Source organism: Leucoraja erinacea, chromosome 19 (assembly GCF_028641065.1).
Source record: "Leucoraja erinacea ecotype New England chromosome 19, Leri_hhj_1, whole genome shotgun sequence".
Taxonomy (NCBI): domain Eukaryota; kingdom Metazoa; phylum Chordata; class Chondrichthyes; order Rajiformes; family Rajidae; genus Leucoraja; species Leucoraja erinaceus.
The window spans coordinates 13,672,477-13,929,744 of record NC_073395.1 but is presented as its reverse complement, the minus strand read 5'-3'; the positions used below and the strand labels follow the sequence as shown (position 1 = coordinate 13,929,744).

The following is a 257,268-nucleotide window of genomic DNA, read 5'->3' as shown; positions in this document are numbered from 1 at the left end:
TGGCCTCAAATCAGAGAATGGTCTAGATATTATGTTATAATGGCACATTAGATATGGTCGGACGGTAATAATTTGGGGCCAGGCGTCAGGATCGCGACAGGACAGACATGAATCTGCAGTTGCAATTATTGGCAAAGCTATCAGACTTGCTGTTATTACTCCATAAAACTGACAACTTGTGTGTCTGCAGATGCGCAGTGCAAAGCAGCGATCTGGAAGGTGATATCAGAAGTGCCCTGCAGAGCACTGATGCAGGCTGGGGATGGAATCAATACACAATCATTGATTTGGCGTGGCCTCCAACATTTCACACACCATTCCCACCATAAGAATCCGCTAAAAATGTAGAGTGTTAATGCCGTGAAACTAATTTCTGTTTGAGAAGAGGAAAATAATAGTCTCCCAGAGAGTCACGAATCTTTGCAAATCTTCATCCCTGTGGATGCTGAGTCACTCGGGTTTATTCAAGGCTGAAAAGATTAGCTTTTGGACAAAAAGGGAAGTTGTGTTTGACTAATCTAATTCATTTTTGAGGATGATTGGGGTGGCACAGTGGCGCAGCGGTATAGTTGCTGCCTTACAGTGCCAGAGGCACTGGTTCGATCCTAACTGCGGGTGCTGCCTGTATGGAGTTTGTACGTATTCCCCGTGACCACATGGGCTTTCTCCCCCAATCCAATGTCATTCAGGTTTGTGGTTATTTGGCTTGGTCAAAAATGTACATTGCTCTTAGTGTGTGCAGGATAGTGCAAGCGTATGGTCAGCGCGGACTTGGTGGGCCGAAGGGCCTGTTTCCACATTGTATCCGGAAAACTAAAACTGGATGTAACTAAAAAGGAACTGAAAGCATGTACTTTGTATGATCTCAAGGACTTTGATAAAATTCCACCAAAACAGGTAATATAACATAAGGGCATGCAGATAGTGAGTAACATTTAGATGTGGTTGGATAACTGGTGAAAGGACAGAAGGAATAAACAGACTATTCTGGTCATGGTGCTTTGATTATTCAACATTTATAGTAATGAATTAGAAGAAAATGTAGGGTATAATTTGGCAGGTTTGTTGATGATGCTACGTGAAGTTTGAGAATGAAAATGGCATAAAGTGATGTGAACAGGGTAAATCAGTGGATTTAGTTTAGAGATACAGCGTGGAAACAGGCCCTTCGACCCACTCAGTCCCCTCCGACCAGCGATCCCCGCACACTAACAGTATCTTACACACACGATGCACAATTTTATATTTATACTAAGCCAATTAATCAACAAACCTGTATGCCTTTGGAGTGTGGGAGGAAACCAAAGATCTCGGAATAAACCCATGCGGGGTTACGGTGAGAACGTGCAAACTCCGTACAGACAGCAACCGTAGTCAGGATCAAACCCGGGTCTCTGGTGCTGTAATCGCTGTAAAGCAACAACGCTACCGCTGCGCTAATGGAGATCAGGAATAGTGTGGGTAAATAGGAGGTTACTGGGAAGAACATAAACCATAACACTTTTTAACAGGTGCAGCAAACAATTGGGAGGCAGAATAATATGTTAATTTTCAATATCAGGGAGGAGGCGGTCAAGTATAAAAATAAGGATGCCCTATCTGCAATTATCTGGAGCATGGACAACACTGGGAGCACAGGTCACTGAACTAAAGCAAAGGATATATTTGCCTTGAAGGCAGTGCAATGTGCATTCCTTACATTGGTTGCTAATATCAGTGGGAGAGGGGTTTCTAGAGGTGACTAAATAATATTGAAGTTTTATGTCGCACTCACTCAATTGATATTGAGACTCATCTGATATAGAGGAAACTTTTTGAAGTGAATTAAAAATATCAGATAAAGGGCTATTTCATAGCCTGGAACTGGGGGACATAGTCAGGAAAAGGGATAAGCAATGTCAACTGAGATAAAGAGATATTTATAAACCACAGGATGTGAACATTTAGAATAATCTATTTTGAGGGGGAGAAAGATCAGATTACCTTATTTTTTTTAGTTTAGTGCAGAGATACAGCGCAGAAACGGGCCCTTCAGCTCACCGAGACCACACCGACAAGCGATCCCCGCACATTAACACTACCCTACATACAAAGGGAACAATTTTACTTTTATACCAGGCCAATTAACCTTTGGAGTGTGGGAGAAAACGGAAGATCTTGGAGAAAACCCACCATGTTACTATGCCACCATGCCGCCCCAAGTTTGGCTTGTTTTTCATTCAGAATAACAGGTAAAAATTCCATGGATTTTGTTCCAATCCATGATCTATTATAAATCCGCATCCTTCTCCACTTCATCTCTTGGCCACCACTGTGGTAACACTGAGATTTCCACAATGCTTTTTTATCTGAATCTATTTCCATCAAGACTCCAAATATACAATTCTTTCCTTCCTTCCATTTGTTTTGCTTTCTCCTGAATCATAAATTGTGCCTTACAAATCAAAGGATGAACCCTATCATCATTATTTTTAACTGATGTATATTTCTCTGTATGTCGGTGACATCCCGCTATTAAGACTTGTTCCTCCATTTTACAAATTAACTTCAATCTTCTTGATTTTTACAGATGAAAGTGACTAAATATCTTTATAAGAAGCTTTTAAAGAACTTCAAAAGCACAGAAAACCCACAATAAAACATCATGTTAAGCAGCTCATGGAAATATTGTAATCAGAAGAGTAAGTATCAATGAGGAAAACATCAGTCAGTTTATCTGCTTAACCTTTCGACAAAATGCAGGACATGTCCAATAAAGCATCCAACTGTTAAATTATTGGATGTCTTGCTTTCAGGGAACACAAATCTCAGTGTTAACATATGGAATTTATACAGCCTTCCCTAATGGCTGTGATTTAACCATATTTCAGATATTTGTATGTTTCAGATTTCCTCATTTAAACTCCATAAAGTTTTGATCATTTTCCACCTCCCAAGTGTTAAACTTTGCCTCTTGCTTCTCTTAAGATCTTACCTTTATAAGAGGAGAAGGTTGATTAATAAAAGATAGGGCTCTGGATGCTTCATCCCAATCTTATTCAACTGAGAGTATTGAAACACTGAATACCCGAATGAATGAGTAGAACAATACTTAAGGAATGGATTTAGTCATCAGAAGGCAAAAATGGTAAATGCTGAATACATGACATAAATATGGAAAATACTAGAAATACCCGATGGAGAGAAAAAAAATGTCAACACTACGCTTCAAAGATTCTCAGATCATTTTTTGTGTGCATTTCTATTTTCAAAGCGACTTTCTTTAATTTTCGCCCCCAAAATCAATTCTTGTTGGTCAGTAGTTTCATAGATGTCCTGCAAGTTTTGCACGCTATTTCTCCATCCTTTAAAGTTTGTGATGAGAAGACGTTTGACCTTGCAGTGGAATTGGTATGTTTTGTTGGAATACCCTATTTTTGGGATAGATAGATAGATAGATAGATAGATAGATAGATAGATAGATAGATAGATAGATAGATAGATAGATAGATAGATAGATAGATAGATAGATAGATAGAGTTATTTAGTAACCAAATTTAATAAAAAACAAATATCTAACGCCAACAAAATGACTAAATTTCAGACATTCAGGTGACCAAACTAAGTTTCAAACAGGAATTACAGAGAAAACATAGAACGGGAGTAAAGAGGCTGAAGAAATTCAGATCTGCTCACATATGGATGATGAAGGAAGACTGAGATACTGTCTAATCATTTAAACCCTCAGTAAATAGGACTTCAGTTAAGGAAGCTTAAACAATATGGTGGTAGGGCGGCAAGGTGGTGCAGCGGTAGAGTTGCTGCCTTACGCCCCTGTCCAATTAGGCAATTTTTTAGGCGACTACAGGCGACTAGGCTGTCACCACATGGTCGCCGGGTGTCGCCTGCACGGCCGTGAGTAGTCTCCTCAGTCGCCCAAAGAATCGTAGCGTTTTTTTGGTCGTCGCTGGATTTTGAAATGTTCAAAACCTTTCGGCAACCGTCGGTGAAATTTGGATTGTCGTAGGTTGTCGCCAGGATGACGTAAGTTGTCACTGGTGCTGATTTTGGTGAATTCCATTGGCGACTACCTACGTCAACCTACATCAACTGCCGACAGGTACCGGCGACTGAATTGTCTTCTTGTCTTCAGTTGTCGCTGACTGGTTCGTATCTTGTCATAGCTTGTCGCAGGTGGATGTAGGTTGACTTTGGGTTGTCACCTGTGTGGTCGTAGGTGTGGTCGTAGGTGGACGTCCTAATAGGTCGCCAGTTGTCGGTAGCTTGCCGCAGCTGGACATCAACTAGGTGGTAGGTTGCTGTAGACATTGTCGTAGACATTGTCGTAAGGGGGGTCCAGTTGCCAGTTTTTCAGGGACCTGCTACGACTCTGACAGTCGCCGGCAGTCGGCAAAAAAAATCACCTAGGTAGAACAGGCCCATAAGCACCAGAGACCCCGATTCGATCCTGACTTCAGGTGCTGTCTGTACGGAGTTTGTATGTTCTCACCGTGATCTGCGTGGGTTTTTTTCAGGGATCTCCGTTTTCCTCCCACACTTCAAAGACATACAGGTTTGTAGGTTAATTGGCTTGATATAGTTGTAAAATGTCCATAGTGTGCGTAGGATAGTGCAAGTGTGCGGGGATTGCTGGTCGACAAGGACTCTGTGAGCTGAAGGGCCTGGTGCTGTATCTCTACGCTAAACTAAACAGCAGTGTAGACTAGTTGATCCAAATTCTCCTTCATAAGCCAGCTGCTGAAAAGTGAGACAGTGGAATCAGCTCATTGCATCCACAATGCTGACCTGATGCAATAATTGACTGTTACAAGGATCTTTAGCCTGGCCCCTAATATAATAAAGAGGAATGAGAAGAATCAATGTAAGGTGGGAACAGTTAAAAGACACAAACCCACGGTTAGAAACTATTGAGCTGGGAAAGCAAATATAGTTGGGGACACAGAGGGGAAAGATTCATCAACCAGCAGAATTAATAAACACACAATCAAAACACCAGGAAATTCATAAGCAAACCCACAACAAGATGTCCAATAATAAATGGAGAAAAGTCAATAGTCAAGAGTGTTTAATTGCCATATGCACTGGAATCGGAACATTGAAATTATTCATTGCTGCAGCATTACAGGCACATTAAATGTAATAACACAGCAAAGAAATATACAATAAATTATTAGTTATTCTAGGTGAACCAGTTGACGTTAATGCAAGCCAACATCTGCAGTGGAATAATGTGTGATTAGTGTAGATTCTCTCCAATGTTTTCAGTTTTGCTCAAGATTCCAGTATCTGCAGTCTCCTGTGTCCCCACCACCCTCTTACTTTTCCCCAGAACCAGGAAGTCATAGAGACGTATAGTCCTAGAGCACGGAAACAGGCCCCCCGGCCCAACTCACCTGCCAGTATTTGGCCCATATCCCTCTAAACCTCTCCTATCCATGTACCTGACTAATTGCTTCTTAAACATTGTGATAGTCCCTCAACAACCTCCTCCGGGCAGCTCATTCCATACACCCACCACCCTTTGCATGTTGTGATGACTAAATGAACGTGTGTATTCTTACTGCACGAAAGCATTTGCTCCAGGCGTGAAATACGAGGTTACATTTCTGAGAGTGAGACCGACTGTTCAGAGGCAAAAAGTATTCGAAAAGTTGGACTAGTGTATTAAACTCCTCATTAGTCCGCCAGCCAGCAGCTAGCCAACATCTTGTTCTTACGTTTTAATCAGCATGCCATCACTAAACACTTGAAACCACAGGACGTAACACTGACGAAACACGTATTTGCTGTAACATTGAATACCTGTTAGTTGAGCCACCAGTACCCTAAACCACCACATGCTCCAGAAATGCAGCTCAATAATCCCAAAACAACATTGCAAATTTTGTCCCTTGCTGTAGGAAAGGGAAATGATTTAAACCCTAAAAATATTTGTGTGATTGATTTATTTTGTACTTGCAAGAAGGGTCACTCTTATTTTTTTTTTTTAAGGTCTAACATTCAACATTCAAACTCCAAGACATCCTGGCGATACTTACTCGTAAGAAAGCTTAAAAAATCTAAAAAATTGGTCAGAAAAAGGCAATGAGAATATTTGATGTGAAGACATTATTAAATGTCTTCAAGGAAACAGGTCATCAAAGATGTAGAAGATGAATGGAATTGGAACCAGAGGGATTGAGTTGGATAGAAAATCTGCCAGTCTCTTGCAAATGAGGGATTTACTCCTCTGGTATGATTCACCATGGTGTCCTATCCAAGCCCAATGGCACTATCAACATTCCTGGAATGCAAGAAGGGGACTCCCATTGGAAATTTAATCTGTTCACAACACCAAGGTAAATCCTAAAGTTGTCTTCCAGAAGAGGGTGGAGGACAGCGTTAAGAGCAGGATTGGTGTTTCCTCATGCAGCCTTAAGATGCATCTCAGCTGAATCAATATAAATACAACACCGAGTCAACATGTAGCCATCACCTGCTTCTGGCCACCGCCTGCCTCCCGTATCCCACTCAGTCCAACAATGCTGAAGTATCTCAGATCATGACCTGTGATATCAAAGTGTCGTTCATATCTGGGGACTGAAGAAGGGTCTCGACCCGAAACATCACTCATTCCTTCTCTCCAAAGATGCTGCCTGTCCCGCTGTATTACTCCAGTATTCTGTGTCTATCTGGGGTTAGTTGGGAAGGCAGTGGATCTCCTTATTCTCTAAGACCCAGACTCTATATTGCAGACTGAAAATTGCATGTGAATGATTTCATTTTAAGATTGGGTGACCATTGTACACCAGTTACCACATGGGCATCACAGAGCAAGATTTTGATCTAACAGTGGGGTGAACCAAGACAAATGCAGCTCAGCTGGTGGAGCTGCTGCCTCACAGTGCCAGAGACCCGGTTCGATCCTGACCTCAGGTGTTACATATGTGATGTTTGCAAATTCTCCCTGTGGCCACATGCGTTCCTCAAGGTGCTCCAATTTCCTCCCACATTCCAAAGAAAAATGTGTTTTGAGGTTAATTGGCCCGTAAATTGCCGTTTGGTGTATAGGGAGACAGTGAGAAAATGAGATGACAGAACTAGTGTGAATGGGTGATCAATGGTCCACTTGGATTTGGTGGGCCGAAGGCCTTGTTTCCATGTTGAATCTTACAATCAATTTCAAAAGCTCTGCTGGATGGGTATACATGTTCACTTGTGCAGGTACCTGCCAGCATTAAGCAGTCGCTCATGGACATATATGTACATACACAAGCAAACACATACGTACAGTCATGTGGACCGAAGCCCAGCGGTCCTTGCCCATACTCTGTCTCACACGTTTACCCATTCCTGATCTCAGCTGCACGTTCCCAGTCCCTACCTTTGGCCACAAGGCACTGCATTATTCACATACTTCTCCAACCTTCCCAAGGACGTCCTAAACCCTGGCTCGGCAAAGCTAGACTACTTTCCCACCTTCGGCTCCAGTTGCAGCCCTGCCCACGTTCCCAGCACTCCTTCAGCTCAGCCCCCACACCTGACTCACTTTTCCCACCCTTAGCTCCAGATTTACACCTGGCCAAAGTTCTTCCCAACCCTCCGGCTCCGGCATTGCATCTGCCCACACTCCCGAATCACACCCCCTTCCAACACCACTCCACAACGGATGTCCACTCGGCCCACCTGAGTTCCAGCCACACATTCAGCTAACATTCCCAAACCCGGCTCTTTGGACTTAATTGTATGATGCCCATCACTCATCGAGATTCAAGGTGTGGTGAACAGCAGACAATTCTTACTATAGGGCCACCTCTGGCTTTGATTGAGACATTGGTGGTACTGAAAGAAAGCTGCTACATCTGATGTGAGCTCTGCTAGCGATATGCAAAATAATCCTACAGCACTCCTACAAGGAAATGCAAGAATTTTCCTGACTAATATTTATTCGCAAACCATCATCAATAAATTGAAAGAACCCAGCCATGATCACACTGCTGTCGATGGAACTGTGCTTTTGTAAACTGACCAGTGCCACAGTGAGCATGAAACATTATCTAGGACATGCTGAGGTCAGAAAGGAGTTTCAAAAATGCTCGGCTTTCTGTCAGACAAAAGGGAAATACCTTTTGGCCTGACATTAATAGCCTTGCCTGTGATTGTCAGCAACGTGTGAGGTCGAGTCAAACATGAAGTAATTTAGAAACTAGTCTGTATACAAATGCACCCAGTTTCGGACGTAAAGATCTTTTCCCATCATCACAGCATAAATAAGATTTTTAATAAGACAAAAAAAAGTGGAGGGCTATTCAGGCTACAGGGCAGTGCCAGAAAGCCGCATTGCTTCAAGTTCACAGTGAGGCTAGCAACAGATGGCATGGGGAGTTGGAATATTCGATCACTGATTAAAGCTAGTTATAATTCCAGATGTCGCTGTTTTTCAAAAGTTAACTTAATGTATATTCAAAGCTGATTGCAGCGCTTTCCTGCCCCTTCCCCCACTCATTTAAGCTCTCCATTCAAACTGAAAATCCGAGCACAATCTTCCCACAAGTAGTAATTCAGGACATCTGGTAACTTGTCGTGTTTCCATAGTCAATTGGGGGGGGGTGTGATGAAATATTGATTCCTAACCCTTTTCAACATGTGCTCTCTATAAACAATTCTGAAATGTCAGGTCTTGCATTTTCATTCGTTGCTGTATATTTTTCCTGCTATTTGTCCCGCGGGAATTGCCGTGTGCTCACGTGAGTTAGGTTGAACTCTCAGCCTCTCTGCACGTCTCATACAGCTGCAGGTTTATTGGCTAGAAGTCCACTAAGGGTTTGATGTGTGCTTGACGCAGCTGACGATTAGCTGCTCTTTCGCCTTCTTCAAAGCCCATGTATCTTTCTCCCCCGAAGATTGACACAAAATGCTGGAGTAGCTCAGCGGGTCAGGCAGCATCGCTGGAGAAAAAGAGGCCCTTCTTCAGACTGAGGAACTAGGGTTGCTTTGTCATGGTTGTTTAGTTTTTTGTTTAGTTTAGAGATACAGTGTGGAAACAGGCCCTTTGGCCCATCGAGTGTGCACTGACCTGCAATCCCCACACATTAACATCATCCTACACACTAGGGACAATTTACACTTATACCAAGCCAAACCTGCAGGTCTTTGGACTGTGGGAGGAAACCAAAGATCTCGGAGAAAACCCATGCGGTCATGGGGAGATCGTACAGACTCCGCACAGACGAGCACTCATAGTCGGGATCAAACCCTGGTCTCCGGTGCTGCAAGTGCTGTAACGCAGCAACTCTACCGCTGCGCCACCTTGCTGAGCCACCGTGCCACCCTATTATTGCCAGTATTGCCCTTGAAACACCCAGAAACCCACTCAGTCTGAGGAAGGATCTCGACCAGAAACGTCACCTATTAATTCTCTCCAGAGATGCTGCCTGATCCACTGAGTTACTCCAGCAATTTGTGCCTTTCTTCGGTGTAAACCAGCATCTGCAGCTCCTTCCTACACCTTCTTTCTCCCCTTACGGATGCTATTTAATGTTTAAAACAAGAGGTGTTAAATTCATTCATGTCATCCAATTAGCAGTTTTTCTGTCTTCTTCAAAGCCAATGTTTATTCCTTGGTGCTATTTACTGATTAAAACAAGAGGCATTAAATTCATTATACAGCGGCTCCTCGGGTTACAAATACCTAATTTATGGAAATCTGGCTTCATGCAAATTCTTCCATACATTTTTAAAACATTTTTCTAGCTCATATAAAATGGTGTTCATTAATGACTGGATACATTATATATTCCATTCATTTAAACATGGATACTGTTAGAGTCATTATTCAATTAAATGAAAGAATGAAAGCAAGTGTATGGAGAGTGATATGAAACGGGGAGATAAGGGAAAAAGACATTTATGACTTACAGAAAAATCAGCTTACAAACAGTTCTTATGTAACTCGGGGAATGCCTGTACTGTCCAGTTTCTTTTGGCTTCTATTCAGTGTAAACTTTTTATACGTCACAGTGACACAGTTTCTCAACAAGTGTTTATTGGAAATATGTAAAAAGTGTTTATTGGAAATATGTAAAATATTTGTTGAGAATCTACTTGAGGAACACTGGTGCGTCACACTTGTCCTGATATTGTAGTGAGAATACTGAAGTTGGCCATTCAGCCCCTCTAACCTGCTCTACCATTCAACAACATCATGGAGGCTCATCAATTTGACGTTATATCCTCTGAATCTCTTGATATTATTACCTATAGTATCTGCCCTGAAAGTTACAAATGAGTTAAAAGTCTTTTCTACGAGAGGTTATGCATTCCTTTGTATGAGAAATGCTTCCTGATATCACGTTTAAATGATCAAGCTCTAATTTGAAGAATGTGCCCCTTACAATATCACCATCAGACAAAATACCTCGTATTATCTTACATGTTTTCAACAGATCACCCCACAATCTTCCTTTCTCAATTTGTCCATTTGCCCTAATTTTGTCCTGTTCTCTCACAGTAGTCAAATGGAATAACCATATGGATTGCAGTCATTCATAGCTTCATAGGAAGCAAGTGATTACATCATTACATGATAGTGCAGCGGTGGAGCTATGGCCTTACAGCGCGAGAGACCCGGGTTCGATCCCGACTACGGATGCTGTATGTGCGGAGTTTGTATGTTCTCCCCCATAACCACGTGGGTTTTTTCCGGGTGCTCCGGTTTCCTCCCACACTCCAACAAATGTACAGGTTTCTCGGTTAATTGGCTTTGCTAAATTGTCCTTAGTGTGTAGGATAGTGTTAGTGTACGGGGATCGCTGGTCGGTGTGGACTTGGTGAGCCGAATGGCATGTTTCTGTGCTGTTTCTCTAAAATAAAACACAAAAAAATGTATATGATTCACAGTGAATTGAACTCGAGGTACAGAACTGCTTCTTGAATGAGCACTCTTCCTCAGCACGTCAAATTCCCTTGACAATTATCGTTACTTTTGGTTAGACACCTTGCTCCCATTTATCGATATTAAAGCCACCGACCCTCTGATTAAGTGCGGCTCTTTATACAAACACTTTTTTTGCTGGAGAATGGTTTTGAATAGCAGTACCCAGCGGATGGATGCCTCTGTTGCAACAGATGTTCTGTTTTTATTTAATCACAAAACAGTCGCAAAATATATCCAACCCATTTGTTGCGTAAAATACACCCAGATCTATTTGCCGAAGCCAACCTCTCCAAAGCCAGATAACTGAGATATCTTATTAAACTGTCACCAACAGGGGAATTGCAACAAAGGGAAAATTCTGAACCATTGAAATCTGACAATCGGCATTTGATCTGGAGCTGAGAGGTGGAAGTTGTCATGTAATTACATGGCACATATCGCACGGAACATAGTGTTTTCACTGCATCTGAATCGTTTTTAAATTGGAATTCTTTTGGACAGGAGAATTAAGTGTCGTGTCTGTTTCTTAAATAGAGCAGTTTCAGACATCAAATCTGCAGCAAGTCTTAAAAGTCCCAATATAAAAACCGCTAGTCTTGCAATACAACTTCCACGTCTTTTTCAGAAACATATAGATATTTATGCTTGAAATGTTTCAATGCATTCTCAAGACTTTCCCAGAAATTGACACCATCGTGGAGTAGACGAAAAAGGTTTCGTTTTCCCTGTTTAACATTTTTTTTCTCTATTCCCCGGACTGGAAGCTTTGTTTTCTTTGGTTTTTACCTCGTATTCAGTTGATCACTTGCTCACCGTCACAGTGAGATGGTAGTAAATATTTTTGGCTGAACTGTTGGTGCAGTTAGTGCTTACGTTGCCTCCCCTGTGTACTTTCATCGCGTTGAAATGTATAAACATACTGGTGAACTTCCAAAATGATTTTTCTCTTGCTCTTTCACACGGTGGAGCAGCGGTAGAGTTGCTGCCTTACGGCGCCAGTGATCCAGGATCAATCTTGACGATGAGTACTGTCCCTATGGAGTTTGTATGTTCTCCCCATGACCACGTGGGTTTTCTCCGGGATCTCTGGTTTCCTCCCACATTCCAAAGAGGTACAAGTTTGTAGGTTGATTGGCTTAGGTATAATTGTAAATTGTCCCGTGTGTGTGTGTGTGTAGGATAGTGCTAGTGTGTGGGGATCGTGGGTCGGCGTGGACTTTGCGGGTCAAAGGACCCGTTTCCACGTTGTATCTCAAAGCTAAACTAAACTAAATAAAGTAATAACTTAGGCCCAATCGTTGAAATGAGGCACATTCTCATCACATTTTCTTCCTTGTGTCCTGGGGCATGCTTTAAGCTTGATCCACAAGCATCAGGGGGGGGGGGGGGGGGGGGGGGGGGGGGGGGGTTGCAGTAAACTAGGGTGATGGTGGTATGGATTCTGCGGGGATCTACAGAATGACAGATAACAGATCACTAGGTATTTTCCAACCTCAACCAAATCTGCAAATCTGTGAGCACACAAGAGCGAAATGGGGTGATATTGTTTGCTAAGTATTGAGGGTCATCCCAAAACGTGGGTGACCCTCAAAACATAGAAACATAGAAATTAGGTGCAGGAGTAGGCCATTCAGCCCTTCGAGCCTGCACCGCCATTCAATATGATCATGGCTGATCATCCAACTCAGTATCCCGTACCTGCCTTCTCTCCATACCCCCTGATCCCCTTAACCACAAGGGCCACATCTAACTCCCTCTTAAATATAGCCAATGAACTGGCCTCAACTAAGAGGGTAGAGTGGCAGAGAGTTCCAGAGATTCACCACTCTCTGTGTGAAAAAAGTTCTTCTCATCTCGGTTTTAAAGGGTTTCCCCCTTATCCTCAAGACTTAGCGAACAATGTTTATATGAATACAATCGGACAGCATGGTTCAATACTGGAGGAACAATCTGTTTTCTCAGCATCCGAATGTCCTTCATGAGTGAGAAGAGGGGCAGGTCTGAGAGATTATGGGGAAAAGGCAGGAGAATGGGGTTAGGAGGGAGAGATAGATCAGCCATGATTGAATGGCACAGTAGACTTGATGGGCCAAATGGCCTAATTCCACTCCTATTCCTTATGACCTTATGACCAATGTATAGCATAGCAATGTACAATTGGCCCACTAGTTTAGTTTAGTTTAGTTTAGAGCTTAGTGGCCCTTCGGCCCACCTGGTCTGCGCCGACCAGCGATCCCCACACATGAACAATATCCTATACCCACCGGGGACTATTGTTACATTTACCAAAGCCAATTAACCTACAAACCTCTACGTCTTTGGAATGTGGGAGGAAACCGAAGATCTCGGAGAAAACTCATGCAGGTCATGGGGTGAACGTACAAACTCCATACAGACAGCACCCATAATCGGGATCGAACCCAGGTCTCCGGTGCTGCATATGCTGTAAGGCAGCAGCTCTACTGCTGCACCACCGTGACTGCCCACTAGTGTGGGTTTAATACAAGAAGCATGTCAATGCAATGCTCCCTCCAGTTTTACCTGACTGCTGCATTATAAACGGTGGCACAATGGTGCAGCGATGGAGCTGCTGCCTTATGGCGCCAGGGACCCAGGTTTTATCCTGTCTACGGGTGCAGTCTGTACGGAGTTTGTAAGTTCTCCGCTGTGACTGCATGGGTTTTCTCCTGGTGCTCCGATTTGCTCCCACATTCCAAAGATGTGCAGGTTTGTAGGTTAATTGGCTTCTGTAAATTGTTCTTTAGGTGTAGGATAGAGCTAGTTTGCGAGTTCAGATGCGCTTCTTGTGGATATCTCTACTTGTTACACACAGTTCCTGGTTCAATCCTGAGCTCAGGTGATCGCCCTGGATTGTTAGGTCAATCACCACAGTGAATATTGTAATCAGTATGTTGGCAAGTGGCTGAATCCGAGGGGGTTGATGGGAATTTGGAGAAAAGAAAGTGTGATTAGTGTAGAATTGGTGTAAAACATAGTCATGGATTCATACAGTGTGGAAATAGGCCCTTCAGCCCAACTTGCCCATAATTCCCCATCCACACTCGTCCCATCTGCCAGCATATAATAGGAACCTGAGAGCTAACTTTATTACACAACGGGTGGTGTGTGTATGGAACGAGCTGCCGGAGGACGTAGTTGAGGCAGGTACTTTTGCAATAGAATCCATCAGGTGCTATTGTGATAGTATCTGCCTCAACTACCTCCTCCGGCAGCTCGTTCCATACACACACCACCCTTTGTGTGATAAAGTTAGCCCGCAGGTTCCTATTAAATGTTTCGCCCCTCACCATAAATCTGGGTGTAATTGGGTGCAGACTCGGTGCGTTGAAGCCCCAGCGTCCGTGTTGTGTGACCATGACTTCAGACACATGCAGCCTGCTGCCAGGGTAATAGGAATCAGTGATACAGAGGACTGAGTTATTCATAACATTTGCTGCAGGGCATTTCAACAAAGCCTTTGATGCAAAGGTGTGCAGAAAGTTGAAAGTTAAAGTGAGATCTTATTGAAACACATGGAATTTATCTTAGGTGGTAGCACAAAATGAGCAATAAAAAGTGATTTGATTAATTAATTTTCCATTTGTTGTACAGAAACTCAAAGGTGTTGGGACTGATTTAGCTTAGCTGTTTAGTTTAGAGATACAGTGTGGGAAGTGGCTATTCGGCCCTCCGAGTTCGCACCGACCACTGATCCCCGCTCACTAATACTATCCTGCACACTAAAGACAATTTACAATTTTACCAAGCCAATCACCCTACAAACCTGTATGTCTTTGGAGTGTGGGAGGATATCGATGATCCCAGAGAAAACCCACGTAGGTCATGGGGAGAGCAACAAACTCCATACAGACATCGCCCATAGTCAGGATCAAACCCGGGTCTCTCTTGCCCCACACATCTCCATTGAACTTTGCCCCTCTCACCATTAAACCTCTAGTATTTGATATTTCCATCCAGTGAAATAGGTTTGACTGTCCATCTATCTATGCTTTTCATCATTTGATCCAGTTTCCCGTTAACTGAAATTTCTGTGAAACAATGACATTCCTCTGCCTATATAATTATACTGACCAGTAGCTACCACATAACTGGAGGCGCAGCGGTAGAGTTGCTGCCTTACAGCACTTGCAGCGCCATAGACCCAAGTTCAATCACGACTACAGGTGCTATCTATACGGAGTTTGTACGTTCTCCCCGTGACCGAGTGGGTTTTCTCTAAGATCTTTGGTTTCCTCCCACACTCCAAAAGACATACAGGTATGTAGGTCAATTGGTTTGGTGTATGTGTAAATTGTCCCTTGTGTGTGTGTGTGTAGGGTAGTGTTAATGTGCAGGGATCGCTAGTCGGTTCGGACTTGGTGGGCCTGTTTCCGCGCTGTATCTCTAAACTAAACTAAAACAAAAACAAATTTCAAATCAGGCTGTGATCTCTCCTGTGCATATTACTGAGCAATAGCTCTGACCCCAAACATCACCTATTCCATTTCTCCAGAGATGCTGCTTGACCCACTGAATTACTCCAGCATTTTGTGTCCATCTTTGGTATAAACCAGAATCTGCAGTTCCATCCTCCACATACTGTATCAGTTAGTGTTTACTTGAAGAAGGGTTTCAGCCCGAAACGTTGCCTATTCCTTCGCTAAAATAGATGCTGCTGCGCCCGCTGAGTTTCTCCAGCTTTTTTGTGTACTTTAGTGTTTACTTGAAGATGTTCATTTAGTTATAGCCTGTGTGAGTCACTCGTGGAATGATTTAAGGTAGAAGAGCTGAAGTTATCAAAGTGGAACCGAAAGATGTGGATACAATTACAATGCTTCAAAAATACTTGGATAGGTGCATGGATAGCAAGGGATATGGGCCAAACACTGGCAGGTTGGATTACCTTGGTTGGCATGGTGAGTTGAACCAAAGGGCCTGTTTTTCTGCTGTATGAGTCCATGACTCTGAAATAATTTCCAATCAGCTGGCTCTGTATACATGCAGGATGAGGACAGGACCAAGCTTAGTTTTGATCCTTCTTTCCACATCCATTCCAACTGCATAATGGAATAGCCTGGCAGAACACATGGTTCTTGCACTAACAAAAACTATTGGGACTAGAGTCAGAACAGTCTGTCAGTCCGCATGGAATTTCAGTGAGGCAAGATGTAATACAGGTCTCCTCAGCAATGACAAAGCTTCCACTGGCTTGTGGGTTTGACCGGGGAGGTTTTAGGTAATGAAAGGAATATGAACATTTGCACAACAGCTGGATTGGACAGCTACATGCTGCAATCTGAATGCACATTCTCAACGAGTGCTGAATGCAAGTTCAGTAGCATTTTTCAAAAAATAATTGGCTAAAATATGGAATAGAAATAGTTGGTGAGATTGAGATTTTAAAGAGCGCAGAAAGCCACAACTGAGAGAAGTGACGCTGTTGAATTAATTGCCACAGAAGGCTGTGGAGGCCAAGTCAAAGGATATTTTTAAGGCAAAATTAGATATAGACTTGATTAGTACGAGTTACAGGGGTCATGGGGAGAAGGCGTGAGAATGGGGTTAGGAGGGAGAGATAGATAAGCCATGATTGAGTGGCTGAGCGGACCTGATGGGCAGAATGGCCTAATTCTGCTCCTATGACCTTATGAGACTCAAAATGCTGAAGTAACTCAGCGGGTCGGGCAGCATCTCTGGAAAAAAGGAATAGGTGACGTGTCAGGTCGAGATCCTTCTTCAGACTGAGAGTTAGGGGATAGGGTTTCAGACTGGAGGTATGAAACGGTTCGGAAGAAATCAGAGCAAGCACCGATAACCAAGGAAAGGCAGTGGAAGAGTTGATAACGAAAGGATATATGGATGAGCCTCTTTTCATCTGGTCAGATTTTGATAATACCTGTACCTTCAGGAAAAAAAGATAAAAGGGCAAAAGGAATCATTGCTTCCTCTGAAGGCACCCTAGCAATAGACAAATATTACATCATCAGAGAAATTAGCTGAAGCATTTCACGGTGAGAATTGTTTTCAGATTCTGAGTAAACTAGGCCTGAATTCTCCAGAGGTTAAAAATAAATAAATAAAAGGGAACCTTATAGAAACTACTTCCTGAGCTCAACGAGATGCAGGGAAGATACTTATCCTGTCTGTGGTGTCTACACTCAGGGGTCAGAGACTCAGAATAAAGGATAAACAGTTTAGGACTGAGACGGGGAAAAATTCTTTTCACTCAAGCGCAGTAAACCTTTGGAATTCTCGGAAAATTTTCATTCAAAGTAGAAGAGATTTCTGAATGCTGAGGGAATCAAGGGCTATGACGCAAAGTTGATGATCAGCCATGAGCTTGATGAATGGAGTGGCAGACATGAAGGACCTACTCCTTTCCTCCATTTCTTATATTTGGTATAATCTTCTGGCTCAGACACAAGATTGGCCCCTTGTGTCAAATTACCGCATCAGGTTTCTATTTTAAATCTTAATGTTTCTTACCCAGTCTCCCAGCCTTTCTATCCCTTTTTCCTTGAGGGGGAATTTCTTTATTCTCTGTGGAATTCACTGCCACAGACAGCCTTGGAAACCAAGACATTGGGTATTTTTAAAGTGGAGATTAAAAGGTTTGTGCAAATAGGTCCTTGAACAATCTTGCATCGGATTTTATTGAACTTTATCTTGCACTTAATGTTATCCCCTTTATCCTGTATCCGTACACTGTGGACGTCTCCGTTATAATCATGAGTAGTCTTTCTGCTGACAGGATAGCACGCGACAAAAAAGCTTTTCACTGTACCTTGGTACATGTGACAATAAACAAAACTAAATGAAATTAAACTAATTAGGAAGGGAGTTAAAAGTTACGGGGAGGATGGGGCTGAGAAGGAAAAAAAATCATGGCCTGATTCTGCCTCTATGTCATGTTGTTGTATGATCTTCGCTAAAAGGCTTTACATTATATCTGCCTTAGAGATACAACGTGGTAACAGACCCTTTCGGCCCAGCAAGTCTGTGACAACCAGCGATCACCCCGTGCACTAGCACCATCCTACACACTAGGTACAATTTATAACTTTACCAAAGCCAATTAACCTATTCACCTGTACATCTTTGGAGTGTGAGAGGAAACTGGAGCACCCGGGGAAAACTCATGCGATCACAGGGAGAACGTACAAACCACATACAGACTGCAACCTTAGTTCAGGATTAAACCCGGGTCTCTGGCGCTGTGAGGCAGCAATTGGAGCGGAGAACAGAGTGCAAATGTGCGAACAAACCATGATGTAAATAAGCCCCATGTGTGTGGTAAGAGTGCAGTGGCACAGTGGTGCAGCGGTAGAGTTATTGCCTTGCAGAGCCTTGCAGAGACCCGGGTTCAATCCTGACTACAGGTGCTGCCTGTTAGCAGTTTGTACATTCTCCCCGTGACCTGCATGGCTTTTCTCTGGGTCGTCTGGTTCCCTCCCACACTCCAAAGACATACAGGTTTGTAGGTTAAATGGTTTTGTAAATTGTCCACAGCGTGTAAGATAGTGTTCGTGTACGGGGATCGCTGGCACGGACTCGGTGGGCCGAAGGGCCTGTTTCTGCGCTGTATCTCTAAATTAAACTAAACTAAACTAAACTAAACTACAATGGAATGATGCTAGATGTTTTAAAACGAGCTGGAGCTTGGAGTACAGCCACGATCAGGAGATAGCGACCAGGGCATGACTGGCAACAGAAGGAATGCAGTAAGTACAGGGTCAGGTGTGCGGTGGGAACATGGCCAAGTGTGTTCAGAAGGGGAGGAGGATGTAAAGACTGAAGGCAGGTGTGATGTTGTGAGGGAAAGGAGAGAGGTGGGCAGGTGAAAAGCCAGCAGGGGAAAAGATATAATAATAAAGAGCATTGTTTGATAAAGTAATCACTATTTTCAGTAAAATGTGGCACGTACAGAACCAGGCAGAGTGCGACAGCATGCAAAATAAAAAAAGATATATGCGAGAGAGACTGGGAGTGCTAGACATTTCAAAGTGAGTAAATAATGTATTAATAATGTAATTAATGTGGCAGTCACATTAAAGGTTTTTGCCAAAGCAATTCCTGTTGGAAAAATAGTCATTACTTTATCAAGCAATGAAATGTAGAAAACATTTCTCTACCCTTAACGTGCAAATCAAATGCTATTGCTGCTAGCCGCTTTGAAAACAAAGACAAATTGGATGGGATGCAGTTTAGTTTAGTTTAGTTTAGTTTGGAGACACAGCATAGAAACAGGCCCTTCGGCCCACCGAGTCCTCGCCGGCCAGCGATCCCCGCACGTCAGCACTATCCTACACACTTTGGACAATTTGCAATTTGACCTACAAACCTATACATCTTCGGAGTGAGGGAGGAAACTGGAGCACCCGGAAAACCGCACAGTATCAGGGAGAACGTAAAACTCCGTACAGACAGCACCCGTAGTCTGGATCGAACCTGCGGCTCCGACGCTGTAAGGCAGCAGCACTACTGCTGCACCACCGTGCTACCCATTTGCCAGGCTCATTAACGATTAACCAGTCAACCACTATGCATATCCATAAAGGTTTAGCATCAATAGGTGAGTGGGAATTGGGAACCAAGAGACATGACTTGAATATTCAATTTCTTTGTTGCTGGATTGGGGAAAATACAAACGAAATGGATATGAGAATAATCCTGGGGATGAATTGTGGTGAATCTGTGGAATTCATTGCCACAGGCGGCTGTGGAGGACGTCATTAGGTATTTTTAAAACAGAGATAGATATATTCTTGATTAGTACGGGTATCAGGGGTTATGGGAGAAGGCAAGAGAATGGGGTCAGGAGGGAGAGATAGATCTGCCATGATTGAATGGAGGAGTAGACTTGATGGGCCGAATGGCCTAATACTGTTCCTATCACTTATGATCTAAAATGGGTGGAAGGGGACATGGGGAGGGGGGGGGGGGGGGGGGGGGGTTTTGGGGATGTACATAAAGGGAAAAACCAGGGGGGTTTTGGGGGATGTACATGTTCACATCCATGTTTCTACAAGTCGTGAGAACCCAACCAGGTCAGAAATACGAGCAGTATTTGTCGGGTTATGCTTGTAATAAGGCTCGTACGACGGGAAAAGGGGGAAGGGAAAAGGGAGCTGGCGTGAAAGTGCACATTAGAAAGGACTAATGCAATCTCTTGCCCAGAGTAGGGGAATCGAGGACAAGAGGACATAATTTCAAGGTGAAGGGGAAAATATTTAATAAGAATCTGAGGGGTAACCTTTTCACACAAAGGGTGGTGGGTGTATGGAACAAGCTGCCAGAGGAGGTAATTGAGGCTGGAGCTATCCCAACGTTTAAGAAACAGTTAGACAGGTACATGGATAGAACAAGTTTGGAGGGATATGGACCAAGCGCAGGCAGGCGGGACTAGTGTAGCTGGGACATGTTGGCTGGTGTGGTACCCAGACGGTGCGTTGAAGGACGAGAAGCCGAAGCAAAGAAGTGGAAGCCAAATAACCGAATGGAAGCGAAGCCTAAAAGCAAACTCACCGAAAGGGCGCTATGCTGAAACGCCAACTCGCTGAAAGGCCACGTCACCTACAAGCCAACTCACTGAAAGGCCTCTCTACCGAAAAGTCAAATAACGGACATGACTTCACTGGGGGGGGTGCGGTACTTGTCAGAGATTGGCCCAGCCCCTCCGCGTCCATCACTGGCCGGTGGAGACGGGAGGGTGGGGGTCATTTTCCCCACACAAGCCATAGGTGACTGGGCTCTCTGAACCCGAGCACCAAGTTGTAAGCGGCTGAAGGAGCGCATCCCTCGGGACAGCCCCTACTCTCCCACGGCCACAGCCGCCATCCGCTTCATCTCCCCGTGCGGCCACACTGTGACGGGCTGTGAGTTGGCAGCAGCGGGTGGAGCAGAGGTGTGGGACAGGCTGGTCCTTCCGCCCACCCAGAGTCACATGACCACAATGCGCCGCCATTGGGCCCCAACCCCCACACCGGGGTGATTCACCCCCCCCCCCCCCCCCCCCCGACACCACACACTCAATGGTGTGCCTCAGGGGTCAGTGCTGGACCCAATGTTGTTTGTCATCTGTATTCATGACCTACACTGGCAAAATATAAAGTTGATGGGGGAAGTGAAGGGGAAAATAAAATAGGTGTAGAAAGACTGTGAGAACAGAATGGCAATCAATATAAAAGCAAATAGTTACAACTAAGGTGGAAATTATGAATGATAAGACGATGATATAAGCTGAAAGGCACAGGTCAAGGATAAAACACATGACAAGTACTTTGTATTGGTGTTTACTAAGGTAGAGAATCCAGATAAAACATTGTTAGAAACAGAGATGGTAAAATAATGAATATCAATAAAATTGACTGGTAGGGTGTAATGTAGATGCTGGCCAAACTTAAAATGGATATGTCACCTCGTGCACAAAGTGTACTTCACCTTTTACTGAGGGAAGTTGAGGTGTGGAGAGCAGAGGATAGCCTCAATCTTCCAATGCCCTTGATACAGGGAGATGACAGAGAACAGGAAAGTGGCCAATTGTTCAAGGAAGAGTGGAATTTAATGTTAACAAAAATCACCATGGCACTTGGAAAGGTCTAATCAAGAACAGCCAGCTTGGATTTGTCAAGGGCAGATGTGGTTTGACTAACCTAATTATATATTTTTGAAGATGAGCGACACAGTGGTGCAGCGGTAGAGTTGCTGCCTTACAGCGCCAGAGATCCTGACTACAGGTGTTGCTGTGTGGAGTTTGTACTGTGGCCTCGTGGGTTTCCTACAGGTGCTCTGGTTTCCTCCCACACTCCAAAGATGTACAGGTTTGTAGGTTAATTGGCTCTGTAAATTGTCCCTTGTGCATAGGATGTAAAACTGGGATAACATAGAACTTGGATACAGGTGATCGTTGGTCAGTGTGAACTCGGTTGGCCAAAGGACCCGTTTCTGTGCTGTATTTCTAAACTAAAACTCTAAACTAAAATGTAATACCACAGGCTGATGTAGTAGATGTGATCTATATAGATTTTAAGAAAATATATTAATAAAGTCCCACACAGAAAACAGCCTAATAAAGCATGGAATAAAGTGTTCGAGTCAGCTTGGATATCAAAGTGGCTGAAGGACCAAAAATAGTGAATCATGTTAAATGGCTGTTTTTCAGACAAGTGTATGGTAGACAGTGTTATCCCCAGTGACAGCTGCTAGACTCACTACTTTTAACTGATATAAATTATTTGGATATTGACATGAAAAATATAATTCACAGATTTGGTGAAAATATCAAACTTGGAGGGGTGGCAAACAATAAGGAGAATAGCAGTCCACTGCAACAGAGCATGGAGAAGGTAGCAGACAAAGTTCAATGGATTGTAGTGTGAGGTGATACATTTTTGGAGAGCAAAATGGAAAGATATATTAAGGCACAAATCTAAAGCCAGGTGACAGGACATACTGAGAGGTTAGTTAGCAGAACACAAGGACTTCATCAATTGAGAACAATACGGAAATGATACAAAACTCTGCTATAGCTCTGGTTATGTTATAACCCAAACTCCACATCTAGTTTTGGAAATTACAACTTTGGAAAAGTGTAAAAGTTCTTGAGCATACATGGAACAGATTTACCAGCATTGTGCCAGATATGAAGGATTTTAGTTCTAAGGTGAGGTTGGTGAAGTTGAGAGCAATGGGGATAAAGTAGAGAGATGCAGCTGATTAAATAACTAAAAGAGGGAGAACAAGCATCAAATGCTGAATGGCTTCCTTTCTGTGCTGAGAAGATTCAATTCATATTACATCACAGTTGAGCTACTGCAACCAAACAGAAAGATAGATTGGATAGATTTCTTGACTGATTGCAAATGCAAATTAGTGTCATTCTAGAGTCTGAAAGATAAGCAAATCAATATTGAATTAATGAATGGAGAGATATGTTGAAATGGTTATTTTCATGAAATGCAGTTTTACTTGCAAAGTAGCTGTGTACGACATCTATTGTAATATATTCAGATTTTCTAGTTGCTCTCTAACCAGGTTGGCATATACCTTGTCAAAGAACTCTGATTTCTTAAATATGATTTTATCTTTATAAAACTACCAGACTAAGTGGGACCCGTCGGGTCACATGTTCACATGGGAGGGCTGGTCCCCCAACACAATATTTCACCAGGCTGGAAGGGGGAGTGGGGTGGAAGCTTGCTGGAGCGCTAGTATGGGTGTTGTCGGCTAAAGGGACTGGTTTCCAGAGGGCTAGTATGGACATTGTGGGACAAATGGATTCTTGGGATGGCAGCTCAGTCACTCAGGCCTGGTGGGCTGGCAGGTCAGTAACTCAGGCCTGGCAGGCTGGCAGCTCAGTCACTCGGGCCTGGTGGGCTGGCAACTCAGGCCTGGTGGGCTGGCAGCTCAGTCACTTGGGCCTGGTGGGCTGGCAGGCCTGGTGGGCTGGCAGCTCAGTCACTTGGGCCTGGTGGGCTGGCAGGTCAGCAACTCAGGCCTGGTGGGCTGGCAGCTCAGTCACCCAGGCCTGGTGGGCTGGCAGCTTAGTTACTCAGGACTGGTGGGCTGGAAGCTCAGAAACTGCCAGAAATTCTGCCCAAAACAAGGAGAGACTTGGTTAGAGAGAAGGGGGAGATGGTGGAGAATCAATTTTAGACATTTTTCATCTATTTCTGCAGATCACAGCAATGAAAGAGGAAAGTCTATCCTGGCCTGGATCTCACAGGGAGCCAATGACAGGAGGGAGAAAAATACTGGGGTGAGGTTTAATACTTGCAGGGGGAATACTTACTATGGACCAAGGGACTCCTCCTGGGCTAGTACAGGCCTGATGGGCCGAAGGGACTTTAAAAAAAATGGAGTGAAATCTCAGTGAAAGGCACTTTTTCTGGACTTTCCTGGCCTGGCACAGGCCTTTTGGGCCAAAATGCTCTTCCTGAGCTAATACAGGCATTTTGGGCAAAATGGACTGGTTTCTTGGCTAATAGGGGCCTTGTGGGCTGAAATGAGCGGTTTCAGGCAGGCCAAACACCTCATTTCATTTCATTTCCATTTCAATTTCAAGCACAGGGCAGACTAAACAACTCATTTCAGTCTGAAGAAGGGTTTTGGCCCAAAACATTGCCTATTTCCCTCGCTCCATAGATGCTGCTGCACCCGCTGAGTTTCTCCTGCATTTTTGTCTACCTTTCATTTCCATTGCCATTGTCATTTCAGTTTCAAGCACAGGGCAGGCCAAACAACTCATCTAATTTGCATTTAATTTCATTTCCATTGCCATTTCAGTTTCAAGCACAGGGCAGGCCAAACAACTCATTTCATTTTCATTTCATTTAATTTCCATTGTCATTTCAGTTTCAAGCACAGGGCAGGCCAAACAACTCATCTCATCTCATTTACATTTCATTTCATTTCCATTGCCATTTCAGTTTCAAGCACAGGGCAGACCAAACAACTAATTTTATTTTCATTAAGGGCTAACAAATTATTTATTGCAAGTACATTGCAGACTCACAGTTACATAGATTTGCAGTTCCGTTGATTTGCAGTTCCATTGATTCGCAGCTGAATCACAGTTGTGGCCTCTCCCTCGCGATCTTCCAAGTGACTGACTCAAGTCCAGGCATCCGGGGTTTTATAGTCCCACCCCCCCCCCCCCCCCCCCCCCCCCCCCCCCCCCCCCCCCCCCCCCCCCCAGAAGGGGCGTTACCTTCACCATGGAGACTGACAGGCTAGAGGACCAATCAGCTGATCTTAAGATTTTTTAAACATTCATAATTTTTTTTTTTCATGCTTTGGACTGCCTCAGCGAAGGAGGATTGTAAGTAAGATGGCAAAAAATCATAGCAATATATGGTAGCATTCTTTTCTAAGATCAATATACAGCGCAGACAGGCAGTGGTCAAGATGAGAATTTTAGTTATATAGATGTTCACCTTGTTTGGTCAGATTGTGACTTTCAATTTAATTATATATGTTTAATAATAATAATAATAATAGTAATAATAATAATAATAATAAAATATTATTATTGTTATTATAAACATTAGGCTAACCTGGCTCCTGTCTACAGTCACTCAATTTCTTTTGAATAAGGTTTCAAACCTGCAGATTTCCAATAATCGGCCATTTCTTCCAGATTCTAAACACTTTTGTAAGATTATTGTTACCACTTCATCCATCATCTCTGCAGTCAATTCTATAGTACAGCTCTCCAAGAAAGAGAAAGCCCTTTGGCCCACCCAGTCCATACTGACCAGCAATCACCCACAAACACTCGTTCTATCCAACACCCAAGGGACAATTTACCAAAACCAATTAACCTACAAACCTGTACATCTTTAGAGAGTTTTACTTGGAACCTCTATTACTTTCATACAGTTATTACAGAGACCATATCCCATCACATCTGTGACGCACTGTGAGCACTCTATGCAATTTGCAATAAATGATGTCCTTACTGCCACCCAGCGTTTGGTCAGATTGAATTATTTTGGAATGCATCACGCATACTTTTCAAATACACAGGGTTATCAGAAAGCAAATGAGGCCAAAATTCTCTCTCAGCGGTATCCCAGAAACTGTGGTGGTGAATAATCTGAATTTTGTTTTGTTGTGGTTGCAGATATGAATTGGGGGAAGAACATTGACCTTGACCAGCCAATTTTTTTCATTGAGTGGTAGGTTGCACCAAGAACCAGAACTAACCGATTTCACATTGAAAATACATCACCTCCAACAGAATCATTCAGTAATGCCCAGGAGCACAAAATAGAACAGGGCTTGGACCTAAAATATTCCAATGCAGGAGCAATGCAGCCAGATTGATATGTTGGGGGTGGAGTGCCCTCTGCTGTAATAAAGAGAATAGATAAATAAGGCTTTCTGCATCTCAGAACAATAATGGCCTGACAACACTTATACTGCAAACTGAATTGGTAATATGGTGAAATATGAATGGGATGAATATGATAAATCTTTTTTTTTTGTGGGCTGGAAGCAGATATACATGACCATTTGAATGTCTAAATGTGAATATAATCCTGAACGCTTGATTTTTTGATGCCCTCTGAAGCCTCATTGGAGACCCTCAGACGATCTTTAATCAGATTTTACGGGACTTGATCTTGCAGTAAACATCGTTCCCTTTATCATGTATCTGTGCACTCTGGGTGACTCGATTGTAATCATGTATCGTCTTTCCGCTAACTGGTTAGCAGGCAACAAATGCCTTTCCCCTGGGTACACGTGACAACAAACTAAACTAAACTAAACTATACTAAACTAAACAAAACACATTTGTAGAGTCTAACCCTTTGGGCAAGTACTTAAACTCTTCCCAGCTGCTTGTTGTTTGAGGAGCAGCACAGTACCAGAAGAAACTGATGTCTGAACTAAATTGGTTCCTCCCCCATGTTCATCCCACACTCCAAAAATGTACAGGCTTGGAGGTTAATTGGCTAAATTATAAATTGTCCCTGGTGTGTAGTGTGCGCTAGTATAACCGGGATCGCTGGTCGGCACGGACACGCTGGGCAGAAGGGCCTGTTTACGAGCTGTGTCTCTAAAAAAAATACTCAGGTGGTCAGATGGCATCTGCGGAGGCAAAAGGTACGTCGATATTTTGGGTTGAGATCCAATCCACAGATGCCTCCTGACCTGTTGAGTTCTTCCAGCATTCTGTTTTATCTAACTACATGCTAGCTTGCTCACCACCTTACTGTAAAGTCTGATAACCACGACATATAGGTTGGCAAGCCCAGACAATATGCCACTCTTTCTGATGGACATTAAAGCCCACTGCACGGAGGACCTAACCTACTTTTCAACCCACTGGAAACAGATTTAACATCAAAAGTGATTCAGCACTATCCTGATGGGGCTTCCTTAGCCATTTCTTTCAACAATGTAAATGCGGACTCATCGCTGGGTCGAGAAGGACCATTCTAAAATAAATCATTAAAATGCATTTAATGTTGTTCCGTTAAATGGCAAATAAGGTCATAAGGGATAGGAGCAGAATTAGGGCATTCGGCCCATCAAGTCTGCCATTCAATCATGTATCTCTCTCTCCTAACGCCGTTCTCCTGCCTTCTCCTCAAAACCCCTGACAACCATAAATTTTTCATTCAAAAAGGGGGATCAAACAGCAAACTACCAGTTAGTTTCATATCTGTACCGAAGAAACTGTTTGAAGCTATGATTACAATAGAGCATTCAGAAAAATCCAAGGTAATTAGACGGCTCAAAATGGCTTTAAGAAAGGAAAATTCACATTTAAACAATTTACCAGAGTCCTTTAACCATGTAATATGGGGATAAAGACCGATTGTTAAATGCACTATACTTGGATTTCCAGAGGTTTGATAGGGTGTCACAAAGGTTACTGTGGAAAACAAAAGCTGATGTCACAGGATGTAACATTTTTGTACGGATAATACATTGGCCGGCTAACAGGAAACAGGGGGCTAATGGATATTTTGTTCGACAAAATAGTAACTCGAAGCAGATATTCTGAAAATAAATGACAGGTGAATACTAGTTGTTAAATGTGCTCATGGTATACAGATTGGAAGGAGAGCTAGTTGCAAAGATGAGAGCAATTGAATATAGATAGGATGGAATGAATGAGCAAAGAGCTAGCAAACAGGACAGTGTGGGAAATATGAAAGTTGGGTTTGACAGCACAAATTTTAAAAAGCGCATTATCTAAATGGCAAAACCTGAGAGAAGACCAAGGTGCGGAGAAGTTGGCTGACTTAGAGAACAATTTGCAAAAGGCTAGTCTGCAGGTGTAGTAACTACTTAGGAAAGGTAAAAATATTATTACTTATTATTTCAATTTTCCTTACAATAACTAGGGAGATGATGTTTCATTGATATAGGACATTGGCAAGACCACACCTAGGGAAACGTGACAGAATTTGTCACTTTAAGGGAGAGTATATATGCATTGAAGACCATCCAGAAGGTTTATTAAACTATTTCTCTGAAATGGGAAGGTGGGCAGGAGGTGTCTTGTGAGGGGTGTTGGACGGGCTTGCCTGGTGTACATTTGTAAAAGTAAGTGATAGCTGGGTTGAAACGTAAAGGAGACTTTAATAGTGAGTGTGGGTGGGGAGGGGGAAGCTGTTATCAACTTTCAGTCTCGAGTGCAATCAAGTTGAAATGACAATAAAAATCATGTCCAACGTGATGTACGCGCACCGATTCTGCACTTTGCCTGAGGAATCATTTGTGATTTGAAATGTACTCACCCTAATTTGAGGAAGACACATATTGGCACTGAGATAAAGGCTTGCCTTAAATCTGCATCTTGCTCGGAGGTAGTGGATTTCATCATTCATTCTGATGTTTAATTCAACTGTACAAAGAGCTTGAAGCTAACCTACTTTTCAATCCATGGGGGAGCAGATTCAACATCAAAAGTGATTCAGCGCTATCCTTGTTGGAGCTTCCTGAGCCAATTATGAATGCTTTCCGGTAAGCGGATTGTTTCAGCGACAGTTGCCTTGCTAAATCCTTCAGACAGAATAGTTCCAGCAAATTTTTTTTTTTTTAACTTGACCCATTCACATGTTTGGTTTCTCACTCACTCATACCATCATTGTGCCCCCGATCAGTGACTCTCACAGACGCCTGATAATTTATGTGGGCACTTTGAAAATCATTTGCAGCATTTTAAAAGCTAAATATTAATTCAACATAATTGTCATTTATTGCCAATGTTTTATCTAGTTTTGTTTTTAAATCCCAATGGTCTTATCGGTTTTTGAAAAAAACAACCTCCAAATTGAATAAGTCACAAATGATTTTATTCCATCAGTAGCAATGACCCAATGCCGTTTTATAAAAACATTATGGTCACTGTGACTGAAGATAGTTTGTAAATTTGAATTTAAAGTCAAATCAACTTGGCTCAATTTGAATGAACAGATGGTGCAGGTGGTACTGAAACGGGCCCCTTGACTAAACTTGTCAATGCTAACCAAGATGCCCTGCACACATTTGGCCCACATCTCTCTGAACCTTTCCTATTCATGTATCTGTCCAAATAACTTTTAAATGTTGTTATATTAACTGCCTCAACATGCAAGGACTTGTTTTGGTTTAGTTTAGTTTTGAGATACAGTACAGAAACAGGCCTTCAGCCCATCTAGTCCACGCCAGCCATCGATCACCCGTATACCAGTTCTGTGTTATCACACTTTCACATCCAACACACCAGGGGCAATTTACGGAGGCAATTAACCTACAAACCTGCACGTCTCTGCATTGGAGCTCCTGTAGTAAATTCAAGGGGTCACAGGGAGAATGTGCAAACTCCACACAGATAGCACCCATTGGCAGGATCGAACCAAGGTCTCTGACACCGTGAGACAGCAACTCTACCGCTGCACCACTTTGCCATCCTGAGTTCTCAATACCACCCCAAAAACTCCAACTAAAATGGTTATAGACAAGGAAAGCCCAGGAGTCAGACATCACAGATGTTGCATTTCTTCAAGCAGGCTTTAACACATCCTTGGATTTTCTGATTTTTTAGTTTAGAGATAGAACGCGGAAACAGGCCCTTCGGCCCACCGAGTCCACTTCGAACAGTGGTCCACGTACTCTAGCACTACCCTACACACACACTAGGCACAACTCACAATTTATCAAGCCAACCAATAAATTTATCAATTTATCAAGTCTTTGGAATGTGGTAGGAGCCTCCGGGGAAAACCCACACAGGTCAAGGGGAGAACGTACAAACTTCATACAGATGGCACCCATAATAGGGATCGAACCCGGGTCTCTGGCGCGGTAAGGCAGCAACTCTACCACTGGGCGACTGTGCCACCCAGACTCTATAGAGAGCTCCACGTGCTCTGTACACCAAGTAATCTTTCCTCTTGTCACAGTTGGAAACATAGCCTGTTTTAGGAGTCTGGTGATCAGGCATGCAAACAACGTGGCTTGTTCAATGTTGGCAACTTCTGACATTGGTTTACTTATCCTTCAAGTGACTCTGTAATGTTCTTGTGGACACAGCATTAATGGAACTTTTCCCCAGTGCTAAAATGCCCACTGCAGGTAATTCCAAGCTTACAAGAGCATGTAGGAAGGCTGGGATTATTGCTACCCCAGTAGACCACAAGCTTTGTACCAGATCCAAGGTGTGCATCTTCAAATACCTCTTCCCTCAGTTGACTGACGGCAGTGCAGGTGCATTGAGGGCAGTGGTTAATGTAATCACCAATAACACCAAGAGGTAGCTACGGAAATACTGCATGTCGTCAGAATTAAGGGCCTGTCCCACGAGCATGCGACTCCATGCGGCAAGCGCAACCTAACGTGGTCGCTTGAGCCTTACGGCTCGCGGGGCCGGTCCCACTTCGATCGCTGGAGCCATATGGAGTTGTGCGGAGCTGGTCCCGACATCGCGCGGGGCTCCGAAAAACTGACCGTGTTCAAACATTCTGCGTGGCAATGACCTGCTGGCCTGCAGCCGCATCGACGCCATACTTAGAAACATAGAAACATAGAAAATAGGTGCAGGAGTAATCCATTCGGCCCTACGCACCGCCTCGACGCCGTAGGTCACGCGCGAACTTCCCGCGCACTTCGCTCGAACTTCATGTCACTCACTCGACCTCCGCGCGGACCCCGCTTCTGGTTTGGTCGTGCTTGCCACATGCAGTCGCATGCTGGTGGGGCAGGCCCTTTTAGGTCGCGCTTGCCGCATGGAGTCGCATGCTCATGGGATAGGCCCTTAACAGAACTGTTGGAGCCATTAAGCTTAAGTAAGATTATTATAGCATGTCTAGTTACCTTTAATTATCATCTGCCTGTGTTAATGTGGGTGAGATTTTAAACGTGTTTTTGGCTAGAGGATTCTGGCAGACGCTCAGATGATTAGTTTCAGTTTTGATCGGGCCATGGATTGAATCAGTCTTTCTAACAGGACCACGAGCATGATCGAGACATATATATGTTGTCAGACCATGTACCTTTGCAAGAAGAGGTTTTTATGATTTATATGACGTGAATGGAACGACGATTAAGAATGGAAAGGGATGGAGCATATCATTGTTTTGTATTATTTCAATACAAAACAATTAATCAAGACTGGGAGACCTATTATTACTATCACCGAGCTCGTGGAGTGCGTGAGACTACTTTTCTAATCATACCCGATAAATGAGTGGCTGTCGCACTTGGAGTCTGAGAACGTTGTTATAAACTGCCAGTACAAGAACCGATGCATTTCTACAGCCATTAATGAAAGGTAATGGACAATTTCTAATTAAATGTACACATGGACTACATTGAAAACAACTTGCATTTATTTAACACATAAAGCTGAAGTATCTCAGCGGGTCAGACAGCATCTCTGGAGAGAAGGAATGGGTGACATATTCCTTCCTCCTTGTATTGACTAATCACTGACCGACAATTATTAAAAGAAATAGACCAAAATGAACAATATACAACATTGGTGACCGAGTCAATGCTCCAATGGGCAATGGACAAGGTTGTGGAAGGTCATTTTTGCCAATTCATTTTTGGAAATCATTTTTAAATATCTGATCCTTATAACACTAGTTCAGCACTTAATTCTGCCATTTTCCATCATCTTTAATTTGTTAATTGTGAATATTAAGAGAGAGACTAAAGACAGGAGCAGGATACTCGCCCCAAGATAGACACAAAATGCTGGAGCAACTCAGCGGGTCAGACAGCATCTCTGGAGAAAAGGGATAGGTGACATTTCGGGAAGAGATCCTGCTTCAGAATCTCGACCCGAAACATCATCTATTCTTTTTCTCCAGAGATGCTGCCTGACCCGCTGAGCTACCCCAGCTTTTTGTGTCTATCTTCGGTTTAAACCAGCATCTGCAGTTCCTTCCAACTACTTGCCCCAATGTGGCTATGCGGACATTTTGAAAGTACGATCCAATGTGTTCCTTTCCCCTCCTCATTTCCCCAGGACGATAAATGTTTCCCCTTAGGAATGTTGGAATTTTTCTTTTGAAAGTTACTATTGAATCTGCTTCCTCTATGATTTCAGCCGGTGCATTCCATTTCGCGATAAACAATTTTTCTTTTGTGTTTATGGAGTTGTATTGCATTCCACTTCTCCCGTTTATGATATTCACGTTTGCTCATGTTCAAAATTCAATGCATTGATATTTCTAATAGGACCCTGGTGTATATTCACAGCCCACCTCTTCCACACCCAGAGCTTGTTAAACTCATTACTGCGTGTGCCTCAGGGTTTCCATTAGCTGTCCGCACAACCTTGGGACACTCGTGCAGCCGAGGTTCAAAGCTGTTCACCCTCCTCTCTGTGTGGAATAGTAATAGGGAGCATTTAGCCCAGCTTCCAAAGAGCTGGTTAAAATTTTAAAACATTTGAACTAATGTAATGGGACCATTAATCTTTCCCTTGCTCGAGAAAAATGTGCACAGCAAACACTAAACCTTATGTAGACACATTGAAATGAGAATTGCATTAGATGGGGAATTCTCAGTCACAGGCCAGCATCCCATCACTGTCAGAGCGGCTCAAGAAACTGCAGATTCTGGAATCTTTGAGCAACACACAAAGTACAACTCAGTGGGTCGGGCAGCATCTCTGGAGGGACAGGACAGATGATACTGTGGTACGGTGGCACAGCAGTTGAGCTACAGCCTCACAGCGCCAGAGACGTGAGTTCGATCCCGACTACGGGTGCTTGTCTGTACGGAGTTTATACGTTCTCCCTGTGAACTGCGTGGGTTTTCTCAAAGATATTCAGTTTCCTCCCACACTCTAAAGACGTGCAGGTTTGTAGGTTAATTGGCTTGATATAAAGGTAAAAAAGAAATTGTCCCTAGTGTGTGTAGTATAGTGTTTGTGTGCAGGGATCGCTGGTCGGTGTGGGCTCGAAGGGCCTGCTTCTCCAAACTGTATCTCCAAACTAAACTAAACTAAACTAGGCATAGAAACATAGAAAATAGAAACAGAGAAAATAGGTGCACGAGTAGATTATTCGGCCAGCACCGCCATTCAATAGGATCATGGTCGATCATCCAAAATCAGTACCCCGTTCCGGCTTTTTCCCCATACACTTTGATTCCCTTAGCCCGAAGAGCTAAATCTAACTCTCTTAAAGCCATCCAGTGAATTGGCCTCCGCTGCCTTCTGTGGCAGAGAGTTCCCTGGGTGAAAAAGTTTTGTCACACTACCGATGTAAGGCTAACTGGTCTATAATTCCCCGCTTTCTCTCTCCCTCCTTTCTTAAAAAGTAGAGATACATTGGCTACCCTCCAGTGCACAGGAACTGATCCAGAGTTGAGAGAACATTGGAAAATGATCACCAATGCATCTACGATTTCTGGAGCCTTGAGTACTCTGGGATGCAGACCATCAGGCCCTGGGGATTTATCTGCCTTCAGTCCCAACAGTATACCTAACACCATTTTCTGACTAGTGTGGATTCCCTTCAGTTTCCCCCTTCCACTAGATCCTCGGACCCCTAGTATTTCTGGGAGATTGTTTGTGTCTTCCTTAGTGAAGACAGAACCAAAGTACTCGTTTAACTGCTGTGCCATTTCCTTATTTCCCATTATAAAATTATCTGTCTCTGACTGTAAGGGACCTACATTCGGCTTCACTAATCCTTTCCTTTTTACATACCTGTAGGAACGTTTACAGTGTTGGGTTGGGACCCTTCTTCAGGCTGGGGCTACCATACTGCCCACTCTCACCCTCTCGAGACCCCCTCCCTCCTGACAACCTCCATACCACATCAACCAGATCAACTGGCCCCCATCGCCTTCCCAGTTCCCCCAAGGTCAAGGTTGTTGACATCCCTGGATCTAATGGTTCCCCAACCATTTCCATGCTGCCAGCTCCATGACCTTCCCCATATTTCCCCGTTGACTCTGCTGGCCCTACTGTTCCCACGGCTGCCTCCCAGCTGGGGTCCTTAACACCAACACCATTGGATCCTGTTACCTTTCCTCGTACACTAGACTTCAGACTTTAAGAAACACAATGCATAAACAGGCCCCTCCTCCCAACTAGTGCGCGCTGACTAGCGTTCCCCTCACACTGGCACTATCCTACACACTGGGGACAATTTACAATTTTACCGAAGCCATTTAACCTACAAACCTGCACATGTTTGTGGAGTGTGGGAGGAAACCGGAGCACCTGGAGAAAACCACGTGGTCACAGAGAGGAGGTACAATCTCCGTACCAACAGCACCCATAGTCTCTGGTGCTGTTAGGCAGTAAATCTACCGCTGCACCACCGTGCCACCCTAATGTTTGTTATCCCCATCATTATAATATAAATTCAACGAACAGCAATTATAATAAACTGCTAACTTGTTTACTAATTCCTGGAATATTGCTTGATTAAAAGTGCCTCACACAGAGATAACATTTTGAAGGTGACATGGATAGGGAAGACACAATATAAATGCAAGTTCTTTTATCTTTTCTCCTTTGCTTACATGTCCAGCCAGTTCCAAGGAAAATGTGGGTCTAAATAACTCTTGTTACCTTGACAGCTTTATGAAGATAAGCACTACCAAGTATTATGAATGAATGGTCATAAAATCTCATTTCCATTCAATCCACAGTCAGTTGCAGGTACATAGCATATACAACACAAATAAGTCATCTAACCCAAACTAGTCTGTGCTGCCATTGATAATCCATATCTCATCCTATGTCATCTACCTATTTCATCATTTACTTCTGAAAACATCTCTGGAATTTACCTCAATTAATTCCTGTGTTATGAAGCTCCACATCCTAACCACTAAATAGTTTTTGCCTTATTTCTCTTTCAGATTTATTGCCAACTGGCTGGTATTTATGGCCTCTAGTTTTGGATTCTCCCGCGGGATTTTGTTCTCGACATGTCCAACCTCCACGTAATTTGTGATTTCGCTAATTTTCTCTAATCCGGTGAAAAGAACAATATTCAATCTTTCAAGATGGCTGTATTCTCTTTGTACTTGTACCATCCTTTTCAGTCTCTTCCACCTCAGTTTCTCATTTTCTATTGTGCAGCTGATGTGCAGATAGCTAGTTTGCGAATGTCTTGTCGTGGATAAATTGTACCCTCAGTGTGGCAACGCCTGAAAATTCACATACGGACTCGACTTGTTATTAAATTCAACTCAATGAAAATGAATAACATTGTTCCCAGCACTAATCCCAGTGGAACATTCCTTTTTCCACCCTCCCAATCTGAATATTCATCCAACCAAGATAATTAAGTACTGCTTAAATATTTAAAACCCATACATTCAATCTCTCCTGTATCACATTTAGTGCAGTTGTCAATATTTCTTTATCACTGATGAGAAGCATACAGCAATTAGCTTAAGTTTTGGATGATAGAAACAAAATTAGTTCTTGCTCATCCTTAGTTCCATGCCTTCATATATGGAACTTACGTACGAGTAAAATTTTGCCACACTTTTATTTGGCCGAGGTGAAGATAGTTAGTGGTTAGGAAACATACGATTGTAGTGCGGGTAAGTGCTTTGGTTTTCAATATTTAGTTGATTACATTTCTATTCATCTGTTAAGCGTTCAGACGAGCAGTGTAGGGGTTGAGCAAGGTGGTCAGTCCTAAGGTGGATCTTACTGTAATTATGTGTCCATTTATTACAGTCACCATTCAATTTGAGAGTCAATTGAATGTAATTCCGCAAAGCAGAACAATATTTAAGAGCTCATGGAGGGGCTCCCAGTAAGTAATAAAAAGGAACTGCAGATGTTGGTTTATACCAAAGATAGACAAAAAATGCTGGAGTAAATCGGCAAGTCAGGCAGTCTCTCTAGCGAAAATGGATGTGACGATTTGGGTTGGGGCCCATCTTCAGACTTCTTCTTTGAAGAGGAGCAGTTTAACATGCATGCCTTCCCCCCCCCCCCCCCCCCCCCCCCCCCCCCCCCCCCCCTCCCACCCCTACCATCCCCCCTCTACTTCCAGTCTGAAGAAGGGTTCCGATCCAAAATGTCACCCATCCTTTCTCTCTCCTTTTGTGTCTATCTTCAGTATAAACTAGCATCTGCAGTTCCCTCCTACACAAGGCAAACTGTTTCCTTCTGTACTATACAACTCGATGACCATCCAACCACAAGGGCTGCGGAAGGCAAAAGTTAAAAGACAAAAAGAGAAAGTGACATCTTCACCAGCTCCGGTGAAACGCAAGCTGTTGCTGTAAGCATCTAGTTACATGCAATACAATCCCTGAAATGAAATGGAGGGCTTGTAACTTTCTTTGCTTTTGCTTCACAGTGGTGAATAACAACACAAGTTACCATTTTGATGATGGGATCAGATCTATCAACCAACAGAACCAGTACATTTTAGACTCTCATCCCAGTCATTCAGTGATGGGACCTCAGCCATCTCTCAATACTTTATGCCAGGCTAAATTTCAGCCAGAGCTGTTTTTCAGCCTCGCCAGGTGTCCTCACAAACCAAGCCAGCGCAGCAGCGTCTCTGTGGTCGAATAGCCCAGATTTCTGTGAGCTGACTGATCCCCTTAGCTGGGCCCTGCCACACTCTGCCCTTTGGAGGGAACAACGACTGCAGCTGCCAGCGGTACGATACGATACGTTATGGTGCGATACGGTACGATACGATGCGCTGTAATATGATACAATATGATACGATGATACGATATGATAATGATATGATACGATATGATACGAAATGTTATGATATGATACGATATGGTTTGATGCGATAGAACTTTATTTAGAAGTTAATCTGACAACAGTCATAAAACTCAAGATGCATGAAACATTAAATTAAAATGACGACTGGAAAGGATTGGGGATGTGCAAAGATTTGAGGTGGGTGGGGGGGGCGGAGGGGAGTCAGGCTACCCCACCACAGAAGGGGGAGGAGTTGTACAGTTTGATAGCCACAGGGAAGAAGGATCTCCTGTGGCGTTCTGTGCTGCATCTAGGTGGAACCAGTCTATTGCTGAAGATGCTCCTCAGGTTGACCAGTGTGCCGTGGAGGGGGTGAGCTATATTGTCCAAGATGCTCCACAGTTTGAGGAGCATCTTCCCCTCCACGACCACCTCCCATGAATGAGGGCGGGGGTAACGCAGCCCGGACCCCCTCCAACCCGCACCAGGAACCGAGCTCGGCGGCTACCGGCGTCTCGGCCCATCGAACGCTGCTATCCCACGACACAGCGGACACTGCGCGCTGCCGCTCAGTCACCCGCCACCCTGCGCTTCCGCATAGCAAGTGCGCTCAGAGCGTTAAGGAACTACTCGCAGATTGCCATCTAGCCGCAACTTTCAAAAACTAATATCGGATTTAGGAAAACAAATTCCCCATTCAGCAGTCAATCTTTAGGAGAACGGTTTCACCCCGGGCTGAGAGGTAGAAATTCCAAGCTAGGGAAAAATACAACAAAAAAAAGGTTTTATTTATGATTAGTGTGGTTTTTTTTAAAACTCTCAGTTTAATGCTTGAGTACGCAATAGAAAGTCTTTAGTTTTGAAAAAAAAAAACGTCGCCCAGTGTCAATAAATCATTAGTGAGATTGCAAGTGTTGCTACATTATTAATCTCCCCACCTTTTGTTTTGCAAATGTCATTGGAAAATCAATGTGGCTGAATCATCCTGGACCAGGCAACAGTTTCTAAACAAGCCAAACAGAAACATCAGATACTGGAAATCTGAAATAAAAGCAGAAGTTGCTGGAAATAACAGGGCAGGCGGTATAGGTGGAGGAGGTTATCGATGCATGCTTTACAACAGAAAAGGTTCCGTTTACAAATCTCAAAGTTACAAAGAGAAATTATAGTGTGTGGGGGGTGAGGATGGGGGTTGTGGGGGAGGAGGAAAGGAGTTGCGGGAGACCGGGGTGGGGGATGAGGGTTGGAGGGGATGGGGGAATGGAAGTGGGATGAGAGGGGATGGAGGAAGGGAAGTGGGATGAGAGGGTTCAAGGGGAGAGGGGAAGGAGAGAGGGACGGGAGAGGAGGATGAAACAGGTGGGAGGAGGAGGGGGAGGTAGCAATAGAGGCTGGAAAGTGATGTGAAAGTGATCACGGCCTGGATTGGTGACTTGAACGCCCAAGAGCGAAGAAGGCGGGAAAGAGCGGTGACCACTTCCCAGTCCACCCGTCATGGATCAGTCCATCATGGGTACTGATCTCCCCACCATCGAAGGGGTTTACAGGAGTCGTTCCCTCAAATAGGCAGCCGGCATCATCAGAGACCGACACTACCCTAGCCACACACTCATGTCACTCCTGTCATCGGGAAGAATGTAGAGAAGCCTGAAAACTGTAACGTCCAGGTTCAGAAGCAACTTCTTCCCGACAGACATCAGGCTATTAATCACCACAACCTCCAAATAACCTCTGAATTACATAGACTTTTGTCTTTCGGAACTATTAATGTTTGTTTTGTTTGTATGTGTTTATGTATCTCGACCCGAAACGCCGCCAATTCCTTTTCTCCAGAGATGCTGCCTGACCCGCTGAGTTACTTCAGCATTTTGTGTCTCCAGTCTAAACCAGCATTTGCATTTCCTTCTTACTCATTATGATTGGAGAGCTTGAGTTCTAAGGAGAGATGGATACACTGGGACTGGAGGAAAGAGAGGTAACTTTACAGAGGATTATCCGCAGAGGCACAGATAAGATGGATGATCGCAGATATTTTCCCAGAATAAAAGAGTCTAAAACTAGGGGGCTCTTGTTTAAGGGGAAAAAGTTCAGGAAGTATTAAGGGGCAAGTTTTCATCACAAAGGTCATGGATAGATGGAAAAGCACTTCAAAAAGAACTGGCGGATACAATTAGAATGTTTAAAAGACATTTGGACAGGTAAATGGAGAGGTCCGGATTCGAGGTAAATGGCCCAAATGCAGGTCATATCCCTGTTGCTTCTCAGAAAATCACAATGATCAGCATGGACTAGATGGTCCGAAGGACTTGTTTCGTATGGTACTTAACTCTATGTCTCTGGGACTTTCCTGTTCCTCTTCCAATATTGTTGTGGGATCTTTTGAACGTACCACTCCTTACAGCACCAGAGACCCGGGGTCGATCCCGACTATGGGTGCTGTCCGTACGTAGGTTGTACGTTCTCACCGTTCCCTGCATGGGTTTTCTCCAGGATCTCCAGTTGTACCCACACTCCAAAGACGTACAGGTTTGTAGTTAAATGGCTTGGTGTGATTGTAAATTGGCCCTAATGTGTGTTGGGTAGTGTTGGCATGTGAGGATCGCTGTTCGGTTCTGACTCGGTGGGCCGAAGGGCCTGTTTCCACACTGTATCTCTAAACTAAACTAAAACTGAGAAGGAGGATTGTTTAATGTCTCAATACGAACGACCGTTGAAGTTGCAGCAGTCCCTCAATGCTACATGTGTATCAACCTAGGTTGCAAAGCTGAAACCACGTCTATGGTGATTTCTCCTGTCCCTACCACCGCACTCTGTTGATTCTTTCAATTCAGTACCCTGGAATGTTCTCCACCTCAGCACTATGTAAATAATCATCATTTTTAGCTGCCGCAAGTAGGATTTGGTTATATTCCACCTTCACAAACATTGGATGTGTTTAGTTTTCTTCCAAATTCACAACCCAGATACGCTCTGAAGAGTTGTTTTTAAAGGTGCGTACTATGAGAGGATAATAAATAGGTTATGTTTTAGCGACTCCATTTGACAGGACTGTGTGATCTACCCTGTTTCAAATAACGCTGTAAAATGTTCTCCAACACTCTGAGAATGTTCTGATCAAATTAGTTAATTGTCATAAGGATGAAAGGAACTACAGACGCTGGTTTACAAAAAAAAGACACAAATTGCTGGAGTAACTCAGCAGGTCAGGCAGTATCTCTGGAGACCATGGATCAGTAACATTTCGGGTTGAGACCCTTCAGCAATCTGAAGAAAGGTCCCAACCTGAAACATCACCAATCCATGTTCTCCAGGGATACTGTCTGACCCACTGAGTTGAATAGGAACGTGAGAGGTAATGTTTTCACACAAAGGACGGTGGCTGTATGGAACGGGCTGCCGGAAGAGGTAGGAGGCAGTTACTGTCACAACATTTAAGAAATGTTTGAACAAGTGCATGGATAGGAGGGCAATAGACCAAATGCAGGCAGGTTGGACTAGTGTAGATGGCACATTTTGGTCCGTGTGGGCAAGTTGGGCCGAAGGGTCTGTTTCCATTCTGTATGACTCTTTGACTCGATAAGTTCCTTGTATCTTTGGTTCATTGCCATATACACCAGGGTTCAATGAAATTCCTTGATCACATGAAGCTCACAGATTAAACAGTCTATGCACAGTAATGATAAACTCAACAATAAATTCAATGATGAGTGCAAAACAGCTGAATAGAGATCATTGTGCAAAGAGAGCAGGAGGGATCTGGTTTGATAAATCCCCAGAAAGATCACATCCTGAAAAACAGTGCACCCCGAATATTGGCCTGAAATGGCAGCTTAGATTTTTGTGTAGTAAACCCTGCTGCAAGACAGTCTCAAAACCTCTTGATTCTGGGATGCGAGTGTTAGCACAAAGCCACAAATAACACACAAGGGGAAATGCAAAATATTCTGCTTCGGGGCTTTGCCAACTTGCAAATCATTACCAAATTGTCAGAAATCCAGGGAGGCAGAAAAGGATATCAGTACTCACCGCCTCTATGCCCCTCGTGTGAACAGGTATTTGATTTCTGTTCCAGTTCCGATATAAACAACTCAAAAACCTACTATTAAGTCCCTGGATATAAATTTACAATAGCCTTCGAATCTGATTCTTCCATTTGAATAGTGACCTTTCAGCAGTGATACCTTGAAGGCTGTACCATTGGATGGCATGCTCCACAACAAGAGGATCCTGGAGCAATGAAAACATACTCCCTCATTGCAAAGAAGGAGGCATCCACCCCATTGAATCGGAGCGTGCTTTAGGTTTAAGGTGAGAGCAGAAAGATTTAATAGCACGCTGAGGGGCAATTTTGTCACGCAGAGGATGGTGGGTATGGAACGAGCTGCCAGAGTAGGTGGTTGAGGCAGGTACTAAAAGATAGTAAAAGACATTTGGATAGGTACATAGAAAAGAATTAGAGATATGAGCCAAACGCAGGCAGGTGGGATTAGTGTAGATGCGATATCGTGGTCAGCATGGGCAAGTTGGTCCAAAGGGCCTGGTTCCTTGCAGTTTGACTCTACAATATAGCAAACCAATTCCTCAATCATTTTCCCTGTAATGCATTCCCATTAACTCCCCCTTGATTCTACTACCCACCAACTTACAAGAAGCCAAGGAGCAATATAGAATGGGAAATTAACTACAAACCCACATGTATTTAGGATGTGAGAGGAAACCAGAGCAACTTGAGAAGCCAATGAAAAAGGTGAAAACAGGCAAACTCCACAAAGTCAGCAGCGGAGTGTAGGATTGACCCTGAGTCACTGGAGCCAAGAGGCGGTATCATATCACTGCGCTGTCCAATGGGCAGTTTGTTTTTATTCAAGACACATTGAGGAAACGAGGTCCTTCGACCCACCAAGTACACTAGCACTATCCTTCGTACTAGGGATAATTTTATAGCGACATCTAGTGGTGGGGTGGGGAGTCAGCACCCTCATCATTGGTCGGTTCCGTCACGTGACCCGTGGGGGTTCATTCACGGACTTTTCTAGGGTGTGTTAGTCAGTCAGCGCTCCTAGTAACTGGAGCTATTATTCTTAGTTCAGTCAGACACGCAAACTTCACAAGTTTTGTTTTGTTTTTTATTAAAAAATAAAAATCACTTTGCTCAATCTGTCTGGCCTCGCTACAATTTACTATGTTTACCAAAGCCAATTAACCTCCCACACTCCAAAGACAAGCAGGTTTGAGGGTTAATTGGCTTTGGTAAACATAATAAATTGTAGCGAGCTAGACAGGTTGAGCAAAGTGACCTTTATTTTTATCTCCCGCAGGTGTGCCAGCGCAGAGACCCTCGAGTCGCAGGAAGGAAATCCCCAGACACCTGCGGTGGGGCACCGTACACCAGCTCCCCGGAAGATGTGTCCAAATCCGCCTTAGGAGCCGGCCGGATCCCCAGCAACACCCAAATCAACCGTTGACAAACTGCTCCATGACCCCTCCGACAGCAGGATCCGAGGCGTCAACGGTGGGGGCAGCGGCCCGCGGGTGCTCCAGCAACGTGGCACTGGCCAGCGCCTCCTTGGTACCATCGAAAGCGGCCTCGGTCTCGGCGTCCCACATGAGATCCCGCGGTTTACCGGCCGGGCACTGGAACAAGGGCCGCATGATCCGCTGCCGGCACAAAACGATGGTGAAAGTTCACCATCCCCATGAACTCCTGCAGCCCTTTGACGGTGAGTGGCCGAGGGAATTTCCGAATCGCCTCCACCTTGCCGGGAAGAGGGGTGGTGCCCTGTGGGCTAACAAGGTACTCAAGGAAGTAAATGGAGCTGAGACCGAACTGGCACTTGGCGTGTTAATGACCAGGCCCTGAACGTACAAACTCCGTACAGACAGTATCCGTAGTCACAATCGAACCTGGAAGTCTGATGTCTAATGCCCCTGTCCCACTTAGGAAACCTGAACGGAAATCTCTGGAGACTTTGCGCCCCACCGCACAGAAACCTTTGGTGGGGCGCAAATTCTCCAGAGGTTTCCGTTCAGGCTTCCTAAGTGGCACAGGGGCATTAGGCAGCACTCTACTGCTGTGCCCCCGTGCCACCCTTTGTCCTCAGTTGCATTTGCTTGTACAGAAAACATGACTTTGCCCGGTCTCATTAGGAAGCCATATGAGCCAGGATTCTTGTCCCTGATCATTGCCACCAACTGGAGAATATCTACCCATAATATGGGCTGCCTGGTGGAGAGTCCTGTACAGCCTGACTCGTGTTTTCTTATGAACATTGTTACATGCCAAGAAACTGCTTTCAATTCACTTCAAATTAGGAGCAGTCCCTCAACTAAACCACAGGATTGCTGGAATGGAAAGTGTTGTAAACCACCCAACCTGTATCTTAGTGTAGGAAGCAAGAGGTGCTCGCTGTGCTTTTAGTTCTCTGCTGTGCATTTAATAATGTTATATCTGATTCAAGGGGTGGCACAGTGATGCATTGGTGGAGCTACCGCCCTCCAGTGCCAGAGACCTGGGTTTGATCCTGACTGCGGGTGCTGTCTGTACAGAGTTTGTACGTTCTCCTCATGACCTGCTTGGGTTTTCTCCGAGTTTGGCAGTTTCCTTCCACACTCCAAAGACGTACAGGTTTGTAGGCTAATTGGCTTGGTTATAAATGTGAAATTGTCCCTAGTGTGTGTAGGGTCGTGTTGTGCGGGGATTGCTGGTCGGCGCGGACTCAGTGGGCTGAAGGGACTGTTTCCGCGCTGTATCTCAAAACTGAACTAAACTAATCTAAACTAGAGTGTGAATTGTCATTGACGTCAGCTAGCTGAACTTCTCCCACTTCAGAAAGTACAGCGTCTGCCTGGATTAAAATAAAATTGCCCTGTAACTTGATAACCCCACATGATATTTCTTCGGCAGTGACAGAAGTAGACAGCGATGCAGTTTGATCAAATAACCAGTTGGGCTAATTAAACTACTGATCAATCAAGCCTTTTATATCCTGTCCACCATATTCCATGGTTACACCGGTAATAAGCCATCTGGCCGAACATATGGCTGAAGTGGAAACAATAAAACAATTTACTTCTGAATTAAACAGACTGTTTTTGACAGGCAGCCATTATTTGGCTTCAGGTAGGATTATGCTGTCTCAGATGTGGAAACAAATAGCTTAAAAATAACCATCGAATACCACACAGCAGTGGGATTCTTATCTTGCTCCAATTTTTTTTTAAAAACAGCAAGTCAGAGAGCATCTGTGGAAAAGAGAAACAGATTGAATGTTTCAGGTCAAAGTCCCTTCATAAATACTAGAAAGGAGAGAAATCAAGTTAGCACAATTTTTATTTTTCTGTTTTTGACAAGAGTTGGGGGCGGCATGGTGATGTCGCCTTCCAGCACCAAAGTCCCGGGTTCAAACCTGACTACACAGGTCCTGTCTGTACAGAGTATGTATGTTCTCCCTGTGACCACTTGGGGTTTCTCCGGGTGCTCCAGTTTTCTCCCACACTCCAAAGACATACAGGTTTGTAGGATAATTGGTTTTGGTAAAATTGTAAATTGATCCTAGTGTGTAGGATAATGCTCCAGTTTCCTCCCACTCTCCAAAGACATACTAGTGTGCAGGTTATTTGGCTTCGGTAAAAATTGTTAATTGTCCCTAGTGTGTAGGATAGTGCTCAAGTACGGGGTAATCGCTGGTCAGCCAAAGTGTATGTTTCCATGTTGTATCTCTAATGTGTAAAGTCTAAAGTTTGACGTGACAATGATACACGTCACTGTCTACTGTTTCAGTTGGTGAATGTTCACATCTGACAGCACTGAGTTAAACAGTGGCTAAGTCACATGATGAAAGCTAAGTAAAACATGGAGACCTCTCAACTTACTGCACTGCACTGAATAGCCAAATACTTTAGAAATCAGTTTTGGTCACAAAATAACAGATCAGGCATCCTGCATCAGAACTGGGAAAAAGAGAGAAACAAGTTAGCATGGGCAGTAACGACCCATCATCCATCATCCTCCCTCATTCCCAAGTCAGGGTGAAGTAAGAGGGGTACACATGAAACCACAGATGCTGGAATCTTGAGCAAACCACAAAGTGCTGGAAGAACTCAGCAGATCACAGGCGCCATCCTGTCCATTCCCTCCACGGATGCTGCCTGACCCAGACGAGTCCCATCCAACACACTGTGAAATATTAAGGCTAGTTGATGAGATGCAGCTTCTTTGTCTGTGTAACGTGTTTTGCAGATGCTGAGTCATGTGGCATTGTCTGATGATACAGAAAAATAAAAATGCATGACGGCAGGCAAAAATGATAAATTCGTATAAAACTGAAAGAAATTGAGAGCTATTGAAATTTATCTTTATCTTTTTCCATAAATACACCAAATCCAATCAAAATATGTTGACATCCCCTGAAATGTTCTCCTGTGGAATCTCATTCATCTACTCTGCCGTTAATCCTGAGAGCTGCCTCCCTTCAGGTATTTATTTTTGTGTGCTGGCTAAAGAAATTCTCTGCATGTATTTTATGATTTCTCTGATCCCTTTACTTTTTCCGCAGATGTTGGGATCGTCAAAGTCTTCTCCTATTGTTGCCACATCGTTCAGCACCGTCAGAACTTGCCTTCTGTTTCGCCGTGACCGATGCGATCTGCACACTATCAGCATTTAGGCTGATCTTTATTGTTCTAAGTCAGCACGTTCGGCTTCATTCCATGACCCCTCCTCACGCGTTGAGTTTCTCTCCATATTGTCCACCCTCCCGAACCACCCAACTCCATTTTTATGCTGTTTAAGAAGGAACTGCAGATGCTGGAAAATGGAAGGTACACACAAATGCTGGAGAAACTCAGCGGGTGCAGCAGCATCTATGGAGCGAAGGAAATAGGCAACATTTCGGTCCAAAACGTTGCCTATTTCCTTCGCTCCATAGATGCTATTGCACCCGCTGAGTTTCTCCAGCATTTTTGTGTACCTTCCATTTTTATGCTTCTTTGCCTTACTGTAAACCATGTTGGCATGATGGCTGAGTAGCTATTCTTCCTCTTCCACAGCCATGTGTCAGTAATAGCTCAGATATTATCCGCTCAGATATGTTGGGGGAGTCCAGAACCGGGGAGGGGGGGGGGTCACGGTTTAAGAATAAGGGGTAGGCCATTTACGACTGAGATGGAGAAAAGCATTTTCACCCAGAGAGTTGTGAATCTGTGGTATTCTCTGCCACAGAAGGCAGTGGGGGCCAATTCACTGGATGTATTCAATACCTCTTAGGGCCAACAGAATCAAGGGGTATGGGGAGAAAGGAGGAATGGGGTACTGATTTTGGATTATTAGCCATGATCATATTGAATGGTGGTGCTGGCTCGAAGAGCTGAATGGCCTACTCCTGTACTTATTTCCTATGTTTCTTTGTTTCCGCCACATACACCCTTAGTTTGTCTGCCTTCTTCACTAGACACTTTGTATGGTATTACACACAAGATATTCCTTTGTTGTCTATTTTCATATTTATATTCGTTCCTCATTCCAAACTCCTAGCTTTTTATCTTCAGCCTTGTTTCTCTCCCATCTATCATCATGCTCCTGTTTCTCTGAAAATTACTTTCAAATATTCTCAACAATACAAGTAAACCTCCCTGTGATTTTGGCCCAGTGTTTGTCGCTATGCAATTCTTCTGGTTTGTATAAGACCTGTCATCCCTCATCTGGTTCCAAAGCACTGCTTCCTGCAGCCTCCTCCATCCTGCGCTCATCGGCACCACTGTGCAAGTTTATTGTCATGTGTCCCAGATAGGACAATGAAATTCTTGCTTTGCTTTAGCACACAGAACATAGTAGGCATTTACTACAAAACAGATCAGTGTGTCCATATTGTATTGTATATCTTTATTGTCATTTCCTGAGTATTCACATACCCAGAGGAAACAAAACAACGTTGCTCAACCAGTGTCCATTCAGTGTGCATTAAAAATAAATAGAAATAAAAATACATATATCATGAACAAATTTAACACTCTACTAAACATTCAACAGGCGTTCCGATCGGCAGCGGCACGACAGTGGCTCTGCTGCAGTGTGTCCAGGTTGGTGGTTGATGCGCGATACTTTGGCAGGGGGCAAAGTCTGTTTAGCAGTCTTATAGCCTGTGGGAAGAAGCTGAGGAGCATCCTGCTGGTTTTGCAGCTAATGCTCCTGTACCTCTTCCCAGATGGCAGGACGGAGAATATGTGATGCGATGGGTGGTAGGGGTCTTTGATGATGGAGATGGCTCTGCTGATACATCTCTCCCTGTATATGTCCAGCAGGAAAGGGAGTGGAGCACCAATAATCCTGCTGGCGGTCTTCACAATCCTGTCTAGTTGGTGCCGTTCGTACGCCTTGCAGCTCCCGAACCAGGAAGTGATGCCGTAGGTCAATGTGCTCTCGATCATATACCATAATATAAATATATCATACATAAATAAATAAACTGATGAAGTGCAAATAACAGATAATGGGTTATTAATAATCAGAGTTTTTTTCCGAGCCAGGTTTAATAGCCTGATGGCTGTGGAGAAGTAGCTATTCCTGAACTTGTTGTTGCAGTCTTCAGGCTCCTGTACCTTCTACCTGAAGGTAGCAGGGAGATGAGTGTGTGGCCTGGATGGTGTGGGTCTTTGATGATACTGCCAGCCTTTTTGAGGCAGCGACTGCGATAAATCCCCTCGATGGAAGGAAGGTCAGAGCCGATGATGGACTGGGCAGTGTTTACTACTTTTTGTAGTCTTTTCCTCTCCTTTTTCTCCAGAGATGCTGCCTGACCTGCTGACTTACTCCAGCAATTTGTGCCTAACTTTGGTTTCATCAGCACATCTTTAGTTATCAGCACCATCAGGGTAGCAGTGGTAGAGTTGCTGCTTTACAGTGCCAGAGACCCAGGTTCGATCCTGACTACAGGTGATGCCTGTATGGAGTTTGTACGTTCTCCCTGTGACCTGCGTGTGTTTTCTCTGGGTACTCCAGTTTCCTCCCACACTCCAAAAGGCATACAGGTTTGTAGGTTAATTGGATTGATATGATTATAAATAGTCTCCAATGTGTGTAGGACTAGCATTAATGTGCTGGTCGGCATGGACTCGCTGGGCCGAAGGGCCTGCTTCCGTTTACATATCACGAAACTAAACTAAATAAAATCTTAGTTCTCGGTCAATGATACATGAAAGTAGAACTAATTTGGAAACTTTTATTGTTTCAGATCCATTATTCAATGTACCTCTGCTCTAAATTCTCCCTGCAGGTCCTCATCCCATTTCTTGCTCTGTCATTGGTATCGATATGCATCTTGACCACTGGCTACTCCCACCAGAATTCCCATAGGGTCTGCTATTGAATTGAGAGCATAGAGCATAACATCCTGATCACTCACACCTGACTTAACGAAAAGCAGGAATGGCAAATGAACGACCCTCCCAACATGGTTTGCGGATGAGAAGCAGAGAGGCATCAAAGTGTTGGAATGGGTTCGGAAGGTGCACAGTATTGATCAACACACCTTTAGACTTTAGACTTTAGACTGTAGAGACACAGCCTAGAATCAGGCCCTTCAGCCTGGTGAGTCTGCGTGGACCAGCGATCCCCGTACACTTGTTCTATCCCACACACTAGGGACAATTTTTACAGAAGACCATTAACCTACAAACCTATAAGTCTTTGGAGTGTGGGAGGAAACCGAAGATCCCGGAGAAATCCCACGTGGTCTCAGGGAGAACGTACAAACTCCGTACAGATAGCACCCTTAGTCAGGATCGAACCCGGGTCTCTGGCGTGGTAAGGCAGAAACTCTATCACTGCACCACCTGCCCTATATGTTGAAGGAAATATATTAATGGAGCTGCCTTTTGAATGATGATCCAGAATATATTGTCCCTATACCTTCTCCCTCGACTCTATCCAGGGACTCCGACAATCCTTTCAGGTTAGGCAGAGGTTCACTTGCACCCCCTCCAATCTCATCTACTATATCCGTTGTTCAAGATGTAGACTCTTATACATCGGCGAGACCAAACGTAGACTGGGCGATTGTTTTGCTGAATACCTTAGCTCAGTCTGCCTGGACCTACCTGATCTCTTGGTTGCCAAACACTTTAATTCCCCTTCCCATTCCCACACTGACCTAGGCCTCCTCTATTGTCAGGGTGAGGCTAAATGCAAATTGGAGGAACAGCATCTCATATTTCGCTTGGGCAGCTTACAACCCAGTGGTATGAATATTGATTTCTCTAACTTCAAGTAACCCCAGCATTCCATCTCTCTCCATTCCTCCCCCACTCAAGTCACATCATCTTTTCATTCTCACCTAGCAAACAGCTACCCTTGACAAGTTTCCTTTATCATTGTTACTTTTTTGCATATCTTTCATTCATTTGTTCTATATCTCTCTACTTCACCATCTATATCTCTCATTTCCCTTTCCCCTGACTGTTCTGAAGAAGGGTCTCGACCCATTCCTTCTCTCGAGAGATGCTGCCTGCCCCACTGAGTTTCTCCAGCATTTTGTGTCTATCTTCGCACTATACTGAAGCTGCCCAGGAAATTATCTGTGGGGTAAAAACTAAAATACTGGAAACATTCAATAGTACAAGCAGCACCTGCGAGGAGAAAAATAAGGTTAGTGCTTCAGGGTGGATGGTGTGTTCTGATGCTGTTCATTACCTGCAGATATTGCCTGCTAGTTATTTGTTGCACATTTCCAGAAATTCCATGGTTAGTTATGTGGTGAAGGTGAACTTGGAACAGGGAGGATCGAAAGTTATTTTGTGACACCTTAAGGCTATGGAAGATAGTACACAAGATAGAAATATAAGAAACCGCAGATACTGGAATCTAGAGCAAAACACAAAGTGCTGGAAGAAGTTAGCAGATCAGGCAGTTTCTGGGAAGGGTATAGAGAGGTGACTTTCTGAGTCCCAACTTGAAATGTCATTTGCCAATTCCCTCCTCAGATGCTGCCTGGCCCACGGAGTTCCTCCAGTACTTTGTGAATTGCTGCACCATTGAAAGCTTTTCTTCCCATAAAGTATAGATATACTTTAAAGCCAAGTGGAATAGTGGCTGATGAGAATAGTGAAAGAGAGTATGAAATTAAGGGGATGCTATTTATTTCGAGTGTAAATGTTGCAGTAGTTATATGTAAAGGCTAAAAACAAAAATGTTGGCGAGCAAAGGAACAAATTAGAAAAATAAGGGGCGCAGTGTACCCTAGACAGTGACGAGTTTATCTGAGGCCACTGTCTTGAACTAAATATTCCTGTTTTGGGAGAATAATGTCTTGATTAGACATATCTGATTGCAGTGGTTCTCATTCAAATTAATGAGATGAAGTACAGTAGAACATAGATCAAACAGTAGTCCATTGTGGGCGATGGATGAAATAAAATCAAATAAAATGCAGGTTAAATAAATGCTGAGGAGAAGGCTTGAGCTCCAGGCATGAATAGTTCATCTTATGCAAATGTTTAGTTAAATATAGCAGCAAGTGGTAATTACTGAGATTATACTGAAGAAAACAACAGAGGGTCACAAAAGTGAAGAAAGAAGAATGGGGAGGAATGGAAGGGGATGAAGAGTGGCACTTTTATCATCGGATACAGCGGGGGCAGTGAAACACAGAACCAGAGAGAGTCAAACCATGGGGACAACTGCATCTCATATTTGGCTTGGTGGAGCTTACAACCCAGCAGTATGTACATTGAATTCTCTTAATTTGAGTAACATCTACTTACACGCCCCTCCCATCTCCACGCCCCACTTGCCCCCTTCCTCCATCCTACTTGCTTTACCAGTTCCACAGTTCTCCACATTATTTCCCTCTTGAGATCACACCTCCCCTATATCCAACAATGGGCTTACCAGGCACTGCCCTGTCTGAGGTCACTTGTGGCTGTTCTTGAAGGTCTTTTCTCATCTCTCGGTTTCCATCCCCCCCCCCCCCCCCCCCCCCCACAACACACCCCCCCCCCCCCCCCCCCCCCCCACACCCCCCCCCCCCCCCCCCCCCCACTTTCAGTCTTGGAATCAGGGGTTATGGGGAGAAGGCAGGAGAATGGGGTCCATATATAAAAATTATCCATATATAAAAATAAGCTAGGCATAAACAGGACTGATAATCAAAGTTTGCAGATAAGGTCAAAGAATGAGGAAGAATGCCGAGATGGCCTGTTTCCGTGCTATAATTGTTATATGGTTATATGTGGGACTAAGGGAAAAAAAGTTGTTCGGCACGGACTTGTAGGGCCGAGATGGCCTGTTTCCGTGCTGTAATTGGTATATGGTTATATGGTTATAATGCTGTTTAATCAAAGTGTTCAGCCAAGTGGGAAGGTGGGAGCAAACACTATTCAATGTTAATACATTGTAGGATCAGTTAGCAGAAAAATGGAACGGGGAGACTATACAGATGTGGCAGCATTCAGGATAGTATGAAACGTCTTGAGTCGATGCTTTGGGAGCCTTCATATGTGTGGGAGCTATGATAATGGTGAAAGGACAATCAACCTTACAAACTACCCATCTCCCTGCATGTCAGCCATCTCCTGCCCCATCCGTAGAAGAGCCTGCAGTTTCCACACAGGCCCCAAGAGCCACCTCAGGCTCACCCAGTTGGAAGTGAAAGCAGGTCATCCTCAATCCTTAGAAACCAGTGAAGAAGACCTTACATTGAGCGGAGTGCAGTGAAAGGCCAGATATTGTATAACAGGACTGCATATAGAGGGGGGGGATCACACATTACAATCGCTCCACTCTTTTAAATCTCTACTCCAGCAGCAGCATTTCATATATGTAGGAAGGAACTACAGATACTGGTTTAAACCGAAGATAGACAAAAAAAGCTGGAGTAACTCAGCAGGTCAGGCAGCATGTCCGGTGACGTTTCGGGTCGAGACCTTTCTGCAGACTCGATATTTCTTACTTTAACTATGCTTTTCTTAATCTCTTTATCATTCCCTTTATTATAAATCTGTACACCGTGGATGGCTCGATTGTAATCTATTGTCTATTGTCTATTGTCTAAGATACAAGGTGCTGGCTCAAAGTGCCAAAAGGCCTCCTCCTGCAACCTATTTTCTATGTTTCTATGTATCGTCTTTGACTAATTAAAATGCAACAAAAGCTTTTCACTGTACCTCGGTACACGTGACAATAAGCTAAACCCAAACTCAAACTCATAAATTAGGCTGCAACTGGATTATTTAGCTTTACTTTAGTTTAGAGATACAACGCGGAAACAATCCCTTCGGCCCATCGTGTCCGCGCGGACCAGCGATCCCCGTACACTTACACTATCCTACACACACTAGACACATTTTATTTTTATACCAAGACAATTAACCTACAAACCTATACATCTTTGTAGATTATGACAGAAAAAAAATTAAGAACATTAGCAGAAGAACTCCTCTGGGTCCTGCAAGGTAATCTTGTAATTATTGAAGCCTGTTACCATTCTCATTCGTGAAATTTACTCAAAACCCCATTCCAGCAACTCAGCTACTTACTGACCAGTTGCCTGCCCTGGAACGTCTTTAATCCCATCTGACCGATGTTGACCGAGTACAGAGGCAACCGAGAAGAGAGTTTTCCCAATTCCCAGCCACTGCATCGCTCCAAATGCCCACCTCCCTCCAATGTTAAACCCATAGTCTTTCTTGCCAGAACAGCTCAGTGAAGCTAGCTTCTAATTTAGAGCGTGTGTGTGTGTGTTTGTGTGTGCACTCTGCCATCGACAGATACTTCTGCATTTCATGATTTATATACTGTATTCGCCCTTAAACTGAATAGTGACATCTTTTCCTTCTCTGTATTCATTTTCACAGCTCAAGGTAATGTATGAACTGCTTTTTTCTTTTCCTGGGTTCTTTCTGATCCCACTGCAATTTAGCTTATCGCTTTGTTTATTGAAGGAGTTTTGTGAATGATTACATGCTGATTGCGGTGCCAGCTCTTACCACTGGAGAATGCAATGCTTTCCATCCCGGGCTGTCACTGCGCCATTGAATTGTGAATATCTTAGACGTTATTGTTCAGCCCCTGTCCCCAGTGACTTGCCTTACATCCAACTGGAAGTTAATTCATCACGAGAAAAATTGTTGACATGAATTGATATTGTCAAATTAATTTTTAATAAACCATGAGTGACGTCTTCTCATTTGCCTACAAAGTCATGCATCAATGTTGCAGTGTGTTACCGGACACGACTGTGCCATTGGAATGAGAAAAACAGAACCATCCTGGGTCACCACCAATTCCTGACATTGGGAAGTCCCTCGTATCTCTTAACCACGTTTTCTTCTTTTCCCGAAAATTCCGATTCCCGTTAGTATTTATGTCCACAGTTATTGGGTGCAATGCTGAATTCAACAAGTGACGATGATTTTTAGGTGAGAGGGCAAATGATGTTGTACATTCATTGAAACTCAAATCTGCCAGCTTACAATAAGTGCTGGATGTAAACACAAATTGGAAAAAGTTGGTAACGTCCGGTAAATCAGTCAGCATCAGTGGAGAGAGATGATTATGTTTCAGATCGATGACCTTCATCAGAATCACCTGCACACCAGACAAGTGCAGCGACATCACACCCCACTCTAGGTACTTATCACAGAGATTCCATTACATAGAAACTTAGCAACATAGAAAATGTGCAGGAGTAGGCCATTCGGCCCTTCGAGCCAGCACCACCATTCAATATGACCATGGCTGATCATCCAAAATCAGTACCCCGTTAAGGCTTTTTTCCATATCTCTTGGTTCCCTTAGCTCTAAGAGCTAAATCTAACTCTCTCTCTCTCTCTCAGTGAATTGGCCTACACTGTCTTCTGTGGCAGAGAATTCCATAGATTCACAACTCTCTAGGTGAAAATTTTATCCTCATCTTAGTCCTGAATGGCCTACCCCTTATTCTTAAACTGTGACCTCAGGTTCTGGACTCCCCCAACATTGGGAACATTTTTCCTACATCTAGCCTGTCCAATCCTCTAAGAATTAGATGATCGCATTATGTTTCTATGCGATCCCCTTTCGTACTTCTAAATTCCAGTGAATACAAGCCCATTCTTTCATTATACGTCAGTCTCGCCATCCCGGGAGTTAACCTGGTGAACCTGTGCTGCACTCCCTCAATAGCAATAATGTCCTTCCTTAAATTAGGAGACCAAAATTGCACACAATACTCCAGGTGCGTTGTCACCAGGGCTATAGGACCGCTTTGTTCCGAAACTCAAATCCTCTCGCAATGAAGGCCAAGGAGAGATGCAAGGCTGAAGATCGAAAGCAGGGAAGATAGACACAAATTGTTGGAGTAACTCCGCAGTAAAGGCCGAATCACTGGAGAAAAGAAATGGGTGAAGTTTTGGGTTGAGACCCTTCTTCAGATTTGAGCATTTTGTGTCTATCTTCAGTGTAAACAGCATCTGCATTTCCCTCCTACACATAGAAAGCAGGGAATTTGAAATGGAGAAATACATGGAAATAGATAACAAAGGAATTTGATGTACATCATTCCATAAAAGGATTCCAGTGAAGAAAGATAAAAAATGAATGTGGGAGAATGATAAGAAGATACCATTGAGATATGGCTGAAGAAGAGCAGGGGTGGCTACTCAACCATCCTGTCAACATAGTTTTTTGATGCGATGCTGAGAAAGATAAAACTGATTTGGGAGGTTTGGGCAGGGGCAGAATATACAATACAATACAATACAATACAATAATACTTTAATAGCCCAGTATGTTTTGCAACATACATGGATTTTCATTTTCCAAGTCAATCATACAAATAATAAGCATGGGAACACGCAAAATACATTTTAACATAAACATCCATCACAGTGACTCCTCCACATTCATCACTGTGATGAAAGGCGAAAAAAAAGTTCAATCTCTTCCCTTCTTTGTTCTCCTGGGGTCGTGGGCTTCGAGCCTTCCGTTGACGGGACGATCTTGACTCCCATAGCCGGTGGCATTTGGGCCCCCCACGTCGGGGCGATCAAGCTCCCGCATCGGGGGGATGTCAGCTCCCTGAGCTGAGCAATCGGACCCCATGTCAGGGCTGGTCAAACCTCCTGTATCGTTGGAACTCCCGACACCTACGGTCTCTGCCCGAGACTGCGAGCTCTCGATGGTAAAGTCTGCAGGAACGATCCCACGCAAGGGACAGGCTCCGATGTTAAGTCCACGCCCCACGGTGGGGCTCAAAGTCAGTCCACGCTGGCCTCCAGCTCCACGATGGCATCTCCGGCAAGGTAAGAGATTGAAAAAAACGTTTCCCCGACCCTCTCCCCCTCCCCCCACATAAAACAAACCGGGGAACATTTACACAAACTTTTTAAACACACTAAAAATAACAATAAAAGACAAATAAACAGACGGGGCTGCCAATCGTGCACCGTCCCTGGTGGTCTTATTAGTTAAGGGGTCATAGCCGTAAGGATGGGTCATGAATGAAGGCAAATGTGCTGACAAGGAACAAAAAATAGAGGCAGCCTTCATACTGCGGGCAATCAGACAGAGGGAGACAGAAGCATAAATATGAAGGCAAAATCTGAACAAGTGCTAAACAATATGGCAATAATAGTTGGAGATTTCGACTGGGATAGAATTAATGGAAAACTTATAGAGGCCATCGAGTTCATACAATATATACAGAGAATCACTTTAGCTGGCATGTAGGAAACACAACAAATGGCATACATCTCTGAGGAATAAAAGCATGGTGGATGCAATGCGTTTCACAGTAGACCATTTTGGTAGAAATGATCATATTTCAGCTGGATTTAGAGTATTTATAAAAGAGGATAAAGATAGCTCAGGTTCCAAAATGAGAAAGGCCAATACTATTAAGCTGCTATTCGCTTGGGCAGCTTACAGCCAAGCGGTATAATTTTGATTTCTCTAATTTCAAGTAACCTTTACATTCCCTCTCTCTCCGTCTCTCCCCCACCATAGTTGTCCTGCTAGTTTTACTGTTTGTATCTCTTTGTTATCATCTTCTGCAGCCTACATTGGGCCATTGTGGGCTCCACCTTTCCTTGGTCATCGATGCCAGCTCTGTAATTGTTCTGTGTCTTTTCATGCCTCTAGTTTCCGTCTCCCCTGAATCTCAGCCTGAGGAAGAGTCTCAACCCGAAACGTCACCTATTCCTTTTCTCTGGATATGCTGCCTGACCAGCTGAGTGTCCAGCATTTTGTGTCTATCTTCGGTGTAAACCAGTATCTGCAATTCCTTCCTACACACTATTAAGCTGCGATGTGATCTGGTGGATGGGGCCTGGAAAATGGGGACTGGGCAGCTACTTAAAAGTAAATCAGTTGAAGTGGAAATAACAAATATAACTTCATTGAAAGGTATAAAAGTCTGATGGGACAAGACAAACTAGATGTGAAAATTATGTTTCCCAGGCAGCAAGCCGGCTCTACAGTAAAGGATCACAGTCTCAAGTTCAGGGTAAGACATTTAGGAGTAAAATTAGGAGAAATCTCTTATTTCATTGATGCTAGTTACCATATCATTTCCTACCTCAACGTATTTATCCCGTCCAATATTTCCACACTTTGTCTCCAATTATCTGCATTGGTGTTTTTTGTGAACTCGGGTGTAGATTCATTTGGAAACATCTCGTGTTCTAGCTCCACACAAGTTAGCCATTTGGATTTCATTCGTTCAGTTCTTAACTTAAACACTCGCTTTCATGGTTGTTTGAAGGTATAGGGACAGTGCAAAAAATATAAGAGAGGGCAAGTGCAAAGAGGTCATGGTCAAGCTACATAAATCATTGGGAACACAACATCTGGGCTTTTGAGCCCAGCTTTCAGTGCCTCGTTTTCCATTATGGATTCTCCAGATTTACAGTACCTTCTGGCAGGGGCAGCATTTGCATTGTTAACTTTTAAACACATCAATAGGATCTCTTTAATGTGTGTGTGTATTTTTTAATAGATTTCTGGGAAGTAGCTTGTACTCTCATTTCTCCATTCATTAGTAACCTTTCAGTTTTCCTTTGCAATTTTGATCTTCTTTCCAAATGCCTAACCCACCACTTGTCCTGGTGCCTTTTCTTTAAGCTTGATACCATCTTTAACTTTTCTGGTTAACCGGGGATGGTCAGTGTTCCAGTTTTCTTTCCCGTTATCCTTGTTTTCCGAAATGTCTTAATGACCTCTCAATGTCTGCCGCTGCATCTTGGTTGGCCAATACCTTAACTAATTGATCAGTTGACTTTAACCAGCCTTCATTTCACATCCCCCATACATGCCCTCGTTTAAGTTTAAACTATTATTCTTGGACCCATTCCCCTCCCCCTCAAACTGAATGCAATATTCAATCACGTTATGATTACTATTATTTAGGCGCCCCTTCATGATGAGGTTATTTATTCATCCCACCTTGTGGCACAACAGCACATCTACTGCAGCCTTTTCCCTAATTGCAATTGTCCCCAAAACAAGTTGTGCAGGAAGGAACTGCGGATGCTGGTTTATACCAAACATAGACACAAAATGCTGGAGTACCACAGCTGATCAGGCAGCATCTCTGGAGAAAAAGGGTGGGTTGACTTTTCGAGTCAGTACTCTTCTTCGGACTATAGTAGGGTCATGACCCAAAACGTCACCCATCCTTTATCTCCAGAGATGCTGCCTGGTCTGCTGAGTTACTCCAGCACTTTGTGTCTCTCCCCAAAACAAGTCAAGTTTATTGTCGCTTGCACAAGAACAGTGATGTATAGATACCATGTAAATCTTGCTTGCAGCACGATCACACACACATTGGCCCAGACAATAGACATAAACATCACGCACTCACACAAATATCACACATAAATTCAAGAAGATGGTGAAACTAAAAAGACGGTGCAAAGACAACAAGGCATAAATACAAAAACACAATTAGAAAATAAGTGCACGGTAGTGCTAGCGGTGGTCCGTAGCATGCTGTTGCCACGGTAGCATTAGCATTGTGCTGGTCTGTTCAAGAACCTAATGGTGATGCAGGAATGTAGCTGTTCCTGAACCCAGTGGTATGGAACTTCAGACTTCTGTATCTCCTGCCCGATGGTAGCAATGAGAAGATGGCCCGGTTGGTGGCGTCGTTGATGTTAGATGCTGCTTCCCTGAGGGTGCCTCATGTAGATGCTTTTGATGTTGGGGAGGGCTGTGTCTGTGATGGGCCGGACTAAGTCCACCACTCTCTGCAACCTCCTGCGATGCTCTGTGTTAGAATTACCATAGGAGGCCATGATGCTCTCTAAATCCCCTCATCTTTGCGCATATTATTTTTTTCCAGTCTTTACATAGTAAAACTCACTCACAATCATTACTATATCTTTCTGAAAATATGATTTCTTCCTTTATACTCTGTCCTACCATAAGGTAACTGTTGGGTGATATGCATCTCTCCTACTGACTTCTTGCTTTTGTTATTTTCTTTCCCCAAACTGCTTCAACAGCCTGGTTTCCTAAATATTGGTCACTCCTTTCCAGTGCACTAGGATCATTGATGATTTATGGACCATCTTACTCTTGCTTTTCCCATCTTTTATCCTTCCTAAAAGGAAATGTTTACTCCATTTTTCAGGTTGCAGTCTATGTCCAACCATTAGATCCATTGCGTAACCATGGGAGAGTCCAAGACCAGAGGAAGTACGCTCTTTGGTCTGCCCAAACTTTGTTGACCTCCCAGCAGAGCGAGATGTCCAACGGGGAATGTTGCCGACTGGCCCGCTCCAGACTGCAGGAGGAAGCGCTGAGGGACGCACTGCAGCCAACGTCAAGGCTCTGTGGGGGATGACCACAGACTAGGGTCCTTCCAGTGCTGGACATTGAGGGGCACGGTGGAGCCACCCCTCAAAGAGGGAAGGGATATTACCCCAGGGGGCTGCATGTGTTGCAAAGATGACGTGCAAAGCCAATGTGATACAGACACATACCGCGATGAACAGGAAGATTGGCGCTGTAATTAAGACGGTGAAAGCGCAGTGTACGGGAAGGGTCACATAAGTCCTTTAAAAGAGGGGGGAAGGGGGGGGAGAGAAGGGGGGAGAAGTGGGAGAAGGAGTGGAGACAGCTTTTAAGAATCCAGAGATACACGGCTGTGAAGCTCAGCGGACATTAACATTACCGGTCGGTTATCCTTGGTTCTGAAAACGACTGCTTAATTTTTTTTCCCAATGAGCCAATGAAATTCACCGGTCAGCACCGGTTACAACCTACGAGAACCTTAGACCTCCTGGCGACCCACTAGGACCTCCTGGTGACCCATCTATGAAGGCGACTCCCCGGCAACTACCCGCGAACATGTAGCGACCATGCGGTGACCTCATAGTCTTGTAAAAAGTCACCTAAATGGGACAGGCCCATAAACCTCAGGACATGGCGACCTTTTTACGGCCAAATAAGTCAAATTCCAGTAAGCCAGCATCTAGGGGAGTCTGGTGTGGCAGGAACAGCTAATTTCCTGGTCTATTGGATGATATCTTTACCCATCCCTCAACACATTCTTCATTCACTTTCTCTCAGATGTTACACACATTATCCAACCGACCAGATGCGTGGAACCCTGACCCTGACAAGTTGGGAGTCAGTATGGAGCAAAGATCATAGAAGATCTTTGGTCGGGAGGAACTGCAGATACTGGTTTAAATCGAAGACTGGAGTAACTCAGCGGGTCCAGGCGGCATCTCTGGAAAAAAGGGAATAGGGGACGTTTCGGGTCGAGACTCTTCTTCAGACTGCGATTCAGGAGAAAGGGGAACGAGAGATATCGATGGTACTTAGGAGAAATGAATGGAAGATATACAGAGAGCATGGAGACCAGCTTGGAGATCAGTAAACCAGCTTGTGAATAATCGAGTAGCGGATTAACCGAGTTATACACATGCGATACGATAGAACTTTATTGGATTCATTTTCCTTTATTGTCATTCAGACCTTTCGGTTTGAACGGAATGTTGTTGCCTGCAGTCACACATATAATAATAAATAACAAAAATACACAATAAACACAAAATTAACATCCACCACAGTCAGTTCACCAGGCACCTCCTCACTGTGATGGAGGCAAAAGTCTTAAAGTCTCTGTCTCTTCCCTGCTTGTTCTCCCTCTTTTATCCCAGGAGGGAAATACAAGCCAGAAAGACGATTGCTAAACAGTGAGCAGTAGACAGTGAGTCTGAAGAAGGGTTTTCTCCAGAGATGCTGCCTGTCCCGCTGAGTTACTCCAGCATCTTGTGTCTACCTTCGGTGTAAACCGGCATCTGCAGTTCTTTCCTACACAATCGGTGTTTTTAATGATATGGGGTTGGTTAAATACTGGACAATGAAATGATCGATGGATTGCACAAAAACGAAAATCAAATCGATGCCTCCGGCAGCCCTGGCAAGCAGAGAGTTAAAGTGCCAATTTGGATGGGCAAGCATCACTCGCTCGCCGGCTCATCTCCGCTGCCATTTGTTGTATCTCTCTCTGCGTCACTCTCGGCTGCAGCCTGGAGCAGTCGAAAGAAGAAATCGGCGCAGAAGTAATTCCCCTTTTTTCATTTTTCCCAGCGCTGGAGACATCTCTTTGGCCGCCGTCGCCCGCCGCAGCGAGCGATAGCCTCGCACCTCCCTGCCTCACTCCATCTCCCCCACCCCAGCCCTACCCTACCCCGAGCAAGCTGAGCCTCCCCACCTCCGAGAGTCATTGCAATGAGAGTTGGCGGCGCCTAAGCAAAGTTGCTCAGTTGCTCTCTCCTGCAAGGGCTTTATATTCGGGGGTAATCGACTGCATAGGCAGTTGATGTCTCTCCGGCTCCCTGGTTTCTGCTTGTAACTTTGCAGAAACCGCACAGAACATGTTGTCCAGAAGGTAAAAAAAAAAGGACGGTATATATATATATATATATAATATCGAGACGTCAAGTATCAGATCCGCATGTGGGACTCGAACTGGATCCTCGCAGGGTCTCCGCTGTCTTGTACTTGGAGGGGGAGGGAGAGAGAGGGAGAGCCTCTGCCTTGCATGAAAGAAGAGCGTTCAGTGACCGGGTTTGAAAGAGTTTTTTTCCCCCTTCGATGTCTCTCTCTCCCTCTCCCCCTCTCCGGATGAACCCAGGCGGCGATGCAGCGGGGGATTTACATACCAAATTAACCCAGCACAATATGGCAGATCTGCACCGTGTTTAGCAAGGAGAGGAGCAACTGCCTTTGTATTCTGCCATGCATAGCACACAGCATTGCACCGATGGCCCCAGTATACCAAGGTAAGGCTGGAAATGGACACACACACACACATACATACACACATACCTTGGGCGGTATTGTTTCCAGAGGCAGGTTGATTGTGGTGGCTAAGGGGGTGGCGGTTCATTGTGAAGGATGGTAGTGGTGGTGGTGGTGGTGAGGGGAGGGAGGAGGGGATATTCAGTGTCCAGATTCTGCGCTTGGAGGCTGCATCAGTTCGAGTGCAAAGACCAGAGAGGGGATTTCAGGGGCGACTGTCAGGGGCATTTCGCGCGGAGGCTACATGTTATTGTCTGGGGTCCTGCAGCCTGGACCCGGTTGGTCTGGATCCCTAGTCTAATGGATTTTTTTTTAAGAGGGAGGGTGGGGGAAAAAAAGAATAAAAATGAATATCTGCAAAAATGCCAGCTTGAGGATATATCCCCCTCCCCTGGTGCGTTCTGTTTTTGTGTGTTGGGGAGATAAAGGACTTTTGTGCTGGCCATGCACCCACCTCTTTCTGAATCAGACTAGGGGAAACGAGAGAGCTGATTAATTTCCCAGCCGATTCATTGAGCGAATAACAAGTGTGGAAACTTTGCGTGCGTGTGAAAGTGCCATTGATTTACGGGTGAATAGTTGGAAAGATTTCCTGCTGATAGCGGAGCTTGGATTAAACACAAGTAGACAAAGGAATGTCTTAAAGGGCGCTATAGGAGCGAAGTGCTCAGTTAGAAACGCGTTTCCCTTTTGTTGCAAGCCCTGGTGTTAGGCTGTGAGTGTGTGTTATGCATACGCGAATCTGCTCGCAAGTGCCTTTTAAATCCTGCAGTTTGTTCGGAGCGGATTTGATTGCATTGGGAGAGGGGAACATTACAACTCTGGGCTCTGAAATATTTCGCCTCCTTTCTGAACCCCGCTCCTGTCTGCCCCCTGCCGACCAAACGTACCGTGCGATCGCTGCCTGCCTCTGTGTGAGATACCGGCCGCTGGGCTCTTTTAGAGGGGAGGGGAGGGGGTTCTTTATTTCAATGATGCTTTCTCGTGATTTATTACTGCAGTTGTCCCTGCAATTGAGGCTAAGTCTATCTACGCGAGCAAATGCTGTGTGTTTTTCCAAACAGTTGTCCCACTACAAATGTGTGCCGCTCGGGTTATTGCAACTGTCAAAATTGGAGGAAACTATCACCTTCTGCCTTGTCAGAGCAACAAACCTCCCATTGCAGATTTGAGTCTTGCTTTTGCAAAAAAACGTTGATTATTTTATGCAATTTAAAAATAAAAACAGAACATGTTGAAAACACTCCACAGGTCAGGCAGCATCTATGGAGGGAGAAACATAGAACGCTGAACAGCACAGGAACAGGCCCATCGGCCCGCAATGTCCATGCCGAACATGATGCCCAGTTAAACTAATTGCTTATGCTGGCACATGATCCATATCTCCTCATTCCCTGCATTTCCACGTATCTGGCCCAGTTGATATCAGGCAACTGAATCATCCAACCACAACCAGAGAGCAGTGCTGAACTATTATCTACCTCATTGGTGAATCTCGGACTGTCCTTGATCGAACTTTGCTGGCTTTACCTTGCTCTAAATGTTATTCCCTCATCATGTATCTGTGCACTGTAAATGGCTCGATTGCAATCGCGTATTGTCTTTCTGCTGACTGGATAGCACGCAGCGAAGGCTTGTCACTGTACCTCGGTACACGTGATAATAAACTAAACTGAACTATCTAAAAGGCTCTTAACTTCCACTATTGGCTGGCTCTGTCATCGCCCCTGGGAGCATGTTCCAGTCACCCACCAGTCAATATTGAAACCACCAAAATTTCAGGTCTGCTTATTCTTGATGAAGGGTCCCAGACTTTACAACTGAGATGTAACGCTGAGGTGCTGGTCAGGCTGCATTTGAAGTACTGTGAGCAAATTTGGGCCCCATATCTGAGGAAGGATATGCTGGCTCTGGAGACGGTCCAGAGGAGGTTCGAGGTCAGTTTACTGTCATATGTACCAATTACAGTTTACAAGAATGATTCCAGGAATGAGTGGGTTAGCATATGATGAGCGTTTGACAGCACTGGGCCTCTACTCGCTGGAGTTTAGAAGGTTGAGGGGGGGACTTCATTGAAGGGCATAGATAGAGTGGATGTGGAGAGGATGTTTCCACTGGTGGGAGAGTCCAGGACCAGAGATCATAGCCTCAGAATTAAAGAGCGCTCTTTTAGAAAGGGGGCGAGGAGAAACTTCTTTAGTCAGAGGGCAATTAATCTGTGGAACTCATTGCCACAGAGGGCTGTAGAGGCCAAGTCAGTGGATATTTTTAAGGCAGAGATCGACAAATTCTTGAGTAGAACGGGTGTCAAGGGTTTTGGGGAGAAGGCAGGAAAATGGGATTAGGAGGCAGAGATCAGCCATGATTGAATGGAGGAGCAGACTCGATTGGCCGAATGGCCTAATTCTACTCTTATAACTTGTGAACGTGACTCATGGTGATGACTGTTTCACTTCCCACAGTTGCTGCCTGACAAGCTGCATTTTCCAGCATTTCTTGTTTGATTCAGATTTCCAGCCTCTGTAGTCTTTCGACATTTACCTACTAGTAAGATCTTAAGGAACAGGAGTAGAATTAGGCCGTTCAGCTCAAGAAGTCTACTCCGCCATTCAATCATGGCTGATCTATCTCTCCCTCCTGACCATTAGGAAAGCATGCACAACTGACTGAATAGTGAGAGCGAGATGGAGAATCAGATCTGAAGGGATACAAGGACGTATAAGAAATGAAGGTATGTTTTGATGAGGTAATTTCAGTATTGATTGGAATAATGTTAATGTTTAAAGAAGGGGAGGACTTCCTTGTTCAATATGATTCTAGGCCTGGGAGGGAGCAACTGATTTTGGGGAATAATTTTGAACAAAGTATCAGTGAGATACGAGTTGGGGTCAAGGTCATTCAGACATCATGTTAATCGTGAGGTTGAAGGAGAAATCTAACGCAGATCTTCTGTACCAGACAATGGCTAATCGGCATGAGAAGGTGATCTGGCCAGTATAAAATAAACCAAAATTAAAAAGCAAAAAAAAAGCCATTCCGATACTAGAAACAGCAATTGCTGGAAATATTTGGTAGGTAAGGCAGCGCCTTTGGAGAGAGTAAAAGGATTAAAGTGTCTGGTTGAAACGTTAACACTGCTCTCCCTGCAGATACCACCTAACCTGTGTAGGAAGGAACTGCAGATGCTGGTTTACACACAAGATAGGCACAAAATGCTGGAGTAACTCGGTGGGACAGGCAGCATCTCTGAATAAAAGGAACAGGTGACGTTTTGTGTCGAGACCCTTCTTCAGACTGAGCGTCAGGAGATGGAGTTGCAGAGATAAGGAAGTCTTGCACAGATGGGTTTCGACGCTAAATGTCACGCATTCCTTCCATCCAGAGATGCTGCCTGTCCCGCTGAGTTACTGCAGCATTTTGTGTCTATCCACCTAACCTGTGCAGGCTTTCCTGCTTTAATTATAAATGAATCTAAACATTGACTAAAATGAAACAAAGTGTGGCCTTTCCTGGGTAGAGGTTTCAGGTATAGGCTGGTTTAGTCACTGAAGCGGATGGGGTAAGGGCACCTGAAGTTCCCAGAATAGACAAGATGATGCTGGAAAATATGGGTGTGTGATAACCGTCATGAGAATAACTTCAGTACGATCTGTGCTGAATGTAGTGGGGGAAATGGAAAGACAAATTAGGTGAGCACAGAGAGAGAGCGTACAATAGGAGAATGGCAACTTGCAGAAATGATGTCACAGGCACCCAAATAATGTGGGTAAGGGGAAAGTGGTAGTGATAGTAAAGGATAGTAAGATAAAGGGGATGATATTGGAGGTTAAGAGGAAGAAATCATAATTAGAAGCCACAAGGACCGAAACAAAAAAAATTACACAGTGCTCGAGTAACTCAGCGGGTCAAGCAGCATCTCCGGAGAACACCAGAGGCAAGGTTTTGGTTTGGCACTCACCCTTAGACAAAGGGTCCTGACCCGAAATGCCGTCTATCCTTGTTCGCCAGGGATGCTGCTTGACCCGCTGAGTTACTCCAGTGTTTTTCAATCGCAACTAGAATATTGGTACAGGTTGGATTAGTATTTACCCAGGCAACCAGATTCTCGGTGCTTATCGTATGTTCTACAATGTGGTGACCAGGATTGTGGCCTAAGCAGTATCTGGTACAGCTGCAGCATGATTTTCCAGCTCTTGTACACAATAGAGGAAGGACATTATTGCCATAGAGGGAGTGCAGAGAAGGTTCACCAGACTGATTCCTGGGATGTCAGGACTGTCTTATGAAGAAAGACTGGATAGACTTGGTTTATACTCTCTAGAATTTAGGAGATTGAGAGGGGATCTTATAGAAACTTACAAAATTCTTAAGGGGTTGGACAGGCTAGATGCAGGAAGATTGTTCCCAATGTTGGGGAAGTCCAGGACAAGGGGTCACAGCTTAAGGATAAGGGGGAAATCCTTTAAAACCGAGATGAGGATAACTTTTTTCACACAGAGGGTGGTGAATCTCTGGAACTCTCTGCCACAGAGGGTAGTTGAGGCCAGTTCATTGGCTATATTTAAGAGGGAGTTAGATGTGGCCCTTGTGGCCAAGGGGATCAGAGGGTATGGAGAGAAGGCAGGTACGGGATACTGATTTGGATGATCAGCCATGATCATATTAAATGGCGGTGCAGGCTCGAAGGGCCGAATGGCCTACTCCTGCACCTAATTTCTATGTTTCTAATAGACACAAAATGCTGGAGTAACTCAGCGGGACAGTAAGCATCTCAGGATGGAAGGAATGGGTGGTGTTTCGGGTCAAGGCCCGAATGCACAATACCCTTGCCTATTGTGCAAGCAAACTAGCTAAATACCTTCTTCACTACTCTACCCACCTGTGTCACTGATGTAGAGGAGCCAAGAGCCTCAACCATGAAGTCCCTCCACACATCAATGTTTCTGAGGTCCCTAAAAGATATAACCTTTTTTTTTCCAGAGAGTAGGAGTGAACTGGAGCTCACTTTTCTTTGTGGGTTGTGGAAATTGAGTCAAATAGGATTTTCATAGAGGATTTTTACAGGCACGTGAGCGAGGACAATTTAGCGCGGCATGGTGGCGCAACGATAGCATTGCTGCCTTACAGCGCCAGAGACCCGGGTTCGTTCCCGACTATGGGTGCTGCCTGTAATGAGGTTGTACGTTCTTCCCGTGACCATGTGGCTTTTCTCCGAAATCTTCGGTTCCCTCCCACACTCTAGATACGTACAGCCTTGTAGGTTAATTGGCTTGGTACACATGTAAAATTGTCCCGTGTGTGCAGGGTAGCGTTCATGTGCAGGGATTGCTGGTCGGTGTGGACTCGGTGGGCCGAAGGGCCTGTTTCCGTGCTGTATCTCTAAACTAAGCTAATTTGCTCTGTTTTGGAGATAGTCCAGGGAATAGGACCTAAGGTAGCTCTACTGAGAGCCAGTAAGGGAGCAAAGGATCTCCTGTGCATTGAAGAACATGCAAGCACAATTCTGCAAGTGCTTTAATATGCAGAGGAATATGGATTACTTGCAGGCAGAGGAAATGTATTTAACTTGGCATCATGCTCGGCATGGACATTGTGGACTGAAGGGCCTGCTCCTGTGCTGCACTGTTCTATGTTCTATCTCTCGCTGCTATGGGATTTACTATTTTGGTCCCAGTTACTGTTGGATTTGTTAATGTAATATATATTTATACTCAAAGGCAAAAATAGCTGAAGAGATAAGTGGTTGATGGTGTTGTCGGAAGGAGATGTATTGTGAAGAAGCAGAATGTGACTGACTTGTTGCCTGAAACCCCCAGGAATAGTTTTGCTGCATCAAAGTGCCAATTTAAAGTTGACGGAGAAAGAAAAAATCCTTTCGCATGATCAGTAAGTGGGTTAATCTCGGTGACTGTAAGATTTGGCCACAATTATCAAGGTAGTTTGAAAGTTGGCCCCCCCCCCCCCCCCCTCAAGTAAATATGGCGGTGGTTTTTCTGTAGATACTAATATGTTCACAGGCCCCTCGGTAGATATTAACATGCTCTCTCTGTTACAATTGATATGTTCACTGTCTGTGAAATGGAAAAAAAAAACACAGCTGGTATTCAACAATTTTTACAAACACTGAAGGTTGGCAAATTCTACTCAGCCATTGAATTTCTTTGAAAGTGTGGTCACTCTTGCAATCCTGTGCTGGCAGCAGCCAGTTATTGCACAGCTTGGCTTCGGTTAAAAAGAACAATGACCAGCGGTCAGTTTTTGGTGCTACTCGAGTGATCTACATGGTTGAACTACCTTGCGGCACTTCCATGTGCACTCTTATAAATTGACCTTTTTAATGTTTCCCCTGAGAGGGTATGACTCCATGGCATGTCCACAGTAGTGTGGTGCAATGTGATTATGTTGTCAAATCTTAGGCACAAGGCTAGAACCATCAGGCTTCGAATTTGGAACCGAGAGGGCTAACATCTCAGCCACGGCTCCATTAAAATCTGTGAGGATGAGGATGGTAGAGTTGCTGCCTTGTAGCGCCGGAGACCTGGGTTCGATCCTGACCGCGGATGCTGTCTGTACAGAGTTTATTCTCCCTGTGACCACGTGGGTTTTCCCCAGATGCTCTGGTTTCCTCCCACACTACAAAGATTTGTAGGTTGACTGACTTTGGTAAAAATTGGAAATTGTCCCGAGTGTGTAGGATAGTGCTAGTGTACGAGGATCGCTGGTCGGTGTGGAATCAATGGGCCGAAGGGCCTGTTTCCATGCTGTATCTCTAAACTATACATTAGGATTATGAATGGGAATAGACCAAAATCCCCTTTGAGTCTGCTCTGCCATTCATTAAGATCATGGCTGATTTTCCAACTCAATTCCATATTTACAATATTCGTTTTTGGATGCATTTAATGACTGATCCTCCACAGCAATCCAGAGCAGAGAATGCCAAATATTCACCACCCTTTGAGTGAAGAAATATCGGCTCATTTCACTTCCACATGGTGGATCCTCTAGTTTGAGAAGGTGGCTGCTGGTTTCAGATTGTTCATTGCATCATCTTTCGTCCATGTATTGTCCTTCCGCTGAATAGCTGGCAAACATCAAAACCTTTTCACAGTACCACGGAACATGTGATGATAAGCCAAACTCAATCCAGCTTGTTGAACCCTGTGCGAGTTTTGTTTGGGGCCGTTGTTTATTTTCTGTTTGTTGTCATTGTCCACTGGCAGTGTGGGATCTTCCATTGTGGGAGATGTATTGAAGGGCTATTGATAGAACGATAATTAAAGAGCAGAAAGGAGAGGTGTGAAGAACAGCACGTCAGTGCGGGATAAACACGACAATTTGCAAGTATTATGCCCTTCGAAGGAAGCCTCTCGAGGCAGGCTACGTTGAGGATTACATACAAAATCTGGGAAAGAATCGGGCTGAAGTGGCCAAAGATAAGGCTCTGAGATTTTGAGAGCAGGGAGCATGGTGAAGATAGTTTGGGAAGGTACAGATTGATGAAGTGTTGTGCTGTCTGTGTGGTTTGGAGGATTAAGGAATAAGGCCAGGATCAAAAGGGTCATGGGGGAGGCAGGAGAAGCAGTTTGACAGAACTGATAATATCATTGGTCGGTGTTTCTTCCCTGCTCTTACCTCGGCGCGCTAGCTTGCCTTGTCTCTTATTTTGCACAGACTCCAACCTGGCAATAGAAGCGAGCCACTGCATTGTCCATGTGTGTTGTAAGAAATTCCGAACATTGGGACTATCTAGTCCTGATTCCAGTTCCAGTAACTCTTCCCAATCTGGGTTCCCAAAACCAGGGACGCAGTGATGCACAAAATCACCAACTGAAGATAGTTAGGGTGGTACAGTGCAAGAGACCCGACTACAGGTGCTGGCTGTTCACAGTTTGCAAGTTCTCGCTGTGACCTGTGTGGGTTTTCTCTGAGATATCTGATTTCCTCCCACATTCCAAAGACGTACAGGCTTGTAGGTCAATTGGCTTGATATAATTGTAAATTGTCCCCAGTGTGTGTAGGATAGGGTTAATGTGCGGGGATCGCTAGTCAGCGCGGACCCCGTGAGCCAAAGGGCCTGTTTCCCTTTCCCCTGACTCTCGGTCTGAAGAAGGGTCTCGACCCAAAACCTCACCTGTTCCTTTTCGCCAGAGATGCTGCCTGACCCGCTGAGTCACCCCAGCTTTTTGTGTTTGTCATCGGTTCAAACCAGCATCTGCAGTTCCTTCGGTGACTTGTTTATCTGAGTTGGGGCATGTTGTGAGAATGGGTGGAAGGGCTCTTTATCATGGACCTCTCTGCTTGTTGCCTTGTCGTGGGATGGCTTGGTGGGGAAAGTGTTAACCGCTCACAAAGGCAACACATTATTTACAACAAGTAAAACCAGGAAAAGTGATAGTCCAAAATAATGCAAAGCTTTGCGGTCTCTTGCCTTTGATTAGATTGTGAACTTTGTAATTCAAACTCTAGATTGTAGATAGAATGGATATCTTACCTTGCTGACTATAGTTAACACTGGGGACGGAGTATCAGCCTGCATTGTGCATATTAGAATGATCAGAGTGGTTGTTGTTAAACCTTGCTGGATTCTAGCATTGATTACATTTCACTCTGCTGTATATGGAAGAAATAAACTTTATCCTTCATTCCCACTCTTTGTTCATGATGCCTCTCACTTAATTTTACACACATCGCTTCTTCCCTCAGCCATGAACCCGTTAAGCCGCTTCATATCAGACTTAATGTTGCAATGCTGTCTTCTTCCCACCTGTGTTTACAACAGCTTTGCAGAGAGGCTTTTCTGAAGCCGTGACCTTTGCCTCTCTTTCAAAACGATGTCCTTTTGACCGACAATCTGTTTCCCAGCCTTTGCATTTCTTCATATGGGTTGGATTGAGTGGGCACACTGAGTAGGAGGCTAGGATTGAGTGTATGTGGAGAGGATGTTTCCACTAGTGGGAGAGTCCAGGACCAGAGGTCATAGCCTCAGAATTAAAGGTCAAGGTCAGTTTTTTGTCACATGTACCAATTGAGGTACAGTAAAATTTGAATTACCATACTAAAAAAAAAGCAACAAGACACACCACTACATAAAAGTTCATATAATCATCCACCACAGTGGATTCCCCACATTCCCCACTGTGGTAGAAGGCAACAAAGTCTAAAACTTCTTCCTCGTTTATTCTCCCACGGTCAGGGCAGTCGAACTTCTCCGCAGTCGGTGGTCGTAGCTCCCATGTCCGGGTGAATGAAGCTCCCGCGTCAGGGCAGTCGAAGCTCCCGTGGCTTGGAGTTCCCGAAGTCGGTCTCTAACCCGAGACTGCGAGCTCCACGATGTTAAAGTCCACAGGCTCCCGCGGTTTGAGCCCCAAAGTCGATCCCCAACAGGGATCGCAAGCTCCGTGGAGCTCTCGAAGTCTGTCTCCAGCAAAGGCCGCCAACTCCACGGTGTTAGGCCGCAGAGCGCATGGAGATACGATACGGGAAAAAATCGCATCTCCGTTGAGGTTAGAAAAAGTTCTCCCCCTCCCCCACCCCACAAAACAAGCTAAAGACCACCAAAAACATACATTTAACACATACAAACAAACAACAAAGAAGAATGGGACAGACAGACTGTTGTCGGGGCAGCCATTGCTGGTGCCACCCGGTGGATTCTTCCTTTATGAAGGAGATGAGGAGGAATTTCTTTAGTCAGAGAGGGTTGTGAAGCTGTGGAATTCTTTGTCACAGAAGGCTGGGGAGGCCAAGTCAATTGATATTTTTAAGGCAGAGATAGATATATTCTTGATAGATAGTACTGGTGTTGGGGGTTACGGGGAGAAGGCAGGAGATTGGCGTTAGGGAGAGATCAGCCTTGATTGAATGGCGGAATAGACCTGATGGGCCGAATGGCCTAATTCTGCTATTATCGCTTATGATCTTATGTAGGGTAATTAAATTTGAAGGTGGACTAGATGGGTTGAGGAGTCTAATTCTGCTGCTTTGACCCATGGTCTTTATGGGAAATGGCGCTGTTGTCAGAGTTGCCCATCCTCCAAGAATGGGGGATTTGGGGAGAATGTCAGCTGAACTTGGTGTTTGTGATGTGGGGGGGGGGGGGGGGGGTGTGCGGTGTGCATGCGGGGAGGGTGGTGTGTGGGGGGGGGGGGGTCATGCGTATGTGTCGGAATGGGGTGGGTGTGTGTGTTCGGGGGTGGAGAGGGTGTGTGTGTGTGTGTTCCAGATGAAGGCCAGTGCTGGTGGAACTTCATGTTCCCATTTGACCTTGGGCAATAAATCAGCGCAGGCTGGGTGCAGACTTTTGGAGAGCAGTGGCAGAGAGTGTATGTTCTACTACTTGTTCCAAAAGAGAAGATGAGAGGGGGAAATGAAAAAGCGAAATTCTTTTGAAGTTTAGATAAATCTGTGCCCACAGTGTGCGCAGACCCTTTGCCTAAGGATTTGCTTTATTTAGAAGAGCAAGAGAATGCATTGGCCCTCCTTGTAACAGCTGATGATCAGCAGGCCCTTATGCTGCAGAGTCTGCCCTGCAATTCTGCTCAGAAATTGCTACCAGCAGGATTGCAAAGACCTAAAACCTCATCTGTGGGGGAAGCAAAGACTAGTTGGCTGCCCTTCCTCCAGTTTCCAATTGATTGATTTTTTTTTTTGTTGCAATCAGTGACCTACCATCTTTGGGGAGGAGGTGGGGGGGTTTCTTTTAGTGTGAAAGTGAAAATAATTGAAGGGAGGTGTGAAAGTGAAAATATTTATTTGTCATTTGCACTGGACATGAAACAAAACAATTAAATTATTTCTTGATGCAGCTTTACAGGCATATTAGATGCATCAACAACAATAAGGATACAACAACACTCATAATAGTTTAGTGTTAGTTTAGAGATACAGTGCGGAAACAGGCCGATCGGCCCACCGAGTCCGCACCAAGCAGTGACCTCCGCTCATTAACAATACCCGACACACACTACGGACATGTTTACATTTATACCAGGCCAATTAACCTAGAAGCCTGTACGTCTTTGGAGTGTGGGAGGACGCAGGGCATGGGGAGAACGTACAAACTCCGTACAGACAAGCACCCGTAGTCAACATTGAACCAGGGACTCTGGCCCTCTAAGGCAGTCGCTCTACCGCTGCCCCTGGGTCATAACTCTTAAATTATCAGTTAACCGAAGTAAATTGAACCATGATCATGCAAAATAAAGCCCAGAGTACACTCTCGCTCTCTCTCGCTCTCTCTCTCTCTCTCTCTCTCTCGCTCTCTCTCGCTCTCTCTCGCTCTCTCTCGCTCTCTCTCTCGCTCTCGCCGTCTGGGTCCAGAGGGGCTGCCTGACCCGCTGAATTATGGCCAGGAATTTTCCAGGAGTTAAAGATTAATCTTCTGGATACTGCTGCTCGCAAGTGAAGGATTAAAAATTTTCCATGGGTGCAATAAATAAAATTGGACATTGCCTTCAATTTGTTTGTGCATTTTAAATGGGTGGAAGCTGCCTTTTAGCCAATCTATAATCATTCATATGTGAGGGTGCGTTCCTGTTGATTTGCACTTGCCGTGGCAGAACAATGAGCTTCGGGATCTGGTGAGCATTGGGGAGTTTTGGGGAGACGTGATCTGATGTGGGACATTGTCAGATAACTCCAGCTAGGGGCGTATAACTCTCAGTATGTTTCTTCTATTTCCAATGCAGTCCCTTGTGGCATCTTGATTTTCACTTGTTTAAAATGAGTTGGTTATAATGACAAGATGGTATACACGTCTTTTGTTCACTGGTACAGCAGCATTCTTTGTCAGCCATCCTCTGACAGTCCAAGATGCCTACTCAATTAAAGGGCGGCACAGTGGCGCAGCGGTAGATTTGCTGCCTTACAGCGCCAGAGACCCGGGTTCGATCCTGACTACATGTGCTGTCTGTAATGAGTTTGCATATTCTCTGTAATTGCGTGGGTTTTCTCCGAGTGCTCCAGTTTCTTCCCACACTCCAAAGACGTGCAGGTTTGCAGGTTAATTGGCTTATGTAAATTGTCCCTAGTGTGTAGGATAGACTAGTGTAGGGGTGATCATTGGTCAACGTGTACTCTGTTGGCGTGCCTCTGTTAATCAGCTCTGTTGCCTTAGATATAAATGATTTCTCTCCCTCCGTGGATGCTGCCTGACCTTCTGAGTATAGATGTTATTTTATGTTTTTATTCCAGCTATTGTGTGAGCACAGGATTTGAATCTGGTTGTGACCCACCCATAAGATATATTTAAAAAAACAAAAAAAAACACCTTAGAATAAATTGACTATACTTTTGTGATTTGGTGCAGAAACAGGTCTGGACCACCGAGTGAGTCCGTGCCGACCAGCAATCTAACCTAAACGCTCGGGACAATTTACAATTTTACCAAAGCCAATTAACATGCAAACCTACACGTCTTTGAAGTGTGGGAGGGAACCAGAGTACCTGGACAAACCCATGCTGTCACAGGGAGAAGGTACACAGGTTCCGTACCGACAGCACCTGGAGCCAGGATCGAACCTGGATCTCTGGCACTGTAAGGCAACGACTATTGAACGTAAGGGCATATCATAGCAACAGTTTGGGCTTTCAGTTGAGTTGGAAAAGGAGCTGAGAGGTATTTTAAAGAAAAGTTTGTGTTTTTTTTTAATCGGTTCTTAATAGGACGAATAAGGGGAAATTGAGGACAGGAGCAGGGCCAGTAAGCAGAGAACCTGGAGATGAGTACTCCTTGCATCCTGATAGTCAAGATGTGGAGTGTACAGCCTGAAAAACTGTTAAATCAATTAAACGGTGACTCTGACAAAGAAATTGAATGAATATTTGAAAAGAAGATGCTACTGAATTCGGGGGAAATGAAAGTATTTGGGTGACGTTGCAAAGGTGGCACGATGGACAAAGCTTTGCAGGATCAACGTTTGTGGCCAGGCTGTTGGTCCCAGCTCTCGTGGATCGTGTGAAGATCGTGTGAACATGGTTCATTGTCGGCCCTGAAGGTTATTTCCCTTTGAGGACGGACGTGGAGATAAAGGACTCATTCCACATGACTGCAATAGGATGGAGCATTTCAGTTCTACAATTAAACTCCAAGCACTCCACTGCTGCCCCATTGTTGGTCCTATTGAAAGGCTCGGTGGGTCGAGTGCAGGCTGTGTATGTGGGTCGGGCACAACATGGTGTGCACAAGCTGAGCAAATGGAAGTCGGGTCGGGCATCAGTACGGAATGGGCTAAAAGGGCAAGTAGTTTGCACTCAAGAAGAATCTGGTTTGATTCTAGGCACTGACTCTTTGGCATCCAAGGAACAGCTATAGATTGGTTCTCCTTTGTCCTTGCGACTCCATCGTCAATCTGAAGAAGAGTTTCGACCGGAAACATCACCTATTCTTTTTCTTCTGGGATGCTGCCTGACCCACTGAGTTACTCCAACATTTTGTGCCTATCTTCGGTGTAAACCAGCATCTGCAGCTTCTTCCTTCTCCATAATTTGACTATTCCACACAGTATAGGATCTCTGTCCTAGGACTAAGTTGGAATTGCCTTTCTTTTTTTTTTCCACTAGTACTAGACACTAAAGCTCTTAGGAGGCAAGTTTATCCCATTTTGTGCAGAAATACTAACCCTAGCCATTGCCCAAGAGTCTTAATGTTGCACCCTTGCAGTTGCCAGCACTTTGATGGAATTAATTTGGGTTTGGTCCAGTTGTCAACTGTCCGTTGTGTTTGTCCAGATGAGACGCTTGCCTTTTCCGTTCTGCAAGCTGGTTCATCCAGGTTCTTGAAGCCCTTCACAGCCTTTCCTGGTACCAGCACTTCCTCGTACCAGTGCCTACTAACCCACGTGGCCTTCCAAGCTGGCAATAAACTTCTCCCTCCAGGTTCCTAATACCTTGCCGCCTCTTCCCTCTAATTTCCCAACATCTACGTAATACACAGCTATCTCGAAGCTCCTCCGTTCTGGCCTGTGGTGCATCTCTGCTGCTCCATGAGTGACTCCAACGTCTTGGGCCTTAAGGTGCGATTCCTTCTCATTGCTGCTTCATCCCTCATGCTTTTGCACCATGAGGAGGGATGCCCCGCCTTCAATCCGAGTAGGAAGGAACTGCAGATGCTGGTTTAAACCAAAGGTAGACACAAAAAGCTGGAGTAACTCAGCGGGACAGGCATCATCTCTGGAGAGAAGGATAGGTGCCTTTTCGGCTCGATACCCTGCAACTGATCTCTTTAGGCTGTATTTTGACACCTTTTGAGTGCCACCTTGCATCAGTCGGTGTCATGCTAATGCCCCTTAGAATCTCCGGGGCACCATTTACCAAGTTTGGGGTTTGTCATTGTTCACAAACTTTTTTTCTTTGCATACTTGAAACAACGAGGCACCTGCTTATTGCCCTCTCATTATATTCAATCGTAAACCCACTCACCAAGATCCCTGCATGGTAAATATTTGCTGGGAGTTTAAAGATTAACCGGTGAAGTTAATACTTTATGTTGCAGCCGCCTTTGTGCAGCCGCTGCGTTTGAAAGATTAAAATCAATGTATTGCCCTGAGGAAGGTGTTAAAGTCCTGTGTATCATCGACGGCCATGTTCACTTGTCCTCGAGCATTCGCTGACTTTCCCCGTTCATGTGTGACACTCCGTGAATGCGCAAATGCAGCACGTCCAAGAGGTGATTATGTGCTGACTGTAAAATGAAAATTAGTCACACGACCGTTAGAGTCGAGCTGTGAGGTTTGGCAAAAGGACGGGAGCGGGGGCTGACTAGTCCTTGGCCTGCGTTTGGAAGCCTCCTATTGCCGCAACCTACAACCATTTCCCCCCCCCCCCCCCCCCCCATGCCAAGGGGATGTTTCAATGTCTGGTGTGCTGTCTTATTATGCCTGATCCCTCGGGTAGATGTGAAATCTTGTGGTACTTCTCTAATAAAAGTGGTTGGGTTAGAGTCCTGCCTATGCCCAGTACTTTTCCATAGAGCAGCTTCAGTAGAACGGGTTATCTGCAGTTACTTCATTGGTGAAGCTTGCTGGGTGCTTTTCTTTCATTTCCATCCTCGGTCAATCTGTGGGCCCTTTGTGTGAGCACCCACTTTGATCTATGAACCTCGGCTTCAACATTTATGGGGATATAAAGAGAGGACGTTTTCACCCTGCCAATTCTGGGTTGAGCCCAGCTCCCAAAGGCTTTTGCATCATGAGCAGGACTTTCCATAAATCCTTTGAAAATGTATCGCCTGCACACAGAGTCTCCAATCTGTTGTCCATGTTACTCCTTTTGTGAGGAGATGCAGGGTGCCTGGAATGCATTTCATCCCAGGCACCCTGTGTGATTAGCATTGCCTTTCTGCTGAGCACATCTCAGATTTGCATTGGAGCATTTCATTTGTAAGGAGAGATTGGAGCGATAGTGTTATTTACCCTGGAGCGAACAAGACAAAATTATGAGCTTGTAGAAGTCTACAATATTATGAGTGGTTGCAAAGGTAGATAGCAAGAATCTTTCTCCTGTGGTGGAGTGTGGTGTTTAAAACAAGAAGGCAGCGTGGCTGTGCAGCGGTAGAGTTGCTGCCTCGCTGCGCCAGACACCTGGGTTTGATGTGCTGGCTGGACGGAGTTTGTACGTTCTCTCCGTTAGTGCATTGGGTTTCCCTGGGTGCTCTGGTTTCCTACCACTCTCCTGGAGGAAGAGATTTTAACTTTTTTTCACCTTCCATCACAGTGAGGAATGTGGAGGAGTCACTGTGGTGGATGTTTATGTTAAAATGTGTATTTTGTGCGTTCCTTTGCTTTTTATTTGTATGACTGACTTGGCAAATGAAATTCCTCATATGTTGCAAAACATAGTGTTGCAAAACATAGTTGACTAATAAAGTATTATTGTGATTATGATTGTGATAAGACGTGCAGGTTTGTAGGTTAATTTTCTTTGGTTTAAAAAAAATAAAATTTCCCCTAATGTGTAGGCTAGTGTATGGGGATCGCTGGTCAGTGTAGACTCAGCGGGCTGAAGGGCCTGTTTCCGCACTGTATCTCTATTGAGTGAGTTGCGTGCTCAATACTCAGCTTGCATCTTTGTTGCCTTTTGGTCATGAGTGTTAGTAATGGCGTGCAGAGTCTAACCTTTGCAACTTTGTTAACAAGTTTTTCGTATCTATTTTTCTGCCCCCGTCCCCCTCCCCCTTGTTACTCTGTACTCCAATCGTGTATTATCCTGGGAGGGGTATTGAGCAGATCAAAGGTTAATCAATATTTATGTTAAGTGCTAATGGGCACCGCTCTCTTCACCAGCATGCTCCGAATCAAGATTACAGTGCTGAGTGCCAATAATCAGAAGGAAATTATTCTGCTCGAGGGTGAGGGTATTTATTCATGGGATGTGAACATCGTCAGCGGGGCCCGCTCGTTACTGATTGTCCCTGAATTGGGTGGTACGGTGGCGCAGCGGTAAAGTTGCTGCCTTACAGCGCTTGCTGTGTTGGAGACGCGGGTTCAATCCTGACTACGGGTGCTGTCTGTGCGGAGTTTGTACATTCTCCCCGTGACCTGCGTGGGTTTTCTCCGAGATCTTCGGTTTGTAAAAAGTGTAAAAAAAATCGCCCCTAGTATGTGTAAGGATATTGTTAATGTGTGGGGATCGCTGGTCGGCGCAGACCCGGTGGGCCGATGGGCCTGTTTCCGTGCTGTATCTCTAAACTAATTGAGCGAGTTGCTGTGCTATTTTCGAGGGAAAGACAGATACATGGGCAGAGAAGATGAGTGAGACAGATTTCCATCTTTGACCGTCACCACTATTGTAACATGCATTGGGTTCCAGATTTTTTTTAGTGAACTGAACCTTATTTCCCCTGCGCTGCAGTGAAATTTGATCTTGAGTTTATGGAGCGTCAAATCAGGCCTTTAATTACATGGAAATGCTGAGTGCAAGTAAACACACTACTTAATGAAATAGAAACACAAGTGTGCCTTCAGCTCTTCTTATCTGGTCCACACTTCAATGATAGACTCAAAGTGCTTGGAGTAACTCAGCAGGGTCAGGCAGCACCTCTGGAGAAAAGGATGGGTGACGATTCTAGTCGGAAACCTTCTTCAGACTGGAACCCGAAATAGTCTGGGAGACAGAGTCTGAAGAAGGATCCTGACCTGAAACGTCACCATCCTTTATCTCCAGATGTGCTGCCTGACCCGCTGGGTTACTCCACCATTTAGTGTCCATCATTGGTATAAACCAGCATCTGCATTTCCTTGTTTTCACCGTTCAATAAGATCTTTTCTAACACCAGGCCAATAGAAAATCGATTTCCTTAATATTCTGAAATATCTGTACCTCTGCCTTGAATATACTCGGCAACTGGGCCTCCAAAGTCCTCTTGAATGGAGAATGCCAAAGATTAATTTTCTTCTACATCAAGAAATGACTTATCTCTCTCCGTAATGGATGACCTACGATCTTGTACCTGTGTCACCCCAGTCGGGAAAAACATCTACTCTACATCCCGCCAATACCTTGCATCTTGATGAGATCATCTCTCGTTCTGTGCTTTAGAGTTCAGACCTGGTCAACTTAATCTCTTTTGCAGTTCTAGTTCAAGCCAGAAAGCCAAGAGAAGATGCCAACTCAGGAGCAAACATTGTGAAGGGCCAACGAGGTGATGAAGTAAATTGGACCAAGCTTGTGTGAAGGTGGCGACTGCCTGTTAGGTGGAGGAGCTGACTGCCTTCATGGTGCTAGAGAAATTGGTCTGGAGAGTTTAGGTTTGCAGCAACAGGTCAGAGGGGTCTGGATTGAACCTCAAACTCTCTTTGTATGTTAACCAGGAGTAGGACTGACAACTAATACCTCGGGATTGGAAGTGGTACATCATCTTTGCATTGTTTTGGACGTTAAGGGGCTCTCACTTGAGGCAAACTTGACCGAGTGAGAATAGAACATTGAACATGGAACATTACAGCACAGGAATAGGCTCTTTGGCCCATATTGTCTGTGTCAAACATGATGCCCGGTTAAACTGATCTCTGCCTGCATGTGATCCATATCTCTCCACTCCCTGCCAAACCAAAAGCTGCTTAAATGGCACTTTTGTATCTGCCACCACCACCACCCCTGCTGTATCTGCCACCACCACCACCCCTGCTGTATCTGCCTCCACCACCACCCCTGCTGTATCTGCCTCCACCACCACCCCTGCTGTATCTGCCTCCACCACCACCCCTGTATCTGCCTCCACCACCACCCCTGCTGTATCTGCCACCACCACCACCACCCTGCTGTATCTGCCTCCACCACCACCCCTGCTGTATCTGCCTCCACCACCACCCCTGCTGTATCTGCCACCACCACCACCCCTGCTGTATCTGCCACCACCATCACCCCTGCCAGCGCGTTCTGGTCACCACGGGTGAGTTTATATAATTCATACACAACATTTATGTGCACACAGTCTCAATTACAGCACAGCTTCCCTTGGATATGTATGTAGATTAAACTAGGATTACCGATCTGGATCTCTGAAATATCACAAATTCTGAATTTAGCACCAACAGGGGGAATCTGGATTACATGGGCAGATTTTACAATAATTGAAACAGTTTCCTGAACCATTTCATAGCCAAGTTAACATCGACACAAACTGGTGGTTTAAATTTTAAATACTCTGGATTAGTGAGGTTGGTTGCCATAATCTAGTAAAATTGGATTTAGTTGTGCTGTGACTGAGGGGGGGGGGGAAGAAATGTCGGCATTTTATTCATTTTCCCATTGTTTCAGCAAAGCCATGTAAAGGGCTTCAACAGAAATGAATAATTTAAAATCCAGCATGTGTTATTATGGAGACGCACAGTAGCACAATAACAGCATAACGATGTTGGTCCATATTTGGTGTTGGACTTTGTAGTGCAGGCAAGTGGGAGAAATTGGTGCACCTCAGTGTTTCAGATGCACTGTTCAATGTCCACCACGTGGATACAGTCTACATGTATACGTGTGCTCTCTTAATGCCCATACTATTTAGTTTGGCGATGCAGTCTGGAAACAGGCCCTTCAGCCCACCTGGGTCTCTACCTCTCTACCGCTGCACCACCATGCCGCTTAAAGTGTTACCCAGATGTTCGGTCAACAGTCAGAGTGTGACATGCGGAAAAGGACTACAGATGCTGGTTTAAAGTAACTCAGCGGGTCAGGCAGCATCTCTGGAGAGGAGGAATGGGTGACGTTTCGAGTCGAAACCCTTCTTCACAGTGAGACCTTCAGCATTGCGCTTCCGTGCTCATTCTAATGATTTCATAAATTCCCAAATCACACCTTTCTCGTCCCACTGCCATGCCGTGGCAATTCAGCCACAGCCACCACTGTTGAAGTACGACTCCTTTACTAAAGGAGGTTATTCTCACAGACTGCGCAGCAGTTTAACCAGTTGCTGCCCTCTGACAGTGTAGTCTTCCTCCTGTCCATTGTCCACCCTGTGTTAGTTGGTGAGGCCTGGGTGTTGCTGGCAAGGGCAGCGTTTATTGCTCGGTCTGCACCCCTGGGGTAGTGGTGCTCACCAAGGGAAGTGTAATGCCCAGCGGTTAGACACTGTCAGAGGGCAGCAACTGGTTAAACTGCTGCGCAGTCTGTGAGAATCATCTCCTTTTGTAAAGGCGTTGTGTTTCCACGGTGGCGGCTGTGGCTGGATTGTCTCGGCATGGCAGTGGAACGAGGGAAGTGTGATTTGGGAATTAATGAAATCATTAGATGAGCACGGGAGATTAATGCTCGAGGTCTTACTTTGACTGTTGTGCAAGCACTTAGGTAGGGTAGAGTCTGCTGCTTGTCCCTTGCGCAATGAATTATGCTTATCAATTGTATCTGCTTCTTGGGTGCCTGCAATTGGTGTTGTGACAGGACACACGTACAATTCTTTCACTAAAATGTCAAAATACTATTTCAGTGAAATTTATGTGTATCCTTTTGAGTCATAGACATACAGCAGGGAAACAGGCCAATCGGCCCAACTTGTCCATGCAGACCAAAATACCCCATCTAACAGGCCCCGTGTCCCACTCTGTCTGCGCCAACCAGCGATCACCCCTGTACACTAACACTATACTACACACAAGGGACAATTTTACAACTTACTGAAGCCAATTACACTCCTACAAACCCATACACGTCCAAAGAGTGTGGAAGGAAACCGGAGCTCCTGGAGAAAGCCCACGTGGTCACAGGGAAAACATACAAACTCCATACAGACAGTACCCATAGTCGGGATCGAACCCGAGTCTCTGCCACTGTAAGGTAGCAGCTTTACTGTTGCGTCACCGTGCCGCCCAAACTGTGTGGTGCATCACTGCTGAGTCCAAGTTTTGGCTGAGCAAGCGTCGTCAGCCTGATGTTAGTCTGAATAAATGCCACTGTTCCTCGGTACATGTAACGTACCGTTAATGAATCATAAAGTACCTTTGAACCATCTCCATGGAAAGGAAGAAGGAGGAGGTGCCCCACACTGTCAATCTCAACCAAGCAGCAAGCAGATTCATCAGCAGTATACCACCTTCCAAAATCACACTTGTCAATTGTGGATTGTAAAACAAAATGATAATGTGCTCAGTCTCTCCTTTGGTGTCTTGTCATCAGACTCCGATGCATTTGAAGAGCAAAGCTGTGGGGAACCACATTCCATCTTGGCTCAACTATTGATGAACTTATTTGTGAAGGAAAAGGAATAGAATTGCCCATTGAAACTGGTCGTATTATATTCATCTGGAGTCTTGAGTACAAGAAGAGATGTGACTTTCAGGACAGTCTGGCTGGAGACACACTAGATTAATCTCTGGTATTTTTGGCATGTATAACAGATCAGATTAAAATTCCATGTGGGGCTACAGTGTAACTTGATTTTAGTACAGTGTGGTAATGAGCATTTCTCTCCATGGTGTGGAAAAACACTCTTTGTGCATCTCGGCATCAGGCAGTTTCAAGTTATAGTACAGGTCCACCACCGATTTTCTGTCAACATTCCTCCCCCCTCCCAAATCCCCCCTCCCCAGGAAGTCCCCCTGAAAATGTGGCGCCTAATCCGGGAGAGGTGGACATTCTCAACCTCATCGGCACTTCCATGCCGATCGGCAGGTTGAATTTGCCACTGGAACTCCGGCCCGGCAGATCCGTTCCCATAGCAGGGAAGTTTCTCGGCCCCCTGAGGCCGTGACCTCTGTTGATCCAGCAAGACGGACAATCCAGAAAGACTTTGGAACCAAGGGTGCAATAAAATCAGTGGTGGACCTGTACAGGAAGGTCGTTAGTTTCAGCAATAAATTACCTTTGGTCAAAGAGCGTGAAATACAATGGAACTTGAAGCTATTTCTTGTACCCTGATATTCGGTCAATTGTGAGAGGCTTGTTGGAATTTGTCCCAATGCTGGCACCACAAGGGTGTGTGTGCTTTTGAGAGATGATGGATGGTCAGGATTTGGGCCATGTTAATAAGGGCGTGTGATCTCTGATTTGGCAAAGGTAAAAAGCCAGTAGCTGACCAGGAGGGCTTTGAAATAACCAACAATAAAGGTGAGTTCGAGGCTTCAAGTACAGTTTAGTTTTTAGTTTGGTTTTGAGATGGAGTACGGAAACAGGCCCTTCGGCCCACCGAGTCCGCGCCAACCAGCGATCCCTGCACCCTAACACACTGGGGACAATTTACATTTTACCAAGTCAATTGACCTACAAACCTGTACTTCTTTGGAGTGTGGGAGGAGATCCCAGAGAAATCCCACGTGGGTCAGAGGGAGAACGTAAACGCTCTGTATGGACAGCACAGATAGTTAGGAACAAACCCGGATCTCTGACGCTGTGAGGCAGCAATTCTAAAGCTGCGCCACGTGCTGCCTATGGTCAGGGGATATTACGGTGGCGAAAATAAACTGTCTTTATAATGGCCTGGATGTGTGGTTGGAATCTGTCTTTGGATGAAAAGTGATGCCTGGTTTGTTAACAGTCTGGGTTAGATGATTGGCAAGGAGAGGGATAGAGTTGATGACTTATGCCCCTGTCCCACTTAGGAAACCTGAACGGAAACCTCTGGAGACTTTGCGCCCCACCTAAGGTTTCCGTGCGGTTCCTGTAGATTTTTGTCAGTCTCCCTACCCGCTTCCACTACCTGCAACCTCTGGCAGCCACCTGCAACCTCACGGAAACCTTGGGTCGGGCGCAAAGTCTCCAGGGGTTTCCATTCAGGTTTCCTAAGTAGGACAGGGGCATTAGGAGCTGCTGGACCTTGCCATTGGTAGCTGGCACAGTGGTTTCAATCTGCCCACTGAGGAAAGAAGTAGTGTGTTCGCCCAGCACCGGACATAGGCCGAGCAGTGCGGCAATTTAAAGTAGGGCAGCATAAAGCGATGTGGTGTTGACCATGTTGAAGCTGAATGTCAGCAGTATGTGCGTGCGTGTGGGAAACTGTTGCTGCCGTGCAATGAAGTGAAACCTACTTCCGTGACCAAGCTTTTGATCTCTGGTCCAGGTGTGTTGCTGTCGGTTCCCATCTGATAACATTTATGAAGTGCTTTGGATCACTTTTTATTTACAAAGCACTTTCGGCGGCCTATGTTCACTGCTTCCTATAAAGAGGAGGCCACTCGGCCCTTCGAGCCCACTGTCTTTCTGTTGTGCTGCTACAAGTAAGAATGTCATCGTTCTATCAGGGACAAATGACAATAAAACACTATTGGCTCTTTCAGTCAAATCCAGGATGATCTGATTGTGATCTCAGCTTCATCTACCCTTCATAATCTTTCCATCCCCTTATCAAGAATCCATCTAGCTCTACCTTATTCAAAGACTGGCTCCCTTTGAAGAACATTTGCAACCATCAAAGAAATAAATCATCTGTCTCATTTCTGACTTAAATGGATGGCGTCTTATTTTTAAACAGTGATCCCTTCTTAAAGATTTTCCCACAAGAGGGAACATCTTCTCCACATCCACCCAGTCAAGACCGCTCAAGATCTTGCGTTCAGTCAAGTGCCATTACACTCTTTAAGCTCTCGCAAGATACAGATTTCACTGTCGAACCAGTCCTTCTCAGATAACCTGCCCATTCCAAGTATTACCCTCATAAGCCTCCTCAGACAGTTTCAAATACACTCACATATTACCCTAAATGAGACTAAAACTCTGCAGAGTAGTCCACCAATGCTCTACTTAATCGAGGCATCGCTTCCTTACTTTTATACCCACTTCCCCTAGCAATAAATGAGAACATTGAAAGTTTTCCTAATTACTCTCTGTACCTGTGCATATCAGTCTGTAGAAGGGTTCCGACCTAGAACGTTGCCTATCCGCGTTCTCCAGAGAAGTTGCCTGACCCGCTGAGTAACTCCAGCACTCTGTGTCGAATCATGCATTATGTCTCGTGGAGCTGTGATTTTTCACAATTAAACATAATGTCTTTTTCGATTACTTAAAAGGTTTTAGACATGGGTTTGTCACTACCGATAATTAGTGTCTATCGCTAAGCCTTTAGCCCATGTGATGTGTACTGAATGCCCAACCTTGCACACACCACGTTATGTAGTCAGTTGAGTTCTCTACAGAGGTTCCAACATTAGGAGGCAGGGAAGACTTCTCTTCCTACACGTTAGGGGCAATGCTGCCAAAAGTGCATTGGAGCCTAGCTTGTGACTCAATCCCTGGATGAATAATCTTCACGACCTCAACTACGTTGCCTTTCACAAAGGTAGAACGCCACTTGGGTACTGAAGAGAGATTAGAACCTGGAAGAGCTGCCCAGGCGACAGGGAAGAGGCATGGGAGAACTCGGGAAGGTATATACTGCATCATGTGTTTAAAATTGAGTTTTAATAGTACCAGTAAATGTAGTCTGTGGTTTAATGAATCTGAAACTTAATTTAAGGATATTGCAAATTTATTATTAAAAATGTCCACTTTTAAAGCTTGAGGTTATGATATTTAATAAGAATTAATAGAAACATCTCAATGACAGATTTGAAATGGCTATATTTAATAATTTCTCGACAGGAAGCTAAATTCCATCTGCTCTTCTCACTTTCCATTCCTGTCCGCTCTTGATAATGTTCCCAGGAGGCTGCAGATGAAGGGGTTTGATAAAGTGGATACAGCATATCTACGTCCTCGTGGGGAATCTGGGAGAGAAGGGCTAATTAAAACTAGAGCTGGAAGACTCGACTGAGATCAACAAATGCACTTTCCCCAAGTCTGGTGTCAAACCTGGAATGCTGCTCTCGAAAGATGCTGGAGGTGTTAATTGATGCCGATGGATTTTAGGGTGGGCAAGATAGTCACAAAGTGCTGGAGTAACTCAGCGGGTCAGGCAGCATCTCTGGAGAAAAAGGAATGGGTGATGTTTTGGGTCGGGGCCTTTCATCAGACAGACGTCTGAAGAGGGTCCCGACCCGAAACGTCATCCGTCCTTTTTCTTCAGTGGTGCTACCTGGCCCGTTTGAGTTACTCCAGCACTTTGTGTCTATATTCAGTATAAACCACCATCTGCAGTTCCTTTCTACACATTAGGGTGAGCAAGGCTGTCTGTAGACGAGGTGAAACAACATCTTATCGAATGACCACTCGGTTGAGGGGCTATATGACTTGCTCCTGTTGCTTTCTCCTCGCCCATTTCCATTGGGCAGTATACAGGTGCAGTTAGTAGAGCTGCTGCCTCACAGCTCCAGAGACCCTGGTTCGATCCTGACCTCGCGTGCTGACTATGTGAAGTTTGCATGTTCTCCTGGTGACTGTGGACATTTCCTGCAGGTCATAGTCATTGTCATACGGCAGGAAAACGGCCCTTCGGCCCTCCGAGTCTTTTGATGACCATTGGCCACCCATTCACCATAGTTATCCCACTAAACACTCCGGGCAATTTAGAGGGGCCAATTAACCTACAAACTAGCACGTCTTTGGGATGTGGGAGGAAACCCACGCGGTCACGGGGAGAACGAGCAAACTCCACACAGACAGCATCCAAGGTCACGGTCTAACCGTATCTTTAGCGCTGTGAGGCAGCAAATCTCCGGGCCTAGTTTTAATTTCATTTCTACAGTTATAAGAAAATAAAAGTTGTTCATGTTGGAGAAATGAGGATTCTACAGAAAGCCGTGACAAGGTGCCACACGCAAGGCTGCTAAGGAAGATAAGAGCCCATCGCATCAAAGGGAAGATGGATATCAGGTTGGCTGGATGGCAGAAGGCAAAGAGTAGCAATAAAGGGGGCTTTTCTGGTTGGCTGCCAGTGATTAGCGGAGGTTTGCAGGGCTTGGTGCTGGGAGGGAGAGATAGATCAGCCATGATTGAATTCCAGAGTAGAATTAATGGGCCCAATGGCCTAATTCTGTTCCTTTCTCTTATGATCTACAGACGTTAGTAGTCTCCAGTAAATGCACTGCTGGGTACTGTAGCTCTCTACAGACTGGAGTGCCAGTCTAGTCTAGATTATTTTGGGATGTGGTGAAGTAATTTAAATGCTGTCTACTAATCTTAAAGCAAATGTGTAATGAGGCTATTTTAATTAATTTTTATTTTTCGGTTCCCATGTCATAAAAATAACTGCGTTCTAAAACCAGTTTATTGAGTGGTGTGTTTCAAAATGCCCTTTTGCCTTGAAAGGTGCCAAATGAAGGCAAGATTTTACAACAAAGCTTAACTCCCCAAGTTCCCTCTCCCTGGCATTTAGTTTAGTTTAGAGATAGAGCATGGAAACAGGCCCTTTGGCCCACTAGTACTATCCTACACACTCGGGCCAATTTACAATCATACCAAGCCAATAACCTACTAACATGTACATCTTCGGAGTGTGGGAGGAACTGGAGCACCTGGAGAAAACACAAACGGGTCACGGGGAGAACCTGCAAACTCCGTACAGACAGCACCCTTAGTCGGGATCGAACCCGAGTCCCTGCGCTGTAGGACAGGAACACTACTGCTGAAAGAACCTGAAAACCACTTGGGATGATGACCAGAAATTGGGAAGTTCTCCCCTTCTTAATTTATAATGAAAGTTATTTGCAGGAGACTAGAGTGATCATGAGGTTAGTGGCTAACTTTATGTCGAGCTTTGGAAACTCGACACTCCGTGGAAGGCTGCTAATGCTTTCTTAAACTGCTGTTGGTTGAACCGGCAACTTGTTGCACATGTAAATAAAAACCCTACAACAGGGCTGGATGGACACACAGTGCTGGAGTAACTCAGCGGGTCAGACAGCATCTCTCTGTAACGCCATCCATCCTTTTCTTCCAGAGATGCTGCCTGACCCACTGAGTTACAACAGCACTGTATCTGTCTTTGGTTTAAAACAAAATAAAACAGCATCTGCAGTTCGTTGTTTTTATCTATAACTGGGCTTGAGTTTAGAAGTTCGCACCCATATTTACAAATTTTTGCGATCTCATGTCTGTAATTTCCTTTGAGATATCCACCCTCCTGACCTGTGATCATCCCTGAATTGAATCGCTCCATTGCCAGTGTCTTCAGACCTGCCCTGAATAAATCTCCGTAAACCTCTCCAACTCTTTAAGATGATCCTTAAAACCCCTCGTGTCCATGTTTGTGGTCATCTGCTCTATTAGTTAGACTCTGCATTTAATTTTTGTTTGATAATGTTCCCACACAGCAGCCTGGAATGTTTTGCAGCATTCAAAGCGGTAGATAAATGGATATAGTTGTTCTTGTCTAAGACGTCTAACGTGCTGTCCAGTCACACACTATTAACTTAGTAGGCAGCATTCCTCAGCACACTGCTGCTTAAGTGATGGTACTGCAGGCCGTTGAATGCCCTGCTTTCACAATGACATGCAGCCGGCGTGCAGTTTTTGTTTTAATTTTCCCCTCCTTCCTGGAAAGCGAGAGAATCTTTGAAAGTGAGAAACAAACGCACCCTATCCTTCAAAACCATTGTTAAGCTCTCAAAAAAATACACAGTCTTTGGGAAACGAAAGTCTGCAGGAATTCATCCTGAAACCACCCTGTTAATCCTCGGATAATCTTTCTGGCATGGGTCAATGAATTACAGAAAACAAGCTGCAGTTATGCAATGTTCTCCGGAGACATGGAACTTGTACAATGCCCTTTTTGAGAGGCAGCCTTGTGAGGAACTGACCTAGTACCAGACTGTTCAGCCATGGGCTACTTACAGTGGCAAATGCATTGCACTATCATTGTGACTTTTTCTGTGTTTAAACTGTTTGATGTAAATAATATCTTAAATATTTTGGGAGCAGGGCATTGATAATTAGTTTTGGCAAACGCAAAGCTTCTGTTTAATTCGGTTCTCCCACCTTTAAATTAGACTAGTGCGCATGTTAAGCCTTTCACAAAACGTGTTGGACCGAGACTCAAGCTGCTTGTTCAAATGGCAAGAAAATATTTGGGCAAGGGTAGGGAGGCTCGCCAGTGTCCTGATGGGGCAAAATACATCAAGTTCTGCTCGTTTACGCTATCCCTCTTCCCACTTTCAATTTTGGGTGAATTAGCCTATACAGTAACGAGACGATAAATAGGCTCAGTACTCCTGGATTGAAGAGGAGGAAGATTTTAACCATTCCTCAATCCACTTTTTTTTAAACCAGTACAGGTACCTTACTTTAGTTTAAAGATATGGTGTGGAAACAGGTCCTTTGGCCCACCAAGTTACACAGACCATTGAAAACATCTTTGCACTTGCTCTCGGTTGTCAAGCTTCTCATTCACTCCCTACACATGGAGGGCAATTGTACAAGGCTTTACGATGTGGGATGAAACTGGAACACATGGAGGTAACCCACACGGTCACGTGGAGAACCTGTAAACTCCACGGATCCAGCACCCAAGGATGGGCCTCTGGTGCTGTGAGGCAGCAGCTCTATCAGCTGTGACCGGGCACTGCTATATCAGGACCTGTTCCGGAAGTGTGGGTGTAAGGGCAAAGATAATGGGGAATATTGCAGAGGTATTTGTATCACTTCTAGCCACAGATGAAGTTACAGGAGACTGGAGGGAGACTAATGTCTTACCGTTATGGAAGGCGGCACGATGGCGCAGCCGTGGTTGCTGCCTTGCCGCCCTTTCAGCGCTGGAGAGGCGGGTTCGATCCCGACTCGGGTTGCTGTCTGCATGGAGTTTGTACGTTTTCCCCGTGACCGTGTGGGCTTTCTCTGAGATCTTTGGTTTCTTGCCACACTCCAAAGACATACAGGTTTGTAGGTTAATAGGCTTGGTATAATTGGAAATTGTCCCAAGTGTGTAGGGTAGTGTTAATGTGCGGGAATCACTGGTCAGTGCGGACTCTGTGGACCGAATGGCCTGTTTCCCTGCTGTATCTCTAAACTAAACTAAACTACAAATGGCAACAAGGACAAGCCCAGGAAACTACAGGCCAGTGAACCTGACTTTAGTGATGGGAAAGTTGTTGGAGGGGATTCTTAGGAACGGGAGCTACCAACATTTCGATAGGCACGGACTGATTAGGGATAGTCAGCAGGACTTCATACATGGGGAAATAAAGTCTCGCAAATCTAAGTTTTCCTTGGTTTCCTTCCACATTCCAAAGACATGCGGATTTGTAGCTTAATAGGCCGCTAAATATTCCCTAGTGCGTGGCGAGTAGATGCGAAAGTGAGATTACGTAGAAATAATTGGCGATCGATAGTTGGCATGGACTCGGTGGGCCAAATGGCCTGTTTCCATGCTGTTTCTAAATTAAACTAAACTAGTCTCCCTGGAGTTTACAGTCTTACGTACACTTAATCATTTAAAAAAAAAAATGCAGTTTTACGGCGCTGAAGTTGCCTTTTGAACCTGACCAGGAAGGAGGATAGTTTGAGCATGAGGGTGATATTAGAATGTTGGATTTTTCATTCTAGAAGGGTGAGTTTAGATAGTTTGGATGTGACATCAGATTGTTTCATAGTACCAGCCAAAAAGTCCTATGGGAAATTCACAACACCTCCATTTAGGGCGTTACGGTGGCGCAGCGGTCAAGTTCCGGTCCAGTTTGGATCCCGACTACGGGTGCTGTCTGGAACGAGTTTGTACTTTCTCTCGTGACCTGCGTAGGTTTTCTCCCACACTCCAAAGACTACAGGTTTGTAGGCTAATTGTCTTGGTCAAACTGTAAATTTTCACTAGTGTGTGTATGTGGGATAATGTTAATGTGCGGGGAATGCTGGTCGGCACGGACTAGCAGCGGGCCGAAGGGCCTTTTCCCCGTGCTTTATCTCTGAACTAAACTAAACTACTTTCAATGGAGTTTGCTCATTGGGAGCACTTGAGGCAAATGTACATTTGCAATGAAGGGGAAGCTCTTAAGTAAACAAGGGAAGAAGAGCATGAAGAGTAATGTTGATAGTTGGATGAGGGGGGGAGGGGGACATAGGGTGGGCACAAATGCCAATGTTGACTGGTTTAGTGCTATGGGCTGTGGAATCCACAATTCTATGTAAAGAAGGTAATGTGGGAGAGGGAATTTATTTTCATCCTTCCGAATGTTCCTGTTACCATAGTGACCTCATGAAAAGGCATATATAGAGCCACAATGCTAAGGCTGAGTAACTAGTTGTCTGTGAGCGATAGATTCTGTTCACACCCACAGGGGGGAAAAAAGAGGAAATTCTTCAGCTGATGCAGATATCATTTAATGACCGGCTGATGCATCGAGACCTTTGATTTTTATTTCCATTCCTTTCCTCATGTCGTGTGAGGAGAGGACAGTTTTATGTTTCAATTGCTTGTTGCAGTATTAAATTCCAAGTTGGGCTCAGTTGTACAAAGTTGTATAAATTCTCACGGTGACCCAGAGGTAGAGTTGCTCCCTCACAGTGGCAGAGACTCGGGGTCGATCCTGACAATGGACTGCTGTCCGTACAAAGTTGTGTAAATTCTCCCTGCGACTGTGTTGGTTGCTTCCCGGAGCTCCGGTTTCCTCCCACATTGCAAAGAGTGATGGTTTGCATACTGTTCTGTAAAATGCCCCGGGTGTATAGGATGCGAAACCAGGATATGACATAAAACTAACATAATATAACATGAAGCTAGTGTATGGTTGACCTTGAGTTGGTGGGCTGAAGATCCTGTTTCCACACTCTATCTCCAAAATAAACCTTCAGTGCAGGTGCACCTGAGACTATTGGGGCGAGTGGCATTCCATCACTGATCTTCTGTCCAACACGAGCGTAGAATGCATTGAGTTCATCAGAGAGGGACCCATTACAGCCATTGATACTGCCCGACTGAGTTGAGTTTATTTTAGTTTAGAGATACAGTGTGGGGAAAAGGCCCTTCAGTCCACCGAGTCTGTGCCGACCAGTGATCCCTGCACATTGACGCAATCGTACACATACTGGGGAGAATTTACATTTATATCAAGTATACAAACCCAAGCCAATTAGCCTATAAGCCTGTACGTGTTTGGAGGGTAGGAGGAAGCCGAAGATCTCGGAGAAACCCCACGAGGTCACGGGGAGAACGTACAAACTCCGTACAGACAGAACACGCTGTAAGGCAGCAACTTTTCTGCTGCGCCACTGTGCCGCCCTTAATTGTCACGTGTACTGAGGTACAATGAAAAGCTTTTGTTGCATACTAACCAGGGTGCAAAGTGGGAAATAGCAGAACTAGTGCATGGTTGGTGTGGACATGGTGGGCAGAGGGGCATGTTTCCACGCTGTATTTCTAAACTAAACTAAAACATAGGAATGTTAAAACTCAGATGCTGATTGAACTCCTGGATAGAAAACGGAGCTTTTCATAGAAGACCAAGATGTCCTGATTTACATTATTTCTTGAGCAAAATTAATTAAGACTCCTCCGGGAATTATGCTGCTGCTTGTGCGAGCTTCCTTGGTTGCTAAATTTCCAATTTGAGGAATTTCCAAATTTCCAATTTCCAATATGTGCCATAAAGTATTTAAGTGATGGATACCTTTGAACCTCCTGTGCTTGTGAAAGTTGCTGCAGAAATAAAATCATGTATTTGGTTTTGAAGGCAATGGACAAAAGAACTAAAAACATATTTCCACCTTTTTTTACAAATCATTCGACTCTTATCCATGTCATCACCGGAGTCTACAGGATCTGTCTACAGTGAAGGGTTATGGTTGTGGTGTTCTGTACAGATGGCTCCGAATGCTGAATTGATGTGTAATCATATCCTGATCTGCAGTGACGACAGATTAGCCCACTTATCCCTTGCCCTTGATGTATGAACTGTACAGGGCCACTCTGCTGGGCGAAGGTCATGATGCATTGGTTTTTATCGAAACAAGGAACTGCAAATGCTGGTTTACAGAAAAAAAGATCAAGTGCTGGTGTTGGGACAGCACAGTGGTGCAGCGGTAGAGTTGCTGCCTTACAGCACCAGAGACCCAGGTTCAATCCTGACCATGGGTGCTGCCTGCACGGAGTTTGTACGTTCTCCCTGTGATTGAGTGGTTTTTCACTGGGTTCTCCAATTTTCCACCACACTCCAAAGACGTACAGGTTTGTAGGTTAATTGACTTTGGTAAGTTGTAGTGTGTCGCTAGTGTGTGCAGATTAGAAAACGGGGTGATTGCTGTTCGGCGTGGACTCGGTGGGATGAATGGCCTGTCTCCACACTGTATCTCGAAAGTAAACTCAGCTTGTCAGGCAGCATCCTTGGTGAACATAGATGTGATATTTCGGGTCAGGACCCTTCTTCAGACTGATGTTTAGTTTCTGTTGTGGTTTGGTTACAGGTTACACTACTAGTGTGACTTTATGGGAAGAACTCCTCCCTTATTAAAAATGACTGCTTATAGTTGTTCACGGGTTCAATTAGTAAAATAATATCCAGCTGAACCTATAGTCCAGAAGATCCAAATGTCTATTCCATGTCTGCATGCCCTTGAGCACCGGTTAGATCGAGCAAGAGTGTAGGTGAGGGTAAAGACCAAGCTCCACACAATTTGGTCAACCGTGTGTATGAAGTATAACCTCAGCAAGGGTCTGTGATTCCTCTCCACAACTATATTAAGAAGACATGGACTACCTATGGTAAATATGTCAGAGCGCTGGAGAGATGCCACCAATGAACCTCCAGACAAACCTCTAGATCCCCGATGAGATTAGCAAGTCAACGTCAGTCAATCCTCTCCCAGCCAACATCTCCAGCACCAGTCTCCTGTCTGAAGAAGGGTCCCGACTAGTAACATCACCCATCCTTTTTCTCCAGTTATGCTGCCTGACTCATTGAGCTACTCCAACACTTTGTCTATCTCCAGCACCAAAGACCTTTTGCCCCTCAGTCCAATCCAATTGGCAGGCCATACCACTTGCACGTACATCACCGGACTCCTGAAACAAAGAAGCTAGTGGTACAACAAGAGTGGACAGAGCAAATAATCCAAGGACGTTCCGCCATGAAGAAATCTTCACTGACTTGTGAGAATCTCAGGCCCGTGACTGCTCAAAATGTACAACACACTTTCAGGGATGGCACATGTTGAGAGCACACAAACACCTACTATAAAACGTCAGAAGTGCAGGGACTTCCAATCCATTCCTCCGCCCTGCAAAGTGTTTCTTGCCCCAGCAACAACCGTGTGCAGGTCCCACAATGGACTCATCAGTCACATCAGACCGTCGTGGAGTCAGTGTGGTTGCAAGTCCTTATAATCTTGAGGACTTACATTGCATTCACCTAGAAAACTGCAAAGCTTAGATTTTTTTCACTCGAAGGGTGGTGGGTGCATGGAACAAGCTGCCAGAGGAGCTAGTTGAGGCTGGGACTATCCCAACGTTTAAAAAAAACAGTTTGGAGGGGTACATGGATAGGACACGTTTGGAGGGGTATGGACACAAGCGCAGGCAGGTGGGACTTGTGTAGCTGGGATATGTTGGCCAGTGTGGGCAAGTTGGGCCAATGAGCCCGTTTCCACACTGTATCACTCTGACTCTATATCGAGGAGGTGTGTGAACAGGATTCATTTAGCAGGGTTACTACCTTATGAAATTTTCATAATTGATGAGGTATTTCTGTTACGTGAAGAATTTGGATATTATCTGACACTTCTTCCAGCCGAGGTGATTAAGGGGAGATTTAATAAAAGTGTTCATGAGGAGGAATTGATCGATGAGATGGGGGAGGGCGGGGAAATAGACAGGAGTGGACGAGGATCACAAGCCAATGCCACAGATGGAGGAAGATGACCAGAGGGAGTGTGCATGTCATGATCCGGAATGCACTGTTGGCAAGGATGTCGGAAGTGGATTCAATAGTAAATTTCAAAAGAGAATTGAATCAAAAGTTAAATTGGAAAAATAGATTTGCAGATTGCAATCGAGGAGTGGGTGTAGCTGAACCTTTCCAAAGAGCTCGTGTAAAGCAGGGAGGGGATGAGCCAGAGGGCCTCTCTGGGGTGTGCCCAGTGATTTTTGTCGGAGCTTCTGAATGACAAAGCCAGAAATCTGTCTGAGTAGAAGTTCCAGCAGCCGGACATTGCAACAGACTCTGGGGATCGAGGACCACTTGCTGTTGAGGACCAGAATGGAGGGAATGACGGAATATGGATTATATGCTGGCAGAAGAGGTTAGTTTAACCGGGACGTGGTGGGCCAAAGACCCTGTTCATGTACTGTACAATCCTGTTCTATAAGATGCCTGTGCGTGAATTATTTTAATGTTGGGCTTTACCTCCGTCCTTCCCTTCTTAGACCATCTTCCATTCGCCATTCCTTCAAGTTTTCTTTCCCTGTTTTCTCACGACGAGGACTGAGTCCGTTCAGCTCATCACGTCTGTGCCAGAGCCATTAAAATAAAGAAAGTACAGGGAAGGGGACTGTTGAAATCAAGTCCACCAGCTACTACAAGATCTTCACAGAGCGAGGCTTTGATCCAGTAGCACGGGGAGTTAAGACCGTTGAATTCCAGATGTATCTCCTGGTCAAGTACACGTGGACACACTCTGACTACAGACAGGCACAGATGTACTTAGACCCGTGGTCTTATCTACAACCTCTACCTCTGCCTCGCTAACTTGGCTTCTCCCGCCCTCACCCTATTTCTGATGTCCCTGCCTCCTTGCATTTTTACCAGACCAGTTCCCACCCACTTTAAGTTCCCCTGATCTTCCTTTTGCCATCCTTTTTGATTTTATTTCTCATGCTTTCTGATAATGACGAAGGAGTCCTTTCGGCCCATTACATCTATACCTGTGTGAAGAAGGGCTCTGACCTGAAATGTCACCGATTCCTTCTCTCTAGAGATGCTGCCTGACCCGCTGAGTTACTCCAGCATTTGTGTCTTAACATCTATACCAGAGCAATTTTATCAGTCCCCTTCCCCTACTTCCCTGATGCCCACTAGTTCAGTTTATTGTCATGGGTACCAATATACAGTGAAATGTTTTTGTTGTGTGCAAACCGGCCAGAGGAAAGACAACACATGATTACAATTGAGCCATTCACAGTGTGCAGATACATGATAAAGGACCACCCCTCTTCTGTAGTGCTATCGTCCATCTACATAAGGATCACTGATTAACATGCCAACCACACGTGGGAGGAAACCCAGGCGGTCACAGGGAGAACCTGTAAACGCCACATGCTAGCAGCACTGGAGGGCCTGAAGCTGAAGAGAGATGTCGGGGTCACCTGCTGAGCCTCTGTGTTTGTCCACTGTTCCCTTCCCATTCCCACCACTTAGTTTAGTTTAGAGATACAGCGCGGAAACAGGCCCTTCGGCGTGCCGAGTCCAGCGATCCCCGCATACTTACACTATCCTCCACACACTAAGGACAATTTACAATGATACCAAACCAATGAGCCTACAACCTGTACACCTTTAGACTGCGGGAGGAAACGAGAGAAACCCCACGCAGGTCATGGGGAGAACGTGCAAACTCTGTACAGACATCGCCTGCAGTCAGGATTGAACCCGGGACTCTGGCGCTGTAAGGCAGCAACTCTACCGCTGCGCCACCGAGCCGCCCCTCACTAAGTTGCCGCATTTGCATCTGGCTTGTGTGGCTGCCCGGTAGATGCTCCAGCAGAATGAGCCCCTCTGGGTGATGGCACTGTGACCCACCCACCGCGGGACCCTACCCTCCTGACGTCTGGTAGTGTGGGGGGTGGCCTTGCTCCGGGAGAGAGCGAACAGCCGGCAGCTGAAGGGTTGGGAGAGAGTCTGGGTGGTTTAAATTGCAGTAGTTAATTAAGCTCATTTTGTGCCTGCCCATACCTAATTTGTGTGACAGTAATCCTTCTAATTGGAGCCCAAGGCCTGGGGCTGCTGTGGTGAGAATAGTCTGGATGGATGGCTTGACAATCCGTATGTTTATATTGAAAATTGGGACGCTTTGCAAAGTTCTGGCCATTTTTTAAATCCCATTTAAAAAAAATCTCCATCTGGTTTCCAGCCCAGTACACTCAGGCAGGTACAATGTGATTCAAAGCAGAGTATAAAACCCTTTTCAGAGCTTTCAATCTACGTAACTCTGCTGTATCAATATTGGTGAATTGTATTCTGTTACAGGACTCCTTCACGGGTGAACTAAACTTGCCGTCTGTCACCTGCTGTGTTGATGGTGGCTGGATGGAGATTTTAAAGAAAAGTATTTATGTTATTTTCTAGCCCCCTTTATGATTTTTGACTCTCTGCATCTCTCCCCTCCACCCAGCCTCGGACCAAAAACCTCAGAGATCTTTGGCCTCATGTGTTATCCCCTATTAATATTGCTCCATCCATTGTGTGTTTAGCTGCCTTTTACCCAAGCTCTAAACTTTAAAACACTTATTTAAAACTTGGTTCACTGGCTGTGTCCTTAGTTCCTTCATCTACATTGGCTTGGTATGAAATTTTCTCTGAGATTTAGTAGCATGCTTCCAAGATGCAGGCGACTATTTGCGTGCTCGCCACAGAGGCAGATCTCCAACCACATATTACAATCGCTCCACACTCTTAAATCTCTATTCCTACAGCAACATTTCTTACTTTAATTATGATCTTCATCGTTAAACGTTATTCTATTATCGTGCATCTGTACACTGTAAATGCATCGAATGTAATCGTGTATTGTCTTTCTGTTGACTGGTTAGCACGCAACAAAAAGCTTTTCACTGTACCTCAGTACACGTGACAATAAACTAAACTGAAACTGAACTGAACCCATTACTTATCAAGATTCGATCGACCTCTGCCATAAAAGTATTCGAAGATTCTGCTTGCAGCATCCTTTTGAGGGAGAGCGCTCCAAATACGCTCAACTCTCGAGAGAAACAGTTGTTGTTTCATCCCTTCAATGGGGCACTACATTGAAGCTTCCCCCCCCCCCCCCCCCCCCCCTTAGTTCTGCATCTTCTCACAAGAGGGAACTTCCTCTCCATGTGCAGTGTGTCAAGTCTCATCAGCATCGGATTCCCAGCACGTTGTGCCTGTCAGTTCTAGTGTGAATGTTACTCTCTCGGCACTGGAAGCAATGAGAGCATTGTGCCACTTGGACATCTTTGGTCTCCACCCTTTTGCAGGCATCCCCTTTCTAACCTCTTCCCTTCCCTTGCTCTCTGAGTTACAATCCATTTGTGTCCTGCCTCTTCCAGCTCTGGTGTAGCTGCCAGGGATTTGGAGCAATAAACACTCTCCATACCTGCTGACTGTCTTTATTTCAGTGTTCCAGCATCTTTGGATCAGTCTTATAAACCTTCCCTGAACTGCTTCCAACACAATGTCCTTCCTTGAATAAGGAGACTATTACTCTGCACAGTAGTCCAGATGACATCCGGCCAGTGCCTGATGTTACTGAAGCATAACCTCACTACCTTCAGGTCCTCAAGCATTGTCTTCAACTGCCAAGAAAGGGGCCTGGATTCGCTCAGTACATTTTAAACTATTCTAGCCAGAAGATGAGAGAGGAACATCATCCGATCATTAATCCCATGTATCGGAGCTGTTTGAAGAGCAACACCCCAAATCAGAAGTCAGTAGAGAAGGCGCTGAGCCTGCTGTCTAGTTGAACCATTCCCTTGGGTCAGTGCAGTAGTGCAGTGAGGAGTGATGATGCATGGGTTCGATACTGCTACCCGGTGCTGTCTGTGAGGAGCTTGCACGTTCTCCCTGTGACCTGTGGCCTTTCTCTGAGTAGTCCAGTTTCAAGAGTCAAATCAAGAGCGTTTTATTGTTCTATGTCCCAGATGGAACGATGAAATTCTTACTTGCAGCAGCACAATGGAATATGTAAACATAGTGCACTGTAAACAATATAATCGAAGAGAAAATAAAGTTCAGTGTGTGTTTATGCACATATATGTGAAGCTGGGTCTCCAGCATTGAGGCAGCAGCTCTACCGCAGTGCTGCCCCCTATTAAGAGATTGTCTTAAGTTCTGACCCTCTCCCAGTTCCATTGAGTGCCGTTTGGTCACCGCAGTCACCAAGCAAGTTACAGAGTACACCCTTGTGGGTAAAGTGCATTAAATCGTGCTGAACCTGGACAGGCAGGCATTCCAACACTTTGTGTATGTATGTTCACTGGGATGCTTTCAACGCACCGTCACTCCATCTAGTGATCCAGATAGATGTCTGATTCCTATAACACATTCCTAGCGTGAAGCTGCCCAGTGGATTTAACCACTTGTGGACCAGAACCTGACTGGTCACCATGAGTGACCAGTGAGCAGTAAAGTCTCTGTGGTGAAATAGTTTGAAATACTGAACACTGGATTATTACTTAGTTGGACTGGAAACATTTTGTGTATGTTGGAAAAGTTGGCAATTTTGGATAAAATCCAATTGAGATCAGGGCTCTTCCTAAAAGGTGAATCGGCATTCGCAGAGATTGCCAAGTGAACAAAATCATGAAAGTTATGGCCAGGGCTGGAAGGGTTAAATTATAGAAAAAGATGCGTGATTTGTGCTTGTCTTACATTGAGCAGCTGGTCGAGGGGCTGCCTCTCGGCGCCCGAGACCAGGTTCGGACCTTGCCTCGGGTGCTGTCATTTCTCCCTGTGAATGCATCGGTTTCGCTGGGAGCACTCGATGTGGGTGGCTCGATTAAAATCACCTATTGCCTTTCCGCTGACTGGTTAGCACGCAGCAATAGCTATTCACTGTACCTCAGTACACGTGACAATAAACTAAACTCAAACTCATAGCTAATGTTCCAAACCAGTGGACCATTGATATACTCGTCCGTTATGTGGATAGAAGGGTGAGAGGTGAAGGGTATTGTGCAGATCACAATCTCAAAGAGTTTGCTGGTCCTTGAGGTGTCAATGTTGGGCAGTCTACTCTTCATTTCACAATTTCACAAGGCCTTGATGCCTTGGATAAATCCATATGTGGGATGGTGCGATATCGCAGAACACGATAAGAATATTAATCACTGTCATGATAATAGTTAAAATGTGGGAACAGTTCAAGTAAGAGTCATCATAATATAATCTATATGGCTGATGTAATTTTACATGATGCTATTTTACAACTGAGATGCTGTCAGGTGTTTAACCCTTTAGTGTCTGTATGCAGCATTGTTGCCAATAATGTGTCATCAGCCACGCCACCAGGCGGAAGAGTGCACTAACCCCTTTTCCGGGGGTTATGTCAGTGCCCGGGTGGTACTAGAGAGGGACTATGCGCTGTCCACGGGCACCCTGGTGGATTTCCGGGACCGCTAGGCACCGCGGGGGAGGGGTTGAAGGAATGTATCCTTGACAAGGATTGTAATGTAGTTGTTTAATACTCAATATATTTGATATTTAAGAATATTTGTTTTACTTTGTATTATGGTGGTGGATTTGTTGGTATTTTGACAGTCTTTATTTCCGTTTTCCAGCATCTTTGTGATTTATTCCCCCCCTCCCCCCGCAAGGATGGTTTACGTCTCAATCAAGCAAGTCTCACTTCAGATTCAGATTCAATTTTAATTGTCATTGTCAGTGTACAGTACAGAGACAACGAAATGCATTTAGCATCTCCCTTGAAGAGCGACATAGCAAACGATTTGAATTAAAAAAAAAATAATAATAAGATTGGATAGGCATATGGATGGGAAGGGAATGGAGGGTTATGGTACGAGTGCAGGCAGGTGGGACTAAGGGGAAACAAATTTGTTCGGCATGGACTTGTAGGGCCCAGATGGCCTGTTTCCGTGCTGTAATTGTTATATGGTTATAAGTGTCCGGGGGGGGGTGATTGGCAGTCACCGAGGTACGTTGTTTAGTAGAGTGACAGCGGCCGGAAAGAAGCTGTTCCTCGACCTGCTGGTTCAGCAACGGAGAGACCTGTAGCGCCTCCCGGATGGTAGGAGGGTAAACAGTCCATGGTTGGGGTGAGAGCAGTCCTTGGCGATGCTGAGCGCCCTCCGCAGACAGCGCTTGCTTTGGACAGACTCAATGGAGGGGAGCGTGGAACCGGTGATGCGTTGGGCAATTTTCACCACCCTCTGCAATGCCTTCCGGTCGGAGACAGAGCAGTTGCCATACCATACTGTGATGCAGTTGGTAAGGATGGTCTCGATGGTGCAGCGGTAGAAGTTCACCAGGATCTGAGGAGACAGATGGACCTTCTTCAGTCTCCTCAGGAAGAAGAGACGCTGATGAGCCTTCTTGATCAGAGTAGAGGTATTGTGGGTCCAAGAGAGGTCATCGGAGATGTTGACTCCCAGGAACCTGAAGCTAGAAACACGTTCCACCTCCGTCCCGTTAATGTGGATGGGGGTGTGCGTGCCGCCTCTGGACTTCAGAACTGCAGTGGCTTCATGCATCATGGACAATCTGCCCATTCCAATGGTCAGTCTAATAAACCTACCCTGAACTGCTTCCAACACAATGTCCTTCCTTGAATAAGGAGACTAACACTCTACACAGTAGTCCAGATGACATCCCGCCAGTGCCTGATGTTACTGAAGCATAACCTCACTACCTTCGGGTCCTCAAGCATTGTCTACAACTGCCAAGAAAGGGGCCCGGATTTACCCAGTAAATTTTAAAATCTTCTAGCCAGAAGATGAGAGAGGAACATCATCCGATCATTAATCCCTTGTATCGGAGCTGTTAGAAGAGCAACACCCCAAATCAGAAGTCAGTAGAGAAGGCGCTGAACCTGCTGGCTTGTTGAACCGTTCCCTTGGGTCAGTGCGGTAGTGCAGCGAGGAGTGATGATGCATGAGTTTGATACTGCTGTCTGTGAGGAGCTTGCACGTTCTCCCTGTGACCTGTGGCTTTCCTCTGAGTAGTCCTGTTTCAAGAGAAGAGTGCTTTATTGTCCTATGCCCCAGATAGAATGATGAAATCCTTCTTCTTGTAAATTTATTTACAAGAAGAAGAATCTATTATTCTTGTAAATTTATTACATTTACTTTTGCCAAAAAAAAAGTGTCCTCCTGACCTATTTGACACTTAAAGCAGAGTTTTATGTAAATTCACTTTGTACTGAATTTAGAAACATAATGGCCCCTCTATTTTCAGGCCAATCCCAATATTAACTCGAGTGAGAATTTCTGCCCTCGGGCAACGAGCCTGATTTCTATCGTGTCACCTAAAAATTTGATAGTTCTGTTAATGTTTCTACTCTCATCCAAACAGTGAGGTGACACAACATACTGCTTAACAGACTGGAGAAGTGGGTGGGACTCTCTGGTTCTGTGCTGGACTGGTTCAAATCTTACTTGAAAGATTGGGATTATTTTGTTTCCCTTGGTAATTTTGAATCAGAACGTACAAAACTTACATGCGGGGTTCCTCAGGGCTCCATTCTTGGACCCATTTTGTTCAACATTTATATGCTCCCCCTAGCTCAGATTATAGAGCATTTTAACATATCCTACCACACTTATGCCGATGACACACAACTATATATCGCAGTGTCACCACATGACCATAGTCCCCTACACTCACTGAGTCAGTGTGTCAACATATCAATGAGTGGATGAACCAGAACTTCCTCCAGCTCAATGCAAATAAGACAGAAATTATTGTCTTTGGTCCCAAAAAAACAAGGCTAGAGGTGAGTGCTCAACTCGACTCAATTGCACTGAAAACCACAGACAAAGCCAGAAACCTTGGTGTAGTTATGGACTCGGAGTTGAATTTTAACAGCCATATAAAGACCATTACCAGATCTGCCTATTACCATCTAAAAAATATTGCAAGAATCAAGGGATTTCTGTCCAAAGAAGACACTGAAAAACTTGTTCATGCATATATTTTTAGTAGGTTAGATTATTGTAATGGCATCTTTACAGGTCTCAATAAAAAATCAATTAAACAACTGCAGCTTATCCAAAATGCCGCTGCCAGAGTCTTGACCAACACCATGAAAATGGACCACATTACACCTGTCCTTAAATCTTTGCACTGGCTCCCTGTGTGTAAGAGGATAGATTTTAAAATTCTGTTGCTGACCTACAAGGCACTGAATGGTCTAGGTCCAAAATACATCTCTGACCTACTTGTTGTATATGAGGTGCCTAGACTCCTCAGGTCTTCAGGGACAGGTTTGCTCTGTGTTCCCAGGGTCAGAACTAAAAAGGCTGAAGCAGCATTCGGTTTTTATGCTCCACACCTGTGGAACAAGCTCCCTGAACACCTGAGGTGTGCACAGACTGTAAGCGCATTTAAATCAGGCCTAAAAACACTGTTGTTTACTATAGCTTGTCTATAACCCGACATGCAGGTAATCTTAACCGTCTAATTTTAACCCTTTTATGTGCTTTTTTAAATCGTTTTATTGTTTCATTGACGTTGTTTTATTATTCATACATTTGTCGTATTGCTTGTTTTGCAATTTTTAATTATTGACGATTTTATTTTTTCTTTCCTGTAAAGCACCTTGAATTGCTGTTTGCACGAATGGTGCTATACAAATAAACTTGCCTTGCCTTGAAGTTATCACCTGCACTTGCAGCACTAGAGACCCAGGTTCGATCCCGACTATGGGTGCTGTCTGTACGGAGTTTGTACGTTCTCCCCGTGACAGAGTGGGTTTTCTCCGAGATTTTCTGTTTATACTCGCACTCCAAAGACGTACAGGTTTGCAGGTTAATTGGCTTGGTATAAGTGTAAATTGTCCCGAGTGTGTGTCGGAAAGTATTAATGTGCGGGGATTCCTGGTCGGTGCGGACACGGTGGGCCGAAGGGCCTGTTTCCACGCTGTATCTCTAAACTAAATTAAACTAAATTAGAGTGGTATGTACGGCTGTAAACTCTAGTTTAGTTGCTTTATTTTCTCCTGTTCCATCTTACTTTTAATTGCCAAAACTCTGGGCGGGAAAGTCGATGCCTTGAACTCTTTCTCACTGCTTGGATGACAGTGCACCATTAAACTCTAGTCCAGTATGGATTTCAAGCTCCTGTAGTAATTTTATTTTCTTTTTCCTTGAATTTATTTCTTCTTTCTTTCCTTTGTAAAAATTCTGCTTCCCATCTCTGGGATTCCATCCCGTTGTTCCTTTGCTCAATTTGAAACCAATGTGTTTTCTATTTGCAAAGAGCAAACTTCAGGAGAAACTCATTGAGTCGAGAAGCATCTGTGGACACCAGGGCTTGGTCGACATTTCAAGTTGAAATCCAGTATTCCTTTCCCAACTCTGACCAAGGATCTCTGATCTGAAATTTTAACTTTTTTTATACACAGATGCTGCCTGACCTGTTGAGTATTTCCAGCATTTTCAGTTTTCACTTCAGATTTTGCACCTGTAGTCTTAATTTTCCTGGTTTTATTTTTATCAGATGCGAATATCAAGCATCACGCGGCAACGTTGTGTTGCAGATTGAGTTTAGTTTTAGATTAGTTTATTGCCATGTGCATCGAGGTACCGTGAAAAGCTTTTGTTGTGTACCAGCCAGTCAGCGGAAACACAATGCAGGATTACAATCGAGCCATCCACTGTGTACAGAGACATGATGAAGGGAATAATGTTTAGTGCAAGATAAAGCCAGTAAAGTCTGATTAAAGATCACAGTGGCACAGCGTTAAGGTTGCTGCCTTACAGCGCTTGCAGTGCCAGAGACCCAGGTTCGATCCTGACCACGGGTGCTGTCTGCCTGTTTCCACCCTGTATCTCTAAACTAAACTAAAAGATAGTCGGAGGCTCTCCAATGTAATCTTCAGGTCCATAGAGTTGGTGGACAAATTTGAAAGGAGATTGATCATATTGTAACAAAATGCTTGCACACATCTCGCAAATGATGCAGAGGTTTTGTTGCTGTTGCTGGAGCTATTTGAGGGCCAAAGACTTTGTAGAACATTGGGAGAGAATTTCTCCCATTCACAACATCACAAGACCTTGATGCCTTTGATAAATCCATATGTAGGACCATGTAGCTTCACTGAATATAACTTGGATGCAAATTCCAATCATGATAGCAATGATACGGCAAGAATTATTCAAGTAAGATTCATCAAACTGTAATCCATTCCGCAGATGTTATTTTCGTCATCCCATTGTAAAACTGAGACCTGATCTTTAACCCTTACGTGCCTCCTCTACACACCAGTGTTGGAAACACCAATTGTCCCTCCAGCTGCTACCCAGCCCAGGGTGAATGGCCCACTGTTTTCAATATTCCCATTTGCCTTTCTTGCCTTGCTTTCTCCTCGGGATTCTGAGTAAAGGAACATCTCGGATGATAGTCACAGATTTAGTGGGTGGCCGTACAAAACGAAGTTGCATAGGAACTGCAGTGGTGAATCTTTGGAAGTCTCTACCCTGAGGGACTGTGGAGGTTGGATCATTGGAAGTATTTAGAGTGAAAATAGATGCGTTTTTAAAAGCTCAGGGAATTAAGGGCCCTGGGGATCTAGCATGGAAGAGGAGATTAAGTGAAGATCAGTCAAGATATTGAATCATGAGGCAGGCTGGAGGAGATGGTGATCTTTGTTAAAAAAAAATTTTTTTTACCTTTTCTTTTGGGCTCCCCCTTCCAAAAAAACAACTTATTTTTCTCGTTTTTTTTTAATGAAAGCAGGACCAAGTATTGGAAGTGCCAAATATACCTGATGGGGCTCATTCATGCTGGGTATTGTGCAAATCTTCTACCTCGGTTATTTTCAAGCATGATTGTGCTTTTATTTTTCTGACCTCCTTTCCAGTGAGTGGAGATGAATGTGTGAGAATTAAGTATGTGGTCTGGATAGATTGGATTAAGATATATTAAATTAGAGGAGAGATAGCAGATCTAATCTCCAATAGATATGAGATTCATTATTGAAGAGAGAGGGCCAGCGGATAGTTTTATATTAAAAGAGAGAGTAAACAAATAATTAAACAGATTAATCAAATATCTGTTTCGTTTACAGCAGAAGACAAATGGTTCACTGTTAATGTTGGGGAGCTGAGGATCCAGTGTGAGTAAGGATTAGGAAATAAATAGTAGTAGTAGAAAAAGCAGATTTATGGACAGTTTCTTCCCACCTGTTATCTGGCAACTGAATCATCGTACCACAACCAGAGAGCAGTGCTGAATTACTATCTACCTCTTTGGTGACCCTCGGACTACCCTTAATGCGACTTTGCTAGCTTTACCATTGCGCTAAACGTTATTCCCTTATCATGTATCTACACTGCAGATATAATAATAATAATATCTTTTATTGTCATTGCACACATAAGTGCAACGAGATTTGGTATGTATGGATGGATTGTAATCATGTATTGTGTTTCTGGTGACTGGTTAGCACGCAACAAAAAGCTTTTCACTGTACCTTGGTGCACGTGACAATAAACTAAACTGAAACTGAGAAATAACTGGGATAAAGTCTTGACAAATTCATTGCTTTAGTGACCCCTGCATCTGGGCAGCTTTCTGCCTCCAATCTTCCAATTTGTTTTAAAATGGGCCCTGTGGATTGAAAAATGCTCCTCAAAAAAAAAAGAAGAGGAGAGGGAGCAGAAGGAAAAAAGTCCCATAAACTTTAGGCCAGTCAGCGTGATGTCGGTTATGGGGAAATGCTGCAATTTGTTACTTGAGTGTGGCAACAGTATAGTTAAACGAATGAATGTCCAGGCAAATCCAACACAGTTTAAATGAAAGGAAATCATGCTTAACAGACCCAATTGTTATTTCGGGTTGGTTTGGGAGTTGCAAAGTAGATGGGCTTGTGAGGGACTGTCATACTAATATAACCATATAACAATTAGTTTCTCAGGATGCATTTGATTAATGCTGCAATGTTGAAAAACTATATTTTGCATGCTGGTATATTTTCTTTGCTCCACCTGTTTTACTGTGTAAGGCTTAATTGTATTCATGTATTGGATTATAGAGTCATGCAGTGTGGAAACAGGCCCTTTGGCCCACACTGACCAACATGTCCCTTCTACACTAGTCCCACATGCCTTTGGTCTATATACCTCTAAACCTGTCCTAACCATGTGCCTGTCCAAATGTTTCTTATGCCCCTGTCCCACTTAGGACACCTGAACGTAAACCTCTGGAGAGTTTGCGCCCCACCCTAGGTTTCTGTGCGGTTCCCGGAAGTTTTTGTCAGTCTCCCTACCTGCTTCCACTACCTGCAACCTCCGGAAACCACATGAAAAGCTTGGGTGCAGCGCAAAGTCTCCAGAGGTTTCCGTTCGGGTTTCCTAAGTGGGACAGGGGCATAAAACGCTGAGATAATGCCTGCCCCAACAACCTCTTCTGGCAGCTCGTTCCAGACACTCACCACCCTTTGTGTAAAAGATAATTAAAATATATTGATTCGACCGGCCGTCTCTCTTCAATAATGAAATAAAAGGTTTTCATTGTATCTTGGTACACGTGACAATAATGAACCAACATCAATAAGTTGTCACGAGGTATTGTGCACGGTTGCAGCTCATGGGATTTAGGGTGATGTATTAACAGTGGATTGATCAGGTTTGGAATGGCAGTGTAATTGGGGGGGGATCAGTGTTTGGGGTTCAATTACTTGCAGGTTATTACGGAGAGGCGGATAAGGAGATGTAGTGTGAAGTGCCGCAGACTGCTGACATTGCATAGCTGAGTGGGAGCGTTAGCTGTGCAAATAGATTACAAAAAGATTTTGTCTCGTTTAAGTGCTGGGCAAGAAAATGGCAGGTGTTAGTGGGAGAGATGAGAGGTTGGAATAATGGGAAAATTGGTTTTTTTTTCTAGTTATTAGAAGCAATTTGGAGCACACGAAACAGAAAACAAATATGCTGGTTCAGCACTACGTCAGAAAGGCAAATGGTACATTATCAGAGTGCGTAGAGAAGAAGGATAAGGAAGTATTGCAGTAATTAGGGCTTTAATGAGACCAGTCATGGGATACAGCATGTACTTTTGTTTTCTTTACTCACGGAAAGTTTATTGGTTTAGTGGAGGTGGTGGGTGGGGTGCTAGCTGACTGTGTTGCTTCTTTGCATGAGGCCTGTTTGTTCTATGGGGAGGAGGTGATGATAGGATTATTTTCCTCTGGTGCAGAGAATGTGATGCCACTCCAATTGATGAGAAAGCAAAATATTGCAGATGCTAGAAATCTGAAATAAAAAATGAACCTGCAAGAAATGTTCGGCCAGTCTGGGAGAGGTCAGGGTTATTGTTTCGAGTGAATACGTAACCACAGAACTACTCGTGATAGATTGTGGACACTGATATGAGGAGGACTTTCTGGAAAGAAAAGTCTACTTTTCTCGTGTGTCTACTTTGTAAATTTTGTATGATCACAGCATTTTTATAAACCCCTGCATGTGCGGATAAGTGCTCTTGAAAAATAGTCAGTTTAATAGAGGGAGATGTGGAAGCCAGTTCATGCAGATCACTCTCGTGAACAGCAATGTGTTTGTTTGTTCCAGGTGTTGGCCAGGGGCCCATTTTTTTATTTGGATTAGAGATACAGAGCGGGAGCAGGCCTTTCGGCCCACCGAGTCCGTGCCGACCAGCGATCTCCACACACTAACACTATCCTACACACACACAAGGGATAATTTACAATTTTACCGATGCCAATTAACCTACAAACCTGTATGTCTTTGGAGAGTGGGGGGAAACCGGAGCACCCGGAGAAAACCCACGTGGGCCATGGGGAGAACGTGCAAACTCCATACAGACAGTACCCGTAGTCAGGCACGAACCCGGATCTCTGGAGCTGTAAGGCAGCAACAACCATTGTGCCACTGTGCCGCCTTTAGACAAGAGGGAAACCACCCAGGTTAATGCCATGTAATCCTTCTGTCTGCATGAAAATTAAAAGTAAACAAGGGGAGGATAAAATAATAGGTTGATGACTGGGAGGAGACTCCAGTTGCGTAGAAATACTGGCAATGATCCCTTGAGCTCTGAAATACAATCTGTGCAATTCTATGGAAAATTACAGGAGTGCTATAATGTCCCTGCAATTTTAATAAAGGCTCATCCAGACAAAGCAGGTCTGAAAATTCCCAACCATGTTCGTGAACCTTCACATTTTTAGTTTTAGATTTTGAAGAACTGTAACATATTTGCATTTCAATATAAATGCTTAAAGGGGAGGCATGACCTGGACCTGGCTTGTTGGAATTCTTGGCACTAATCAAATACGCTCAAGATGGTTGAAATTGATACATGTCCAAATGTGCCAGACCAGTTTCAATCTGGGTTTAATGCGTTTAGGGCTGTTTGCTCAAGTTTATTCTTTGCGATCCGTGGTTTTGCAGTCAATACCTGAGTGAAACAATACACGAGTCTGAAGAGGGATTCTGACCCAAACCTGCGTCTTTCTGTGTCCTCCAGAGACGCTGCCTGACCTGCTGAGTTCATAAATTCATAAGTCTGATTCCTGGAATGGCAGGACTTTCATATGAAGAAAGACTGGAAAGAAGAAAGAAAGAGTATAGGAGCAGGGAGGTTCTACTGCAGTTGTACAGGGTCTTGGTGAGACCACACCTGGAGTATTGCGTACAGTTTTGGTCTCCAAATCGGAGGAAAGACATTCTTGCCATAGAGGGAGTACAGAGAAGGTTCACCAGACTGATTCCTGGGATGTCAGGACTTTCATATGAAGAAAGACTGGATAGACTCGGCTTGTACTCGCTAGAATTTAGAAGATTGAGGGGGGGGGGGTCATAGAAACTTAAGTTGGACAGGCTAAATGCAGGAAGATTGTTCCCGATGTTGGGGAAGTCCAGAACCAGGGGTCACAGTTTAAGGAAAAGGGGGAAGTCTTTTAGGACCGAGATGAGAAAATCATTTTTCACACAGAGAGTGGTGAATCTGGAATTTTCTGCCACAGAAGGTAGTTGAGGCCAGTTCATTGGCTATATTTAAGAGATGTAGTTTGTTAGATGTGGCCCTTGTGGCTAAAGGGATCAGGAAAGTCATAGGAGCAGAATTAGGCCAATTGGCCCATCAAGTCTACTCTGCCATTCAGTCATGGCTGATCTATCTTTCCCTCTCAACCCCATTCACCTGCATTCTCCCATAACCTTTGACACCCGTACTAATCAATAATCTGTCATTCCCAGCTTTAAAAATATGAAGTTACAACAGCACTTTGTGTTTTTTGGTAAATCTGCATCTCCTTGTCTCTACAATTCCTCGGCTGGGTTCTCCACAATGTTGGCATTTAGGTAAAGAAATGGCTGGGCAAGATTTTGGCCCCTTCATTCAATGGACTGAGTTGGTCCTGGAGGCATCTCATTGAAGCTGGAGGTGGAAGCCAATCCACAACTCCAACAAGTCTGGCTGAACACGAGTATGTTATAAATCTCAGTTTTGATTATGATTGCGTAACCAGATTGGGAATTAAAAATTCCAGAGATTCGCAAACGGCTGTGAAGAGACCTCGCCTCTTCCCCTATCCAAAACAGCCATCCCCTTTGCATGGAGGTCTGTCCTCTAATTCTGGGTTCTTCACCCAAGAAAACAGCCTGTCTCAGCCAGGCTAAACCCTCTGAGAAGTTGGTTTCAGTGAGGTCAGTCCCTGTACCCCTACTGCTCAATCATAAGACAGTTTTGTAGAGGGTTGTTGGAGCAGTGCAGTTCTGACCCAAAACATCAGTCACCCACTCTTTTTCTCCAGAGCTGCTGCCTGACCCACTGAGTTACTCGAGCACTTTGAGACCATCTTTGGTATAAACCAGCATCTGCAATTCCTTGTTTCTGCATCTTGAGAACTGTAACTAGCTGCATGTTGAAGGAAGCATCCAAAGTATTGTGTGGGTTATTGAAGGGTTTTGAATGATAACCCTTCAAAAGAATGTGATTAGGTGATGAAGGGTGTTTGGCCCAAGACTTTAACTCTCATTCTCCTTCTACAGATGCTGCCTGTCCTGCTTGAATTTCCAGCATTTTTTGCTTTGATTTCAGATGTGTGGTGTCAGCAGTTTTATTGATCTTGTTTTCCCCGCCACACTGGCGATGATGGTCTATAAATGGGTTTGGGTTTGATGGTCTTCAACCTTTTGCTCTTTGTCCGTGCAGGTGTGGGCTCACAAGTGGAAGTCTTTTCCCCTCACACAATTCAGTCAAGTGCCTTCTGCAGTGTGAAGAAGCTGAAACTGGAGCCGGGTTCTAAGTGGGATATGACCGGGTATGGTTCGCACAGTAAAGTCTACACCCAGAGCAAGAGTACGACCATCTCGCAGTCGACAGTCAGCGCCTCTCTTCAGATTACCAACCCCACGCTGACCTACGAGCAGACGGTGATATTCCCGGCCAGCGCCGGTCACATTGTCTTCACCACCGCCAACAGCACGTCGGGCCTGGTGGCCGTTTCCGCCCAGGCCTTGGGAGGTCCTCAGAACCTGACCCGCCGCATCACCGTGCGCCTCCTCGACACCTACCAGAAATGCAGCCTGAAGCGGAAGAGTGAGGAGCTCGAGAACACCAGCAGCGTGCAGATCATCGAGGAGCATCCGCCAATGCTTCAGAACGCCACCAGCGGCACCACTGTTGCCACGGCGGCCACCTCCACCGCCACCTCCAAGAACAGCGGCTCCAACAGCGAGGGCGACTACCAGCTCCTGCAGCACGAGGTGCTCTGCTCAATGACCAACACGTACGAGGTGTTGGAGTTCCTAGGCCGAGGGACGTTTGGCCAGGTGGTCAAGTGCTGGAAAAGGGGCACCAATGAGATTGTGGCCATCAAGATCCTGAAGAACCACCCGTCTTACGCACGACAGGGTCAGATCGAGGTCAGCATTCTGGCCAGGCTAAGCACGGAGAGCGCCGACGACTACAACTTTGTCCGGGCCTACGAGTGCTTTCAGCACAAGAACCACACTTGCCTTGTCTTCGAGATGCTGGAGCAGAACCTGTACGACTTCCTGAAGCAGAACAAGTTCAGCCCGCTGCCCCTCAAGTACATTCGGCCCATCCTCCAGCAAGTGGCCACCGCTCTGATGAAGCTCAAGAGCCTGGGGCTGATTCACGCCGACCTCAAGCCCGAGAACATCATGTTGGTGGACCCCGTGCGGCAGCCCTACCGAGTCAAAGTGATAGACTTCGGCTCAGCCAGTCACGTGTCCAAGGCCGTCTGCTCCACGTACCTACAGTCCAGGTATTACAGGTAGGTTCAGGTTTCCGCTCCCCTTTTTGTGCAACTCTCGTGCTTTACATCAAATTGGGTTTGCTCTGTTGTGTTAGCTCAGCTCCAACGACGACTGGGTTTAATCACTGAGAAACGTTATTTTTACTTGCTTGAAATTTTAAAAAAACAACTTGGGTGAATTTGCCTAAAGTCAGATTTCTGTTGGCCAATCATCTGTAACCCATGGAGCCCCTACTTTCCACGTAACTGTGGCAATCCGGTGTGTTTATCTAGCTTTCTTTACATGTGCCTCATCATTAGAGCGGAAATGAAATTCCAAGCATCAGGAGGTTAGACGTGGGTGAGGAATATGTTTGTCATCACGCATTGGAAGAAGGTAAATTTAAGGGGGAGTTTTGTGTGAGGGAATTGGGTGTTATATGCGTTGGATGCAGCGGAGAAGATCGTAGACTATGCGTGTATTTTTGTACTTTAAATTCATTGGAATAATTTATGGAGAATGAATGGGTCGGAGTATCCTGTGCGTGGATTTTGAGCCATCAAAGACATTTTGGAAATACTGAGAAGAAGGAGGCTTGTGAGACTGGGAGATACAGGGGAAAGTAAAGGCAGTGATTACTTTGTCGCATTGCATGGCAGGGTGAAGGGAAAAAAATCTGAGTGCACATGATATGACATGGACTTTGTTGTGATGAATGCTTTCCCCAGTTCATGAAAACACAAGATAATTTTAGACAGATTTATATACTGAAAATGTTTTATAAATCCTCATAAAACATTTTCTGTAATGCTTGTGGGTTTGTTTATCTTTCTTTCTCTCTTTAACTCATTTTTCTCTTTCTTCTTGTCCCTCGTAATTCTTCTCGGCCTCCACCCCTCACCAATATTTCCTAACTTCTCCTTGCACTCTGGGGAGGGATGTTTAATTTATTCATTTAGTTTAGTTTAGAGATAGGGGCCCTTCGGCCCGCCGAGTCCACACCGACCAGCGATCCCTGCATATTAACGCTATCCTACAAACAATCTACACTTGTACCAAGCCAATTAACCTACAAACCTGTGCGTATTTGGAGTGTGGGAGGAAACCGAAGATCTCGGAGAAAACCCACGCAGGTCACGGGGAGAACGTACAAACTCCATATAGACAAGCACCCGTAGCCAGGATCGAACCCGGGTCTCCTGCGCTACATGCATTGTAAGGCAGCAACTCTACCGCTGCGCCACCGTGCCGTAGGGGGGAGTGGCCAGCATCCTTACTGCCGCAGAAAAGTTGTCCCCTTGATATGTTGCAGTTCTTCTGGCAAACCATGGTGTTGGATTGTGTGGTCCAGGGTTTGGACCCAGTGATATCTTTACAGGTTAGAGTGGTGTATGACCTGGAGGGGAATCTGCAGGTGGTGGTGGTTGTCACCACCTGCTTTCATGGTGATAGAGGTTGCGGGTTTGAGAGGTGCTGATGGATTAGGTTGATGTAGTGTGAGTGCTGCAATTTGTATATGGTGAACACTCTGGGCACTGCACTGATCCAGGCAAATGGAGAGCATGGTGTTATGCTCCATGTATGCCTGGCAGATGTGTAAAGGTCTTTGGGAGGTGAACATTGGGTCATGGCTGTTTTGTGTGTGTATATATGTATATATATATACACTATACTATACACTACATGAGTCATACACTATAGCATATATATATATATATATATATATATATATATATATGCTATAGTGGTCACTGTGTTTACATCGATCCTAGTGCCCAAACTCTGAAAATACCTCCTTAATCCTTTTTTTGTAAGAAAAATCCCATTCCTTTAAACACTGCTTTCGTCAAGCTTTGGGTTTCCTGTGTTATGTTCCAAATTTTCTTTGGAAGCACTTCTGAGATGGACTTGGAGACCTGAATTATTGCACTATTACTGCACCTGAATTATTGCAAGTAGTTTGTGTAGGAAGGAACTGCAGATGCTGGTTTACACTGAAGATAGACACAAAAAGCTGGAGTAACTCAGTGGGATAGGCAGCATCTCTCCAGGTGCAAGTAGTTCTTGAGACTTGGTTTGTTGTGAAAACAGCCCCTTAGGCCACTCATCGAGCACTCATTCACACTACTCGTGCTTTATTCTCTCTGCGTTCTCATCAATAACCCACCCACCCCCTGTAGATTCTACCATTTTTAGCTTGGGGCGATTTACAGCAGATAATTAACATCCCAACCTGCATGTCTTTGGGACATGGGAGGAAACTGGAGCACCCAGAGGAAATCCATACGGTCACAGGAAGAATGAACAAGCTCCACGCATACAGCACCAGAGGTCAGGATTGAACCCGGGTGCCTGGAGTTGTGAGACAGTGGTTCTGTTAACTAAGTCACTGTGAAGAGATCCTGCTGATTTGGCAAGTGATAGAGTGGGTGTCACATTGATCTGTCGACCCTGAACTGAGTCCTCCTTTGAAAATCATGTAAAAGAACTGAGCAAACATGAGCAACATGTGTGACAATGGCTGAAAGTGACTGGGTCTGCCATCAGCGTGGTACCTAAGGAGAGATAACAATGCAGAGATTACCGAGCGACCCTCAATACGGTTCAAGTTGCTGCTCTCTACCTACATCCCAAGATTTACAAACCAATTTGGCCAGGGGATAAAGATTTTATGAGGCGAAAACACTTTCCTGCCTCTGCTCAATATATTGGAGATGAAGAGATCCAACGTTTCTAACATTCACAAGATCCTTCAAATAGTTGATCACGTCATGTGCAGTCGAGTTCAAACGTGCAACTGTGGGGTTTTCAAGCAGTAGGGGTTGTCTGTGGATGTGTGGGGAGAGAGAAATTGGCTGCTGCCAGCAAAAAAAACCATAAAGGACATTGTCCAGACCAACTGAGCAAGGATCATTTCTAGGTATGATCCTAAGCTTTTCCTAAGAGTTTATTGTCATGTGTCCCAGATAGGACAATGAAACTCTTCCTTTGCTTCAGCACAACTGAATATAGTAGGCATGAATAATACAGAACAGATCCATGTGTCCATATACCATTATATAAATATATACTGAAGAAGGGTTTTGGCCCGAAATGTCGCCTATTTCCTTCGCTCCATAGATGCTATTGCACCCGCTGAGTTTCTCCAGCATTTTTGTGTACCTATAAATATCTACACACATGAATAAATAAACAGATAAAGTGCAAATAAACAGATAATAGGCTATGAATGTTCAGAGTTTTGTATGTTGAGTTTAATAGCCTGATGGCTGTGGGGAAGTAGCTATTCCTAAACCTGGACGTTGCAGTCTTCAGGCTCCTGTATCTTCTATCTGAAGGTAGTGGGGAGATGAGTGTGTGGCCAGGATGGTGTGGGCCCTTGATGATGCTGCCAGCCTTTTTGAGGCAGCGACTGCGATGGATCCCCTCGATAGTAGGGAGGTCAGAGCCAATGATGGACTGGGCAGTGTTTACTACTTTTTGTAGTCTTTTCCGCTCCTGGCCACTCAAGTAGCTGAACCAAGTCACGATGCAACCGGTCAGCATGCTCTCCACCTGGAGAAGTTAGAGAGAGTCCTCCTTGACAAACCGACTCTCCGTAATCTTCGCAGGAAGTAGAGGCACTGATGTACAGTGAAAAGCTTTTGTTGCGTGCTAACCAGTCAGCGGAAAGGCAATACATTATTACAATCGAGTCATTCACGGTGTACAGATAAATGATAAGGGAATAACGTTTAGCGCAAGATAAAGCCATTAAAGTCCGATCAAAGATAGTCCGAGGGTCAGGGGGAAATGGGGCTTCCTTGCTATGAAGAAGATGAAAAGGGGAAATGGAAGGCTGTGATGAGAGCAACAGGAGAATGCAGGATAGATTAGCTTGCACCTCTTTATTACAAGTGACATTTGCTCCAAAGTAGCTGTGTGGCTGTAAAAGGCTTTGAAATGCCTCAAATGGGAAAGAATCAGTATTTTTAACCCTGTTTTCCTTTTGGATTGATACGTGGTGATGAACATTTTGGCCGGTTGCTTCCTAGTTCTACATGCCTTGCCAGATGAGCACAGACAAGGAGCCAAACCTGGTTTCTCTGCAATGAGTCTGTTGTGGTTGAGTGCTGTTTGGGCATATTTTAGCTATATTATCACAGCCTACAGAAGAAAATTACACTGTGTGTTTACTGTAATAACATTCATGAGCACAAATACGTGAGGTATCCTTGTAATGAAGATAGGAGTTGGAGTGTCTGGAGCAATAAAGATATAGGGGTTGAAGGTCATAGTTATGCATTCTCCCTACATTCTCATCACTTGTCTCTCAGTTTCTACCACTCATCCACACATCGGGGACAACTTATAATGGCCAATCTACCTACAAATCTGCCCAGACGTTGGGATGTAGGAGGATATCGGAGAACCCACACGGCCACTGGGAGAACATGCAAACTCCGCAAAGACTGCACTGGAGATCTGGGTAGTGCCCAGGTGGCTAGAGTTGTGAGACAGCAGTTAGTCACTCTACGAACGGTACCACTGTGTCGCCCCTAAAGCTAAGTAGAATTAGGAAGGGGTGGAAATCCATCTGTAGACTTTTATTATTTGCTGCCCTCTGTTTAAATTTAAAAGGAACAGCTGGGATATATTGTTGGACCATTGGCCTTTTCTGGGGGGGGGGGGGGGGGGAGGAGGGCTGGGTCTGGCAGGGTAATCCAGGAAGAGGGCATGTAGCTTGTGTGGCACGGGGAAGAGGCAGAATTTGCGTGGATGTCCCAGAAATACCGCGATCTGGTTCATGTCATCGATGCTGCTGCTCTTCTGAAGCTTTGCAAGGTGATTGTCACCATGTTCTGGAGAGCTCTACCTTTGATCCATTCTAAAGGGTGAGTGTGAGCTGATGTTTAATGTACTTGGGTATTCATGCAGGCACTCCTCGCCAAAGCAACCCGCAAACTGTGGCCGGAGTGGGACAACAAAATATTGTCTGTAGCTTTTATCGTGATCTTAGCAAAGCAATTATTGCCACTTGGGTTCCCTTGACTCTACTCACTACTGTGATGCAAGAAACCTCGCAAGAGCCCAACGCACAGGGCAAGGAGGTACAGATCTAAATTACCTGGATTACATGGTGTTTCAAGAATAAATATATTATATTTTATTTTTATGTGTATTTTATTATCAATTTTTCTTTTTTTTCTTTCTTTAGTTGGGGGGTTTTGTTGTTTTTTTTCCTTTTTTCTTTTTTCTTTTTCTTTTTGTCTTTTTATCTTTTTTTTTAACATTTATAAGTTTCCCTTTAAAGATTTAACTAGATTTACATAGAGACCGGGAGGTCTATATTCATTGTGTATTTTGACACTGGTCTAATATTAGGTTATACCTGTTATTAATGTAATCCTGATCCCTATGTATCAATACCATTGTTTTGTTTATCAATATTCTTTTTGCTCTGTTTTATTTATGTATTATTTTTGCTTTTTCTTTGGGGAAAAAAACAATAAAAAGATTTTAAAAGGAAGAAAAAAAAAGAATAAATATAGGTCATGAAATTAGTTCAGTTCATGGAACCAGCATGGAACCAGGCCCTTCGATCCACGCTGTCCATCGGTCACCTGTTCATGCTAGTTCTGTTATCCTACCCTTCTAATCCATTCCCTGCACATTAGGGACAATGGTTAAATAAACACGTGGGTCGCTGGGCTTTAGAGGTAGAAGGTTTTGATGGTCCTTCATATCAGGTCATGTTATAAATGATCATAGAAATTCCATCTCATCTCCTTCCTAAAATGCTCGTTCAACCAGTAATGAGTCTAGTTCTGGGTGTTACATCAAGGGGAAAGAATGCAAAGACATTGAATTTGCTGCAGAAGAGGTTAACCAACATAGTGTTTCATTAGCTATGCAGATAGAAAAGAGAAGTTGAGATTGTTCTCCTTGGAACAGAGGAGGTTGCAGGGAGAATCTGAGAGAGTTTTTAACATCAGCTCCAGATAAATTATAGCGAGAAAGGATGGGGGAAAGGCTGGGGGAGTGAGACTGGCCGAATTGCTCTTGTCTGGAGCCAGTATAGACCTGATGGGCTGAATGACCTCCTTCCACACTGTAACCATTCTGGGAATGGGTGAAATTCAGTTCAACTCCTCAAATAAGCTGGTCCACCATCTGACTTGATGCTGTGGAGTAGCAATGGCCTTTTCCACCAGGAAGAAATCGTAGCATGTCCCCTCATAGACTTTGTTACTGATCTGTGGAGCAACCGGTGACTAGACAAATGCAACGACATCTACTAGAGTGGGCTGGAGACTGACTATTTGGTGGGTATAGACATTCTAATGCACAGGAGGCTAAGTGATGGCCTGAAGCTAAACGTGGGTTGCTGCTGCACTCACCACCCTGAATACGTCCCTAATTCCATGGTAATACTGCACCTCACTCCCTGACATCCACTGGTCCCATTGCCACAGTCTCTATGGCAGCACCTCCCAACCTGACCACAGTCACGAGGCAGGATAAGGATGGGGATTATCAGAATTAGCAGTCACTGCAACACATGGCTTGATTAGCGAAAGCCAGCATAGATTTCTGAATAAATTGATTTATTTGGTGCTTTGAATGAGATCCAGGCAGAGCATATGATGCATGATTACATTAGATAGTGCAAAAGAGACTAAACAGAGACTACACATTACGGTGGCGTTCCGGTACAGTTGCTGGCTTGCAGCGCCGGAAACCCGGGTTCGATCCAGACTACGAGTGCTGTCTATACGGAGTTTGTACGTTCTCCCTGTGATTTGTGTGGGTTTTCTCCGAGATCTTCGGTTTCCTCCCACACTCCAAAAACGTACAGGTTTGTAGGTTAATTGGCTTGGTGTAAATGTAAAATTGTCCCGAGTGTGTTTAATGTAGTGTTGGAATTGCGGAGATCGCTGGTCGGTGTGCACTCGGTGGACCAAAGGCCCTGTTTGTGTGTTGAATTACTAACCTGATAGCATTGTGGGAATAGCTTCACTGCGAGGTTTGAGAGGTTTGATTGACTGGCACCTTCTGCAAGATCATAGGTTTTTGGAACAGAATTTGGCCACTTGGCCCATCGAGTCTACTCTGCTCCTCATACTTTAATCCAGCCATCCTTGGCGGTCCAAAGGCGGTCTGAACAGCATATTATAAACCCTTGTATTATTTTATATTAAGAACAAGGAATAAGCCAGTGATGCTAACATTTTGCAGGTGAAGAAATGAAATTTTCTTTTTTTTCTTATATGATCCCCTGTGGCTGAGGTTGAAAATTGATCTCAGCTAACGAAGCAAGATTTTCTGCTGCTCTCTGTAGCTGAGAACGGGGATGGGCAGCAGCTGGCATTAGGCAACGGCATGAAAAATAGATGAAGTGCGAAGCGTTACTGCACCGTTGCAGAGGTCTCTTATCTAATGCACCAACATGGCTCGGAGTCATAGAGTCCTACTCGTTCATGCCAACCAAGATCCCCCATCTATGCTAGTCCCGCATTTTTCCTCCGTCCTTCTAAACCTTTCCCATCCATGTCTTGGTCCAAGTGGCTTGGTAGAGTTGGCAATCTTCACTCATTGCATGGCTTCTCCTTTGATAATTATGTAGGCTTGATCCCCACCCGTTCAAAGGGTGGTTACTCAGTTTAATGAAGAAAGTGATGAAGGGTCGTACACTCCTTAAATGACCACTGCCCAAGTTAAACTGATGGTTTAGAAAAAAAACCCAGCCAATCCACTGAACGAGGTCCCAGCGGTCAGTCACTGGTGAAATTCTTGCCTTCTTGATTCAGAAGGTCATGGATTCAAATCCCCGCACACATTTGAGCACAAAGGCGGGACCAAACTCTCCCTCGTACTTGCTGAGGGAGCAGTGCAACACTGTAAGGTGAGATGATAACCATCCCCGCCATCTCAGGTGGCTGCCAAAGATTGCATGGCACTATCTGTAGAATTGCATAGGCTTTCTTCACGGCACCATCTTCTCCTTCGACCAGCGGCAGCCAAACAGATGACCTTGCCTCTGCTGTTGCTGCGATCTTACTGTGCCCTTTTGGCAGCATCAATGCTTCAGTCGCTGCACGGCTTTGAACAGCACATGTATCGACACGTTCTTTTCTCTCATTTCATAGCCTGCAGTTCGCCGGGTTGTAATTATCTTTTCCTCTGAGTCAGGCCCATGAAATGATATCATCGGCTTCTGGTTTCCAGTGTTGGTTGCGGGGAACTGGAAATCCGATGCGCTCTACCCAGTATGGGTATCGAGGCCAGACCCAAAGCTGGAGTCTGGTTTCATTCTTGAACCATGACCCCAATAGGGCATGAAATTCGGAGAGCTTAAATCAGTCGTCGGTCACATGAAGCTGTGCCATCGATCTGATACACTTAAGACCTCTTATTTTCCATCTTATTTTCCCTTCTATTGAAGCTTTCAATTTAATGCAGTGCTCCCATGTCCTTGGATTTTCTGGATATTTAGGATTCTAATGCATTGATTTCCACTCATCGCCTAGGTACATTTGAGCATAATCATTTGTTTTCCAAGTGCGTACAACCAAAAGCTTGCTCTGGGACTCTGAGTGTTGTGAATGATTTTAGGGATTTGACTTCTCTCCCCAGGGCCTGGTTAATCTTAGTGTGACAACAGTGTTAAACCGACCTTTTGATATCCAAGACCTGTATCCAAAGTATTTTCAAAGACCCATTCAATTATATCTCACTGGCTTGCATCTCATGCGCTCTTAGTTAACCCTAGCAGCAACACCCAGTTGGTGGGGAATTGTTTCGGAAGGAACTGCAGATGCTGGCTTACACCGAAGATAGACACAAAGTGCTGGAGTAACTCGGGCATCGCTGGATAGAAGGGTCTCCACCCGAAATGTCACCGTTCATTCTATCCAGCGATACTGCTTGTCTCGCTGAGTTACTCCAGCGTTTTGTGCCTATCTTTAGTTGGAAGGGAAATTTAGTTTAGTTTAGAGACACAGTACGGAAACAGACCCTTCGGCCCATCGAGTCCGCACCGAACAGCGATCCCTGCATATTAACACTATCCTGCACACAATTTACATTTGTACCAAGCCAATTAACCTATAAACCTGTACATCTTTGGAGTGTGGGAGGAAACTGAAGATCTCGGAGAAAACCCACGTGGTCACGGGGAGAACATACAAACTCCGTACAGACAAGCGCCCATAGTCAGGATCGAACCTGGGTCTCTGGTGGTGTAAGGCAGTAGCTCTACCGCTACGCCACCGTGCTGCCCTTGGTTTCAGTTTTGCACTATATTCAGGGCAGGCTGCTTTCACTCCCAATTGTCTGCCATTAATGGTACGAATAAATGATCTTGATCCTGAAATCATTCCTTTGCATCCAGGCTACTTTTTAAGCAGCTCAAACAAGCTGACCTTTAATCTGCAATATTCAAGGGAAAATGAGCCAAGTTTATGTACGGTGAGCACTTGATTTATAGGGTCATGAATATAACATGAAAACGGCCCCTTCAGCTCAATAAGTCCACAACAACCATCAACTAGCATTTACATTCATTCTGCATTAATTACACTTTTTATTCCCCCCGCAATCCCATTAATTACTCCTAGATTTTACAGCTCACATATGCTCCAGAGGAAATTAACAATGGCCAATTAATCTACGAATATGCATGTCAGAGCATGGAAACTGACCCTTAGGTCCAACTTGCCCATGCCGACCAAGATGCCCCATCTACATTAATCCCACCTGCCCGCGTTTGGACCATATCCCTCTGAACCTTTCGTATCCATGTACCTGTCTTAAAGTTTCTTGGACAGCACCCTGATAAAAACCTACTCAGTCACAGGGAAAACGTGCCAACTACACACAGACAGCACCCGTAGCCAGGATCGAACCTGGGTCTCTGGTGCTGTAAAGCAGAAACTCTACTGCTACGCCACTGTGCTGCCCCTGTCCAAAAATGTATTTTAAATGATGTTGTTGTACCTGCCTCAACTACCTCCTCTGGCAGTTTATTCCACGTTCCCCCACCTTCTGTGTGGAGAAGGTTGCCTGAACACAATACTCTAAATGTGGCCTCACCAATTTGTCGTGATCAAAGCTGTGATCCCGTGAGCAGAGAGACGGTAAGCTTCTGATGTTGGAAGCAACCTTAATGCAGATTATGGAATAACAGAAAGATCGATGCATAGGCAATGTGGTGGCTGCTTTGCTCTGATGTGTGTGTTATTAAGGGGATTTGGTCTGAATGTACTGGATTATTAAGGAGACGGATTTCACAGTGCAGAAGTGAGGACAGATCTGCAATCGAGTACTGACTGCAGAAGGACCAGACTTATTATAATACGTCATGCAATCCTCAGGAGCCAAACCAAATCTGCATTGAATTGTGACCTCTGAGAAATGGCGAAAACATGTGTCGTAAACAAAAACCTCTCGCTCTCTTATTTTACGAAAGACCTTTACTTCAGTGTTTGGGTATCATAAGGTTATAAGTGATAGGAGCAGAATTAGGCCATTTGGCTCACCGGGCATGTACTCCACCATTCAATCATGGCTGATCTATCTCTCCCTCCGAACCCCATTTTCAGCCTTCTCCCCATAACTCCTGACACCCGTACTAATCAAGAGTCTATCTCTCTCTGCCTTTAAAATATCCATCGATGGCCTCCACGGTCTTCTGAGGCAAAGAATTCCCCAGATTCATCACCCTCTGACTAAAGAAAAATATCATCATCTCCTTCCTAAAAGAACATCCTTTAATTCTGAGGCTTTGACCTCTAGTCCTAGACTCTCCCACTAGTGGAAATATCCTGTCCACACCCACTCTATCTTAGCCTTTCACTATTCTGTAAGTTTCAATGAGGTCCTCCCTCATTCTTCTAAACTTCAGTGAGTACAAGCTCAGTGCCGACAAATGCTCATCATAGGTTAACCTACTAATTCCTAGGATTATTCTTGTAAACTTCCTCTGGACCCTCTCCAGAGTCAGCACATCCTTCCCTCTGATATGATGCCCAAAATTGCTCACAATATTCCAAAAGCGGTCTTACCAGCACCTTATAAAGCCTCAGCATTACATCCCTGTAATGGATGTAATTTTGGCTTGGGACCCAGCGCCTATCCATGTTCTCCAGGGATGCTGCCTAACCCGTTGAGTTACTCCTGCACTTTATGCCTTTTTCTGTAAACCAGCATCTGCAGTTCTTTCTTTCTACATGATCATGGACAGTCTTATCCCTAAATGAGGTCCAAGAGAGTCTGAAGTTTAAATAGTAAAGTGCCTGTCCCACGAGCATGCGACTACATGCGGCAAGCGCGACCTAACGTGGTCACTTCAGCTGTACGGCCTCGCAGGGCCAGTCACACTTCGATCGCCGGAGACGTATGGAGTTGTGCGGAGCTGATCCAGACCACGCGCGGGGCTCCGAAAACTGACACTGTCCAAAAATTCCGCGCGGCAACGGCCTGCCGGCCCGCAGCCGCATTGAGGCCGTACGCACCGCCTCGACGGGCGTGCGCAGCGTCTGGACGCCGTACGCTGCGTCTTGAAGGCGTATGCCTTCGCTCGAACTTCACGTCAACTCGTACGGGATCAGTCGACCTCTGCGCGGCCCCCGCTTCCGGTTTGGTCGTGCTCGCCGCATGCAACCGCATGCTTGTGGGACAGGCCCTTAAGACATCAGATTGATGAACCCTAGAGTGGAGCTCAATAAACGGAGTGGGAATCACCACGGAACATGCTAGAAACACTCGTCAGGTCGGCAAACATCAGTGGAAGAAGAACCCGAGTTCATATATTACAGGTGTTTCCAGCATTTTCTGTTTTACTTTTGTTTTCCAGCATTGGTCATGAAGTGAGAAGCTCGAATGATGATTTAAGACCTGGAACCATGTCATTGATAGTCATGGCCATTCTCATCATTGTGCATCTAATGCTGCACAATTTAACTGGCTTATTTTCTTATATTGCAAAAGTGACTTCACTTTAAAACTACCTGGTGTGATAAGATAGACACAAAATGCTGGAGTAACTCAGCAGGTCAGGCAGCATCCCTGGAGAGAAGGAATAGGTGACGTTTCATGTCGAGACCCTTCAGACTGAGAGTCAGGGGAGAGGGAAACTAGAAGTATGAAAAGCTACAGAACAAATCAGAGCCGGCATCGATGACTTGGAAAAGGTGGAGCCCACAGTGATCCATTGTTGGCTGTGGAAGAAGTGATAATGAAGTGATACAAAACAGCGAAACTAGCAAGAAAACGAGGATGAAGGAGGGACAGAGATAGGGGGAATGCAAGGGTTACTTGAAATTAGAGAAATCAGTACCCGTACCGCTGGGTTGTAAGCATCCCATGTGAAATTTGAGATGCTGTTTCTACAATTTGCACGTGAGCTCACTCAGACAGTGAAGCACCTTACAGGGTCCTGAAATACAGAAAGGTACAAAAGAAATCTTATCTTTTTTTTTTAAATCTTGCACCAGGATTCTCTTTTGCCTGCATTCTGCCTCCTGCTTCGAACCCTCTGTACCTTACGGAGTTTCTTTGCCCTGCACCTGATCCACCTTGATCTCTGAATAGGAAGGAACTGCAGATGCTGTTTTAAATTGAAGATAGTCACAAATGCTGTAGTAACTCAGTGGGACAGGCAGCATCTCCGGAGAGAAGGAATGGGTGACGTTTTGGATCGAGACCCTTCTTGACGAAGGATGAGTTTTGTGTCCCCCTTGATCATTCCCTGTTATGTGAACGGAAGAATCTTTCTGAAGATCTGTTGCTGGCAACTGTGCTAAAGCCATGGAGTCCTACGTAAGGAACACACTCCCTTCAGCCCACCGAGTCCCTGCTGATCATCAAGTACCCATTTAGGTGAAAGAAGGAACTGCAGATGCTGGAAAATCGAAGGTAGACCAAAAAGCTGGAGAAACTCAGCGGGTGCACCAGCATCTATGGAGCGAAGGAAATAGGCAACGTTTCGGGCCGAAACGTTGCCTATTTCCTTCGCTCCATAGATGCTGCTGTGCCCGCTGAGTTTCTCCAGCTTTTTTGTGTATCACCCATTTAGGTTAATCCTGCTCAACCATGGTATTCTCCCTACATTCCTATCTGCCCCCCCCCCCGCAGATTAACCTAGCAACCCGCACGTCTTTAGATGAGGGAGGAAACCGGAGCACCCGGACGATACTCATGGGGTTATAGGGAGAAGGTGCAAACTCCATGCAGCACCCGAGGTCAGGATTGAACCTGTGTCGACTGCTTTCATGACTCAGTTGATAATTCACCAGAAGTGATGTGGCGGTGATGAAGGATGATGCGATATGGACGAGGGAAGGTTTTATTGTCCTTTCATGTTGGTCAGATGGAATTTCATCGCCTCTGAGCACAAATGGTGGAAAGATAAACAGGTTGCTTTGTGCTGATGTCATCAGAATTACTGTATGCCTCGCCACATGTGAAAAATAAAGCTGTTATTTTGCCAATAACTCATGCAGGCGGTTGCTGAGTAATCACCTTCCGGGCAGATGCTAACTGATCTTTCTCCACTGTGTGTCCCTCATTCAAAAGACCATCAAGGCCAAAGCAGCTGACAGCACTAAAACTACCAACGTGGTCTTTCAAAAATCATTAATGCACGCGTTCATTTTGGCTGCCCTTCATTTACAGAGTAACTCATTGTTACCGGTGGAGTGACTGACATATTATTGTGAAGGCAAAGACCATAAGAAATGTAGAAAACAGAGAAAAACATGAGTAGGCCATTCGGCCCTTCGTGCCAGCACCGTCATTCAGTATGATCATGGCTGATCATCTAAAATCAGTACCTCATTCCTCCTGCTTTCCCCCGCCCCCCCATACCCCTTAACTCCTTTAGCCCTAAGAGCTACAATAAATCTCGTTAAACACTGATGCAAAACAATAGATCTGTGACTTCAGTTACGGAGCTTTTGCAGTTCTTATCCCGTGGGCTGGCAGCGTCTCACCGCTCCAGCAGCCCTGACCTCTGCTGCTGTCAATGTGGAGTTTGCACGTTTTCTCGCGACTGTGTCGATTTCTATTAAGCATCGACACAAAATGCTGGAGTAACTCAGCGGGTTGGGCAGCATCTCTGGAGAGAAGGAATAGGTGACGTTTGGGGTCGAGATCCTTCTTCAGACTGAGAGTCTGGGGAGAGGTTCTGATTTCCTACCTCATCTCAAAGATGGGGTGGAAGAATGCAACCTTCAAGTGGTCCGCCCTGCTTCGACTAATGCAATCAACTCGAAGACTAATGCACAAACAGAAGATCAAATAGAACAAGTTGTCCAACAACTTTAGGCTGTGCACGCCACACAAAAGAAGAAGATCTCAAAGATGTGCATGTTGGTAGGTTAATTGTCCATTGTAAATTGTCCTTAGTCTGTGGGTGAGGGGTAAAATTTGCAGGGAATTGATGGGAATGTGAGAATATATTGAGATAGGGTAGGATTAGTACTTAATGGCTGAATGGCCTGTTTCTCTCTGTGTCTATGGTTCCCCCTTTTTGCTCAGCCTTTTGCAATCTCCTCACTCTCTTTCCTCCATTTAAAATTCTATGTCCTCACACTGATCCTTACATCCACTAAGCTTTTTTGGTCATCTTCCCGAATGTTGTCTCGTGTACTCGGTGCCCAACCTAATCATTCTCCCGTGAAGTTCCTTGGCATGCTGACCATGATGAAGATGCTGTTATAGTTAGTTAATCAAATCAAGTCCATTATTTTTTAAAACAAAGACAAAGGGAATTGCAGACGCTGGAATCTTGAGTGTTGGAATCACAACTGCTGGAGTAATCCCAGCACTTTAATGAGTTTAAGTTTATTGGCCAAGTATTCACATACAAGGAATTTGCCTTGGTGCTCTGCCGTCTAGTGACAACATGAGTTACAGTGACATTTTGCAATGACACATTAAACATTAATAATAAAACATTATTGATTAAACATGTGAATTAAATAAAATACCAGGGCAAAAGGAGGCTACAGATTTTTGGTTATTGAGTAGAGCTACTACTCGCGGGGGAAAAAAAGCTGTTTTTATGTCTGGCTGTGGCAGCTTTGACAGAAGGAAGTGATTCAAATAATTTGTGGCCAGAGGGTGAGAGGGGTCAGAGATGATCTTACCCGCTCGCTTCCTGGTCCTTGCAGTGTACAGTGTATTTGCGGCACTTACAGTGTATTCTGACCCTTGCAATGTATTTATGTTTTACTATTATTTAAGAAGGTTGAAGTTTAATGAAGGATTGTCGTGACAAACCCTACTGTCAACTAATGCCCTTTTTTGGTTGAAAATATTTGTCTTTGCTCAAAAAAACTGGAAGTTGAAAATTTGAATTAAGAACAGGAAATGTTGCGAACACCCACCAGGTCAGGCACCATCGTACAATTAACGTACAAACCTGTACATCTTTGGAGTGTGGGAGGAAACTGTAGCACCCGGGAAAACCCACACAGGTCACGGGGAGAACGTATAAAATTACGCACAGAGATCCCATAGTCAGGATCGAGCCTGGGTCTCTGACGCTGTCAGGCAGAAACTCTACCACTACGCCACCGTGCCGGCCCCATTTCTTAGATATGGCGGCGGTTTCCTTTCCACAGATGCTGCCGAACCTGCTGAGTGTTTCCTGCTTGTTCTCTGGCCTATATGTGATTCCAGACCCTAATAACATACTTGATCTTTGACAATTCTTTGACCAAGCAAACCATTCAGGAATGGATAGGAAATGTCTACCTTGCAAACACACAACGTAACTTAGGCCGTGAAGAAATAATAAAGGCTTGTAGGCTCGACTTGAGATTGGCTAGACTCTTTTTCCTTCACCTTGTCCTCTCCCTCCACCTCTGCTGCAGCTGCCATTGACACTGGTTCCATGATGAATAAGAATGATATCTTGTAGATTCGTCAGACGTGGACCTGGTTTGTGGGGTAAATGGATGGGATTCAGTCATGTGGCTGTGGAGGGCAGACCCACATCTGGCCTGCCCAGTGACTGCTCACTGGAGATTGCAGGATACCGACAATGGCCTTGATTCTTAGCTCTATTTTTCCTCTCTTCACGACTAAGAAACAATAGGCCATCTGTAACGCCCTTGAGAACAGCATCCAACACCCCATGTCATAACAATAGCACCTTATGTGAGATCTCACTGGATGATGCCACTGGGGTATCAGGAGGGTAGTAACATGGTACAGGCAAACCTTCCTGCTTGCTATATTTGACGTGGCATCCTGCATTATTCTTTACCCTTTGCTCTTTGTATCAGAAAACTCCCATTAGCAAGGGCAAGAGGCACACAATTTGGAAGTAACTGAGCAAGCATCCAGTTATGGCGACAAAAGGAATTGCAGATGCCGGTTTACAAAAAAAGACACAAAGTGCTGGAGTAACCTAGTCCGCCAGGCAGCATGGATACATGAATACACTTTATCCATCTGTCTGTCTATCCACATGATAGAGGGAAACATGTTCTCTATCCATTTGGAGAACATGGATAGATGATGGTTTGTGGTCGGGTCTAGAAATGGCCAAGTGTTTGAAAGTGAGATCCAAGCACCCACAGAATTCCTTTTATTTTTCTTTTAGTTTGGGTATCTTTTGCTTAGTCTGTTTCTTTTTTTGCCAACTTTATCTCTCCCTTGGGTACTGAACAATGAGCAGCACAGCCAATCCTTTGATGTCTTGCCTGGTGAGCTGAACAATGAACCTTGGTGTGTACATCGGAGCCTGTTCCTATCACCATCCACGATGGCCATTTACTCTCCAAGACTTGCACACTGCGCTGCTGTCCCCTGAGTGTTGTGGTGTAACAACACCAGAGGAAGCATTTCAATCAACAGAATCTATCAACTGTTTCTATCCGGCCTAAAAGACTTTCATAGACAATGAACAATGTTTTGCTGCTCGAGTCCATTTTTTTATTTCTTTGAATCACATGTCAGATAGGATTTAGACGAAAAATTCCCATCCATCTGTGCCAAGTTCACTCATCCATTGTTGTTGCTTCAGTACCAGACTGACCCCATCATTTACCATTGTTCCCTTCCACGACGATGGAGGCTCAGTAATGCCTGCTGAAGGTCACTGGCATTCTCTTTAGCTTAGTTTATTTTAGTTTAGAAATACAGGCCCTTCGGCACACCGAGTCCTCGCTGCCCGGCGATCCCAGCATACTTACATTATCCTACACACTGGGGACAATGTACAATTTTCCCGAAGCCAATTAACCCGCAAACCTGCAGGTCTTTGCGGTGTGCGAGGAAACCGGAACACCTGGAGAAAACGCATGCAGGTCACGGGGAGAACGTACAAACACCATACAGACAGCACCCGTAGTCAGGATCGAATCCGAGTCTCTGGCGCTGTAAGGCAGCAACTCTACCGCTGCACCACCAGCAGTCAGTGGCGGACTAAGTCTAAAAATATTGGTTGCCAGGAGACAAAGGGGGCCCACCCACAACTACAATGCTATCATTTAACAGGGGCCCACTTGCCATCACTTGCTATCAATTCATCAGCGGCCCACTTGCCATCGGGCAAGCTGACACCCTGGCCAGTCCGCCACTGACAGCAGTTCTCCTTCACTGCAATGAAATCCCTTCTCTCCAGAGATGCTGCAGCATTTTGTGACTGTCTTGAGGAACAGAGCACACTGTTTACAACTGTGGAACATGGCGGCAATTTCATTCATGTGTCCTCAGCAAGGCTAGTAGGCCAAGCTCTGCTGCAGCAAGACCTAGACGACGTGGAGACACCGGGAACTGCAGGTGCTGGAATCTTGAGCAAAATACAAAGTGCTGGAGGAACTCAGCGGGTCAGGCAGCATCTGTGGAGGGAATGTGGCCACTGAACTGAACACTGATGTAAACCGTGTTGTAGGCTAAACTAGGACAAAAAAGCCAAGGAATTAATACGTTTTGTCATATAAAAGATGCCATTTATCTCAGCTGTTTTAGCATTGGAAGGGACAGATGGAAGTCAAAATAAGGCAGGTGGAGGTTACTACATCTGAGACTTGTAGAGGTTGCAATTGTCGGAATTATACAGCCATGGAAACAGGCCATTCAGCCCAATTCCTGTGTGAGTTTCATTTGCTTGTTTATTGTGTTCAACCTTTCCTGCCTACGATAGATCACATCCACATGTGATGATGTCAGAATGCATGGCCAACAGATTTTTACAACAGAAAGTGCAGAAGCTTGCAGTGCAGAAGGAGGCCACCTGATCCACGACGTCTGTGCTCGCCCTGTGAGAGCAGTCATAGTTTACTTTTAGTTTCGTTTGGAGATACAGCACTAAACAAACAGGCCCTTCAGCCCACAGAGTCCGTGCCGACCAGCAATTCCCGCCCACGTACGCTATCCAACACACACTAGGGAGAATTTACACTTATACCAAGCCAATTAACCTATAAACCTGTACTTCTTTGGAATGTGGGAGGAACATCTTGGAGAAAATCCACACGGTCACAGGGAGAACGTGCAAACTCCGTACAGACGGCACCCGTAGTCGGGATCGAACCTGGGCCTCATGGTACTGTAAGGCAGCAACTCTACCGCTGCGTCACCGTGCCTCCGATATCTCCGTGGCGTTGCAATCTCAAACCTGAGACCAGGCGAAAGAAAACATGTGAATTTTTGCTGATTTATCCCATTCAAGTTCAAGTTCAAGTGAGTTTATTGTCATGTGTCCCTGATAGGGCAATGAAATTCTTGCTTTGCTTCAGCACAACAGAACATAGTAGGCATTGACTCCCCTTCCTTGAATTGTGATGTGGCATTTACGTTCATCCATCCTCTGCCTCTACTCCTGTATCCAATGGACACCAAATGGTTCTCAACATCCAAAGCAATTTCTATATTGCTTCTTGCAGTAGCAGGGCCGTGTTACATCTGGACCAGGCAACATACCAACTTTCAGAAATGTGAATCCTTTCACCATGTCTCTGTCGGTCTCTGCTCCATCCACAACGTCCGGCCTCATTTGGCAAAACCTTGAGGAGATTTTGCAGTGAAGCAGACGAAATGCGTAGGAAGGAAATGTAGATGCTGGTTTACACCAAAGACAGACTCAAAATGCTGGAGTAACTCAATGGGTCAGGCAGCATCTCTGGCGAAAATAGACAATAGGTGCAGGAGTAGGCCATTCGGCCCTTTGAGCCAGCACCACCATTCACTATGATCATGGCTGATCATCCACAATCAGTACCCCGTTACTGCCTTCTCCCCATATCCCTTGACTCCGCTATCTTTAAGAGCCCTATCCAATTCTCTCTTGAAAGCATCCAGAGAATTGGTGACGAATAGGTGACGTTTCGTGTCGAGACTGTTCTTCAGACTGAGTCAGGGGAGAGGGAAACTAGGTATGAATAGGGTCAGGGCCAGCACAGATGACCTAGGAAAGGTGGAGCCCACAATGGTCCATTGTTGGCTGTGGAAGAGTTGATAACGAAGCGGTATATGGATGCAAACAGTGGAGCTAGCAGGATGATTAGGGTGGGGGAGGGCTGGAGAGAGAGGGAATGCAAATGTTACTTGAAATGAGAGAAATCAACCCTCTTACCACTGGGTTGTAAGATGACCAAGTGAAATATGAGGTGCCGTTCCTCCAATAGCTCTTCCTTTAAGAAGGTTCATTTTTAAAACCTCTGCCTTTCCATGATTTTCTTTTGGATCCTTTACGGGCTCCATGCTTTTCTTAACTCCAAGAAGAAAAGCATATTGGAAATAAACAGCAGGTCAGGCAGTATCAGCGGAGAGAGTTGATGTTTCGGTATTGTCCTTTAGTCAGAATCTATGGGAGATCACTGAAAGTCTCATCAATATAACCTGCACATTGATTAATTTTTCAAGGTTTCCAATGTTATTTTGCCTGTTAAACTTCTCTTCTAGCTCTCTGCCTCCTACATTAAATGTATTAATTAATTTCTATGCTGCTTATTAATTTTGGAATTATTAATCATATCATGCCCTGTGCTTTCATTATCTTCAACGGTTTCAATTTTTTCTTTCATTTTCTCCGTCACTAACCATATTAATAATTACAGCACGGAAACAGGCCATCTCGACCCTTCTAGTCCGTGCCGAACACGTATTCTCCCCTAGTCCCATGACTAAGGTTGCATTATTCATTGTTCCACATTTTCCCTTCAAAGAAGTTAATTTTACAACACTCTCTTCCATGAATGGTCATCGTAGACCCATGACTGTTACACCCACCTCTTTCCCAACCAATTTTTTTGGGCCCTTTTAAATCACTGAAACTTTATTGGGTTTTGGTTTATTATTATCGTGTTTATTGAGATCCTGTGAAAAGCATCGTTTGCAAATTAGCTCTTTCCCCAGTTCATCTTTTCTTCTTTTGATTTTTTTTCTCTCTCTTGTCATTATCCATAATTGCTTAATTGTCTTTACTTGTTGGCCCACAGTTCACAGGACAATCATCCTTTGCATTACAACTTCCCAGAACTGATTAGACACAAAAGGCTGGCGTAACTCAGCGGGACAGGCAGCATCTCTGGAGAGAAGGAATGGCTGACGTTTCGGGTCGAGACCCTTCTTCAGTCTGTGGTCTCGATACGAAACGTCACCCATTCCTTCTCTCCAGAGAGGCTGTCAGTCCAGCTGAGTTACTCCAGCTTTTTGTCCCTACCTTCTGTTTAAACCAGCATTTGCAGTTCCTTCCTACACATTCCCAGAACAGATTGATTGTTGATACTTTATTGCCATGTGCATATGGTACAGTGCGATTCTTTGTTTGTGTACAGTGCCATCATGCAACAGCAGCCACGGAAAGGGAGCTGACAAAGTTGCAAAAGGTTCAATATAGTCACTCTTCCTTCTCCACACCCCTCCAGTCCTTCGTTATTCTCAGCGGCCCTCCTAAGCCGAGTCCTAAGGTCATAAAGTCTTAAGGAATAGTAGTAGAATTAGGCCATTCGGCCCATCATGTCTACTCCGCCATTCAATCATGGCTGACTTATCTCTCCCACTTAACCCCATTCTCCTGTGTTCTCCCCATTATCTCTGACACCAGTACTAATCAACAATCTATCTATCTCTGCCTTAAAAACTATCCACTGACTTGGCCTCCACAGCATTCTGTGGCAAAGAATTCCCACAGATTCACCACCTTCTTTGTTCTCGGCGTTGTGTCCTCCACCGACCTCCGGGATTCACGCGGGTCCATCCTCGTCCAACCGGCAGCACTCACGGGGGCGACAGCTCTCCGACGGCCCTCTCACTCACACCGACGGTCCTCTCACTCACACCGACTGCCCTGCTCCCTCACTGAATGATCTTATACCGTTTCATGTGTTGTATAAAAGAAGAAATGTCCTCTCCTCCCCTACAGTTTGCACGATGCTTATCTTGCTCTAGGTTAGGTTCGTTAAAGCTACATTTCTTTTCTTTGAAATGTTGTCATCTATCTTGCTTAATTGCTTAAAGCTTTGCAAAAAAACTGCCTCTTCAGTTCATTTCTCAAGCCACAAAAACAGATTCAGTCCTTGAATTATTTGGGTATTTCCTTTTATGTAAAAACGGAAACATCTTTTGGAAGGCCAGTCACTGTTTAGAAATGTAGTAAATCTACCTCTCGCCACCAGGAGAGGAACAAATAATCAGAGAATCTGTTCTAATGGTTGGTTGAGAGTGATAGATATTGCCCGACAATGCTGGAGCAATGCAGTGCGGGCTTTTACATATACTTGAGAGGAAGAACTAGCCATGGGATTTGAAAGGGACGCAACGTATTGTAAATGCAGCAAATAAAATGGGATTAGTGTAGGATGAGTGTAAAATGGGCGCTTGATTGTCGGCGTGGACTTGGCGAGCCGGACAGCCCGTCTCTGTGCTGTATAATTCCGCGCAAGATGTTCCTGAATTAACCAAACAATGGGTGGAGACCTCTGTTCAACTTTGTCTTTCAGCATAAGTCCTGCAGTACTTCTCTCACACAACCGTGCCTCAGGGCTGTCCATGAGGTGCTGGTCTGTGGGAAGGTGTTGGCGCAAGAATGAATGAATACTTTATTGTCACATGTGACAAGTCAAGTGACATTCTTTGCTTGCATACCCAAGGTATGCGAATAGTCGCCACATAATGGCGCTGACAAAGCTATAAAGGATTTGCAGTATCCACGCCCTTTGTTCTCCCCCTCCACCCCCCCAAACGGCACCCTCCCATGCCGGGTTGTCCATTGTTCACTCCCCCCCGCTCGCTCCTCCCGGCAGTCCCCCCACGCAAGGTCCCTCCGTTGTTCCTTCCAAGAGACACTGGAATCTTGAACAAAGAACAAACTGCTGGAGGGACTTGGTAGGCCAGGGAGCATCTGTGGTAGGACATGGGTGGACAGCATTTCTGGCCAGGACCCTTCTTCAAACATTATTTTTTTCTAAGATCGCAAATTATAACAGTCATAATCATACTTTATTAGCAATGTATGTTTTTGCAACATACGAGGAATTTGATTTGTCATACAGTCATACCAATAAAAAGCAACAAAACAAACAAAATACATTTTAACATAAACATCCACCACAGTGACTCCTCCACATTCCTCACTGTGATGGAAGTTGAAAAAAAGTTCAATTTCTTCCCTTCTTTGTCCTCCCGCCGTTGGGGGCCTCGAGCCTTCCGTTGACGGGACGATCTTGACTCACATTGCTGGCGGCGTTTGGAGCCTCACGTCGGGGCGATCAAGCTCGTACATCGGGGGGGGGGGATCTCAGCTCCCCCGCGCCGGGCAATCTGACCCTCGGTCTGACCCCAGGAGCAGAATTAGCATTGCATCCCTGTTTTTGTATTCTAGTCCTCTCGAAATAAATGCATTTCCCTTCCTCACCCACAGATTCAACTTGCAAATTCACTTTTGGGGAATTCTCTACCAGCACTCCCAAGTCCCTATGCACCTCCGATTTCTGAATTCCCTCCCCATTTAGAAAATAGTGTACGCCTTTATCCTTACTACCAAAGTGCGTGACTCCACACTCTGCTATGCAGTATTCCATCTGCACCTCCTCTTCCCACTCTCCCAACCTCTCCAAGTCTTTCTGCAGAGTCCCTGCATTCTCTACACTACTTGCCCCTCCATCTATCTTCGCATCGTCTGCAAACCTGACCTTCAGTTCACCCATCCAAGGGAATTCTATTTGCTCCAAATATACTCTGAGCAGTTGTTCCCTGGGGAATGGAATAACTTGCATTCAGATAGCACCCATTCATGCCTATTGAGGCTCATCGACCGACAGCAATGCACTTTGAAATGCAACTTTCATTACATCAGGAGATCTCATCTGGGCCCATCTACGCAGAGGCTGCAATGGGAAGCAGGGCTGGATAATCTGTTTTAATGATGAAGGGTGCATTCCTTTGAATGGAAAGGTTAGGGCATCAAATAACACACCCTAAGTGTCAGTAGAGGAAGTGAAGTTGGCAATAGCTGGTGAGTTTATGATGAATGTCAGGACTTAAAATTCAACAAACAAGTGGATAATGAGTGGATAGCGCAAGCAGGCCATTGAAAGAGAGACATAAGGAACTGCAGATGCTGGAATCCTGAGCAAAACACTAAATGCTGGAGGAACTCAGCAGGTCAGGTTGTATCTGTGGAAGGAATGTACAGATGACATTTTGGGTTAGGACCCTCCTTCAGACTGGAGTCTGAAGAAAGTTCCAAACTCAAAATGTCATCTCTACATTTCCTTCAGGCCAAGTTCAGGACAACACCAGCAGAGAAATAATAATGTCTGGCTATCCTGTCATTTTAACCATTCCCAGCAGGCCATCTTTTGATTGTCTACACATAAGGGAATGCAGGTGTAGGCTGTGCGTCCCAATCTCATAATCCCCACTTTTCACATCACACGGGCTCTGTTCATGCTCATTCCTCCTGACAGGTTGTGCTTTCAGCTCTGGGACAATGCAAGAGCTGCCACATTGTCCAGGTGTCCAGTTCTACATTCTGTCCATGCTTCTGAGTTTCATCTGGTCTTTCTCACTCTGTGACTTTGTATTTTTTTTCCATTCCTATTCTCTTTTTGAGGCTTTCTTTGTGTCTCTCATGCATTTACATCCCCTTCACCACAAGCACATTCTCATTCCTCTCCTCGCTCTGAAATATCTCTTACGTCCCCTTACACAATATCTCCCTTTTCTCTGTCTCTGCCCCCCCCCCCCTCCCTTCCCCCCTCCTTCCCCCTCCCCTTCCCCCTCCCTTCCCCCTCCTCCTCCTCCCCCCCTCCCCCCTCTCTTCCTCTCTCTCTTCCTATATATCCTATATCTCTATCTATCTATATATATATATATATATATATATATATATATATATATATATATATATATAATATGTATACCTCTCTCCTTTCTTCTCCCCCTCTCCCTCTCCCTCTATGTTCTTTCCTTTCTTCTTTTGGAAATGATCGTTGAAAATATGATTCAAGGTTATAGAGGTAAAATAAACAAAGAGTGAATGTGTACCTAATGAAATGCCATTGTTGCCCTTGGCTGTATAAATGAGCTATGCTGTCAATTAGGTATGTTAGAATTGCAGTCTCTGCATTCATGCTGAAATCACTGCAGTTTGCACACAACAAGGTCACACAAGGAGCAGTTAAACAAATGACTAAATCATCTCTTCCTGGCTCTTGGTAGGGGAACGAATATTGGTTTGGACATGACAGAAATGTGCTGCTTGTTGGAATAATGTCATTGCCACTTGATGAGAGTAGTGGGGCCAGGATTGTCACTGTATAATTCTGGGGTACAATACTGGTGGGGAAGACTGTGTCAATATATCACTGGGATACAGTATCAGTGGGAACATATCTGTCACTGTATGATACACTTAAACCCCTGTCCCGAGTTACTCACAAATTCTCCCGAGTTTTCCCCTTGATTCAAACTCGGAGATGCCAGCTGTAGGTACTCGGGGCTATTTATTTTTTTACTTGTGGACATTTTTCAACATGCTGAAAAAACGTCCCGACTTACCTGATGCCCCGAGTACCTACGGCTGGCATAACGAGCCGCTACAAAATATCTACGGCCTGGCTACGGACATTCTCCGAGTTTGAATCAAGGGGAAAACTCAGGAGAATTCGTGAGTAACTCGGGAAATTGGGACAGGGTTCTCACTGTACTAGTGGGGATGGATCTGTCATCTGATAACACTGGAGTACATTACTGATCTGGACAGGTCTGTCACTGTATAAAGCTGTGGTACAGTACCAGTGGAGACAGAACTCTCACTGCATAACACGGATACTGTTATGTCTGAAGAAGGGTCTCGACCCGAAACGTCACCTATTCCTTCGCTCCATAGATGCTGCCTCACCCGCTGAATTTCTCCAGCATTTTTGTCTATCTTGGATACTACCGTTGGGGACAGGATCTGTCACTGGGGCACAGTGCTGGGGAGGACAAGTCTATCATTGTATAACAATGTACCGGTGGGGATGGGTCAGTCACTGTATAACACTGGGGTACAGTACTGGTGTGGACAGAACTGCCACTGAATAACCAGTTGTCACAGTATGTGTCTGCCATGACTAACAGAGGGATACAGTACTCTGGATTCAACTCTAAGATTGTAAACTCTGGAGACCAATTATGCTGAGGTTGATCATGTCTCCTTCTGTCCACCCTTTGCAATGTACAAGGGAGGAGTGTTCTTCAGCTGCAGTCTCAGGAGAACAGAAAGTTAATGTGAAGATTCACGTTGTTCCCATGCTTTAAATATTCAGACAGACAGTGGGTTGTGGTTTGTTTGCTCACACTTTGCCTCCAATGATGGTGAGTGCAGGCTCATAATGGGTCCTAGGCCTTGCGTAGTCACTTTGGAGAACATAGAACATCGAACCTTTTGGACTTTGGCCCACAATATCTGTGTTGTAAATCGAACATGATGGCAAGATAAAGTGATCTCATCTGCCTCAGCTCAGTTGAGCCTTCCAGATTACTGCTTCAAACTGAAAAGTAACATTGGGTTTGTAGTTAAGGTAAAGTGTAGATTCTTGGTGAAGAGCCTTTCACAGGGGAATTGGCCTTCCCTGGTGCTTGTGCTTGACAGGGTCAGAAGCTTCAAGTTCCTCGGTGTACACATCACTGAGGGCCACTCCTGGACACTGCACACGGACACAATAACAAAGAAAGCCCGCCAGCGGCTGTTTTTTCTGAGGAGACTGAGGACGTTTGGCATGAAAGCCGCCAGCATCCTCACAAACTTCTACAGTTGCACCATCGAGAGTGTGCTGACGGGCTGCATCGCGATCTGGTACGGGAACTGTTCTGCCCAAAGCCGCAAATCACTACAGAGAGTGGTGAAGGCGGCACAGCACATCACTGGCAACTGTGTCCCGGCCATTCGGGACATTTTCCACCGGCGGTGCCTGCGGAAGGCACACAGTATCATCAAGGACCACAGCCACCCAGCACGCAGACTGTTCCCCCTGTTCCCTTCAGGCAGACGATACAGGAGTACCACAAGACTTAAGAACAGTTTTGACCATCAGGCTTCTGAACTCATAAACACATTTCACATCGTATATGTTGATTATTTTACTATTGTCTTTTACCTTACCAACGTCACTTTTATCTTATTTTATCCTTGCTATATTATTGCTGAGGTGACCCGTTGTCTTGTCAAACACCTTTCATTGTACCGCTGACCCTGTGTTAACCTACATATGACAATTAAAACGGAATTGAACTTGTGCTGAGTGCCACCAGGCACTTTGACCCAGAGAGGGAATCATTGGCAGGGCTGCCCACTGCCCACTTTGATCACAGGGGTGGACGAGTGGTGGGAGCCCTGACCTCTTCCATGGACTGTGGCCAAGTCGCCACAGACTGGGCACGTTGGCGATGAGATTGGTCTCGGAGCTTTTGCCCGTTGTCTTGCATCTCCCAGCCGTGGGTCTGGATTCACCTTGCCCGTTCCCACTCCGGTCCATCAATCCCACACCAGTAACCTAATTTAACATCGAAAAGAGCCCAAAATGAGATTTGATACGTCGCCTATTCCTTTTCTCCAAAGATGCTGTCTGACCCGCTGAGTTACTCCAGCATTTTGTGTCTATTCTAGGTAAAACCCTTCTTCTCACCAAAAAGTTGCATTTGCACTTGATCCGGAATATCCTCCTGTTTCCATGAAGATAATTGTTCCTTCTTTGCGATATCAGTTGAATTTTGGAAGATCCCTTCAATTTATTGATTGAGGGATTGATCGAAAGATACAGCATGGAAATGACCCACTTCTGCTCCTATGACTTGTGAACCAGGCTGAATTGTCCCGTCAGAAGCCCCCAGATATCGGTCATAGAGTTATAAGTGATAGGCGCAGAATTTGGCCATTCGGCCCATCAAGTCGACACCGCCATTCAATCATGGCTGATCTATCTCTCCCTCCTAACTCCATTCTCCTGCCTTCTCCCCATAACCCCTGACACCTGTAACTAATCAAGAATCTATCTATCTCTGCCTTAAAAATATCAATTGAAGGCCTCCACAGCCTTCTGTGGCAACGAATTCCACAGATCCATCACCCTCTGACGAAAGAAATTCCTCCTCATCGTCTTCCTAAAGGAAAATCCTTTAAATCTGAGGCTATGACATGTGATATCAGCTGTCGGAGCACCTTCAGCCCGTGGAATGCAGGAGTAGAGGGAAGTGGCCCAAGAGCTTCCCATGGGCAGCCAAAGATGAGCAGTAACAGCCGGTCTTTGCCAATAATGCCTACGTCATAAAGGTTAATAACTTTAAGGAAAGGGCATCCAGGATCTCTTTATTCTTGGCCTCCAAACGCAGTCCTAAAATGGACTGTCTGCGCATTTATCTCGTCTACTTTTTCCTTTCTCCCACACGTCTTGCTAACAGCATTTCCTACCGGGACGGGGGAAAGAAATAATAAAAGCAACGCTTGCCTGATCCAATGAGAGGATATTCCCACTCAGAGAACCTGCCTCATCGATCGCTGGCTTTGAACATTAATGTGAGGCGCATTGTGCCTGCCTGCCTGCCGAGCCACTCCACTTGATTGGACTACATAGCTGGAGGGCCCCTTTGTCCAGCTGGGTTTCAACGGGTCTTTCAGGAAATGCTTTCAAAGTGCTCTCAGGATGAAATGTGCTCTGTCTGCCCCAGGAACGGCCCACAGCTGGTTGTTTTATTGAAGTGGGAGAGTTCGGGAGGAAGTCCTTTGCGTGTTTGTTCATGTTATTGTTGATGGAGTCGGCATTTTTTTTTGTGCAGAAGATGGTTTTTCTTCTGATCCGGCCACTCTCAGCCAACCGCACACTGCCTTGTGGCACGTGAAGATTAGTCAGGCAGAGACTCCGACTTATCTGATCTTGACCTTTCACCAGCAATGGATATGAAGCGAATGGGCCCAACCCCCCCCCCCCCACACACACACACTTCACCCAGCCCTTGTATTGATCTTCACCTGGCTCCCAGCTCGCCATCGCCTCCTGTAGGATCCCCGCGGCTCCCAGTGTCTTGGAGGAGTTGCTCCACATGACATCCTGCAATGCGGATGGGGCAAAGAATAGCAGCTAGGCCTCAGGCTGCTGCTGTTGAGGCCCAGAGTCCAGGCCTCTCCAGTAACCTACTGAGTCATTGGGTTAAGATGGCATTTCCATTGATTCCATATGTCTCCGAGGAACAAAGACAATTCGAAACACATTTAAAACAAAAACAAGAGAAATAAATCTTACCAATTATATTTTTAAAAATTAATTATTTTATATAAAGACTCTTATCCCTTAAATTCATTAAAATGATCAGCATTAATTTAGAATGGTTAAAAGAAGCAAAGCGCGCAGTGTTTGCCGTTTAAGATGGAGGTCAGTGAACCATTCCACCACGTCTTGATGTCGTTGCATCTGTATCACTATCAATGTTCGTTCAACGGTGCTGTATGGTCACATCCCACGCAGTTTTGTGTCATCAGCAAGCTTGGAAATGTTGCATTTGTTCCCTTCCGCTGAATCATCAAATGAGATCGCACATTTCTGGGCCCAAGCACCAGCCCCTGCGGTACCCCCACTAGATAACAGGAGAAAGACCTGTTCAGTCTTACCCATTGTACTCATTTCCTCAACTCAGTCCGCTGCTACTGGACTCGTTGGTTCAGTTTGAAGAAGGGTCTCGACCTGAAACGTCACCCGTTCCCTCTCTCCAGAGACGCTGCCTGTCCCACTGAGTTACTCCAGCATTTTGTGCCTATCTTCGATTCAGTTTAATTGTCATCTGACCATCTTTGTCTCAGTCGTATCCCTCAAGATCGGTGGTACCTCCACACTGAGTTTCTGACTCTAGTGGTGAATGTGGGAACTGCAGAGACTCTTCCACAGGAGAAAATCGATAGGGTTGCCATGTGAGTACACTGTGAGGTGGCTACTCCCTCTGACACTTATGCTGGACTCTTTTTTCAGTGCTCCAGATTCTCGATACCATCGCAAGTGATCGTTCTTCTTCACTGTGAGCGGTCACGGGACAGAAATCTCCCAGAAGTTGGTACTCACGTTGCATTTGTTCAAGGAGGTGTTGAGCGCTCCTTCTGTTCACCTTATAATCTCTTCCCATCACGGTGCTCGGGTGGGGTACCAGTTTCTGGTGTCAGGCATGTGAATGACGTGGCTTGCCCAGTGTCACCGATCGAGTACAATTAGACATGAAGATGTTGGCACTTATGATACTGACATTGTTTCGCTATCCTTCCAGCGACTTTGGAGGGTTTGGCGGAGGCAGGACTGGTAATATTTTTCCAGCGCGTTGAGATGACTGTTGACTGTTGCAGGTAGTCCAGGTCTTAGAAGCATGTAGGAGGCCAGGGATCTAATAGTTTCATTTTTAGTTTAGAGATACAGCGTGGAAACAGGGCCTTCGACCCACCAAGTACCCACCCACCAGCGATCACCTCACATTAACACTATCCTACACACACTAGGGACAATTTACATTCATACCAAGCCAAATAACCTACAAACCTCTACGTCTTTGGAGTGTGGGAGGAAACCGAAGATCTCGGAGAAAAACCACGCAGGTCACGGGGAGAGCGTGCAAACTCCATACACGCGGGAACCCGCAGTCGGGATCGTACCGGGGTCTCTGGCGCTGTAAGGCAGCAACTCTACCGCATGCAGGACCGCGCATAGTTCAGGATGTTTGAGCTAAGTCTCACGCCTTCATCTTGAAATGCTCTTACCCTCACTTAGCCAAAGGCCGTGCTGGCACATTGACGCCAGTTCACAAATTACAAGCTTTATTAGCTGTAATATAGTTTGGCACGCTGAAATGTGAACTGAGTTGATAGCCCGGTACTGTGACCATGAAATTTCCATATTACATACATAATCGTCACTGTGCCTCCCCCTGGCTCATGACATGCTGTGTCCATCTTATAATTGCACATCATATTGTAACATTAGCACCATTAAGTAAAAGTGGGAGAAAAGATTGATTAAGTGAGATGTTGTACTGCTTTCTGATTAGTTTCCAGACCAGCTGCAAGACAGCTCTTGTATAGCACAACAGGCAGATGTTTTAGTTCTGATCCCATGTTCCAGTAGGTTTTTCAAAGGAAGAGGTGTTCCTGTAATTAGAATTTGATGTCATCTCCCCATTTAGGAAACCCGTTTCCTGAAACCTGAAAAAAGGGCGAGCACTTCGCTTATTGTGACCAATAACGTCAAGTGTGTGCGCTGCCTACTGATTGAACCCAGGTATCCAGGCCACTCGGTCTATAGATAACCCTGTTTCCATGGTGCCAGCTCCGCTCACTGTGCGAGGAATAACATTGTCTTGTTATAGCCCTTAACAACCAACAAGGCACTTCTGGAGTGCAATCGGTCTTGTGATATTGGAAGCCTGGCAGGTAGTTTACTCCCAGGAGGATCACACTCAGATGGCAAAGTGAAGTCGTCTGGATGATCTACTTTAAGTATTGGTCGGAACACTAGACAACCCTCCGTACCTGTTGTGTAGGAAGGAACTGCAGATGCTGGTTTAAATGGAAGATGGGCACAAAATGCTGGAGTAACTCAGCGACACAGGCAGCATCTCTGGAGAGAAGGAATGGGTGATGTTTCGGTCCTTCAGACTGAAGAAGGGTCTCAACACGAAACATCACCCATTCCTTCTCTCCATAGATGCTGCCTGTCCAGCTGAGTTACACCAGCATTTTGTGTCTATCTTCGGTTTAAAGCAGCACCTGCAGTTCCTTCCAACACTGAATTTCTATGGACTGTCTTTGGTTTCACAAAGGACTTCAGTTTTATTTTTGCTGCACTAGTATTATGGTTATTAAGTTATTGAATTTAAACAAGTAAATATATTTTGTGTGCAATGCATATAATGGCCTGTTAAGCTGCTGTAAGTAAGAATGTCACAGTGCTGTTGTCAATTAAACACTCTAGACTCCTGACTTTCTTCGGTCTTCTTGGGACACATGGTCCCAGTTGAACATCCAAAAGCCCCAATCTCCATGGGTGCAACTATCAGTGTTGTAGGGAAGAGCCTGATAGAGTGTCTGATGCAGGACACACAGCCAAGTAGAGCAGGTGCTGACATAAATACCAGGCGACGCTGCCTTTTGATATCCATCTGACTCAGTGGCAAGTACCCCCCACAGCTGACATCTGATAGTGGTGTGAGTTGCCTTTAAATATGGGCCTGTAGATCGAGGCATTCTTCACATGTAATGGGGATCTTCCTCGATGCATGGAACAGCAATCCTCTCTGCTCGCTGGGTTAGATCTGCGCTGATGGTGCGTGGATAGGAAAGGTTCAGCGGAGTATGAGTCAAACACAGGCAAACGTCAGCCAAGATGTCCTTCCAAGCGCCAGGGACCCGAGTTCGATCCTGACCACGGGTGCTGTCTGAACGGAGTTTGTACGTTCTCCCCGTGACCCCATGGATTCTCTTCGGGTGCTCCGGTTTCCTCCCACACTCCAAAGACGCCTCGGTTTATAGGTCAATTGGCTTTGGTAAAATTATAAATTGTCCCTAGTGTGTAGGATAGAGCTAGTGCATGGGGTAATGGCTAGTCGGCAGGGACTCGGTGGGCCGAAGGGCGCTTTGGCACTGTATCTCGAATGTCGAAAGTAAAGGAGTCTGGCAGTGTAATGAATTGTCTTGTTATGTTCTCCTGACTTTCCCTTGGCAGCTGCACCATTTTAATATTTGTAATACAGTAAATCCAGTGCGGGCTGTCGTACGGCTGACCGCAAAATGAATGGAAAATCTTCCCTCCTGGGCTCCCACTCAGAGACTGGCCGTGCACGGAGGCCAGGAATGTACCTTACCTGAGCACAAACTGTGTAAAGAGCTTGCATTTAAACCCAGCCCATCAGCTCCTCTTCTCTGATCAGTCTGAAGAAGGATTTCGGCCCGAAACGTTACCTAGTTCCTTCGCTCCATAGATGCTGCTGCACCCGCTGAGTTTCGCCAGCATTTTTGTGTACCTTCGATTTTCCAGCATCTGCAGTTCCTTCTTGAACAGCTCCTCTTCCCTGTCATTTTCACACCTTGGAAGGGTAAGGTGTGAATGCGACAGATCAAAGCAGACGATGATAAGGAAATGTAGAACATCCCAGGACATTCTACATTTCCTTCTATCATCGTCTGCTTTGATGTGTCGTATTCACACCTTACCCTTCCATATCTCCAGGCTCCCTCTCCCCTGACTCTCAGTCTGAAGAAGGGTCTTGACCCGAAATGTCACCCATCTCTCCAGAGATGCTGCCTGTCCTACTGGGTTACTCCAGCATTTCGTGTCTATCTGTGTAACTGTACCAGCCTCATTTTACCGAAGGAACATTCACCTCACATGTAATCTTTAACTGAATGCAACGCTGGTTCAATCCTTGGATGAGTTCTGCAGCAAAAAGAGATTATTTTCATTCAATTGCTCCTTTGTAGCCACATCCATTAGTTGGTGTCTTTGAATCGATAAAAGACAAAGAAGGATTTCCATTTCAAACGTGACTTTGAAGCGATTAGGGTGGCCCGAAATACTTTATAGCCGTTGAATTACTGTTGGAATAACAGCAGAAAATGCCGGAGATAGTCGGCAGGTCAGGTAGCAACTGAAAAGAGAATTAGTATTAATGTTTCAGGCCAATAACCTTTCCTCCGCTTCTTCAGCTGTACTCCGATTTTCAGCGCCTGCAGGAGCATTTGTTTGTAACTTTGTGAAGTATATTTGGAAGTGGCATTGCTAGTGTCATGTCCTTCTGCAGCAGCCGTATTAGACACAGAAAGATCCTGTGAAAGCAACACAGCGAGGTGACCAAGCAATAGAGGGAGTGAAAGCTCAGAGTGGTCCATGCGGTCTTCTTGGTTCTTCTTGGTTTCCTGGTCCTCCAAAAATATTCCAAATGGATTTAAACTGGAGTCCACTACTTTATTGTGAAGATGGACACGGAATACTGGGGTAACCCAGCGCGACAGGCAGCATCTCTGAAGAGGTGGGTGACATTTCTGGTCGAGACCCTTCTTCAGACTGAGAGTCAAGGGAAAGGGAGGCTGGAGATATGGAAGGGTAAGGTGTGAATATGACAGATCAAAGCAGGAAATGTAGAATGGTCCTGGGCCTCCTCCACTGTCAGAGTAAATTGGAAGAACATCACCTCATATTTCGCTTGGGCAGCTTCCAACCCAAGGATGTGAATATTGACTTCTCTAACTTCAAGTAACCCTTGCTTTCCCTCTCTCTCTGTCCCTCGCCCCACCCTAGATCTCCAATTAGTTTCACCGTCCTTCATTTTACTAATTGTATGCCTCCTTGTCATCTTCCCGTCAGCTAACAATGTACTATTCTACATTCCCTGTATATAACGTTCACACATACTCACGGGGCTTTTTTTTCAATTGTTTATTATATTGTTTCCATTGTACTATATTTACATATTCTGTTGCAAGTAATACATTAATTGTTCTATCTGGGACATACGACAATAAAGCACTCTTGACTCTTGACTCTTGACTCCCCGTGTTCCCAGCCCAGCAATGTCACCGTGCCAAAACCATGCATCTTTATTGTGCTGTCACCTCCCTGAACCCCAGCGACTGCATTCCTACAGGGCCTTCACTCAGTTGTTGGTGCAAGTGTAGCACTAAGTAGCACTCCAACTAGCCTATCTCTACTTTCCAGCATATCTCATCATTTATTTTTCTCTAATATATCCATCCTTTCAAAAAAAGCCAACACAGGGAATGGAGGGAAGTGGATAACGTGCAGGCAGAGGAAATTAGTTTAACGGTGGCGCAGATGTAGAGTTGCTGTTGTACAGTGCCAGTGACTCGGGTTCGGTCCTGACTAGGGGTGCTGTCCGTATTGAGTTTGTACATTCTCCCGGTGACTGCGTGGGTTTTCTCCGGGTGCTCTGGTTTCCTTCCAGACTCCAAAGACGTACAGGTTTGCAGGTTAATTGGCTTGGTATAAGTGTAAGTGCAAATTGTCCCGAGTGTGTGTAAGATAGTGTTAATGTGTGGGGATCGCTGGTCGCTGCGCAATTGGTGGGACGAAGGCCCTGTCTCCGCACTGTATCTTGAAACTAAACTAAACTCTAAAAGATAGGCACAAAATGCTGGATAACTCAGGGGGGCAGGCAGCACCTCTGGAGAGTAGGAATGGGTGACGTTTCAGGTCAAGACCCTTCTGCAGACTTATGTTAGGGGAGAGGGAGATACATAGATAAGGGAGTGTAAGGTGTGAAAACAGGACAAAGGGAAATAAGGAAAATGTAGAATAGATCATCGTTAGCTGGGAGAAGGTAACAACAAAGCAAACAGGGATAAAATGTAGTCGGAGACAGTCACACGTAGGAGATCGGGAAGGCGGAGACCTGGTGGTAATATTGAAGACCAACATCAGGCTGTTCTCTTTGCTGAGGGATCAAGAGCCAGTCTGCTCACTCTATGTGCATCTGCAGAGCCATATTTCTGTGAGTATTTCTTTGATTCTCCCTTGTGCCTCGGTACTTTGATGGTAGGGAGGCCACAACAGTGCATGAGATTGTAAATCTGAAGAACACTGCTGGACACAAGCTGCTTCATCCTTTGGGAGTGTGCCTGTTCTTTCAGAGCAGTCCAATTAGACCCCGCCTCATCCCTTTACCCACAGCCCTTCCGATTAAAAAAATACTTATTGAATTCCCTTTTGGAAGTTATTATTGAATCTGCTCCACCAGCCCTTCAGGCAATGCACTGATACCAACACAATCTAATTTCCCTCATGTTTTTTTTTTGCCAATTATTTGTAAGTCTGTGTCTTCTGGATATTAGTTCTATGAACGTGAAGTACTTCCAAAACCATCAAGTAAGTAGTCAAAAAAATGCGATAATGAGCGAAAAAGGAACTAAGCACTGGAGAGCCCCTCCTAACGGCGAGAAAGGTGTAAATCAGGAGGATATCAGAGATTAAAGTGAAGGATATGGAAATACTGGGGCATGAATATGGAGTCGTACAGCACAGAAACAGGCCTTTCAGCCCATCACGTCCATACCAACCATTGTTTTCTATACTGAGCCTGTTGACCTGCATTTTTCTGTAGCCTTTCATGCCTTGATGGTTTAGGCATGGTTTAGAGAAAAACAGGTCCTTCAGCCCACCATGTCCACGCTCATCATCCATACACTAGTTCTATGCTATCCCATCTGAACGTGTTTTATTTTGCAGGGGAGAAGGCAGGAGAATGGGGTTGAGAGGGAAAGATAGATCAGCCATGATAGAATGACGGAGTCGACGATGGGCCGAATGGCCTATTTCTGCTCCTCGAACTTATGAACTTATGACACTCTACGGGCAATTTACAGAGGCCAATTAACCCACAAATTTTCATGTTGTTACAATGTGAGAGGAAACTGGAGAAAACCCACGGGGTCACAGGGAGAACATGCAAACTCAATGCAGACAGCACCCAAAGTCAGGATCGAACCTGGGTGTGTGGCATTGTGAGGCAGCAGCTCTGCTAGCTAGGCCACTGTGCGGTCCAAGCTTCTTGTCTAGATGCTGGGAAACCAAATTCATTGGTATGCCTAACCCATTCAGTAGTACACACCAGGTGTGGTACATGGCCTGTCCTGATGTACAGAGGATAGGGCCCATTGTACATTCTGAAGAGCAGGGATGGGCTATACTGTCCATTGTTGGTTACAGAGGCAGGTAGAGCATGATCCATGTTGGATACCCTGCATATCCGGGTGTCTGTACCCAGTTTGGACACTGTATCCTAGTATCTGCACCATTCTGATGTACAACAATTGATGTTACACATTCATTCTGGGCTACAAACTCCTGAGAATGCAGTCCATCCTGGGTTAAAGAGGGAAGTGGATGGGGTCTATTCTGGGCTATGGAGAAAGGGGAATAATCCATTCAGGGTACTGGCATTGGGATACATAGTTACTGTAGGGTATAGAGTCAGGGGTGCAGTCAGTTATGAGGGGCAAATAATTGACCCGCTGTACATTTAGAGTATAGAGCTAAGCGTGGAAACCTTTCTGAGGTAGAGACAGGTGCACGAGTAGTTCTGGGCATGGATACCAGCGGCATTTTGTTCTGTTCTGGTAGCCATAGACTGTGCATAGGCAAGAGCACCTGGAGGCAGAGAGAGAGGGTGGGATAAATGGTTCATTCCAGGTCACATAGGCTGAGGTACATCATCTACTTTGGGGTATTAAGACGTCGATGTATAGTCCACTCTTGGATACTACGACAGGAAGCCACAGTCCCCATTGATGCACAGATATTAGTGTGAAGTAAACTCTGGAATACAGAGACAAGGTCCACTACGGGCACAGACACTGGGATACAGGGTGCTTTCTGGGTACAGTCATCAGGATACACAGTCATTCTCGATACAAACACTGGGATTTAGTGTGCTTTAAGTACATACATCAGGATGCACTGTCATGTTGGGTACAGGAACTGAGATACACAGTCGTTCATGGTACAGACGCTGAGATATACAGTCGTTCTAGTTACAGGCACTGAGACAGTGTTTCTGGGTGCAGGTACTGAGATACACCTTTGTTCTGGATACAGACACCAGGATACACAGTCCATTGTAGCTACTAACACTGGGATTCATAGTAATTCTGGGTATACGCACTGAGACACAGTAATTCTGGGTACAGTCATCAGATACACAGTCGTTCTCGATACAGACTCTGGGATTTACAGTGTGCTTTACGTACAGGCATCAGGAAACACAGCCGTTCTAGGTACAGGGACTGAAATACACAGTCCGTTATGATACAGCCACACAAGATACACAGTCGTTCTGGGTCCATACACCCGGATACACCGTCCATTTTAGTAATATTCACATGTTGTGTGAGGCTTGAACAGCTTCCCTCTGTATCCCGGCCCTCCCTAGTTACACGTTCAAAAGCCCGCTGCACACTGGGCAGTCGTCTACATTGGTTTTGCACCCTTTGATTCTCCCCACTGTCAAGTGCAGATGAAACTAAATATGAGCCTTGTTGGTGAGGGCCTGGCCTGTATCCTGCAGATCTTAGAGAGTTCATACTGACATATTTTCGATCTTACCTGAGGCTTGAAGCTGATCCATTTAATTTTTTTTCCCCCTGCTCGCAGTGAATAAAAATGTCAGCAGTGAATTGGACTCTTTCTGTTCCTGGCTTGGCAGAAGTCCAGGATTAATCTCTGTCCAAAACAAGCAAACAAAGATGTGGCTGCAGTCCGCACACTATGTTTGCAGGCCTGGATTCCCTGCACAGCCTGTGCTTCTCACTCAGTTCTGCCGTTACTTCACTGAAGATATTGCCGCCAGGCTAAATGCGCCTTTTTGAAGCAAAATATCTGAAGTGCTGCAAAAAATTACAGTGTGACATGTCAAATGTCAATGCAGAATATTGTATGCTGGGAAGATAAAGGTTCGGGGCTGTCAGGGTAAAGGAAATTGTCGAACTCTGAAAACTAACAGCGATTTTTGCATCTCTTCCACACTATCCCAGCTGTGTGAATGAGGTAAAGTCAGGTTTCCCTGCCGCCTGTTCCAAGCCTACTTCCCACACTAGAGCAGAGAAGAGCTTACAGCCCAGTGGTATGAATATTGATTTCCCTAACTTCAAGTAACCCCAGCATTCCCTCTCTGTCTCTCTCTCTCTGTATCTCTCTATCCCTCCCCCACCCAAGTCTCACCAGCTTCTTGTTTTCACCCAACAAACAGCTAACAATGGCCAGCTTCCTTTATCATCGTAACTTTTTTGCATATCTTTCACTCATTGTTCTTTATCTCTTCACATCATCGTCTATTTCTCTCGTTTCCCTTACCCCTGACCAGTCTAAAGAAGGGTCTCGACCCGAAACAGCACCCATTCCTTCTCTCCAGAGATGCTGCCTGTCCCGCTGAGTTACTCTCCAGCATTTTGTCTCTGTCTCCCACAGTAGAGTTGTATTCTTTAACGTCCAGGAGCTAGATATTCCTGCCGGCTTTTGTCTGCTGTTTATTTAAGTTCGCCGGATTTTCCTCAGTCAGGAGGTTGGCTTTTACCTGTCTCCACATCAACAGCCTGGCCAAGCTGTCCATCCAGGAGTCACAGAGGCCACGGGGGGTGGAATGGTCATACCGGATGCCTGCCGCTTTTCAGGGTTTACGTCAACTCCCGGGTGGTATTAACGAGGGACTACGCGCTGTCCACGTGCGCCCTGGGGGATTTCCGGGACCACTGGGCACCTCGGGGGGTGGAATGTGTCCTCAATAAGGACGGGGACATAGTGATTTAATATTTAAGAAGGTTTGCTTTATGTTGTATTATGGTGGTAGGTTTGTTTGTGTTTTTGTCAATAGTTGATTTAAATTATTTTTGGTAAAAAAAAACAGTGGATGATTGAATCAACTATCTACTGTAGATGAATCAGGGGGTATAAAATCAATGGGACGACCAGCCAGTGTGAAGCAGCTTCTGAATGAGTTAGGGCCACTGACAAGGGCGACAGGATACAAAGTAAAGCCATTCAAGCTTCATGCAATATATGAATTAAGGCAGGAGGAGGCCACTCGGCCCTTCAAGCTTGGTCTAGCATTTAATATGTTCATGAATTATCTGATTGTAATGTCAACACCAATTCCGCTATAATTTATTATCCCGATCTTGAAGGATCGACTGAGACAAACACGGCCAGATGACAATTAAACTGAATTGAAGATAGACACAAAATGCTGGAGTAACTCAGTGGGACAGGCAGCGTCTCCGGAGAGAAGGAACGGGTGACGTTTCGGGTCGAGACCCTTCTTCAAACTGAACCAATGAGTCCAGTAGCAGCGGACTGAGTTGAGGAAATGAGTACAAGGGGTAAGACTGAACAGGTCTTTCTCCTGTTATCTAACGGGGTACCACAGGGACTGGTGCTTGGGCCCAGAAATGTGCAATCTCATTTGATGATTCAACAGAAGGGAACAAATGCAACATTTCCAAGCTTGCTGATGACACAAAACTACGTGGGATGTGACCATACAGCACCGTTGAACAAACATGAATAGTGATACAGATGCAAAGACATCAAGACGTGATGGGATGGTTCACTGACCTCCATCTTAAACAGCAAGCACCACGCGCTTTGCATCTTTTACCGTTCTAAATGAATGCTGATCATTTTAATGGAATTAAACACAGTGGCAGTGAAGGACCAGCAACATATGTCTAAGTCAGTGCAGTGTGTATTGTAGACAGGAGCTGCTGCGGTCACTAAATGGTGATGGAGGGAAGGGGGGGGAGGGGGGGGGGGGGGGGGGGGATGTGTTTCAGGGTGATTGAAAGCGTGCCATTCAATTTGGTTGCTTTGTTCAGGAGAAGGGTCTCGACTAGAAATGTCACCTATTCCTTTTTTCCAGAGATGCTGCCTAACCCACTGAGATACTCCAGCATTTTGTGTCTATAGAAACATGGAAAATAGATGCAGCAGCACCGACATACAATATGATATTGGCTGATCATCCGAAATCAGTACCCCGTACCTGCTTTCTCCCCATAATTCCTTGATTCCGTTAGCCCAAAGAGCTGTATCTAACTCATAATTGAACACATCCAGTGAATTGACCTCCACTACCTTATGTGGCAGAGAATTCCACAGATTCACAACCCTCTGGGTGAAAAAGATTGGCCTCATCTCAGTCCTAAATGGCCTACCCTTATTCTTAAACTGTGATGCCCCAGTTCTGGACTCTGCCAACATCGGGAACATTTTTCCTGCGTCTATCCCTTGTCCAATCCCTTAAGATGATGTGAATCTGGGTTAAAATGTGTTTGTGTAGCTGGAGCGCTGGAGGGATCACAGAGGGGGTGCAGCAAGAGAGGGTGCTGCAGAACTCTCGTTGGAGAGAGGAGGAGAACCTCTTCAAAGTAGGCATACCTTGAGGAGATTTACCCTGTTCCCTATCTCAGTGTATTACCACTATACACCTGTACTGTGTCTGGGATGCTTTTCCAAGATGTATCTAAGTGCTTATGTATAGTGACACATGGATGGAACTGCGTCATTCTTCCTACCTTACCTTGTCTCTTGAATCATTTCTTCTATTCTTTGGTTATGCATCGACCACTGACATTGGTTTGAAAGTGGACACAGAAGCAGTTGGAGCCAACTCGTTATCATTTTGTTTTGGTCATGCATCCAAGTTGGAGTCCATTGTTTCACAGAGCATGATGGTTTTTTTATATCGTTTTTCCCCAATATAGTACTTGGAACAGATAAGCTGCCAAACTGCCTTTTAACAGGTGTTAACATTTGTTCATAGTAACTCTCTGGGTGTGAAAGAGTCCTTGTTTTCCCCATTATAACTGTTGTGGGCAGCTTATACATGCCTTCACCCACCAATGCCCATTGTGATCTTATAACAAACTTGTTTCTTGGCTAAAAGTCATTGCTGTTCACCCTGTGACAGGAATGAGCATGAACAGTGGAAATAAGTGGAGTTTTGTGGAGTAGTCAACTGGATAGGTTTGAAGTAACCACCGTTCAGCACACAGCATTGACAAATCGCTCTGCTCTCGTCTGGGTCTGAGCCTTGTCGTGTAACAGCACTTCAATCCAGCGTGGAGTTGCTTACCTCTCACTCAACTATGCTGGCATGGTGGCATAGCGGTAGAGTTACTGCCTTACAGCGCCAGAGACCCGGGTTCGATCCTGACTACGGCTGCTTGTCTGTTTGTACGTTCTCCCCGTGGCCTGCGTGGGTTTTGTCCGGTGTCTCCGGTTTCCTCCCACACTCCAAAGACGTACAGTTATTTTAGGTTTACTGGCTTGGTGTGACTGTTAAAATACCTGTAACACACCTAGTGTGTGTGGGATAGTGTAATGCCCCTGTCCCACTTAGGAAACCTGAACGGAAACCTCTGGAGACATTGCGGCTTCCTGGAGGTTTTTGTCAGTCTCCCTACCTGCTTCCACTACCTGCAACCTCTGGCAACCACCTGCAACCTCCGGGAACCGCACGGAAACCTTGGGTGGGGCGCAAAGTCTCCAGAGGTTTCCGTTCAGGTTTCCTCAGTGGGACAGGGGCATGAGTGTACGGGGTGATCGCTGGTTGGCACGATCTTGGTGGGCTGAAGGGCCTGTCTTGCACGCTATATCTCTCGACTAAACTACATAAAACTGAAACCCCACCGCATTTAAGTGGTGTTTTAAACTTGGTTGAATGCATCCAATGTGCTAATTGGGTCAAGCTCCTCGTGTACCATCATGTCTCCAAGGAAACGGCGATGCACCGTCAGGCTAGCTCGGTGTGATGGCCGCTTTGTGTACTCCCTGTCGGCTTGGCTTGGCTCAGTGTTTGCGACAGATTGCTTTCAGGGTGGGGGTGGCGGTGATGGAGGGGGCAGATTTTACAGTGCCAAGAGACCCGGGTTCACCGATGTACCTTTAGAAAAGAGATGAAGATGAATTTCGTCAGTCAGAAGGCGGTGAATCTGTGGAATTCATTGCCACAGAAGGCTGTGGAGGCCAAGTCAATGCATATTTTTAAAGCAGAAGTTGATAGATTCTCGATTAGTACGGATGTCAGATTCAGATTCAGATTCAATTTTAATTGTCATTGTCAGTGTACAGTACAGAGACAACGAAATGCATTAGACAACGGAATGTCAGGGGTTATGGGAAGAAGGCAGGTGAATGGGGTTGGGAGGGAAAGATAGATCAGCCATGATTGAATGGTGGATGTAGATTTGATGGACCGAATGTTCTTATTTTTTCTCCTATCATTTATGAACCTATGAGATTGTGTGCCCTTGGGATCTTATATGTTTGCACTGCATTATGACAGTGGCCGTGGCCTTTTCACCAACCGAGCAATCACTCCGGGTGGGTCTACAGGGTGGATGGCGCTGAGCCTAACCAGCGAGGGTGGCAAGGCAGGACTGCATGGCTCTGTTTTTATGTAATATTCGTTGTCCCAGGGCTGTGAGCGAGAAAAATGCCACGGATCTTTGAGATAGGAGATCCCAATGCCATTTGGGAGACAAAGGTCCCAGGGTTGGGTTTAGCGATACAGTGTGGAAACATGCCCTTCGGCCCACTGAGTCCGCACCAACCAGGGATCCCCGTACACTTACACTACCCTACACACCAGGGACACACCAAGCCAAGTAACCTACAAACCTGTACGTCTTTGGCATGTGGGAGGAAACTGGAGCTCCTGGAGAAAACCCACTCACAGGTCACAGGGAGAACGTACAAATGACACCCGTAGCCGGGATCGAACCTGGGACCCTGGTACTGTAAGGCAGCAACTCTACCGCTGTGCCATCGTGCCGTCCCACTGTGTAGGCGACCTTCTTGTAGTAGACGACAACAATTGCAGGACTAATGTCGGGGTTAGTTCTGCTCCTGAGACAGATTGATGCTTAAAATGTTGTTGCTGGAGGCAAAAGTCTTATTGTCATTCAGGAGATAGTTGTTTCTCAAATGTCTGATTTGAAGTGATAAGTAGATTTGCTAATCCCTCCAAACCATGGCAACTTAAAACCCCCCTGACCAGAAACATCGCCTGTTCATTCCGTCCATAGATGCTGTCTGACCCACTGAGTTACTTCAGCACTTGGTGTTTGGCTGCGGGAAGTTAAAGTTGTGTTTGCCCAGTTGTGAACGAAACACAGATTAATATTACATTATTGTACATTGTGGTTTGCGTGTACACACCAGACAAAAGATAGCAACTGCTAGACATTTAACTGAATTAAGATGACATTAAGTTTATTTTTGACTCGGGATGTAGCCAGTCTGATAGCATCTGGGCTTTGCATGTGAATATGAATGATGATGAATGTATTTTATCAAACGCCAGCATTTAGCAATATTGCCATCCTAATGGTCAACTTTGAGACTCATTGCTAAACCAATGCAGAGCGATTTGGGGCGGCACGGTGGCGCAGCGGCAGCGTTGCTGTCTAAAGGGCCTGTCCCACTGTACGAGGTAATTCAAGAGCTCTCCTGAGTTAAAAAAAAATCAAACTTGTGGTAAATACGTAGAATGTACGTAGCGGGTACGTCGGAGCTCGGGACGTCTCTTAGCGGTTCGTAACGCTAACGGTACTCGGGAAATGCGGTAAGCTTGTGAAGATTTATGATGGTAGTGATGGAGATTTTGATCAGAATCTGTCTCTTTCCTTATTGTAAATCTTGATATAATGTTATACTTCCGCCCCCGCCCCCCACCCCCACAGTTGGGTGGATGAAGGTGTTCTCTGAACACTGTGAATTGATAATGCCATTTGCATTTAGTTGAGGCTAATTTGCTACTGTAATTGTGCAGCCCAGCTGCGTGTTTTTGTGGAATAATGGCAGCCCATTTGTCTTGTCTGCTTGTGAATGTTAATGACTGCTTTCCCTGTTGCGTTGGCCACTGGGTTTCCCTTCCCCATCAGGATAATTAGTTCATTTCTACCTATGTGGACTCGAGAGGATCTTCTTACAAACGAGCCCCCAGTAGTGCCTGGTGGTGGGTCTCACTGCAGTCCCAGACAATGTATATTGGTGTGTCATCCCTTAGGGACCATCCATTTAGCATGGAATCAGGCCCTTTGGCCCAACATGCCCACACCAACCAACCAACCAACATGCCCCAACTATTCTATTCCCACATGCCTGCGTTTGGCCCATAACCTTCTAAATCTATCCTATCCATGTACCTGTCTAAATGTTTCTTAAACATTGCTATTGAGACTTGCCTCAACTACCTCTTCCGGCAGCTCGTTCCATACACCTACCACCCTTTGCGTGAAAAGTTACCCCTCAGGTTCCTATTAAATCTTTCCCCCTTCACCTGAAATCTACCCATGGCAAGAGACATTGTGTGCCTACCCGATCTAGTCCTCACATGATTTTGTACACCTCTGTACACCGGCTGGGCTGAGATCGCTGGAGCTAAATCAGACCAGCCTGAGGTCAGGGTGTTACATTTCGGCCCTGCCCTGGTGTGATACAGAAGCAGTGAAGAAGGGTCCCGACCAGAAATGCCACCTATCCATCCCCCCTCCACAGATGCTGCCTGACCCGCTGAGTTCCTCTAGCGCTTTATGTTTTTTGGCTCACGATTTCTTGCCTCTCCCTGATACTGAGGGACCTCCTCACCGCCACACTGAGGGACCTCCGCACCATCAGAGGTTCACACTGAGGCCGCTCTGCTCCAGTGGGATACTGGGACTCTCTGCACCATCAGAGGTACACCACAGTGCTGCAGCAGAAGGGGTCAAGGAAAGAGCGTTCACGTCGCGGCCCTGTTTCCACCAATCTTTCCACCACCATGCACGAGAAGCACATGACAGACACCATTGTATGCAGATGCCGAGAAGAGTGTCCAGCTCTGGCTGAACAACTTCTAATCTTGTGTATGGACTCGATAAGAAGAAGACCCATCTCAATATATCCCAGTACAATTAAGTTATTTTTGAGCTGAAGCTGTACAAAAGAAAATTGAAAAGTTAATTCAGACATATTGTGGCATGTTTCCATAGCAACGACAAAGTAAATTTAGGGTTCCAATGCAAAATGTCACCTGTCCATTCCCTCCGCAGATGCTGCCTGACCCTTTGTGTTCCTCCACTACATTGTTTTTTGCTCTGAGGTACCAGGCCATTTGTTCTTGATCAAGTTTTTAATTAGTATCAACAAAATACTTAAGTGAAGTCAAAGTTTCTGCATAGTTTAAGGGTGCAAAGAAATGCGGTAATGATGGGTGACTGAGTTTGAAGTTATGAGAGGCAGAGAAGGGAACGGTGGTGCAGCGAGTTGAGCTGCTACCTCACCATTCCAGTGACCCAGGTTTAATCCTGACCTTGGGTGCTGTCTGTGTGGAGTTTGCACATTCTCCCTGTGACTGCATGGGTTCGCTGATTTCTTCCCAAAGACATGCAAATGGAAGATAGGCGAGAGAGAAAATTACCTCAGCAATAGGATGGGTTTGTGAGTCAGCATGGACTCAGTGGGCCCACACTGCCCCGTCTATATCAAGTGATATGTGGACACAGTCCAATATTGAAAAGGAGCAGGAGATGGTGATGACGCATGCAGGTTGCTCAACTGACTCAAATCAGCTGTAATTGGGCCATATGGTCCAGGAAACAACCAGTTCCTTGGTTTTCTCAGTTAGTTGGTCAGTTCAAGTAATGAGACTAAGTCACTATCTCTGAAGTTTGGAGGGGGAGTAATATTACTCTTTTTTATCACCTCTGCTGGAGTGCATTCATGTTTGAGTCTGAAGAAAGGTCCCAAACCGAAACATGGCCTAACCAATTATTTTGCAAATGCTGCCTGATCTGCTGTTACTCCAGCACTTGGTGTATTTTTTGGTAAACCAGCAACTGTGGTTCCTTGTGCTGCCTGTGTGTTTATATGCGTACCTGTGTGTGCACGCATCCCATGTATATTGGTATATGAACAGTACTGGCTGGGGTGCATCTCATGATAGAGCAGCCTGCCACATGTCACTGGTGATGGCCACTTCTGCTACAATCGTGCCTTGCACAGTCTACTCCCCCACCCCCCCTGCTTCTCCTTCGCAAATGGCTGTCAGCCGTACAATCAGGCAGGGTCTGCTTTGTGTCAGCCCCTTGTGGGTTTATCTTCACAAGATGGAAGGAGGGGAGGGGAGGGGGGCCGAGAATGAAATCTCCTCGAAGATAGACATAAACTGGAGTAGCTCAGCGGGACAGGCAGCATCGCTGGAGAGGAGGAATGGGCGACATTTCGGGACGGGACCCTTCTCCAGCTTTTTGTGTCTATCTTGGGTGTAAACCAGCATCTACAGTTCCTTCCTACACTTTGTGGCTTCAGTGCCTCGAGTTGATCATCTACTGTAAGCTGAGCGAAAGCATGGCACAGAGGGAGTGCAGCACTGACATTGGTTGGCATGAAACATCGAAAGTGGGGGCACACTTGCTGCCATGGAGAGATGAAGTAGATCCATTGGTACCGATGTAAACACCGTGGGCGTTTACCTCCTTCATTTCTGGCAGCATTTATCTCTGCCTGCATGTTCCTCACCCTCAGGATCCACATGACCTCACCCCCCATCGTGGCAGTGCCGATCCCTATGTTTTGGAGGCAGAATTCCACAGTGTGGGAGTTAGAAACACAGAAAATAGGTGCAGGACTAGGCCATTCGGCCCTTTGAGCCAGCACTGCCATTCAATATGATCATGGCTGATCAACCAAAATCCGATATGCTCCCCATATTGCTGGACTCCGTTAGCCCCAAGAGCTAAATCTAACTCTCTCTTGAATACATCCTGTGAATTGACCTCCACTGCCTTCTGTGGCAGAGAATTCCACAGATTCACAACTCTCTGAGTGAAAATGTTTTTTCTCATCTCAGTCCCTTTATTCTTAAACTGTGACGGCCTGTCCCAGGGCAGTTATTCCCATGGTCGCACAAGGTGGTCTGATCACCTGGTCTGTTCTGAAGCCATCTTCCAGTGTCTTTAAATGTCTCCACTGATCAAGGACGTCAAACTAGGCAAAATATTTCTTTAACATTGAAAAAATGCCTGAGGTACATGTTAATAAGTCATAGGAGCAGAATTAGGCTATTTGACCCATCAAGTATACTCTGCCATTCAAGTTCAAGTTCAAGTTCAAGTGAGTTTATTGTCATGTGTCCCTGTATAGGACAATGAAATTCTTGCTTTGCTTAAGCACACAGAACATAGTAGGCATTTACTACAAAACAGATCAGTTCTGTTCCAGATCAGTACTGTCCCATTCAACCAAGGCTGATCTATCTCTCCCACTCAACCCCACTCTCCTGCCTTCTCCCCACAGCCCGTACTAATCAAGGAATACCCGCATTAATGAACCCATACTTTCAGTGATAATTATAAACTTATTTAAACATTTATTTTTTGTCAAGTTTTTAATTAGTGTCTCCAAATGGGTACAGGGATTTAATTCTTGACACCCCATTAATCCCATCTTCCGAGCGCAAACCATCAAGTTTTGGCACAAAGCTGACCCTGGTAGTTGTACAGCTGACAGCCCTTTGCAACATTCATATTAGCATTTGAAATATTAATATAAATTGTAAAAAATTGAAAAGGGTTGACCACTTACATTTTTAATGAAGATTGGTGACTCCATTTAGGGAAAGGGGCCAGGCTATTGTGAAGCTGAGAGGAAAGGTCATTAATACATACAATATTCAACTTGACTGGTGGAGACATTCCAGTAGACTTCTAAGTGCCCCAGCAGAGTCAGACATTTTTCTGCTCCATCTTGGTGAACCAAATTGGTGAGGGGTGGATATTAGGATCTTGTCACACTGTGTTGGCCGACCATCCATATCGTCCATGGTCTCTCATGCTGAGAAGCCCAAATAGGCAAGGTCCCAGATGTTAATGGGCCCCCAGCGGGAAAATTGGCCAACAGATAGCTTTAATCGAACCAATTTGCAAATGGGGCTTGTTTCTAAATGAAAAAACAGTTGAATTCTGAGCATGTTGCTTGACGCAAATGTGTGGTTTTAAAGGCCGTGGCAGTATTTGGGCTTTGTGAACAACTAATGACTAATGCTCGGCATTAACGGTCAGGACTAAAGATATGGGAGGAAGAGGAGAGGAAGGGTGGGATCGATGGACAGCAAGAGTCATGAACTCCTCGAAAACACATGTATAAAATAATGAGGGGAATAGATCGGGTAGATGCACGGAATCTCTTGCCCAGAGTAAGGGAATCGAGGACCAGAGGACATAGGTTCAAGTTGAAGGGGAAAAGATTTAATAGGAATCAGAGGTGTAACTTTTTCACACAAAGGGTGGTAGGTGTATGGAACAGGCTGCCAGAGGAGGTAGTTGAGGCTGGAACTATCCCAACGTTTAAGAAACAGTTAGGCAGGAACATGTATAGGACACGTTTGGGGCAATACGGACGAAACGCAAGCAGGTGGGACTAGTGTAATGGGACATGTTGGCCGGTGTGGGCAAGTTGTGCCGAAGAGCCTGTTTCCACACTGTATCACTCTATGACTATGACTATTTCTCTGTTCTGACACATGAATGAAACGGTCAGATAAGGTGGTTGAGAGTTGATGTGGTTCAGCCTGTTTGTTACATCAGGCAGTCTATCATTGTGTGGCTGTGGCTGTGGCTGTTGCCCTCTCCCCCCCCCCCCTCCTCCCCCCCCTCCCCCCCCCCCAACCCCACTCACTCGCATTCTTCTCAAGCCCCTTGTGGGGGGTTCAGTTACACAAGAGAGGGCTGGGAACCTTCAGTTACTTTGTCTAGTTGACACCGGATACCCATTAACCCGGCATATGCTGGAATTGAACTCTGCCACATCTGGTCCATCACTGCGCCTCAACATTAATTTTTAAAGCATCAGCTCGACATTACAAAGGAGAAAGTCTTTCTGGACCTTCCTCTCTCTCACTCACCCACCATCTCTTCTTTTACCTGTCCCTCTTTCATCTCTTTCCTTTGTATTCCTGTGTTACCTCTCACTGTCAGAATAAATCTTGCCCGCTGCTCTCTATTGTTTCAGCCGCCTTTCATATATCGGTTTTTCACTTTGTAATATCTGTTTGTTCTCCAAGGAATTAATCAGTTTCCCTGGGTCAGATTTCTTGCACGTTTTTGGTGTATATGACTTTCCGTCCTCTCCCTCTCCCTCTCCTTCTCCCTTTCTTTCTGTATTTTATTCTGTGTTTTCACACTTTCGTATGTTCATATGTGATAGGAGCAGAATTAGGCCATTCGGCCCATCACGTCAACACCACCATTCAATCATGGCTGATCTATCTTTCCCTCTTAACACCATTCTCCTGCCTTCTCTCCATAACCCTAGACACCCATACTAATCAAGAATCTATCTATTTCTGCCTTAAAAAATATCCATTGATGGCCTCCACAGCCTACTGTGTCAATTAATCCCACAGATTCACCACCCGCTCTCCCTCTCCAACCTCCCCTCTTCTGTTTTCCTTTCCTTCTTGCGAGGTGGGATTGTGGTTAGGGATGAAGATGGAGAGAGGCTTCAAGAGAGCCTGGACACACTGGGCGAGTGTGTGAAACAGGGCAGGTGGAATATAAAGTGGGAATTGGTGTCGGCATTTCCCACTGGTGTGTGTAACTAAAAGTACTTTTGTTGGGAGATTAGGGAACGTTGATACAGAGACACAGCGTGGAAATAGACCCTTCGGCCCACCGAGCCTGTGCTGACCAGCGATCACCCCGTACACTAACACTATCCCACACACTAGGGGCAGTTTACGATTTGACCGAAGCCAAGTAAACTTCAAACCTGTATGTCTATGGAGTGTGGGGGAAAACCAGAGCACCTGGAGAAAACCCAGGTGGTCACAGGGAGAATGTACAAACTCCGTACATACAGCACTCGTGGTCAGGATTGATCCCGGGTCTCCGGCACTGTATAGTGAATCTTTGGAATGCTCGGCCCTACAGGGCTGTTGAGGCTCAGTCATTCAAATTTATATTGCTTGGGATTAAGTGTCATGTGGCTGGTGTGTGCACCATGTGGTTTTTAGACTATAGACATATAGCGCGGAAATTGGCCTTTCAGCCCATCGAGTCCACGCCAACCAGAGATCACCCCGTACACCAGCACTATCCTACACACTAGAGATCATTTCCAATCTTACCGAGCCAATTAGCCGACAGACCTCTACGTCTTTGGAGTGTGGGAGAAACCCCACTGTGGTCACAGGGAGAACGTACAAACTCCGTACAGACAGCATCTGTAGTCAGGATCGAACCGGGCTCTCCAGCACTGTAAAGCAGCAACTCTACCACTGCGCCATCGTGCCGCCCCCATCTTCTGCCTTGTGCTGTTGACAGAGAAAGGAGGAGCTGGGAGATACCAGCACCACCCTTCACGTTTCTGGTTGTCAGGACCCGACAGGGACAGGCTCTTCAGCATACACTGGTACAGTTTATCACCTGCCGGCTGTGGCTCGCTCCCCAGTTCAAGCCCGTGCTATCCACAAAGGACATGTTTGCGCAAGATTATATCTGCATCACTGTCAACAGGAGGAGAAATATAGAATGAAAGAAAGAGAAACGGGAAGAGCATTATGGACATTTGTATATTTGTTTCGCGAGAGAAAGAAGCGGGGTGAGAAATAGACAAAGAAAGAGAATAACACACAGGAACATAGCAATTGGGATCAGGAGTTGGCCGGCTGGTGCTTTGAACCTGCACCTCTCTCTACCGAGAACATTGCTGATCTTCTACCGTAGTGGCATTTTCCTGCACTAATCCCCCCACATCTTTTGACCCTGTCCTGATGCAGGGTCCTGACCTGAAACAGCGACCTTCCCTCGGTCTCCACAAATGCTGCTTGATCCACTGAGTGCCTCCAGCAGTTTGTCTTTGATGTCCAGAATTTCGTCTGTGTTTCGTTTAGTTTAAAGGGAGTTTAGTTTAGAGGCACAGCGTGAAAACAGACCCTTCGGCCCACCGAGTCCGCGCCGACCAGCGTTCCCCGTACACTAGCACTATCCTACACGCACTAGGGATAATTTACCGAAGCCGATCAACCTTCTTCAGACTCGACCTGAAACGTCACCTATTCCTTTTCTCCAGAGATGTTGCCTGACCCACTGAGTCACACCAGCACTTTGTGTCCATCTTCGCTTTATTTAGCCTATGAATGTAAACCTGTGAACTGACCTTATTCTTTTTATCCCCTTTGTTCTCCTCCTGCTCAATGCCCTGTCCAAGTCTCCATGTGGATGAGTGCTCAAGCATAACGTGTAGGAAGGAACTGCAAATGCTGGTATAAACCTAAGATAGACACAAAAAGCTGGTGTAACACTTGCGGGTCAGACAGCATCTCTGGAGAAAAGGAATAGGTGACGTTTCGGGTCTGAGACCCTTCATCAGGCGTTGAAGCCAATGATCGGAAGTTCGGAAAGCTTCTCCTACTTGGTTCTTGGTTTCTTGGTCCTCCAAAATATTCCAAATGGAATTTAAACTGGAGGTGGTGAAGGGAGGGCTTAAGCCAGAAAGGGTTATTGGGAAGAAAGAGTTACTTTAAATTTAGTTGCATCTGGTTGGGTAACTATAGTTGGGTGGAGATTGTTCCATGCTTTAATTGTGCGGGGGAAGAACGAATTGCTGTATACATCTGTCTTTGTAGCTGGGATCACAAATTGGATCGAATGCTCTCATCTGCTCCTAATTGGTTTGGGTTCGGTGTAGGTCTTGTAGTCTATGTCGAGCTGACCATTTAACATTTTGTAAAAACAGGTCAAACAGTGAGTTTCACGTCTGTCTTGGAGAGGGTTCCACCCCAGAGAATTCAGAAGTTTGGTGACACTCGCTTCTCTCTCATAGGTGTTAGTAACAAATCGAGCTGCCTGTCTTTGGACACGTTCGATGGAAGAAATGTTTTTATTTGTGTATGGGTCCCATGCTGCAACTGCGTAGTCCAAATGAGGTCTAACGAGGGTGAAGTATAGCTCATGGAGTTTCCGACAATCGTTTCGACATAACTTGTGTGGGCCTCATTTCCCAGCATGGGTTTGACAGGCAGTAGCCGCCCCATTGTTGGTTATTCTCTCAAGAGCTTGTCTGGCCCGCACAATGAGCTCATGCCCACCACACAGCTAGCCAGAGGCATGTTTGTTGCTCACACACCAAAACTGACCTAGATCGGTTCCTGGACAGGGTTCCTGTTTTATAGAACTCACATTTTCAAATCCGCCTGGACTCTTGCCTCTCCCTGTCTGTTAAACCTCCCCTTTCCCATAGGCAGTGGGCCGAGGAGCTTTATTCTGCAGTTTTGTGATCCAAGTCACCAAACTACATGACATTTTCACCTATTGTGTAAACATATGTATATAAATCACCCCTGAAACTCGATATGAAGAAGACTTGCACATTTTTTATTAAATTAGAGAAAAAACGGAAACATTTCGGGAATTTTTTAGTCCAATCAAAGCACATTTAACATTGAGTTGTCTGCCAGTTGGCCAATCACGCGCTTTGTTTCAGGCTAGCACACAAAATGGCTGAGGGGGCTTCACAGATGCCTGTTTTACTGGAGATTCCGATTTGTTGTTCTGTGGAATAAATGTCGTGGAAACTTGCAGCAGGTAATTGTATTTAGTGGGAAAAGCATTAAAAAGGCTGAAGAAAGTACTGCTAACTGGATGGAAGTGGAAGAAAGCCTTCAAAGTCCCTGCTGATGTGCTGGAACACAAAGAAGGCCCCCATGAATCAACTCTAACTGAAAGGTAAGACTAAAGTCTGAATTTATGAAAATCTATCTGTATGGACTTTAATTAATTTAATTGCACCCTTTTATAATGTGAATAAATGCATTAATTAATTCATTCATTCCTTATTCATTTATTCACTCACTCACTTATTCATTCATTCATTCATGAAATTGAGGGCCTAAACATTGTCACTAATGTCAGGCTGTTGTAGTGTAATAAGTCTTTAACAGCTAATCTCGGAGCTGCCTGTGAAAACATACCGGGAAAAAGTGCTCCGACCGCGGGGCCTAGGTACTCGCGGTAAAGTGAAGCCACGGTCTCAATTAATAAGCGGTAACGGGAGAAAAACGGAGGGATATCGATCGTTCTTTACCACTAGTACATAGGCCCCGCGGTCAGAGCACTTTTTCCCGGTAAGTTTTCGCAGGCAGCTCCGAGATTAGCTGTTAAAGGCTTATTACTCTACTACAAGCTGGCTTTGGTGAAAATGTTTAATTGACTATGTTGTAGTTTAGGCCCTCAATTTCATGAATGAATGAATAAGGAATGAATGCATGCATTTATTCACATTATAAAAGGGTGCAATTAAATTAATTAAAGTCCATACAGAGAGATTTTCATAAATTCAGACTTTAGTCTTACCTTTCAGTTAGAGTTGATTCATGGGGGCCTTCTTTGTGTTCCAGCACATCAGCAGGTACTTTGAAGGCTTTCTTCCACTTCCATCCAGTGTGAATGAGGAAGTCGAGGTTCCAATTGCAGAGGGATGCGCAGAGACCCAGATCTGAGAGCTTGGTAACCAGCTTGGAGGGGATGATGGTATTAAAAGCCGAGCTGTAGTCAATGAATAGCCTGACATATGAGTTTTTGTTGTCCAAGTGGGGTCCAGAGCAGAATGGAGAGCCAGTGAGATCGCATCCAGCATTGATCTGTTGTGGTGGTAAGCGAACTGCGGTGGGTCCACATTTTTGTCGAGGTAGGAGTTGATTTGCTCCATGATCAGCCTCTCAAAGTACTTCATCACCACAGACGTAAGTACTACTGGTCGATAGTCATTGAGGCACGTCACCTTGCCCTTCTTGGGCACTGGTATTATTGATGCCCTTTTGGAGCAGGTGGGAACCTCAGACCTCAGAAGTGAGGTCGAAAATGTCCTTAAAAACTCCAGCCAGTTGGTCCGCACAGGTTTTCAAAACACGCCCGGGTATACCATCAGGTCCAGGCGCTTTCCAAGCATTCATTCCCCTGAAGGATCTTCTGATGTCGGCCTCTGTGACTGGAATACCATCACGGAGGAAACCAGAGCACCCAGAGGAGACCCACACGGTCACAGTGAGAATGTGCAAGCTCCACATTGACAGCAAGCACCCGATGTATGTATGATGAAGATGAAAGATGGAATGTAAATGAGGTTGTTACTGGGTAGAATTTTCCAGAATGCCACATTCCCATGGGAGTGAAAGTGGGGAAACATAGAACTAGTGTGAGTGCGTGATCGATGGTCAGCATAGACTCAGTGGGCCGAAGGGCCTGTTTCCATGCTGTGACTCTCACTAACCTAAATTTAGGGGTGGCACAATGGCACAGCGGCGGAGACCTGGGTTAGATCCAGACTACGGGTGCTGTTTGCGTGGAGTTTGTACGTTCTCCCTCTAAGTGGGTTTGAGTTTAGTAACATGAGGGGTGACCTCATTCAAACTTACCAAATAATGAAAGACCTGGATAGAGTGAATGTGGAGAGGATGTTTCCACTAGTGGGAGAGTCTAGGACCAGAGGCCGTAGCCTCAGAATAAAAGGAAATACCTGTAGAAAGGAGATGAGGAGGTAAGTCAGAGGGTGGTGAATCTGTGGAATTAATTGCCACAGACGGCTGAGGAGGCCGTCAATGGATATTTGTAAGGCAGAGATTGGCAGATTCTTGATTAATGAGGGTGACAGGGGTTATGTGGAGAATGTCGGAGAATGGAGTTGTAAACTGTCCCGTATTAGCCGGGACAACCCGAAACTTGGGTTATATTGGTTTGTCCCAAACGGGACCGCACTTGTCCCATATTTGACTGCTACTACTCGGGTCGAGGGGACTGTCGGGTCAGAGCGCCGCGTCTGGACCCGCCTCACCCGTCCCGACGTAGTGCAGCACATGGAGTGCAGCAGCAGCGCCTCGCCCGTGGCCCCGCCGGTCGGCAGCCCCGACCGGTTAGCTGTCCAACCTTCGGACCTTTGCTTACCGTCAACACCAGCACCCCTCCTTCTCATGGCCGATCATTGGTTCATGAGTTGGATGGGATGCTGGACTTCGCATGCAGCAGAACACAAAGCACAGCCGGCGCGGGCCAGCTGAGGAGATTTATGGAGGCGCAAAGTCCGGTGCCCGGGCCAAAACTCCTCAGCTGGCCCGCCGGCTGCCCTTTGTGTGCAGTCCAGCACCCGGGCCAATTCACCATTCACACACCCACGGCCGAGTCGGTCAACGAATTGCCGTCGGGAATTTGTCCCTTATTTGGGAGTGAGAAAGTTGGCAACCGTAGATAAATCAGCCATGATTGAATGGCGGAGTAGACTTGATCGGCTGATGGCCAAATTCTGCTCCTATAACTGATGAACATAAATTAAAAGGATATATCGGGACAGATTACCATACCAATATATCTGGCTACGTCCTGCTTATCAGAGGTCGGACAACTCCCGGTGAAGAGAAATTGAGTGCTGATTTTAACTGGCTGATCAGTGAGTGGAATGAAATAATTCTGTGGAAGTTGTTGAGACTGACGTGCCTTATCTTGCCGCCGCTAATATCTAAGTTACACTGAAGGCACAGAGACTTCCTTTCATATCTTGATCCCAGAATTCATTCTCTTTTTATCTTTGCAGCCACATAACTTTCAGAATCAATACTTCCCGGTTCCTGTAAGAATCTAATTACTTGGTCAAAGTTGTTTCATGTGCTCGGCACGTGAGTGATTCATTCAGAGTTAGAATGAGGCCACATTGTCACCAGCCAGGCTCCTCGGAGATCAGCCCTTGCTGGTTTCATTTTGAATTTATTAGTCATCATCTATGGACTTATTCAGACAATGGGTGTTTAGTTGAGAGCTTGGAAACGGGCACTTTGAGCCACTGGGTTCGCCCCGACTATTAACAAAATCATGAGAGGAATAGATCGGGTAGATGCACAGAGTCTTTTACCCAGAGTAGGGGAATCGAAGGACCAGAGGACATAGGTTCAAGGTGAAGGGGAAAAGATTTAATAGGAATCCGAGGAGTAACATTTTCACACAGTTACATGGAACAAGCTGCCAGAGGGAGAATGTACAAACTCCGTACAGACAGCACCCGTAGTCGGGATCGAACCCGGGTCTCTGGCGCTGCGAGCGCTGTAAGGCAGCAACTCTACCGCTGCGACACCATTGCCGCAGTGGCGACCTTGTGGGTTGACATGAGGAAAGGTGAGACAGGCTGGGCTTGTGTCCACTGGCGTTTAGAAGAAAGACACAGAGGGAGGAGACTTAGTTGAAATACAAGATCCTGAGAGATCTCGACAGTTTAATTCAGTTCATTGTCATGAGTACCGAGGTACAGTGAAGCCCCTGTCCCACTTTCCCGAGTTACTCACAAATTCTCCCGAGTTTTCCCCTTGATCAAACTCGGGGAATGTCCGTAGCGAGTCCGTGGATATTTCGTAGCGGCTCGTAATGCCAGCCGCAGGTACTCGGGGCATCAGGTAAGTCGGGACATTTTTTCAGCATGTTGAAACATATCCACGAGTTAAAAAAATAGCCCCGACTACCTACGGCTGGCTATTACCGTAATTCTCCGAGTTTGAATCAAGGGGAAAACTCGGGAGAGTGGTACAGGGGCTTAAAAGACAATGCATTATTACAATCGAGCCGTTCACAGATTACAGATGCATGATAAAGGGAATAGCGGAACAAAAGCTCAATAAACACAACTCACAGACCAGGCGTGAGAGAGAGCCTTTGTGACGGGTCAGGGTGAATGAGCCGGTGGGTTTCAAAGTGCAGGAAGGAACTGCAGTTGCTGGTTTGCACCGAAGGCAGACACAAAGTGCTGGAGTAACTCAGCCGGTCAGGCAGCATCTCTGGAGAAAAAGAATAAATGATATTTCGGGTTGAGACCCTTCTTCAGACTGCAGGTGAGTGGAGAGAACATTTCAGGTTGAGACGGGAGAGTCCTCTCCCCTGACTCTCAGTCTGAAGAAGGGTCTCGACCAGAAACGTCACCTATTCCTTTTCTCCAGTGATGCTGCCTGACCGGCTGAGTTACTCCAGCACTTTGGGGCTACAGTGTGAGTGTGAGTGGTGCTTAGGCCAGTTCAGTATTTCTCGGCTCAAAGTTTTTTTAAAAACATGTCCAGAGGGCAGATGATAAAAGTGTTAAATAATATTTCCAAAAACAATTGCTTCCCTGCACGGTTTGTGCGTGATTTAATGTGTCGATGAGAAGTGAGTGCACAGACTCACTACCCAGGGGAAATCCATAAATGATAGGATTGCTAAAATGTGTTTGCTAGGTAACGGCATAATTAAAGCTTTGAAAAATGAGCCCGAGCTGGAATCTGACCTTCTCAGCCTTGTGTTTTCACTTATCTCCACTAATTATGTTTCCGTGATAGATGGGCAGTTGGTCTCCTAGGGAGCTTTCACAGCCTGCCCTCCCCACCTGACCCCCCCCCCCCCCCCCCCCCCCCCCCCAGCCCCCCCCCCCCCCCCCTCGCCCCCAACCCCCCCCCCCCCCGGGGGTCCCCCTCCCCCCCCCCCCCCCCCCCCCCCACAGCCCCCCCTCACGCCCCCGCCTTCCCCTTTCCCCCCCCCTCCCCCCCCCCCTCCCCCCCCCTCTGTCCTCCCCCTGCCCCCCCCCCCCCCCCCCCCGCTTCCCCTCCCTCCACTCCAACACCCACGTCACCAGAGAAACTGAAACCCTCTTTCGCCGCGTACGAATAGCAACATCGGAATCTGTCATTTTGTTGGTCTCGGGCCACTGCCATGGTAACCCATTAGTGTGTGTTCTATTCTATATCCAGGCTTAATGCCTGCCTCGATACAGTATTAATGTCAATCCATATCCAGACCCGGCATCCGTCTGCTCGGAGCATTCTCAACCTCAGTCCGTCTGGGAGAAACGACTTCAGTTGCAGACGGGGACTAATATAATAGAGACTAATATGATCAACCAAATTTAAGATGATAGTCAAGTGTTGATCTGCTTTACAGAGCTGTCAAATTTGTTCAGAGGTCACTTTATAAGCAATGAAATAATCTCGACGAGAATTATTTTGGCATTGAAATGTTTTGGGTGTGCGCTAATACGATGTATGACTCTCCCAGCACCTCGTATGTAGGCCCTCAGATCCTTCACATACAGCGCCTTCCACAAGGCTTTCCCCTAACATGATCTATAGGGCATCGCCCCTTCAAGTTGAATGCAAAATACATAAAGTATGTTTCCTTATGGGGCTAGCTGCATAGGAGCTCCATAATGTAAATTCCCCCTAATGTGGTGGAAGGAACTGCAGACGCTGGTTTAAACCGAAGATAGACACAAAAAGCTGGAGTAAATCAGCGGGACAGGCAGCATCTCATGAGAGAAGGAATGTGTGATGTTTCTGGTTGAGACCCTTCTTCACAGAGAGACCCAAAATGGGGTCTCAGCCCAAAACGTCACCCATTCCTTCTCTCCAGAGATGCTGCCTGTCCCGCTGAGTTACTCCAGCTTTTTGTGTCTACCTTCCCCGTAATGTGGTGCTCTCCAGATGTGACCTCCCAAATGTCCTGCTCCCTTGATAATAGTTCTCTAACATGGAGGTCTCTTGATATGCTTCCCAATGTGCATATGTACGTCTATGTTGCCGAGCTCCCTTGATACAAGTTCCCCAATGCACAGCTTCTGTGGCACAGACTATTTCAGATATACTTTGACGCAAGCTCCATACTGTACTGCTGTCTTAGTACGAGCTCTCTGGCGTTGAGTTCCTGCAGAATGCGGACTCTGTTATAGCTCTCCCTCCGTGTGGAACCCACCCTTCATTCTAAGTGACAGGAAAATGGCTTGGAAAACATAGAACATAGAAAAATAGGTGCAGGAGTAGGCCATTCGGCCCTTCAAGCCAGCACTGCCATTCAATACGATCATGGCTGATCATCCAAAATTAGTACCCTGTTCCTGCTTTCTCCCCATATCCCTTGATTCCGTAAGCCCTGAGAGCCAGATAGGGGCTGTCCCACTGCGGCGACCTAATCCGCGAGTTCAGATGAGTTTTCCCTCGACATACTTGCAACATGGTCGACACGAGGTCCTAGGAGGTCTTTGTAACTCTCCTTCATGCTCGAGAGTAGTCCCCGCGTACTTGAGGCCTCAGCTAGGTCGCGGCGTATTTTTCAACATGCTGAAAAATGCCCGTGAGTAAAAAATGGACACCATGGAAAAAATCAATATTTTTTTTACTCGTAGGTTTAGTCGAGGTAGGTCGTAGTAGGTCGGCATGTTATTCGTAGGTAATCGAGGGTAGTCAAAGGTAATCAAAGGTAGTCGTAGATAGTCTTCAACATAGTCGAAGGAGGTCTTCAACATGACACTTTTTCAAACTTCTAAACTCTTCTAAACTCGCTAATTAGGCCACCGCAGTGGGACAGCCCCTTAATCCTGAGCACCATTAGCTGACAGACGACACTATTCAATATTTGACACGAAGCCATGAAACCTCACGGAGATGCCCGTTGCAGGGGAGCTCTGCAGTTCTCCTCGATGTATCTCCGAATCTGAGTATAATTCTTACCCGCCAACTCCAGCCCAAAACCACACTCCCACAAAGCTTGCAAAGCACACAGTTCAGAATATCAGCGGTCAGCTCAGGATTCATTTGTGCTCCCCCCCCTACCTCACCAGCTGTAGAACTTGAAGATAGCAGGGGTCACCAGAGGTGAACATGGCTCTGGGCGAGCGTTGTGAAATGGGTGTTAGCAAGTCAGCAACCTGTTTACGATCGGAGTTGGAAATCAGTGGGTTTTTCCCTGGATTCAGGCCGAGTCAGCATTCTTTGCAGCTGAGAGAAATGAGGAGTGATCTTATTGAAACATGTAAGATCCGCGGGTGTGAGTCTGACAGGAGAGGTGTTGAGATATGACCTCTCGTGGGAGAATCTCAGACAAGGGCATCTAATCACAAGAAAAAGGACCGGATATTAAAACTGAGGTAGGCAGGAAATCCTTCCCACAGAGAGTGGTGAATTGGTGGAATTCTCCACCCAGGGAGTTGTGGAGGAAATTTAAATACCCTATTTAAATTATTAAACTTTAAATATACTTTGGACTTTAAGTAAACTCTAAAGTCTTAAGTAAAGTCTGAATTACTGTAGACTTAGATTTTCAAATTGAGTTTAAGGTATAGTCTTAGACTAGACTAGTTTAGACTAATGGGCCGGTCCCACTGGGCGCGTTTTTAGGCAACTGCCGGCGACTGTCATAGTCGTAGCAGGTCGCCAAAAAACCCGCGACAACCTACGTCATCCTGGCGAGAACCTACGACAGCACCTACGTCAGGAGAAGTCAAGCTGCGCTCTGTCAACCCTCTGTCGCTGAAAGACGCTACGACTCTTTGCGCGACTGAGGAGACTACTCCCGGCGACCACTGGCGAACATGTGGTGACAAACTAGTCGCCTGTAGTTGCCTATAAAATCGCCTAAGTGGGACAGGCCCATGGGTTTGAGAAAGATCCAGGATTGAGACCCAAGAGGATCTTGCACAGAGAATGATTCACGGTCTGGGGCTGATCAGCCATGATTGTAATGAGGGGCCGAGTGGCCTACTCTTGCTCCAATATTCTTGTGTGTGTGTGCGTGGGTATGTACATGTATGTGTGCGTGTGTGCGTGTGTGTGTGTGTGGTGTGTGTATGTGTGCCTGTGTATGGGCATTCGTGTGTGTGTGTGTGTATGTGCGTGTGTGTGTGTACGTGTGTATGTATGTGTTTGTGTGTGGTATATGTGCGTTTGTATGTGTGTGTCTGTGTGCCTGCGTATGTGTGTTTGTGTGTATGTATGTGTGTGTGTGTGGTGTGTGCATGTGTGTGTGTGCCTGTGTATGTGCGTTTGTGCATGTGTGTTTCTTTTTAAGTGGACATCAGATCAGTACCCATTTGTTACTGGCTACCAGTCGTAATATTACCTCTCAATGCTCTGCAGAACCAACGGAATCATTCCATTGTAGCAGGCCTCTGGGTCAGGAAGGAGATATAGATCAGCCATGATTGAGTGGCAGAGTAGACTTGATGGGCTGAATGGCCTATTTCTGCTCCTATCACTTATGACCTCAACTCCGTGGTGACGACTCCCATCAGTCCCGTTTGCTTGATCCTTCCCTTTGTTCTTCTAAATTGTTCTCCTCCGAGCGACTGCTCAATTCCCTTCTGACTTTTGTTTCCACCACCCTCCAGGAGAATGGGAGGGAAAACGAACAGGAAAGGCAAATGAGTTGCTCATCACACTGTGCATCTCACAAGTGACTCACTGGTTAATCTGTGACCCAGTAAGTGTTTAATTGGCATTTCAGCTGTGGTTCATTGAATCACTGAATCTGTGTTCCACACAGTAGGAATTGGAACAGGTTTGACTTTGACTTGTTTTCTCTGGTTTCTGGTCACTTGTATCCTTATTCACATATTATTCATACGTGCATTTCTTTCATTTGTTGCAAATCCACAAACTCCGCCATCTGGAAGGACCACAAATAGCCAGTGCACAGGAACTAGGCAGAAGGGATTTATTATTCAGTGGATTTATAAAGTAATAATAGTCTTTATTTGGAAGGCTATGACTAACAGGGTGATGGTGGAATCAGCATTGTGGCCCCAGCTAGTCACAAGCTATCTCAGTCACTTGCATGAAAGGACCAAGTGTAATATATCCAAGTTCGCCATTGATGCACGGTAAGATGTCAGTGCAAGTTGTGAAGAGATGGATCAGGAGTGGATAACCAAGCTGAGTGAATGTGTAGAATATGTTACTGCGACATGGTGGCAGGTATTGTCTGTATGGAATTTTGTAAGGATCTCACAATGTCATGCATGCTAGGCTGGTCCACATGGAATCCAAGGCAAACAAGCTAATTGAATTGAAAATTGGCTCGGTGATAAGAGGCAGAGATTAGTGTTAGAAGTTTCCACTTCTGAATATAGGTCTGTAATAAGGATTGGTGGTGTGAGCGTTGTTGTTTGAGTTATATATTAATGACTTGGATGTGAATGTTGGAGGTATGATTAGTAAGTTGCAGTCAGGATGAAAATTGCTAGTGTTTGGACAGAGAGGTTGTCCAAGGCCATGGAAAGTTAATCCTGACAACTGCAAGACGATGCAATTTAGGGAGTGAAATAGGAGTGGGACATGTACAGTAAATGGTATAACGCAAAGAATGTTAATGAACGGAGGGACTTTGGGATTCCAGCTCACAGTTCCTTGAAAGTGGCCAAAGAGGTAGGTGTAGTGGTGGAGATGGCATGCTGCATGCTTCCCTTCTTAGGATGAAGAATATAAATATTAAGATGTTTTGTTCAACTCTGAGAACCGCACTTTGAATATTCATGTTCTTAAGTCATGGGAACAGAAATAGTCTATTTAGCCCATCAAGTCTACTCTGCCGTTCAATCATGGCTGATCTATCTTTCCCTCTCAACCCCGTTCTCCTGCCCTCTCCCCATAACCTTTTGGCACCCTTACTAATCAAGAATCTGTCAATCTCCGCTTTAAAATTACCCAATGACTTGGCCTCCACCGCCGTCTGTGGCAACAAATTCTATGGTTTCACCACACGCTCATTCAAGAAATTCCTCCTCATCTCCTTTCTAAAGGTACGCCCTTTTATTCTGAGTTTTACTCTGTCCATTCTGGTCCTGGACTCTCCCTGTAGAAAGAAGCTGGTAGTGTGATGGCCCTGACGTACATGAATCACTACAAATGTGCAGGTGTAGCTGGCAGCTAGGAAGGCCGGCCATATGTTGGCCTATATTACAAGAGGATTTGAATGCAGGAGTAACAACAGCTTGCACTAGGTATATTGCCTGCTGGTCTGGTTTCTCGACCTATGTAAAGATATTGTGAGTGAACACTCAACATATTGACTCCAGGGATTGGGGAGAGGCAAGATTATCCAGTGAGTTGGGGAGAATGAGATGATCTTTTTTGCGTACGACATTATGGTGCTTGAAAGGGTAGAGGCATGGATGGGATTTTTCGAAAATAGACACAAAATGCTGGAGTAACTCAGCGGGAGTGAGACAGGCAGCATCTCCGGAGAGAGGGAATAAGTGACCTTTCGGTTTGAGGCCCTTCTTCGGACTGACACATACACTTTCCTACACATGGTTGGTGTTTTCTTGGCTGGGGAGTTAAAACTGGATATCACACGCACAAAATAAGTTGTAAGCAATTCAGGACAGAGATGGGAATTCTACACTTTGATTATTCTTTTCAAAGACTCGCAGTGTAATCAACGTTTGCGGGGGAACAGTTTGTGTAAATAAATTTCAATTCTGAAAATGAAGAGAAGATTTTTACCAAATAACTTTTATTTTTACGAGGATGTTTCCGTAACCGGCTTCCGTCTCCGCACTATTATCCTATGGGATCTTTGGTGCGGAGACGGAAGCCGGTTACGGAAATGGGGCCTTAAATTACCCACGACGGTACTACATCCTTTTTGTTGGGTGGACCATCTTGCTCGCTATAGGATCTTTGGTAGAAACTGTCTCTGAATCTGGAGGTGTGCGTTTTCACACTTCTGTACCTCTTGCCCGATGGGAGAGGGGTGAAGAGGCATGTGTCCCGGGTGAGATTTGTCCTTGGTTGGCCTTGCCGAGGCAGCACAATATGTAGATGGAGTCAATGGAAGGGAGGTCCGTTTGTGTTGTGGTCTGGGCTGCGTCCACAATACTCTGAAATTTCTTGTGGTCCGGATGGAGAATAGTGCCATGGGATATTGTTCATGTCTACTTGCGAGATTAGACAGGGTACTAGTCCAACTTCCAACTTCTCTAAAAGAAGCACCTCTGTTATTGCAGTAGACCCTCAGGCCTCAACTGGAGTGTAAGCCTGCACAAGTGGACTTGAATGCACAACCTTCTGCTTTGGAGATGAAGGTGCAGCACAAGAAGCAATATAAAAACCTGACAACTCCACAAATAGTACAAGAGCTAATTAGTTTCTGTTTTGGAAAGTAGAAATGTTATTGAGAGGGTGGAACATGATGTCATGCTCTGTTGCCTCTCACTGTTATTTACTGAAAATACTGCAGTGGTAAACTTTGTTGGTGTGGCTGCCAGCGGTCGAACTTTCATCTATTGTTCAGTGGTTCAGTGGTGCTTTATTGTCACATGGATCTAGTTACAGTAAAATTGCTTTCTTGCGTATAGTTGAGTAAACATGTTACTATACACAGGCACAATCATCGTTACATTCCAGAGTGGAAGAATAGTAGATTAAACCGAGGCCGTACACACGAGAGTCGCCACGTCTCCACCACCATCGATGAGGCGGCAATGGTGACACAGCGGTGGAGTTGCTGCCTTACAGCGCCAGAGACCCGGGTTCAATCCCAAATACTGGTGCTGTCTCCACAGAGTTTGTACATTTGCCCCGTGACCGTGTGGGTTTTCCCCGGTTTCCTCCCACACTCCCAAGACATACAGGTTTGTAGGTTAATTGGCTTCGGTAAAAATTGTAAATTGTGCCAAATGTACAGGATAGTGTCAGTGTGTGGTGATCGCTGGTCGGTACAGACTCGGTGGGCCGAAGGGCCTGTTTCCGAGCTGTATCACTAAACTAAACTAAACCTAGACTAAATCTTGTTTGAGTTCAAAGTTGTTAGATATTTGTTAGAGTCTTAACTTAGCCATGGAGGCTCCCTGTCCTGACGGAGGCACTCGGTTAGCATTGCCATAGTAACGGTATCTGCCCTGTGCCTGTTTCTGTACATCACGGACTCATCAAAAGACAAGACAGCATTGGGAAAATGTGAAGCCTGAGAAATGATTAAAAATCTGCAAACCTGCTTTTATGCTCACTCTTTCTTTCCTTGCCTTTATCTCTCTTTCTGTCCTGTATTTTATCACCAGTGTTTTTTTATACTTTCACTGCCTGGAGAGGTGAGAAATAGCAATGGGGGCACTGCAATCTCAGCATGCACAGCGCCAGTGAAAGCCCTCTATAAAAAGACACAGACTTGCCAACACGTCGGAGGCAGCCAATGCTCTACTTTCGATCGTACATGGAGGTTCAGACACCCTGAGTCACTCTTGTAGGATGGAACTGCAGATGCTGGTGTACACCGAAATGCTGGAGTAACTCACAAAATGCTGGAGTAACTCAGCGGGACAGGCAGCATCTCTGGAGAGAAGGAATGGGTGATGTTTTGGGTCGAGACCCCTTCTTCAGAAGAGGATGGCTTCTTGAAGAATGGGTCTTGTCGCAAAATGTCACCCATTCCTTCTCTCCAGAGATGCTGCCTGTCCCGCTGAGTTACTCCAACATTTTGTTTCTACCCTGAGTCACTTGTTGATGATCCCTGTCGTACTTGGGAGGAAGGCCATGAATTTGGTACAGACAGGACCGGACTACGGCCGATGTGATTCTTGTAGCCCACGTTATTCCGCCGTGCTCTCACCAGCCATTTGTGGGTCCACAGCCCCTTTACAACCAATTCCCTTTGCTCTTTGTATGTGGGTTCCGAGCCCGTTGCTGTTGTGCAGGTCACTGCTGGCATTTTGACTCAGATGCCCCACCTAATGGTGGACTAACATATTGCACATCTAACCCTTTTAAAAGAACATTTATTTGCACAGATGTGAGCTGATATGAATCAGAATAACATGGCCCAAAAGTTCAATCTGTGGAGAAGGCAATGCAAATTAAAAGTACCGCTATCTAGATTTCATTTTCAAAATGTAAAATACAGCACATGGGAAGTCAGCATATTTGTTTTGTTAAGTTTCCACAATAAGATATTTTTAACTTAAGGACAGTTCTCATCAGATTAGGTCCCTGGTGATTTTCCAAAACACAGCAGAGGTTGTTTATTTACACTTTAAACAGGTTGATGGAAAATTAGCACCAGGTTTGGAATTTGGACTAAGAGTCACAGAGTCATGCAGCGTAGAAACAGGCCCTTCGGCCCAACTTGCCCACACTGACCAACATGCCCCATCTACACTAATCCCGCCTGCTTGCATTTGGCCCATATCCTTGTAAGCCTATCCTATCCATGTACCATGTCCAGAACAAGGGGTCACAGTTTAAGAATAAGGGGGAAATCTTTTAGGACCAAGATGAGGAAAACATTTTTCACACAGAGAATGGTGAATCTCTGGAATTCTCTGCCACAGAAGGTAGTTGAGGCCAGTTCATTGGCTATATTTAAGAGGGAGTTAGATATGGCCCTTGTGGCTAAAGGGATCAGGGGGTATGGAGAGAAGGCAAGTACAGGATACTGAGTTGGATGATCAGCGATGATCATATTGAATGGCGGTGCAGGCTCGAAGGGCCGAATGGCCTACTCCTCCACCTATTTTCTATGTTTCTACCTGGCTAAATATTTCTGAAACCTTGTGATAGTATAATTTAACTTGCCTTTTTTGTTTGCTTTCCGTGCCTGCGTTGGCTAATCATGGTTCAGGCACTCGATCTGCTAACCTAGGCTGACATCCCTAGTTGGACACAAAATGCTGGAGTAACTCAACAGGACAGGCAGCATCTCTGGAGAAAAGAAACGGGTGACGATTCGGGTCAAAACCCTTCTTCAGACTGAAAGTCATGGGAAAGGGAAACGAGATGTATGGACGATGATGTAGAGAGATATAGAACAGATCTCCGTTACATTGACGACTGCATGAGTGCTACCTCCTACACCCATGTAGAACTCATGGACTTCATTGACTTCACCATCAATTTCCATCCCGTTCCTGACATCCCTAGTGCAGTGTTTGCGGGTACTACACTGTCGGAGATACAGTCCTTCTGTAGAGGTATGTAGCTAAGGCTGCCTGTCCCCAGCGTGGAGAGTGAACATGCCATTTTTCAAGAGTCGAGAGTGTTTTATTGTCATATGTCTCAGACAGAACATTACCCACGCTGTGCTGCTTGCAACATGTCGCCACAGACAGGCTCCATCTTCAGTGAATTCAAAGTCGCAAGAGACCATAGATGCTAGAAGATAGACACAAAATGCTGGAGTAACTTAGCGGGACAGGCAGCATCTTTGGAGAGAAGGAATGGGTGACGTTTCGGGTCGAGAGCCTTCTTCAGACTGAAGGGCTTTGTAAAGAACAGTGTGTGTTTGTAATTCCTTAGTCAATGCCTATCTCTCAGTTAGCACCAAAGAACACAAATGATCTGTTTGTTGACACCATGCTGGTTATGAGCCTAGCTGCGTGCACAGTTAGCAGTGTGCTGCAGCTGGTAAGTTTACGGAGCCTGTTCTGTGTCCTGGATTACTGGAAGATGCATGTGTCAGCTGGAGATGAGGGGTTGAATCCAACGCCTGGTCTTGTTGGGTGAACTCAGCTCCCAGTTAAGCAAGATACTTTAAAATGGTCATTCTTGTTTTTAAATGGCCTTTGTTGCCTCCTCAGACTGTACCAAGATCCTTGTCCGCCTTCAGTTGTGGCATCTTCAGTATCTCTTGTTTTATTGGCTTCGACACCGCCACGTGTCTCAATGCACGAGGCCTTAAGTTCTGGAATTCCTTCTCTAAATCTCTTTGGGATTCCTGATTAGTGTGGGTGTCAGGGGTTATGGGGAGAAGGCAGGAGAATGGGGGTGTAAGAGAAAGATTGATCAGCCATGATTGAATGGCGGAATGGACTTGATGAGCCAAATGGCCTAATTCTGCTCTTCCAAAACATATGAATAACGCAAATTCTTTCCTTCTGTGGTATGTCCCTAGATACAACCTCTTCATTGCATTTGCCCATCCACTCTCTTTAGACTTTAGACCTAACCAAGTCCACACCGACCAACGATCACCCTAGCAGTAGCACTAACACTACACACAGTTTACAGAAGCTAATTAGCCTACATACCTGTACGTCTTTGGAGTGTGGGAGGAAACCGGAGCACCCGGAGAATGCCCACTTGGTCACAAACAGAAGGTACAAACTCCATACAGAAAGCACCCTTGGTCAGGATTGAACCTAGGTCTCTGGCACTGTAAGGCAACAATTCTACCGCTGCACCACTATGCCAGCCTAAATTAAATACATTCAGACTATCTCCCTGCGTCCTTAAGGTTTTAGCATGTTCTAATGTGAACCAATAAATAACATCATTTCCGCAGATTTCTTCACTGCCGGCTTAACCTTTTCCTTACATTTGGCCTTTGCAACTATTGAACTAGTTGGAGGTTTTAACCACAATTAAACAGCATTTAAACAAGTAATAGGGATAGAGGGGCAGAAAACACCCGTAGTCAGGATCGAACCCGGGTCTCTGGCGCTGTAAAGCAGCAACTCTACCGCTGCACCACTGTGTTGCCCTACTTGCAGTAATACAGCTAAAGTATGTTTCCGATTTTCCCCATAGAAGCACAAGGGGTTTTGCGAATGCTGCTATTGCAGCCAAAAGCTGGCAGCCTCGCGCACAGTATTGCCGTTGCCTCAGGAATTTTGTGTATTTGTCATGAACTTTTCAAGATGATGAGGGGTGCAATAAATTCTCAGTGACTGGCTTTGAGTGCCTCTGATACTCCACGCAATCTCCTAGAACGCTAGACCATCGCGCCCTTGTGGGGCTAAGTGTGTTCCGCTGTTCTTTCTTGTCACTTGGAATTAACTTGAGAGGTAAATCGTGTGTCAGGAAATCTTTGAAGAAATAACACGTGGTGTGAATGAAGGGGAACTGGTGGATCTACTATATTTAGATTTCTAGGAGAGATTTGAAAAGGTGCCACATCAAAGGTTACCGAGGAAATTAAAATAGGAGGGAATATTTTGACATGAATAAAAGATTGACTGCCTCCACAAAACAAGGGATAGGTGTAAATGGGTCATTCTCTGGTTGGCAAGATGTACCACAGGGATCTATGATAGGGCCTCAAGTTTCTATAATTTCCCAAAATGATTTATACGAGGGAACTAAGGGTACTCCAAAGACAAGGTTAATTTGGCTTTGGTAACAATTATAAATTGTCCCTAGACTGCAGGATAGTGTTAGTTTGTGGGGGTCGCTTGTCAGTGTGGACTCAGTGGGCCTAAGAACCTGTTTCCGTGCTGTATCTCTAAACTAAACTAAACTGTTGAACTCTGATCTGTGAATAGATCGGTGTGGTAGGGTGAGGCTTCTCTGCTTTAATGGGGAATAGAGTGACACCGCTCAGCAACAGGCTCTTTGACCCACAGAGTCCGTGCAGAGCATCAAACAAACACTCATCTATACTCATTCCACCTTCCCTCTTGCACCAACTGCCCCATCCCACCTGGATTATTATCCAACACACTCAAGGCTATTACAGTTTCCAACTAACCTACGCAACCAGCATGTCTTTGCAATGAGGAAGGAAACCAGATAACCACAGTGAGTCCACGCAGACCAGCAATCACCTCCTCGTACACTACACCCTAGGGACAATTTACAATTTTTACAGAAGCCAATTAGCCTATAAACCTGTTTGTCTTTGGGGTGTGGGGGGAAACCGGAGCACCCGGAGAAAACCCACAGGTTACACGGACAACGTACAAACTCCATACAGACAGCACCCGTAGTCAGCATCAAACCTGGGTCTCAGGCGCTGTAAGGCAGCAACGCTACCGCTGCACCACCCAAGTGCCGCATTTTCACTCCCCATGCCTCCAATGTCCCCATCCCTTCCACCTTCCATCCATGCAAGCCCAATCATCTTTGCCTCATCATGTCATCCTGACAGCCCACATTCAGTCATTACACAAAACATTATAAAATGCATTTATGTAGCACTTTACAAATTTAGCATGCTTTATTTATATTTTGTTTAAAATCCTTTCTTGCAAGGTTTGTATCTCAGACATTGTAATTTCAGGATTCAAGTTTTCTTTGTACGATGAACATAATTTTAAAAAATCTGTGATATAACCTTTGTTGAGAACATTGATCAATCTACATTAACTTAACTTGGGCTGGCTCTTTTTTTAGGTTCTTTGCAACCTGAAATTAACATTTCAAATGAGAACTTTCATTAGAGCAGATTTGCAAACTGTGTCCCCGTGCCTATTTAAAATGTGTATTAATTGAAGAGTTTTCATCTTCCAAATTTGAGCTCATGTGTTCTCGCCTCAGGTGAGGAGAACAAACTAGAATGGCTTCAGAGTAATTGCACGCTGCTCCCAACGGAGGCGTCATTGAGGGGATTACTTGGAAATGATTCTGTAATTACAAATTCATTTACACAGAATCCTAATGGAGCCGTACAACGAATGCAGGGAAGTATTTTCGGAGGCAAAGCTCCAGTGCAACTTTTTAAACCAGCAACTTGCCACAATGTCTTTGTAAAGCAGGATGCTGTGTCTAATGCATGGGGAAATACAGCAGGTAGTGCTTCAGCAAAGGACATTGGACAATCGGATCTTGGAATCAGAAAAATAATGTCATCTTGACATCAGCAAGACCCAAGGTCAGGATTGAACCTCGGTTGAGGCAGAAACATCTTGGATTTAGTTCAGTTGAGTTTATTGTCACGTGTAACGAGGTACAGTACAGTGAAAAGCTTTTCTTGCTTGTGAACTACATGATAAAACCTTTTTAGGCTAAAGTTTTAAAAGCCAGGTGTTTAGGAAATGGCTTACAGTCCTGAGACTGTTGACTCTTGATAGAATGTTCATTGGGCTCTTGAGGATCGCAAAGGAGCAGAACAGAGCAGGGCGGCACAGCGGTAGAGTTGCTGCCTTACAGCACCAGGGACCCTAGTTTGATCCTGACAGTACTGAGTTTGAACGTTCTCCCAGTGACCACGTAGGCCTCCTCCAGGTGCTCCAGTTTCCTCCCACACTCCAAATGCAGACAGGTTTGTAAGTTAATTGGCATAATTGGTATAATTGTAAATTGTCCCTACTGGTGTAGGATAGTGCGAGTGTACAGGGTGATCGCTGGTTGACATGGACTCAGTGGGCCGAAGGGCCTGTTTCCGTGCTGCAGAGTATAGAGTGAGGGTATAGAAGTGAGATGATGAGAAGTGAGAAGTGACTTTCATTGTCCTATCTAGGACACATAACAATAAAACTCTCTTGACTTGTATATCTAGATTCTAAAGCCTAAACATTGGAGAGGGTGCAGAGGAGGTTGACCAAAATGCTGCCTGGATTAGAGGGTTTCAGCTCCAGAGAGAGGCTGGAGAAACTAGGGCTGTTTTCTCTGTAATGTGGAAGGTTGGGGGAGACTTGATAGAAGTATATAATATTATGGGAGGCATAGATATGGTAGACATTCAGACCCTTTACCCCAGGGTACAAATGTCCAACACTTTAAGTAAGGTGAGAAGGGGAAATAAGGTGAGAAGGGGAAAGTTAAATGGCGATGTACGAGGCAGATATTTCGCACAGAGGGTGGTGGGGCCTGGAATCCATTGGTATGCTGGAACTCACTCTAGAATAGACTTTGGGAGCACCTTCATCAGAAGGCCTGCATCTGTTCTGAGTTGGTTCACCAAGGGCAGTAAGGAATGGCCAGTAAAGTCGAAACTCTTAGAGTCTGAAATTCTCCGTGTCTTCCAGAGGAGGCTCAAAAAAAATTTCTGACTGAATTATGTCCACCAGCCTCACTGTTTTAATAGCAAGCAATTGGATAAATAAATGAAAGCCCTTTATTGCTGAAACATGACCCTTTTTGTTCGAGGGTGACCTCTGCTCACAGAATTAATCAGGAAGACATGAATTATGCAACCTAAAGGTCATTGTGGATTCAAATTAATAAAGGTTGAGAAGGAACTAATTTGGTCGGACAGAGACACAAGGAACTGCAGTTGCTGGTTTACAAAAAAAGTGCTGGAATAACTTAATGGGTCAGGCAGAATCTCTGGAAGTTTGTTTAGGAAGGAACTGCAGATGCTGGTCTGAAGAAGGGTCTCGACCCGAAACGTCACCCGTTCCTTCTCTCCAGAGATGTTGCCTGTCCCGCTGAGTTACTCCAGCATTCTGTGTCCATCTCTGGAGGTTTGTTGGGTTTCTTTGGTTGTAGTAGGTGAGGATGCATCGGGGCTGTGGTTTACCTGCCCAGCCCCCGTTAGTACCTATTGTTGGGAAGTGTCCTGGAAATTGCTAATTGGAAACAGACAGTTGGGGAAGAGGGGTCCGTGATCATTTAACTGCTGGAAACACATAGGGCCCATGTGAACATTGAACACTACCATAGTGCTTTGTTTACCTAATCCAGGTGAGTATGAAGAGCTTGAATGTCACCCAAACCTGTTTTGCTCACTGGTGCAGTTCACATTAAATCAAGGGTCGATATCTTCCTTGTCTTTTTCACAAGTTTTTTACAAAGCTCTCAATAAAATACTTCAATTCAAAGAATGAATAAAGACCCGCATTTATAATCTTCCAGCGTGGTGGTGCAGCGGTAGAGTTGCTACCTTACAGCGCCAGAGACCCAGGTTCGATCCTGACTACGGGTGCTGTCGGTATGGAATTTGTATGCTTTCCCTGTCACCGTGTGGGTTTTCTCCGGATGCACCGGCTTCCTCCCACACTACAAAGACATACAGGCTTGAAGGCTAATTGGCTTCGGTAAAAATTGTAAATTGTCCCTAGTGTGTGAAGCATAGTGTTAGTGTGTGGGGATCGCTGGTCAGCATGGACTCGGTGGGCCAAAGGGCTTGTTTGCACGCTGTATTTCTAAACTAAATTGAACTAAACTAAACTACATAATATCGCAAACCATTTTGCAACCAATGGGTGGTGGGTGAATGAAACGAGGTGCTGGGGGCGGTAGTTGAGGCAGGGACTATCACAACGCTTAAGAAACATTTAGACAGGTACACGGTTAGGAAATTCCTCGTATGTTGCAAAACATACTTGGCGAATAAAGTGTGATTCTGATTCTGATTCTGATTCAGATAGGTCAGGTTTAGAGGGATATGGGCTAAAGGCAGGCAGGTGGGGCTAGTTTAGATGGGACATGTGGGCAGGTTCGTCAGAAGGTCCTGTTTCTTCACTGTATCACTCTACAATAACGAAAGTGCCACCTCAACATATTCCGAGCCCGCCATGAGTTCTTCTTCCATCGTCTCCTCCTCTGGGCATTTTACTCTGGTTAGGAGTCCTCACCGCCCAGTAATCACCCCTTCTCCCGTCTCCAACATTCCCTCATATCCGGCAGAAGTACTATTGAGCTGTAGTCAGTGTAAACTGTAGGATTAATGCTGTCTGCCTGTCTGTCTGTGTTTCTATCTGTCAATCTACCTACATCTTAAACCACATTGCTTTCCATCCATGCATGCGTTCCTGGTATTGTACGTGTTTGTTCAGCTGTATGTGTGTATTGTATTGGCCTGTTGAGCTATACTGGTTTCTGGTTGCTTTAGTCTGTGCTGGCAGGGAAAGTGTTTTTGGTGGCTGGTTATGAAGGTCATTCGAGGGGTTACTGCCTGTCCCAGATGAAAGAGGAGCATAAAAGATGCGAGTGAACACTGCCCAGTCCATCACCGGTTCTGATATCCCCAACATCAAAGGGATTTACAGGAGTCGCTGCCTCAAACAGGCAGCCAGCATCATCAGAAACCCACACCACCCAGGCCACACATTCATTTCACCCCTGCCATCGGGAAAAAGGTACAGGAGCCCGAAAACTGTAACGTCCAGGTTCAGGAACAGTTTCTTCCCTATAGTCATCAGGCTATTAAACACTACAACCTCCATTTAGCTCTTATCTGCATAGAGTTATTATTATTATTATTATTGCACTATTATTGGTGTTTGCACTATTATTGGTGTTTGTTTTTTATGTGTGTGTGTGTGTGTGTGTGTGTGTGTGTGTGTGTGTGTGTGTGTGTGTGTGTGTGTGTGTGTGTGTGTGTGTGTGTGTGTGTGGTGTATATATACACACACTGAGCTTTTTTTTCTTTATTTATTAAATTGTTCACAGTGTGCTATGTTTGCATATTCTGTTGTGCTGCAGCAAGTAAGAATTTCATTGTGCTCTCTGGGACATATGACAATAAAACACTCCTGACTCTTGACTCTTGAACAGAAACCCTGAGGATCCTAAATCCTTCCCCATCTTGTTGGTTATATCAGCAGTGAAGGCGGTGGGGAGAGTTTTATACTTAGCCTCAGTGAGGGAGGTGGAGAAATGATCTTCCACACTGGCCAGAGGGGATAGAAAGAGATTGAGTTTGATTGCAGACAAAATGTTGGAGTAACTCAGCGGGTTGGGAAGCATCTCTGGAGAGAAGGAACGGGTGATGTTTGGGGATGAGACCCTTCTTCAGACTGATGTCAGGGGAGTGGGTGGGACATAGATAGAATGTAGTCGGAGATAGTAAGACTGGTGGGAGAACTGGGAAGGGGGAGGGGATGGAGAGAGAGGGAAAGCAAGGGTTACTTGAAGTTAGAGAAGTCAACGTTCATAATGGGGTGTAAGCTACCCAAGCAAAATATGAGGTGCTGTTCCTCCAGTTTTGCGCTGGGCCTCACTTAGGAGGCCCAGGACCGAAAGGTCAGATTGGGAATGGGAGGGAGAGTTAAAGTGCTGAGCAACCAGGAGATCACATAGGTTTATCGTGAGACCTTCTGTCGAACGGCATAACCGGGCAGGAGTTGGAAACAGCGGATGCTAGGAGTGGGTCGGTGGGAGGGTGAACCGGGGTAATGCCTCCAGCGACTTCGAGGAGAGGAGAGGGACATTGGTTCACGGGAACTGCTCCGGTACATCGAGGGACTTTGGACTTTGAATAATGGTGCCAAAAATATTGGGGAGCACATGTAATATATGCAAAAAGAGTTTGACTGTGCAGTTGCATACGTGGCGCATCAAGCTCCGTGAACCATTCATTGTCTGAACTTGCAAAGGGTTCATAACGTCGTACGTATTCGGAGTAGTAGGCCATTCGACCCATCAAGTCTACTCCGCCATTCAATCATGGCTGATCTATCCCTCCCTCCAAACCTCATTCTCCTACCTTCTCCCCATAACCTCCAACACCTGTACTAATCAAGAATCGATTTCTGCCTTAGAAATATCAATTGACATGGCCTCCACAGCCTTCTGTGGCGAAGAATTCCACAGTTTCACCACCCCCTGACTAAATAAACTTCTCCTTATATCCTTCCTACAAGAATGTCCTTTAATTCTCGGCTAGGACCTCTTATTCTAGCCTCGCCCACTAGTTGAAACATCCTCTCCACATCCACTCTATCCAAGCCTTTCACTATTCTGTACGTTTCAATGAGGTTTAGTTTAGTTTTGTTTAGAGATACAATGCGGAAACAGGCCCATCGGCCCACCGGGTCTGCACCGACCAGCGATTCCCGCACATTAACACTATCCTATAGGGACAATTTTACATTTATACCAAGCCAATTAACCTACAAACCTGTACGTCATTAGAGTGTGGGAGGAAACCGAAGATCTCTGAGAAAACCCATGCAGGTCACGGGGAGAACGTACAAACTCCGTACAGACAGCACCCGTGGTCAGGATCGAACCCGGGTCACCGGCGCTGCATTCGGTGCAAGGCAGCAACTCTACCGCTGCGCCACCGTGCCACCTTTATTCTCCTTAACTCCAGCCAGTACAGCCCATTGCCGACAAAGGCTCACCATAGGTTAATTCCTGGTACTCATTCCTGGGATCATTCTTGTAAACCTCCTCTCTAGGGTTGCAGTGGAGAAACCAGAGAGCTCTTGATGCCTGCGAATCCCCAACCCACTTGGCAGAAGGGGATGGAGATAGAAGGAGGAAAGTGTGTGCCACTAACTCTTGCCTTTCTCTCTCTCTCTCTGTAGAGCGCCGGAGATCATCCTGGGATTGCTGTTCTGCGAGGCGATTGACATGTGGTCACTAGGGTGCGTTATCGCAGAGCTGTTCTTGGGGTGGCCGTTGTATCCAGGGGCGTCGGAGTATGATCAGGTACGTTCCAGCTGTGCTGAACCTCAGGACCAGTGCTCGAGCTACGAGAAGGGCATTGAGTGAAGTTTGTCTCTCGTCACATTGCTGGGCCACTTTGCGTCCTGTGCTCTAACACAATGGCTCATTTGGTGACACTGTTGGCCCTGGTTTGGTAATGAAGTGGATCCACTTGCGAGATGATATGGCCCTTGTGGCTAAAGGGATCAGGGGGTATGGAGAGAAGGCAGGAACAGGATATTGAGTTGGATGATCAGCCATGATCATATTGAATGGCGGTGCAGGCTCGAAGGGCCGAATGGCCTACTCCTGCACCTATTTTCTATGTTTCTATGAGAACCTTCAAAGAGTTTTTGAATGGGAAAGATACCATAACCATATTTTTGATGATGAAATAGTGAAGTTATCTCCAGTGGCGGACTGGCCAGGGTGTCAGCTTGCCCGATGGCAAGTGGGCCCCCTATCTCAAGTGGGCCCCTGATGAAGTGGGCCCACTTTGTCTCCTTGCAACCAATATTTTTAGACCCAGTCCGCCACTGGTCATCTCTGATTTCCTCAAATAGATGCAAAAAGCAGGAGTAACTCAGCGTGATAGGGGGCATCTCTGGGGAGAAGGAATGGGTGACGTTTTGGGTCGGGACCCTTCTTCAGACTGATTGCCTCAACCTGACCAATAGTTACCTCTCAGTCAACCCCACAAAAACAGACCTAAATTGTAAACTGCTTCTCTCTCTGCAGATGTTGCCTGATCTGCTGAGTTTTCCTAGAATTTTATTTTACTTCCTAGAAGTTTGTATTTTATATTTCCAATAACTGTAGATTTAAAAAAAATCAAAATCACTATTTTTTTTTTGCTGTGTACAAGACTCACCACTGTGTCTCTGATTTAATTGCCGGTGATTCAGGATTCCTTGAAATAGAGATGTGCGTTGTGGAAATGAGTCAGGGCTTTGGAGCAGAAAACAGAAAGAGGCGCCTGGAAATTAAATCATGCTGCAATGTGTTTCTCATCAAGAAGTGAAATATGAAAGATACAGCGTCAACCATGAAGCCTGGATCTTTAGACTCATATTAGAGATACACAGAATGGAAATGGGCCCTTCAGCCCATCGAGTTCACACCCATTTATACCGATCGTACATTAATCCCTTTATGTAGTGTAGAGATACAGCGCGGAAACAGGCCCTACGGCCCACCGAGTCCGCGCCAACCAGCATCCCCGCACACTAACACTATCCTATACACACTCGGGTCAATTTAAAATTTTACCAAGCCAATGAACCTACAAACCCAGATTCAGATTCAGATTCAGATTCAATTTTAATTGTCATTGTCAGTGTACAGTACAGAGACAACGAAATGCATTTAGCATCTCCCTGGAAGAGCGACATAGCAAATGATTTGAATAAATAATAATAAGTGTCCAGAGGGGGGGGGGGGGGGGGGTGGTGATTGGCAGTCACCGAGGTACGTTGTTGAGTAGAGTGACAGCCGCCGGAAAGAAGCTGTTCCTCGACCTGCTGGTTCGGCAACGGCAAAACCTGTACGTCTTTGGAGTGTGGGAGGAAACCAAAGATCACTGGGAAAACCCACGCAGGTCACGGGGAGAAGGTACAAACTCCGTGCAGACAGCACCCGTAGTCAGGATTATACTCGGCAGTCGGATCTCTGGCTCTGTAAGACAGCAACTCTACCGCTGCCCCACTGTGCTGTCCTACATTCTCCTTGCATTCTCATCAACATTCCCGAGAATCGACTGCCCACCCACACACTAAAGGGAATTTTTCAAGGTCTAGGAACCTACTCAACCACACCTTTGTGCGATTTGGGAAGGAACTGATCCATCCAGCCAAAACCCCATATAATAATAATAATAATAATAATAATAATAATAATAATAATAATAATAATAAATGTTATTTATGGGCGCCTTTCAAGAGTTCCAAGGACACAAAAAAAAATTTAGCAGGTAGAGGAAAAACATGTATGGGGAATGAAATAAATAGTAGAGACATGACTAGTACACAAAGTAAAGACAGAATTCAATTCAAAACACAATATGAGGCAATTAATGCACAGGTGAAAAGGGAGGGGGACGTGGGGCTAAGGATAGGCAGAGGTGAAGAGATGGGTCTTGAGGCGGGACTGGAAGATGGTGAGGGACACGGAATTGCGGATCAGTTGGGGGAGGGAGTTCCAGAGCCTGGGAGCTGCCCTGGAGAAGGCTCTGTCCCCAAAACTGCGGAGGTTGGACTTGTGGATGGAGAGGAGACCGGCTGATGTGGATCGGAGGGACCGTGAGGGTTGGTGGGGGGAGAGGAGGTCAGTGAGATATGGGGGGGACAGATGGTGGAGGGCTTTGTAGGTGAGGACCAGGATTTTGTAGGTGATCCGGTGGGAGATGGGAAGCCAGTGAAGTTGTTTGAGGACTGGAGTGATGTGATGCCAGGATTTGGTGTGGGTGATGAGTCGGGCGGCTGCGTTCTGGACCAGTTGGAGTCGGTTGATGTAGGTGGAGCTGATGCCAAGGAGAAGTGAGTTGCAATAGTCCAGTCGGGAGGAGATGAAGGCATGGATGAGTCTTTCAGCAGCGGGAGGTGTGAGAGAGGGTCTGAGTTTGGCGATGTTGCGGAGATGAAAGAAGGAGGTTTTAATGACATGGCGGATGTGATGCTCAAGGGAGAGGGTGGAATCAAAGATCACGCCAAGGTTACGGGCCTGGGGAGATGGGGAGACAGTGGTGCCGTCGATGGTGAGAGTGGGGTTATTGATTTTGCCGAGTGTGGCTTTGGAGCCTATGAGGAGGAATTCTGTCTTATCGCTGTTGAGTTTGAGGAAGTTATGTTGCATCCAGGTTTTTATAGCTGACAAACAGGAGTTGATATGGGAGAGGGGGGGGGGGGTTGTGGGGGGATTTGGTGCCGAGGTAGATCTGGGTGTCATCAGCGTAACAGTGGAAGTCCAGGTTGAAGTGGCGGAGTATCTGACCAAGGGGGAGGATGTAGATGATGAAGAGGAGGGGGCCGAGTACGGAGCCTTGGGGAACGCCTTGAGTGACTGTGGCTGTAGCAGAGGTGTGGTTGTGGAGAGAGATGAAGTGGGATCTGTTGGAAAGGTAGGAACGGAGCCAGCTGAGTGCAGAGCCTTCAATGCCGAGGTCTTTGAGTCTTTTGAGCAGGATGTTATGGTTCACTGTATCGAAGGCTGCGCTCAGGTCGAGGAGGATGTTGAGGGAACCGGTGTCAGCAGAGGTGAGGAGGTCGTTGAGGACTTTGAGGAGAGCAGTTTCTGTGCTATGGAGGGGGCGAAAGCCAGATTGGAGGGGTTCAAGTAGGTTATACGCAAGGAGGTGGGAATGAAGTTGCGACGCAACGATACGCTCCAGGGTTTTTGAAAGAAAGGGGAGTTTGAGATTGGGCGATAGTTAATGAGAGAGGAGGGATCAAGACCAGGTTTCTTTGGGACAATTCCTTGGGACAATGAGGAGTTGAAGAGATTAGTGAGGTAGGGGCAGAGAACGGGGAGGCAGGACTTCAGCAGGGGAGTGGGGAGAGGGTCGAGGGAGCAGGTAGTGGGTTTGGAAGAGCTGATGAGTTTGGAAATTTCAGTAGGGATGACCAGGTCAAACTGGGAGAGGAAGCAGTGTGGAGGAGGGGTAAGGAGGTCAGTGGAGATGTTGAAAGGAGGGGCCTTGGTAGGTGGTGGAGTAGATGCTGGGGAGTCAGGTACAGGGGATAAAGATCGATAGATGGTGCTGATTTTATCAGCTAAAAAGTGGAGGAATGAGTTGCAGAGATCCGGAGTAGAGGTCGTGGTCATAGTATATAGTCACGGAGAGAACATGCGTACTCCACACCGGCAACCGAGGTCAGGTTTGAATCCGGTTCCCTGGTGTTGTGAGGTAGTGGCCCCACTCGCTGTGCCCCTGTTTTGCATTCTCCAAGTTAGTCACAGAGTCGTACAGCATGGAAACAGGCCCTTTGGCCCACTGCCCACACCGACCGACATGCCTCATCTACACTAGTCCCAGCTGCCCATGTTTGCCCATGGTCCCTCTAAACCTGTCCTATCTATGTACCTGTCTAAATGTACTATTAAGGGGAATTGAGTCGGGGAATCGAGAACCAGAGGACATGGGTTTAAGGTGAGGGGGGGAAAGATTTAATAGGAACCTTTTTACACAAAGGGTGGTGATGTATGAAATGAGCTGTTGGAGGAGGTAGTTGAGGCAGGTGCTATTGCAACATTTAAGAAACAGTTAGACAGGTACATGGATAGGACAGGTTTAGAGGGATATGGGCCAAACACGGCCAGGTTGGACGTGTAGATGGGACATGTTGGCCAGTGTGGGCAAGTTAGGCTGATGGTCCTGTTTTCACACTCTATGACTCCTCCCCATCTCAGAGATCCCCCACGACTCGAACCCAACCCAACCGACTCAACCCTGGATATCTCCCCATCTCACTGACCCCTCCCTAAACCACTGATCGCCAGCTCCTTCCCCAACACCCCCATGTTGGGGGTCGAGCTTGATCGAGTGTGGGCTGAATGTTGGCCGAATGCAAGGTTGACGACATTTCCTGTTCGGTCACTAGGATGACGGACAGGAAGTGCTAAATGAATTCTTGATATGAAACCAAATGACCTGGAAATGATCGTTTCATGCTACACCCCAAGAGAAACGTGATTTTCAGTTTAATAACACCAAAAAACCCCAGCACTACACGATTACATTTCCGGGCAGTTGTTTCTCAGTACTGCACTGAAATGTCAGCTAGATTGGTAAACCCAAGTGCCTGGACTGCAGTTGGAACCATGGATCCAATATGCTTTTGTCTTTCAGGCCAGGAATAACCACTGAGCAAGGGCTGAGAAGAATGTATAAGCCACCCCCAGTTAGATTACTGTATCAGGGACTGGTGTCGGACCCAGGCTAGGTTATCAGGATAAACCAGTGAGCTATTGGTGGTAGGAGAGATGAACGGAATGTGTGGGTGGAGGAAGGAACTGCAGACGCTGGTTTTAGGAAGGAACTGCCAGTTGCCCAACACTTTAACTCCCCTTCCCATTCCCAAACTGACCTTTCTGTCCTCGGCCTTCTCCACTGTCAGAGTGAGGCCAAACACAAATTGGAGGAACAGCACCTCATATTCCACTTGGGCAGCTTACACCCCAGTGGTATGATAATTGATTTCTCTAATTTCAAGTAACCCTTGCATTCCCTCATTCCCAGTCTCTCCCCAACCCTAGTCGGCTGACTAGTTTCGATGTTGTCCTGTTGAGTTCCACTGTTTGTGTCTACTCATTATCACCTTTTCCTCAGTCTACAACAGACCATTGAGGGCTCAACCTTTCCCTTATCATCACTGCTGGCTTTGATTTGTTCTTTTCATACATTTCATACCATTCTTTGTTCCTTTTCCTACCTCCAATTCTCTCTCAACTGACTCTCTGTCTGAAGAAGGGTCTCAACTCGAAAAATCACCTATTCCTTTTCTCCAGAGATGCTGCCTGACTCGTTGAGTTACTCCAGCCATTTGTGTCCATCTAGAATATATGGGTGTGTTTGGACTTGTGCCATGTCTCTGTAACCCACCTATTCCATCTTCTTATTGCAGACCCTGTAGATCTATTTGGGAAATGGTCAATGGCATTGTCTCTAGATTATGTCAAGCGTAAAATCTATTTGTAATGAAACACTCCATTGGCACTGAGGCCGTACTTCACACTTGGCAGCACTCAGATGAAAACTGGAAACGTTACAGGCAGGAGTCATTACTGAACATCACAATGGGTGGATGATGAGTGTGTGTTTCGATCATTACTAGTCTCTCTGTACCACTAGATCAACTCAGGAGTGCAACAAGAGAGGAGGATTGTGCAAACCGGGCAACTGAGCATCCCACAAATATATTGCCACTCACTCAGTGAAGGACGGTTTGTAAAAAGCAGAGGTCGTACAAAATAACTGACTGGACAAAAGAAAAATCACTGAATGCCCCGAAACCAAATTTGTGTGCTGACACGAAGAATTGTGCTTATTGTCGATAGTCTGATGCTGAATGTAAAGTCATCCCAACAAGCCTGTCGATAAAGAAACCAGTGATTTTGCTATTTCTACCCAGGAGTTTATAAGTTCATGTTATAGCAGCGGAATTTGGCCATTTGGCCCCTCAAGTCTACCCCACAATCCAATCATGGAATTCAGTCATTTTAATCCATGCAATCATTCAATCATCAATCGCCTGAATCCACAAAGCATCCACCCTTTGAAAGTATTAAGTTTAGTTTGGAGATGCAGCGTGGAAACAGGCCCTTCGACCCACCGAGTCCGCCACGACCAGCAATCCCATACACTACTTTTACCTTACAAACCAGGGACAATTTTTACCTAGTTAAAGGTAATTAGCTCACAAACCCCACCTCTTTTGGGATGTGGGGGGAAACTAGACCACCCAGAGAATGCCCACGGGGTTACAGGGAGAATGTGCAAACTCCGTACAGACAGCACCCGTAGTCAGGATCGAACCGGGGTCTCTGGCGACATAAGGCTGCAGTGCTACCACTGCGCTACTGTGCCGCCCCGTTATGCAATTGAATTTTGAGACAATATTTTCTGAGAAGTTTTAACCTTTCTTTTGCTTCTTAAAAGCCCAATTCATCAACCACCGCGACATGTGATCCAGCAGTATGATGGTTGTGTTAACTGAGGACCCTGCAGCTTGGACAGTAATCTGGAGTTATGTTTAGTTGAGTTTAGAGATACAGTGCAGAATCAGGCCCTTCGGCCCACCGAGTCCGTGCCGACCAGCGATCCCCGAACACTGTTGAGTTCATGAGTTGAAATCCTGCTAATTGGGTTCCAATTTAAAATAAAAATCTAGGAGTAGTAAACGCAATCAAGAAGCTATCATATTGTCAAAATACCTTGACTAGTTCCCCAAGCGTCCTTGCATAGCCATCCTCACACCAAGCATTGATACTTGACAAGCATTTGGCGGGTCCAGAGACAGCCCAGTACCAATGTGCTAAATGGGCATGGAAGGAAGGAAGAAATGGAAGGAAATTAATGTTCAGCATCACTGCTTCCAAGCAGAAAGAGGGCAACTTGTTCGCTGCAGAGATTTCATAATGAAGATCTCAAAATTAATCACGCACAAAAATCATATTGTCAAAATAGAAACATAGAAAATAGATGCAGGAGTAGGCCATTCGGCCTTTCAAGCCAGCACCAACCGCCATTCAATATGATCATGGCTAAAAATCAGTACTCCGGCTTTTTCCCCATATCCCTTGATTCACTTAGCCCGAAGAGCTAAATCTAACTCTCTCTTGAAATCTCTCTCTCTTCAACAGACAGTTGAATTCTCGAGTGGACTGATTGATTGCTTGCATTGCTGAGAGAGAAAGCAAAGCAGTCTTTGCTTTGAAGCACATTATGGTATCTGGTTCATAAGACTTTGACCTGCAGGCCACCTGACAGACTGCCCACATGTACACTCCATCAGTCACTGCTGCCCCTCTGTTGGAGAGGTTATGGTTCTTGTATCGGCTTCATTAGCCACCCACGAGCCCATGAAACAGGAGAGGAAGTAGATCATCCTTGATTCATGAGGGAATGCCTAGGACGAAGAAGATTTTTTTCCCATTATTTAATGCATGTTTCTAAAGCGTTTATTAACTTGTGAATTTTTAAATTACGGTTTACAATCTATCAGCTCCAAATTGAGCCTATCTAATCAGCAGTCGTTCGGTGGCGCAGCGGTAAAGTTGCTGCTTTACAGCGGCAGAGACCCAGGTTCGGTCCCGACTAACGGTTCCATCTGTACTGAGTATGTACGTCCCCTCCCCCCGTGACCGCGTGGGTTTCCCCGGGCACTCCGGTTTCCTCCCACACTCCAAAGACGTACAGATTTGTAATCTTTACTAAAGATTGTACCTTGTCCCTAGTGTGTAGGATAGTGCTAGTGTAGAGGATCGCTGATCGGGGCGGACACGGTGGGCCGAAGGGCCTATTTACACGCTGTATTTCTAAACTAAACTAAATAGAAGACCGTTCTAGCTTTAGATTGAGTTCAAACCCATCCCGGCAACCATGATTTAACTGAACTGAGTTGAGAGGGACCAAATGAGCAACCCACCCTGCTTTTCTTTTTAGTTTAGAGATACAGCGTGGAAACAGGCCCTTCAGCCCGGCGGGTCTGCGCCGACCAGCGTTCCCCACACATTAACGCTATCCTACGCCCACTAGCGACAATTTTTACATTTACCAAGCCAATTAACCTACATACCTGTACGTCTTTGGAATGTGGGAGGAAACTGAAGATCTCGGCGAAAACCCACACAGGTCACGGAGAGCACGTATAAATTCCGTTCAGACAGCACCCGTAGTTGGGATCGAACCCGGATCTCCAGCGCTGCATTCTCTGTAAGGCAGCATCTCTACCACTGCGCTACCATGCCACACCTCTATTTCTATTTCCTGCTTTGTTGTTGTTTAATTGAGGTTAAAACCTCCAACTAGTTAAATAGTTATACGGACAAATGTGAGGTGTTAAACGTGCAGTGAACAAATTTGAGAAAAGGGTGTTATTTATTGGTTCACAAAAGAACAGGCAAAAAACTCAAGGAAGCAGAGATATAGTCTGAATGTACACAGTCAAGGGCGGCACGGTGGCGCAGCGGTAGAGTTGCTGCCTTACAGCGCCAGAGACCCAGGTTCAATCCTGACAGGTGATAGACACAAAAGGCTGGAGTAACTCAGCGGGACAGGCTGCATCTCTGGAGAGAAGGAATGGGTGACATTTCGGGTCGAGACCCTTCTTCAGATTAGTCCACACAGAGTCTGCATCACCCCACCCTATGTATTGGAGGCAGCTGGGGTCAGCGATGCGATCACTATCCATTTCTTCATGCAATGTGTATTTGTCAAGATCAGGAAAGGAATGCATTGGGTCATGGTTCTTCCCGAAGGCCGGGTAATGCAGGTTTCTGTTCTAGGTGTTGTTCCCGGGGACACACATTGAAACTGCTGGAAGATTATCAATTCTGTGGAAGACGCCCTCTGGTGGACCCAGAGCAGGTGCTGCCCTTGACTGAACATTGCAGAGAGGTGCATTCCATGGTCCAGTACTATTGCACTGCTATGTACTGCAGCTCGGACAGAACAGCTCTGGAAAAGGCTCTAAGGAGAGGAAAGATCACAGTTTATAGCCCTCGTGCCATTGAACAACGATGGGCTTGAACCTGTCTATAGCTTAGCGATACAGCGTGGAAATGGGCTCATCAGTCCACCGAGTCCGCACAGACCAGTGATCCACCGTACACTAGCACCATCCTACACACTAGGCACAATTTTACCATTTTTACCAAAGGCAATTAACCTACAAACTTGTGCGTCTTTGGAACGTGGGAGGAAACCGGAGCACCCGCAGAAACCTACACGGTCACGCGGAGAACGTGTAACGATTCCTTGGACTGTTTGTTATGGAAACTATATGAAAGAAAAATGAATGTCTTCTTGATATTATGTATATCATTTAATTAGAGTGTTGTGGTTCATGCTATAAATGATCTTTGGTTGTGCCGTGTTATATATTTGCAAATACTATGAATGAAGTATATTTTGATAGTCTTGGGTGCTCAGATCTGGCAAGTAGGGTTTGCACTTCTGATCCCTTTCCTGTCCATGTCGCACAGTGGCGCAGCAGTAGAGTTACTGCCTTACAGCGTCAGAGCCCTGGGTTCGATCCTGTCTACGGGTGCTGTCTGTACGGAGTTTGTACGTTCTCCCTGTAACCGCGTGGGTTTTTCCCCGGGTGCTCTGGTTTCCTCCTGCACTGCAAAGACGTACGTGTTTGTAGGTTAATCGGGTTTGGTAAAGATTGTAAATTGTCCCTAGTGTGTGTAAGATAGTGCGAGTGTACAGGGATCGCAGACTTGTTGAGCCAAAGGGCCCGTTTTCACACTGTATCTCTAAACTAAAAATGTGAATGGATGGAATGACCGTGTGTATCAGAGGTAGATGAAGGTAGACATCATGAAAGTCGGAGCTTGGGAGAATTTCCAAAGTCCATTGTGGAATCTGAGGATTTTCCACCATGTGGGAAAGTCTGTTTCACTGCTTGCTTTTCTCTTTCTTTCTCAGATCCGGTACATCTCACAGACGCAAGGGTTGCCAGCAGAGTATTTACTAAGTGCAGGGACAAAGACAACGCGGTTCTTCAACAGAGATCCCGATTCATCGTATCCACTGTGGAGGCTTAAGGTAATTCACTCCGTTTCAATCACGTCCAGTTTTTCTCTGGCTGCATCTCTCCTCCTTAACTTGGTTCATGCTGGGTTGTCCACTCTTACATGAGCAAGACCACACAGTGTATCCTGACTTATTCAGGCCTCTTCCTGAGCGGCAAAGTACAGGTGGGTAAGACAGACACAAAGTGCTAGTGTAATTCGGCGGTTCAGGCAAGATCTCTGGAGAAAAAGGATGGGTGACGTTTCGGACTGAACTTTCTTTCGACTTCAGTCTGAGGAAGGGTCCCGAAATGAAACATCACCCATCATTTTTCCCCACAGATTCCGCCTGATCCGCTGAGTTAGAGTTATGGAATCATACATCGTGGAAATAGGCCATTCAGCCCAACTTGCCCACATGTCCCAGATACACTCGTCCCACCTGCCCACTTTTGGTCCATATCCCTCTAAACCTGTCCTAATTCGGTCTAAGTGTTACTCCAGCACTTTGTGTCTTTCTTTGGTACAAACGAGCATCGGCAGTTCCTTTCTATACAAAGTGCAAATGGAATTGGATATCTTTTATTCTGGTTTTACAACTCTCCCTTTCCTAATTGCGCTCAATGTTGGTGGCCCTGATGAAAGGAGACGCTCACTATAGATTGTGGTCGCAGGCCACACACTGGAACTGTATGGAATCCTTATGCTCTTTAGGTGATCCATGTTCAGTCAACATCATTGATTTTATGAAGCCTACAGTGCATTTTAAGATGAAATAGCTGAGTCTCGCTCATGATCGGTGGTGAGATCTGTTGACTGTCTATTTTCTCCTCTGTCTCTTTACCAATCTGATACTAAGCTTCCTTCTCATTCCACATTCTGGCATCCCTATGATTCTCCAGCCCAGCCCTTGCTATTCTCTGGTGTTACAGATGCCATTTGCCTTACCTAGTCTCGTTCCACCCCACCAAACCAGATGATGGTTGTTTTAGTTTAGTTTAGTTTAGAGATACAGCACAGAAACAGGCCCTTCAGCCCACCAAGTCCACGCCGATCAGCGATCCCTACACATTAACACTATCCTACACGCACTAGTGACAATTTCCACATACACCAAGCCAATTAACCTACATACCTGTACGTCTTTGGAGTGTGGGAGGAAACCGAATATCACGGAGAAAACCCACGCGGTCACGGAGAGAACTTACAAACCATACAGAGAGCACCCATAGTCGGGATCAAACCCGGGTCTCCGGCGCTGCAAGTGCTGTAAGGCACCGACTCTACCGCTGCGACACCGTGCCACCCTGTTTGTTTGACCCTTTGTGTTTAGAGTTGTTTATATATCGAGCGCAACATCCTCACCATTTTCTGTAGGCAGGCACTTCAAAACAAGGTCCATTCAGTGAAGGTCAGGAGTAATCAGCATCCAAGTTCATCCTCATTCCCATCTCTCCAATTCCCAGATAAGTGGCACATGTATCACCTCAACTGTTGTCTGGGGATAAACATGCGCTTACTTATCCCTGACAATGGGTGGCACAGTGCGGTAGAGTTGCTGCCTTACAGTACCATAGTCCCAGGTTCGATCATGACTACGGGTGCTATCTGTGTGGAGATTGTATGTTCTCCCTGTGACCACGTGGGTTCGCTCCAGGTGCTCCAGTTTCCTCCCACACTTCAAAGATGCACTGGTTTGTAGGTTAATTGACTGCTGTAAATTGTAAACTGTCCCTAGAGTAGTGCTAGGGTATGCGGTGATCGCTGGTCGGTGCGGACATAGTGCCCAAAGAGAGCCTGTTTCCACGCTGTATTTCTAAAGTCTAAAGAACAAGATAAAGCCTGGCAGATTTTTGAAGAATCATGTAGTCTTACAGCATAGAAACAGCGGACTCGGTGGGCCGAAGGGCCTGTTTCCGCACTGTATCTTCAAAGTCTAAAGTCTAAAAATAGACTCTTTGGCCCAACATGTCCATGACCACCACCAAGTATCCATCCTTATTAATCCAATTTTTCAATACTAGCCTAGTCTTAGCAATTCAGATGCTTATCTAGATTAATAGATGTTGGAGCAACTTAATGGGTCAGGCAGCATCTGAGGTAATGGACAAGTGACATTTTGGGTTTGAGTCCCTTCCTCAGACTTGCTGAGCCAGAGTTTGAAGAAGGGTCTCAACCCTAAATGCCGCCTGTCTATTCCCTCCCCAGATGCTGCCCGACCTGCTGAGTTTCTCCAGCACTTTTGAGTTTTGAAATTGCACAGTTTACGCCAGAAAGTACCTCGAAGCTCTAGGGTGGTCAGAGCGGGTGGTACTGTCAGCCCCTGTGGCTTTGTGAGTCATTCTTGCCTGAGTTAGTGGTTTCTATTTAAGCTTTCCTTAAAATTTGAACACAGAAGCTGAACAGTCCAGTTCAGTAGCGAGGGAACATTGTAGTGGCCAAGGTGATGTTTTGGGAGATAATAAACCAAGGCTCACCGTCCCTCCACCTAACTGTTAAAGATCACGAGGAACTGCTTCAAAGATGCCGGGGGAGATTTCCTCGTAATCTACATTTATTCCCAAAGCCACATCATAAAAATAAATTAACGATCTGATCATCATTTCATTGCTGTTTGTAGTTGGCAGCACTCGCTCCTTTCATTCCAAGTGTCACTAAACTTCAAAATTACGTTCAGCCTGTCAAGCACATTTAGATGTTGGATTTGTGAATTCTACTCATCTTTCATCCTGGTTTGTTTGCACAATCTTTCGATTTGTAAAATCAAAGATTGATTGATTAAATCTTGCAAGATTTAAGAAAACAGCAAGATTTAAGAAAGCTGTGGTGTTGCCTCACAGCTCCAGCGACCAGGCTTTGAATCCTACCCTCGGGTGTTGTCTGTTCAGAGTTTACATGTTCTTCCCAAGACCATATGAGTTTCCACCAGCTGCCTGATTTCCTCGTGCATTCCAAGTATTTGTTGGTTGTTTAATCTGCTACAATACATTAGCCCTTTATTGTGTAAAGAAAAGACTCAAAGTGCTGGAGTAACTCAGCGGTTTCTAAATGTCACCATTTTACTGTCGGTCAGTTGTAAAACTGAGCGGAGTTGATAGATATATGAGATAGAGTAAGTTACAGGACAATAGGAAATTAAGGAGCGGAGTGGAACTGCTGGCTTATTGAGTTTCAAAGTTAGCAAGAGGCAAATTCATTAATTTGTTGAATTTCAATGGGATACGTTAAGACATAATTGAATGGACGGCTGATCCATCATCATCATTGCGCTGAAATTAGTTTCCGTTTTCGCCCTGCTCCGATACCATACAGCGTCAGACTGTCCCCCCGAGTGTGGACTATTCTGCTTTAGAAATTCTGGGAAGGTTGAAATAAAAATCAGCTGTCCCAATAATGTTTGACATTTGGCACATCCCAACGCTTAAATAAACACGCTTTGCATCGGGGCCTTGAGTCCAAGGAAACTTTCCAGCGCCGCAACATGTGTTGGCAAGTCTGAAAGAATCCTTGGGTGAATTTCAAAGGGATTTTTTCCCCAACCCACAGGCAATGCAAGAATTAAACAGGCAGCACCTGGCGGGAAAAGGGGAACAATTACATACCTGGCCTAAAACGTCACCTGTTCATTCCCTCCACAGATGCTGCCTGACCCCCCTCATCACTTTGAGCTTTGCTCAAGATTCCAAGATCTGCAGTTCCATGTGCCTCTAATAATTTACAGTGAACTTAATGTGGCTCCTGCTTTCTTTGTATTATAGAAACTCTTGAATCGTTGTCAGGCCCCATCTGTTAGACATCATTACTGAAATGAGACTGGTCCTATGATGGTTGAAAGGAACTTGGGTGTTTGTAATGGTCAATAATTGCCTGTACTTCTAAGTCGGTACCATGAACCGGGCATACTATGAGATGCCAAGCAGCATTGATGGAAGTCAAATAGCTTCGGTGGTCTCTATACTGTGTTAAATTCTGAGTTTAAAAACATATTCTTGTTCAAAATTACAGACACCAGAAGATCATGAAACAGAGATGGGAATCAAGTCGAAGGAGGCAAGAAAGTACATTTTTAATTGTTTGGATGATATGGCACAGGTACGATTGAATTTCTTGGCCAGTTTTCTCCTCTTTGCCTATTTTGATGGACTACAATTCTGAACAAGCTGTCTTCCTTCAGTACACTCCCAAAGGGCCTTTTCTCTGCCTGGTGGTTAGTGCTAGCAGGATGTTTCAGCAAACTGTCCACAGCCACGTACAGCGGGCATGCTTACACACACACTCATGTGCTGTCCCTCACACACCTACATTCATGCATCCACTCATGCACAAGCATGCAGAAATGGCACACACATTCAGAAGTAGTTACACAATCACATACAGAAACTGGCACACATGGCTGTATATAAGTGTACATAGCTGTGTAAAGAGATGTACACAACAATGTACAGATAAAGGCACACACTAAATACTGGGACCATCGCAACTCTACTCCAGTGCTGCCACCAGGACAAAGGGCCTTTATGGCCAAGTTAAGCCACTAATATTGCTAACAATTTTGAACTTGAACATGGTGGTGCCGGAAACATGGCGACTCTTGTGTACTGCCTCAGTTTAGTCCACTATTCTTCCTTACTTGTACTTGAGTATGATTGTGCCTATGTATGGTAAGATTCTTACTGAATTGTATGCAACAAAGGAATTTGACTATACTTTCAATGGTGATTTATTCAATGGAGTTTTACCTGTCACGGTTGCAACTGTACAGTGAAATATTTTTTGCATATATTACACATGCAGGTGCGGCCATTTATGGTGCCATTATTCAAAGTCCAATGTCTGGTCGGCCCATGCGCTCAATTTATTGTAGCAGTTCCCGCGAACTGATGTCCCTCTCCTCGTTCGGCCATCGGAAGCACCTCCTGCAGCCTACTGGTAGACGCTGGAGACATTACCCCGGTTCAGCCTCCTACCGGCTCATGCTCCTCACATCCGACATCCCCAGTTCCTTCCCGGTCCCTTCATCCGACGAGCCTTCGGGCGGGTTCCCGGTGCCTAGGTACACGTGACAATAAAGTGTACCGTTGGACCATTTTTCAATCACAGGATAAAGATGGGAATTCTCTACCCAAGAGGGCTGAAGGCAAAGATTGATTACCTTAATATCTCAAACTCTGTCAAAGGATATGAAACTAATATGGGAATGTGGTGCGAATGTAAAAGATGAGCCAGGATCTTTTTGAATGAAGGAGCAGTCATGAATAACTGCTTTTATTTCTTATGTTGTTAACAACGCACAGCATTGACACTGTAGACATCAGCACATAGCCTTGTACACGCACACAGCTACAGTGAGAAACGTGTAGAAAGAAACTGCAGATGCTGGTTTAAACCGAATATAGACACAAAACGTTGAAGTAACTCAGCGGGTCAGGCAGGATCTCTGGAGAAAAGGAATAGGTGACGTTTCAGGTGGAGACCCTTCTTCAGACTGAGAGTCAGGGGAAAGGGTAATGAAAGATATAGATAGATATATAGAGAGATACAGAACAAATGAATGAAAGGAATGCAAAAAAGTAATGATGATAAAGGAAATGGGCCATTTCCTGTGGGCTAGGTGAAAACGAGTTATACAGACAATGAGAGGACGACAGTGAAACTAGTACAACGAGTAGGGTGGGGGAGGGATGGACGGAGAGAGAGGGGATGCAAGGTTACTTGAAGTTAGAGAAATCAATATTTATCACTCGGAAACATGTATCCGTGCACAGCCTCAAACTGAAGTGTACACGCATGCACACAGAAACAGTTAAATACACAATCAGAGGGCTGCATACACAAGCTCCCACACACATCGGCTAACTTTCTGTGGGGGAAAAAACAAATCAATTTTATTTTATGTTTTAATCCTGGAGGGATGAATATCAATTCCAATCCAACCTCAGCACAAACTGAACCCACAGACTGTGTGGTGTGTGCAGCCCCAGTATTTGAGCTCACCAAAGCAGGGAGCCACTCGAAGATCGACCAACTATATTCTTTCTTTTTTAGCTGGACTAAAAATACAAATGGGTCAAAATGACTGATGGCATTTGGTATTGTGATTATTCCATTATTTTTCTACACCATGCCTGTGCTGTGATGACCCAGTTCTAAAACATGAGGACATTTTTTACTCAAATCTCCATTGCAATGCACCATACGTACAACAGCAAAATGTTTTAATGCTTTGCATTGAAGAAAACTTCTTGTGTAGGTGCTTTGAGCACAAATGCAGCTTGTGACGTTCAAAACTCCAGTCACTACTAATGTTCCCAGTCCCAATCACATCAGAGCGAGGGGCAGAGATGTGTGAAGTTCAGGTAAAGAGTAGAGGGAGTGGAAATTAGGTGTATACACACACCAGGCCCAGTGTATCGTGGCCACAGTTATTTAAATGTTTAGGAAGGAACAGCAGATGCTGGTTTACACCAAAGCTTGACACAAAATTCTGGAATAACTCAGCGGGACTGGCAGCATCTCCGGATAGAAGGAATGGGTGACGTTTCGTGGTACAAGATCTTTCTTCAGGCTAGGGAAGACTCAGTCTGAAGAAGGGCCTCGACCCAAAACATCAGCCATTCCGAGTATCCAGAGATGCTACATGTCCAGCTGAGTTTCTCCAGCATTTTGTGTCTCTCTATTAAAATGTTTGATGAGTTTCAGTGGTGATAGACTTTTAGTATTCCACCTCTACATTTCAGGAAGTCACAGAATGGATACAGCACAGAAGGAGGCCATTCACTTGTTGAGTCCATACTAGCTGTAGCTTCAGAATCAACCCCTCCATCTGGAAACTGTAATTCCATGTAATTCATCCACATCAAAGATATCAGACTGCTGTTAGCCAAACTGTGTGTGTGTGTGTGTGTGTGTGTGTGTGTGTGTGTGTGTGTGTGTGTGTGTGTGTGTGTGTGAGCCCGCGTGCATGCGTGCGTGTGTAATGGTTGGGTGCGAGAGGCAGGTATGTTTGTTTATACCTGAGTATATCTAAAACAGTTAGTAATTTGCAATGGCATAACAGCTGAGAACTAACCCAAATCTGAAAGGACAGTACTATTAAAGATTTTTGTATGCTCATTTGTTGGTGTGAGTTGATAATAAGGCAGAGTATCAGTGGGTGGGTGGAGCAGTGGTACAGCTGGTAGAGCCACTGCCTCACAGTGCCAGAGACCCGGGTTCGATCCTGACTTTGGGCGCTGTCTGTGTGAAGTTTGCATGTTCTCTCTGTGACCATGTGTGTTTTCTCCCACATCCCAAAGATGTCCAGGTTTTGTAGATTAATTGGCCACTAAAATTGCCTCTAATGTGTAGAGAGTGGATGAGAAAGTGGAATAACATAGAACTAGTGTGACTGGGTGATCAATGATTGGTGTGGACTAGGTGGGCCGAAGGGCCTGTTGCTGTGCTGTATCTGTATACCAAATGAAGAGGCGAGGCACCTTTGCATTTCCTTGCCAAATGAAGAGACTTTTGGATAGGCACATTGATGTCCAGGGAATGGAGGGATGGAGGTGTAGGTAGATAAGAATTGGTCTTGGCATCATGTCCAGCATAAACATTGTGAGCTGAAGGCCTGTTCTTGTGCTGCACTGTTCTGAGCTGAAGGATTGTAAAATTAATGGTACTGGTCTAAATAGGAAGGGAAAATCCAGTTCAATTTCAGTTTAGTTTATTGTCGCGTGTACCGAAGTACAGAGAAAAGCTTTTTGTTGCGTGCTGACCAGTCAGTAGAAAGACAATACATGATTACAATCAATCCATTTACAGTGTATACATACACGATCATGGAATAAAGTTTAGTGCAAGATAAAGCCAGCAAAGTCCGGTCATGGATTGTCCAAGGGTCAGCAGAGGTAGATAGTAGTTCAGCACTGCTCTCTGATGGTGGTAGAGTGAGTGAATTTATTATTCAGAATTCAGAAAATTAAAAGAACACAATGATTGGATTGTGAAAAATGGAAGAAAAATTAAATATTAAAATGTTATATTTTATACTTTTATTATATCTAAAAAAATTGTTGACAAAAAGAAGACACCATTCTCGTGAAATTTAATAATTTACAACTACTCATTGTTAAAAAGATACCTTGGATTTGAAATTGATTCAAAAATAATTAAATTGTAACTTGAGGCTGAAGAAGGGTCCCAACCCGAATCATCACCCATCATTTTTCTCCACAGATGCGGCTTGACCCGCTGAGTTACTCCAGCACTTTGTGTCTTCCAATGCAACTATAACTCTGTCAGGTTATTCAGTGCGTGTCAGGGAGAAGGTAGATCGTGTCGACACAATGCAAAGGGCTGCACAGTGCAAGCAGGACCAGCTGTATCCCGTGGCTGATGTTGCTGCACCATTAGAGCATGTTTAATGGTGACCACAGTTCGCCTCGCTGCCATGTTGACAACAAGCGCTGGTCTACTTAATATATAAAGAATTGTGGATAAATAAGGATGTGATAGAAGGAACTGCAGATGCTGGTTTAAACCGAAGATAGCCACAAAACACTGTAGTAACTCAGCGGGTCAGGCAGCATCTCTGGGGAAAAGGGGCAAGTGACGTTTCGAGTCGAGACCCTTCTTCAGACTGAGAGTCGGGGAAAGGGAAATGAGAGATATAGATGGTGATATAGAGAGATATAGAACAAATGAATGAAATATAAACAAAAAGTAACAATGATCAAAGAAAGGTGGAGCCCACAATGGTCCATTGTTGGTTGTGGGCTAGGTGATAACAAGTTGTACAGAATAGTGAAACGCAACAGGATAATAGTGAAACTAGTACGCCAACTAGGGGGGGAGGGGGGTGATGGAGAGACAGGGGATCTCAAGTTGTTTTTATACTATTTTATTAGATACATTGATCGATACACCTATGTGTAAATAATCTGTGTAGATTTGTTTAGATAAACCTACCTTGTAACATCCTGGCAAGTTACAAATATTCTCTGGTGTATGTCTGCAATGCATTATATTGACCTTGAAGAACTTCAGATCATATATCTATTGTTAAGTTGGTCTATTTCTATGAAGAATAGGTAATTGTTGTTCTACTTGGGCCGCCACTACAGCTGTGTTTTTAGCATTGTGGAGAGCACCGTGAGAATGGGGGCTTATGGAGAAAGCATTCTCCCTAACTCTCCCGTATTGTCCACAAAAGACTTTGTATACCTATTGGGAAACCGTTGATCCACACCTGCCACTGTCCTGTGCATTGCCCTGTGCTTGCAACCCTACTGAGGAACGCAAGCAGTTGCTGTGTTTGTTGTCGCTGCAGGTTTGGTTTGTTCCCATCTAATGCTAGTCTTTCTCTTGCAGGTGAACATGACCACGGATTTGGAGGGAAGTGAGATGTTGGCAGAGAAGGCGGACAGACGGGAGTTTATCGATCTGCTGAAGAAGATGTTGACCATTGATGCAGACAAGAGAATTACTCCGATTGAAACACTGAGCCATCCCTTTGTCATGATGACCCATCTACTGGATTTTCCTCATAGCACACAGTACGTTCGCACCTGCCAGAGCAGGCGCCATTCCTAACCCTTGCATGTGTCTGAGGATGAACCTGACGCTTTCCAACGTTATTATTATATTTGACCCTTTTGAATGTCAAAACAATACCACACTATCAGTAAGGTTGTCTACAGAACATCAACTGACTCCTCTGTCCAAACTCAGCTGCAACGGAATCCCTCATGCATGCTTTTGTTATTGCTAAGCTTGTCTAAGCCAAGGTACTAACAGCCAAAGGTAGACACATAGCAGTCAGCGGGTCAGGCAGCATATCTGGAGAAATAGGATGGGATGATGTTTCGGGTCGGGACCCTGCTTCAGACCCTTCTTCTTCAGACTAACAGCTGACATCTATTCTTCTATCATCCACAAGTGGGGTCACCATAATGTAGCATAATGTAGGTGGCAGTGCATGATAGTGGGGAACGAAAATTAAGAGAGGCGTTGGTACGAATAGGAAGAGGTGAATGAATTCTGACATAGCCAGAGGGGGGGAAAAAAAGTTGAATTCTGGAAATTTCCATATACATTTCTAATGTTTCTCTTGACAGAAAGAGAACACGTGGCCCTTTGTATCTATTATTATAGCACAGACTGATCTCATTTCTCCTCTCATCTTTATTGTATAACCTATTCTTAAATGTGTCCTACATTCTACATCAACTTTTCCCAGATTTTGCCACACACACAGCAGGGGGAAATTTACAGTGGCGTATTAGACCACCATGGGAGAAACCAGAACACCCAAGAAAATCCCAGCAGCACAGGAGAAAGTACTAACTCCACACAAACAGCACCCATGGGCAGGATTAAGTTGGTACTGAGGCAGCAGCTCTATGTGTTATGCCACAGTGCCATTCAAAGTGTAAGTGACAAGACTCAAATAGTTGATTACCCAAAATGACTGAATTTGGCATTGAGACTGGAAGGCCATACCAGGTCTCAGTGGAAGATAAGGTGCTGTTCTTCAAATTTTCATTTGAGTTTTGCAGGAACAGTGTTGGAGGCTGAAGATCAGAGTGAGAATGAATGAGACAATTAGTGCCAAGCAGCTGCAAGCTCAGGGTCACCCTCGCAAACTAAATGGATCTTTTCCACAAAGCTGTCACCTAATCTTCACAACATCCCCCCCCAATCTAAGGGGCGGAGTTGGAGACTAACGTTAAACCTGTCATTGATTTTTATTGTCAAGCCATTTCACTTTTGGATCCACTAGGATTTTTAGGCCATAATCTGTGAGGGAACGGATTGTAACAAATGGATTTTAGAAAGGTAAGTTAGTGAGAAGGTGTTCAGCCTGAATCAAGAAGTGTACAATCTGTTGAGGTCACTTGCAGAAAGCAGATTGGAAATATTGTTACATTTCAAGCATCTTTGAGCTAATTAGAAGAAAATTATTGGCCTTCTGATAGGAAGTTTATGGCTAAGACTACGGGTGCTATCCGTACGGAGTTTGTACGTTCTCCGCATGCCCTTGTGGGGTTTCTCCGGGTGCTTCGGTTTCCTCCCACACTCCAAAGATATACAGGTTTGGGGGCTAATTGGCTTCAGTAAATTTGGCAATTATCTCTAGGATAGTGTTAGTGTTATGGGGATCGATATTCAGTGTGCTCGGTGGGCCAAAGGGCCTGTTTCCGCTCTGAATCTCTAAACTAAATTAAACTAAAAGTACATTGTGTAGAGGTCACTTACTACTTGTTGAAGGTAAATGGGAAATGTTGTTAAGTTTCAAGCATCTTTGCGCCGTCTCCAATTTGAAGAAAATCATGGCTAAGCCAAGTGACATCACTGTAGTTTTCCCCTTCTCAGTGAAGAATTTAACTCTTAATTCTTTTTTCAGCGTCAAGTCCTGCTTTCAGAACATGGAGATTTGCAAGCGAAGGGTTAATATGTACGACACAGTGAACCAGAGTAAGACACCATTCATCACACATGTAGCTCCAAGCACATCGAACAATCTTACCATGACCTTCAGCAACCAACTCAGTGCAGTTCAAAACCAGGTATGTGTATAACGAATGACCTTAACCTGGCCACAAGGGGTATGGCCAGCCGAGTACAGTTCATGAATAAGGTGTGGATCTAAACCAGGTTTTTATGAGTACACAAACTCAGAAGAACTGGAAACTCCTAGTTTCTGATCTCAATGCAAGATCATCTGATTAACATGGGTGACGTTTCTGTAAGGCCCGCCTTTTGCTACACTTGTCTCCTATTGATGGGGCTCTTGTGCAAGCTAACATGACCCCCACCATACATTAGATTGCCAGCAGTATGTAGATCCTGTGTACGTTTGAAGAGCCAAATACCCAACTCCTCCTCTATAGGGAGACCATGCTACTAGGTCCATTCCATTGCTAATATTTGTGTTAAGCCATATGGACAGAGTTCACAACGCAACCTGGAAGCTGCACGAGACAAAGACTCACAGTTGTCCTGTATTCTTTTTGTGGGCGATTCAATGATTCAATGATACTTTATTGTCAATGTACCTAGGTTCAGTGAAATGCTTAGTTTTGCACACAACCCGGTAAAATCATGTCGCAGACCTCACCTGGGCAGTGTACAAGTGTCGCCGGCAAAGTGGCACTGACCAAGTTACAACAGTCTTGTCTATTGCCCGCTGCTGTGCTTGGCAATAGCTTTCACCCCCACCAGGTCCCTTTCCGCTTTTGCCCCCACCCCCCCACTTTCGCCAGGTCCCCCACCATTCTCGGCACTCCCCCGCCCTCCCCGTCACAGATTCAGAACAACACGTACAATAATAAGTCAATGCAAACTGTTCTATAAATGAGGTAGATTGCGACTGATTTGCACTTTGCACTTCCAGCAGAAGGTACAGAAGCTTGAAACGCACACCACCAGACTCAGTAACAGCTTCCCCTCTGTTATCACATTCTCTAAACAGTCTCATTGCATGGCACCAATCACTCCAAAGTCAATTATAACTGCAAAGAACGGCCCTTCCATAAGCTAGGGTACTGTCCAATTCCCCTCTACCCCGTTGGCGACATTGTACTTTGCCTACGGACCTGATGCGATACAATGCTGAGAACTATACTCTGCACTCTGTATATTTCCCTTTGCTTTATCTATTGTACTTGAGTTTGACTTGATCGTATTTACGTACGATATTATCTGATCTGTTTGGATAGCTTGCAAAGCAAAGCTTTTCACTGTACCTCTGTATACAGTATGTGACGATAATAAACTTAAACAGTTGCATCAGATCAAGCCCAGGTATGGATTGCAATTAAAACAATTGCTATTGCACTTTCGTGCATGTTTGGGATTATTTTCAACTGCATTTAAAAAACTGGCTCATTCAGAGAAACATGAAAAAAAATGGAAATAACTGATCCCCCAACATCCTTGTAAAAAATCTACTGCTTGAACTGAAAATTAAAATATGTGATAGTAAATTGTGATGCAGGCACGAAGGGCCAAATGGCCTCCTCATGCACCCATTTTCTAAGTTAAACTGCCAAGGTCATTTACAGGACAGTTGGAAAGCAATCATTTAGCTCTCACTTTCATGAATAAGAGCTTAAAATGTTGGGTAAACAGTAACTCAATATGTTTAATCAACACACTAAGGTTTCAGTCTTAAAGAGGCACGGCTGCATCTGTGTTGACAAAGCTGCTTTACCACATTAATCATCGTGATATCATTCTCAATCTGAACAGCCAGTTGTCCTTGGAAAGTATGACTGTGTTCTCTGGGAACTGCCCTTTCCCTGAAACAGAAACAAGATTAAGGTTAAGACTGAAAATGAAAATAGTTTTCCAGGAGAAAATACTGTCGAAGCTGGAATTCTGAAAATGAAAACAGGAAACTCTGCAAATACTGAGCTGCCCAGGCAGCATCCGTGGAGAAAGATACCAAGTTAATGTTTCACCTTTTGTCATGTACCTCCTAGTTGATGAAAGGTTATTGATCGGAAACACAAGCTGTCTCCATAAATTCAACCTGACCTGCTGAGTTTCTGTAGCATTTTCTGGCTTTTATTTCATATTTAGAATTATTGTACAGCTGGACTGGTGGACAGGTACGTTGATAGTAGGCTGTAATTTCACATATTTATAGTTTCCTTGGTACTTTTTGTGCACCCAGAATGGGTATCTCATCAGGCAGAGTTTTATTTAAGTTAAGCTGTGGGTTAGTGCCTAGATTCCGCAGAAGATTAGAAGTGAGAAAACGCACACCTCCAGATTCAGAAGGTAGACGAAAATGCTGGAAAAACTCAGCAGGTGACACAGCATCCATGGAGCAAAGGAATAGGTGACGTTTCGGGTCGAGACCCTTCTTCAGACTGATGTGGGGGTGGGGGGCGGGAAGAAGAAAGGAAGAGGCGGAGACAGTGGGCAATGGGAGAGCTGCGAATAAGAAAAAACCATGGATTACCTGAAATTAGGGAAGTCAATGTTCATACCGCTGGGTGTAAACTACCCAAGCGAAATATGAGGTGCTGCTCCTCAAATTTAAGGTGGGACTCACTCTGGCCGGAGAAAACCCATACGATCACAGGGAGAACGTACAAACTCCATCCAGACAGCACCCATAATAATAATAATAATAATGTTTATTTATATAGCACTTTTCAACAAAACCAGTATTTGAACCAAAGTGCTTTACAGAGATTGATTAAATTAATTGAACAGATCAAGTGTCAATAAATCCATACAAAACAAAAAAGAGAAAAATAAAAAAGACACAGAACAGTACACTATAGAAATCAACATGAAACGTCCCCCCACAGCAGAATTCACTGTGAGGGAAGGCACTAAAAATATCCAGTTCTCCCCCCATAGTCCACCCGAGGTCGGGGTCTATATGTAGCCTCCTCAGCCAACTCGATGTTCTCAGGCCCTCTGCCACGAAGCTGGATCATCGGCGTCAGGTGAACAGTCAGGATCGAACCTGGATCTCTGGTGCCATGTGGCAGCAGCACCACAGTGGCTATGTTTATCCACCACTACTCCTAATCTAGTTTAGATTTGTACAGCAGGACATTAGCATCAATGCAAATAATTGAGCTACAGTCATTGTTACAAAATAAACTTTATTCAACCACATGTAGCATTACTGGGAAGTTAGAGCCAATTCTTTGGACAAACAATCTGCCAGGTAAAAATTAAAAAATAAGGAGCTGCTGAAGAATTTTCTAACTTTTAAACACCTTTATTGTTCTTTCAATGCAAGGCTCCACAATTTGATTTCTAAACAAATAAACTTATGATAATGTAAACTTTGATGTGATGAATTGTAATTGATTTTCTTCACCTTCTTAAAAAAAGTAAATGCACATTCTGGGCGGATCTCCAGGAAATCAAATTGTTTGGCCAAGATTTTGTGCTTTCTTTGTCATTTAATTTCTCCTTTCCCAGCCAGCCTTGCTTACCATTTCCTATTGTTTGTGTTATATCCCGTTATCCCTTTAGGCCAACAGTCTGGCTCCCACATCCACAAGTGCCACTCTTTCCCTTGCCAATTCTGACGTCTCCTTACTTAACTACCAATCTGCACTTTACCAGCCTTCAGCAGCTTCCATGGCAGCCGTTGCCCAGCGGACCATGCCTCTGCAGTCTGGAGCCTCGCAGCTGTGTGCCCGACCTGATCCCTTCCAACAGGCCTTAATTGTGTGCCCGCCTGGATTTCAAGGTGAGATGTGTTTGGTGTGGTTCGGTTCCTCTACCCCACATCCTGGACAATTCGGGCATAGGGAGGAACTGTAGGTGCTGGTTTGTACCGAAGACGGACGCCTACAAGTGCTGGAGTAACTCAGCAGGTCAGGCAGCATCTCTGGAGGTAAAGGATGGGTGACGTTTCGGGCCACGTCCTTTCTTCAGACAACTTGGGTCTCTTATTGGACAGCTCCTTGAGATTGAGGCGAGCTCTAACTTTGTTAGTTAGTTCTTAGTTTGGTAACAAGACCAATGTGAGATAAGGCAGGTGGTGGGTGAGGGCGATTGGGTGGGCAAGGTGAGGGGCTTCTTCTAATGCTTTCGGCCCCTGTAATTTGCCCCTAGTGGATGCTAAAGTGGGTTAATGGGTGGAAGATGGTTGGTGTGAACTAGGTGGACCAGGCTCATTTAAATGCTGTATCTCTAAACTAGAAACTAAATTAAACTAAACTGGCTTATGCAAGGCCTTTTTGTGCTCCCAATGCACGTCCTTAAGGTTCTTAATACCATCTTAAGTGAGCTAGAGACTTGTGAGCTTTAGATTCCTGAGAAGCAATGATGATGATACATTTGTTTAAGGAGGTTTTCAGCAGATCCTTTAATTTTTTTAACCTATGTCAACCTGGTAATCTTTTCCCCAATAGAACGTGGTATAGAGTGTAGAAGCACGGAACTGTGGATGCTGGTTTACAAAAGAAGACACAGAGTGCTGGAGTAGCTTAGAATTTCAGGAGAACATGGATAGGCAACGTTTTGGGTCAGGTCCCTTCTTCATATAAAGGGTCCTGACCCGAAACATCGCCTATCCATGTTCTCCTGTGATGCTGCCTGACCCGCTGAGCTACTCTAGCACTCTGTGTCTTCTTTGGAATAGAGTGTATGGTTTAGAGTTCTGGTGTTGGAAATGTGAATGACTTGGCCTGAGTGTAACTGGGACCTCAGCACTGGAGGTGTTGGCCTGAGAGAGGGAGACAACTTAATAAGTGCACGAGTCACTGTCTTCTATTGTTCTGAAAGCAGCTTGCCACACCATGAAACTGTGACACACACCCATCATCAAGAATGCTGAGCCCCATTAGCGAGTAGTTTCAAGAACGAGTTAGATTTAGTTCTTAGGGCTAACGGAATCGAGAGATATGGGGAGAAAGCAGGAACGAGGTATTGATTTTGGATGATCAGCCATGATCACATAGAATGGTGGTGCTGGCTCGAAGGGCCGAATGGCTGCTTCCTGTACCTATTTTCCATGTTTCTATGTCTATGTTTCTACTGAGTACCAGAGAGATCCAGAGTCTGATTCTTAACCCTTGTGTCAACAAGATGGGAGGAGAGGAGAAATTACTGATGTTCTTTGATCTCTGGAGCAGGTTGACCTGAACGAAGGATTAAAAAACTATGATATGGTGGGACAGAAGATAATTCCACCGGGGTGGATTTTGAGAGTCTGGACATAAATAAAAGATAGTCTATTAAATCCATGAGGGCTATTAAGTTTTACCTACTTGCCCATGACAAGGTTAAAATGTTGATAACCTGAACAGGAATAATTTAGGGAATGTGCCTTTGATGGTATTTAATGAGACTCGTGGAACATAAACACTGGGATAGAATAGTGGGTTTTGCTTTGTGCTGTAAGTTCAATGTAGATGGAATCAACACCAAAGAGGCTGCAGAACGTCCGGCTGTGGTAGAAAGTGTATTTGCTCTCAGGTAAGGAGCAGATTTGACCCAACTGTGAAAAACTCACATAACGTCCTGTTGGGAACTGGAGTCATGTGACAATGTAAATGTATTTGCCTATTGGGTAAGGAGCAGATTTGACCTAACGGTGAAGGACCTGGAGTGTCTCATGACCTTGTAAGCTTCAATGGGAAAAGTGATAACTTTTTAAAGGCTTCACATTGTGACGAAATACTTGTTTCAGACATTTTGTTCTTCATGTTTTTCTTCTTACCATCTGAACGCGCTGTGGTTGATGCCAATAGGATTGCAGGCCTCCCCTTCCAAGCACGCTGGGTACTCGGTCCGAATGGAGAACGCTCTTCCTATCGTCACGCAGGCTCCAGGAGCTCAGCCACTTCAGATCCAGCCCGGCCTACTAACACAGGTAGTTGAAACACTGGGCCGCACAGCCGGAGTGATCAAAGAGGCAATGTAGTGATCGATCAAGCAGGTAGACACAAAATGCTGGAGTAACTCAGCGGGACAGGCAGCATCTCTGGAGAGAGGGAATGTGTGACGTTTCAGGTCGAGACCCTTCTTCAGACTGAGAGTCAGGGGAAAGGGAAACGAGAGATATAGACGGCGATATAAAGAGATGTAGAACAAAGAAAAGAAAGATATGCAAAAAAGTAACAATGATCAAGGAAGTGGTCCATTGTTAGCTGTGTTAAACAAGTTATACAGACAATGAAATTCACCAGGAACGCCAGTGAAACTAGTACAATGACTAGGGTGGGGGAGGGACAGGGAGAGAGGGGATGCAGGGGTTACTTGGAAGTTAGAGAAATCAATAGTCATACCGCTGGATTGTAAGCTGCCCAATTGAAATATGAGGTAATGGTCCTCCAATTTGCGTTTGGCCTCACTCTGACAATGGAGGAGGCCAAAGGTCAGGACAGAAAGGTCAGCATGGGAATGGGAAGGGGAGTTAAGGTTTTTTGCAACCGGGAGATGTTCTGTCAACTAGACAGAACACAAGCTAAGAGCATACAAACCAGAAGATCTTGTCTGTGGTCCAGAGGGTTAGAAATATTGGAGCGGAATGCATTAGACATTCTCCAGCACTATGCTACTTAATGTCAAGTGAGGGAATTGTTGGAAGGCTGTTGTAGTTGGTTTCTGTAGGTCTTGGCGAGGGAGGGGGTAATTAAAAATGCTCCCGTTCGTGGTGATAATCCAATAACCTCTTGGTATGAGAACAAAGGAAAACTCTAATTACATAACAATTTTCCAGGTCTCAAGATGGCACAATGGAAGCTCTCACATTATTTTGAAAATCATTAGATAAATTAAATAATAAGTAGACATTTTCAAATAATGTTGATTAGTTGAATAAATACTGGCCGGGATAATGGGGATTTCTGACGATCTTCTTTAATGATGCTTTTGATCCATTTATCTGTAATTCTATAAAGAGTATATTGATTAGACTTCCCAGGGATGGTATAGTGTGGTTTGGTTTGACATTTGGGGATATGAGGATTTTTCTCCATAGAGGCATAGGAAGTGGTTTAAAATGTAGAGTATTGATAAATGTGAGAAGTGTTTCTTCTGGTTGAGTAAATCAGTGCTGGGGAAAACACCAACTGGGAACAAGGAGGGAGGTCAAGAGAAACTTCTGCAGTGAGGGCATAGAGCATGAATATGTTGCTGCATGGAGTGTTTGAAGCATAGGGCATGGTTCATTTTAAAGAAGAGGCAGATAATCATCTGAAGCAGAGGAAGAGACATGGCTAAAGGTAGGAACCAGAGCAGCGAGAATAGTTCTGTAAAACTATGGAAAGGGCTGAAGATAGACACAAATGCTGCAATGCTATAGTAACTCAGCGGGTCAGGCTGAGAAAAGGAATAGGTGACGTTTTGGGTCGAGGCGCTTCCTCAGACTGAGCCCGGGGAGAGGGAAACTAGAGATATGATAAAGTACAGAACAAATTAAAGCCACCACCAATGACCAAGGATAGGTGGAGCCCACAATAGTTCATTGTTGGTTGTGAAAGGGTGATAATGAATGGGGGGAAACGGTGAAATTAGCAAGACGACTATGAAACCAGCAGAATGAGTAGGGTAGGGGAGGGATGGAGAGAGAGGGTAAGCAAGAGTCACTTGAAATTAGAGAAATCAATATTCATACCTCTTGGTTGTAAGCTGTCCAAGCGAAATAGGTGCAACACGGAAATGATGAATTTAATCTGCACAGTTAAACCAATTGAGAAGGTGATGGTTGACGGATATTGTTTTTCTTCCATGTAGCAAACTTGGCCCAGTGGGACCCAGCAGATTATTTTACCTCAAGCATGGCAGCAGTTAACAGGAGTAACGACTCACGCCTCAATGCAGCATGCTGCTGTTCTTCCAGAGACAATGGCTGGAACCCAGCAACTAGCAGACTGGAGGTAAGCTCGATGAAAGCAAAGCAGAAATATGCAGGAATATTCAGCAGCTCAGGCCTACTGCATGCTTGACAATTAAAATGAGGTTAATTTTCTAATCGCTCCTCAACAGATGGATAGAATATCAGTATAAGGTAGACCTGATCTGTTGTGACACCAGGCATAATTGGTCAGATCTCTGTGCTGCCTTTCCGATGTATGTGGCAATTTGACCCCTCACACTGAAGCACAAAGTCATTGTGGAGTCAGGACTTTCTCTGAGGTAGCACAACTTATTCCAGAGAAATGAGGGGCAGGATAATTAAAGACATCCTGACAAAAGGTGCCACTGACGTTTCATTATCCTGAATCTTGTCACGTTTGCAAGGTGAGCAAAGCACCCATCTCCTTACCTTTGTTGACCTGCAAACTGAAATGTACCTTAATGAATGCATCAGCTTCTAATGTCACCGTCTTTAGATTCAATGTTGAGGGATGCACCAAATACTGTGCATTTTTGCTCCATCTCTGATAGTCTTTCTTGGACACATCTAGGCAGTACATTTTATCTCTCCAGGTATCACTGGCACCAGACAACTGGCCATTCACTACTGATGCCACTATGTACTTTAGTGTTGAGTAATTAAGGATGTCTCTTGGTCATCTTCTTTCCAATGTCAAGAGTCAAGGGTGTTTTATTGTCACAATGAAATTCTTACTTGTAGGAGCACTACAGAATATGTAAATATAGTACTCTGCAAACAATATAATCTATCTATCTATCTATCTATTATTATATAAAAGTCTGTGGCTGCCGCCTGCCGTCCATCCGTCCGTCCGGCTGCCGGCTGCCTTTCTTCCTTTTGATTCGCTGCTCCTTCCTATCAGCTTCCAACACACTTCAAAACAAAGTTGCAAGACAGGAACACTCTGAACTTTTCACCTCAATGGGATATCACAGCAAGTGCTTCAACAGGAGGGGGAGGGCCGATTGGTATTGCAATTGGAACTGCTGCAGCAGGCAGGGAGGTGAAATTGGATTTTTTTTTAAATCCACTGCTGAGGGAGGCAGGGGAGTGCTGGAATCTTACATTTGGGAACGGGTTCAGTTCCGTTGGAGGAGACGGGTGCATAGTGGAATATTGGGTTGGGGGATCACACCATTGGGGGAGCAGACCCAACGGGTCTGCACTTGGTCTAGTAAACAATAAAAGGTTCAGTGTGTGTGTGTATATATATATATATATATATAACACACACATAAATACATGCACATACACATTAAAACAAACCAACAAACAAAAATAGTGCAAAAAAAACTATGCCGCCAAGTTTAGTTTTCTAGAGATACAGCACGGACACAGGCCCTTCAGCCCACCAGGTCCACACCGACCAGCGATTCCCGCACATTAACCTACCACACATAACCTACACCCACTAGGGCCAATTTTTACATTTACCAAGCAAATTAACCTACAAACCTGTACGTTGTTGGAATGTTGGAGGAAACCTAAGTTCTCGGAGAAAACCCCATGCAGGTCACGGGAGAACGTACAAACTCTGTACAGACAGCACCTGTAATCGGGATCAAACTCGGGTCTCCGGCGCTGCATTCGCATTAAGGCAGCAACTCTCCCGCTATGCCACTGTGACCGTCTATGTGGTCCAGAGCTTATTTGGAGGTTGTAGTGTTTAATAACCTGATGGCTGTAGTGAAGAATGTCCCATTCATGTCCAATGGTTTACTTCCAGATTTGTCATGGCAGAGTTAAAGTAACTCATGCAGAGACCCTGTTCACTCATTCCTCACTTCCTTGCACACGACTTAGTTACCCAAATAACAACTGATTGGCTCAGTAATACCTATCTCCCATCACGGAGTTTGTCACCATCAAGCCAACTTGACCGTGCAGTGTTCTGTGCGAATTTTTACATGAACCAGAGATACATCCACAACTCGGGATCACAAATAAAAGGCAGTCAGTGATAAATCTATCAGTGACTTCTGGTGATACAAGTGAATGGCTCACCTGTCAAAGCTGCTCAGTCAGAGTGAACAATCATTTTACTTCGTTAAGTTTGTGATTCATTGCATATAAATGGAGTTATTGCAGGAGCTGACCATGTGTTTTTTAAACTTTAGTTTATTGTCACGTGTACCGAGGTGCAGTGAAAAGCTTTTGTTGTGTGCTAACCAGACAGCGGAAAGGTTATACATGATTAAAATCGGGTCGCTCATAGAGTAGAGATACATGTTTAAGGAATAACGTTTAGTGCAAGATAAATCTAGTAAAGTCCGATGAAAGATAGTCCGAAGGCCTCCAATGAAGTAGATAGTAGTTCAGGGCTGCTCTCTAGCAGTGGTGGGATGGTTCCGTTGCCTGATAACAGCTGGGGAAAAACTGTCCTTGAATCTGGAGGTGTGCGTTTTCATGTGTTAATCCCTTTCCCATTGCATTATCACTAATCTAGGAAAGACTCCAGTGAAAAATATTAATATATATGGTTAATTATTGTAACAGTGTTGCATGAGGCTAATTATTGTGATATTATTGTTTATTGTGCAATTCTCTCATTTAATGGCTTTATCTGGTTCAGGAACGCCCACCCGCACACAAGCCATTACAACACCATCATGCAGCAGCCGGCTCTGTTGGCAAGTCACATGACGCTGCCATCCGCTCAGCCGTTGAACATTGGCGTGGCTCATGTAATGAGACAGCAGCCCACCTCAAGCTCCTCGTCAAAGAAGAATAAGCAGCAGTCCTCCACCAGGTGTGTTCAATGTTTAGGAAGGAATTGCGGATGCTGGTTTATGCCGAAGATGGACACAAAGTGCTGGAGTAACTCAGCGGGTCTCTGGAGAGAAGGAATGCATGACGTTTCTGGGCCAAGACCCTTCTTCAATCTGAGAGGAGAGGGAGTCTAGAGATATGGAAGGTTAAGGTGTGAAACTGACTGTTTCAGCGGATGATGATAAGTTTATGTAGAATGGTTCAATGGTAGCTATGGGGAAAGTGACAAGGAGGCATACAATCAGGAAAATTGATCAGAAGGACAGTGAAACTAGTCGGAGAACTAGGGTGGGGGAGGAACGGAGCTAATTAATTTTATTGATTGTATGCCTTGTCACCTTTCCCTCAGCTAACAATGAACCATTCTACATTTCCTTTTAGCATTGTCTGCTTTGATCTATTGTTTTCACACCATACCCTTCCTTCCATGTCTCTCCTTTCTCAGTCTGAAGAAGGGTCTCGACTCAAAACGTCACCCATTCCTTCTCTCCAGAGATGCTGCCTGTCCTGCCGAGTTACTCCAGCATTTTGTGTACAATGTACCGTTGGGAACTTAACGCCATTGTTCTGAGGGTTGTATTGAACTTTTACTGGAAAGTCGGTGCCTGACCAAGAATTTTTTTTTCCTCTTAAAACATAACGTCTTTCACAATCTTGGAATGCTTTTCGCTCAGGCAAGTGCTTTTTGAAGTGTAATCACTGCTATAACATGTGGCAGTCAAGTTGTTTAAATGATGAATAATGGCATTTTCATTCAGTGCTTGTGTCTGTGTAGATTGGATACGTCCTATTTCAAAAAAATGAGATGAATCCACAACCTCTGATTTTCGACGTTCAAGTGCTACCTTGACACAAGAAAAAGAAAATAGTAGGAGGAGGCCATGAGGCCCCTCCATCAAGTGACTCCATGATTTAATATGGTCATGCCTGTTCCATGTGCAGGAAGAAACTGCAGATACTGGTTTATACCGAAGATAGACAAAATGTTGGAGTAACTCAGAGGGTCTGGCAGCATCTCTGGAGAAAAGGAATAGGTGACGTTTCGGGTCGAGCCTGAAGAAGGGTCTCGATCCGAAACGTCACCTATTCCTTTTCCCCAGAGATGCTGCCTGACCCACTGAGTTACTCCAGCATTTTGTGTCTATCTTCAAGACTGACATATGCTGACCGTAACACATTTCTGTGCCAGTCTCTCATAGCCCCCGATTTCTCAATCTTCCAAAAATAAATCTGTCTCCATCTTAAATAGTTCTAATGACCTGGCCTCCATCACCTCTGGGGTAAAGAATTCTAGAATCACTACACCCTGAGAGAAGAAATGTTGATGCATCTCTCTTTTAATTGATGGCCCCTTATAAAATGTGTGCTGGCTTGTAGATTACATGAAAATTGGAGAAGTTTGGGAGGAAGATTGTCAAAGTATGCAGCAGGATATAGATAAGTTGAAACTTGGTTGGAAAAATGGCAAATTGTGTTTTTTCTGGACAAATATGAGGGTAATGTATTTCCAGAGGTCAAACACAATAGGAAAGTATAGATTAATGGCAGGACCTTCTGTGCATCGATGTACAGAAGGATCTTTGGGTGCAAGTCCTTCTAGTTCCCCTGAAAACAGCAACACAAGTAGATAGAATGGTAAAGAAGGTGTACTGTCTCCTTGCCGTTATTGGTAAGGGCATTGAGTATAAAATTTGATAAGCCAAGTTGCAGCCGTATAAAACTTTGGCAAAGCCACGTTTACATTATTATGTGCAGTAGTGGTCATCGCATTACAGGAAGAATGTGGAGGCTTTGGAGAGAGTGCAGAAAAGATTAATGGGGACAGTGCCTAGACTGCAGAGTACCAGCTATTAGGGGAAGCAAGACAAAATTGGATTGATTTCTCAGGAGCATCATGGGCTGAGGGATGACCTGATAGAACAGTAGAAAATTATGAGAGTTATAAATAAGGTGGATGTTCAGAATCTTTTTCCAAGGATAAAAAAAATGCCAAATTCTAGAAAGCATAGCTTTGAAACCAGAGGGAGAAAGTTTAAAGTGGTTTTGCAAGGCAAGTTTTTTTTACACAGTGATTGGTGGATGCCTGGAACATACTACCAGAGGGGGTGGTTTAAGCAAATATGGTAGCACCATTTAAAAATCATTTAGACAGCTATGTGAACAGGTAAGCAATAGAGGAATAACGTAGAAATAAAGAACTGCAGATACTTGTTTACCAAGGAAAGGCAGAAAAAGTGCTAGAGTGAGTCAACGAGTCAGTCAACATCCATGGAGAACATGTATAGGTAACATTTCGGGTTGGGGCCCTTCTTCAGAGTGAATAGAGGAATATGGATGGGCAAGTGGATGGGATTAGTCAGATTGGCATCGTGGTTAGTCCTAGTGTGCCAGGCTAATGAACCTGTTTCTGTGCTATACTGTTCTATGTTAACTATATCTCCTTGTTTATTACTCTCACTGGTGAAAATATTTTAACATACAGTATATCGTGTCAAGTCCCCTTGAGAACCACTTTTTTAATAAAGTCTCCCCTCAATCTTCGAAACAGCCAAGGAATACGGTACATTTTGAACTGGTGCAAATGAAGATTTACACACTACGATCAATTTGTCCAGTGTATTGGGAACATAGAACAGCTTGACAGAGAAAATTAATTGTCCACAAGTTTCCTTGCCACCATCCTGGCAAAGGCAGGATGTAATGAGTATGGATTTGTTGACTAATCATAAGAATTAATTTACAACAGTTCCCGGATAAGTTACTAGAGAAATCCCAGTGGTGGTGAGACGTGGGAATCATCGATCCAGTGTTACCTAATTCTCTCAAACGTGCTATTCCTAGCACATAATTTCTCAGTAAAGCCTCAACACACCTGCTGGAGGCCCACCATTTACTTTTCTTCTCCATGTGCGGCACGGTGGTGCAGCGATAGAGTTGCTGCCTTACAGTGTCAGAGACCCAGGTTTGATCCTGTCTGTGGGTGCTGTCTGTAAGGACTTGCACATTCTCCCAGTGACCTGTGTTGCTTATCTCCGGATGTTCGGGTTTCTCCTACAATCCAAAGAACTACAGGATTGTAGGTTCATTGGCTTTGGCAACATTGTACATTGTCCCTTGTGCATGCAAGATAGTGTAAGTGTGCGGGAATCGCTGGTCGGTGTGGACTCGTGCCGAGGGGACTGTTTCCGCGTTGTATCTGAAAACTAAACTGACGTGGAAATTACAAGTCCACTTTTACCTCTAGGTTCCTAATACGACTTCCGCTAAATTCTGTTTGAAAATTAGTTTCTGTCATATCCATTAAAAATATGGTTTAAATCATATATCTTCAAAGGAAGAAAACAATTAGAATCATTAATAACAATTCCATAATCAGTGAATAGTTTGAGATAAAATAAATCAGACTGTACTCATGTTCATTTTCCTATAAACACTATTAGTCGACAAAGTTTGCTATGTAAAAGTTATGAATTAACTTGCTGAGTTATTCCAGTAAAAGAACACAAAGTGCTGGAGTAACTCAGTGGATCAGGCAGCATCTCTGGAGAATATGGATTGGGGACGTTTCGGGTTTGGAAGAAGGTTCCTGTCCCGAAACATCGCTTGTCCATATTCTCCAGAGGTGCTACTGATTCGCTGAGTTACTCCAGCACTTTGTGTCCTTTTGTGTAAACCAGCATCTGCAGTTCCTATTTCTACGAGTTATTCCAGCACTGTTTTTTTTTTATAGACCAGCTTCTGTAGATCCTTCTGTCTATATTGAATTAAGCTTTTAGTTGGTGGCCACATTTCAAAGTAAAGCAAATCAAACCTATATTAGGTGTGTACTGTGTGTGTGTTCTATTATGTGTGTGTTATATTACGCACATGATGCTGGTTTTTTTGTGTGCATGTCTCAATATTTCTATTCCTACCCCACAGGAACACTTTCACCTATGAAGTTTCCTCCTCCCGAAACTACACCTCGCACTCACCCCAGCGCTCGAAACGCATCAAGGAGAACACTCCCCCTCGCTGTGCTGTGGTGCAGGACAGTCCGTCCTGTAACACCTTGACGTGTGGCTGGGGAGAGGCCACCAGCACAACCCACGAGAACCAGAGGCAGACCATCGTCATTCCCGACACACCCAGCCCAGCGGTCAGCGTCATCACCATCAGCAGTGACACGGACGATGAGGAAGAACGCAAGCGGGTACCCAACAGGTGAAGAAATAGGAGGCACTGAAATTATAGCACAGTAGCAGGGCTTTGATTATGCCTCACAGTACTCTCCCCCAGCATTATTTCACCTTATTACATCCACATGGTCTTTACTTTCATTCCTCATCTACAATACAATACGATAGAACTTTATTTATCCCACGAGGGATGAAGTGTTAGATCGTCCAACAGTCATAAAACACAAAATACATGAAACATGAAATTAAAGTGATGAGTGGAAAGGATTGGGGAAATGCAAAGATTGGCATGGGTGGGGAAGTGGGGACTCGGTCTACCCCACGACAGAAGGGGGAGGAGTTGTACAGTTAGATAGCCACAGGGAAGAAAGATCTCCTGTGGCGTTCTGTGCTGCATCTTGGTGGAACCGGTCTGTTGCTGAAGGTACTCCTCAGGTTGACCAGTGTGTCGTGGAGGGGGTGAGCTATATTGTCCAAGATGCTCTGCAGTTTGAGGAGCATCCTCGCCTCCAAGCCCACCTCCCATGAATCCAACTCTGCCCCCAGGACGGAGCCAGCTTTCCCAATGAGTTTGTTGATCCTGTTGGCGTCCGCAGCCTTCTATGTGTTGGGCATCTAGGTTATTCACTTTCATGTGTGACAACAAATTCATTATAAACATGTTCAAGGTGAGAGATTCCACTTAACTTTATTTACTTGATGTACTGAATATAGTTACCTGAGTGAAGCCCTTGAGCAGGAGCAGTATTATTCAGCTATAGTTACTGATTGAAGCTAGACACAAAATGCTGGAGTAACTCAGAGGGTCAGGCAGCATATCTGAAGGAAAGGAATAGGTGATGATTCAGATCGGAACCGTTCTTCGGACTGGAATTCAGACTGTTTGAAGCTTTTGACCACATTTCTAAAACTTTTCAGTGGCAAAGGCTAGGTTTTAATAACTTATTGACAGAGGAACAAAAGTCTGCAATGCAGAGTATTTTCTGAGGATTTGTGCATCTGTTTGATGAGGGTTTGTTACCATTGGTGAAAATTGGTTGGGGATATGGGAATGAGAAGAGAGAAATACCTAAAACAATCCGAATTGGGAACATTTCCTATGAAGTAGAAGAGAGAGAACTGGCAAAGAGCCCTGCGTTGTAGCAACTGCTTAGTAAGTAACCACAGCACTACTCCAATACCCACAAATGCACCACAAATAGGAGGTTATTATGCATTGAGTTCCTGTTAGTCTCTGTGGTCCAAAATAATGTACTGGAGATTTTAGAGTGGTTTTAAATGATGACTTTAATTAATTTGGTCTTAAAGCAGTTGCCGATAAAATAATTTATTCTTGCTGATTAGGCATTTGGGTAATGTAAATTGCACCAACTCCTCCATTTATGTATCTCACGGGTTGGTTAGTCTTGATACCTGTCAAGAGCTGAGATTGAGAGATACGGCTAGAATTTAACAGGGAGAAATTATGCTTCCTCCCTGGTAATAGGGGTTGTGTCTGAAGGTGCAGAGGAAACACTTTGTTGGGCACCACAATGGTGCTGTGGTTGTAGTTGCTGCCCTACAGCGCCAGAGACCCAGGTTCAATCCAGACTACGGGCACTGTCTGTGCAGAGTTTGTATGTTTTCCCTGTGACAGGGTGGGTTTTCTCCGGGTGCTCTGGTTTCCTCCCACACTCCAAAGACATACAGGTTTGTAGGTTAATTGGCTTCGGTAAAAATTGTAAATTGTCCCCAGTATGTAGGATACTGCTAGTATACGGGGATCGCTGGACGGTGCGGACTCGGTTGGCCGAAGGGCCTGTTTCCATGCTGTATCTCTAAAGTCTAAACGCTAAAGAAAACTAGGAATGCTGCAACAAGTACAAGTTTCTTTGCTCTGGTTCATTTTGGTGCAGATGACAAATAAACGGTCGACACTTGAAAGGAATAATATAGGCCATGAATGCAGGAAATCTACTCCTGCTGAGTGTCACTCTATTGAAAGCCACGGCACAATCCAGTGTTCTAGTGGAAAATCCATTGCCTTATCAAGATAAGATTCCACAATCTGCAACAGTCCAGGAGTGCACCGAAGCATGGGCGGAAATCCTGGGGGGGGGGGGGGGCTGTCCTCCCCATGTTTTGAGAGGTAGGAAATAATCCCCCCCATGTTTTGTGACCTGGGCACTACAGCCAGTCCCAGGTCGGCTTGCCTGCCACGGGCCTGGTTGTAGCATGTAGGTCGGCTGGCAGGTCTGGCTGTAATGCACAGGTCGCCTCGCTTGCTCCAGGTCTGGCTTTAGTGCCCAGGTCGCCTGTGTGCACCGGGACTGGCTACAGTTCTCAGGTTGCGAAAACGAATTGAAAAAAAATACGCCTGCGGGCCGGATGATTTTGGGTTACGGGCCGAATTCACAAGGAAAGCTCTGGCACTACCTGAGGTAACACAGCCAGAAAAGAGCAAGGGGAATAGGAGAGCGGTGACAATAAACAGCATGGTAATCAGTCGCAGCATGCACGCTGATCAAGTGACTCTCTTTATGAAGGAGGCTGTATGTGACCATGCCCTTGAGTCACCTTAATAGCCAGATGATTCACTTGATTACCCTACCCAGCTGCTAATAATCACTTTCTTTTACATAAAAATACTTCATCAGGAACACCATCAGGTTGCAGCAGGTATTCTATTAAAGCACATAACAATGACAAAAATAAAACTGGATATGTGCATGGCTCTCTACAAAAATCTAATCCTCATATGAGGAGGGAGGTGAAAGGATACAATCTTGGTGGAAACCCAAGGGATGTTGACCATACTGTATTGCATCACCTGACTGTCAACAGTATCTTAGTCACTCACTTTACTGCCTCATAAAAACATTAATAAATGCAGCAAGAGCAGTCCAAATGGCCTCTTGGGCCTGCTTTGCCATTCTCTAAGATCATGACTGATCCGATCTTGACTACAGCTCCACTTTCATGCTTGTTTCAAATACTTCTTGAATCCCCGAGAGTTGAGAAACTTGTCCACCTTGGTCATGAATATATGCAATGAATCAGTCTCAAAGGTTCTCCAGCATTGTGAATTCCAAACTCATAACTCAGAGGAGAAATTCATTCTCATCTCCATCTTACCTTGGAAACTTTATTCTGAATCTCTGCTTCCCAGTTTTTGCTTCCTCATGAGAGAAAATGCCTCGGCATCTAATTTTCTCATGCCATCGCAGAATCTTATATATTTCAATATTACCTGATTTTTCCAAATGATAATTGTGAGCTCTTAACTTATGCTGTAACGTTTTATGTGGCTTCTTATCGAATACATTTTGGAAATCCAAATACGGCCATTTCTGTTGTAAAACGTGTTTCCATGAGGTATATTAGATATAAAGTGATTGATGAATTAGGGAACACTGTTTATGGGTCGAACTGCTTATAACGTGATTTAGATTGGTATCTACAGAACCATTTAAAAACTACTTTGGAAATTGAGAAGCAGAATAAAACTGAACAAACGAATGAATACTTTATTGTTACATGTGACAAGTCACAGAGAAATTATTTGTTTTGCTACCCATGGTATGCAAACAGACGCCACATAAAGGGCGCCGAAAAATTTACAAAGGATCCCAAATCCTCCTTTGTTCTCCCATCCCCCTCACAACTGTCCCCTCTCAGGGAAAAAAAACATCCATGTCCCCACTGTAATCAAGTACTATTGTGTCTTAAGAACACAGTCTGTCCGTTTCACCTGAGGTGGCCATAGAAATTGACAAGCAATCACTTCTATTGACAACTGTGCACTAATAAAATGGAATATAACGTCCACTATTATTGGCATGCAGTAATAAAAATAAACTTCTAGCTGCTAAAAAGATCTTTGCATTTGAAAATCCTGTAAGAGGAATAACTTTGTTCTTGCAAGTCTCAAACTCTCTAGCCTCAAACCCCCTTTACTTCATTGGCACAATTGTTTTTAATCATGTTATTTTCTTCTTCTGCTTCTTGCGTATGGCGTGCACAGCCTAAAGTTGTAGGACAACTTGTTATATTTGATCTTATTTGATTGTGCACGTCAGGTTGATTGCATTCGTTGAAAGAGGTGAAGGTGTCAATTTCCCACCCCATTATGTTTTCTATTGTGTGAGATTCCTTGGAACCTTTCTATCACAGAGAATTTGCACCAAATTCGCAGAGCTATTTGCACACCACACCTGTTGTATCCTCCTTTATCCTTGCTGTTCATTACATTCTCAAAGAACTAGTTTGTCCAACAGGATCACTCTTTCTAAAAAAAAGCATGTTGGTTCTGCTTTATCGTGGTATTATTTTCTAAATGTTTGGAACTATGTTAAGAACGGATTTCAACAATTTTCCACCATAGATGTCAGACTAACTGGCCTATATTTTCCTGCTCTCTCTCTCTGCTTCCTTCCTTGGGTTGAGTGGTTACCTTTGTGATTTTCAATCTTGGTTTTTCCAATATCCCGAATCTTGGGAATCTTGGTAGATCAGAACCAATGTACACATTATCTTTGCATCCACAACTTGTAGAATCTGGGATGCAGTTTATCAGGTTCAGTTGACTTGTCAACCCCTTGGCCCCTAAAGTGTGCCTTCCATGTCTCCAGTGAGTGATTATTTTAAGCTTCTTTTTCACTTTTGCCTTGGATTTTCTATTTTAATTGGAATGCTGTTAGTGCCTTCTACAGTAATAACAGATTTTTAAAAATGTGTCAAAGTCTCAGTGGATTTTTATCTTCCATTGTTATTCCCTCATGCATATAAAGCCCTTGAAAGAACCGTCCATGAATTTTGTAAATTATGCATTGCTGGCAAAAAGAGCGCAATGGATATAATGTTTTGCTGAACAAAGATCCTTGAAGGGAACATTAAGTGGATCCACAACAGCTGTGACTAATGGACACTTTAAGGCCTCTTAAAGATAAGGTGTTGCTTCCAAGAGTCTATCAAATCACTGATCAAACCCACCTGCCTTCTGTGAAGCAGTCATCACAAGTTTCTTATTACAAAAAACTCAAGAGATCTTATTCTACTTCGGTAGCTTACAACCCAATGGTTTGAATAAGAAGTAAAATCCCCTGCCACAAATTCTTCTTGCAGCAGAGTTTTAAAAATGCATTAATCAGTTTGCTTGATAAAGGAATATTGAAAGGATGTGGCCAGGGTGGAATGGTATTAATTATCAGGACAAGGAACATATTCAGCTACAGCAGTGATAGGTTAACATATGGTTTAGATGGTGGCACGGTGGTGCAGCGTTAGAGTAGCTGTCTTACAGCGCCAGACACCCGGGTTCGATCCTGACTACAGGTGCTGTCTGTACGTTGTTTGTACGTTCTCCCCGTGACCTGCATGGGTTTTGTCCGGTAACTCCGATTTCCTCCCACACTCCAAAAGAAGTGCAGGTTTGTAGGTGAATTAGTTAATTAGCTCGGTAAAAATGTAAATTGTTCCTAGTGTGTGAAGGATAGTGCTAATGTGATTACTGGTTGGCGCGGACTCAGAGGGCCGAAATGTTGGGTTAATTCGGAGCAATAGCTGGCGCTCCAGAATTTGCCCTGGAATTCTGGTGATGGGGAAATTCTGGAGATGGGGAAATCATCTTTGTCCCAAAAATTATCTTTGTCATCGGCAAGGATCACTCCGGAGAAATGTCAGTCTTCGGCATTTTAGTTTGGCCAGTCCCAGTGGAGGACTCGTTCCTAGTTCAGAAAAAAAGCTTAAAAGCCACAGGGGAGATGTGATATGTGGGGGGGAGTTGGGAAATAAGATGAAAGTTGCCATTGTAAAGAGTCCATTCTATTCTTGTCAATTCTTACAAAGCACTTTTTTTTTTTAATGTCCAGGTCATCCAAGCAGAGGAAGAATGTGATCAGCTGTGTGACGGTCCATGACTCACCAGACTCAGACTCCTCGAGCAGCAACAGCCCGACAGCAGTGCGTCAGCGGCACACCATCGGGAACAGCACCGCCTACAACACAACCAAAGGACAGCCGGACAGCCACTATGCTGCAAATCCACGCACTATCATCGTTCCTCTCCTCAAGACGCAGTCAAGTGACATTGTGGTGGGATGTGATCGCCTCGTGTCAGGTAGCTGCAGTCGACCCTCAGTGTTGCTGTATCTCACTCATGTGTCCTTGTCCATTGTGGCAGTTTGCAGATCACCAGTGCTATTCTCAATCATGGGGAACCACTAATCTGGTTTAGTTTAGTTCAAAGATACAATGCGGCCCTCCGAGTCGGCACCGACCAGCGATCCCCGCACAGTAACACTATCCTACACACATTAGGAATAATTTTACATGAATATCAAGCCAATTAACCTCTGAAACTGTACGTCTTTGGAGTGTGTGAGGAAACCGAAGGTCTCTTGATTTCTTGATTAGTACAGGTTTCAGAGGTTATGGGGAGAACACAGGAGAATGGGTTGGGAGGAAGAGATAGATCAGCCATGAATGAATGGCAGAGTAGACTAGATGGGCCAAATGGCCTAATTGTACTATTCCTTAGCACGTTATCTCAGAGAAAACCCACGTGGTCACAGGGCGAACGTACAAACTCTGTACAGACAGCACCCGTAGTCAGATCGAACCCAGGTCTCTGGTGCTGTAAGGCAGTAACTCTACCGCTGCGCCACTGTGCCATGCTGTGGCAGGCAAACTTCATAAACCAATTGACATTGCAAGGGGAATACAGACTGGAGCTAAATTGTCCATTCCTTATGAGGATCCTTATGGTGCAAATATCATACACAGTCACTTTTTGTTTTAGCTCGTCATCTCCTCCATTATTTTTGGCCACACAATACCCAAAAGTGCCGATTTTCTAAATTTCACAAAAACCCATCAGCGAAGTAAATTATGAGGGAAGAATGCATGATCTTGATTTGTGCATCCCTTTGTTTAGTTTAGTTTATAGATACAGCATAGAACCAGGCCCTTCAGTCCCAACGAGCCAACATCGACCATCAATCACCAGTTCAGACTGGTTCAATATTATCTCACTTTTTCATGCACTCCCTACACATTAGGTGGTATTATTTTTTTAAAGAGACCAACTAACTTACAAACACGCACATGTGAGGGATGTGGGAGGAAACTGGAGCCCCAGGAGGAAACGCGTGTGAAAGCAGGAAGAACGTGCAAACTCCACGTAGACAGCACCCGAGGTCAGGATCAATCCCGGGTCTCTGGCACTGTGAGGCAGCAGCTCCACCAACTATGTGGGTCACTGTGCCATGTTTTGCTCAGATGTCTGAAGCATTTAAAATCTTAACTGTGTTGCTGGGTTAGATAGAGAAATCATGTCTTCTACTGCCGGAGTCAAGAACAAGGGAACATAGCTGACCTGCAATGGAGCTGCTGTAAGACTTCAGGGCCTGTACCTTAAAGGGCCAGTCCCACTTGCCGATTTTTTTTGGCGATTGCCAACATCATTGACTAACGTATCAGGCCAACAATTTATGGCGTGATGCGACAGAGACGCGACTTGATGACATATGACGCGCGGTGTTTTTTCAAGTGTCGCAACGTTTTTTTTGTCGCCACTGGATTTTGAAATGTTCAAAATATTTTGGTGACACTATGACACCAGCAGTCGCCGAAAAAATTGCCATGTTGGACAGGCCCTTTAGAAACAAACCATGTCCTCGGTGACGACTTAGATGATGTTGATGTACAAAATCTGGAGTACCATGCATTGTACTCTGCACTGCAGTCAAACGTGAAAATGTTTGAACAATTAGCATCCAAGAAAAGTTTAGATCGTAACAGAAGGAAAAAAAATTAAAAATTACATTGATTCATGTTATTTGGAACAGTGCTTTTTTTCAAACATTGTAAGCTTTTGTCGTGAGAAAATTGAGCTTTCAGTTGACGCAGGTTACTTAGGTACTACTGTGAAGATCTCTTTGCATACAAATTATCAGATTGGACCAATTTATGATCTGGAATCCACTGCCTGAAGAGGTGGTGGCAGCGGATTCAATAGAAATTTAGAAAAGATACATTTGAAATGGAAATATCTGTAAGGCTTTGAGGAAAATGCAAAGATTGATCCTCAGTGCATCAAAAAGCCTAGGTCGACCTATTTCTGTCATATAAGATTTTATGATCAACCTTTACTAAAAGGGAAAGAAAAATGTGTGATTTTCGAGTTGCTCTTTCTGCCTGGAGCAGTATCAATAGGAGCATTTGTAAATCAAGAAACGACTCCCATCAATTGTCGCAAACCTTGTGGCTTTCAAGGTCACACACGTTACTGGCAGCTACATAATGCAATCATCTTTACTTAGTGTGTAGCAGTAAAGAGGATATTTTCTAATGTGCAGTTGGTGTTGCCAGATGAGAGCACTGCTATAAGCACCTTGGCTAACAAACCACATTAAAGCTCAGTCAGAATATATTTTTAGCCTTTCATTATTCTACTTTATGGCTACATACCAGATATGCTGATAGTTTGATCCTTTTCTAACAAAACTCTAGTCAAGCTGAGGTCTCCTGCAGAGAGTAACTGCCTAACACCTCATTTATAGATACCAGAACACAGATTGTCGAAATATCTTGACTTGTTCTGAATATATTCATGTGAACTATGAACTGAATCTTCCAGAGTTATTCCTTGTTCACATGGAATTTTCTTCTTCTTCTTTCAGGTGTACAGGGGCAACATTCATTGGGGCACAAGACCAAAAACTCCAGCACAATAACATCTAGTACAAGTCATTCCTTAGGGAGTTTCTCGGGGATATCACCTTACCGGCAACAGAGGTCAATAGCCCATTCGTTACAACAGCAGCCACTTAATCTCAGTCAGGTACCTAGCGCATGTTTTTACATTCATTCAAATATAAAGTGAATGTTCTTGATTGACAGTACATTGCTCCACTCGCTCTCAATCCACTCTTATACCTCCCAATATGTTCATGCATTCTAAACCCTATCCACGCAATATTAATCACTCTCTCAATCTTTACCTGCTTGTTCTTGATTCCTGTGTGATTTTTTTCGATTTTGCTCTGATCCCCCTCTCGCACACCATCCCAATCTGCGCACTCCCGATCTCTGACTGTATCCCTGTATGAACATAGAACACAGAGCAGTACAGGACAGGAAAAGGCCTTTGGCCCCTGATCTTTGATATACGGCAAACATGCATCTTTGCTACCAATCTCCCTCTTGTCCCTTTCTATCCTTGTTGAAGCATTCCAGAGCCCAATCTCAGTTCACTTGCAACCTAATCCTGTCTACTTTTTCCAGATCCGTGTTTTACTAATTATGAATCCTATCTGCTCATTCCTGATCTTGCCCATCCCTGTCTGTACTCTCCCCATCCCCATCCATGCTCTCCGCCTCCTGATCCACTCATTCCCTGTCCACTTTCTCCCCATCACCAGCTTACTCCCGATTTCCGCCTTGTCCATGATCCCTGCCAGTATTCTCTAATATTTCTGTCCACTCGGTTCAGATCTTTGCTGTTCCTTGTTCTTTTGCTCCTTGTCTCTGTTGGCATATTTCTTCATGTGGATCCCTCTCGGTGTGAGAGGAGAATTGAGGACAGCAGGGGTTGCACCAGGCACCTATGGCTGTAATCGTCCAGTAAAGACAGGAATGGGTCACAATGGGATCACACTGTTGGTAGAGGCGTGAGTGTGTGGGTGATCTCTCCACAAGTAAAGAGAGTACCAAATATAACTGGAACCTCAGCAGTTGTGTGGAGAAAGGTAGACAGGTCTGGGATCCCAACAGTTGTGAGGAGAGGATCAAGGATGATTGGATCCATCTGGTTGTCGACTTGCAGCTGATCTACATCCACACGCTTCTAAACTCTGTCTTTAGACTTTAGAGATACAGCGCGGAAATAAGCCCTTCGGCCCACTGAGTCTGCGCTGACTAGCGATCACCCCATACACTAGTCCTATCCTATAAATTGGGGTCAATTTACAATTTTACCAAAGCCAATTAACCAACAAGCCTGTACGTCTTTGGAGTGTGGGAGGAAACCGGAACACCCGGAGAAAACCGACGCGGTCACATGGAGAACGTACAAATTTCGTACAGATGAAAAAAATGAAATGAAATGATTCAATTTATTGTCATTGTCAGTGTACAGTACAGAGACAACGAAATGCATTCGTTGGCACCCGTGGTCAGCATCGAACCCGACTCTCTGGCGCTGTAAGGCAGCAACTGTACCGTTGCGCCATTGAGCTGTCTCTCGTAAAGAGAGTATCGAGTGTGAGGGGATTGAAGTGCTGTTTAGGATCATCATAAAATAATATTGGGTGGAAGGGAGGGAAGAAAGATCTTGGAAATAAAATAGTAAGATGTCTTGAACATTCTCAATAGGAACCTTAGGGGTAACTTTTTCACGCAAAGGGTGGTAGGTGTATGGAACGAGCGGCCAGAGGAGGTAGTTGGGGCATGTGCTATCGCAATGTTTAAGAAATGTTTAGACAGGTACATGGATAGGACAGGTTTAGAGGTCTATAGGCCAAATGCAGGCAGGTGGGACAAGTGGAGATGGGATATATTGACCAGCGTGGGAAAGTTGGGCCTATTACTACGCTGTAAGACTCTATGACTCACATGTTTCTCTCTTATATCACTCAACAATGAATAGGCTCAGCAACACGTGACTATACCGGAGCGGAGTGGGAACCATGGACATCGACGGCAGCAGGCTTACATCACGCCGACCATTGCACAGGCTCCGTACTCATTCCCGCACCGTAGTCCTTCGCACTCCACTGTGCATCCTCACCTGGCAGCAGCTCACCTACCGGGCCAGCCTCACCTGTACACCTATGCCACACCCGCCGCCCTGGGTCCCACAGGAACAGTGGCTCACCTTGTGACGTCGCAGGGTTCTGCCAGGCACGCCTATGCGACCCACCCTGGGGGAATTGTTCACCAAGTGCCCGTTGGCATGGGGCCAAGAGTACTGCCATCTCCTACCATACACCCGAGTCAGTATCAGCCCCAGTTTGCTCATCAGACATACATCAATGCTTCGCCAGCCTCAGCTGTCTACACAGGATACCCACTGAGCCCAACCAAGGTAAACCAGTACCCCTACCTTTAAGACTGGAGATCAGTAAGACGTTGTACTGAATTAAAACAAGCAGCAATGCATCTCACATTTGGGAAGGTACTTCAGAAACGGGCTGCAAGGAAGTGTGTCCGGTCATGGAATGAGGAAAACAAATTTGTTTGGGAAATTTGTTTTTTTGAAAAGAAATCACCAAAACTTGAGTCTGCTAATTGACTTCGGGTCAATGACGAAGATGTTCAAAGAGGAGTCGATCAATGGAAGGGTGGGGGACATTAAGGATCTACAACCTGGAAGCGACTCTCAGAGTTTGGTTGACTTTTATCAGTGAAGTTCAGTAAATGTACAACAGCTGTTGACTTTCCCAATTTTACTTTCTTTTTATTTTTGTTTTGAAAAACAAAGAGCTGCTCTTCCTTTTCTAAATAAAACAATCTTTGTGAAGGTAAAGGTTGCCAGGACCCCTTAGAATGTAGAGTCAAGGAAAGCTTCATTCATTGACGCAATACCAATAGATATTACTTGTGATTACACAACCGTGATTCAGCCTAACTCTGTTCTTAAGGTGTACTAGTCGTGTCTATTCAGAGCTCCAGTGTGTATGTGTGTGTGTGCGCATGTGTGCTGATTTTCTTGTCTGTGGTTTCTTTAGTAGCGAGCTTCCTGGCATAGACATGGTTTTGAACATATTCCCTTGTAGTGCCTTACAGAAAAGGATGAGAGTTCCACCAGATTTCGTACAGATTAATGTTGGGACAGTCCTCCTAATTATGACTCTTGGGCATTATGATCTTGGGTGGTAGGAGGGACTAGTTGTAGGAGACCAATGGAAGGTGGGGGTAGGGAGGGGTTATGGGCGGTGATTGGTGAGAGAGAGGGAGTGCACACATCCCAGCATATAGCAATCTTCTGGCAGAACTCTGTGGGTCAGGCAGCATCTGTGGAGGGAAATGAACAGTTGATGTTTCAGTTGAGACCCTACCTCTGGATTGAAAGTGTAGAGGGGAGATCGCCAGTGATTGCTGGAAGTAACCATGGGCTGAAGATGAAGGAATTTGACGAGGAACCAAGGTGGAGTGTGTGACCATATAAGGGAGGTGTGGTGGGCAGGTAGGGACAGAGAGAGGGGCTGGAAAGGGGCACGATGGGAAGAGTGTGTGAGGCTCTTCCTCATCCACACCATCTGCCCATCACTGACACACTCCTCCCATTGAGTTCACTCTCACTTTTCGAATCTGCCCACCCCACCTTCCTTATTTGGACCCACCTTTCACCATTCCATCATCTCGGCCCCTGATTACCTCCACCAGTAACCAAACCCCCACCCGAGACTCTATTGATACCTCCACCCCTCTCTTCCCCACCTGACCCCATCCACATCCCCTCACCCAGAGCCACTTATCATGTGCCTGCTCTTACCCTACCACCTCGACCATATACTGGTTTTGCTCCCTTCCACCCTTTCCGACCAGAGGATGGGTCTCAACCTGAAATGTCAATTGTCCATTTCCTTCCACAAATGCTGCCCTACCCGCTAAGTACCTCCTGCAGATTGTTTTTTGAGCTCTGGATTCCAACATCTGCATGTCTAATGTCCCCACTTGTTTTCTTGCATCACCATTTCCGTTGTGTGCAACGTTACAGGTTCCAATTCCATAGGTTTTGTCTTCTCATGTCTAACTATTGTCAGTGGAAGAATATAAAATCTCAAAGAAGAATGCACAGTTAGCCCTTTAAGCACACTCACAGTTTCCATGTGATTAATGATGATGGGTGGCTTCCCCTCCCCTCTGCACATTGATTTGCCAATTTTTTGAAACATCAATCTCCCTGAAAAGTAATCAAGTGTCGCCAATGATAAAATCACCAGTGTTCCTGCCCTCTTAAAGATGCCAATTGTCGTGAATCAAGTACCCTCTTCAATTAATTGGTGCAGGCAGGCAACACTCGCATAGATGGATATACAGCATCACTAACCCTGTCCTTGGCAAAACTGTTGGACTGGGTAAATGGAGAATAGAAAATGTAAGGAGGCAAGGTCACATAAAGTTGCTGTGCCCCACAATATTCAAAGTTATGGGATGAAGATTTATTAGTTTATGTGGAATGAACACATTCCGGGGTCATCTTTAGATATAAATCCTCCCAGACTACCCTTCTGTTCTTTTTCACCAAAATTAATTATTTCTTACTTGGTTGAATTAGTGTTTTCATTTTGATATCAGCCATGTGTTTCAACTAAACAAGCAATTTTCTGCCATCAACCACTGAGAACATAATTATCTGCTCAATCATTGGACTTAGTTTCCTGTTGTCCACAATATTAACCATGTTGCATCCAACCCAAGCAGGACTTCAATTACCTGCTATTTTTTGTCTCTAGCCCATCCAATTTCATACAATACTGACCAGCCTTGACCTAATCATATGGTGCAATAAGCTTATGGGCAAAATCGCCTGCTCCTTTTCTAATTCTTTAATTGCCTGGGTGAATGTTTTTTTTTTGGTACCTTGTTGGAATCTCACCTGGAATCACAGCTCAGCCCTATCTTGTCCAAATGTGCTGGCAGGTGTGAAGGTATGGGGCTGAGTGTTCTGCTACACCTGCCCAATGTACTCAAGCATTAAAACCAATAAGGCTCCACCTTACTTAGTTTAGTTGTGGCCCTTGCCTGAAGATAGGACCAGCCTGTGCAAAGGGTTTCAACAGCTCACTGATGACAGGCAGGGAGGTAAATGAAACAGATAGTTTGAGAACACAATACTAGTGATTTTGATCAGCTCTGACCCATGACATTTCAGTGCTGAGTTTGACCACCATCTGGTGGTGAAAAGCATCGTGATTCTGTATGTGTGCTTGTGTGTGTTGGGGAATAAAAGGCAGATTGGAAATATAGGAACCTTTTAAATTGGTACAGTGTCATGAGCAAAGTAGGCTTTTTCTTGAAAAATATCTTATGGAAAAAAATGTTTTGTTTTTTTAATAATAAGTATTTCCTTGATCAATACACAATTTGTGACTGACATTTTTAAAAGAACATTTCAGATTTTTTCTTGTCAGTGATAGGTTTTACATGTAGCTGCTGTTTTGAATAGTCTGAATTAGCATTGATTTTGTTTTTATACCTTGCCTCTGGTTTTCTTTCTGGTGACAACCAGCTCCACATATTTTTGTGGAAAATATTTAATTTCTTCCTTGCTGTTTACTTCAAACAATGTTGTATTTATTTCCTTTTTGAGCAGTGTTGTCCAATACAAAAAACTACTATCCACAGGGCTCCCTTTAGATAGTCATAGCAATCTGGACTCATTTTTAATAACAGACACTCTCCCATCCTGATAAATGTGAAACACGTGTACATTCACTTAACAAACATCTAGTACCCTTCAGTAACTAAACAAGCAATGCAGTCCTAATGATCAACACTGACTCTATTTATCATCTTGCCATTCTACCAAGAAATGCACAAAAGAATCACTTGGGTAAGTCATGTGAATGTGACACCAGTGGCAATTCTATTTTTGATATTTAATCCAACTCTTTCTCGATTACCATGTGGCTAGTGGCTAAGGTATTTGGCAACACTGCTTAGGGGCAGATGACTAGTAGAGAATTGAAGGAGTTCGGAATGCACTTCTGCACACAGACGACGTTGTATTTTTAAAGGACAGGTGAGCTGTGTCAATTGGGTTGCGACTGGTCTGGGAAGAAGTGCATTGCAACTTTTCGAAAATTCAAACATTGTCGAGTTGCGACAACTGTTACTGTACGTTCTGAAGGCTGGGTCTTGCTTTGGACCTATCAGTAGCCAGCTTCAACCCTGTTGGGGAAAAAAGTTGGTTCTGAGTGAGAATGGAGACTCAAGGAAAAGAACGAGTAAAACATACTTGCAAAAACAAGATGGCTCTTGTCACCAAAGAAATCACGTTGTATTGCTTCATATTTTCTTTGCTGCCCCTTGACTACTTGGTTGTTTCATGAAGCTTTCTTTACCCTGTTAGGAGGAGGGAGCTGGAACTTGTTCCTCCTCTTGTGTAACTAACACTTATTTCCTAACTTCATTTTTTGTCTTTAGTTTGGAATTTCTTAGTTTAATGATGACTGGCATTGCTGCTATTTTGATGTATTTATACATTTGAGTGAGTCCATATCTGTTCTGTGTGTATATACATATATTTATATATATATATATAAAAAAAAGAAAACAAATGTTCCTAATCATTAAATCCATGAAGGGGCTCAAAAATCTACTGAGTACCAGGAAAAGTGAGCTGTCTGCACAGTTTAGTTCTTGAGTCACGTGAGAATCGATTTTTATTCTGTTTAATGAATTTGTACATGTACCTTTTAAAAACTTTTTGATGCAAATGTTCATCAGTTCAATGTCGACCAAAAACCCTCGTCCACAACCCACCCGCCAAGGCTGGTGGACAGATCAGCATTAACTTTGGGAGGAATATCCAATCACACATGCAAATATTTTGTCATGGAACAATGTGTGGCTGAAGTTTCTGGGTAGCTTGAATCCATTCGGTGTTGACTTTCATAATGCTTACTTACTTACTTTAGATTCTTTGCTGCTCACTGTACGTTGGTTAAGACGAACCGGTAGACTTTATGCTTGTTAATCCAAGTGAATTGCTATGGCAGTGGTGCATTTTGAGCACCTTTACGATTCGGCTGAAAGTGCCTTTGATTCAGAAGACCTTCTATGTATATTGGCAATAGTGCATTGCTTTTAACAAAAAAAAATGTGGGTTTCCTACATGCAGCAGTTCTCTGATGCCAAGCATGGAGTGTAGAGATAACTACAAAACTGGCAACAGTCCTCCAATGCAGGCCCCCTTGGCACCAACATTGTTCTGTTAAACAGAAATGCTCCTGTGCTGGAGATATTATAACAAGCAAAGAGTTATATAGATCGGAGGTGAGAAACCTGGAATTTAAAGAGATGGTACTATACCAAACATTAGTGGAAGCAACCCAGGAGAGACACTGTGATGTTGTAACAAATGGTCTCTTTTTCTAATTTCCTTCATTAAAAGTTCAAGAGATGGTAATAATAATAATAAAAGATTGTTTGGGAGATATGGGGATATTGTGATGAAACTGCCAGGATTGACCATACCTGGGCAAACATTAGAATGAATTTGGGATTTAGATGGAATATCCTCCCTCATGTTCCCCGCCTCTTTCTTAATTACATCTACGACTTTGCATAAAAATCTTTGAGAGCCAGAAACATGTCTTGGAACTGCAGGAGGGGAGGGCATTTGCATTTCAGCAACACAGAAATAACATTCATATGTTATTTTTAGCTGCTGAATTGCAAAGATTTTTATGGTTCCTGCCTTGGAATAGATCAAATTTATGGCTGATAATAATTTTGTGAGAAGATTCTTTTTATTACACAAACTAAACCAAACTAAACTCCACCAAGTACAAAAGGGGTTGATTTAGTCCTTCAACCATAATACATTTGACATAGGTGGTGGTGTAAAGGGGTCTCTTTTCCCTGAATGGCTTCAGCCCTCCCCTCCCCTCTCTCCTCTTGTCCTAGGTCCTTGCTACCATGCTGATTAATTTGATGCCTTGCTCAAGGAGCCGATCTACTCTTGCGGAGGCAAGATTTACAAGAGCATTAAATGTAGAATATCGACTGACACAGGAACAAACAGGTCTTTCTGATGTTTCCAATGTTGGTCCTGTTCAAAGTAACTCACCCAATACAGATCTTGTACTTTCTTCTCTGTTCCTACTCCTTGACTGAATTTAGTGAGCCATCTGGGAAGCACATTATTGAACTATTATAAACATTTTAAGCTCTTTGATCATCTATAATACATACCAACTCCAGTTCTGTATTGAGGGTATAGTGATGTTGATAACATGTACATGCAGCTGAGTTGATAAGAAGGGAGATGGGTGTGATGGTTTCAAAAAGTAGAGAATTGCAGTATGATGATGAAGTTAGATATGAGTCAAGGTGACACAATTAATGAAGCAGGACAATTGCAGTGTGCACAATTCACAAAAATGAAAAATGAGGGGTACTGTAGTTTGAATGTGGTTGGTATATATTATAGTTGCATCTTTAGATGCTTCTGAGTGAAGATTTAATGCCTGTCGTTGCTTCATCTTCCAGTAAAACTATAGTTATTTACTTATTGTTAATTACTCAGTACTTGCCACCTGTAAAATACACATTGACACCAAAATTCTACTTCAAGCTTTGGAGAGAATCCTGATCCCTTGATGAGAACCAAGCCTGGCTGCTGTCTCTGCTTCATTCACACATCACAGAATATAAACAGGCCAAGAATTGGCAGGTTCTAGTGAAGAGAATAAAGAGCAGCACGGCAGTAAAATAAAATGTCCACCCTGCTCTGATGACTTAGTCATGACATGACTACATTGGAATGTCCAACTCCCCCAGCCCAATTCATATTTCATGGCCTTCTCACACTATCCTGATCTGCTAATACTGTTTATGTGAACACTGCACAACCTTCCTCAACCCACTCTATATTGCCACACTTGATCACACTATCCTGTCAATACCATTCACACTGACCAACTCATTTTTAACTATCAGCTTGGTCTGCCCACATCATTCCACCGTTTCACAGTCCTTAGACCAAGTTGTTTTGCATTACCCATTTTTAGGCTGCCCACACTGTACAGTTTAACCCCAAATGTTTCTACTCTCTTACATACCTGGCTAATAAACGGACGAGCAGAACTCAAGGCAGATAATTGTAGAAACAAGGAACTGTAGATGCTGGTCTTTCCTTGGAAGATAATTGGTTTTCCGCTCTAGTGAGCCAGTGATAGTAATAACCAAGGAAAGAATCAAATAATAATAAATAATATTGAATGAGTAACTTAAAATAACTTAAAATAGATAACTTTTCATCTATCAAAAAATTTAAAAGTGTTTCTTATCCTCAATTTCTTGGTAAACACAATAACACAAGAAAATAGGAAATTGCCAGTTCTCTCAGGGCAGCCCCGGCATTCGATATGGTCATGGCTGATCTATGTTGACCTTTTCTGTGCCAGTTCCCCATAACCTTCACAACCTCAATCTTTCAAATGTTTATCAATCTCCGTCTTAAAAATATCCTATGATCTGGCATTGACCGCCCTCAGTGACTGAGAATTCCAGTGAGAAGAAATTTCTATACGCCTCAGTTTTAAATGACTGACTCCTTAATTTGTAGCCAAGTTCCCTTGTATGTGACTCTTCCACTGTTGAGAACATCTTAACATCTACCTTGCTATGCCTCCTTAGGATTTTATTTGTTTGAATAATGTCACTCCACATCGCAATAAACATGGAATACAGACCCAAACTATTGAGCCCCTCTTGATCGGACAACACTCTCATCCAAGAAATCAGCCTGGCAACCATCCTTTGGACTGCTTCCAATGTTACTTTGTCTTTTGGGTAAGATGACCAAAACTGTGCACAGTATTCCAGGTGTGGCCTCACCAATGTCCTGTACAACTGTACCAAAGCCTCACTATTTTTCAAATCTAACTCTTTCACAATAAGGGCCAAAATGTTGCTTGCCTTTCTAACTACTAGTTTGATCTGCCTACAGCTGATTATGATTCATGCAGAAAAACACATAGATCCCTCTGAACTTCTCTCGTTTTCAGTCTCTCTCCATTTAGATTACAATAATCCATTTTTTGATTTGTCTTGCTGAAGTGCATGACCTCACACCTTAAATTTCATTTGCCGGGTTTTCACCAAATTACTCAATCTATATATCCAATTTCACAATCACACTCCCTTATCACAATATGCTCTTTCACCTATTGTTCTATCATTGGCAAAATTGGAAACCTTAAATTTTGTTTTTTACTCCAGGTTATTAATGTAAACAGTTGAGGGTCCCACACCACCCCAACCCACATATGGTTTATGTAACTGTTGGTTTTCAATCCATACTAACGTACTTCCTCAATAGTTTGGGTTCTTAATTTATGCATCAGTCACTTATGTGGAACATTGTCAAATGCACTTTGAAAATCTAAATACATCTACCGATGCTCTTCTATCAACTCTCCCCCTCACATCCGCAAAGAATTGGAGCAAATTGGTCAATGATGATTTACCATTCATAAAAACATGTTGACTATGTTTGATTAAATTTGGCTTTTCTAAAGGATTAGTTGTTCCTCTTTCATTATTGACTCCAGCATCTAGTCACCAGTAAATATGAATCCAAATGGATTTTCAAGCCTCACCTTCTGTCTTCCTTCCTCGTTGAATAGATTTACATTGGCTGTTTTCCAATCTTCTGACACCATCCTGGAAGTTAGCAAGTTTATTAGTCAACCAATCGGTCCACTAATCTGCAAACACTGTCATTAAAACCCTGGTGCGGTAAGCACTCAAAATTATTTCCCCTAACTCAAACTATTATCAGATTGGGTTGTATTTTGCTGACCTTGGCGAGGTGTGTGGTACAGTGTCATTTTGAATTTCTTGCAGGTGCTTGGAATTAAAGTTCTTCAAAGCCTGGTAGATAGTAAACCCCCCCATTTATTGATATATCTTGCTGGGTATCTCACCGGACTGAATTGGAAGGGGTGGGGAATGAAGGGGACATAAAGAGGAATTTATTTTGTCAGCATGGGGCACATTTATTGGACTCATCTAAATCATTCAGCTATACCCACCTGCAACTGCGGCTGGTTTCTCCAAGATACATTTTGAGGTTTTTTTGGACTAAGAAACCCATCTCATCCTTGTTCAGCGTCAAGGCTTGGATATCTGTATTCATTCTCCGTAGGTTTGTGTGTCAAAGTGTTTCTCTGTTTTTCTTTGTGGACTGTCTTTTTGCTCTGTGGTTTGTTGTCTTTTAAAGGCATGAGTGCAGGGTGTGGGGTGGGGGGAGGTGTGAGATGTCGTAGGGTTATATGTACAATGTAGAAACTTATATCTTTGCCCCATATTCTAGATATGGTTATGAGAATGTTTATTTTACCGAATTGTAGAGTGTTTAAAAACAAAATTCAGCCAGAAACTCAGTCGTAGCTACTAAATGCTTGTGTTTTTCTTTTAAAAAGATGTTGTGAGCTCACTCTTAACTGTTTCAGTTGTAGGAGGAATGAGTGGAAATTTTTATGGTCTCATCCTGAAACTAATATTAGCATTGTAAATTAAAAGAGGATTTTAATGGAAAAATTATAGAGTATATAGTTATTTTAACTGTTACTACTAACTGTAGGGAGAAAAGGGGGTCTATTGTTGTGAACTGTTTAGCTTGTAGTTCACTGATTGTTGATCATTTTTTCGGTCTCCAAGGTGAATCTGCTTATCTCCTAATCAGAATATATACGCTCACATATGCATATTGTATATGTGTAGAAATGTAATCACACACTGTCTTGAATTTGCATTAAACTGTTTTAAGTCACCACATGACCAGTCTGTATGCGTGCCTATCTAACTGTATCTGTCACCGTGCACTGTCAACATGTCATGCCACCTGTGATGCCAACTCTTTCTTGTCTGTCTTTGGAGGGCTCGAGATGGATTAATGGGAAGCAATTGGGGCTTATCTTTTATGGGAGCTGGCAAAAACAGATGAATCTATCTAACTGCTCTTTTATCAAGCCAATGATCTAGAGATTTGAACGGAAGAGCGAGAAGGGGCACTGCTTAACTGGGATTGCTTGATTGATACTTTATTGTCACATGTACTTGGTACAGTGAAATTCTTTGTTTTGCATACAATACACAAAGTATGCAAAGAGTCACCTTGTATGTGGTGCTGACAAAGGTACAAAAAAGTATTCAATATAGTTCTGATGATCCCTCTTCCTTCTTGACCCCTCCCCCCTGCCGTGTTCCTCTTTGTTCTCAATTGACTCCCCCCCCCCCCCCCCCCCCCCCCCCCCCGCAAGGTCACACCCCCCCGCAGGTACCTCTTTGTTCTATGTGGGCTCCCCATGAAGAGTCCCTCTTCGTTGGAGCCACTGTGGATGAACAAGTACAAGGAAGATGAATGAATACAACTTTGTTAGTTATGAATTATGGTGTGGGCAGCAGTTCTGGATAACATCAAAGGTACTAAGGTTTGAATGATGGAGGCCGATTAGAAATGATTTGGAATAGACATATCTGGAGATATCATGCAGGGTCTAATGAGCTAGAAAGTGATGGCATGATAAGTTGTTATTGGGGTAGGTGTTGAGATTAATTAGTTGCACATAGGTTTCATAGGCAAATAGTGCCTTCCCGCAAATGGTAAATAGTAATTGTGAACTTAAAATGAGAATGCTGGTATTGAGTCCTACATGTATGTGGCCAGGAGGGGCTGAATTGAAAGAAACTGTGAACATACTTCCCACCATCTACAATTCCAACAAAGCGTGAGATGCACATTGCTATTATTTATTATAATACATTTCTTAGGCAAAATTAATTAAATTAAAAAATATAACAATTTTAAAAAGCAATTTCCAATGACAGACTGATCCTGTGTTTCTACATTGGTTCTTATATTTGTTGTCAATGGGATTGGCAACTCTGCACAGGGATATTCCTCGGGGTTTCATCACTCGATCCCCTATCTTCAACAAGTCTGTCCCTTCCCCTGCTCCATTGATCACCTAACATTACCCTATCATCATCTGAACCAGCTTACCAATAAAAAAGTGAATATTTTGTTAGTCAATTGGCTCATTTACGACTGTGCAACAGCATTGTCCCTGCGCTTTCTCTCACAGAATTAATAGGTAACAATATTCCAATGAAAATTTTTTTAAAACCTTTTTATAATCCCCAATCCTTTTCCCTCGTGGGTTACACACAACACTCTCCTGAACATGTATGGAGACTAAGGGCATTGAGGATGGATTATATGAAGGTACAGCATAAAATTCCCTAAGGGGAATATGCAAACTGCCCAGAGAAAATGCATTATATCTTCTCTCACTCAATTTCCCCACCAATTGGCCTTGGTCTTTCTATACTTCACTACTTCAGCAAAGGTAAGAGTGGCAGATCAACACCCACTGGCCAAAGACAAACTGTACTAGTTAGTGTTGCTGCTAAATATGTAGGAAGAAATAAACGAAAGTTCTCATAAAAACCTTCATGTTTAGGTCTGGCTTTATTATTGTTATGTGTACCAAGGTACAGTGAAAAGCTCTGTTTTTCAAATTAGATTATACTATGCATAAATACAACCAAGCCACACTCTAGTACAATAGATAGGGAAAAGAGAAAGATACAGAGTGCAGAATATTGTTGTCGGGCATTATAGGATAACAGTTCCAGAGACAAAGTCCAATGTCCACAATGAGGTAGAGGAGAATCGGTCAGTTCCCTAGCTGATGGAAGGACCATTCGGAAGCCTGATAACAGAGAGGGAGAAGCTGTTGCTGAGGCTGTTCATTAAGGTAAAGTACAATCGGGCCACCAGAATACATTATTGGCATCTGCATTTATAAAATTATACTGCTGCTGATGGTTGAGTAATCGTAAAGACTGCCGAATAATGCTTGGAAAGCTCCAGTAGCAAAGTTTCAAGGGATGTTCTACTTTACTGCATGATGGTGGCATGTCCAAGGAACAAGTCTGTTAAACCCATTAAGCCTGCTTTGCCATTCAGTTTAATCATGGCTGTATTTCAATCTGTATTTCAATTATTCAACTGTCTTTGATCACATCCCTTGCCAAAAGTTTTACTGAAAACAGAAATTATTTGGATTTTTTTTTCCTACTGTGAAACTGGAACTTTTTCGGGGTGCTTTAAAATAGGTCTCAATCTCAGCGGGAAAGTGCAGACTTCTGTTTCATTTCTAGACCAAAATGCAAACCACAATCTAATTCTGGAGTGTTCGTAAATGCAACAGAGTGGGCATCTTGCTTATTGAAAACCAATTCACAATGCCTCATTCATCTCACTCTGGGAGTTGCTAATCTAGTCTTGTCGCCCGTCTCCACACGCACACAGATAAATCACTTTCAACTGTTAGCAAAAGGACTATAGAGAATTTTGGGGAAGTTCTTGAACCATGCCAAATTTACCTCCCAGTGTTTCCATAAACTTTACGATGGAAACCCAAATGGCCTCTGCTAAATGGGATCCACTTCAGAGAATTCCACTCGTTTGAACATTTTAATGACAGTCATTTTGCAGGAGGTTAAGTTCAGCAGAAATTGAAGATTTGCAGGTAGTTTATCAAATGGCAACACTGACGTAATGTTACCTGTAAAACATTTTAGTGGCACATTATTCAGCATGGGATTGAATAATTGAATAAAGCAATCATTAAATAAAATATAATTGAATCATTGGATTGTTGTTAAACTCTCAATCCACCTTTTTACCCCAAATTTCACATTTTCTTCTGATTTGATTTTGGCCATTTCTGACACCAATCATTTTTTGCCTCCTTTGGAAACTGCTCACTGATGGCCTTGTAGTATCTCAAAGTCGGTGTTGACTTAGTGATAGCATTTTCATTCATGCCACGCATCAGGGACTTGATTGTATTATCACAGTAGGTACTCCAGTTTAGCACATATAAATCTGTGCTGCTGTAGATACCATTAATTTGGGTGGCATGTTAACAAGGTGCTCACTGCCCTCTCAAGTGATAATCATCAACTAGTTCAAGGAAGACTAGGAGAGTTCTTCCTGGGTGTCCCGATCAACCCTGCAACCAATTTGATTATCAAGCTGCAAAGAGCAGAGAGAAGATTTACAAGGATGTTGCCAGGACTCCAGCCAAAGCTCTAGGGGGAGATTGGGCAAACTGGGACATTATTACATGGTGCGCAGGAGGCTAAGTGGTTATCTTATAGAGGTGTGTGTAAAATGATGAGGGGTAGTGATAGGGTGAATGCACAGTCATTTACCCTGGGTTGGGGAAATTAAGAACCAGAGGACATAGGTTTAAGGTGAGAGGGGAAAAATACCAATAGGAACCTGAGGGCAACCTTTTCAATCTGAGGGTGGTGGGTGCATGAAATGAGCTGCTGGAAGAGGTAGTTGTGATAGGCACAATAACAACATTAAAAAAAAACACTTAGACGGGTACACAGATAGGAAAAGTTTCTGGGCCAAATGTAGGCAAATAGGATTAGCTTACATGCTTGGTTGGCGTGGATGAGGGGCTGAAGGGTGTATTTCCATGCTTTATCTATCAAAATGGTTCTCAACAAATTTGAATGAAAGCCCCACTTGTTCTCTTTCTGTAACATACATCCACCCCATTAAATACCTAATAATGACACGGGACCCTCTTGTGAATAATCTGTTACTGTGCCAAAGAAAGCTTATTAGCAGCCTTACAGACAAGGCAGTTTGTGTGATTTCTATATTTTCTTTAAGAAAAATCATAAAGTTGTACAACTTAGAAATAGGCTCTTTTTCCGGCAAACATATGTCAGGTAGAAGAGAAGAGGACTTTGAGGTGCATAGGGGATATAGGCGAGATCTTAAGGAGAGGAGGGCAAACATGGGACATTAGCTAATAGAAGTAAAGACGATTCCAAAACCTTTTATAAATATATTAGAAGCAAGAAAATAGCTCGGGAAAGAACATATCCCCTCAGGAACCAAAAGGGAAGTCATTGTGTGGAGTAGGGGAAATGTGTGGTGTCCTGAATAAATAGTTTGTGTCAGTATTCGCCAGGGAGAAAGATAGGGTGAATGGAGAGTTAGATAAGAAGGGAATAAAGGGTTTTGGGACAAATGTGGAAGACACTAGTGTGCCTGCAATCCTAGAGAGTCAGGGGGTAGAAGTTAGTGGAGTGGCGATTACTAAGGAAAAGATGCTGGGAAAACTGAAAGGTCTAAGGCTGGTTAAGTCACCTGGACCAGATGGACTGCACCCCAGGGTTCGGAAGGAGGTGGCCTCAGTGATTGTGAAGGCATTAGCGGGTTGGCTGGATGGCAGAAGGCAAAGAGTTATTTTAAAAAACACTTTTTTAGGTTGGCTGCCAGAGACTAGTGGAGTTCCGCAAGGGTCGGTGCTGGGACCGCTTCTCTTCACGGTGTATATTAATGATTTGGATAAGGGGATTGAAGGCTTTGTGACCAAGTTTACAGATGATGCCAAGATAGGTGGAGGGGCAGGCAGTGTAGAGGAAGCAAGGGCTCTGTAGAATGACTTGGATAGGTTAAGAGAGTGGGCAGAGAAGTGGCAGATGAAATTCAATGTAGCAAAGTGCAGTCACGTGTTTTGGTAATAACAATAAAGGCGTAGATTATTTTCTAAATGGAGAGAGAATCCAGAAATTGGCCCAATACCTGAGGAAGGATGTGTTGGCTCAGAAGAGGGTCCAGAGGAGGTTTGCAAGAACAATTCCAGGAATAAGTGGGTTAACATGATGAGCCCTTGTGGAGGAACTTCTTTAGTCAGAGGGTAGTTAATCAGTGGAACTCATTGTGGAAGCCAAGTCAGTGGATATTTTTAAGGCAGCGATAGACAAATTCTTGATTAGAACGGGTGTCAAGGGATATGGGGAGAAGGCAGGAAAATGGGATTAGGAGACAAAGACAGCTATGATTGAATGGCGGAGTAGACTCGATGGGCCGAATGGCCTAATTCTACTCTTATGACTTGTGAAATGTTGGAAAATGGGATTAACATGGATAAGCATCTCAGTTGGCATGAAAGAGACCGGCTGCAAGCCCATTTCATGCTATGCTACTCCATGACCGTACCTATGCCTCTCATCTATATTACTAAATGTCTGATCTTGACCACTTCCTGTTGTTCTGTATATTGATTTTAGAAAAAACGCTGCCACTTACAACTGTGATTTTTGGCCATCTTACTCAGAGTCCCCCTCCCCTGCGCAGGACAAGAGGATTTTTCCCATCGATGAAAAATAAAAGCGTTATTAGTGTTTAAAAAATGTTGAGATTCTCTCCTGAAGGCCACGCCCCTTCTGGAGGGACTATAAAACCCAGAAGTGTTGAGTGCCTCAGTCAGTCGCTGCAAGATGGGGGAGCGAGAGGGTCACATCTCTCAGTCTGAGCTGTGAATAACACTGAACACATGTCTACTAAACTGTGAGTGGTTTTACTGACCTGTCAGTGTCCTTCATGTGGTTTGAAAACATAGTTTGGAAATGCCTTTGGTATGTAAATGCTAAAGCTGTGTTGCCTTTGGTTTGGAAATGCTAAGCTGTGTTGCCTTTGGTTTGGAAATGTGAAAGCTGTGTTGCCTAATGAAAGTTGCCTTGCCTAATGAAAGTTGCCTTGCCTAATGAAAGTTGCCTTGCCTAATGAAAGTTGCCTTGCCTAATGAAAGTTGCCTTGCCTAATGAAAGTTGCCTTGCCTAATGAAAGTTGCCTTGCCTTCTATATATTTAAGTCTCATCATGACCACTTTCTGTTTGCGCTTTATATTGATTTTAGAACAAACGCTGCCATGTATGGCTGTGATTTTTAGCCGTCTTACTCAGAGTCCCACTCTGCTCATCAGGTGCTGAGGATTTTTCCCATCAATGAAAAATAAAAGAGTTATTTGTGTTTAAAAAATGTTGTGATTCTCTCTCCTGTCAATCATGTCATGAAGGCCACGCCCCTTCTGGTGGGAGAGGGGAGGGACTGTAAAACCCAGAAGTGTGGGCGTGGCTCAGTCTCTGCAAGATGGAGGAGGGAGAGGTCACGACTTGCTGCCTTTTGTGGCCTTGCACCCTGCTTGAAATGGTATGAAACTGCACTTGAATTTGGTGGCCTTGCACCCTGCTTGAAGTGGTAAGAAACTGCACTTGAATTTGGTGGCCTTGCACCCTGATTGAAATGGAATTTCAAGGAATAAAAGTGAGTCAACTGCCAGCTCACCAGCCGTGAGTGGGTGTGTTGCCGACACAACAGGCTTGAGTGACTGAGCTGCCAGCCCAATAATCCATTCGGCCCACAATGTCTATACTAGCCCTCTGGAAACCAGTCCCTTCAGCCCACAACACCCATACTAGCGCTCCAGAAAGCCCCCCCCCCCCCCTCCCCGGCCACCAATGGTGGAGATGTGGAATATTGCGTTGGGGGACCCGTGTGATTACTTAGTCTAGTAATCCTATATACTTCCATCAGGTCAAACCTCACCCTCCTTCATTTCAGGGTAAAAAAAACCCAGCCTGTCCAATCTTTCCCTATGATGAATGTCCTCCAATCCTGGCAAAATCATGTTGAATCTCCCCTGCACTCTCTCCAGCGGTATCACATATCTCGTGAACAACTAGAACTGCACACTCCAAGCGTGGCCTAACAAGTGTTTTCTAATGTTGCAACATAATGTCGCTCCTCTTATATTCTGTACCCTGATCAATAGGCAAGCATGCCACATGCCTTCTTTGCTACTGTATCCATCTGCTTTGGCACTTTCAGGGAACTATTGACTTGGACCCGTAGGTCTCTCAAGATAATTTCAATGACTATGATTTGAGACAATTTTTTGCCAGTCATGTGAATCTTGATTCTCTCTTTGGACAAGTTATTGATCTGCAATGTGTTCTATGTCTTGAATGTGGGTTTTGTAAACAACCCTCTGGCCATTGAAACAAAAGTTGACATGATCATTAGCTCATTGAAAATATTACATGCAACAGCAAAGGCAAACTAAGTAATTCTCCTTTTACGTTTGGAGATCCATGTCCAACTTTCCTCCCAACTCTTTCTAAGTAATACAATCATTTCCAAAGCATGCAATTAAGTCATTTTTGGGTCAATTTCATTAATCTGCCTGAAGAACTGAGTCTTCAGTTCTTTGGAAGCAAAGAATTGGCAGATTGAAACTTATTATTGCCATAAAACTGTTGGATGGCAATGTCAATGGACATTCAGAGAGTGCAGTGGGAATTTGCTAGCAATGAAGTTTGTGAAGCAAACAAATCACCTGGTCCCAATATGATGTATCCTTGATGCCAAAGAAATTGCAAACTTGGAAGTAATGTACTGGAAGTAATGAAAGCAAAGAATGGGAATAAAAAGCAAGTGGTAATGTGGGAACTGCAGAGGTTGGTGCTTAGGCCCCATCTGTTCACAATCTGTATAAGCGATTTGTCTGGGGGACCAAATGTCAGCTTTCAAAGTTCGCTGAAGATAAAAAATTAAGTAGGATCCTAACGAGTGTGTACAGAAGCTTCAACAGTGTATTGTCAACCTACACAAGTGGATGAGAACATGGCAGAAGGCAGAACATGTTAGGTTATTCACTTTGGTACTTAAAGGGATAATTAAAAGTATTTTTAAATGGTGATAAATTGTGAATTGTTTATGTTCAAAGGGACCTGTGTGAACTTGAACACGAGTCACTGAAGGATGACAACATGCAGTTCTGAGGCAAGTGGTACACTGGTTTTTGCTGCAATATGATATGAGTAAATAAGTAAAGATAGTTTAGTGCAATTATACAACAGTGCACCTGGAACAATAGATAGTTTTGATCTTCTATCTGAGAGCAGATTCAATTTCTATAGAGGGAGTGTAATTTAAAAATCCCATGACTGATTCCAGGGATACAGGTTTGCTACATATGGAGTAGATTAAATTTATATAATCTAGATTTCAGAAAAATGAGAGGATATCTCTTGAGCGACAGATGGAAGAATCTGAGGCTGGAAAAAGGATTCCAGGATGGTCTGGTGTCTTCCTGCTGCCAGGGTCCAGGATGTCTCACAGCGTTGTAGAACATTTTCATGGAGGAGGATGAGCAGCCAGAAGTTGTTGTTAACATTGGTACAAATAACGGGAAGGAAAAAGAGATGAGGTCCTGCAGAGGAAATATATGGGGGCAAAAGATTAAAATATGGGACCTCAAGGGTTATGATCTCCAGATTACTCTGGTGCCATGTGCTTGTGAGGGTAGGAATGGGAAGACAGGACTGTTGAAGTAAAGGACTTAGATTTAAGGTGAAAGGGGAAAGCTCTAATAGCAACCTGAAAAGTTAGTGGAAGATGTGTCAAAAATACTTCTCTTTGCTGTGAACAGTCTAATTTCGTGTTTCAAGTGCAGAGCAGTTCTGTCGGTTCAACTGCCACTAGCTATAAAGAACTTTGAAGTAACCACTTTATTTCATGTAACATGCATCAACGTCCTTTGGAAGTGTTTAGTTTAGAGATACAGCGCGGAAACAGGCTCATCAACCCGCCAGGTCCGCGCCGACCAGCAAACCCTGCATATTAACACTATCCTACACACACTTGGGACAATTTTTACATTTACCAAGCCAATTAATCTACATACCTGTACGTCTTTGGAGTGTGGGAGGAAACCGAAGATCTCGGAGAAAACCCACGGGGAGAACGTACAAACTCCGTACAGACAGCACACATAGTCTCCTGCGCTGCATTCGCTGTAAGGCAGCAACTCTACCATTGCCCCCACCTTGCCATTTATTTGATTGTAAAGCATTTGCCTGCAAAGTAGTCTCAAAAAGACTATCTAATTCATTCTCCTCAATCCAATTAAACTACTCTGAACTGGAAAAATCAGATTAGACTGCATGTAGGTCTTTTTGATACATCTTGCACTAACATTTCTTTGTAAGGTTTTACAATCAAATAGAGATTTCAACCAGACCAGGAGCACAAATTACATAAAATAAAGAGGTTTGCAACCAGTTATTTCAAAGTAGTTTTTAGTTAGTGACAGTTAAATTAACAGAACTACTCTGCATTTCATAAGATCATGTGATAAGAGCAGAATTAGGCCATTCGGCCCATCAAGTCTAATCCACCATTCAATCATGGCTGATCTATCTCTTCCTCCTAACCCCATTCTTCTGCCTTCTCCCCATAACCTCTGACACCTGTACATTTTTTTGAAACAACAAATGAGACTATTTGCAGCGTGGAAGATTTTTTGATACATCTTGAACACATTTTAAGGTTAAGGCATTACAATAGACAATAGGTGCAGGAGTAGGCCATTTGGCCCTTCGAGCCATCACCGCCATTCAATGTGATCATGGCTGATCATCCCCAATCAGTACCCCGTTTCTGCCTTCTCCCCATATCCCCTGACTCCACTATCTTTAAGAGCCCTACCCTGGCACAGGCACAGCTCACGGACGATGAGGTGCCCGCCTACCGGACTGCCATCTCCGGCCTCCGCCTTGAGGATGTCCCTCTTGGTCCTGGGGGAGTGACAATCCTGTGCGATGTGTCGTCCGGTCAGCCGCGCCCCATCGTCCCTGCCACCTGGCGCCGGAGGGTGTTCGAGGTGATCCACGGACTGGCTCACCCATCAATCCGGGCGACAACGGCACTAGTGGCTGCTCGTTTCATGTGGCACGGTCTGCGCAAGCAGGTTGGCCATTGGGCTCGCACCTGCATTCCGTGCCAGACAGCAAAAATCCAGCGCCATGTCCATGCACCTCTCCAGGAGTTTAGTCTACCTCACCGGCGATTCGACCATCTCCACATAGACATTGTAGGGCCTCTCCCGCCGTCCCGGGGCATCACCCACCTTCTTACAATGGTAGACCGCTTCACGCGATGGCCGGAGGCCATTCCGCTGGCCGATACTTCAACGGCTATGTGTGCTCGTGCGTTGTCCGCGCACTGGATTGCTCGCTTCGGTGTGCCGGCGCACATCTCCTCAGACCGGGGGCCACAGTTCACCTCCGAGCTGTGGTCAGCCATGCCTCGCTTGCTGGGGGCGCGGCTACACCACACCACGGCTTACCACCCGCAAGCTAACGGTCTGGTGGAGAGATTCCACCGGCAGCTAAAGGCAGCACTGAAGGCACGACGCTCCGGCCCCGACTGGATGGACGAGTTGCCGTGGGTCATGCTGGGCATCCGGACTGTTCCCAAAGAGGACTTGGCCTCATCATCGGCGGAGCTCGTGTACGGGTTGACACCCACGGTGCCCGGGGAGTTCATGCCGTCGGCGCCAGGGCAGCAGGGAATGCCCTCATCCACCCTAAAGCGCCTTCGCGAGCGAGTTGGTAGGCTCACACCCGTCCCGACGTCCCGCCATGGGACATTTCGCCCACACGTGCCATTAGCCCTCGGGGGCTGCCCATGCGTCTTCCTGCGCCGTGATGCCCACCGGACGCCACTCCAGAGGCCGTACGAGGGCCCGGTCCGGGTGCTAGAACACGGGCAGTCGACATTTGTCCTGGACATGGGGGGCCGGCCGGAGGCAGTGTCAATTGACCGTTCGAAGCCGGCACACCTGGACATTGACCAGCCGGTGCTGGTTGCACAACCTCGGCCTCGAGGGCGCCCCCCCCTTCACGGCTCCCTCCACCTGTCCTCCCGCCGGTCCCTCGACCTGTCCTTCCACCTATGCCTCCGCAAGCCCCACGATCAGCTGACTTCCGCACGCGGGCCGGCCAGGTCGTGCGCCCGCCGGTGCGTTTCGTGCCTCTGGTTCTGGGGGGGAGGGGTCCTGTGGCGGCTCCCAAGGGTCGTGCCATCATTCTGTCGAACCCCTCGGCACGGGAGTGGTTCAGTCCGGAGGCGGCCCTTAGCCAGAGGGTTTAAAGGCAGGGGTTTGGGTTCCATCTTTCTCTTGTTTGGTCTTCCCTACAACTGGGAGGAACATAATAAAAGGTGCCTCTCAAAACACTGGACTTTGTGCTTCCGTTTGAGACCCATGCACTATAAATACCCCGTTTCTGCCTTCTCCCCATATCCCCTGACTCCACTATCTTTAAGAGCCCTATCTAGCTCTCTCTTACAATCCAATAACATTTCCAAAACATTCAAGAGCACGAAATACATAAAATAAATGCCTTTACAAAAGTTATTTCAAAGTCCTTTTTAGTATGTGACATTTGAATGAACCATAAAGGGTCAGATTAACCAAACAAGGTTAATCTGTTTTATCCCGTTGGATTGCAACCTTGTCTTGGTCGGGGAGCTTGTGTGTCTCAGTGACCCCGAGAGCTATGCCAGCGGGAGATTTGCCTCCTGTTAGGGTCTCCCATGCTGGACAGGTCAAAGGGTAGAGGCAAGGCGAAGAGCGATCCACTGGTCCTCCAGGTTGGAGGTTGAGCATAGGGCTAACAACCCTGTCTCGTAAAACAAATATGTTACGGAAACAGCAACTGAAGGAATCAACAAGGACCTTCGTTACTGCCCTACATGCCAGGAGGCATAATAGGCAGTAAGTAAGTAAGTAAATTAATCTGTTTGCAGCAAGGACAAATCTTTTTGATATATCTCGAACAGATAAGGATTTTACATTAAATAAACATTTCCAATGGACGCAGGTATGAATTGCATAAAAATAAAGTCACTAATAAAGAGTAAATGATGCATAACTACTATGCATCAGAAACACCAAATTAGATTGTTTGCAGCAAGTAGGAATCATTTTGTTCTACTTTGCACTACCTTTTCAAGTTTAAGTTTTATCATCAAATTTACATTTCCAATGGATTCCGGAGCACAAATTGCATAAAATAAAGCCCTGTACAGTTATTTCAAGGTTCTTTTCAGTGGCAGTTGAATTATGCATACTCTGCTATGGGAATAGCAAATTAGACAGTTTGTAGTAAGTGGGAGTCTTTTTTGATACATCAGGCACTAACCTCAGGCTAACAACAAATAAACACTTGCAACGGATGCAGGATAATGGATGATCTAAAATAAATAGTTTTACAACCAGTTATTTGAAATGTTTCTCAGTTGGTGATACAGGCACCTCACATTTTACGCGGGGATACTTGCTTGATTAGCAGTGCGGAGATTAAAAAATCATATATCTCAAACATATGTCAGGGCACCGTATGCAACTACGCTGCCATACAGTGTCAGGTATAAAATTTAGCACATTATTCTGAAAATGGGAACACAAGTTAAACTTCAGTAGTAATTAGACAAGCATGATATTCTAAAAACGGGTAAATGAAGCATGCATAAAACATGAGGTGCCTGTAATTAAATGAAAAGAAAATCACTTTGCATTGGAAAGAACAGATTATTCGAAGTGGATATTTTTTGATTTTGAAGTATTTTTGATATTTTTTGTACTAACATTTCTGTGCAAGGTTTTACAATCAAATAAACATTTCCAATAGTACTGGGAGCATGAAGTACATACAACAAAGTTATTTACAAAAGTTATTTCCAAATTACTTTTAGTTGGTAGAAGTTGAAGGAAACATGACTACTCTGCATTGAAACACCAAATTAGACTGTTTGCAGCAAGTCGGAGTATTTATGATTCATCGTGTACTAACTTTTCTGGTTGAGATTTTGCAACGAAATAGGTATTGACAATGGATACAGGAGCATGAATTGCACAAAATAAATTTATTGACAAATAGTTATTTCTATATAAGGGTTTATAGTGAATGAAATTTTTCCAATAGAATGAGGAATATGAATCGCATAAAAATAGGTTTACACTTATTGCAAAGTTTCATTATTGCAAAAGTTAGTTTATTGCAAAGTTATTTTTAGTTTGTGTAGTTGAATAAACCATAACTACTCTGCATTAAAAACAGCAAATGGACTGTTTGTAGCAAGTGGAACGTTTTTTGATATACCTTGCCCTAGCTTTTTAGGTTAGGATTTTAACATCAAATAAATGTTTCCAATGGGTCTTGGTTCTTGGTTTCTTGGTCCTCCAAAATATTCCAAATGGAATTTAAACTGGAGGTGGTGAAGGGAGGGCTTAAGCCAGAAAGGGTTATTGGGAAGAAAGAAG

The 257,268-nt window shown here is 44.7% G+C and overlaps 1 protein-coding gene across 5 annotated transcripts; it reads left to right on the top strand.

The window, feature by feature from the left end:
* The first annotated feature begins 59,602 nt into the window (after positions 1 to 59,602).
* On the top strand, positions 59,603 to 242,957 carry hipk2 (homeodomain interacting protein kinase 2). 5 transcript variants are annotated; one of them, XM_055650353.1, is made up of 16 exons: positions 59,604 to 60,839; positions 63,507 to 63,589; positions 110,184 to 111,270; positions 186,910 to 187,033; positions 197,178 to 197,297; positions 201,269 to 201,355; positions 206,615 to 206,799; positions 208,650 to 208,812; positions 212,252 to 212,471; positions 214,480 to 214,601; positions 216,467 to 216,609; positions 219,184 to 219,360; positions 223,302 to 223,583; positions 229,408 to 229,655; positions 232,219 to 232,379; positions 234,186 to 242,957. In XM_055650353.1, exons 3-16 carry the CDS (start codon positions 110,285 to 110,287, stop codon positions 234,645 to 234,647), a joined length of 3,480 nt encoding a protein of 1,159 aa, XP_055506328.1. In that variant the 5' UTR covers positions 59,604 to 60,839; positions 63,507 to 63,589; positions 110,184 to 110,284; the 3' UTR covers positions 234,648 to 242,957. The 5 variants fall into 5 exon arrangements, with proteins under 5 accessions (XP_055506327.1, XP_055506328.1, XP_055506329.1 ...); XM_055650354.1 differs by having other exon boundaries at positions 62,110 to 63,589; XM_055650352.1 differs by lacking the exon at positions 63,507 to 63,589 and having other exon boundaries at positions 59,603 to 60,839; positions 212,345 to 212,471.
* Positions 242,958 to 257,268: the final 14,311 nt, after the last annotated feature.

Bases quoted from the DNA above. Each gene is read 5' to 3' on its own strand.
- hipk2 (XM_055650355.1), top strand. From the start codon at position 94,242: ATGACAAAGCCAGAAATCTGTCTGAGTAGAAGTTCCAGCAGCCGGACA. The intron at 111,271-186,909 runs GTAGGTTCAGGT...CTCTCTCTGTAG, and splicing joins CTACAGTCCAGGTATTACAG to AGCGCCGGAGATCATCCTGG. The intron at 206,800-208,649 runs GTACGTTCGCAC...TTCTTTTTTCAG, and splicing joins GATTTTCCTCATAGCACACA to CGTCAAGTCCTGCTTTCAGA.